General features: G+C 44.0%; 1 pseudogene; it reads left to right on the top strand.

Moving 5' to 3' along the window:
* The first annotated feature begins 74,743 nt into the window (after positions 1-74,743).
* Positions 74,744-74,861, top strand: LOC148514900 (5S ribosomal RNA; annotated as a pseudogene).
* The last annotated feature ends 213,497 nt before the right edge of the window (positions 74,862-288,358 follow it).

Here is a 288,358-nt window from a genome sequence, read left to right as displayed (position 1 = left end):
AGAAAATGTATTGGCAGGTAGAACATTTCTAGTTGGCTGACATATTGGTGTGGTTGTTAGTGGAAATAATTTTGTGTAAAATCATTTGGTTTGTTTCAAGGTTACAATACATTACTCGCATAATCTATGCTTATCTGTGCATAAACATTACCCAGTAACATAATATACATACAAATATCTTTTTCCAGCAGTTTGAAGGCGTCTTGAGCACTGATGACCTGCAGTACAAAAAATGCAAAATTAAAATATGCAAAATAAAATATTTCAATAAATAAGAATGTATGAGGCCACATGGATTCAGAATAATCTTTACTACCCATGCTGTACTTGAGTATGGAAAATAATATACAGTCAGGTGCATAAATACTGGGACATTGACTGAATTTTCATATTTTGGCTTCTATTCACCACCACAATGGCTTTGAAATGAAACAAACAAGATGTGCTTTAACTGCAGACTTTCAGATTTAATTTGAGGGTAATTACATCCAAATCATGTGAACGGTGTAGGAATTACAACGGTTTCTATATGTGCCTCACACTTTTTAAGGGGCCAGAAGTAAAGGGACAAACTAAACAATCCTAAATCTAACTTTCACTTTTTAATACTTTGTTGCAAATCCTTTGCAGGCAATTACAGCCTGAAGTCTGGAACGCATAGACATCACCAGACGCTGGGTTTCATCCCTGGTGATGCTCTGCCAGGCCTCTACTGCAAATGTCTTCAGTTCCTGCTTGTTCTTGGGGCATTTTCCCTTCAGTTTTGTCTTCATCAAGTGAAATGCATGCTCAATCGGATTCAGGTCAGGAGATTGACTTGGCCATTGCATAACATTCCACTTTTTAGCCTTAAAAAACTCTTTGGTTCTGAATATTTCCCTGCTTTAAAACATAACTTGTGCAGTTACCGCAAATACATTTAACATCTACATACATCTGTCCCAAGGAATCAATGGCTGTGGCCATTTTCTCAGAGATTTGCGCATGTGCAGCACAGACGTTTCCGGGAGCATGATGTGGACGCCATGTAATAACCAGAGACCTGCGCAGTAGACTCTGGCACAAAGCCAGAATGTACAGCGCCACTGAAGAGGAAGGGGTCCGGTCGGAGGTTGCACACTGGCCCTCTCCACTCTTAAATTGCATCTGTAGGAGCTATTATACTTCTAAAGGCTATAATAAATGTTTTTGGTATTGGAAGTCAGGATAACTGCTCATAAACTGACAATAACTTGCAGTCAACAGCTGTTTGTAAGTATAAACACACACTATATAGCTGTTATCAACATCAAAGCACTGCTGTTGTGAGAGGGAAAATGCCAGAATACTATTGCCAGCACAATCCCTGACTGAAAGGACTACCCCAGATGCACTGATTAGGTACACTTCACTTAATTGATCTATAATTATAACTTCTGTTTCTGTTTTAATAATATTCCAATTGAAAGCTGGTTCTCCAGCTTAGCCAACCTGTCTAGAAATGTTGTAGTACTACAACAGGAATGCCTGGATAGCAAAATACAGTATGATTGGAGTTGTGATTCAAAAACAGCTTGACAGCCAGCATTTACTGAAACCTGCTATTTTCTTTCCCATCTATAATACCCCTTTTAGAGCTAAAACCCAGGTTATTGCAGGGTTAACCCGGGTAGCTCCTTGGTGTAAAAGGTCGAGTGACCCGGCAATCCAACCCTCGTCACTTATACCTCTTTTCCACCAAAAACCCAGGTCTGACCTGGGTTTTTGGACATGGTTCCAACCCTGGTCAGACCCAGGTCAGACCCATTTACACTGCACCTTTGATCTGGGTTACTCCCAGGTCAGCCCTGTTCACACTGAAATCAGGTCTGCCCTGCTAAACCTGTGAGGTCATAAAAAGTGGGAGGTGAATGCTCCACAACCACCAATCCGCTCATTTTAGGCATGATCCAGGTCAGATAACCCGGGTTGCACCGTTTACACTGCACCATTTCCTGGGTCCATCCTGGGTCCAACCCTGGTAGCTACCTGGGTTGGATTGCAGGGTCACTTGACCCAGGTTATTTTTCAGGGACCCTTTTACACTGAGCTGCGACCCAGGTAGACCCAGCAAAAACCCAGGTTTTTGCTCTGGTGTAAAAGGGGTATTACAGAGTTAAACACGGGAGTAACCCGTGAAACCCTGCAGTGTGAACAGCGCACTCCGGGTATTGATGACCTGGAGTGCGCCGCATGCCGGCCGTTTGGTCCAGCTTCAGTGGTGCTTGGAGATGACATCATCTCCAAGCGTCCACTTTAACGCCGGAAAAGCCGGGTGTATGTAGACCCGACTCCGGTGTGAACGGCGCCAATGCGGCAATGTCCTGGGTCGGCGCCAGCTATATTCCAGGTCTGATCCAGATTGGAACCCTGTTCCAACTCCGGGTCAGACCCGGAATTTAGGTGTAAAAGGGGTATAAGAAATTCCAGTGAGTATGATTTGCCTGAGTAATAAAAATCTGAGGCAACCAGGACTAAAACCACTTGGGGGATGATTTAATGTCCCGGGTCTGACCAGGTATTTGAAACATCATTCCAATGCTGGCCAGAATCCTGGCAGCAACCCTGGTTAACCTTGCAATAACCCGGGATTTTGATGCTGGTCTGGTAGGGGTATAACTGGAATGGTTCACTGAGCGACTAGTATGCCAAGTTTTATTACACCATTCTTTTGGGGATAAGTCAAACCAATCCAACAGTCCCATCAGATGTTGATCAGCACCTGAAACTGTTTTGTGCCTCACAGGCTATGTTTAAAATGGCCTAATTGGCTGTTAAAATTGCATGACTGAGTACCACACAATAATACCCCTTTCACATCTGTGTGCTGTGTCACACCTGGGATTTTGTTCACGCGCCCATCCTGGGTGCGACCTGACTGAGATCCCTTTTAGACTGGCAGCCCAACATGGCACTAATGCCGGATCAATTACGTCATCACCATCACGTGGTAAGCCGGCACTTGGAGATGGTTTCATCTCCAAGCGTCGGCTCTTCCTATGCATCGACCCGGGTTATCCGTTCACAATGCCCTGTGACCCCAGTTGAACACGCGTTCAACCCTTCTCATGGTCAGGGTTGATATGCCGGGTCACTCGTCCTGGCTTATTTCAACCTGGCCCTTTCACACTGCACAGTTACCTGGGTTGCAGCGCGTTCACGTGCAATAACCCGTGTTATTGTTTGTAGTGTGAAAGCGGTATTATTATCTTTTCTTTATGTAGCAGTAACCTAAATCCTATTCCACAGTGATGTACAATTATCAATTTATGTCTGCAGGCCTGTACTAAATAGACCTAAAATGTTTTATAATGACAGCATGTTAATTTGCCTTTAAAATTTTATTTCTTAAAGATCCATAGTTTATTTGTTTTTGCATGTCTATCAGTAACACTAAAATTTGATGATGTGAAAAGACTTGAGAGTAAACCAAAAGACTTATTTTATGTTAAAAATAACAATCCAGACATTATGTTAGCTACTGCAAAAAATGAAACCCTTGAACTGACACGTATTCAATCTTTACACTCATATACTGGTGCTCTGGTTCATATACCCCCTGCTACATTGCTACCCTGTGAGAATTCCAAGATTATTATAGTAAATTGTATGAAGCCTCCAGGTTGAACTTATTAAAACCTATGGCTAATGTAACATTGTTTCTGTAATCATGTCTTCTACCTACTCTGAGTAGCAAATACTGTATCTTTGCTGTCTCAAGGAGTGATGGACATGTTTGGGATTATTAAAGGTTGAAATGTGCTCATAGCTAGTTATTAATATAAAACTTGCCTCTGTTCTAGTGTCGCAATTAAGTAGTTTTGCTGATGCATGTCCATTAGAAAGAATTTGATGCTCTCTTATATGTTCAGATCAATTTTGCAGTCATACAGAAACCTGGTAAATGTACCTACATCTGTTCAATCTATTTACCAATCTCATTGATTAACATGAACATTTAATTATAGTTAACATTTGGTTCAGTTAGATAAATCTAGTCCTCCATCCTAAAAAGTCCACTTTACAGTAGAACTGATATTGGGCCTGATTATCAATTATCAGGAATCTGAGCATGCGCAGGGCCCATTCTGCGAGTGTGCTCACTGAGCCCAAAGAGAGCTCTGTATATGTGTCAGGAATCAGTTGTTTTACGACAGGTCGGAGAGAATGAAAACACACAGGCAAGAGGTGGATTAAGCTATTCTATGTAGTGTATTTGTTCAGTTGCATTTTATAACACTTTGGTAGCAGTTGGTAAAAGTCTCTAAACCCCCACCTACTAGATATTCTGCCTAGCAATAAGATAAGCAGAAGGCTACAGTACATCTAGAATTGTTATTGGTTGTGAACAGCCTGGCATTGGATGTGCACACAGTCCTATCCTTGAGATTGCTTCTCAGAAACAGCCAGCTAAGTGGGTGAGTCTATAATCTAAGCATTTCTAAACATGTATTGTCTCTTGCAAGTCATATAGCTGACAGTGAAATAGGTTCATGAATAACATTTAGCACAAAATGGTATAAGATGGCTGCTAATATTACAAGATGGCAGCCAAACATACAGAACATAATGTTAACTTTATCAATCCCTTCTCTTTATTCATTAACCTAAACATTCCCCAACTGCCTAACTAGGGTCGAGTCCTTAAGCTATCCTAAGTACAGATACATATACAAATAACCTCTGCTGCAGAACTCATATGTATGATCCTCCCCAGTGAAGGAGGTGTGACCTATCCACCGTACATGTAAGTCCTAAAACTAGTTTGTCTAATGTCTAGAAGATGTTACATAACTCAGGGAATCAACCATTGTTCTGCATTGTCCACATGTCCTTCCATTTTCTTGTGCAATGTTCCTTCCGCAAATGCTACATGTATCCTGTTGATTGTCTACTATCTGGAAATAGATGTGTTGTACACCCAAATCACCGTGTATGGCAGCGAACATGAGGCTGCTAGATCCAGGTTTCCTATAAATGCAACAATCAAGTATGAGTAATTTCTTAATCAGAAAAATAGCAATCTTTATAACAATATAAATGATTACAAGCAAGCTAAGCCTCTAACAGTAAGTGAAAGAATTCCTGATATCCAACCACCAAATCCTTTGAACTAATTGGCTGGATTTAACCAGAAGAACCAACCCTCATTTGACCCCTCCCAGGGATCTATAGTATGCTCTTTCTTAAATTCTTCTTTTAATTCTTCAGTTTTCCTCATATGGCCATGTATGGGGTCAGAGAAATTATCTGCGATGAAATGACAACCTGCTGACCGCACAATCTGACACATACCGCCTTCCGATGCTGTCAGATAGTCTATTACTATCCTAAACTGCTGCAAAACCTTATTGTGAAACTGCATTTCTCTCGTAACTATATCTACCACCTGGTATAGTTCGTCAGTGACATTATCAAAAAGTTTAGCAAAATCTTCTATCACATATGCCAATTCTGTGGGGCTCATGATCAGCTTATAATACCATCCACCCAACTGTATAAGGTTTCCTGCTGATTTCTCCCCTCTAGAAAATTCTGTGAGGCTCATGGTCCGTGTATGATGCCATCCATCCACCTGTTTCTCTTTTTTATCTCTTTTCCTCCTGACCATTCATGGTATGTTGAGGAATAGCTTTATGTGGAACACTATTGGTTACCCAGGTGGCAGGGGTGATTCTGGCTAAGGAACAAGAACCATAGCCTCACTATATCCACAAACAAAATATACATTTGGTGGCAATAGCAGCTGGACTAGGGTCACTACCTAAGTAGCAATGTACATGAGAAATCTTGAGTCCTCAGGTATACAGGTGTTGTAGTGGTAATAATAGATGAGACTATTGTTAATACAATTACAATTTCCACTGCTATCACATCCTGTTATACTGCCTGAACCATCCAAATAACCTCTCCAGTGTTCATCAGTATTCCATCTCATTCCTGTGTAGTGTAAGGTGATATTTATCCTGGGACCGTTAGTCTGGTAAAGGTAATATTTGTCGGTACAAGTATATACCCCAGGGGACCCTTGTATATTGCGACATTTTGCTCAGTACTATTTACTGATACTGAGGTCTGATAAGGGACCTTTGTCCATGTCCCAGCAGGGAGGGTCCTAATGGCTTTCCACCATGGTTGCTTAGACCATCCAACTACAGTGAGATGTAAGTTGCTCAGATTTAGACCAGCATTTGTCATGTTAAGGGTTGCTTCCTTGCTAGTTCTGGTTTTAAAATATTGTATAAGTAAACAGATAGGCTACATAGGGCATAGTTTGGGAGGAAATGGGGAAGTGGGTACAAATCCAGCAGTCAGTGTGATTTCCCATAATGGCCATAAGTTGATGCATTTTTACCAGCTTGTTTTTCCATGTAATTGTCAGTGTTTCCTGCAATTTCCATGTCATCCTTATTGTTCCCAGCTTTACACTACTGCTGTTCATGCTTCCCTTATGTATCTGTGGATGACCTAAGCAGTGGGACTGATTATGACAGGGAACATGTGTATATGATTGCCACAGACACAAATGAAGATCCCAGTATGACTCTCCATAATGGTTTGTCAGGTTTCAGAATCTAACTTCCCTTATGTAAATATTTTGCAGTGGGAAGCGTGAATACAGGTGTTTTTTCCTTGTAGTTTCACTGAGATGGGTGTTGTCAGCAGGACTTGATATGGACCCTCAAAGCGTGGTTCTGGAAATCTCCTGACATGCTTTCTGACAACCACCCATTCACCTGGTTGCAATCTGTGAGTACCTGTATCAAAATTAGGGTCTGGAATAGAAGAGAACACTTGACCATGTATTTCAGTAAGTTGTCTTTGTAACTGTTTTACATATAATAATAAATCACCATGCAAATGCTGCAACTGCTGGGGAAAATAACATCCTAGCCTGTGTGCAGATCCAAACAGTATTTCATAGGGGGTTAACCCTGTATCCTTCCTGGGTGTGTTTCTGACTGAATGTAGGCCTATTGGCAGACATGAAATCCATGGCAAATTAGTATCTGCCATTATCTTTTGTATTTTTAACTTTAAAGTATAGTTCAGACGTTCCATGCACCCGGAACTCTGCGGCCTGTGGGGAGTGTGAAGAGCAGAAACTATGTTTAGGTCTTGTAACAAAGCCTGGAATATTTCCCCTGTAAAGTGTGTCCCTCTGTCACTTTCTATTGCTTCTGGTACACCATACCTGCAGATCACTTCTGGCATTATTTTCTTTGCCACTGTCGTGGCGTTTGCAAGCCCACAAGGCTGCGCTTCTAGCCAGTGACTAAATATGTCAGTAAAAATGAGCACGTGGCCCGTTCCGGAGCATTTGGGCAGTTGTATAAAGTCAGTTTGAATCCTCTGAAAGGGATATTGGGTCTGGGGTGTACTTTTCTGAGGAGTTACCCGGGTTATTCAAGAAACAAAGATTATGCAGCCTAATATTTATGCCTGAGCTGCTTGTGCAAACCCTGGTGCTATCAATATTTATCTGTTGCTATAACCATGGCATCCATTGACATATGCACTTTCCCATGTTGAATTTGGGCCATAATAGAGTAAAGTGCTTTTGGCAGACACAGACATTGACCATTGCACCATTCTCCCTGTATTTCATGTGCTCCCTGTTTCAACCAGGCCTTTATTTCCTTCTCTGAGGACTACTTCTGGAGCTGGTGGATTGTGGCTTGTCAAACTTGGGGGATTGGGTTACCACATAGGTGGGCTCGCCCTGGGGCAGTTGAATTAGGGTGGCCTGCTAGGCAGCCTGGTCTACCAGTCTATTGCCCTCTGCTTCACGGGTAGTGTCTTGAGTATTTGCCTTAATTTTGATCAATGCAAGCCTAGAGGATAGGCTGTGAACAAAGCCCTGATGTGATCTGCATGCCCAAAATCGATAGCAATCCTGCAGGCATACCTGGAATCTGTGTAAATATTTACTTTCTGACTTTCAGTGTGTATGCAGGCCAGTGTGAGAGCTTTCAGCTCAGATTCTTGTGCAGACATGTGACTAGGTAATGGTTGTTGAATTAATACCTCACTGTCAGTGGCTACATATCCTGTGTACGGGATGCCATCCACATAATACCTAGAGCCATCAACATAAAGATTTAAATCAGCATCAGACAGTGGAATGTCAGTGATGTGTGAAAAAGATGGTTCTTGCCTCATAAGTTCAATGCAATCATGCTCAAAATAAAAAAAAGTATTTTCAGTATCTGCTGCTTTCTCACTATCATGCTCAGTATTTCTGTGATAGTGGTTTCTCCCTTCTTTTGACTCTTGTGGAAGTAATGTAGCAGGATTCAATATTGTGCACCTTTTAAGTGTCAGGTTTGTTGGTGCTAACAGTGCTACTTCATATTTAGTTTGTGCTTGATTGAGTATTTCAATGACTTCATGTGGGACCATTAGTGTTAATGGGTGTCCCAGAACAATATCAGTACTTTTCTCAAGTATCAGGGCTGCTGCAGCGACTGACCGTATGCAGCTGGGGGGGTGCCCTTATTACAGGATCAAGCTGTACTGAATAGTAAGCTAGCGGCTTCTTTTTCCCTCCGTGCATCTGGGTTAAGACACCTTGTGCATGCAAGGAAGATTCATGACAAAACAGCATGAAAGGTTTTTGGTAATTTGGGAGGGCTAATGCTGGAGCATTAAATATTTCTTGTTTTAAAAACATTGAATGTTTCTTCCTGTTCTATAGTCAGACAGAGAGGTCCTTGTTGCACTGGCCTTTTAAGGATGTCATACAAGATTTGTAGCTTGTTTGAGGCACAAGGTATCCACTCTCTGCAATAAGTTACCATTCCTATGAATGCTCTAAGGGCCATATTCAGACGAGGACACTAAGTTGTGGATGCACTCTATGGGTGATTGTCGCCCGGCTGCACATGCATATGCATCAAAATACACATGAGTGAACCTGTCACTGCGTCCAGGAATTGTGTGCTCGTAGTACACAGACTGGACACTACTTTGAGTGACAGAATGTGCCATTTCTGGGTGGTAACAGGGAAAGGTGCTTGTGAATGGGGGAGTGGTGCTGTGAATGCAGGCGTGTCTGGGCATCAAAACAGAGTTTCAAAGGTGTGCATAATTAGCATGGAAGCGTCATTGTAGACGTCACTTGGTTGTATTTCAGCCTGCAGCGATCCCAGTGCTTGCGGCGGTGTAGGGTCTACCTCAAGTGCTGCATGCTGCTGTGATGGCTCTCGATGGTTCTGATTAATCATACACTTCCTGGAGATGATGTGTGTTAAGAAAGAAAAGTGGGTGTCTTTATTCCGGCGTGTGCTAACTCTGCCGTCGCTCTGTAAGACATAGAGGGTGTCCTTACACCAGACAATGTGATCACGGTACTTGCATACCCATCCACTTTTAGCAGTGAGAGAGTTCAGCTTAGTGTCTGGGTCTGAATCAACCACTAAGTTCTTTGTATGTGCGGGGGGTTTAACTTCTAAGATAGCTTGTTTTGTTTCCTCAGTCAAAGGTTTTGCTTGGTGACTAATGCAGTGTCCTAGAAAGTGTACCTTCTTTAGCAATTTGTATATTTTCTTTGGACACCTTACAGTTCTTGGTATGCAAAAATGTCAACAGTGATATAGTTTCTTCAATACAATATGTGTGCTCATCTGTGCACAGCAAAAGATCATCTACATACTGAATGAGAGTTGTATATTCATGAATAGGTGCCCATCCCTTCAAAACTAATGCCATTGCTTCTGAGTAAGTGCTGGGACTTGTAGCCCCCCCCTGGGGCAGTCATGTCCATGTGTATTGTGTGCCCTGGTGTGTGAATTCCAATAATAGCTGACTTTCTTTTGTTATGAGCACTGAAAAGAATGTGTAGGCCAAATCAATGACAGTGAACCAGCTGGAGCTGGGAGGCATTTGATTCAGCAAGGTGTGTGGATTTGGCACCATGGGGGCATCTAAAGCCATGCATTTGTTAACTTATCGCAAATCATGTATCATATGGAATGAGGGTGACCTGTCAGAATTGTGGATTATTTTTTCACAGGAAAAAGCGGGGCATTCCAACTGAATCTACATTCCTTAAGCACGCCTGCTTTAAGGTAATCTTGTATTTGTTTGTCTATTGCTTCAATCTGCTCTGGCTTTAATGGATATTGTTTAACTTTTACTAGCTGTGAACCTGGCTTGAGTTTAATGGTCACAGGTTCTACAGGCATAAGACTAACATCCATTTTCCCTTTTGCCCAGGCTGCTGATGGGACTAGGGACTCTGGGCCTGATTCAGACACGGACGCTATTTGCGGACGGTCGTTCCAAAAAAGGGACCATCTATTTAAATTGAGCGCTCGCTCTTTGCGGTTTGTTGATGCCTCTATGTCTGAGCGAGCGAACGAAAAATGCGCTCGCTATTTTGTAAAGACGCCCCTTTGCCGTTCACATCACACGTCATCTCTGGTATTTATTAGATTAATCAGGTCCATCGAAAGGCATCTGAACTGCTCGCACTGCTTGTAGTAGCTTTTTCTTACCGCTATCACTGCGAGCAGTTCAGACTAAAAGACAACCAAGTGACGTGGTTGATGACGCTCCTTTACTAATTATGCACTCCCATTAAATGCCCTTTTGACCGTTAGGCACGCCTGCGTTCGGATCTCCACTCCCCCGTTTTCAAGCACCTTCCCCTGTTACCACCCACAAACGGTACATTCTGTCAATCAAATTAGCAGCCCCTCGCTGTTTTGCGAGCGCACGATTTCCAACCACAATGACTGGTTGGCGCATGCGCATTACGACCCATATGCATGCGCAGTTGTGCGAACATCGCTCAGAGAGAACAAGCAGCCGTTTACGAGCGGCTCTGAATCAGGCCCTCTATGTGTTCCAGTTCACTGGCTAGCAGTGGTGTGCCTTCTGTAAGGGTTAATATCAATTGGCATATGTCAAAAGCAACAAGGCTTGTAGCTCCTGGTCTGGCTGCTAGTGTCACCTCCCCATTTTTATACTGTATGGTGGCACTAAGTGCGGACAGTAAGTCAGCACTGAACAAATTTACAGGACATTCATCTGACACGAAAAATTGTGTATTTATAAAAACCTGGTTGTCAATTTGCACTGTTACTGGCTTTGTCTTTTTAAGCAGCTGTTTAGCCCCATCTAATCCAGTAGCGACACTGGTTTGATTGGAAATTAAATACAGTGGGACGTGTTTAGACTGAATCACTGAGGTGGCAGCCCCAGAATCGATTAAGGCTTTTATTGGGGTTTTATAAGGCTTTTTATCGATGTTGATTGACAGCACGCCCCCTTTGGTGGGCGTGCCTGCCAGACGGAGGCGTTCCCACGGGAACGCCTACCGTCTGAAGCCGGCCCCACTGACATCACTAGTGATGTCAGTGGGAGTGATTTTGGCTCTGATAGAGCCAAAATCACTCCAGGGCTTGTGGCAGGGAGACCCTACCGCAGGGTCTCCGTCGCAAGTCCGATCGTCGCGATGGTCAAGACCATCGCGACCATTATCATGGCCGCTCACATTTGCTGTGGGGGGTCACCCACAGCTATGCGAGCGGCCAGGAGGCCGCTCCATTTTCATGGAGGAGGGCCCTGATTCAGAGCGAGCGCTCTGGTCAGAGCGTCCGGCTCTGAATCAGGCCCTTAGTCTGCATTACATAAATTGGTTGTGCACTCCTTTTCTTTTCATGTTTTCCCCTTTACCTCATCCTCAATAGCTCTTAGTACTGTGAGGAGAGCTTCTGGGGTTAAAGTGGCATATTCTGGGCAACTAACTTTAATATTTTAGTCAAATTCTGGTCTAATCCTCCCAGAAACACATTTTTAAATATCCTATGTCTCTGGGCACTATGTGACCAAACCCATAATCCTCATGCCTTTGTCTATACTGCTGGTAATATTCTGTAACAGTCTGGTTTCTGCCCTGAGGAGTATCCTGTGAGGGCATATTTCTAACCTGCTCATCACAATATGCAGTGCATTTTTGGGTCCACAGGGTACCACTTGGCAGCTCATTCATTACTGCAGCAGTTGAGGTTGCAATTTCAATGCCAGCAGCATCATTTACTACTGTGGCTATTATTTGATTTGCTACATAGTTGCCTGCCGCGGCTTTAGCCATTTGATCAAGGTCCATCCATGTGGCACTATAGAAATCCATTATGTGTGTGAACCATCTGGCAAAGCCCATTGGGTTAGTTTTTATGTCTGGGATGTCTTTTAACAAAGACATTTGATCGACAGGCGACTAAGGCTTATACCATCTAACCTGTTGGCCAGGTTGATCTCCAACTGCTTCTACTGCAGCCGTTGTCTGGGTAAACACGGGATATAATCCTGTGTTGGGGACTGGGACTGACATGTCTAAGGATGTCCCTTGATACGAAGGTGGCAATGGAGCTGTCGGGGTTGGTGTTATACTTTCAGACTTGGAAGTGTTACACTTCTCACAAATTTTGTACTCCGATAGTGTGTCTTGGGACAGTCACAGCACCAAGTATGATTTTTGTGACTTACAAATGTATTAGCAAGACCTTAGGAATTAAGTCTGGGTGTCACCGAGGTGAGTGGTAGGCTAGGGGGATAACCAGCATATCTATAAGCACGGCAGGTTTCATTCCAGTGTGTGCCACATTTTATGCACATCTGGTCTTCTGCTGAATTACAAAAACTGCACTCATGCTTGGGACATTTCCATCTAAGGTCTATAGAATTTACCAGGCATATGGACTCATAACTGGGGTAATCAAGTAAAGATATCTCTCTAAATGCTTCTTCTATTTCTGCCTCTTCTTTCTCACAGAGTATATGGTGGGAACCGCAGGGTAAACTTTAATAACCTTGCGGCTCCCACCATTGACTACAATGGAGGGAGCCGTTCATTGGCTGAGAGACGGGAGATGACCTCTCTCAGCCAATGAACGCTTAGCAGCGGGGTTTCCATGGTGATACCCCGCCGCTAAGCTCTCATTCGGGAAGTACCGTTCTATAGAACGGTACTAAGTTCGTGGATCGCGTTTTCGTTTTGTTTTTTTGCCAAGTCCGGGGATGCCTACTTTGGAACGAAGAGGACAGAACCTCGCATAGGAGATGGTGAGTATGTTTTTTTTCACAGGTCCCCTATGGATACTTTACCGGACAAGTGGACGATGTTACATAGGTGAGTATGTGTACATGTGTGTGTGTGTGTGTATGTATGTTTAATAAACTTATACTGTCACGGTGTGTGTGTCCTGTGTTTTTTTAAACATTTTTTTTACAGGTGAACTACAGGTACTAGTGGGCCCTTAATGCCCTGCATGCTGGTACTTGTGGTTCTCCAAGTACCAGCATGCGGGGCAGGCTAGCTGGGACTTGCAGTTCTACTTGTAAAGACAATGTTTGATATTCTTTATTTACACCACACCACACAATCAACCCGCCACCCACCGCCACCAGGGGTGGCGGGGATAGCCCCGGGCTATCAGCCTGGGCCTGGGGTGCCCTGGAGAGGGTGACCCCTTTATTGGGGGGGTCCCCAGCTCTCCAGGGATCCCCGGCCTGGGCTGACTAGCGGTCAGGGCTGATGCTGCGGCTGGGGGGCCCGGTGAAAGGGCTCCCCTGGCTGTGGCATCAGCCCCCCGCTAGAAAAAGTCCAGTGCTGGTTCTGGAACATACAGGGCAACCCTACTAATTTTTTTCCCCTGTATTTCCAGAACCAGGACCGGATCAGAGCCCAGAGCTGGTTGCGCAGAATACGGGGGACCCCTACGTCGTTTGTCCCCCGTATTTTGGCAACCAGCGCTGGTTCTGACTAGCCCGGTGCTGGTTGTGCTTAAGTACAGGGGACCCCTACGTCGTTTGTCCCCTGTATTTAAGCACACCCAGCACTGGGTCACTATTGCCCGGGGCTGGTTGCTCTTTTTTTGGGGGGGGGGGCACGCCATTTTTTTCTTTTTTTATACAGGTTTTATTTTTTTACCACAGCAGCACAGACGGGTCTCACGGACCCGTCAGTGCTCTGTGTCAATGACACAGATGCAAGTAGCATGGATCTCCTGGTCGGTGCGTGCATCTGTGTCATTGAAATACACAGCAGCACAGACGGGTCTCACTGACCCATCTGTGCTCTGTGTCACTGTCAGTCACACAGATGCATGTAGCACGGATCTCACGAGTCCGTGCTACATGCAAATGAGCACCATAATGCTGATTGGCTGAGAGCCGTGACAGACGGCTCTGTCAGCCAATCAGCACTTTGCCCATTAAAGGCAAAGGCATTTTTTTTTAAATGGCCGCTCGAGGCAAAACCTCGAGATCCGACAGCAGATCTCGAGGTTTTGCCTCGGGAGAGAGATCCGGGGCAGACAGGGAGATCCGAGCTTGGGCTCGGATCGCCCCGGATCCCCGAAGTTCGGGTGGGTTCGGTTCTCAGGGAACCGAACCCGCTCATCCCTAATATATATATATGTATATATATATATATATATATATATTAAATAGAGCACTCAGAGGGGATGGTCCCTCATATTATATAATGCTCCGTAACTGTATAAAAATTTATATATATATATGAAATATATAAAATTCAATATGTGATAATTCATACCCATAAATTTCATATATACAAAATCAAATTCATATGTAAGAGATCACATGCATAGAAACTTTATACAAACCATGTTAGCTCGAATTCAATATTTAATCAATTTGGAATCAATGAACCCATTTCAGATATCCACTTCATCTCTGTTTGTGCCAAAATCTGATTAATGTTTTTCTTCCGCCAATTATTTTGTACCTGTTTTATACCCATACTTGCCTACTCTCCCGGGACTGTCGGGAGCCTCCCGAAAATTGGGTGCCGCTCCTGACACCCCACAAGACTAGGCAAGTCCCCCGGAATGGACGCCGGCACCCCTCTAACCCCCGCGCCAGCCGCAAAAGTGGGCGGTGCGGGGGTGTGATGACGTGTTATAAAGCGGGTGGCGGGGCCACGATGATGCGATTGCGTCGGCACGCCCCCACTCCGCCTATTTGACGAGCCTCCATCGTCCCTGCTGGACGGACCTGCCATCCCCGTTCAGGATTCCCCTGCCGAAATGTCGGCAAGTATGTTTATACCTATGACCTTACTTAGTGATCTGTTACTGTGGCGCTCATTAAAATGTTTTGATAGAGAGTTATTTTCGACATAATTTTTAATGTATGGAAGGTGCTCTGCCCAACGTTCCTTTAATGACCTTGATGTGCGGCCAGGGGAGTAGCGAGGGTGATGCCAGTGGAGCTCCTGCTCCAGGCTCCTGCTCCATCCAGGGCGACAGAGATCAGCAATCAGACGGGGAGTGGATCACCTGCTGCTGAGCGGAGCCTGAAGCACATAAAAGATCAGTGCCTCCAGACAGGGAGCATGGTGTGAGCAGAGCGGTGCTTGTGGCTCAGCCCATACCATGTCCCTAGTATGGAGGCACTGATCTCTTTATGTGCTTCAGGCTCTGCTTAGCAGCAGGTGATCATCCCCCCGTCTAATGGCTGATCCCCGGCGCCCTGCAACAGTGAGAGGGGAGAGGAGATCTGAGTAAGGTGGGCTACTGTGTGTGTGAAGGGAGGGGATGGAAGCAATGTTAAGGGGAAGAGCTGTATGTGTATGAGTGTGTGAGGAGGGGAGATCTTTGTGAGGGGGCAATCTGTGTGTGTGAAAGAGGAGGATCTGAATGAGGAGTGAGAGAGCTGTGTGGAGTGATCTCAGTGAGTGGGGAAAGATGTGTGTGTGTGAGGGGGTGGTTGAGTAAGTGGGGAAAGCTGTGTGTGTGAGGGGGTGGCTGAGTGAGTTGGGAAAGCTGCATGAGGGGAGGAGAGCTGAGGGAGGGGGAGAACTGTAGGGGTGTTTCGAGTAAGGGGGAGATGATCTTAGTGAAAGGGATCACTTTGTGTGTGAGGGGAGCCTGAGTGAGGGGGAAGGGCTGTGCAAGGGGAGATGAGCTGAGTGAGGGGGAGAGCTGTGGGGTGTCTGAGTGAGGGGGGAGCATTGTGTGTGTTTGAGGGGAGGAGAGCTGAGCATAGGGGAAGAGCTGTGTGTGTGGAGTGGATATGTGTGAGGAGGGGAGAACTTTGTGAGGGGGTACATGATGGATATGCCCCCTACCTGGCACACTTGTGGGGGGTGTGGTAGAGCACACATGATCCAGACGATATGGCCACCCACTGTGCCCCTGAGTGCGGCCTATATACTGGTGGCCACATTCGCACTCCACTAAGTAAATACAGTTGTTTGTGTTGCAGGTTATAAATTCTGTTATTCTATATGATTGATTAGTAACCATTGAACTAAACTCTTCCACTTTGCTGGGTTGTGTGTTATGGCTTCTGCACATTAAACATACCCCGCATCTATAAAATCCCACTGTTTTTATTCTTCTTGATTTCTTTGGTGGTATGGCACTCTTCAGAAGTTTGTTTCGCAAATTAGGTGCCTTTCTGTATATAAATTTAGGCTTTTGGGATATAATTGGTTTTAATACAGGGCCCCTTAATAGGAGGTGCCAATGTTTCTTACCACCCTTTCCATGTCTTTATGTTGGCTATTATATGACATTATAAAGGATAATGGTGCAACTTCCTCCTTGTCTTTGGAACCAATAAGTTTTTCCTATTTAAATTTTTTACTTCCATAGTATGCTATGGTTCCTTCCTTATATCCTTTAAATACAAATTTCCATTTTAGGTTATTAGCTTATTCCTCAAAGACTCTTACATTTGTACAAGTCCGTTGAATCCTTTATATTTATCCTTTGGGTAAATTTTTTATTCAAGATGGGTGATGGTTACTTCTGGTTGATATATATGAGTTGCTATCCGTAGTTTGCAAAAAGATTTGTGTTCATTTCTCCTTCCTCAACAGAAATCGTCAAGTCTAAAAATTTACTTCCACTAATATTATAAATAAGTTTTATGTTAAAATCATTATTATTAAGTAATTCACAGAAGATATTTAGATCTGTTTTATCTCCATCCCAAACAAATAAAACATCATCTATAAAACAGAGCCACATTTTTTATTCTTTTCAACAGATTTGCCTGCATGTTCAGGCGATGGACAATGTCAGGAACGACCAGCGGGAGCCCGCATCGCTGCTCCTTTCCCGTCATTATAGTGCATGATTTGTGCGCGATTTCTGAGATTGCACGATTACGATGTTGTAATCGTACAATCGCTCAGTAAAATCGCCCAGTGTGTACGCACCTTTAATATCATCTAAAATAAATAAAATCTTATTATTCTCTAAACCACTGGTCTCAAGAAAATCTTGCAGCCTCTATCCCTCATGAATGATCAATCGCTGTGTAGAGGCTGCTCACATCCGCCATGGCCAATATAAAATTGTCTTGCCAACATAAAGACATGCAAAGGGTGGTAATAAAACATTGGCACTCCTATTAGCCAACCCAGCAAAGTGGAAGAGTTTAGTTCAACGGTTACTACTAAATCATATAAACTAACAGAGTTTATAACCTGCAACACAAACAACTGTATTTACTTAGTGGAGTGTTAATGTGGCCTCCAGTATATAGGCCAAGGGCATTAAAGGAAATATGGGCGGAGCACCTTCGAAACATTATAAATGGTGTAAAAAAATCACTCCCTATCAAAACATTTTAATGAGCGCCACAGTAAGAAATGTAGATCACTAAGTAAGGTTGTAGGTATAAAACAGGTACAAAGTAATTGGCGGAAGAAAAACATTAATTAGTTTTTGTCACAAAGGGCTCTATTTACTACAATCCGCATATTGAATGCAGATATTAGTGTGATATTATCGACTGAATTTGCGTTGCGAATTCAGGCAATATCACAGGGATTTACTACAAATCTCTTGCAGGGACAGAGGGCCTAATTCAGACCCGCTCGCGAGCGCATGACGCTCACAAGCGGATCGATGGTGCCCTAATGCGCATGTGCATGAAGGAGGGAGCTCCATCGTGCGCATGCGCGAGACCCGGCGAGCGACGGGGTAGCCGTCGCTCGGGGTCTCGCACCAAAGGGGGCGTGCTGTCGATGGTGACTGACAGCGCGCCCCCTTTGGTGGGCATGCCGGGAGCGTGGCTTCCAGATGGAGGCGTTCCCATGGGAACGCCTACCGTCTGGGTCCGGCCCCACTGACATCAGTAGTGATGTCAGTGGGAGTGATTTTGGCTCTGATAGAGCCAAAATCACTCCAGGGCTTGCGGCAGCGAGACCCTACCGCAGGGTCTCATCGCAAGCCCGATGGTCATGATGGTCTTGACCATCGCGACCATCATCATGGACGCTCGCATAAGCTGTGGGTACCGGCCCGCCCGCCCTAGTTAGCCAGTGTAGCGCCGACCGCAATGAGTGCGGTCAGCGCTACACATTTACACAGGACCGGCGCTAGGCTTCCAGCACCGGTCCTGTGCTGCACGCCTGAGCCCGTTTCCTCCCCCTGAGCGCTTGCCCAATTGCGCCAGGAGGCGGGAACAGGCTGTGCATAACACACGCATCGCCGCCAGCGCTGGCGGCGATGCGTGTGTAAAACAGCAGCCAATGAGAGTCAGATAGACTCTCATTGACTGCTGCAGCACCCACTGCAAGAGCCAGGCTTCCGTCCGGCTCCTGCAGTGGGTAATGGGACTGACGTCATGACGTCTGTCCCATAATGCTGTGCGCACCTGCCCCGGCGGGAGCGGCATCGCGAGCAGGACCAGGACTAGGAGCAGAGATTCCGGTAAGTATATTTATATATATATATATATATTTTTTTTTTTACCTATCTGCACAACGGGGGAGGGGGGTGGCTACTACTGGGGGGACCTCTACTGGGGGAGGGGTGGCTACTACTGGGGGGACCTCTACTGGGGGAGGGGTGGCTACTACTGGGGGGACCTCTACTGGGGGAGGGGTGGCTACTACTGGGGGCGCCATTGGGAGGACCTACTCTACTGGGGACTACTACTTGAGGGGGAACTACCACTGGGTGCATTATAAAAGGGGCCTACTACTAGAGGCACTGCACTCGGGGGACCACTACTGGGGGCAATAATAGGAAGGGCCACTACAGGGGGCACTGGATAGGGGGGATCACTACAGGGTGCCTGCATAAGGGGACCACTACTGGGAAAACTGCATGGGGGGACTACTGCTGGGGGCACTATATAAAGGGCACTGCATAGAGGGGGGGACTACTACTGCGGGCACCATATAAAGGGCACTGTATAAGGGGATACCGCTACTGGGTGCACTGCATTGTGGGGACTGCTACTGGGGTCACTGCATAAGGGGGAACACTACGTGGGGCACTGCATTTGGGGGGCCACTACTGGGGGTACTGTGTAAGGGGAACTAATTGGGGGCTGTATAAGGGGGACCACTACTGGGGAAACTGTATATGGGGCACTACTATGGGCCTGCATAAGAGGGACCACAACTGCATACTGGGGGTACTGTATAAGGGGTACTACTGGGGTTAAGGTGCATATGGATAGGAATGTTCAGCGTAAAAATAAAGGGGTGTGTCATGTTGACACGCCCCATTTTTAAGTGACCACGCTCATTCGGCGCGCGCACATCTTGGGATGTTGGGGGGGGCTCCCTTTTCAAATTTGCCCTGGCTCCAAATACCCTAGTTACGCCACTGGTAGTGAATAAAAGAAACAAATTAATGGACATTTCTATTAGGGAGTTGTGCTTTCATTTTATGAGGACTTATTGATGGGAGTACTACAGTTTGGTATTCCAATTGAAGAGCACCCCAGTGATGAAGAGGAAGTGTGTGCATAAGCTTAAGACTATATATATATATATATATATTAGGGGTGAGCGGGTTCGGATTTCTGAAATCCGAGCCCCCCCGATCCGAGTCCGATCCGAGTCAGGCTCGACTTTTCCCGCCTGACTCGGATCTGAAATCGAGGCAAAACGTCATCATCCCGCCTTCCGAGTCTCGCGGGTTTTGGATCCTATATAAGGTACCCGCGTCGGCGCCATTTTCTCACTCGGCTGTGGACAGTGAAGAGGGAGGGTGGGAGTTAGGGCTGTGTAGTGTAGTGTAGTGTAGTGCTGCTGTTGTCCACTACTTCAAAGTCCATAGGGGCTGGCTGTGTTGTGCTGTGCTGCTGTTGTTAATAGGGGCTGTGTCCACTACTTCAAAGTCCATAGGGGCTGGCTGGACTGTGTTGTGCAGTCAGTTCTCCATAGGGGCTGTGTCCACTCCAAAGTCCTGTGCAGTGTCCCAGTCCTAAAGGAGTGCTGTAGTGTTGTCCAGGGGGTGCTCTGTCCATCAGGGGTGCTCCCCCCAAGTGCTAAAAAAATAATATATTTTCTGTGTTTGTGAATTGTGTGCGCAGTAGCCGCACGTGCATCAACAAAGTAGTGCCAAGCGTGCGCCTGTGTCATAAGTAAAGGGCCGGCTGGCTTGACCGTTAAAGGGTGCTGTAACCCCTGAAAGTACACTCCAGTCCAAACCAAAAAAAAATTATTTTCTGTGTTTGTGAATTGTGTGCGCAGTAGCCGCACGTGCATCAACAAAGTAGTGCCAAGCGTGCGCCTGTGTCATAAGTAAAGGGCCGGCTGGCTTGACCGTTAAGGGTGCTGTAACCCCCGAAAGTACACTCCAGTCCAAACCAAAAAAAAAATTATTTTCTGTGTTTGTGAATTGTGTGCGCAGTAGCCGCACGTGCATCAACAAAGTAGTGCCAAGCGTGCGCCTGTGTCATAAGTAAAGGGCCGGCTGGCTTGACCGTTAAGGGTGCTGTAACCCCCGAAAGTACACTCCAGTCCAAACCAAAAAAAAAAATATTTTCTGTGTTTGTGAATTGTGTGCGCAGTAGCCGCACGTGCATCAACAAAGTAGTGCCAAGCGTGCGCCTGTGTCATAAGTAAAGGGCCGGCTGGCTTGACCGTTAAGGGTGCTGTAACCCCCGAAAGTACACTCCAGTCCAAACCTAAAAAAAAATTATTTTCTGTGTTTGTGAATTGTGTGCACAGTAGCCGCACGTGCATCAACAAAGTAGTGCCAAGCGTGCACCTGTGTCATAAGTAAAGGGCCGGCTGGCTTGACCGTTAAAGGGTGCTGTAACCCCCGAAAGTACACTCCAGTCCAAACCCCAAAAAAATTATTTTCTATGTTTGTGAATTGTGTGCGCAGTAGCCGCACGTGCATCAACAAAGTAGTGCCAAGCGTGCGCCTGTGTCATAAGTAAAGGACCGGCTGGCTTGACCGTTAAGGGTGCTGTAACCCCCGAAAGTACACTCCAGTCCAAACCTAAAAAAAAAATATTTTCTGTGTTTGTGAATTGTGTGCGCAGTAGCCGCACGTGCATCAACAAAGTAGTGCCAAGCGTGCGCCTGTGTCATAAGTAAAGGGCCGGCTGGCTTGACCGTTAAGGGTGCTGTAACCCCCGAAAGTACACTCCAGTCCAAACCTAAAAAAAAAATATTTTCTGTGTTTGTGAATTGTGTGCGCAGTAGCCGCACGTGCATCAACAAAGTAGTGCCAAGCGTGCGCCTGTGTCATAAGTAAAGGGCCGGCTGGCTTGACCGTTAAGGGTGCTGTAACCCCCGAAAGTACACTCCAGTCCAAACCAAAAAAAAAATTATTTTCTGTGTTTGTGAATTGTGTGCGCAGTAGCCGCACGTGCATCAACAAAGTAGTGCCAAGCATGCGCCTGTGTCATAAGTAAAGGGCCGGCTGGCTTGACCGTTAAGGGTGCTGTAACCCCCGAAAGTACACTCCAGTCCAAACCAAAAAAAAAATTATTTTCTGTGTTTGTGAATTGTGTGCACTGTGGCTGCACGTGCATCAACAAAGGAGCAGCGCCAAGCGTGCGCCTGTGTCCCATAAGTAAAGAGCCGGCTGGCTCATTTCTTAAAGGGTGGTGTAACCCACAAAGTGCACTACTCTCCAGCAAAAATAAAATAATATTTTCTGTGTTTGTGTGCGCTTTAGCTGCACGTATATATATCAATATAACATAAATGGAGGACCAAACTTTCTCCGATAAAAATAAAATAGGGAAAGATCAAGAACCTCTTCCTCCTAGTGCTGTTGCTGCTGCTGGGAGTTGTTCATCATCCCAGAGAGGAAGTAGGAACATCACTACTTTAACTAAACAATTGACCCTCCAACAGTCCCTAGCGATGAGGATGAAGTACGACAGCAGTCATCCTGAAGCAAAACGTATAACTGAGGCCTTGACTGCTATGTTGGTGTTAGACGTGCGTCCGGTATCCGACATTAGTGCAGTGGGATTTAGACAATTGATGGAGGTAGTGTGTCCTCGGTTCCAAATCCCGTCTAGATTCCACCTGCATCCTCAAAGCAGCAGCGACAAGCGTGCGTCTGTCTGTTAAAGGGTGGTGACACCCTCAAAGTGTGCTACACAAACAATTAAAATATTGTTCTTTTTTTTTCTGTCTTTGTGAATTGTGTGGGCTGTAGCCGCACCTGCATCCTTAAAGCAGCAGCGACAAGCGTGCGTCTGTCTGTTAAAGGGTGGTGACACCCTCAAAGTGTGCTACACAAACAATTAAAATATTGTTCTTTTTTCTGTCTTTGTGAATTGTGTGGGCTGTAGCCGCACCTGCATCCTTAAAGCAGCAGCGACAAGCGTGCGTCTGTCTGTTAAAGGGTGGTGACACCCTCAAAGTGTGCTACACAAACAATTAAAATATTGTTCTTTTTTCTGTCTTTGTGAATTGTGTGGGCTGTAGCCGCACCTGCATCCTTAAAGCAGCAGCGACAAGCGTGCGTCTGTCTGTTAAAGGGTGGTGACACCCTCAAAGTGTGCTACACAAACAATTAAAATATTGTTCTTTTTTTTTTGGTCTTTGTGAAATGTGTGGGCTGTAGCCGCACCTGCATCCTTAAAGCAGCAGCGACAAGCGTGCGTCTGTCTGTTAAAGGGTGGTGACACCCTCAAAGTGTGCTACACAAACAATTAAAATATTGTTCTTTTTTTTTCTGTCTTTGTGAAATGTGTGGGCTGTAGCCGCACCTGCATCCTTAAAGCAGCAGCGACAAGCGTGCGTCTGTCTGTTAAAGGGTGGTGTAACTCTCAAAGTGTTCCAAAAAATAAAAAACTATTTTTTTAATGTGTTTGTGACTTGTGTGCGATGTAGCCACACTTGCATCCTCAAAGCAGCAGCGACAAGCGAGCGTCTGTCTGTTAAAGGGTGGTGACACCCTCAAAGTGTGCTACACAAACAATTAAAATATTGTTCTTTTTTTTTTGGTCTTTGTGAAATGTGTGGGCTGTAGCCGCACCTGCATCCTTAAAGCAGCAGCGACAAGCGTGCGTCTGTCTGTTAAAGGGTGGTGACACCCTCAAAGTGTTCTACACAAACAATTAAAATATTGTTCTTTTTTTTTCGGTCTTTGTGAAATGTGTGGGCTGTAGCCGCACCTGCATCCTTAAAGCAGCAGCGACAAGCGTGCGTCTGTCTGTTAAAGGGTGGTGTAACTCTCAAAGTGTTCCAAAAAATAAAAAACTATTTTTTTAATGTGTTTGTGACTTGTGTGCGATGTAGCCACACTTGCATCCTCAAAGCAGCAGCGACAAGCGTGCGTCTGTCTGTTAAAGGGTGGTGACACCCTCAAAGTGTGCTACACAAACAATTAAAATATTGTTCTTTTTTTTTCTGTCTATGTGAATTGTGTGGGCTGTAGCCGCACCTGCATCCTTAAAGCAGCAGCGACAAGCGTGCGTCTGTCTGTTAAAGGGTGATGACACCTCAAAGTGTTCTACACAAACAATTAAAATATTGTTCTTTTTTTTTTCGGTCTTTGTGAAATGTGTGGGCTGTAGCCGCACCTGCATCCTTAAAGCAGCAGCGACAAGCGTGCGTCTGTCTGTTAAAGGGTGGTGACACCTCAAAGTGTTCTACACAAACAATTAAAATATTCTTCTTCTTTTTTCTGTCTTTGTGAATTGTGTGGGCTGTAGCCGCACTTGCATCCTCAAAGCAGCAGCGACAAGCGTGCGTCTGTCTGTTAAAGGGTGGTGTAACCCTCAAAGTGTGCTCCACACACAATAAAAATATTCTTTTTTTTTTTCTGTCTTTGTAAATTGTGTGGGCTGTAGCCGCACTTGAATCCTCAAAGCAGCAGCGACAAGCGTGCGTCTGTCTGTTAAAGGATTACATTGGTGACAGCATCCAAGTAGGCATGTCAGACAGTCCGTACCTGTACTGGCAGGAAAAAGAAGCAATTTGGAGGTCCCTGTACAAACTGGCTCTATTTTACCTGAGTTGCCCCCCCTCCAGTGTGTACTCCGAAAGAGTGTTTAGTGCAGCCGGGAACCTTGTCAGCGAAAGGCGTAGGAGGTTGCTTCCACAAAATGTGGAGAAGATGATGTTCATAAAATGAATTATCAACTCTTCCAGGGAGACCAGCCTCCAGAACGTACAGAGGGACCTGTGGTTCCAGCAGGGACGAATTAATACTCTGTGAGGATGAGGATGTACACACTGAAGAGGGTGAGGAATCGGTGGATGAGGAGGATGAGGATGACATCTTGCCTCCGTAGAGCCAGTTTGTGCAGGGACACATTAATTGCCAGCTTGTTTTGTGGGGGCCCAAACGAACCAATCATTTCAGCCACAGTTGTGTGGCAGACCCTGGCGCTGAAATGATTGATTTGTTAAAGTGTGCATGTCCTGTTTATACAACATAAGGGTGGGTGGGAGGGCCCAAGGACAATTCCATCTTGCACTTCTTTTTTTTCTTTGCATTATGTACAGTTTGGGGCCTAGTTTTTCTAACTGCCATCCTGTCTGCCACTGCAGTGTCACTCCTAGATGGGTCACGTGTTTGTGCCGCCCACTCGTGTCGCTTAGCATAGTCATCCAGCTACCTCGGTGCAACCTTTTGGACATGAAAACACTATTGTGAGGTGTGAGGTGTTCAGAATAGACTGGAAATGAGTGGAAATTAAGGTTATTGAGGTTAATAATAGCATAGGAGCAGAGAAACCAACAAATTCTGTGATTTTAGCTGTTTTTATGCTTTTTTTAAAAAAAATACAGATCCAAAACACAAAACCCAGAACCCAAAACACGGAAGGGTGGTTTTGGCAAAACCAATCCAGATCCAAAACACGAAGAAAGATCCAGATCCAAAACCAAAACACAAAACACGAAAAGTGGCCGGTGCACACCCCTAATATATATATATATATATATATATATATATATATATATATATATATATATATATATACAGTCAGGTCCATAAATATTGGGACATTGACAGAATTTTCAGATTTTGGCCTCTATTCACCACCACAATGGTTTTGAAATGAAACAAACAAGATCTGCTTTAACTGCAGACTTTCAGATTTAATTTGAGGGTAATCACATCCAAATCGGGTGAACGGTGTAGGAATTACAACAGTTTCAATATGTGCCTCCCACTTTTTAAGGGGCCAAAAGTAATGGGACTATCAACTCAAAAGCTATTTCATGGACAGGTGTGGGCTATTCCCTCATTATTTCATTATCAATTAAGCAGGTAAAAGGTCTGGAGTTGATTCTTGGTGTGACATTTGCATTTGGAATCAGTTGCTGTCAACTCTCAATATGAGATCCAAAGAGTTGTCACTATCAGTGAAGCAAGCCATCATTAGGCTGAAAAATCAAAACAAACCCATCAGAGAGATAGCAAAAACATTAGGTGTGGCCAAATCAAGTGTTTGGAACATTCTTAAAAAGAAAGAACGAACCGGAGAGCTCAGCAACACCAAAAGACCCGGAAGACCACGGAAAACAACTGTGGTAGATGACAAAAGAATTATTTCCCTGGTGAAGAAAAACCCCTTCACAACAGTTGGCCAAATCAAGAACAGTCTCCAGGAGGTAGATGTATATGTGTCAAAGTCAACAATCAAGAGAAGACTTCACAAGAGTGAATATAGAGGGTTCATCAAAGAGGCAAACCATTGGTGAGCCACAAAAAACAGGAAGACCAGATTAGAGTTTGCCAAACAACATCTAAAAAAGCCATTACAGTTCTGGAACAACATCCTATTGACAGATGAGACAAAGATCAACTTGTACCAGAGTGATGGGAAGAGAAGAGAAGGAAAGGAACTGCTCATGATCCAAAACTTACCACCTCATCAGTGAAGCACGGTGGTTGTAGTGTCATGGCTGCCAATGGAACTGGTTCCCTTGTATTTATTGATGATGTGACTGCTGACAAAAGCAGCAGAATGAATTCTGAAGTGTTTCGGGCAATATTATATGCTCATATTCAGTCAAATGCTTCAGAACTCATTGGACGGCGCTTCACAGTGCAGATGGACAATGACCCGAAGCATACTGCAAAAGCAACCAAAGAGTTTTTAAGGCTAAAAAGTGGAATGTTATGCAATGGCCAAGTCAATCCCCTGACCTGAATCTGATTGAGCATGCATTTCACTTGATGAAAACAAAACTGAAGGGAAAATGCCCCAAGAACAAGCAGGAACTGAAGACATTTGCAGTAGAGGCCTGGCAGAGCATCACCAGGGATGAAACCCAGCATCTGGTGATGTCTATGCGTTCCAGACTTCAGGCTGTAATTGCCTGCAAAGGATTTGCAACAAAGTATTAAAAAGTGAAAGTTAGATTTAGGATTGTTTAGTTTGTCCCATTACTTTTGGTCCCTTAAAAAGTGGGAGGCACATATAGAAACCGTTGTAATTCCTACACCGTTCACCTGATTTGGATGTAATTACCCTCAAATTAAATCTGAAAGTCTGCAGTTAAATCACATCTTGTTTGTTTCATTTCAAAGCCATTGTGGTGGTGAATAGAGGCCGAAATATGAAAATTCTGTCAATGTCCCAATATTTATGGACCTGACTGTATATATATATATATATATATATATATATATATATATATATATATGAGGAATTGTTATTTATTTCTATTGAGTATTCTGATTTGATTTTTTTGTATTGTGATATACCAATGTATGATTGTACAATTTGCATATGTACATGTCCTCTGTTTAATATACTATTTAATAACCGCTGCTAATAATAGGAAGGGGACAATAATATTCTGTTAAAATGGGGGTGTAATGCACACACACTCCCCCACCCCTGCCTTGTGGTTCACAGGAAAGGTAGGGAAGGAAGCTGACATCACTTCCGACTAACTCCGGCGGTGTCCGCTATAGCCCTGGTGATGCCGGCATCTATTATCACCTAGGTAGCACCAGAACTGGAAGGAGCATGCGTTCCACGGGTGGAACGCATTCCGGACTGTATTGCAGACTTTTAACATATTTGGGGAGTTAGAAGACACAGCAGGGATGGACGCTTAATATACGGAGTATACAGAATATAAGAGAATTATAGGTGAGTGCCTGAAAGGGATTTTTTTTATATTTATACACGCTAATTGGAGTGCGATCAGCAGGAACCAATGAGAATAGACATAAGGGTATATAGAGGAGAATAAGCCACCAGGGGTATGCACCTTGATAAAGGCTATATGAAAGCCAAAATGTGTTTGTGGACACAGAGGAATGGTAATCTAGGTGGAGATAGTGGGGGACGGTTGTTCTTACACAGAACCAGAAGTGGTCCAGACACCTATACCCGGGAGGTGGTTGGAAAAACTTCATACATGCGAGTTTGGGTCTGAGATATCTGCACCCCCCTCAATCTTGTACACTGCTTTGTTTGTTACTTGGTGGCAAAGATTTTAATGGATTTTGTAAACAAATAAATGGTCTTTATATACCCTTATGGAGGAAAAGTGTGCTACAGAAATTATGGATTATCTCCCATAAGTGAATAATTCCAACAGAGGCGTAGATTATCCGGACCAACTTATTCAACAAGAAGCATCATTTTTAAAAGAAAAAAACCATTGAAAATGGTTTATTCTTACCTAGAGGTCATTGATTACACCCCTGAGGGTGCGCACAATCGCAAGTACCTTGAATGTCTCTGCCTGATTGACAAGCAGAGGCATTTAAGGAGCGATGTGGCGGCAGGGCTGCTGGCGTTCCTAGAAACAGGGTGTGCCCATCCCGTTTTCCGGTAGTGGCCAGTCCCGGAACTGCGTGGATGTACGCAGTCTGCTGGGCTCACAAGCTGGCCAGCCTGAGTAAGCTGAGGCTTACTCAGCTGGTCGATGGTCGTGATGGTGATCCCAGCCTGTGTCCTCGTGCTGGGATCGCACCTCCTGCTGCATTTGCATTATACACCTCCTGCTGCATTTGCATTATTGCAAGAATAGCAATTGCAAAGCTGCCTGCGTGCAGCATTACAATTGCGATCCTTGCTGAATCAGGCCCATAATTAGGAGAAACTTGCACTCTGGGCTGATTCAGCAAGGATCGCAATTGTAATGCTGCACGCAGGCAGCTTTGCAATTGCTATCCTTGCAATAATGCAAATGCAGAAGGAGGTGTATGATACCCAGTGATGTGACGGAGGTTGCAGGCTGGGATCACCATCATGAACATCATTGGACAATGGTCGCGATGGTGGACTGCGCCGGGCCGGCGGCCAGCTGTGCTGAGTAAGCCTCAGCTTACTCAGGCTGGCCGGCTTGCGAGCCCAGCAAACTGCATACGTCCATGCCATCCCTGGGCTGGCCACTCCCGGAAAACGGGGCAGACACGCCCCGTTTCCCGGAATACTGGCTGACCCAGCCCCTGCACCGCCCTTTAAATGCCTCTGCCTGTCAATCAGGCAGAGGCATTCAAGGGCTTGCCTGCGTTTTAGCAGGACCCATTCTGCACACTCGCGTGCACTGCTAAATCAGGCCCTCTATTCACACTGCTCAAATTAAGTGAATGACATCTATGCTCAGCACCTGTATATTTGTTTTATATCAATGTGATTGTATGTGTTATAAATAGTACAGATTTGTGTGGCAAATACAAGCACATAACACCAGCATACGTTTCTTTTGTCTACATTCTATTTTAGTTGAAAACACTTATAAAAAATATGTGACAGTTGGCTACATAAGGACAGTGCTATAGGACACCTTTATTCCCTTATTTTACATGTATTTCTTTATTGCCTGATCTTCAGCACTTACAAATTGTCTCTAGATTAGAAGCACACATATTACTATATAAAACATGACATAGTTTAGATATAGGACCAACTCATACTTGCCTACCCTCCCGAAATGGTCGCTCTTACCAGGTCAAAGTGGCTGGGTTGGGGGAACTGATGACGTGATTTGTGCTGAATAGTGTCATCATGGCCCCGCACGGCTACACAATGCCGATAATCTTCGCGGGGGCGGGGCCGTGATGATGTAATTATGTGGCCATGCCCCCTGCCCCACCCTTGGAATAGAGCCACGCCCCCTTCTCCCCACACCGCTGTGCCGAGCTGGCTAACTCCTCCTGGAAGAGGCAGCTGATTGTCGGCAAGCCAGGACCAACTCCAGTCCTCTGGGACCCTTACAGTGCATGTATTACAGATCTCCTCAGTATCACAATGAAAATAATCAACACCACCAGTGTGATCTTTTACAATGTGATAATCAGTAATGAATACACCTGTGCAGCTGCTAGGACAGGGCTAGGCACCTGTGACATGCCAGCTGCTGTGGAACTACACATCCCAGTATGCTCTGCCACAGTTTTAGCATCCCCTAACAGTAATATTATGTTTATTTTTAGGGTACATGGTGTTTAAAAAAAAAGTAAAGCCCTTAGTAACCTGTTTATAATGCTATTAAGTATTAGCACTTAATAGCATTATAAACAAGTTACTAAGGGCTTTACTTTTTGGAATACATTGTTTTTAATTTGTTTTATACATTTATCCCACAGCCGCTGGGTTCCGGCATTGAGCTCCTTGTTGCTTGGCAACACACTTTCCGAGGATGGGTGACGTCATCACCAGTCGCCGCCTGCCGGAAGCACACTGGAGTCCGGAACCTGGTCGGTGAGTTGGAGCAAATCACACATGGCGGTAGGGGTTATAAGGTAGGAATTATCTGTTTTTTACTGTTTGTATATTCACCTGACGACGAGGTTACGGACCTCGAAACGTTGTGGCAATAAATACTTTTTCTAAAGACCTGTAGTGCCGTGCAGTGCTCTTCATCCCTGGAGGGAGAACACATCTAACAATTTTGAGCAAAGGCACACAGGCAACGCAACACGTACATTGGAGTGCCGGTCCGACAGCATCCTATATATATATATATTTATATATATACAGTGATTCTTTTTTTTTAGTGTATTTACAAAGCCCGATCACTGGGCCTGATTCAGACCCGGTTGCAAGCGCTGGCAACCGGGTCGATGGTGGCCCACAGCGCATGTGCACGATGGAGCCGGCTCCGTCGTGCGCATGCACGAGACCCGGCTAGCAACAGGCAATCCGTCGCTCCGGGTCTCGACGGATTGCCTGTTGCGGGCCGGGGGGGTGGCTGCCCAAATAGAGGCGTTCCTATGTGAACCCCTGCCATTTGGGGGCGGCCCCACTGATTTCAAGAGTGATGTCAGTGGAGAGATTCCGGCTCTGTTAGAGCCGAAATTTCTCTGGGGTTTGCAGCCACGAGACCCTACCACAAGGGTCTCGTCGCAAGCCCGATGGTCACGATGGTCTTGACCATCGCGACCATCAACCTGGCCGCTCACTATAGCTGTGGGAGGTCACCCACAGCTATGCGAGCTGCCAGGAGGCGGAGTTGCAGCCAGCAGGAGGGGCCAGGGACAGGATACTAGGTAACTGGACGGGGGAGGAGTGAGTGGGCTGCTGCCGGATATGCGGTGCGGGGACAGAGTAGTAGCCGCCGACGATGTGGCTGCTGCTTCTGTCATTTTCTTACAGGCGGCGAGGTGAGTGAGCTGCCGGCTCCCCGGGGACAGAGCAGCAGCCGCGGCTGATAGAAGCCGCAGCTGCTGCTTCTGTAGCTCCGATGTCGCCGGTGATGGAACGGGTAGGAGAGCTGCCGGCTCCCCAAGAACAGAGCGGCAGCTGCGGCTTTCAGTAGCCGCAGCTGCTGCTTCTGTAGTTATGTCACTGGCAGCCAGCGCCGGTAAAGGAAGGGGTGGGATGGCCGCCGGCTCCCCAGAAACAGAGCAGCAGCAACGGCTAACAAGCCGCCGCTGATACTTCTATAAGTCAAAGCCATGCCGGCGGGGACAAGGGGGAGGGGGTCCCTCCGGCTGCCCAGGCCGGGGACACAGCAGGGCAGCTGCGCAGGGAGGGGGGTCACGCCCGCTGCCCGATCACTGCTGGCCACAGTGATTGGAGCACACAGGGGGAGCATCGAGTGATACAGAGGGACCAGCAGGTCCCTCTTATATAGACATCTGCAGGAAGATCTGCTTCCCGCAGCCGAACAGTGGGCATTTTGACTGGTCGTATCAGATACGACCATTGCAGGTAAAGCCCAGTCTGGTATGGTCGTATCTGATACGACTGTGCCAGGCAAGTGGTTAATTAGTACCTCACTCAATTAGATTTAACCATCTGGACTCAAGCACGGATATCCTTACAACCTGGACTGTAATGACAGAGTTTGGGAACCTCCGTTGTAATGTGATAAGAAGGGCAGGTTTCCACTGTTAATGTAGTTAGTGGTACCCCCAAGAGTCAAAAGCAAGAACACTTGTTAGGGAGAGAAAAAATGTAGAACAATGTGATAAAGCAGTGTTTCTTAAACTCGGTCCTCAGGACCCCACACAGTTCATGTATTCCAGGTCACCCAGCAGGTACACAGCTGTGTTCATTACTCACTGACACATTTTAGAAGATCTACAGGTGGAGATAAGTACAGTATATCACTATTGATTCTGTGAGGAGACCTGGAAAACATCACAGTTTGTACTCCTGAGGACCGAGTTTGAGAACCTGTGTACTTGGGTGCTAAGGCGGCCCCCATACATCAGCAATCGATTGTGGCAATTCTGCGTTTTGCAGATGATTGTGCAAAAAAATCTGCAATGTTTGGGCTTCACAGATTGCAGATTTCATTCAAAAAGTGATTGGAATTGGTAAATCAGGTTGTCCAACATGTTGGATTTCACAGATCAATTGGGGCTGTAGATTGCTAGTGTATGATAACAATCAGTCGATTTGCAGACCGTTACTAGTAAAATTATGAGTCTTTCATGATTGGCAGATCTGTATTTGCTGAAAGCGATCTGCAAATGACTGAAATAGATCTATAAAGCTGAGCATACATGGCCAGATAAAATTTCCGTCAGACTGACAGACATTTTATCTGCCTGCCTGCCAACCGCAGATGTCCGCGGCATACACTGTGAGATTTCTCTTACAGTGTATTAGCCGACATCTGCGCTCCGCCCCCGGGGGAGGAGACATTTCCCTGTTCCATCCATGGGAAGGAACACAGGAAATGTCTGTCTGTCGGCCGCGCATACACTGCCCGATGCAGCCAACAGTTCACCGGTAAATATCGCATCGGACGGGCATGTTGGACAATCCGGCATGCCTGACCGAGCAATATTTAACCCTCGGTCGCCCACCCACACGCTACAATTATCGGGGTGATCCGCGGATATCGGGCGGATCGCCCTGATAATTGCAACGTGTATGGCCAGCTTTATGTATGAGTGCACATTGCTAGACTGGGGAATCCTAAAATCTGGCAACAAATCTTCAAATTGAGTTTTTCTGATTGCTGATGTATGGGGGCCTTTAGTGGTGAATGCAGCGGGGTTTGGTGTGTGTCTTGGTGCTGTTCGGGTGTTAGCAGTGAATGTGGAGGGGGAGGGGGGAATGTGTGTCTGGGTGCTTCTGAGGTGTTTGTAGTGAATACAGTGGGAAGGGTGTGTGTCTGGGTGCTGCTGGGATGTTGGCAGTGAATGCAGGGGCAGTAGAGTATGTGTCTGGGTACTTCTGGGGTGTAGAAAGTTAATGTGGAGGGGGGAGGTGGTTGAGAGAGTGTGTCTGGGTACTGCTGGGGTGTTGTATGTGAATAGAGAAGGAGGAGAGTGTGTTACTGTATGCTGCTAGGGTGTTGGAAGTGAATGCAGGGAAGGAAAGTGTGTGACTGTGTGCTGAGAATGTCCTAACCCCCCCTGCTCTGTTGACTCCCATCCTCCACCCCCGCGACTTCTCACTCACTGTCTCATTTCACCCCCCGCTCCGTCTCATCCCTGGTGCTCTTCTGTGGTTCTAGGTCTGTCCAGTCTCCCTTGCAGTGGGAGCTGTTGGAGGGCATTGATGAGACTGGACAGACCATAGGAAATTATTATATAGGTACCGTAAAGTACTCAAACTGTAAATACATATATTTTTAATTTATACAAAAGAACTTTTGTGAACAATAGATATAAGCCAATATATTCATATCAAAGTGCAATACCAATTGAGTAATTTTTCACAATTGCCATCATAAGGTAATGAGAGGAAATGGAAATGATGATATGATGGTGAGAGAATTAATAATTAATTACTTGCAAAAATATGTATATAGACCAAAAAGAAAGTAAGCAGCTGTTCATAGTTGGCACTTGTGGGCAGAGAACTCAAAGTCATGTGCCTTATATCCAGATATCAATCAAACAGGATAACAATACAAACATTACATCAACATATCACTGTTTCAAATGTCTCAGCTATACACTGAGGTGCAAAATGTCATGGGACAGATGCCTAGTATAATTTTTCTACCCCCTCTAGTCTGGTGAGGTGCAGCAGTTCAACGTGGCATCGAATCCACAAGTGGATGGAAGACCTCTGGAGAGATGTTGACCATGGCGGAAATTAAATGTCGAGATAGTTGTCACAGCTCCCAGATATTTGTGAGTGCAGGATCTTTGGGTACGAATGGACCTTTCCACCAAATCCCATAAATGATCGATTGGGTTCATGTCGGGTAAACTTGGTGGCCACACCATTCATCTGAACTCTCCAGAATTCTCTTCAAATTAATTCTGGACAACTTGGGACACTGTTCATTATCCTGCTTGAATAGTCCATCGGTGGGGGTACATGATGTAGTAGAAGGGCTGTAAATGGTCATCAAGCAATGTAATGTAGTGGTTATTGGTCAATAACGTGTTCAGGCAGACCAGTGGACTTAACCCATGCCATGTTAACACACCCCATACCTTTATGGAACCACCACCAGCCTGCACAATGTCTTGTTGACATGGCCTCATGGGGTTTGCACCACCTTTCGAACCCTACCATCAGCAAAAAACAACTGGAAACAAGACTCATTGGACCACACCACATGTTGCCAGTCCTTCTGGGACCATTTAGCAGTGACGTGTGGATACCATGGGAGCTTAAAAATACTGCAGTGACCTGCTGGATATGCATCTCGTACCTGTTGCATTGAATATGGTTGTGATTTCAGCCAATGTCGCTTGTTTGTTACCAGAGACAATTTTGGCCAGATGCCACTGGTCAAGATCGTTAAGCACCCATTTTTAGCCATTGTGCTGTCCACAGTGGGTGGTAATGCCTTCCATGAGGTATTGCCGTTTCACACGTGACACCGTAGATTGAGGATTGTTGAATGTCCACACAACTTCGGAAATTAAATGTCCCATCCACCAGGCACTATCATGCCCAGTTTGTACTCAGGTAATTCATGTTGCCATGCCATGAGCAGCTTAGCTGGTGTTCAAACTGACTCACAAGATGTCATATTACAACTGATGCAGGTCTGGGCATTTCCAAGAAGTCATAGTATGGTGACGTCACTTACCATTACCATTATTTTTACATACTGCTATCCAATGACTTTTGGCACTTCAGCGTACATTGAGACCCATAAGTGCAGTATATATAGTATTTTGTTTACACAAATGTAAATTGTACAAAAGAGCAGGACATCCTGATTGATATAATGACAAGTAAAGAGAGAAAGAAGGATCCAACATGCCAGAATACCCCCATCTCTGCTGTCTAACCATTTGCTAATAGCATTGAATGGTAGCTGAGAGGCCATGGAGAGAGTTGCTGGTATGAATATAGAGTAAATAGCACTTCTGCTGTCAGAGTATAAACATACAGGGAGTCCTGGTATCAATTCAAGGGAAACCGATGTACAATAATACTCTGTTTAGAAAATATTTATAGGATAGAAGAAATACCTGTAGGTATAGTAATAGAAATTAGAGTTTCATAAACTCTTGTGCTGGTCCATGAGTGCCAGCGCTATCAGTCCCTGGAAATGAAGTATGATTTGCCTTAGGAGTTGTGGTCTGACCAAGCCCCCAAGGTGAAATGCGTGCCATTTCCGGGTAGCGCCAGCTATGACGACACTCATCACAGGAGCTTGTGAACCTCTCATAAGTGTTACTATAATGGTAACAATATCAAATGACTGACACATTGGCATAGTTCACCATGCCACTGCGGATGGTTTCAGCTAGAATATTAAGTTGTAAATCCATCATCAACAAAAGATCTCCCCTGTTATGGCCCTTTGAATATTTAAGATGCCATTGTCCACCAACATCATAGTTCAAACACATGATCAATTAGGAGTTGTGGCTTGCAATAGAATAATCTACAGAAAATCAGTTATCTTTAATCATTGTGGGAAATAGAACTGCTACAATTTTCTTAATTGGTACCTACAGTCTACCATACTTATAAGATTTCTCTATTGTGTGTTAAGGAGGTTGGAGCTGTTGGAGCTGCTATCCATATATATCAGATAACTTTTCCTAATTTATTTACTGGCAATGGGACCTGGCATATGTCCCCTTCTTTATCCGCTGCTCCACACCATGCTCTGTCCTGTCCCACCCCTAATCCCCCCCTGTGCCTGCTGCTTTGTTCTTTTCCAACCACCCACCCCTGATCCATCCCACTCCCATTCTTACTGTATTCCCAGGACCACGGTGAGTCCTTCTCTCCTGCTAGGCTAGAGTCTACATGCATGTTGGAGACGAGGCAGACCTCAACAGATTATTATATAGATGTACACACATTTTATTTAGTTTTCTGATGAACCAAGAGCTCTTTAGCAACCTCTGCTGTGCTGCGACTGGCTGACTCACAGTCACCCATCACACAGTCACTCAGCCAATCGTAGAATAATAGACACACTTCCTGCAGGCAGCACAGCATGAAGAGGTTAATAAGAGTCAGTATGACACACACAAGGCTGGATCACAAGAGGGGCAATACAAAGCTGATATTTTCATGCATTCATTAATTTATTTTTCTCAATTAAAATAGATACATTTTATGTTTTAATTTTAGGCGTATAAGTATTTCACAGTGCATTTAAACAATTAATAAATAATATATCAATAAATATGTATTTAGTAACAGTTTCTATAGCGCAGCATATTCCATTGCATTTTACAATTTGAACATTCTACATCAAGGGATAAACAGTATTTACTAAAGGTTGATTTTGGCTTGATGGTGTATTTATAGGTGATTTTCTGTGTGATTTGCAAATCAGGGATTTACTAAAGGCAAAATCAACTATAAAACCGAATCCCTACCAAAATAGACCATCGACCAAACATCAATGCTTTCACATAGACCACTACAGGATTCTCTCATTTACTAACAGTATGATTGAAAATCGACTCAAAGTCGACTACAAAATCGACAGAAAATGCCCAAATAAATAGGCTATTAATAAACAGGTGATTTTAACTTCTAAACACCATTCTATTGGTAGGAACTTAATTATAATGCTTGTAAAAGGAGACACAAGCATATGGTGCACTGTGGCGTGCATGTTAACTCCTGACACCAGTTCCTGTGGCATATCTCCCTTGACCCATTCCTCATACTCATTATAATCCACCTCCACAGTTGACCCTCCTCCAGTACTGCATGTAGAGCGCCTTTGCAGGATCTTGGATTTGACACAGCATCGGATGTCTGAAAAATGCTTCTCACACTGGAGCTTGTCACTTTTTAAATGCCCAATAGCAATCAGCACATCAACTGCTGTCTGCCACATGGCCCGCTTTCTTCTTGCAGATGTGCGGGCCCGGCAACCAAATAACTCCTCAAAGTTAGACAAGGAGTTTACCAACGCACAATCCTCCCCAAAGTTAAACCTGATATTGCAGCCAGATTTAGTTTTGCCAGGTTGCCAGGTTGAGGCTCCTCCCTCGAAACTGAGTCCTAGCCCTCTGCCACCTCCATCACACTATCCTCACCAATTGGATCTCTCCTCCACCTCCCTATCCTCTCTTGCCCTACTCCTGGTACTGTAGCCTCCATAACAAATAGAAAAATAAATACACAAACTACACTTAAAAACTAACACAAAACTTGAACACACACACTCCTCTGGCACATATACAGAAACACTGATAAAGACTAAATAAAAATAATTAGACTAGACAAAATATAAGACAAACTTCAAAATAACAATAACAATACAAATACTGACAGGACAAAACTCACTTTTTGAACAACTACATGAATTCACTAGTCTCTTGCTAAACACTAATCCCTCCTCTCTCTCCATGAAATAGGGATGGCCATTGGTGGGTTAACTTTCGATGGTCACCATCAATGTTACCATAGGTGGTTGGCAGCAATGGCATTAAACCATCGACTGGCAAACATTGATGGCTTTATCCACCCTATGGTCATCCCTGCTTTCATAACTGACATACAGTGGGCAAATCAGGGGGTGGCATCACTGCTCATGCTCCATGTCCCAGCTCATGAGAAAAAAAAATTGCGTTGCTCTGTACCATCGATGGCGGAGAACCATTAGATCTCCAACATCAATGTCAAAACCATCAACCATCGGTGGATAACCATCAATGTTTGTTAAACATCGATGGTCGATGACCATCCCTACCGCAAAACACCCTTTTAATATGCTTGTGTGCGTGCCAAGAGTACAAGGATGTGTTTGGTGATTTTGAAGTGCACATACCATGACTATTTTTACACTCTTGAAAATCAACCCACATCACATTAGATTTGAAATTGATTTAAAAATCGAATGTTAGTAAATAAGAGATTTGGCCAGTGATTTACACAGTCGATTTTGAGTTGATTTCATTCAATGGAAATTGACATAAAATTTGACAAAAAAAATCAAACTTTAGTAACTATACCCCTAGACACCAGTGGCGGCTCCAAGGGTGGGGCTGTAGCGCAGTCCAAAATTAAAATAGGGGAGCCACACCAACTGTCAGCGAGTCCCAGCCATCTATGTTTGGCAGTGTTTGAAATGGCAGTTGGTGTGGTTCCCCTATTTGAAATTTGGACTGCACTGCAGCCCAACCTCTGGAGACTCCACTGGATACCAGTGATTCTGGACTGCAGCCTCACTAGCCAGCCAGGAGGAAGTAAGAGGTATTGTTTTTCAGGGGCGTATTACAGGTGGGCCCGTGTTCACTCCCAGTCCGGGGCCCCCTCCTCTCTCATTGGCTGCCGTCAGCGAACTGACAGCAGCAGTAGACTCCGGGCACTAGATTGTGCCCAGAGTCTCCTGCGCATGCGCAGTTCCCCGGGAAGATGGCGTGGCAGACATTTTCCTGGTGATTTCGTACTGCGCATTGCAGGTGTTTTGTGTAGCGCTACTCCGTGGAACTTCGGAGAACTAAGTATGCAGGGTGTGTGGTGCAGAAATACAGAAAAGGTGAGGTTTACCATGCGCACGAAAACCTGCTGCTTATGAAAACACACCCAGTAGGTGATCACCACCACCTATACATAAACAATTCAGCAATAAATATAAATTGGGTGCTATATTCCACCAGCGCTGGAACCCATAATACTCCTACTGTAAAAAATAGTCAGGTTCCTTAAAAGTAGTCAGATACAATCCATTCTTTCCTCCAGAAGCTGTATGTAGTAAAGTTCTCCTTATTTATTCTCCTTTCCATTATGTGCCTCTTCACATCCCAAAGTTCTCACAACAGATGATATGTAGGATATATATGAGGGATAAAACACATAGAGAAAGGAATGTAGTGTAATACCATTTAATAAAAACACATATGTTGAAATTACACAAAAAAGGATCTATACAATTCACAAATAATTAATTGTCACTTCTCTCCAAACTAGATGAATTCAAAGCTATTACCAGCAGGGCTTTTAGAACTGGATGGAATCAGTTCTATAAAGCATAAGATGGAATCCTCAGAAATCCCGAGTACCCCCCGCACACCCTGCACACCCTGCATTACAAATACGCCCATGTTATTTTTATTTATTTGAAATTTTGGGCGGTTTTAGGTGTACAAATTTTACATGGGGGCTGAGGAACGTTACATCTGCTCTGATAACCTCCACTGAACTGCAGAACAAATGCATGTACAATTATATATGTTTCACATTTTGTCAGGCATATGAACATTTATGAATGCTATATTTGTGACTATTACAATATGCTATTACATAAACTTTTACTTAAAATTTAGTGGCTTGTGGCCATGATGGGCCTGAGGCCACACAAAACTGATTGAGAATTAGATTGTATGTATTACGAATGTAATTTCAAGTATTAAGTTTGTATTCAGACTTTTTGCCTGGTAAGGAGAATGTGATATCATCTTGTTATGCACTGGTAATTATTGCCTTTTCTTGTGATTATTACTTGACCTCTATGTTCCTCTTGAATTCTTGACCGCATACTTGAATCTGACAGGTTTTCATGTTTCATTAAAAAAATTAGAAAGCTGGGTCTTCACAATAATTGCATTGTGCTAGATGATCTGTGAGTATAACAGAACGACCATTACACAGTACAGTGATGCTATCAGTGCTAATGTTATTTCTGACATTCATTTCATATCCTAGTCGGATGGGATCCATATTTTGTTACCTAATAAAAATGTAATATTGTTATGGTGATATATAAATGTGATGTTTGTTGTGCCTGACAAGGCCAGATATTTGTGTCCCTGGACAGACATATCAGTATAGTAATGCTGGAGAGCATCAGCGCACAGAAAATTACTTAATGAAATTTCCCTGATTCAAAATTATATAGCAGCAAAATCATCATTATCAGTCTTGCATATTTCTATTATAGGTTATAGTTCAAAGCGAGTCTTTTATGTCAAATTAATAATGAATTAAGTACTTTAAGGAAGAAGTATAACCAAAATGTTTATTTTAGAAATACCCTGCCCAAAAACTGGTAGAAATACAGGGAAGTTACAAACGGCTGTGTGGACCTGCACACTGAGGGCCTGATTCAGAGGCACTCGCTATTTGCGAGAGCTCGCCCTGAATCAGGGCGGATTTAAAAAAAAAAAAAATCCTCCTCCAGGCCGCTCGCATAGCTGTGGGTGGTTTGCGTGCGGCCTGGTAATGACATCGAATGATGTCAGTAGTGCCGCCCACAAACGGCAGGCGTTCCTTCAGGAACGCCTCCGTTTGTCCAGCCACCCCCCCTCCCCGCCTACAAAACGGGGCGAGATGTCGGTCGACATCGACAGCCGCCCCGTTTTGTAGCGAGCCCCGGAGCGAGTGAAGTTCTCACTCACACCGGGACTCACGCACGCGCATTGCGCATGCCTCACGTGCGCACTGGCCAACCATCAACCCACTTGCGAGCGATATGCGCTCGTGAACGGGTCTGAATCAGGCCCTGAGTACTACTACTATGTGTTTGATGGCAAGCTGCAGCACTAGATAACTGACTATCTGATTAGTTATATTAAAGAGAATTATTTGTGCTGCGCTCAAACCGATTCAGTCTGTATATGCTGTGGTCTAGTATTAATCCTTATACTGTGTACCCCTAGTATTCAGTAACTAAATTATCATGGAGAAAGCAGATGGGTCAATTTTAAAAAGTTTTACTTCAAACATGTAGATTCATGAGAAACATAATAACAATGGGTATCGATAGGTAAATATCAAAATAGAGTATAGCAGTTAATCATACATTCAAGTTATGGATATGATACTGAACAATGTCTATCAATTAGAGCATGCAGTGCTCTGTAGAAAACTAAGTTGAATGCTGGTAGATACTTTTTAATAATAAGTCCAAGTATGATATTCCCAAAGAAAAATGGTAAACGTTAATAAAATTAATTTGATAGTTGAAGGTGGATTGCGGCGTCCCGCTAATTGCCTAGGAAAAGTTCACTTGGAATGGATTGGCATACGTAGTATTGAAAGATAATAACAGACTCCGGTTAAGTGTAGAGGTTAGGATGTACATAGTCCAGATGTTAACATAGGTAGCGTTGTGAGACATTTAGACCGTCGTGAGACAGGTTAGTTTTACCCTACTGATGAGGTGTTGTCGCCATAGTAATAGGTAACGTTGTCCGGGATGTGATTTCTCGGGGGAGGCTATATGGAGGCTGGAGAACGTACAGGAGTACTCTATTGGGAATGGACAACAGCAGTGCGCCTGTCTCCAGGTTCCTTACTGCGCCCGTGCTTCCGGAGAGGCAAATCGCTGTCTTGTGGATGGAGTGTCACGGGAGTAGTTCTTCGGAACCAACTACCGGGGACTCCCTCCACTACAGAGGACAGCCGACCGCTCCTTTCCCTCACCGGCTACGTGGTCACGGTCCGTCTTCTCCTTCTGTGGCAGGTTCCTGGTCGCTGGCTTATGTTCGCGTGATCGCGACTTGCTGTATGCTGTGTGTGATAGTCTTTCAATTGAGAGTAGATATATGGTTTCTTTGTGGCAATCTCCAATGCGTTTCAGCCGTATTGGCCTTCCTCTGGGAGCATCAGTGTCACTTACATATCAGACTTACAGTGGATGTGGGGGGGAGGACAGTAGATGGCAGTTACTGTATCATACCCTCATAGTATATGCGGTGGGTCCGCTCATGCACCATTCACTTCATATGTACATGGGACAGAGCAGCCACCTATCCCCTTACCTTAAGTGAGTGGTACCTTCTTATTCCTATTTTTATTGCATTGCTATACCTGATACATCATATACATACCCAATGTCCTCTCTTATCTCAGTCTGCATATATATATATATATATATATATATATATATATATATTGCACATGTTCTTATAAAATCAGCACCCTGATATATGTTTATATGTGTTTATTGATGTTAACTGTATCAAATGTAATTGCATAGTTTGCAGATTGCAACATCATGGTTCTGTTGCTGTAATACCACATACAGTGTTTCTATTTAGAGCAACAGATATTCCATGGTGAGATGGACTCTCTTGATATGAATTGATGTTTTTCAGTATCATTTGTATGTTTTGCAGCAGGGTTATGTTCTAGTGATCATTAAGGGATGATATCCGTATATTATTAATTTATCCTTAAATATTTCACCCAGATATGGTTCTTTGTATATTAATTATATGTGATTGTGTTTATATGCTAATGTGATTAAATAGCATATTATTACCAGATGGTGATACTGACCATTTAATTTTTACATCAGTAGGGCATAATTATTGCCCTCTGATGATGATATATGTTGTCCAGTGTATATAGTCTTCTTTCATGTATTCATATATTTTTAAATATATCCAATAAAAGTTATATTTTATAACAATAATTTAAGTAGAAATCACTTAAGGAATTTTCAATTGGATACATGATCTAGAGCAGGGGTGGGCATTATTTCAGCTGGGGGGCCACTGGGCAGGTTTTGTCGAACTGTTGAGGGCCATAAGTGATGGACCGGACCTGTAACCCTGGAGGTTTGCATCATTCACCTGCCTTTATGTGTGTGTATATGTGTAGTATGTTTGCTGCCTGTAGTTTTTTGGGGCATTTTCTAACATGTCTAATAATGGTTGGATTGTCATTTACAATACATTTTAACATCCAGTGCAGTATAATGGAATTGACTGAGGCACTCATTGTGAGGATACCGGGTTTATGTCTGTGTCATTTTCGCCTATTGGCCCTCAACGTCTTGAGAAAGGCAACAGGTATAGCTCTCGCTTCTTTTATGGGTTCAAGGATCGCACAGTAAGCATGCAATACCAAGGTACAAGAGCACCTTTATTACATACACACTAATTATAGATGTAAACCGCAACCACACTATGTACTATATACAGATGTGTCCACATAGACCTTTCCTAAAATCTAGTCATATGGCCAAATTTGCCATGCCTGAATCTACAAATTAGCCACGCCTTGTGATTTTTCTTAAAATCTGCTACTTTATATGACTATGTTTACAGGAGAAAAAAATTTGGATCCATCCTATTGCTACTCGTCGTGGTGCATCTTAGCCATGCTGGTATCTCGTGCCAAATGAAGCAAAAAAGGAAAGGTGTATGAGCAGGGCTGGCTCCAGGGGTGATGTCCTGCTGAAATTGGGATGTTGGGAGGGGTGCGCCCTCTATGGGGTGGCGCCCCTGTTCAACCGCACTGGTCGAACACCCCAAGAGCTGGCCCTACTCCTGTAGTTGTCTCTGTTGCTATTCTGTGCGATTCCATTGTGGACAGTGGGATCATCACACTCATTAAGCACATTATACCACTATGCTATGGGGGGCCACCATGGATGTTGTTTTTTTGTAGGTGCCTGGCCCCCAAATCCACCTCTGCCTCCCAGCATGCCTGAGGTGCAGAGAAAGAGGAAGTTATGTCAGAGCCTGACACTAGTGAGGAGCTCAAAATGTTAAAATGTTAGAAGTGCATGAGTGCAGTGTGAGAGGAGGGTGGTTCGGTCGTTGCCGACACTGATGCCTGTTTGAGTGGAGGCGGCACACTGTCAAACGTGTAACCTGATTAGAGGAGCTTTGATCTCAAGACTCTAAAGCTTCACATTCAGTGAAGCTCTTCTTGACTTCATATTATCTCTCCTTACATAGGGGGAGGGGCCCTAGATTGCACACACTAAGCACAATGTAAGGTGCTACCTACTGAGACTTGTAGTGCTGCAAGTAGAAACAGACAAATGCAAGTGCACACTCTACCATGCTGAACCTAATAATAGTACTGCTAAATTGCGAAAGAGGTTCTTGGCATAATAATGGCCATAATTATGGGCCTGCCCACCGCGTCCAGGTGACCTCTATCAGGCAGGTCCCTAACACTCCTATGGAACAAATACAGGGCACGGGACACCCCCAGGCCAACCCAGCAGAACCGCCCCATGGCATCACACTAGTGTGCGATTTAAAGTGAGGGTTAAAGAATAAAGAAAGCCTATGTGTTAAGTCCCACATAAGTAGGAGGTTATAATAAAAAGGGTATAAAGTGCTATATATTTAAAAAACGAACTAAAGAAGTGAAAAAGTGTACATTATGATTCCATGAAGCAGCTCAGCCACACCAGCCCAGAGAGCCCCGCACCCCAATACCAGTCCCAAAACTGACACACAGCATATATATTACCCTCAGTGTGCCTCATAAGATGTGCAGTCTGGAGTGCAAGTACTCCTTGCTAATTAAAAACACCCAGGAAAAGGTGAGAGGGGTGCTAATCAAGGTGGAAGGAGTCTCATCCTTCCAGTATGCATACATACATATAGTACAAAATACATAGGGGGAGGGGCCCTAGATTGCACACCCTAAGCACAATGTAAGGTGCTACTTGCTGAGACTTGTAGCGCTGCAAGCAGAAACAGACAAATGCAATATTATCTCTCCTCCAACTTTGTTAAGTGCGTGACAGATGCCAAGCATTTTCTTCTTGTCTCAGCCCAGTAGCAGCACCATTAACATAATTAACATAGACCTGTTTTGAGGACCTGAGGTCCATCAATTGCATCTCCCGATTCCACAGGGAGTAATGCCGTTTGGTTAAGGAGTGGATGAGCAGCAGTGTGCCTTGCAGCCATGCCCACCTATTTATTATAATGCACCTGCATGTGGTGCCCTCCTTTGCCAGCAGAATAAGTCTTAAAGTATTCAAGAATTTTACCAAACACTGTTGATAATGTATTACGGTATATATTACAGTCTGTGCTATTCCCAAATGTAATCTCACCTCCAGTAAAATTACTAAATTGATATAATTTATTTATTTTGTATTGATAATTCCATCAAATATTGATAAATGCCCTCTGAGAATACAAAACCTCCCCTTTGGTGGCATAAAGCAGTGAGCACCTACAAGCCATTCACATTTAAGGGATGTTTTTACAGTTTCCACTAAAAATGAAAAAAGGGGGTACAAGGATAAAAAGTAGTGAAATAGGTTTCTTGGGGGGCTGTGTGGATGTGCCAGGTTTTTTTAGGATTGTAGGTAAATGAGGCAGGTGGATTTTTAAAAATTTTTAAGAGTGCACTTTAGAGACATAAATATGCTAACACCCATTTTCAAGTACCCCAAATTTGACTGGGCTATTTATTTTCACCAAAAAATACTGTTTTCTATCATTCTTCACCACTTTTACAAATATGCATCTAGAAAGCATTTAACACAACTTAAGGACACAAAGTACTTTTATTAGGGCTAATAGTACACATCTGTAATGATTTCCAGTGTCAGTGCGTCTTATATTGGGGTACAGACTGATTCCCCCAATCTATTCAGTACTTTCCGCCTGTTATGCATTCGCGCTTTCGCCTGTTCTGTAATTGACTAGGGCGAATTGCGGGGACACGCATGCCGCAAATTCACATCTCAAACAGGCCAATGCAGCGGAATGTACAATAGGCGAAAAGTTGGATACTTTTCACCTATTGCACTTTCCGCCTAAATAAATATGCCCCTAAAACACAAGGGAAACGCTTATGAACAGAAATATCAAAAGTATGGATGTCTCTGTGGATTAGGATTGCTAGGGCATCCATCTGTGACTGCTGATCTTCGATCTGCGAATATATGCAAATGTCACAGATGCCGAGGAATGCAAGCATCTGCATACAAAGATGCAGCATTGGTCACAGATCCTTTGGTTATCGTTCTTCACAGAATGGACGAGTGTACTGAGACTCCAGAGACAATTTTTTTTGCATACAGGATCGCATCGCAGGATCTGACACGCCTGCATTCTTTGCTGCCACTCCCCATTACCTTCCACAAACACTCCCTACTGCCAATCACCCTGCAGGGAAATAGTTGCTGCGAGCAACTGCGGGTAATGTACCTTGATACATGTGCAGTGTGACTTAGACACATACATATCTCAGATTGCTGATTATCGCTTAGCTGCAAAACCATCGGCATAGCATACATCTTTGAGTGAGGCTCTGAGCTGTAATTTTCTGTTTTTTTTTTTTGCAGTAAACAAATAGGGCCTGATTCAGAGCCGGACGCTCTGACCAGAGCGCTCGCTCTGAATCAGGGCCCTCCTCCAATAAAATGGAGCGTCCTCCTGGACGCTCGTATAGCTGTGGGTGACCACCCACAGCATATACGAGCGTCCAAAAAGATGGTCGCGATGGTCTTGCGGTAGGGTTTCCCAGCCACAAGTCCTGGAGTGATTTTGGCTCTATCAGAGCCCAAATCACTCCCACTGACATCACTAGTGATGTCAGTGGGGCCGGCTTCAGACGGTAGGCGTTCCCATGGGGACGCCTCCGTCTGGCAGGCACGCCCACAGCACGCCCACCAAAGGGGGCGTGCTGTCAGTCACCATCGACAGCACGCCCCCTTTGGTGCGAGACCCGGAGCGACAGCGTGGCTGTCGCAGTCCGGGTCTCGCGCATGCGCACAACAGAGCTCCCTCCGTCGTGCGCATGCGCAGTGGGGAACATCGACCCACTTGTGAGCGTACTGCCGCTTGCGAGTGGGTCTGAATGACCCCCATAGTCCATTATATTCCTGCTTCTGGTTTCTTTTACAATGTGCTCTGGCCCTGATTCAGAGCCGGACGCTCTGACAGAGCGCTCGCTCTGAATCAGAGCCGTCCTTCTTAATTTTTAGAGCGGCCTCCTGGCCGCTCGTATAGCTGTGGGTGACCACCCACAGCTATAGCGAGTGCCCAGGAAGATGGTCGGGATGGTCAAGACCATCGCGACCATCGGGCTTGCAACGAGACCCTTGTGGTAGGGTCTCGTTGCCGCAAGCCCTGGAGTGAGATCACTTGTGATGTCAGTGGGGCCAGTCCCAGATGGTAGACGTTCCCATGGGAACGCCTCCGTCTGGGCAGCCATGCCCCTTGCACACCCACCAAAGGGGGCGTACTGTCACTCACCATCGACAGCACGCCCCCTTTGGTACGAGACCCGGAGCGACGGCTTGCCCGTCGTTATTCGGGTCTTGCGCGTGCGCACGAAGGAGCCGGCTCCGTCGTGCGCATGCGCACTGGGCCAACATCGACCCGCTTGCAAGTGCTCATCGCTCGCGAGCGTGTCTGAATCAGGCCCTCTGTGCAATTATATGAATTATTTATCATTCTGTATATACCCTTTCTTTTAACAACCTGATACCAAGTATTACATCTGTCCTGACTCCTGAGCAGCTTTTTTTTCTAGTCAGTTCACAAAAACTTCCAAACCACAAATGTAGTTTAGAAGTGATTTTCCAATAGCCGGCTATGGCCCTCATTCAAAGCCACTCGCTATTTGCGGTCGTTCGTTCTAAAACAAGGGGTGGCTATTCAAATGAACCGTTCGCTGTTTGCGGTCTGTTCACGCCTCTATGTCTGAACGAGCGAACAAAACTTGCGTTCGTTTTTTTTTAAAATACGCCCCCTGGCCACTCGCATCCTACGTCATGTCCGCTATTTATTAGATTAATCCAGTACATCGACAAGGGTATGAACTGCTCGCTATTCTTGGGGTTGGTGTTTGCTACCACAATTTTGCGAGCAGTTCTGACTATAAAATAACCCAGTGACGTGGTCAATGACGCTGCTGTTTTAAATATGCACACCCATAAAACGCTCGTTTTGACCTTTAAGCACGCCTGCGTTCTGATTTCCACTCCCCATTTTCAAGCACCTTCCCTTGTTACCACCCACATACGCCTCTTTCTGTCACTCAAAATAGCAGGCATTCGCTATTTTGCGAGCACATGAATTTCGTCCGCACTGACTGGTTAGCGCATGCGTATAACGATCCGTACGCATGCGCAGTTGGACAAACATCGCTCGGAACGAACGAGCGGCCGCTTACGAGCGGCTCTGAATCAGGCCCTATGTTTCCTTTGCTTACTTCAGATGGCAACACTTGAATAAAGGTGTCCAGTTCCCTACAACTATGAACAGTTTTCCATTACATGTGTCCTCCCACCAGTGTAACAATTTGGGATGTTTACTGGTGGAGGAAAAGAAAACCTGTTTACAACTTGTTGCACTGCAGAGTTAAGGTGACAACTCTTAGCTATACAGAGTAAGTGCAGACCTTCCAGAGCCATATTATGGGGTCCATGGGCCTGATTCAGCACGGATCGCAAGTCTGCAATTGCACGTAGCGAAATTCTGCAAATGAATGTGATTGCACTGCGATCGAAGCACTATACCAAAGACTATAAAGCCGCCCACTTCCCATTACATACATACTCAAGTCAGCACAAACATCGGTAACATCGAGTAACATTGGACCCATACGCAGAGTTGTGGCTGAACTTGACATGTTGTAATACCTGTGAAGCTTCCTATCGTCATGCAGAGCTCAGGCTGCATATCCCATAGCTGGGGCTTAATTATGCACGACTCTGTAACGGCGCTCAAACGCACAGGCATGTCTGCATTCCTTTGACCACCCCCCCTCTCCACCCACAAACGGCACTTACTGTGAATCATTTCTGTGTTACACTGCGTATCCACTACGTTCGCATAGCCGATTACTGTGGCCGGCTTGCGCATGCGCACTGTAGTGCATGCGCAGAACACAAACATCGACTGGTTGCATGCATCCACAGCTTTGCGATCCAACCTGAATCAGGCCCAATGTACAGTACTAAGCCTCGGAGTGACATAAAGTGGATGGAGATAAGGTACCAACCGATCAGCTCCTAATGCTGCAGTGCATACACACGGTACAACCTGCACAACCAAAGATATCGCTGATAGATTTCCCTCCAACTTTCTGTAGTGCAGGGCAAACGATTTTAGGTGTACACACTGATAGATATCTATGATAGATATATCAGTGAAGTCATGTCTTTACAGGCAAATCTTGACAAATTCATCCAAACTGGCCTGCATGTATGGTCGACCATAGATATCGTTACCGTTCATGCGGGAAAGCGCGTCATTGGTCAATCGTTCACTGCATAAAAATTAACAAAATGAACGATTTATCTTCGAACAAAATCGTTGTCGTCCATATCATTCAGGAAAATCGTAACTCTAATTTTTCAAACATCAGCCTGTAAAGTGACTGTTAAGAGCTGATTGGTTTGTACTTTATCTCCATCTGTAACACTCTGGTGGGTTAGATGCTGTCTGTAATGTACCTGTTATCTTCCGGGCTTCCTAGTTTAACGTTAGAGAGGCAGAGGACTTCCCAAGGCCCAACACAATGAATGACACACAGAATACAACGTATTACTTTTTATTTCACTGGAACTCTTCTTCTATTCAGGATATCCTTCAGCATAACAAATAAGTAACAATACATCATACAATAGTCTTCAAATATTTATATACACAATAACATTACTTTTGCAATTAATGAAAAGGCTCCATGCCCAGTAATGGCCTGTTAAATCCCTGGAACAAATTGTGTATCTCTTTTCGCTAAGCTATCTTAGTTGAATTGATTTAACTATTTACAAAGCTAATAATAAGGCAAGGGCTGTAACATCATAGACAAGTATAAGTACAATCTTAGGGCCTGATTCAGAGCCGCTCGCTATTTGCGGTCGTTCGTTCTAAAACAAGGGGTGGCTATTCAAATGAACCGTTCGCTAATTGCGGTCTGTTCACGCCGCTAAGTCTGAACGAGCGAGCACATCGAACAGCGTATAAACTGCTCGCTATTCTTGTGGCTGGTTTTTTCAACCGCTATTTTGCGAGCAGTTCGGAGTAAAAAAAAACCAAGTGACGTGGTCAATGACGCTGCTGTATTAATTATGCGCTCCCTTAAAATGCCCGTTTTGACCTTTAAGCGCGCATGCGATCTAATTCCACACCCCCGTTTTCAAGCACCTTCCCCTGTTACCACCTACATATGCCTCCTTCTGTCACTCAAAATAGCAGGCATTCGCTATATAGCGAACAAACGATTTTCGGCCGCACTGGTTCGCGCATGCGTATTAAAATCCGTACGCATGCGCAGATGTGCGAACATCGGTCAGAACGAACGAGCGGCCGCTTACGAGCGGCTCTGAATCAGGCCCTTAGATGTTAGTCTCTTTCTCTGTGAATATGTGAGGCTATAAAATGAACGTCAATGTCTGTTTGTCCTTTCTAGTGTTACAGTGTGCAGTGAATCTATCATTTTAAATCCTGCACCAGTCTAACTGAGCATATATTTGTTCTCTTGCTCAATTACGAATAATCAGAAATGTAATAATCCTGTTCCTGAGACAGTGGGGTAATAATGCCTGTTGTAGCAATGGGGATGCCGGATAGTGTTATGATCCCTAGCAAGTTAGAGTCAGTTGGATATGATAACAGACCTAGGCCCTCATTCAGACCCACTCGCAAGCGGGCGCACGTACGTTAGGCGTACGTACAAAATTATTTAAATTCAATGGTTCGCTCGTATTTTCGTTCGCAACTAAAATTCCTCCCTAAACTCAGGCGACCCCTCCTCTAACTAACGAGCGTGCGAAATAGCGAGCGTACATCCCCGAAATGGCTTGAAGGGAACGCACGCACAAGTATAAACCGGAAGTGGCCTTGTCAGATGTCGATTACCTGCTCCTTTATTCTGCCTACCTCCATCAATCGTATCATGCCAATCAATGTATCAATTAGCTTAATTGTTTTTTTTTTTCAACACAATGCAAGAAACTTTACTCTTGTCCGTGTTTGTGTTTACCCGCAGAATACGTACGGATGGAACATTCGCTTTTATTGTTCCAAAAACATGTGAACCACAATTAAACAATTGTTCTATTGCTGTGGATCCCCGCATATTTCCCGGGGTTCATTTCTTTATTTAAATTTGCTTACGCATGTCACTGCATCAAGCCTATCATAACTCTCAAGAGATTTCTGGCCCTGTTGAACACATGACATACACTAACCAATAAAATTGCTCCTGTTAATTTCCAAAATACATTAGCCAATCAGAAATTTTTTGCACACTTTATCAAAAATGATTTGTATGAAAAACACCATTGCATCATGAGAGCCTCCACATTCACCAGGCGCGAGCTGCTGGTGCTTACGGAGGTGATGGATCGCCGTATCACCAGCCAGCCTCCACCCATCACCAGCCGGCAGAAGCGCTCCGCGTATGCGGAGGCACGGGCCCGCCTGCGGTCCTTCGGTTCACGCCGCAACATCGGGCAGCTGGAGCGCAGGTGGTCAGACCTGCAACGGCGAATGCCCCGCTTGCTGGCATGCTTTCGCATGCAGATACAGGAAAGTAAGTGTTATGTATTGTGGTTTTCATGTTTGTGTTTGTGGGGCAAACTGCGTGTGCATGTTTTCCTGTCTGTCCTATTTATTATTTGTCCTCATATCTGCGTGTGCATGTTTTCCTGTCTGTCCTATTTATTATTTGTCCTCATATCTGCGTGTGCATGTTTTCCTGTCTGTCCTATTTATTATTTGTCCTCATATCTGCATGGCCATGTTTTCCCTCTATTTCTGTTTTTTTCATTCTACTCCTATTTGCATGTTTTTTGTTGGTGGCTTTTTTTTTTTTTCTTGGGCCCCGGATTTGGCCAGAAACTAACCTCAATTTGTTTGACATATTTTAGGTGGACAGCCAAGACTACGCCGTCACCGTCCGGCCAGACAGCGTTCCCGACCACTATCCCCAACCCCCAGCCAACACTCCACCCCAAATATTTCCCCTATACCCCACTCCTCCCCAGCCTTCCAAGACCCTCTCCCGGAACTGTCGGGCCTCCTTCCCCTCCGTCCCACTTCCCCCTCTCCTCCACCCACCCCTCTTCCAATTACCCCCTCCCCGGAGTCTGTCATTACCCCTCCCCGTTCTTTGGGGATTGAAGGCTCCTCCGAGGAAGAACATGGAGGGACTTCCGGAGCTCCCGTTTTGGCTCCCGGTATGTTTTTCTTTCTCATTTTTTTTAACCACAAACTGTTTTTATGTAATCATGTGTCGTGCCTTTATTCGTGCTTTTTTGGTTTACTTTTGGTGATTTAGCAGTTTGCCTTTACCTCTTCCTGCTGATTTCAACATACACATATCACACCTGTGGGAATTTGTACATAGGCCTTGTATTTTTGGCAGCACCCCCTTTTTGTTTTGGTTTCTTTTTTTTAGGTTTAGGAGTGATTTCGTTGTGTTTTTGTTTTTTTAATGTGGATTCCCTATTGTTTTATTAATCCACACACTTTTCTCACCCACAGAGGAACAGAGGCGTCGGCAAGAGGTGGACGAATGTGTTGCCCAGATGCACCAACATGTCATTGGCGTTCTTGTGGGCCTTGACCGGCTGTCTGGCATCCTTCGCCAGTAGTTTTTTTTGTTTATTTTCGTTTTCTAAATAAATTTTTTAGTTCTAATATACGTTCTGGCTCATTCTTTTTTTCCAAAACAAAAATAGTTTTCCATGACATAAGTAGACTGTTCCTGCAAGGATTTCCCTTTTTTAAAAGTTAGATTGTGTTTTGTATTTGTATGTTAAACAGCCACAAGAAACACATAACAGTAACAATGTCATTTCCCTTTTTGGGTGTAGTGTCAATTAGATATTTCGACATTTTACAGGTTCCTAGTTGGTGTGCAAGCTGCTTAGGCCAATCTTCCAAATCCAAAGGTTTGGACAGGCTTCCTTTTGGTGTGGGTTGGGAACCTGAAAACATATTTCAGTTTACATCAACTGGTGCCAGTACTGGATTACCCCTTAGTCAAATGTAAGGTGTGTTAACCTGGTTACACTTGCTGTTAACGTCCAAAAAAAGGAAGACCATTTCACTCTCCAAACATTTATTCACAACATCAATGAGAAATCAAAGTGGTCACTCCCAAAAAAAAAAAACAGTGATAATCTCAAATACAACACATACAAATAAAATATTTAAATAAAAAAAACAATCAAGAACTGGTTGACGAAGGACCATGCCAACATGATTCCACAAACATGGCATTGCGATATGGGTTTCCAGAAGATATGCCCAAAATCACCAGATCCAGGTTTGGTAAGGGTAGCAGGAAGTAGTGAGCGTTGGAGTAGCAAAGATTATGTGAACAAACAGAAGATGGTGAAAAAAATAAAAATAAATTAGATGTTCGCAAACAAACACAAACACATTAGGTATAAACACTGTAGTTTTGGTAAAACTTACCTAAAAAATCTGGCCACCACATCATCGCGCATGGCCCCCCCACATACTGACCTCCGACCAACCTCGGGGGGGCCATCCTCAGGTAAGGCATCCTCTGGCTGCATTGGGACACCACTCCTTATGGCAATGTTGTGAAATATCCCACACAGGACCACAATTTTCGACACCATATCCGGCAAATACATGAGCTCGCCACCAGAGCGGTGGAGGCATCTGAATCGGCCTTTTAAAAGGCCGATACAGTGCTCCACCACTTGCCTGGTGGCTGTAAGTGTGGAATTATACTCACTTTGTGGGCCTGGTGTGGGAGCCAAATAAGGAGTGAGCAGCCAGGACATGCAAGGGTATCCACTGTCTCCTGTGAAAAATAAGAGACAACATCAGGAACACTGTGTATCAAGCTTAACATTGTTATGTACTAAAGGTCTCCACTTACCCAGAAGCCACGCATCACCAGCTTGTAGGTTGGTTAATTTGTGCCATATCCCTGATTGCCGGATGACGAAGGAGTCATGTGCACTTCCTGGTAATTTAGCATTCAGGGACAGGATGTGGAGGGAGGCATCACATACCACCATTACATTCAGGGAGTGATAGTGTTTCCTGTTTCTAAATATTGCCTCCAGCCGTGCTGGAGGCTGAAGTGGTATGTGAGTACCATCCACAACCCCTATGATGTGTGGGAAGCCAGCTATTTGGTAAAAATTGGCCTTGGCCACACTAAGGGCACCCATATCCAAAGGCATTTTAATAAAATGATGGAGGTGCTTGAAAAGTGCCTCCATCACTGCCCTCAGGATCCGGGAAAAGGAGGATTGGGAGATGCCCGCCACAATTCCCACCGTTGTTTGAAATGATCCTGAGGCACAGAAATGTAACACCGCCATAAATTGCGTCAGTGGTGGTATTGCTGTTGGACTGTCAATTTGCCGCTCAAGATCACTTTCTATTACTGAGAGAGTGTCTATGATGATTTTGGGAGGTAGACGGTAGCATCTTAAAACCTCATCATCGGGCATTCCAAAAAGGGTGACACGTGTTCGAAATATCTGGGGCCTTGCATGCCTACGATGCCTACGCCTGGGATGAGATTGAGGTTGGTCGGCTTCCGGGAGCAGGGCCAGAACAATTCGACCCAGATCTACCTGAAATTCAAAGTTTACAATGTAAGGCTTTTGAGCCACCCCAAAAGTAACATAAAACAACTTAGCTTTATGATACCATCCATAGCTGCTTACATGCCGGGGTATTGTCATGATACGTCAAAACTGTAAACAAGCCAAAAATTATACATCAAAAATTTACAGGGTGAATTTATGTTAGTCAAATTGGTGCAAGCCAAAACATAAAATAGGCGAAAAACACACATTTGGGCATCGATCAAAATGACATTGCACACCGTACGTCAAATAGGGGTCAAATGTAAGCCAAAAATGGAAAAGGGAAAACAAAAACTGGTTTACATGATGAATAAGCATCCCAAAATGCGCAAAATAGTTCGCAAATGCAAGTCACTAGACCAACAGTGAAAAATGCGCTAATTAGTTCGCAAATGCAAGAAAAATAATGGACTTACCAAGAGCTAATATAAAAGATTTCCCTCAAAAAGGTCTTTGGGTCCGCAAGCCAAAAAAATCTAAAAGAGATGAAATTAGTGTTAAGCTGAAAATATTAAATTAAAAACAAGAAGTAGACACCAATTGGCCACAAGTTAGACTTCACCAAACTTACCAAATCAGGAAACGAGGCCCAAAAAAAACAACAAAAATGCGAACGGATAAAAAAATAAACTGTACCAAACCCAAAAAATGCCAAAATCCGCCAAATCCTCCAACCGTAAACCACAAACTCCAACCAACTTAACCGCCAATAATCCAACAACGCAACCTCGAATCCACACACACCAAGCCATAAATAGTGTTTATTTTCCCGCACAAATTAAGGATGAATCATAGGGACGCACAATCAATGATGCGGCCGCAAACTAAGGACGCATGTATAAATACGTCACGAAATCCCATAGAATTTCAGGATGATTTCATGCTGGAAGCAGAGACATGGCTTCAAACCAGGGAAACAATGGGCAAAATTCCGGCGGTAAGGCCTTCATGCATTTTGTCTCAATGATTATTTTCAAACATAATATTGTGCAAGTTGTGAAGTGGCTAAATCAGCATATTTACCCAAATAGGTGAGGACGATGACATGGAAGAGACTGCTGGCCCCAGTCAACCCGCCAAAGCTGCCAAAAAAAAAAGGCAGCCACATTTCACAAGAAAGGAGATGGAGGTTTTGATACAGAAGTGTGTGGACATCCTGCCACAGGCAGACAGGAATATGAGTCTAAGCCAGAAGGGGAGAATGTGGGAAGAGATAGCCGTTGCTGTCAATAGGGTGGGTGATTATGTCCGTCTAGCCCGGGATGTAAAAAGGCGGTAAGTAAACACTTTCCCACACTATAAACAAGCCCCATTTTAAACAAAAGGATAATGGTTCCAATTTCATTCCACAGATGGGGCGACTTCAAATATCGTCTCAAGCAAAAACTTGCCGACAGGGCTAGGCATGCAAGGGGGACAGGTGGGGGTCCCACCCCTGTGTCATTGGAGTTGACAGACTTAGAAGAGCTGGCACAGGGGTGTGTGCAGCCTGTGGAGGTGTTTGGCGTGTCCAACATGGATACGGACATGCCAGACTTTGCGGCTCCTCATGTTGACCCAGGTAAGTCTTGTGATGTCACCAACTCTGAAATGCTATTGTGCCAATATGTAGATTCTAATGTGACTCTTTTCTCATTTTGCCAACAGAGACACAGGCGGATGAGTCTGCTCCAGAGGGGAGCCTTGGCCGCAGAATTTCTGCTGGCTCTGCAGGGGAGGAACCAGTACATCCAGCTGAGGACCCTGCAGAAGCCAGTCCAGGGCGTGCCCCCTCACAGGCAGTGGGCCTCCTCACAGAACTCAATTTAAAATCGGATTTCCATACGGAGATTCTGCAGAGGATGGACGCCAGTCTGATACCCTGTGGCTGAGGCCCTGGAGCAAAATGCTGCGGCCAACGTGACCATTGGTCAGGCCCTGGCGGAAAATACCAGGGCCAACATCCGCATCGCCGATGCCCTGGAGCAGCTCGTTCGCCAGCACATGGTGGAGCCGACCTCCCTTCCTGCCGGAACATCAGGATCCTCCACCTCTGGCACAACATCAGCCAATCCTCCAAATGTGCCTAGCCCTGTGCCTAGTCCAGAGGCCACAACATCTGCCTCTGGACAGGCCAGCCCGATGGCATCCCGGACCCGGTCTGGCGCCCACCCTCCCCCATCCAAACGGGCGAAAAAACGGTGACAGCAATAGCGACTTTTCCCACACTCCTTCTGTGCTTGGCTCATATTCCTTTCTGGTCAAAACTTCCCTCTCCTTTCTTGTGAAATGTTTTTAATTTATTTTTGTACGTTTATGTTAGCAGTTATTGATTATTTTTTTTTGTGAAAAAGTATCTTTGCCAGAAAAAAAGGCAACAAAATATTATGCCAATTGGTTTGTGTTTAAACAATAAATTTATGATAAAAATCTGACATTGTATTGTGACATTATTGTACAAATGGGTTACATTTAATCCTGGCCCTAAAGGCAAAAACTGACCAAAAAAACAATTTCATTTTTTTTATAAAAAGGCCTCTTGAAGGAACGTTTAAAAATTCACCTAACGATGCAAATTCCACAGTTAAAAAAAAAAGGGGAGCTAATTAAAACATGATGACATTATTGTCACAATAGGCCATAAACAACAAAATGAGGCCAAAATAAAACCCAAAAAATGTACGCAAATTGATTGTGTAATCCTGACATTAGCATGTATGATTTCCACCTGCGTACGCTTTTGTGCTATCCCAATAAACTGCTTTCCAAACACATACCAAGCCGGTTTTCAATACAACACTAATTGCTTTTGTGACCACCCGCGATTAATCGCTGCAACATCGTGGAGTCCCGGGACGGAGGAGAAGGCCATCGCCAATGTGGTCGAGTAATCCAGACCCTAAACTGTGCGAGCATTTTGAAGGGAAAGAGGATGTTCCAGTGACGTATGAGACGGTCCGAACACATTTGACGTTCGCATCTGCTAATGTATGTACGCCCCAAAAACGCCTTGCCACGCCTGCGTTTTTCCATCTCCACCCCCGTGAACACCCAAAAACGCCCTGTTCTGTCAATCACATTTGACATGTCACTTCCGGTACGCTATTGTAGGAACGAGAGAAAAAAAGCTCGCAATCTGCCGTACGCACATGCGCAGTGTAACACCGACGCATGCGCGGTTAGTCAACATCGGAACGCAACGAGCGTACTGTTGTTAACGTGCGCCTCTGAATGAGGGCCCTTATCCACATTGATGTGATGTACCTGTAGGCACTCAGATACTCAACCAGTCTCTTTCAGCAATGGCAGCACAGCCATCTTCTCCTCTAGTCCTCTCAGCAACTGCCGCTAACGGCCGGTGAGTCCCACAGTTAAGCCATCCTTTGTTCTCCCTCTAACTGTAACTGTGGAGCATGGTAATTAGGGATTTCACCCGTGCGGAAGCACACACTACAGCTGCTCCAGTCCCAGCCACTGTTACCAATGGAGCGGATACTTTTAGGGGTCATTACAAATGTAGCAGGCACATTTAGGGGCATTACATTCTTCCCTGCTAGAATAATGCATGTCTTCACGCATCTAGTCATGCTCAAAGTCCATTATTTAAATCTCTTCATATTAAAAACTATTTACAATTTTACCCCTAACCAATAAGTACATACATGAGATTTTATTGTACTCTGTAACGTAGAGGTAAAACACCTTTATTGCTTCGCTCTGACCTCAGCGCCAACTCTGGTGTTTTCTCATCCGAGAGATCAGGAGTATGAACATCGGTGCTTTCACCTTCACAAATTATAGGCAAAGGATATTCTTGATCGACACTATGCACTGCCCCAGTGGCAACAGGCACACACACATGAAGGTTAATAGACCTACAGGGTCATTCAAAGGGTTAACCATGGGGAATCTCTGCCTCTCCACTATAGGCAAGCCCTTTTTTCCTAGTGTAACCCTGGTTAAGGGTTAAAAGAAATATTGTATTAATGACAATATTCTGAGGTAAAATTTAAACTATATATATCTAATGTATGTATATGTTGTGAGGTAAAACTATGTATACAGATATATGTTAATTTATTGAACTATATTGTTTATTGAGGTAACTTGTGTATAAATGAATGTACATTTATATAACTTGTGTATAGGTACCCTTTTGAGGTACAAAATATTCCCCAGTGTATGGGATACACATGCACTGTAAAAGAAGGGGCGGAGTGATATGGCTGGGAGTGACTTGGTTCCTATCAGGAAAAGAGGGTCCGGTTATAGTGAGGTATATAACAGCTGTCAGCAGCAGCTGACAGGTAGTCAGGAGCTCCTTTCCTTGGTTGCTCAACCGCCCTGTGCCTTGCTAGGCACAGGGGGGTGACACAGGAGAGTTAGCCTGTCACAGCAGGAGCTGCGACGCTAGTGGGAGCAGCGCAACACTCTGCAGGAGAGGCGACTGACTGGGCTGCTGTATGCTAGAGCTGGTGACTGGGAGTCAGAAAATGGAGGCCAGTGCGATGCTGTCAGCAGGTCTCCTTCAGCTGCTTGCAAGTGCCAATGAGCAGAGGTAGTAGTGAGCAGCTAGTCGCAGACTACAGAGAGCTGATCAGCTACTACAAGAAAGTGTATATCAGCTGTCAGAGGGGGAGGCCAGAGTTCCTAACCAGGAGAGGAGGCAACTTAATGGGAGCCACAGAAGTAGTGAAAGTATCCACAACAGTGAACCCTACCTGCACTGGGTAATATTATACACTGCTCTAACACAGCTACTAGCAGCAGCAGCAGTGGAGAGGAGAGCTGGGAAGGAACAAGGCACATAGAGGGCTGATGTAGTCAGAAGCCAACAGCCAGATAAGGTTCAGTCATATATTGTACTGTACATACCTCCTGCCCTCCTATAAACTCTGGAGCTGGGGGAGATTTATACAGAAACATTTAAACTGGTGTTTACGCATAGGCTATAACATTGGTTAAGCTGTTATTCCTACTGTGGAGTTCATATCACAGTGAACAGACACTACAAGATAGATACTGTCCTAAATGAAACAAAAGGATATGTTATGCAACTGGATAGGGTACAGTATAGTAAGACTAATTAACTTATTGTAGCTGCAGCCAACGAACAGGAGGCTCTATAGTCTATAGACTCTGGATTTTTATTCTTGCTAATTCCTCATACTGGGAAGTGATAACACAATCGTATGCAGTCTCTCCCTAGGATATGACAGAGACTAAATACAAATGGTAACATGGTACACTACTGCATATGTTCTCTACTGCTTATAACATAAGAGGCAGTAGCATCCAGGAAACCAGTTATTTTATGCTGCTGGAGTGTTAAGCAAATTAACATTACAGAAGACTTTGGGACTCATCCTGTACTGTAAGAGTAATGAACAAACTATAGCAAAGTTGGTCATTAAGTGTTTCTAGAATTATATCTGTCATTAATGACCTGTGGTACATCTTTGTTCAGTTAAATGTTCATATCTTCATGTATAAATTGGTGTACTTTACAATTCCATGTAATATTTTAATGTATGAACTAACTAATTTGTTCACTTCCCTATAAAAGTGATAAAATACCTTAAAAGTGAGTATGTACTTAGGGCCTGATTCAGAGCAGGACGCAATTAGTGCTCGCTCGTCCAGAAAATAGGGGTGGCTATTCAAATCAACCGTTCGCTCTTTGCGGTCTGTTCACGCCTCTTGGTCTGAACGAGCGATCCAAACTTGCGGTCGTTTTTTTTAAAAATACGCCCCCTGGCCGCTCGCATCCTACGTCATGTCAGCTATTTATTAGATTAATCGAGTACATTGCCCAGCGTATGAACTGCTCGCTATTCTTGTGGTTGGTTTTTGCTACCACAAATTTGCGAGCAGTTCTGACTATAAAATAACCCAGTGATGTGGTCAGTGATGCTGCTGTATTAATTATGCACACCCATAAAACGCCCGTTTTGACCTTTAAGCATGTCTGCGTTCTGAATTCCACTCCCCGTTTTCAAGCACCTTCCCCTGTTACCACCCACATATGCCTCCTCATGTCATTCAAAATAGCAGGCATTCGCTATATAGCGAACAAATGATTTTCGGCCGCACTGACTGGTTCGCGCATGCGTATTAAAAACCGTACGCATGCTCAGATGGGCGAACATCGCTCGGAACGAGCGTACTGCCGCTTACGAGCGTACTGCCGCTTACGAGCGGCTCTGAATCAGGCCCTTAATCCAGAAAACGGTATGAAGCAGCGAAGATCCTAAGTAAGACGGTTGAAATGACCAAACTATATTGTGCATGTAATTCTCAGCAATACACACTATACTGATATAATAAGGGTTTCCCAAGTAGGCCCATCCTACTTACTTATAATTGGGTGGAGGCACTGATCTAAAGGAGGTATACCACTTAGTGGGAGGTAAAAGGTTCGTCCAAATCGGGAGTCAACTCTAAGTCTTTAGGCAGTTTTCCCTGCCATCCAAACATGAGGTAGAATGGTGTGAATCCCGTGGAGCAGTGTTCAGTGTTGTTGTACAGGTATATGAGCTCTGGCAAGATGGTAGGCCAGTGGGAGCGTTTTTCCACTGAAAGACTCCTCAGCATCCCAATTATAGTCTGGTTTGTGCTCTAACATAAGCTGTTACATTGAGGATGAGAGGCAGTAGTCCTTGTCTTCTTACACCCATACAGAGAACAAAGTTCACTGAACAGCTGTGATTCAAATGCAGGGCCTTGGTGTGTCAAGATCCAATCGGGGTATCCATAGGGGTGGACAAAGTTATTTATGAACAATTCTGCTGTGGTCTTTGCTGTCAGATCATGCACTGGAACAACTACGAGGAACTTGCTAAAGTGGTCGGTGATAGTCAGGGCATACTGTACTCTGCTGGTGCTGGGCTCAAGTTTGACATGAACCAAAGCGACAATCTCCAGTGGGCGACAACTCTTTATTGGATGTAGCGGATCTTTTTGACTAGCCTCAGGAGTCCTTTTTAGGCTGCAGGCCGTGCAGTTTTGGCACCTCTTTTCGATGTCAGTCCTCATCACTATCCAAAAGTATCTTTTCCGTAACACAGCTTCCGTCTTCTGTGTCCCGAAGTGTCCGGATTGGTTGTGTTAAGATGTGAGTAGGAAGTCGGCTTGTTGTCTTGGTACAACAATTTGAGTTATATTTTGGTGTGTTCCAGGATCAAGACTGGTTCGGACTATGAGTTCCTGTTTGAGCGCAATGTGGCCTTGATGTCTCAGCAGTTTTATTAACTTTGGGTCGGCATCAACTCTCTGCAGCTTAGTCAATCTGCATTTGTTTCTAAGGAGGTTCATAAGCTCCTGCAACACAGGGCTCTCCTTCTGTACTCCTTCCCAATCAAACTTGAATGTATCAGGCTCAGATCTGTCGGCTGTGGGATTGGCAGTGGCAGAAACAGGGTCCGAAGTGACCACTCTTTTTCTGTCCCTGGCTTGAACAAGGGAGTCTCGACATCTTCAGACCAATCTCTGTCTTCTTCAGAGATATCAGTGGTGGGTAGGCGGGACAAGGCGTCAGCATTGCCAATTGACTTTCTGCTTCTGTAGGTAACAGTGTAATGGAAATTGGCCAGGCGGGACATCCATCTCTGTTCAAGTGCTCCTAGGTGTGCGGTGGATAGATGTGACAGAGGACTATTGTCAGTAATGATAACGAAATGTGTGGCAGCCAGGTAATTCTTAAACTTCTCTGTGATGGCTCAAATAAGGGCAAGGAGCTCAAGTTTAAAGGTGCTGTAATTTTCACTATTCCGTTCTGTTTTCCACAGGCCTTGGCTGGCATAAGCTATCACTATCTCATGCCCGTCTTGCATCTGTGACAACACGGCTCCCAGCCCATGATGGTTAGCATCGGTGTAGACCCAGAAAGGTTTTTCATAATCCGGGTAAGCCAGGAGTGGAGCCTCGATTAGTGACAACTTCAGTTGCTTGAATGAGTTTTGTTGCTCCTCTGCCCATGCGATCAGGGAAGTGCTTCGTATTTCCTTACCGGCCCTGCCTCGCAGGAGCTCATGTAATGGGGCTGCCACTCTTGCAAAGTTTTCAATAAACCGTCTGAAGTAGCCGACGAATCCCAGAAAGCTGCGGACCTCCTTCACTGTCTTGGGTATACAGGCCAATCTCGTACTGTCCGGATCTTCTCTGGATCGGGTTTCACCCCTTCAGCACTGACTATGTGGCCTAAGTACTGCACTCTAGGCTTAAGCAGGTGGCACTTTGATGGCTTCAGTTTTAATCCGCACTTGACCAGTTGTGCAAACACCTCATCCAGGTGTTCCAGGTGCTCTTCATAGTTTTTGGAAAAGATGATGACATCGTCCAGGTACAGAAGGACCATCTGAAAGTTGCGATGACCGAGGCAATGTTCCATGAGCCGTTGAAAGGTGGCGGGGGCATTGCAAAGCCCAAATGGCATTTAGTCTAACTTGAAGAGACCCATTGGGGTAATGAAGGCAGTCTTCTCCTGATCTTCCGGTGTCATCGGGATCTGCCTGTACGCGCTTGTTAAATCCAGGGTGAAGAAGTAGGTGGCCGTCTTCAATGCCGTTAAGGATTCTCAATCCGTGGTAAGGGATAGGCATCTTTGTGCATTGTTGCATTTAGCTTTCTATAATCAACACAGAACCGGAGACTGCCATCTTTCTTCCTAGCAATCACCACCGGTGCTGCCCACGGACTGTGGCTTTCACCGATCACGCTGATTTCTTTCATCTCACTTAGCATATTCCTCACAGGTTGTAACATGGACAGTGGTAGAGGCCAATGTCTTTCCTTAATTGGGGGATTAGTCCCAGTGGGGATGTGGTGATGGACACCTTCTGCTTTCCCAAAATTGGAAGGATGTTGACTGAAGTCTCTTCCACACTATTTGGAGCACTCCCTCATGCTTTACTTCAGGAGTGTCAGAATCTCCAATCTGCATCTCGCTCCACCATGGAGTCTCACTGTCCTTTACAACTGACTGCCTGGTCAATGTATCTTCTTGAACCACCGACACCTTCTCTCCAAATACATCTTAAAAGTCGACTTGGATAATCTTTGCCACCGGGCAATTTTTGGGTAATTGTGTGGGTTTAGTATGCGGATTGGCACTATTCCATGCTTCACTTTGCCAGGGTCCTAGCTACTGCAAATGGATATTGTCCATCAGAATCACAGGATTCAATAATAGCATCATAGTCTTGCCCACCTGGTCCAATCCTGGCCTTGCACCAAATCATGTTCCGCATTTGGTCGTAACAGTATAGGCCGACAATCAGCAAACCTGGCTTTGGCTACCTCTCCCTGAGCATTGGTGATTTTTTTCCGCCCTTCAAGCAATTGCAGCGTTTGGTGCAGGGTCCTTTGCTCCTTTGGGGCGGCAGTCCTCATTTGCATTCTGAGAACCTCCATCAATTAATCGGGACAATTTTTTAGGATATTCATTCAGAGGATCATCGGGGGTAGATATTCATTCTGCACCATGGTAACAAGGCACCCTTGCCCTGTGAGCTTCACCTTGCCAATTTTCAAGTCTGCCTCCCAGTATCCACTGAACTGAATCTGTTGTCTATTGCTGGCCAGAAGGTGCAACCAGGTAGCCGGTGGGGGTCAAAATTTCTCGCTCATCCCAATGTCGTAAGAACCTGGGGAGTTGTATTGTGGTCACTTGAGAATCAGTATCTAAGAGAGCTGGAACCTCTACACCATTGACCCAAATTTTCAGGTGGGGACACTCACTGACATACAGAGGCCATCACTCCTGTGATGATGGACCTATTGGCATGTCTCCTCCCGATGGTCGGTCCCTCACCTCTAGGTTTCATCATTTAAAGATCCATGTGGACAATTTCGTTCTATATGTCCGCTTTCTTGACACCACCTACATATAGGCCTTCCTTGAGCATCAAACTGATCTGTTGGGTGTAGGCATGATTCTCGTGGGATGTCCCAGCATGGCCAGTTCTTCCACGCTGGTCTTCATACCAGGCTCTACGTTGTCTCCAGCCTGTTCCTGTCAGAGTTCTTTCAACTCCCTTCCCATTTCAGATAGATTTTGTGCCAATTCAGTGATTTTGTTGTCAAGGGCCCCGATCGGATCATGACCAGACCTTACCTGCGTCTGCTGGGTGACTGTTCCCTTTGGTGTCAGGGGGTCAGGCCCAGTGTGTTGACTGGTCTCGCCACCTTCTCCATCTTCCATCTGTTCTGAAAATTCATTGTTGTCACTCTGATTGAGTCCAAGGATTTGCAATATCATCTCCTTGAACTCTGAAAACAGCCCGGATGGTCGTGTTTCCACATCCTCAGTTGTGCTCGTATCACTTCTTCTTGAGCGGCTTCAATGAATAGACTGATTAATGTCTCATTTTCTTGTTGAACCTCTCGCGGGTCTAGAGCTTGGACTGCCCGCATGGCCTCCTGTAGAGCCAGAGCAAACTCCCTCAGGGACTATTGTGGTTGCTGTTTCCTGGCATAGAGACGACCCTTAAGTTCGGAGATGGTTTGTAAATTGAAGATGCCCACTCATTTTTTGAAGATGTCTTCAACTGTCTTCCGTTCCCCCTCAGACCACGCTTTGAATTCACGTTGTGCAGGACCTTTCAACTGCCCCATTAATATTTCGACTTTCTGCATGTCACTCAGTGAGTATAGCCGGAATATGGATTGCATTTTGTCTTTGAAGGTGCTCATACCAAATGTGCGCGTATTCCCAGAGTACGTCGGCAGTCATGGTATAGTATGGCATTGTTATTGGTGAGGCATTCGTGGTGGGTGGAATCTCTTGGCTGTGTCCATCTCTGGGTTCTGACATCTTGCTGCGTGAAAATGCTTTGTTTTGATCCTGTTTGCAGACGGCAAATTGAATATGTAACACTCTGGTGAGTTAGATGCTGTCTTTAATGTACCTGTTATCTTTGGGGCTTCCTAGTTTCATGTTAGATCATGCCCTAACATGCGCAACCTGACATTATTGCAGTATGTCCAGGCGATGATTGATGTCGGAAACGACCAGCGGGAGAGCACATCGCTGGTCATTTCTGACATTTACATCCCCGATGTGTGCCTGATTACTGAACGATTGCACGATTACGATGTCGTAATCGTGCAATCGCTCTATGTAATTGGGTAGTGGATACCCGGCATTAGTCTCTTTCTCTGTGAATATGTGAGGCTATAAAATGACCGTCAATGTTCGTTTATCCTTTCTAGTGTTACAGTGTGCAGTGAATCTATCATTTTCAATCCTGCACCAGTCTAACTGAGCATATATTTGTAATCTTGCTCCATTGCGAATAATCAGACAGTGGGGTAATAATGCCTGTTGTAGCAATGGGGATGCCGGATAGTGTTATGATTCGTAGCAAGTTAGAGTCAGCTGGATATGATAACAGTACCTGTAGGCACTCGGGGCCCGATTCAGACCCAGACGCTAAGAAGCACTTGCTCGTAGCTGGCCGATTATCCCATTGTGCGCATGCGTATGTAAGGGTTCACTCATCGAGAATAGTTAGTCCAGCAGAGTGATTGACAGAAGATGCAGTTTGTGGGTGGTAACAGGGGCAGGCCACTAGAAACGGAGGTGTGGAGGTGCGAACGCAGGTATGTCTGAGCGTCAAAATGCCATTTCAAAGGCATGCATAATTAACAGGCAACGTCATAGTACACGTCACCTGGCTGGTTTTTACACTAAAGTGCTCGCAGTGCTTGTGGTAGGGTATAGTCAACCTCAAGCGCTGCGAATGCACCCAATGGTAGCCGATGTACCGATGGTTACATGCGCTTCCTGAAGATGATGTGCGCAAGTGGGCATCTTAAGGCTGGTGGGTGTCTGCATACATAAAGTGTTCGCATGCCAGGACATAGTGGGCGTGCTTATGCCTTGCCGTGCATTCGCCTGCCATGCCGTCATTTAGTCAAATTTGCATACTCTGAGAACAAGCTAACGCTTCTAGCGACCGGTCTGAATCAAGCGATTAGATCCTCAGCCAGTCTCTTTGGTACCTCTCTGCATTCAGCTTCCCCAGCAGCTCAGCTCCGACAGACAGCACAGGGCAGGACAGACACCACTGCTCCGCTCCTGGCTCAACCCTCTCCTATCTTCAATCACTGGGGTGGGACGACTTAAGGTAGTCTGATGCTTCCTCCAGGGGCCTGGCTCCCAGATGCTGCTAATCTAAGAGGCTGCTGCTCTCTGCACCACCTGGTCTCTTCGCGGCAATTGCTCCCTCCAAACACATGATCAGCTATGGCAGCACAGCCATCTTCTCCTCCAGTCCTCTCAGCAACTGCCGCTAACGGCCGGTGAGTCCCACAGTTAAGCCCTCCTTTGATTGTTCTCCCTCTAACTGTAACTGTGGCGCATGGTAATCAGGGATTTCACCCGTGCGGCAGCACACACTACAGCTGCTCCAGTCCCGGCCACTGTTACCAATGGAGCGGATACATATACGGGTCATTACAAATGTAGTAGGCTCATTTAGGGGCATTACACATCCACTTTATCTCTCTCCAAGGCTTAGTACATAGGGCCTAATTCAGACCCGGTTGCAAGTGCTGAGCGCTCGCAACCGGGTCGATGGTGGCCCAGTGCGCACGCGTGGCATGCGCGTGCCCCGGAGCGAGTGCAAAAAGCGCTCGCTCTGGGATTCACTACAAAAGAGGCGGCTGTTGATGTTGATCGACAGCTCGCCCCGTTTTGTAGGCGCGGCTGGTGGGTGGCTTCATAAATGGAGGCGTTCCCAAGCGAACGCCTGCCGTTTGTGGGCGGCCCCACTAACATCACCAGTGATGTCAGTGAGAGAGCTTCCGGCTCTATTAGAGCCGAAAGCTCTCTGGGACTTGCGGCCACGAGACCCTACCACAAGGGTCTCCTCGCAAGCCCGATGGTCGCGATGGTCTTGACCATCGCGACCATCATCATGGCCGCTCGCTATAGCTGTGGGTGGTAACCCACAGCTATGCGAGCGGCCAGGAGGCCGCTCCTAAAAAACCAGCGCCCGCCCTGATTCAGAGCGAGCGCTCGCTTTTTGCGAGCGCCTCTGAATCAGGCCCATAGATCCCTACAGTATATGATCTATCTCTCAATGGTTACAGTTTTGTTTGGGTTGTCCCATTTCTCCAACTATTTGGAGACATTGCGTATGTGGAAGTGGATGTGACTTAAGAAGGATATGGGCATTGCTGGAGAGATTTGGTCTATTCAGGATCATGATTTAAGTGGTACATTTAAAATGTTCAAAATGGAAAATTTAGGACCATTTAGATAATTCAGGCCAAGTCCTTGTTTGTTCAACTGTACCCCTCTTTAATTGTATAAAATGGGTCCATTAGTGTTGCATCTATAATGTGCATATATAGGGGTATATATAATTAGCCGCGGGGTTTACCCCACGACTAATTGTTGCGCTGGTGGTGAGTCAATTAATGGGGACTCCACGCGCGGGTGTCCACGTGGACACCCGCGCGCGAGTCCCTCGCTGTCGTGCTTTACCTCGCACCTCATGTAGGTGCGAGGTAACAGCTGCACGAAGCCGCCCTTGTCGGCTTCGCGCGCATCAGAAAAACACACTGTTTATGCACTTCTCGCGGAAACAGTGTGTTCCCGCGAGCGAGGGCACATTTACCGGCGCGGTGAAAAAGCTATTTTATTGAATAGCTTAACCCCGCGCCGCGGGATTTTCGAGCCCCAATTACTCGAGGGAGAAGTCCCGCGGGTAATTGTATATACCCCATAGAGTGAGAATATGAAAATGTTGATGAAAGGCCGTTCCCATTAAAATCACTATGAAAGTATGATTCACACAGGCAACCACAGCCATTTTGCGAGTAACAGCAATATTTGTGATCATACAGTACCTAAAATTTACTAAGTACTAAAAACTGCACAAGGCATGAGCTTATATCCACTGTAATAGAGATAATTTAGTTATAGTATAGTCAGTTAGGCTTCACACCTATTCTATTGCTTGTTACTGATTAGCACAATCACTGGTGGAATAATGAAACCATAAATAAAATAATGACATTGTATAAATAAGTTCTAAAAGAATTATAACACATTAGCCAACTACTGTAAAAGAATGTGGAACTGCACCTTGGTATACCAGCAAACAGTGCTAATAAATAGGCATAGGGACTGCTGTAATAAAAGTGTTTAGATACATCAGGTGCATTTGTAGCAGAAAGTACACAGGCTGGAAATGTCAATTGTTCAATTATTATAGTCTTCATCTGCAGTATACAACTGGCAGCTTACAGGCCAAACTTGATCCTCCAAACCAAAGTCTACAGTATGTTGGATGACATAATTTTGCCAATGATACTTGGCTCACAATCACATACTTTTAATAGAAATGTATTCTTATTCATGGAATGTCTTGGACAAACTGTGTTGCTACTAGAGATGAGCAGGTCTGGTTGTCCGAGAACTGGACCCACCCAAACATAGGGCATCAGCGTAGGATCCAAGTCAGGCTCAGGTTTTCCCTCCTGACCCAGAATCCAAAACAAGGCAAAAACGTCATCCTCCCGCTGTCGGATTCTCACAGGTTTTGGATTGTATATAAGTCCCTCCCCGCGGTGATCGGCTCCATTTGGGTGAGGCTGTGTTGTCTAATCCAGGGGTGTGCTGTTCAGGGGGCTGTGTTGTCCAATGCAGTGGTGTTCTGTGCTTTATCCAGGGGCCAGTGTTGCCCATCCAGGAGTGTACTGTGTTCCACCAAGGGGCTGTGTTGTCCAATCCAGGGGTGTGCTGTGCTCTGTCCAGGGGGCTGTGTTGCTCATCCAGGGGTGTGTTGTGCTCTGTCAAGGGGGCTGTGTTGTCCAATCAGAGGTGTACTACACTGTCCATCAAGGGATGTGCTATACAGGGTTCTGTTGCCCATCCAGTGTGCTGCCCATCCAGGGGTGTGCTGTCCAGGGGTGTGCTGTCCATCCAGTGTGCTGTCCATTCAGAGGTGTGCTCTTCCATCCACGGGCTGTAAAAAAATAAGTAAAACGTTATTTTTTTGTGCTGTACCCAAGTGTATCCGTATGTCGCACCCCCCCAGTGTATCCATATATAAGCACTGTGACGCTGCTGGCCATACCACAGTGTAATATTCATAAAAGTATGGTGCCGCTGTCGGTCATTCATAGTGCAGAGTAATATTCATACAAGTATTGTGACGCTGTCAGTCATTCAGTGTAATATTCATACAAGTGTTGTGATGCTATCGGTCAGTAATACCGCAGTGTAATATTCAGAAAGTGTAATATTCATACAAGTATTGTGACGCTGTTGGTCAGAAATACCGCAGTGTAATATTCATAAAAGTATTGTGACGCTGTTGGTCAGAAATACCGCAGTGTAATATTCATAAAAGTATTGTGACGCTGTTGGTCAGTGATACCGCATACAAGTATTGTGAGGCTGTCGGTCATTCATTGTAATATTCATACAAGTATTTTCACGCTGTTGGTCAGTAATACCACAGTGTAATATTCATAAAAGTATTGTGACACTGTCGGTCATTCATACCGCAGTGTAATATTCATACAAGTATTGTGACACTGGCGATCATTCATACCGCATGGAAATATTCATACAAGTATTGTGATTCTGTAGGTTCTACCCCAGTGCATTCACATAAGCGGTGAGACTGCGCAGTGTCGTTTGTGAACAAAGTTTAAAATAAAGTTAAAAAGAAAAAATTTGGGTACGAATTGACATGTGTGCTTTACCCCACTTTGTTTGTGTTTGTTGATATGGAAAACGATCAGTTAATAGGGGAGCAGGAACCAAAAACTGGTGCTGGAGCTGTTGCCACCAGTGATGATACTAGTTCATCAATGTCATCTACAAAAGCTGATGCCCAAGGGCAAGGAGGGCTTAAGTCAGCGCATCTAAAATCAACTAGCTCCAGTTTGTTATGCATACTATTCAGCAACATTCTTACCCCTCACATCATTTGTGTAGTTTTACTTTGTCAGTAGTAGAGTCTCATCTGTATTAATAGAATTGGTATAATAGTAGTACTAATACAATTGTGATTATCATTATAAATCAGCTGTTTATTTACTTTGCACAGCGACTTTATGGATTTTGTGGTTATTTTATCAGATCAGTTGTACCCCTTTCTTACATCTTTTCCATTTGAATGCCAGGTTGCACCCGGGATGTTCACGTGCTCATTCCGGGTGCGACCGGCTGAGACCCCTCAGGTGGCCCGACCTGGCACTAATGCCGGGTTGATGACATGAACGGAATCACTTGGTGAGCCAGCGCTTGGAGTCGATCTCATCTCCAAGCGCCGTCTTTTCCTATGCAGAAAACGGATGCATCGACCCCGGGTACCCGTTCACACTGCATCAGGAGCAGAGTGAACACGCGTTCAACCTTTCTCGTGACCAGTGTTGAAATACCAGGGGATCACACTTCCAAAATAACCCAGGTTAATGCCAGGTCGACCTGGGTCGAGACTCAGTGTGAAAGGGTCCATGAAAAATAACCTTGGTCAAATGACCCGGGAATCCAATCCTGGTAGCGATAACATGGTGCTGTGTGAACGATCCGATCTGGGTTATCCGAAGTGAGTCATGCCTTGAGCTGATTGGGGGCCGTGGAATAGTCACCACCCACTTTTTATGACCTCACAAGTTTGGCAGGGCAGACCTGGGTTTGTTGTGAACGGGGTCTCATCCGGGACTGACCCATGTTCAAAATCCTGGGTTGGACCTGGGATTTTGGTGTGAATGGGATATAACTTTAACTTTGCAGTGACATCTGTGGGGATTCACCGGCTTGGCAGAGAGCCCCTAACTCTATTTAAACCCATGCATATTTACACACAGCTGACACGCTTTTGCAGGCAATGGGGTAAAGTAATCATTGCTATTAGTGAGTGACAGATTTCTGGATCATATATATATATATACATATATATATATATATATATATATATATATATATATAATCCCTGGAGATGATGCATTAAAAGCACCGAAGCCTTGGAACATACTACCTGCATCTGCATCTTCATTTACACCTGAGTGCTGCCATCATTGGTATGAATATTGTGGGCTCTGTCTAAGGGCTTCTACAGAGGGCACTGAGGCCATTGTTTATATACATGGGAGTGCCGCCTGGTGGGGACTCTGTGTGTGTGTATACATTTACATGTGTTATATATTTTATTTATTATAACACACAAATACATAGGACATATTTGGTAAATAAGTTACAATTCAAGAGCTTTAATGGTAAATCAGTGGCTATACTTAATGCTAAATATTAAGAAAATGTTAGAATTATGTTTAAGTGCATTTTTTATTTCTGTAAATACATAACTTGAGTGAAATAAATATTTATTAATGTTGCTACTAAAATAAAGCCCAATCATTCACTTCAGAAACTATGCAGAATTCCAATGAGTGTACAAAGTAATTGAAAAATGGTTCTCTATTAAACTGATTTACAGAAAAACTGTAGAATTTGTTCTGGTTACCAAGGAATAATATACTACATTCATTAAGAGTTTAAGTATTGTTAATAAAATAGGTACTTTTAGTGCGTTTATACTTTATAGGTTTGTTTATGCACCTTGGATAAGATGCAATATATTCTATAGGGGTTAGGACAAAAATAATGGCTCCTAGATTGGCTAGATAACCACAGTTTACACATGTCTATAGTGGAACAATTGCTGACACATGACGGGACAGAAAATATGGGTAAAGAATGTTTGTCAACAGTTACTCAAGCAAAGATACAAATAAAGTGTCAAAAAGTGATTGGCACCAACAAAAAGGTCATAGAATGTGTGGAGGAAAGACAAAAGGAAATGGGTGACAGACAGTGGCGTAACTAAGGGGGGTCGAGCAAGGTGCGTGCCCTGGGCGACGTAGGACCGGCGGCGCAGGGGGGTGGCCCACCGGCCACGGTACCGGCCCGCCCTAGTAAGGCAGTGTAGCGCCGACCACAGTGTGTGCGATCAGCACTACACATTGACAAAGGACCGGCGCTAGGCTTCCCTGCGCCCAGCGCCGGTCCTTTGCTGCATAGCCGAGACCTTTCTTCCCCCTGAGCGCTTACCCAATAGCGCCAGGAGGAGGGTGGGAGGCGGGCGGTCTCAGGCTGTGCAGTAACACACACATCGCTGCCAGCGTGGCAGCAATGTGTGTGTTAACCAGCAGCCAATGAGAGTCAGACAGACTCTCATTGACTGCTGAGCTCCCACTGCAAGAGCCGGCTCCCTTCCGGCTCCTGCAGTGGGTAATGGTAGAGACGTCATGATGTCATGACATCTCTCCCTTAATGCAGAGCGCGCCAGCCCGGGAGGTCTGACGTGCGGCACCTTTTTTCACTTGTGTTGTGTGTCTGCACATTGGGGGGGCACCAGTACAGGGGGGGAGCACTACTGGGGGCACCATTACAGGGGGGGAGCACTACTGGGGGCACCATTACTGGGGGGGAGCACTACTGGGGGCACCATTACTGGGGGGGACCACTACTGGGGGCACCATTACGGGGGGCACCATTACTGGCGGGGACCATTACTGGGGGCACCATTACTGGGGGTGGGGTACTACTGGGGACTACAACTGGGGGGGACTACTATTGGGGGCACTGCATCAGGATGGGAACCTCTACTGGGGGGAACTACTACTGGGGGCACTATATAAGGGGCTTACTACTAGGTGACCACTACTAGGGGCACTAAATAGGGAGGAAAACTACAGGGGGCACTGTATAAGGGCACCGGATAGGGGGGATCACTACTGAGGGACTGCATAAAGGGGACCACTACTGGGGGAACTGCATGGGGGGAGGACTACTGCTTGGGGCACTATATAAGGGGCTTACTACTAGGGGCACTGCATTGGGGGGACCACTAGGGGCACTAAATAGGGAGGAAAACTACGGGGGGCACTGTACAAGGGGCATTGGATAGGGGGGATCACTGCTGGGAGCCTGCATAAGGGGGACCACTGCATAAGAGGGGGACTACTGCTGGGGGCACTATATAAAGGAGCACTGCATAAGGGGGACCACTACTGGGGCACTGAATAAGGGGAACTAATGAGGGGCTGCATAAGGGGGACCACTACTTGGGGCATTGCATACTGGGAGTACTGTATAAGGGGAACTACTACTGGGGGGGTACTGTATAAGGGGCACTACTATGGGCCTGCAAGAGGGACCACAACTGGGGACATTGCATACTGGGGGTACTGTACAAGAGGCACTACTGGGGTTAAGGTGCATAGGGAAAGGAATGTTCAGAGTGACGATAAAAGGGTGTGTCATGTTGACACGCCCCATTTTTAAGTGACCACGCCCAATTTTTTGGTGTGATCATTATAATAGATCACACCATATTCCACGAGGTGAACAAGCCCTCAGTCAGGCGAAATGCGTGTCCTCACCACAACGGGAGAACTAGTCAGTCAGTGCATGGACTGAACTTTGAGCCCCATGTTCAATGGGAATGATATCATATGCATTGGGGCATTGTATGTGATTAATGGACATTTATGTCCAAGCAGCAGATCAGCTAATATATATAGCAGCTTTCTATGCACATAGCTACAGAGACCATGGGTCTAAACTAATATAATTGGTGTATAACATGCACTTTGTCACACTGATTTGCAATTTATCCTAAGGAGACACACTGAAAATAATACGCACAGTGTGTTTATGTAATCCATTGTGTTATAACTTTGTGCGTGATAAACTTTTAGGATCATTGTATCCTGCAAGTAGCCCTATATCTGGGATCGCATATGGTTAGCATGTTATTTTTATTAATCTTTATCTGTGTGTGATAATGACACTTAATTGCTCAAACAGAAAGAATGAGTCATGCAATATACTCTGTGGTATTTATAACTTATATGAACTTTTAATGAGCAGCATGCTATCATTTTTCTTTGTTTGTGTGTGATAATAGCAATTAACTATTGTAAATCCCAGGACGTGGTGGCTTTATTACTAGCCAAATTATGTTTGCCTTTTGATATCAGTGACAAAGAATGAGCTATATAATATACTCTGTGTTATTTAACAGCTGAGATGAATATACCATGATTTAACCTCTATCTGGAGAGGATCTATTAAACCTATGTGACATAAAACATGTTTTGAGCATACTGAGATATATCTCTTGTTAAGGATTTACGATTTGAGATATTCACTATTATTTTCCAATTCCGGAATATGGCGTGATCTATTATAATTATCCCACTTGTGTTACACAACAAAAGATTGTAATTTATGCACTTATGTGTACACTTTTACTTGGAATTATCATAATGATCTATGTGTAACAATTAAAGTATGCTCATGCATCAACTTTCTTGGAACACAATATATTAATAATAAAATGGACTTTTTACTATGATAGTCCTACATTTATGGTTTATAGTTGTGTTCTTGCTCTGGCCTGTGCCGCAATAATCTGCATCTCCCTATCTGACTATTCCTACAACCATACATCACTAGATTGCCCAATCTCGTCTGATCTTGGAAGCCAAACGGTGACAGGCCTGGCTAGTACCTGGATGGGAGACCTCTAGGGAATACCAGGTGTTGTAGGTTAAAAGAGGAATATATGGGATTTTAGTAACGATTGGCAGAGCACCATAACTACACTCCTGTCTGTCACATTTATTTATGGTTAAAACACTGCTATTTTTGTTTACCATCATCATTGCATACCCATTGGAATGGAACTTAGCTAATATTTCGCCAGAGGATTACCTCTAGACTTTGTTTTCAAACAAGGTTAATTTATATTAGCATAACCTTGCGGGGATATATGGTGTCATACATCGTATTTATATATAATAAAAGTTAAATTTTAACTGTATCTATAATCAAAGAGTGCCCCAGCAACTAGCCCTACTTTTTCCTTTTCTTTTTTGCGTAAACTTTATATACACAAATGACTGGCTAATATAAAGACATATATACAGTATATCTCTGGCTGAGGAATGGACAGGTTGCAGTAGTCCTGGAGATGTGACAAGGGGAGCATAAAACTGATACCATTCCTTGGGTACAATTTGGACTTTATCTGATGCTGCAATGACAGTTCATGGAGACCACAAAGCACAGTGGTTTTGCACTATTGTACCGCAATGGTCTGCCCAATGAACAACAAGGTGCTTGCTCATGGGCGTAACTACCATAGGTGCAAGGGGTGCAGCTGCTATGGGGCCCATCTTTCATGTCAAAGTTACATGTTGTCAGAACCCGAACTGTATCCCTGTTTAAAGATAAACTACACTTGCCAAGGTTCCGTTGTGGTCGCTGGAGTATCCTTCCAGGCTGCTGGCGTGTATCGCATGGAGTATACAGAGAGTTAAAGTGATCCTCTATTCCTTGGGCGTTGTCTGCTTGCTGGGGTCTGTGATTACTTGGTTTACTAAAACCTGGCTCTGTCTGGGTCACATGCTTTAACACTTCCAATGGATTTCATGCATCTGGTATAAATGTCTGTTACTAACTGAGCATTGTAGTCTGTGCAACCTTCAGGTAACCTTCAGGTTCTTCCTTGGACTCCTGCCAGATCGTCGCTGTGCTTGATATATGCTGTGGACTCTCTTTGCCCGGTTCTGCTACAGATGCTTGACGGCACTACAGATCCCAGTGCTGCTACTGAACTCTCTGCTGCAATACTAAACCTAACTCTGCTGGTAGTCTCCGCTGTACTACTAGCCTAGCTTTGCTGCCGTTTCATGGTCTCTTCATGTTTACCTTCAACTAACAGTTGTCAACTGCATCATAAAAGTTTCTTCACTCCAGACCTCTGCCTCATCTCAGGGCTCAACCCTCCACCTCTTCACTCCGGACATCTGCCTCATCTCAGGGCTCAACCCTGCACCTCTTCACTCCGGACATCTGCCTCATCTCAGGGCTCAACCCTGCACCTCTTCACTCCGGACATCTGCCTCATCTCAGGGCTCAACCCTCCACCTCTTCACTCCGGACATCTGCCTCATCTCAGGGCTCAACCCTGCACCTCTTCACACTGGACCTCTGTCACGTCTTGGGGCTCAACCCCATACCGGATCTTCACTGCACTTCAGGGCTCAACCCTGCATCTTTCCACACCGGACCTCCATCACGTTTTGGGGCTCAACCCCAGCACCTCCTCATACCGGATTTCCTTTGCACCTTGGGGCTCAACTCTATACCGGATTTCAGTCACGTCCCAGGGCTCAACCCTGCACCGCCCCATACCGGATCTTCGTCACCTCACGGAATTCAACTCCGCACCTGTTAGTTGGTATAATATGAACTTTGTGCTATATGAACTTTAGTTCTTGCGTGGCTATCCTGACACCTGCTTGTTGTGATAATCTGAACTTTGCTTTATGGAGACTTTATGCTTAAGTATCTAGAACTTTCAGCACAGTCTTGTCTTTGAATAAATCTTGTTTACTTTTAACATTGCGTGCCGGTGCTATTTCATGAGAAGGTCATTCCTTAAACCCCCTCAGCTTGTACCACCTGTTAAGCCTGTTTCTCCTCAGGAGTCTCAAGAGTCTGTAGCCATAACACATGTTATATACATTTTTCACCATACATAGGGGCCCTTACAAACTTTTGCTATGGGGCCTTCAAATACCTAGTTACGCCCCTGTGCTTGCTTATTCTCTGATGGATCCTAAATTTACAGCACTGTGGAATGTACTAAATAAATGTTAATATGTAAACATCTGTAGACGATGCACTCTATAAAAGTGGAACCATCAACTGTCTAGCTCTTTGCTTTCATCTCCATTCATTAAATTATCTTCCAATTTTTTTCTCCTAAAATAAGAGTAGCCTTTTATATATCTTAAATAGATTATTAGATTGAGGCAAAACTGGGGCTGTTTTTACTAAATATGTCACGTTTATGTGAAGCTTATTATTACATTGCATGAAGTACATGTTCAAATGTGTTTCTCTGCAGTAAACTGGAGCAGATCGGGTCTTTCAGTTCATTAACTGGCGCATTTCAACAGTGATGTAACTATTGCCACAGCAACATGTGGCCGCTACAGAGCCCGGAAGGACCAGCAATTCTGTGTTCTAACCCTGATTATGAGTAATATCATAACATTTCACACAAAAAAGTGACACGTTCAAATAAAAAAAGCACGGTGTGCTGTACCAAAAGTGCAAAAACTCTACCAAAATGTTCAACCAGACAATGTGAATGGGGTCCTTATCTCACAGTAAAAATTAGACCTGGTCTGATCAGTTCACAAGCAGCAATCCTTGGGGTAATATTCAAGAATGGGACCCCCACTGGTCACAGTAGAATAGAATTTGCCAAAAGAGTTAAAAAATACATGCATTGCACACAAGGTTAAACAAATCCCCAAACCTTTGTCCATCATTTCTTTGAAAATAAAAAAGTTAAATAAAAAAAAAAAGAAAAATTCCCATGAAAAAGGACCCCAGCAAACCCCTCGGGATGTAGGTTGGAAGCTGACGGTCTAAATCCCGACCGCCGGCTTCCAGACATTCTAATCCTGGTGTGGTACTAATGACAGGCATCTAAATCTAGATGCCTGTCATTAACAAGACCCCGGATGACCGCCCGGCATCCCGATCGAAGGGATGTCAGGCACCGGATGCGGACAGCCACGGGGGCGGGAGGGTTAGGTTTAGGGCTCTCGGGGGGGACTTAGGGTTAGGCACCCCCTGGAAGGTTAGGGTTAGGCTAGGGGAAGGGGGGGTTAGGGTTAGGCACCCCGGAGGGAAGGTTTGGGTTAGGCACCCCCCCGGGAGACTTAGGTTTAGGCGGCGGGGAAGGGGGATTTAGGTTTAGGCACTTAGAGGGTTGATTAGGGTTAGGCACTTGGGGGGGAAGTTAGGGTTAGGCACCCCTAAGGGAGGGTTAGGGTTAGAGGGGGAATTAGGTTAGCGATACTTACCTTAGGGACGATCAGGATTTTCACCCTTGCTGGGCTGCCGCTGTCGGGCTTTGAACTGCCGGACATGAGTCTGGTAGTAATACCTACTACACCCGACCCCTCTGCTCTGCTGTTCTGTGCTGTTCTGCACTAGTGCTGGTGTTCTCGGCTCCAGGTTTTAGCTGTAATGCTGTTGAATCAATAACTGATTGGTCTGTACTTCCATTTAATCCAGTGGGATTTTGGAGACATGTAAACCCAAAAGTTTTTAGGCACTGCATTAATTTCCATTCCATATTCTTCTATCATCATAGCCAACTCATACATATAATAGTCTAAATATTCCATCAACAGTTGAGTGGATCAGTCTCTTGTTCGATTTAATTGTGCAGCTTTAAAATTTAATTGTAAAACTATTTTTGTCAACAATGTTTATACTAGAGATGTGCAGGTTCGGTTTTACTCGGTTCTTTTCGCCAAAATTATCGCAAGTTCGGATTAGTTTGGATTTATTTAATTGGCAATCCAAAACACGTGATTGCCGATAACCAATAAGATGCCGTTTTTGGGATCTGAACATATCCGAGTAAAACCGAACCCGCGCATCTCTAGTTTATACTCTTGCTAGAAACTTTATGCATTTTTTTTCAGACTCGGTTGACACCACTACAAGATCATTACTTCTCTGCAGGATTTAGGAAAAACCCCAGACCACTTCCTCACCTGGGAGTGCAGCCTAGCTGTCTTCACCCTACTTCTACCTGGGTCAGAAACCATGAAGAACCCTGAGCGGAGTCTCAGATGCACAAATCCTTCCTCTTCTGCAGTGTTTGTTCCCATGGAGATTATCAGAACCGTATCTGACATAGTAGGGCTTCTATCTAATGTCCAGTAATCCCCAGGCTGCATATTATCAGGACAGGATCAGACAATGTTTGGTTTCATAATAATAATAATAATAATAATAATAATAATAATATCTATATTAATGTTCAGTGATCTCCAAGTCCTAACTGTAAATTATAAAATTAGGAAAAGGTCTTCTGTAGATTATCAGGGCAGACGCAGACATATACTGACTGACTGATATAACAGTGGCTGGCATTAAGATTAAATGGTTGAATATGTAATTGGGTTCACATGACTCTCATGAAAATATTTAGAATAATAAATGGATTATCTTTATACTGTGTCTCAAACTCCCTTAATTTGTACTTCACACACTTGAGGAGTTTTTGAAAGTGGTTCACATTATCACAGCAAAGTAAATAATTGGCTTGGTGAATAGGGAGTACAGGGTTATATCTCTAAAATGTATTAACTGAAATGTGTGTGACTCTAATAGAAATTATTTAAAGGCTGAAGTAACTTTCTTGCCACTAGGTGGCAGTGTGGCTTCATTAACCGATTATTGCTTGCCACTATTTTGCACTTACAGTATTATTATCTGCAGCCAAAGAGGAGATCACTGTAGTGCTAGATAGCAAATACAAATCCAGCACTTGGTGATTCATAAATAGGAAATAAAATTATAAGCACTTGGGTCACAGAAAGTTTATGAATGCGTCCAATGTGGAATAGGATGATGTAGGAGGTGAGATAGCACCACTGCAAGTGCTTTTGAAATGTCTAAGAATATATCAGACACTGCAAGTGAAAGGAGTGAAAGGAGACGCATACAGAGTGGCAAATATAAAATTGTTCAAATTGTGTTTGTGTGGTGTGAAAGTGCATCTTGGTGCAAATTTAATACGCTGCACATGGACACAACTTGAATCCATATTTAGAGTTGTAAGTAGTTTGCACTGGCGGCCACTTGCGTATGGAGAGGCGGGTCATGGTTCTTATTATACAAATTCAGACCATGTTTTGGTGTTGATAATGATGACTGCGGCATTCTTGCTCCATATGCGTATATATATATATATATATATAATATATATATATATATATATATATATATATATATATATATATATGAATTGGAAATCTAAAGGGGCCCTTGAAAATATTGAGAAAATGGCCACATGTTGAGGGAAGGACCAATATGTCAGCAAGTACAACCAAATTATTATGCACCAGGGAATTCAGCACTTCGCCACGGCGGGGGCCGCCATGCTACTTTAGAGGTCGTAGTCAGCAGGCAATAAGCATGACTATTGTTTTAGATAGTATTAGGTACCCTTTGACACGTCACCTGTCAAACACACAGGTTAGAAGACGCACAGTGGCACAGTGATTAGCATTAATGCCTTGCAGCACTGACACTATGAGCCGTATTCAATTTGATTCGCACCCGCGATACTTTTTCGACTCCCGGACTTTCTACCTACTTTGCCTGTTTTGCATGTGGAAAAGTATCGCGCACGTGCCCGCATATCCCCGTATTCAATTTGAACATACGTGAAAATGGGACCCGGCGAAACTGAAACAAGCGGAAAGTCCTGTCAGATTTGGGGAAATCAGCCTGACACCCCCTAAAAGATGCTCTGACATGGGGGTTAGCTATGGTTACCCCCGATTTGGCTTGCTGAAGGTATTTGGCGTTTTTAAATGGGCTCAATAGCTGCCAAATAGCGTTTTTGTACAAGTGGTGAAGAATACTACTCAGGAGTTTATTTTGCAGAAAATAACTTATCCCAGCAAATTCGGGGTACTTGAAAATGGGGGCCAGCATATTTTAAAGTTGCTAAAGTGAAGTTTAAAAAATCGTGAAAAATCCACCTGCCGCAAGCACCTGCAATGAAAAAAACACATGGGGCATACTTGGGGACGCCCCTAGAGTCTATGAAATGAAAGTGATTTTTTGGGGTGTTCTTAAGTGTTTTTTTTTTTTTCTTAACGCAGTTTACCTTTGGGGGACTGTCTGAAGGCTGCACGGGGGTTCCCGCAACGTTGTACTCCAAAACCCCAATTCTGAACTTTTTTCCGCCTGCTATTCATAGGCGAAACTTTTTCGCCTATTACATTGCATTGACTTTCTGCCTAGGCGGAAAGTCTTTCAAATTGAATATGTTGATACTTTTCCACCTGGCGAAATAACGTGATCGGCAAAACTTTTTCGCCGATTCCGGCTTTTCGCTCCAAATTGAATACGGGCCTATGAGTTTGAATTCAACTAGGGCCCTGTCTGTATGCTCTTCCCATGTTTCTGTGTTTATTCTCCAGGTGTTGTGATTTTTTCCCACAGTCTAAAAATATAGTGCAAAGTTAATTGGCTAATAAAAATACTATGCCCTATTTAACCCAATAATAAATTAGTAGAAATCCCTTTTAATGCATTTTCCACTACCAGCCACAATATAAAGTTAATAGCATTTACATGTCTCCTGATGAGCACTGACTTAAAATTATTAGTCCACACATTTAATACAGAGCATCTGCATGTAAGTAGGTGGAAGATTTCTCAAGTCTAGGATATCTGCCGTAACAGCTCTATAAATGGTATACAGTGATTAAATAGTGATTAGTGACTCAAGGTAGAGTACTGTCATGGACCCGCTTCAGAGATCGCAATCTCTAACCACTGTCAATAACATGTAACAATCAGCACTCAATTGAGCCAGTGTAACATGAGTGTTGTTGATATGTCCTATTGGCATAGAGCACCAGTGTAATTGTGAAATAGAGTTTAGGCCATACAGTGATACTTAACCAGGCATGCAGGATTATTAAGGAACAGCGGTAAATACAAAGTGGTGTAGGAGACATACAGTACAGCCAGGGCGATCAAGAGCCAAGGTGGGCCCCGGTAATAGGGGCGTGGCCTAATCTCGGGAGGCGTGGCCACGCCCCCTTGCTGAAAAAAATAAAATAAAAATGATTTGCAGGGGGGGCGGCGTCGTACCCGGGCTGTGTGCTGGGCTGCTGTGAGGGGGGGGCGACGTCGTACCCGGGCCCCCGCCGGGCCCCTCAGGATGCCTGGGCACGGGTAATCTGTACCCGCTCCCCCCCTCTCAGAGCCCCTGAGTACAGCAATGGTGATATTAGAGGTATATATGATGGTACAGTGTATGTATATACTATAATCTAGATGGGAGCTAAGTACAGCAATGCAACACTCAACACAGTAATGAAGTGAGGTCACACATGCGCTCTAGTTTTCTGGCGGCCATCTTGGCAAAGGTTTCCAGCCGGAGTCACTGTAGGGAGGAAGGACACAGCATAGGCAGGGGCGCCTGAGAGGGGGGGAGGAGTGGGTACTATTTACATGGGTCCCGGCATCCTGTGGGGCCCAGCGTGGGCCCAGGTCCAGCACCGCTCCCCCCTTCCTTCTCTCTCCATTACAGCAGCCCAGCACACTGCGTGTACTGAGCTGCAGTGGGAGACTGCTCGTGGCTGCTGAGCAGCAGCCACAGCAGTCTCCTATGCCGGTGGGGGGGAGCGATCACACTGATCGTGCCCCCCTGGCTTTGCGCCGGGCTGAGGGGAACCCTACTCAAACTTACCCCTGTACTAAGACAACCAGGATTGCCAAGAAAATCCGGGGCTGGTTCTGTTTTAGGGGGGACCCCACGTCATTTTGTTTAAACTAATTTAACTCTTTCTAAGCTTGTTACAGTAAGCTACATTCATGCATCTCACTGATGTATGCATGTATCTGTGTGAAAACGAACTGCTCATGCTGACAATGAATGCATGAAGCAGTTCTATTCAGTCGGGGATTTGCAGTTCCTTTTGAAGTGGGATTTGCTGTTCTATTTGTACATGAACAGGCCAAATCAAACAGCAAATCATTGTTCAAAATCGACCAAAATCGAATTTGATTTGAAATCCGAACTAGAAAATCGAATAGTAAATGAGGGATTTGATGAGGGATTTGTACATTCAATTTGAGGTGAGCGAAATCACACTTCAAATCGAAATTATAATCAAATTTTGATAAATATACTCCAAAGTCTCTTTAAACATAGTGCTTCCTTGGCAGTTTCTGTGGTGGATAGGGCTACAGTGGGTTGCTTTCTACTTGCCAAGCTGATGGCTGCACCTGCTAATACATACAGGTATCCTATGTATGAATGGCGGTCATCCTCATCTGATCCCCAGTTGGCATCACAAAAAGATTTCAATCCAGAATTTCCATATTTTGAAAAGTTTAATCTCAAGGAAATTGAACCCTTTAGATACTTCAGGATTATTTTAACTGCAGTTCAATGTTGTCCCCATGGGTAATGACAAATTGGCTCATCTGGCTCACAGCATAATGTCTGAACAAGTTCCTATACTTGCATAAATTAAATTTCCAATAGTGTTCTGAAAATGTATCTCTGCCTTTGTTAGTTTAGTGCTCTTGTCAATGGGAGTATTCATTGGCTTTGCACCTGACATTGCACAATTTGTACTTATTACTTCAATGTTTATCTATTGATCAATTGTGACAGTTCTTGTCTCCAAGTTTTGTAAGATCCTTAATCCCAACAATTGATTTGCATGCCCTAGGTCTTTTAAGTTGAATTTCTTATCTTACAGATGCTTGACAATGTGATTTTCTTGACCTACTAGCAACCGCTCATCCACATATACAACAATGATTAACAACTTTTGCCCTATTTGCTACTGATATAGAAAGTGATTAGTTTTGAATGTACAAAGTCCATCTCTAGTAGTACAGCATCTAGCTTAATGTACCAACAATAAACCATGTAAAGCTTTCTTCAGTAAACAATCTTTTCCCTCTTGGAACATATTGTTATTGTAATGCTCAGGGGATTCCATTTAGAGTAAATCTCTTCTATCAATTCTCCATTTAAGAAAAATGAATTAAAGTCATACCCTAACACTAACCCTCCCCCTAGCCCAGCAACTTACCCTCCAAATTCTGGTGGCCGGGATGGTGGAGCCGAGATTCTGACAAGTGTCAGTATTCTGGTGCCGGCATTCTGACCACTGGAATTATGAAGGTAAGTTGCGGGTCTAGGAGGAGGTTTAATGTTAGTGTTAGGTTAAGGGGTAAGGTTTAGGCACTAGGGGGAGGGTTAGGCATTAAGAAGATATAATAGTTTTGCAGTGGACCTGCGCACTCAGTGTAAATGGTAAGGGCTACTAATTGGTGTGCTGCTGCACTTATGGCTGTCTGACTTCATCCGTTGTAGGTATAGAATTAGAGGGTTTAAGTGCTGCGCACAACCTATATCTATTTGACAACTGGGAGGGCTAAAGATATAATAAATGTATACGTAGCCAAAAGTTCTACACAACCTTTATGATACTCATACACAATGTGTAGATTAATTAGGAAGTGATGCTAGACACAATAAATATAAATATGATGTTTTACTTAAACTCTGAAAATACATGCAATATTGTGCAACAATATATATAAAAATATCAATAGCAACTGTGGAACAGCACAATATGGTAGGTGCACAATCCACCGAGTACCTGACTGTACACCCTGTGGTGGTCTGTGCAGTCCCAATATGAGAGATCACCAGTTGATCTTACGATACAGTAGGAATTGAAGGGGTTCATTCCATGTGCCAACCTGATACCTGTAACACACCTCTGAGTATATAGATGTATAAGCGTCTATGGAATATGAGGATGAGAAACAGCGGCGTCCCGCTATTCTCAATTGGAGATACCTAAATGCAGTGTCCAAATGTCCTGTGTGTTGATGGTGTGCGCTGCCCGGGGTGATGCTGTGATGGTGCGGTGGTGGCTGGCTTCGGCTGGCAGCGGGGATCACTCTGTGCTGCGGTGCTCTGGACAATGCAAACATGGGCACTATCCCTGTTTCCAGAGTTAGGTCCGTGCGTGTGTCTGAGTGTGCCAGCAGGCAGTGAGAGGAGGTGAACAGCGGTCCTAGCTCTGGAGAGCCGGGGGCCGCGGTCACTCCTCTCAACAGAGGATACTTACCCGGATGTGCTCTCAGCTCTCTGCCTTGTTGATCTTCCTGTCGGCTGCGTGGGTGCGTTGGTGCGCTTGCTGCAGTCTCCTTTCAGCTGCGTTCTCGCACTGAAATATTCAATTTAACAGATTGATATATTTTTATCTTTGTAACTACATAGATCTTATTGATTTAGACTGTTTTTTATTTGATATGTTTTAAATAAATTTTTAAAATTCATCTCGGATCATCTGTGCGTCTGAACAAATATACTTCTATGGGAAAGAACATCTAGGATTTCACGTGAGTATGGTACGCTCACCAACGTTAAATTGCTAAGTTTTACAGATATGTTAAGACGGTTTTTGGAGTTGGAAGATTAAAGATACCCTTTATACGTTTAACCACTCATATATTTATGTGAGTTGGGTGCGTGATAGGAACAATTCTTCCCCGTCTGTTTATATGTGATAACTATACCACTGGGTAGAAGAAAAAGACGACTTTTGGGATATACCTTGACTAAAAGAACTAATCCCAGGATTGACTTGGTTAAGTTTAATTAGAGCGCCTATATCTGAGGACTCTTAATTTGTTTTGTATATGTATTTTGGTGTTGGGTGGACACTAGGAGTCTGTTTGTTGATATTGGCTGCTGTCATTTGCGCTTTTGGTATCCTATCCCTGTTGGGATGCCAGCATTGGGTTCTGATCACAAGGATCCCAAGTGCCAGCATCCTGTATCCATCCTGCGTGGCAGATATGGCAATGACTAAATGTACTGTAGTGTAATGTGCCAGAGGAGAGGAAATTTCACCATAGTCAATCCCGGATTTCTGTGTGTTTCATTTTGTGACAAGACAGGTTTTATAATGGACAATGATTCTGTCTGCATTTAACTTCTTACAGAAGAACCACTTGTTCTTAACTGTCTTGCGGTGATTCAGTCTGTTAACAATGCTCTGTGTATTGTTGTCATTTAATGATGCCATTTCTTTATTTATTGCTGATTTCCATTCTTCCCAGTCATTGCTTGACTTTGCTTCTTGGATATTTTGGGGTTCACAGAAAGTGAATTTGCAAACTCCTCATAATATCACTTAGCGGTTTTTCCTTTATTGTTTCTCACAGAACTCCTGCTCTGTGATTGGGTATGTATACTGGCTTTTTATTTTTTAATTCAGACACACTTCCAACTGTTGGCATAACCAATACAATGAACTCGGTTTGCGATTCTTGTTCCAGATTCATGTTAGGTGATGCTACTTCACAGAATATAACATTTCTTGACTTATAAGCTTTTGACCAGTTTGAGCTTCCACTAAATTCTTGTTGTCTGTAATCTTGCTTATTACTTCTTGTGACATACTGTTAAATGACAGAAAATATCTGTATCCACTTATCGATTTCACCTCCATAGGGCCACACATGCCTGTATGCACCAATGCTAGAGGTGCCTCAGCTTTGGTTACTGATCTTGGGAAGGGATAGCAGACTTGCTTACCTATTATACAGCTTTTACATGCTCTGTGTCACTCATGGCTATATCCATCAGGATTCCATCAAGGAGTTTATGGATGCCATTATACCCCTGGTGGCCTAGCCACAGCTCCATAGATTGGCTTGTTTTAGAGGCCTCATTGCACCACACTGTACATCGTACAGTTGCTGACATTGGGTTGCTGTTGCTATCACAGCCCCTCTTTTATTCTGCACAACATATTTGCAGTTTGTCCCCATATCTGGTATGAATAACACATCTTGGATGTCTGTGACCACTTATTCTTAGGCAAACTGTGATTGTCCCAACTTTTGTGGCTGTAAGAACCTTGTCTTCAATTCCCCTGACTGTTATAGGGTAACACATACTTAATAATGTAAACCATCTTGATTGCAACTGAAATGCCTTGTGGCTCCTGTGTTTATATACCAGCAATCCTTTCTGTGGCTCTCTATAACACTAAAGTTGTCTTGTTTCTCTTGTCACACTGGTTTTGCTGTATGCCACTCACATTCCTCAGTTTGCATTCAGAGGCCTTATGTCTTACTAAACATTTGTACTTACTTTGGGGCTTGGTATTCTTTGTTAGTAATGAAGAACTTTCAGCATTTGTTTCAACTAGTATGCATTCCTGGGACTGCAACAGTTTAGCCCTCACAATCTCTGTTGTTAGCTTAGCCATACAGGATTCCCAAGCTACTACCAGATAATCAAATTCAGGCGTTAGATTCTGTACCATCACCATTGCGAGTTCCTTGTCTTTTACTTGGACTTCTACAGATGTCAGTTACTGAAATATGAACAGCATATTGTCAGTATACATGTTCATGTCTCTGCATGCACTCAGTTTTGTTCAATACAGTGAACACCTCATATTTATTCTCCTCTTGAGACCTTTATTTGCTTACACTTTCCAATAAATAACGGACTACGTGTATTGTTGCACAGCTAGGTATACAAATATGCTGGGCTACCACTGCACTACTTGGGGTATATGTATTGGAGCTGCCTGACCCTGTAGGGTATCCAATTCCTACTGTGATAGACCAAATACAAAGAAAGGGGAGGTTGATGCTGCGTGAATAACACCTAAGTGAATGAGACAAACGGAAGCCATGTAATAAGTATGTAGGTTTTTATTAGAAGTCACACTGCTCCAACCTCTCATACCAAGTGCAATAGTGTATCCAGTAAAAGCACAGAAGTGTGTAGACACAATGATATGGGTAGTCTTAATGTCTAAATTCCATATTAGGATATTGTCCCAGGGAGGGTGTTGCGCTCTGTAGTGGTGGCGCCCTGTGCCCTTCGGTCCGTCAACTTACTCTTGTGGATCCTTGTCATTCTCACCACCTGGTGAGTGGTTCCTTGGTGGAGGTCTGTGTTCTTGCCCCAGTAATCTGGGTCCTCTGATGTCCCACTGTACCAGAGTGTGTGCCAGGTTACACACTACGGCATGGACAATGTGGGGATCACTGGTTGCTGCAAGACTTCCAGGTCCCTCACTCTTGTGAGATCACACAGTCCCTCAATGTCTACTGCTGCAACCAGCTACTCTACTCATCCAGCCGGCAAGGAGACTTGCGGATGGTAGTGATGCGTGTTCAGTGTTCTTAATAGGTGGTGGCATATCTTTAACGCGTATCGTGTTCTTTTAGCCTTCCTCAGGGAATGTGTATGCTACACAGATAGTCTTATTATTCCCATGGCTCTATCTATTTTATCAGGATTTGGATTGTCATTTAGATCACTTGTGATTTTCTACAGGCTTTCATGCTGTTGCTGCATCTCCTTAGTGAATTTTCACATGGCATCATTCTCTGAACCTCTCAGCACTGCAACAATATGGTGGCCATATTGGTGAAGGTGCTCATCCGGAATCACAGTAGGGAGGAAGGAGACAGTGCAGAAGTGCACTCCATTCCAAGTGTAACACAGAGTTAATAAAAAGCAACCACCTAGTCTGTCTAGAAATGATTTCACTCCCTTTTATTTCACACATATATTATTAATTCTCAGGTTCTGCCACCACTGAGGTTAATTCAGGAGCAACTCACTCCAAGTGGGAAGCCTTAAGTTCTTCCTTCCCAACTACAAAACAACCACCTAGTCTGTCTAAAAATGATTTCACTCCCTTTTATTTCACACATATATTATTAATTATCAGGTTCTGCCACCACTGAGGTTAATTCAGGAGCAACTCACTCCAAGTGGGAAGCCTTAAGTTCTTCCTTCCCAACTACAATAAAAGTCAGTCCAAGTTATCATTATTCAAATAGTAACATGTATAACAGATATGTAGCTTGCATTAGCCAAACCCGTAGGCAAAATAGATCCGATAAGAATCACAGAGATCAATCTTATTAAATGAAGTTTAATATGAGAAAGATAAAATACTTGAAGTATGTACAAAAACAATTAATAAAGAGAACATGCAAAGATAATCTTAGGCAAATACTTTTCTTATAAACAAAAATTAAAAAATATATAAATAACAAAACAGTCTCCCTTAGTGAGCATGCTGTCACTAAGGTGGGGAGGTGTGACACTCTCAAGACCAGCATAATTTTGCTAAAAAAGAGCAAGCCTGGAATATATAAGACCCCATATGTTTACCATTATCTGTCTGTTGGATCATTTGCTGGCAGTCCAAATGGCTATACATAATTTCCCAGTCTCCCCCTTACATGGCATCTTCTCAGACAAATGATTGCTAGACATACATATGGTAATTAAAAAAATTCAAAGTATTGTAGAGTTAATATACACACAGTGGCCCTCATTCAGAGGTGCTCACAAAATGCGAGCGGTCGCTCTGAATGAGGGCGGCCGCTTGGGTTTTGATGTGCGGCCTCCTGGTCGCTAGCTAAGCTGTGGGTTACCACTGACAGCTTTAGCGACCGACCAGGTTGATGGTCACGATGGTCAAGACCATCGCGACCATTGGGGCTTGCGACGAGACCCTAAGGTTGGGTCTCGGCAACCAGAAGCTCCCCACTGACATCACTGTTGATGTCAGTGCGGCCGCCCGCAAAACGGCAGGCGGTCCTTAAGGAACGCCTCCGTTTGTGAAACCACCCCCCGCCACGCCTACAAAATGGGTTGAGCTGTCGATCAACATTGACAGCCGCCCCTTATGTAGTGAGCTCCAGAGCAAGAGAATTTCTCTCTCGTTCCGGGGCTTACGCATGCGCAGTGCGGCCGCTGTGCGGGCGCAGGGCTTAAACATCGACCCACTTGCGAGCGCTCAGCGCTTGCGTGCGGGTCTGAATGAGGTCCAGTTTCAATGTTACAGGTATTCATGCTGCTCAATGTCTTGCGATCCATAACATACTCACGGCACGTTCAAATGTAACTTGATTTTAACATTATGCTTTATTTGTTAGGAATCATAGCATACAATTTTACATTGTAATTTGGAGATCCCTAGCACTAATCTAATATAGTCCAACTGACTAACAGATCGGCCAGCTAGTCCAGCGGTGATCACCCAGAAAGACAAACCTTTAAACTCTAAGCACCTGCTTAATTTTTCCACAATATGTTTAATATGAAGAGTTAATTCAAAGTAAAAGATAAATAGTATTTCTGGGTATGAAATGGTAAAACTGGCATTGTGAGGTTTAGTTGTGTTTTATATGATCTAAGATGTTGAACTATACTGTATTACCTATACTGTATGCAAGCATTTAAATGTACTCTTTAAAGATCTCAGCGTTATCAGATGGGGTTAGTTGTTTGTGTATACATGATAACTGAAAGGATCATTCAGTAGTTTTCCTAACGCAAATAACATTTCGGTTAAGATAGTGGATTTGCTAGACGTGTATTATCTACGTTGATAGCCTGGTTCAAAAAGAAAATTGCGCTTATGGTAGGGATACATCATACCTATAATTGGGGACTCTCTTTGGGCTCTATTTACTACAATCCGCATATTGAATGCAGATTGTAGTGTGATATTATCGACTGAATTCGCATTGCGAATTCAGGCAATATCACAGGGATTTACTACAAATCCCTTGCAGGGACAGAGCTTGCGAGGAAGCTCTGTCCCTGCGAATCCCCTCCGCACACTAGTCACGGTATTTTTGCAAAAAATATCTTGACAAAGCACCCGCGTATGCGCCGACCGGCCGCCGCTGCTTTCCCCCCGGCGCTAAGCCCCGCCCCGCCCCTGGTGCTATGCCCCACCCCCCATGATCGTGGACCCCCTGTGACCCCCCCTCCCTTAATAGCACTTACCTGCATGATCCGGGCCACCGGTGATGTCCTCTATGCGTGCGGTCAGGTGATATCCCATACTGCGCTGGGACCCGATCACCTGATGACCGGGCCGCAGTGCACTATGGGAGACCAGCTGACTGGAGGGCAGACATCACTGGAGGCCCAATCACCGGTCCCTGGAGTCAGCTAAGTCAAAACATTTTTTGACAATTTTTTTTTCTTTTTTTTACAGTAATCAGCTTGCGGTCTGTTTAGACCACACAGCTGATTACTTGGACCTACTCCCGGCTCTGCTCTCCCTGTTAGAGTGGAGGAGAAGTCCGGTAACCGGGGGAGACCCTGGATAACGCCACCTCCAGGTGGCATTAACATCACAGGGCCTCCCTAGGTATTTTTTTCACAATTTATTTTTAGTAACTTTGGCCAGATCACATTTCCCATTACAAATATGGGAAATGCGATCTGATTACTAAAAAAAAGTGATACTTAGGGGTTGGAGTAGAATTTTACGAAACACCCTTTTTCACTTTATTTTAGTAAAAATAATGTTAATAAATAGAGCCCTTTATGAGTTGACATGGCACATGGTGATGGTGGGGAGATTGCAAAGAAAGATTACTCTAAGAACATCTGTATTGTGCTATCATGGGTATGGTAATGCATTGTGATTTAAAATAATGGAAAACTTGCAATTTGTATTATTCTGCAATATATAAAGAGTATAGAGTTATTAATTAATAGTTTATTTTGATTTTCAATATTAATATTAGTATACTTATTTAGTCCCCCATAATACAGAGTAATAATGGGAGACACCTGTCACATTCATTAATTAAAATGGTGGCATTAAATGCACCTCTATTTGTGCCATAGTTCTTACATCCAACTTGTTTTCTAGACAAAGGAAAAAAAGGCTCGCAACCTCTATGTTGTAATTAGATGAATCCTTAACTCCAGCTGTACATCGTATTCGTTATATCTAACTATATCATTCCTATCCACCCAGTTCATTTTCAAATCACCCTAACAATTAAAAGCCCTTACTATGCTGGCAACAAAGCTGCGTTTGACTCGCGGTGGATGTCCCCTCTGTTTTGGTGTGGTATGTTAAGTCACCATACAGCAGGTGGACATGAGAATGTTGACATGGTCGCAATGTTCGCATGCAGCATGTCGCCAGCAATGATGCTGACATTCATCTTGTCTACACGGATGACAGGTTAACATGATAGCATGTCAACATAACGTCCCTGGTGGCCAGGGATCACTTTCCTGGTTCCGACGACTCCAGCGGTTCCAGTGCGGTTTCTGTCGTAGACCTCTGAGGGAGTAACGGTTTTGGTAAGTAGTTTATCTCTATCCCTACTGCTAACCTTCTGCATAGTGACTAACCCTAACCTCCGCCCCCCTCCCCCAATCTAATCTAGCAATCCCGCTAGGTTGTTTTAGGGCAAAAAGCACCCTGCCCTCCGGCGCGGCTCCCCGCTGAAATAGTCTGCGGGTGCCGTCCCCACCCATGGGTGTGTAAAACTGCGGTGTAGCGGTCACTGCCGGTGAATGGATGCCGGTTGCATGCGCCCAGCATCCATGCACACTGATAGCAGCGCTTGGGGGCAGCCCAGCATGTCCGTAAGTGCCGGGCACGCCCCAAAGAGTGACGACAAGGGGACGCCTCTTAGAGTACGTCCCCTTTTTCTTGTCCATGCCCCCTTTGCGGATGCGCGGATGTGCCCTTTCTCTAGGTCCGGCGGCCTGCCCGGAGTCGAACCTATAGTGAACACTACTAACTCTAACCTCCGCACCCCTCCTCCAGCCTAACCCTCATGGCAGCGCCTAACCCTTCTGTGAATGTCAACATTTCAGATTTCAACATCATGAACATGTCGACATTCTGAAGATATCAATGTCGTCATTCTAATGTCAACATTGTGGTGTCGACATTATGAATGTCAGCATGGTTACTTTCGACAATATGATTTGATCCCCCTCTATAACTTTATGTAAGTGCAGGGTATAAAGTTACATTTTTAGATCTTAGCATTGACCCTAAAATTATACATAATTGTTAGATCACCTCTATGCCCAGTAGGGAACCTTTTTTTACAAAATGAATAAACCATTTCTACCTCATGCCCATTGATGCTGAGTAATAGACTGTATGTTACGTAGTGACTTTAGACTGGTGTCAGTCTTTTCCTTGTCCAAGATCAGCAGGGGGGCTGTGAAGGTCACTTCAGAGGCTGTAGTTGATAAACAGGATGCGTGTCACATCTCTCTGTCCCAGACAGGCATTTATCAGCACATTTAGTCCTGACAACAGGACACTGTATCCAATCCACACATCATCTTTTTCTCTCTCCTCACTCCTCTTCATTTTCAGGTATCTATTTGTCACTGTCACTCTTCGAGATCCATTCTCATCGTCCTCTCTTTTACCGTGGTGCTGTTTATCCATTTCATGTTCTGCCTCTCTTCTACCTTTGCCCTTCTCTCTATTTTCTTGTCACAGTGCATCTCTCAGCTCTCAGTTTCACTGTTCTGCAGTGACCTTGTTTCAAAGGAAATCTATCATAGTATTGTTCTCTAAATATTTTAGTGTTGTATGGTCTTATATTATAGCAAACAAATGTGACAGCTCTAGGCTTTTCGTTAAAGTTTTACTGACCTGGAAAGCTTGTTTATAGAGACACATTTTTTTTGTTTAATCAGATATACTGTATCATTACCATAGTGAAGGACCAAGTCCTGCTTTGTGGCATAAGTGCTATAACACTACATAGAAAAAAGTTATGTTGATAAACATTTGGCCTACATTTTAATATACTATATTGAATATACTATATTGAAACTGTACCTGTAAAGGGCTGGTTTATACTTTATTGGGAACTACTATATTGGTTGCATATTTAAAGTAAAATAAAATGTAGTCAAGGGATCTCACTTATATTAATTTATAAAAAAAAGGATAGCAACTGTATTCTGAAAATACCTTTGGTTAAGTATAAGTGCTCTAAAAACGCATGTTAACAATGTGTGATCAACTTTACAAACTATGGGCCTGATTCAGCAAGGATCGCAAGTAAGAATTAGCTTGCAGTTGGCCAATGTTGCATCTCTGCGCATGCATGTGCGTCTCAATGCGCGTGCACGAACCAGTCATTGCGATCAAGTAAGGGATCGCACAGTATACACAGTTAGCATGGAGAGACCTCCGATGTTGATTGACAGGAAGTGCCGTTTGTGGGTGGTGGCGGGGGGGGTCGTGCGAACGCAGGCGTGCCTGCGCATTTGAACGGCGTTACAGGGGAGTGCATAATTAAGCTTGTGCGGTGGCATACGCATCCGTACATCTTGATGTACACAGGAAGCTGCTACAATCCTGCGGCAGGTCAGGGCTACCACAGTTGTGTGTATGGGTTCGATAGTTCTCGATGTTACCGATGTTTTCGAAAGTCTGCATACTGATCAAGCATAGAGTAAAGGGAGGTGGACTGGCTTTATGTAGTTCTGGGCATCTGCATCTTGTGTTGCGATTGCCGTGCGTTTGTATTCATTAGCATTTTATCGCAGTGGCCAGCTACGTGCAATCTCTTACTTGTGATCCTTGCTGAATCAGGCTCAGTATTCTCTTCAAATGGACAATCAACGGGATAACTTGGCCACACATTAGGCTGAATATCAAACGGCCTGATCAATTCTGATTTGCACATATTGTCAGTAGTATTCACTAGCTTTGCATGTAATGTAAATTGTATGGATCAAAGGTATAAAATTAAAAATGGCATATGTAAAAGTCTTCTGATTAAAAACTTAAAATGTGTAGTTTATGGGAAGGGACTCCGAAATCAGAGGTAGGGTAGAAAGCTTATGGGCCATCCTCCGGGCCACTAGTCACGGTATTTTTTTGCGAAAATATTGTGACTAGAGTGTAGAGGGGATTCGCAGGGACAGAGCTTTCTCGCAAATCCCTGTGATATTGCCTGAATTCGTTAAAGTATTAAGAACTCTATTTTTTTTCTTGGAAGCTGCTGTGGCTATGGTACTCAGGGCCTGATGCAGAGCCGCTCGTAAGCGACCGCTCGTTCGCTCTGAGTGATGTCCGCACAACTGCACATGCGTATGGGTCATAATGCGCATGCGCAAACTAGTCATTGCGGTCGGGAATAGTGCGCTCGCAAAACAGCGAGGGGCTGCTAATTTGATTGACAGAATGTACCGTTTGTGGGTGGTAACAGGGGAAGGTGCTTGAAAACAGGGGAGTGGAGATCCGAACGCAAGCGTGCCTAACGGTCAAAAGGGCATTTAATGGGAGTGCATAATTATTAAAGGAGCATCATCGACCACGTCACCTGGTTGTCTTTTAGCCTGAACTGCTCGCAGTGATAGCGGTAACAAAAACCTACCACAAGCACTGCGAGCAGTTCAGATGCCTTTCGAAGTTCCCAATTAATCTAATAAATACCGGAGATGACGTGTGATGCGAACGGCAAAAAGGGGTCTTTACAAAATAGCGAGCGCATTTTTCGTTCCCGATCATCTGACCGCTCACCACATACAGCATACCGGCAGCCTTTATTTCCTCCAGTGGCGGCTCCACATAGCCAGTTACAAGCAGAGCCAGAACGGACAATAGCGTGGACACGCTATACAAGGTTTATTAAATTCCATACTAACTAAGGGCATGATTCAGAGTCGCTCACTCGCGCTGTGCGTTCACAAGTGGCCCGATGTTCTGCATACGCGTGCAGAGGTGTGCATAATTAACAGGCAGGGTCATAGTACACATCACTTGCCTTTTTTTTACACTGATTTCCTCGCTATGCTTGCAGTAAGGTAAAGCTACCTCAAGCACTGCGTTCACATCCCATGGTGCTCGATGTACTAATGTTTTAATATACTTCCTGGAGATGACGTGTTGCTGTTGGGCGGCTCTGCCTGTGCGATTGGGCGTACTCATACACAAAGTGGCCACTTGCTAAGACATGGTGGGCGTGCTTATGCCTTGGTGAGCGATCGCTTCCTGTGGCATCACTTTGACAAATTTGCATATGCATCCAGTGAGCATACGCAGATAGCGAACGGGTCCGAATCAGGGCCTAAGTTAATTTACAAGTGCGGACATTATTCTCACACTGGGACGCCAGTAGTGATGAAACGCTCCCAATAGTGGAACTTTGCTGCTAACAATTGTCTGTGGTATTTGTTTACAGTGGAAGTGTTGCTAAAATTATACATGAATAGAATCATAGTGTCTTGGGACCTCTGGCCCTGATTCAGAGCCGGATGCTCTGACAGAGCGCTCGCTCTGAATCAGGGCGTCTTTTTTTGCCACCCACAGCTAATGCGAGCGGCCATGATGATGGTCGCGATGGTCAAGGCCATCGCAACCATCGGACTTGCGACGAGACCCTTGTGGTAGGGTCTCGTGGCCGCAAGCCCCAGAGAGCTTTCGGCTCAAACAGAGCCGAAAGCTCTCCCACTGACATCACTTGTGGCTCATGGGAACGCCTCCTTCTGGGCTGCAACCACCCGGCCCGCCCACCAAAGGCCCGTCGCTATCTGGGTCTCGCGCATGCGCACGACGGAGCCGGCTCCATCGTGCGCATGCGCTCTGGGCCACCATCGACCCGGTTGCGAGCGCTCAGCGCTTGCGACCGGGTCTGAATCAGGCCCTCTGTTCATTTCAGATACAATAATATCATGTTATCCAAAGTCTTTTCAGTGAGTGATGTTCAACTGCTATTTACCATTCTGTGATTGCAATCCATTTAATTTCTATTTATATTCTCACTTTGATTTCTCATTTATTATTTTTTAACTGTTGTATGTCCATTAATGATTGATATGTGATATATGTAATACATTTTACAATTTATTCAAGCCTCCTGTTTATCAACAGACAGCAAACCATACTCTTATTACATTCACACTGTCATTCACAGTGCTTAGCACAGTATACTGATTTGCAATTTAAGTACAAGCAAGCGCCAGGTTTTAGTGTTTTTTTCCCATGGGAGGAGCTGCTGCGGCTGGGCCCTCCCACGCCCAATTTATTAAATTTATTAAATAAGCTTCTGTGTGCTGCCCAATCGGAGCTTAGCTTCAGCCACAATAGCCGCAGTCCAGTGTGAGCTAGCCCGGCAGAGGAGAGAATAGGACCTGCCCAGTGAGAACTTTCCCGTTTTCTTGGTGGGCCAATCCACCCCTGCTTGTGTACCTTGTGCCCCTGCATCCCCATCACAGCACTTTGATTCTGCTTTGGCTACATATGTATTTGTAGTCCCTCATCTTATCACATAAGCCAACACAGGTGGTTAAAAATCTAGAGACAGTAAATAGGAGTGTCATTATATACAGGTGATATTATAACCAATGATATTCATAGGTTTTCCAAGATAAGTATATATAGAGGAAACAGGTCTTAGGACTTTGGGATACTCCTATGAATAGAGGAATTACAGAGGCAGAACAGGAAAGAGAAAGGATGTGGCATCTTAAACTGGGTACACACCTATACAATCCTTGGCCCAATCACTTGATATCAGGTGATCAGGCTGATGATTTTATAGGTGTGAATGCAGGCCCGTTGCAGGAGCGTTAGCTGATAAAAGGCTTATAACACTCCTGCAACAGTCAGGATCGGAAGGTTGGATCTTATATGATTTTTAATATTTATTGGCGTTGACCTCCCGATCACATAGAAGCCCGTACACACAGAGCTGTTTCTAGCTACTCATAGTCTGGGCTGGATGCTGCTGGTGCAAGGGGAGAAACCATAGTGGGTGTTAAGTCTGTGACTTATATTTCAATAAAGGTTTTCAGCATATACTGTAATTACAGGTATTTATGCAGTGCATATTAAACTGCAGGGGCATAGAGAGCCCTGCCGGGCCCAGGTATCGTGCAAAGCCAGGGGGGGCGTGATCAGTGTGATCGCTCCCCCCACAGGCATAGGAGACTGCTGTGGCTGCTGCTCAGCAGCCACTAGCAGTCTCCCACTGCAGCTCAGCACACGCTGTGTCATGGGCTGCTGTGAGGGAGCGGGGGCAACACCGGACCCGGGCCCCCGTCGGGCCTCTCAGGAAGCCCGGGCCCGGGTAAATAGTATCCACTCCCCCCCTCTCGGTGCCCCTGTTAATCTGGAATGGAAAATGCAACACATACAGACTGTAAGGTACTTTTTGTGCACCACCACAATTAGTAGAAAACTGTCTTTGCAGAATTAAATGGCTCCAACCAGGGTAATGCACATGCAGACTGGGTGAGTATTTGTAGTGCACCGGCTATAACAGCAGAAAAGAGTCTATGCAGAATTAAATGGCTCCAAGCAGGGTAATGCACATGCAAACTGGGTGAGTATTTGTAGTGCACCGCCTATAATAGTGGAAAACAGTCAACACAGAATTAAATGGCTGCAAGCAGGGTAATGCACATGCAGGCTGTGTGAGTATTGATAGTATACCGGCCATATTAGCAGACACAGTCTATGCAGAATTAAATGTTCCAAGCAGGGAAACAAAGAAAGAATAAACACATGCACAATTCACTATCAAGAGACTTTTGCCAGCTGAGGTCACACAGGGTTAATAGATAACCAGCTAACAAGTGAATACAGTAATTATACAGATACAGTCTTAAGCTGGGTACACACTGACAGATACATTGGCGGATCAATTGAACGGCGAATGTATCTCCTGCCCATCGGGCAGTGTGTACACGCGATATGTCGGTGAACATCGGCGTTCAGGACATATCGCATTGCCTGTGCTGCACAGCCGATGGACAGATATGTCTGCAGACATATCTGTCCATTGACAGGTGTGTACGGGCAATCTGCAGACCGCCCGTATGCACACAGTGGAAGCCGCGAGGAGGGGGGCATGACACACCCCTGACCCACCCACCGACCGCCGGGTCCCGCCCCCCAAGCCACCGGGACCCGAGGGCAAAAGCAGATGATGGCCATTCAGTGTGTATGAACGACCATCATCTACAGATATATCTGCAGATCACTCGATCTGCAGATATATCTGTCAGGTGTGTACCCACCTTTAGAGCAACACCAGCGAATCAAATTGTACTCAGCAGAGGTACATAGGAAATCTCCCAGCAAATTGACAATTTCAATATACACCAATAAATGAATTTACATTAGATTAAAATAAACCAGCAAGTACACATGAAGCATTTTGTACACATGAAGCATTTTGAAATGAGCATTCGAATAAATACCAACAATTTACTCATTTACCAGCAGGTGTGAATATACGGTAAGTCTTTTAGAGAAATTAGCAATTAAATAATCACCAGCAGATGCATTATGGAAAACCAGCACTTTTTAAAATATTTAACAGCAATTCAAACAGTGGTACCAGACGTGAGCTGGTACCATACATTAACTCACAGCATGAGCTGTGGGTCACTGTAGCACAAAGCAATAAGGCAAGCAAGCAAACCTTGGACTCTAGCTTCACCCCTATTTCCACACCTTATACCACACAAATGAACAGTTTAAACAGAATCTCTCCTATTACTTGCCCCTGAAAATAGCTCAGAGTTAACTCTTCAATAATAATGGAACTGGACCCGTGAATGTCGAAGCCGGATGGTTGGCTGAGACCTAAATTGTAAAAATAATATCTGCACAATGACATTTTGCGTTGTCTGCACAATGTCATTTTGCGGCGCCTACACGATACCTCCGTGTACGGCGCTATATTATGATTATTAGCGTCGTGTGTCTGCCACTGCCCTACATTAAAAATCCTCACAATACAATACGTACATTTATTAATACACATAATATGAACAACCCCGCAAAGCACGTACCATGGTGTACTCCACAAACACGTAGACACACAACGCATACTAGCGTCTTTACTTAATATCCCCACACTTACACATTGCACACTTACACTGAAAGGTTCCCTAGCAGTAAGGTTAATGTTAGAGGTTTTATTCGTTATCAATTATGTTGTGAAATGAATGTATTTGATATCTAAGGTTTAGTACATGATAAGCAGACCATGTTTGGTGCCATTCTAAACCACTGTTTATTTGCAGATCTCCGGTTCCATCGGCAAGGAGATCTCAACATGCGTCTGCAAGTTATGGATCATAGAGAGTTAGGCATTAAAATGTACTCTGTAATATAATGTTTATTAGCCAGTTTAGACTTATTCTTCGGTGGGAAAAGATACACAAAGAGCCGTTGGAGGGCTGAACTACCACTGTACAAACTGACCTATGAACTGCATCGTAACAGAAGAACCAAGAGGAAGAACCAATGGGATTATGCCAACCCGTTCCTATTGTATTGCCCACTCTCTGTACGGTATATATTCAAGCGCTCTATATCCAGTAGTTAGTGATCATATTCTTTCTTTTGACGGAGGCTTCACCTTTGATGCCGGGAAATCTGGATCCAGAGTGCTTGCGTATGTATCGGCTGTACCTTGTGAATGTATAATCTTTTACGCTAATTGTAGTTAGATCAAAGCGTGTAACTGAATGCTTTTATGTGAAAAATAAATTTTTGTGCTTTGGAACCACACTGACAGAGCGTTCGCTCTGAATCAGGGCCGTCCCTCTGAATTTAAGAGCGGCCTCCAGGTCGCTCGCATAGCTGTGGGTGACCACCCACAGCTATAGCGAGTGGCCAAAATGATGGTCGCGATGGTCAAGACCAACGCGACCATTGGGCTTGCGACGAGACCCTTGTGGTAGGGTCTCGTCTGCCGCAAGCCCTGGAGTGCTTTTGGCTCTATCAGAGCCAAAAGCACTCCCACACTGACATCACTAGTGACATCACTAGTGATGTCAGTGGGGCCGGCCCCAGACGGTAGGCATTCCCATGAGAACGCCTCCGTCCGGACAGCCACGCCCCCGGCACGCCCACCAAAGGGGGCGTGCTGTCAATCACCATAGACAGCATGCTCCCTTTGGTGCGAGACCCATAGCGACGGCTTGGCCGTCATTATTCGGGTCTCACGCATGCACATGACGGAGCCGGCTCCGTCGTGCGCATGCGCACTTGGCCAACATCGACCCACTTGCGAGCGCTCGGCGCTCACGAGCAGGTCTGAATCATGAGCGCTCGCGAGCGGGTCTGAATCAGGCCCTCAAAGTGTGGAAAGCAATTATTTCTTGTGCGACTTGCAAAGCTAAATCGCAACATTTAGGTATAAAGATTATTAGGTATTCGTAGTTGGGGGCTTGCAGTGAGTCCACGCTACTGGAATTTACACAGTAACACACGGTTATTGATCTCTCAGCAAAGGGTGGAAGGTGCCATATGCAGGAAAGAACGCACTGTGTTTGAAAACCTGCTACCAGTTAATGTTGAGATAATGATATCCGTTATTGTGTGAGTTCAAGGAGCGCTGATTAGAATCCAGGGACAAGGAAGGAAAAGTTTGTTTTCCTTCATTGATAAAGTTGTGTGTTAGAGGGTAAGTCGCACAATAGCGTACGCATATTTCCTGTATTGCTGCCATGTGTTCAAACAGTCATTGTATTCATAGCGTGATTGCTTGTTAAACCTCTGAATTACTATATTTTTTCTGCGCAGAAAAGGTGTATATAATTGAAACGTGTGATTGTAAAGTGGAGGCTACTGTCTGTTAAGCCTAGGTTGAAACTCAGTAAGTGCCTGACGGGGCCGAACAAACTATTGGGCCAGTGTACAAAGCGGGTACATTGTGGTTATTGAAAAACTAAGGGGTTTCTCGGTCCGACACCCATTAATCGCGAAGTCCGTTCATCAGTTAGGTTCTTGGGGCAATGCGATCGGACCGCATGGTTATGTAAACTGTGATTGTGAAGTGGGTTGTTGTGGGAGTGAAACTGCTGGCAAGGTTAGGAGTTATTGGAACTCCTAGATGCTACCAGATGGGAGTAAACTCAAAGTAGGAAGCGAGTGGTGAAGCTTGAGATAAAATCACCACAAGTAAAATAATCAGCTAGGCGGTTATTTTACTCTGCTCCTCATTATGCAAGTTGACTGAAATGCTTAATGGGCCGGCTGTGCATAACGGGAGGGAGTGCGTGAACGTAGCTCACTGAAAATCGTTCACCAATCGAAATTCTCTAGAAATTGCTAAGTGTTTTCTCAGATGGGTGCGAAGCAATCTCTGGAAATGGTTGATGATGTGCTGCTGGTCGATGGGCCAACTGGGTCAGCTAGGTATATCATGTTTAAAAATGTTGGTGCATACGCTACGGCGTACTGTGACCTATGGGTCAAGATGACCAAGAAATGTAGAAAACCTTTTCCTAAGATTGGTAGCTTTGATTCGGAGGTACTGAATAATGTTAGAGTGAGTATATATGTTGTGAAAGCTCTAAAGCAAAGGATAAAGTTTAATGTTTGTTTAAAGTTGTGGCAGCACGAGGGGGACATGTGGCTTAGCGGCGTGCATGCGACGCAAACTAGCGTCGCGCTCATGACACAAGGGAGTGCATATGCAATGCTAAATAGCATTTTGTGCGCGCCGCCAGGGAGCGCACATGCACAGCAAGGTAGCGTTGCCGAATGGAATGTTAGTAGCGCATGCGCACCACCTCCGCCCTATGCGGATGGGGGTGAAGGTACAGTCGATCTCAAAAATCATAAAAATGTAACAAGTAACTTGTACCCTCTCTTGAGTAACTATAAGGAACATGTTTATAATGCAGATGATGAACCTGTTGTAATGTCAGCTCTTTCCCATGTTGCCCAAATGTTAAATGTACCATCACAGCAAGCACAGGTAGCTGCCCCACCTGCTCCAGTAGTGGAGGTAGCCCCACCATTGATAGTGCAGGAAATATTAACACCCGCTGTAACAGTAGCGGAGGTTTTTAATACCATACATAGTAGTAAGGCTGAACCCTCCACCAGGTAGCAAGGCCAAAGGTAGTGGTGTGTAGGCTTCCATCCAGTCCGGACAATAACTGTTCCCAATGGGAATCCAGACGCAAATGGAATAGTGACCACAAGGGATGTAGCAATGCATTGTCCATGGACAAGAGCGGAGCTACATTCCATAATGACAGATTTCCCTGACCCTAGGAAAGAACTAGCACAGTGCCAGAGATTTGTAAAGGATTTAGGTAATGCTCATGAGCCAACCAACAAAGACTGGCGAGTGGTATTATAAGCATGTCTTCCACACAATACCGATGTGAAAAAGTTTATCATGGCCTGTGTATTGGATGGAGATAGTCCCATAACTGATGAAGGCAATCAGTACAACATAACCCGCATTGTCACCCAGTTTGCCGTATATTTCCCAGTAGTAGTTAACTGGAGTAAAATTTTTACAATTAAGCAGAAAGAGAGTGAGTCTGCAGCAGATTATTTCACCAGAGCGCTGCAGACTATTACCCAATACACAGGTTTAAAAGATATAAAAGACAACACACACCACAGGGAAATGACCCTAACGGTACTTATGGATGGTCTTAAAGACACTCTAAATACCAGGCTTCAGAACTCACTTCCTGGATGGAAGGGTGTTACGGTAGACACACTCAGGGAATCTGCAATTGAACATGATAAAAACATCCTTAGAAGAGAGAAATGCAGAGTGAGAAACTAATGGCTGTTAGTATTCAAGCTCTGGAAGGAATGCAAATATCATCGCAGCACTCTAATCACACACGGCCACAATACACTCATCCCACACAACCCCCAAACCCATATCCCCATACACAACCACAATCTTTCCACACTTCCCAACCCACACAACAACAACCTTTCAATCAACCACAATCTTTCCACACTTCCCAACCCACATAACAACAACTTTTCAATACACGTCAACCACGAAGGTGTTATATTTGTAACAAGGAGGGACACATAAGTAGGTTTTGTAAAGCTAGAAAGTGGGAACCGGCAAACCAGGGAACACTGAGATAACAACAGAAGGGGCACCCACAACAGTCAGGACAGTTCCAGCAATCACCTGCTCACATCGTGGCAGTAATTGCTTTGCTGGAGGAAGACAGTCAGCTCTAGGAGTCAGGTCACACCTGTAGTCTACAACCAGTCAGGTTAACTGGGCATACTAGGGGAGAACCTGTAATGATAGTTGATGTAGCAGGTACCAAACATTCTTTTCTTGTAGACACAGATCAGTGTTAAATTCTCCATCCAATTTACAGGTGACCAGCAAGACAGTACCAGCAATGGGTGTAACGAGTAAAATGCAACATTATCCTTTAACCAAATCTGCAGAGGTTACTATCGGACCATTGCATACCAGGCATTCCTTTCTCCTGGCAGCAGCGGCTCCTACTAACCTACTGGGAAGGGATTTGTTATGTAAAATGGGATGTGTAATTTATTGTAACCCTGTTGGTATATTTTTAGATATCCCAGAGAGAGTTGCGCACGAGGTAAGGGATATATTGGACACTTCCCAAAGGTTAATGTTTCACTCCACTGTTTCAGATAAAAATCCATCTCAGGTAGAGCAGATGTTATCTCAAATATCAGGGTTTCTCTGGACCAAAGATGGACAGGACACTGGATTGATGTCAAATGTAGCTCCCGTAATGGTAAATCTAAAAATTGGTAGGCAAGCTCCAAAAATTCCCCAGTACCCATTAAAACCAGAAGTAGAGATAGGGGTTTATCCCATAATTGAGCAGTTATTGCAACAGGGAATTTTAGTCTGTAAAGCAAGTGTAACCATTAGTCCAATTTTTCCAGTGAAGTTGGCTGCCCAAACCAGACATGTTTCCTCAGCTAGGTTCACGAAATGGCAACTAGCTCTAATAGTACCTGCAAATATCACCATTAAACAGTGCAGTACATTAAACCCAGCAACGTATTTACCATATGTGCCTCAGGATGCTCAAAGGGTGGAGAGAGGTGAGTCGCTGGTGGAAGGTGAGTTCTGCAGGTATATTGATGCACATGATTGTATGGAATATTTGAATGAGACCTTTACTGCAAGACCTGACATACGTGATACACCTTTAGAAAATGTAGATGTGACATTTTACACGGATGGGTGTTATCATAGACAAACTGACACTGGAGAGTTATGTACAGGTTATGCTGTTGTAAATGATGATGATGTTATAGAAGCCGAACCCCTTGGTCCACCTCACTCGGCCCAAGTGGCTAAACTGGTGGCATTAAGGAGAGCGTGTGAACTGGCAGAAGATAAGTCACCTAATATCTACACTGACTACAAGTATGCCTTCGGGGTAGTGCATGATTTTGGAGCTCTTTGGTGTCTGAGAAATTTTATGACAGCAGCAGGCACACCAGTAGCAGACTCATACCACATAAAATAACTGTTGACAGCAATTCAAAAACCAAAGGCAGTGGCCGTCATTAAGTGTAAAGCCCATACATGTGAGGACGACCCGGTGTCACTAGGCAATATCAGGGCAGGGCAATAACAGGGCAGACGAAGCTGCCAAATGGGCAGCAGGTTTAAGAGTGAACATGCCAATTAATCAAATGATGATGTTTCAAATGATTGATATGCAGAAATTAATTGAGACGCAAAATTTGTGTTCCACTCAGGAAAAGGCATCTGGGGATCCAAGTAATGTGGGCAAGAGTCCACTGGACTCTGGAGAGATGGACAATGTAAGCCGGTGGCACCCAAGGCATACTACCCAAGTTTGGCTGAGGCAGCGCACGGTCTGACTCACCTGGGAAAGCAAGGTATGTGCAAGTTGGTCAGGGTGTACTGGTGTGCACCAGGTTTCTGTTCCCAAGCTGAAAAGAGGGCAATGTCCTCTTTGACATGCTTGAGGAAGAACGTTGGAAAAACAATACCAACTGAGCCATCTCACATCCCTCTGACAGATGGACCTTTTCAGGTAATACAAATTGATTTCATCCAATTACCACCCTGCAGGAACCTCAAGTATGTATTAGTTTGTACAGATGTGTTTTCTAACTGGGTAGAGGCATACCCAGCTGCCACTAATACTGCTGTGTTCACTGCTAAAAAGATTGTACAGGAGTTTGTATGCAGATACGGTATCCCTAGAATTATTGAAAGTTATAGGGGTACTCATTTCACAGGTGTTATCTTCCAGAGCATGTGTAAGTTGATGGGTATTAATAGTAAACTTCACACCCCCTATCGACCACAGGCCAGTGCGAAGGTGGAAAGAGTGAACGGCACTATTAAGAACAAACTAAGTAAGATCATGGCAGAAACTGGACAGGGGTTGGCCAGAAGCCTTACCGATAGTCCTTCATATCATCAGGACAACTCCTAGACCCCCTCTTAATCTGTCCCCCTTTGAGATACTGTTTGGGAGACAACCTCATTTGATTATAAGTCCACAGGAAGATTTGAAGAGTAACAACGAGGTTACTGTAACGTATCTTATAACAATGAGTAGACAGTTGAAGCAGCAGCAGAAACTGAAATTGTTGTCACCTGATATGCCAGAAACAAATTGTCATGATGTTGAACATGGAGAATTTGTTAGGATCAGAAATTTCTTATGTTCAGGTTGTCTGACAGATCGGTAGGAAGGTCCGTATCAAGTGTTGCTGAAAAGTATGACATCCTTGAAAGTGGCAGAGAGAGATACCTGGGTCCATTCCACTAACTGTAGAAAGGTCAACTATCCGGTGGAGATACAAGGCGGAGTCAAGGCAGATAATGTGGACCTGACGATTGCAAGCTTGTTCTGGGAGAGTTAAAGACTGCAGTGAGATACCTGAGCTAGGGAAATTTATAGCCCATTATTCCAGCAATGGAATGGCGGGCTGTGGTTGCGTTCCTATTTTCTTCCAGAATTCTCATCATCCTTGTTTGGTTCAGGATATCCTGTTTCTGTAATGGTATGCAGATGATGGAGGGAGAGGTCGATGATGATATCGATGGAGAAGAGTCGGAAGAAGGAGCAATACAGTCACAAGGGCAGTATCTGACCAAACTCAGCACAGTAATTGCTAATAGATCTGTTAGCCTGGAAACTCGGAGACAGTGTGAAGGTTTATCATCTGAGGAATATTGTATTTGTGAGTTTTGTGGTTCCCTAGTTGATGAGAGATGCACCCAACGGTGCCAACCTAAGTATAACCAGTATTGCGGTGAGTATCCTTTAGAGGATTATCATACCATGGTGGGCAAAGTTTTTAAACCAGACTGACTGTTGGGTGTGCTCTCACGTGCCTCAGGGACAACATAATGTAGGGTTAATGCCATTTCCATTAAATGTCTCTGAGGTTTCAGAATTACAACAAGGGAAGACGCTGGATGGAAAATGTCTTATGTCTAAGCCACCTCATTTTAAACTCCACCAGTACCAAGTAGATAGATCACTTTTGTGTTTGAAAATCACCAACTTCAACAAACCAGGAAGTTGGGAAGTGACTGGGAATAACCAGACGATGACCTTCTCACTAAGAGCTGATAATGAACCTATAAATTTTGAACTTTTACACACAATTAGAAAAGGTGGGAGACACTTCCGGTATTGGTATACACATAGTGACACCAAAGAAATGGTTGGTAGGGTACCAGAAGGGTACTGTGCCAGGGTTATACAACCAGAAACGTGTGTTAGTCAGATGGGAGAACCTGAGAGATAAACATTTGCTAGGGAAATGTGTTTAATGATTATGATGCATTCTATCCCTTACGTTCTCCCCGATGATGTGTATTTTATATGTTGAAGGAAAGCGTATAAGTGGCTCTCTCCGAGTTCAGAAGGTTTATGTTACCTGGGAAGGGTACCTGAAGTGCTTTATTTTAAAAAAATGAAGTGGGGTACCCCATTTTGGGCACAAATTTGAGGTACCACATATGCATACGCACGGAGTCCACAGCACAAGATGCAGATGCCCAGCCCCATACTAAGCCGCCCATCTCCCTTTACTCATAGCCTGATCTGCACGCAAGATAGTGTGCAGATCAGGAATAATGACCAACATTGAAGACGAGCAACAGTCATGGCTGGGACTCCCTTTTGGTTGTTAAAAATCGATACCAATGGTTGATGATCAGTTATTAATGTAAACCTTTGTCCATACAAATATTGATAAAATTTCTTTACTCTCCATACTAGACTTAAGGCCTCTCTATCAATTTGAGCATAATTCTTCTCTGCTACTGTCAAGTACCATGAAGCAAATGCTATTGGTTTCTTGTTTCCATCTCTCAGTTGATGTGACAACACTGCTCCAATGCCATATGGCATCACACGCCAGTCTGATGGGCAGTTTTGGATCGAAATAAGGCCTTTATCAGATGTAATCAGTTTTTGTTTCTGAGAATGCTTTCTCACAGTCTTTTTTCCACTTCCAACGTGCATTTTTCTGTAGTAGGGCATTTAGTGGGTGTAGTACTGTGGAGATATCTGGTAAGAATTTGTGATAATAATTCACTAGGCCCAAGTAAGATCTTAGTTGTGACACAGACTGGGGCTTGCAGTATTGCCTCAATTTTATCATTCGACTTGTGCAGGTCCTCTCTATCAATTACAATAGGAAATGCTTTCTTGGAAAAATGCACATTTGCCTTTATTTAGACCATATTCCTGTATTTAAAAATGCCTATTCACATTACTCACAGCAAATAGCCAAAAAACCTCTAATATTTCCATTTAAACAGATATTGTAATTGAATTTGGGGTGCCTAAACTAACGAAAGTGTTGATTTTGGGGTAATTTGAGAAGATTTTTTTTACCCCAAAAATTGGCATGTAACTATTGACTAATTAAACTAATTAGAAACTTCCAATTGCCTATTTCGTCATTAGGGGGGTGTCTTAGGAGTTCAGCACAGTGTCCCGACATTTTAACCTTAAAATAAAAAATTTCCTTTCCATCTCTCACCCTCAGGAAGGTGCGAATGGTAAAATGCGAATTCAGTCTGAGTGGTTCAGTGCAAGTTGCTAATTGGATTGCACAATTAATTCACCATGCAAATCCAAAGAGTAAAAATAGCAACTCGCACCTCGCAATTCGTACCTAATTGGATTGACCCCCACCTTATGCACCTGGGGTGTTGTAAATTTTTCCCAGGGGCTTTGGATACTTGCGGGCAGTTGGGTGTTTTCCCTGACTGGCACACCCTTTCAGTATGGCCTCTTTTCCTAGATTTTCTTTGTCTTTAAACCAGCACTTACTGGCATCATGTGAGGACTTTCCACAACGGACACAGGACTGTCTCTGATTCCAATGAATTGGATTAGTAGTACATTCTGGTCCCTTTTGTTGTAATTCTGAAGCATTCCTGGTTGCAGTCTCCATTGAAATAGCTATGGATAGTGCTCGCTGTAAGGTGAGTTCAGGCTCAGCCAGCAATTTCTTTTGTATACTTGCACTTGTCATCCCACATACTAAACCAAATCTTAGGGCATCTGATAACCCTGCTCCAAACTTGCAGTGTTCAGGTAACTTTCTCAGTTCAGCAATGTATTCTGATTTCACTTTGATTCCTTCTGTGAAACCTGAATCTTTCAGCAATCACTAATGGTTTAGGATTTAAATGTTTTTGTAAAATGCCCACAATGCCAGTGAATGACTTGGTGTCTGGCTTTTCAGGTGTGGTTAAACTGATCAACAAGTTGTATGTTTTGGCACCCATTACACTAAGACTGCTACTTTCTTGTCTCCCTGCACCACAGTACAGTTCCACTCTCTCAATATATCTAGCCCAGTTCTCTATAGTACTCAAAAGCAGCTTTTGTGCTAATATATCCTGACATTTTACCTATGTAATTTTTTCTCCCTTCCTTAGAGAAAGAATGATATAACTCACATCAGGCTAGGTGATGCTGGCAGTCTGAATGTGCTGCTCCTTTTGCACCCCACAATTGTGCTGTGTCAGTCCTGCTGGTGCTCCACTGATCACTGGAGTAATGCTGAAGAAGAGTTTAAATCTCGTCTCCAGTGTTAAGTCTATGGGCTCTATTTACTACAATCCGCATTGGTAATGCAGGTTGCAGTGTGATATTACCGACTGAATTCGCATTGCGAATTCAGCCAATATCACAAGGATTTACTACAAATCCCTTGCAGGGACAGAGCTTGCGATAAAGCTCTGTCCCTGCGAATCCCCCTCGGAGCCTTATCACTGTGTTTTCGCAAAAAATACCGTGATTAAGTGCCCGCGCATGCGCCGACCGGTCGCCGCTGCTACCCCCCCACCAGCGCTAAGCCTCGCCCCGGCACTAAGCCCCCCCCGTGAACGCGGACCCCCCGCGACCCCCCCTTCCCCCCCACAACCCCCCCTCCCTTAATAGCACTTACCTGCATGCTCCAGGCCTCCGGTGATGGTCTCCATTCCTCCGGTCAGGTGATCTCCCATACTGCACTGGGGCCTGATCACCTGATGACCGGGCCGCAGTGCACTGTGGGAGACCAGCTGACCGGAGGGGAGACATCACCGGAGGCCCGATCACCGGTCCCTGGAGTCAGGTAAGTAATTTTCTTTTTACTATTTTTTTTTTCCTTTTTTTACTGTAATCAGCTTGCGGTCTGTTTAGTCCACACAGCTGATTACTGGGACCGACTCCCGGCTCTGCTCTCCCCGTTAGAGCAGGGCAGGAGTCCGGTAATTGGGGGAGACCCTGGATAACGCCACCTCCAGGTGGCGTTATTATCACAGGGCTTTCCCCGATATTTTTTCACATTTTATTTTTAGTAACTCTGGTCGGATCACATTTCCCATTACAATTATGGGAAATGCGATCTGCTTTACTAAAAATAAGTGATAATTAGGGGTTGGAGTAGAATTTTATGAATTCTACTCCAATTGCCCTGTAATAACTATAGCTGATACTAAAATAATGTGAAAAGGGTGTGAAAACACCCTTTTTCACTTTATTTTAGTAAAAATAATGTTAATAAATAGAGCCCCATGACTTATATTTCAGTAAAGGTTTTCTTAGTAACCTAGACACAGTGAGTGTTGCATGCATCTTTACTGTAAAACTGCAGGAAACCAAAGACACAGATTGAAATTCATACGCCAACTAATACACACAAAAAAAGATCTATTGTAACCCTCTACTGGACTACATATACAGCAATGGGAACTAGATACACCACAGTGGGTCCACATGATAAAGCCACAGCCAGCATTAGCCTATGACAGGCTGCGCTAGTCACACTATAACATGTAAATCTGCAGCATGTGGTATGCATGTGGGACATAAACCCAACCTATTCAGCATGGATCTTAATTCCTTTGTGGAATTAGGCTAGCATATAAAATGTGCCCCCCTTCTCCCTTTCTAGGAAACAATAATTTAATTGACACTGTGGTGGTGGGTGTTATGGTAATAATGTTTTAAAATTAAAAAAAAAAACATTTTCATTGGTCATCACTATATAAAGCATCTAACGCTAAATAGATCTCCTCCTTTCTTCTTGAACTGGTAAATCCAAAAGATTTTTTTTAAAAACAAGTTCAAAGATACTCAACAGCTCCTTGCAGAGGCCCTGACATAAACAGGAGACTTGTCCATAGCTAAAAAACCCAGAACAGCTTTGTGAGAAAGTCACTGGAATTGGATAGTTGTATCTAGATCGCACAAGGGTCTCAAGGAACTTATATGATGCTGCAGATTATCCTGTTACAGTGTCACCTGTCCATCCTGTCATATCCTGGTACTAGTTGCGACTTTTGTGGAGGGACTCAAGGCCATACATCCTCCTGGATTAGTGGATACCAGCCCTGGCTATGAGTGCTGATGTTTAGATCAGTTTTTAAAATTATTATTTTAAATATGCTGTGGCAATATCAAGCTAGGTGGTGACAGAGAGCCATGGATTCTGTGTGAGGCTGGAGGGATCCACCCACAAAGGGAATAAAAAGGAGATGTGACACATCTAAGGGCTGCCTTGTATAAAAAGCCCATGTGATGCTAATGAGGCAGACCAGTCAGGCTGCATGTAGAGTCATTCTAAGAAAGACTGAGGCAGCCAAAGAGTCCAGTGTGCCAAGCTAGGCCAGTGGGAGGCCAGGAGGCCGTGTCCAGACCTGTGAGGCAGGAAGGACCCTGAATCTCTTACTGTATTTATGTGAAGTTGTGGCTAAAAAGCCAGGCCAGGAGGCCAGTTTCCATACTTGCATGCAGCACAGAGAGGACCACAAGAGAGACTTTGTTGCCACCAAGCCAGGCTAGGAGGCCGTTTCTCAACCTGTGAAAGACAGGACTATAAACACTGAGACTGTGTTACCTTTGCAGACTAGCTGCCTATTATAGAGAGGTAGTGCCCTGAATGAGGGTTAGGTTGTTTATTTTTCTGTTACAGCATGCTGACAGTAAAGCACCATTTATTTCATGTAACCTGGAAGCTGTGTGTGGACCCTTATTATGCACCTAGATACTGCAACACTGGCTCATCTACCGAGCTAAATTACCTCAGTTTATCACATAGCATTAAAACTCCAGTCATTATTATTAAGGTCATGATGAAGACTGCCATCGCAAGTACTCCGTCGTATCACTATACGTCTAAAGTGTATTTTTATACACTATATATCTTCATGCAAAAGCATGTAAAATACTGTTTTGAATTGCACATATCTTAAGATATTTTGAGCTCAAAATAAACATGCAAATGCTCCTTTCACATAAATGCATACTGTATACATACAGTATCCGCTTTGGGCACAAATGTCTACAACTCCATATAATTTCTTTTAATCTTTATTTATTGGAAAAGAAGGTGCCAGAGAGTGGAAAATGAATTGAGCATGTTGCCGAGATGACTGTGGGTATGAGAACTTGGTGTGGTTTAATTAGAGTGCAAGGAGGTTAAACTAATTGATGAGAAATTGCAGGTTTTTAAGTGGTGGTTTGGTAAAGAAATCTGAAATTGAAAACGAAATCAAGGCAGTGACCATCATGATGAGTAGGGAAATCGGTTCATTGGGAGAGACATAAGATGGGAGGTTAGAGATCGTAGACTGAAGGCAGAAGAATTTGGATCATCAGTTGGGATGTTGAAATCAGCCAACATAAGAAATATTTTAGAATTGGCTAGGGTGATCCAGAGCAACGATCACTTCCGCATCTTGTTAAGGAGTTGAAAATCCTGATAGTATGTACTTCGTAAGATGGGGACATAAGTGAAAGACCAGGTTGGAGACTTTGGAATGTACAGCATGAGGGCAGGAGGAATCCACATTTGTTTTTTGGCTACAATATACTACAGTACCTGTGCTTATCATTTAAAAAAAAATATGTTAAGTTTCAAAAAAATGAACTGCAGTTTCCACATAACTAAGTTGCCTGTTGTGTTGATTATTGTGTTCATGTACATGCATTTGTTTATTGTGCAGAATCTACGTACTATCACGATATGTGGCACTGAAGTCTCCTTCTTGCCTCTCCGTTGCCTATCCAGGTTGGCACAGAGGGCGCTCTGGGTCGCGTGCTGTGCACGGACGGTATCAGGATATGCTCTTGGTGCTCCATGGCCTTCTACTACAGGCAGGCTTCTCCAGGTTGTTGACATATAGGCCGCATGCCGGGTCTCCCTCCCGAATGGAGACATGGGCATGGCCATCTTGGACTCATGACGCTAAGCTTCCATTCATGCTGAAATGCTGACTGCACTGACAAATTATCCAGGATCCAGTCCTATAAATTCTTTTTACTGACTGGCTTCTGTTGCTGGTACAATGTCGCTTCTTACTGAAGTAACAGCTCTGCAGTAGTGCTGAGCTACCTCAATTGCTGTTTCTGAATGGCACGGTCCGTCCTATGCGATTGTCTCCATCTTCTAGCAAGACTCCTTCATCATTTGCTGCAGTCCGGACTTGCCATTGGGAATTCCTCTCATATCATCTGCCACAGTATGGATTTTCTATTGGTAATTATCTCTTAGCTATCATCTGCTTGAGGGCCATACTCAATTAGGGGCAAAAAGGCAGTTTTTTCGCGATAGGCAAAAACGGCTGTTTTTCGCCAAAAAACAGGCGAAAATGCAATTGGCGAAAAAAAACTAGAGAAAAGTTTTCTCCATCCCAGATCAGGCGAAAAAAAATGCAAAGTCCCTTTCTTCGGTTAAAAATGTGAGGATTTCTTTCAGAACCCTTTGAACAGCCCCCCCTAATGATACTTTAGCGGAAAAAGAACGTCAGTTGCGTACTTTGGTGAAAAACGACCGCTGAAATTTCGGTCAGAAATTATTTTTTTTCCACAAAAAATGCATTTAACGTATTAGGGCTGGTATTTCGGAGGGTCATAAGGTTGCGTCAAGGTGTTCTAAACATCGCACGCTGCTGGCGCAGGTGTTTTTTTAGCATTTATAAAAAAATCGCCTGCGCCAGCCATGTGCGATGTTTAAAACAAATGGCGCATCCTTATGGCCCTCCGAAATACCAAGACCAATACATTAAAAGCATTTTTTGTGGAAAAAACACAATTTTGACCGAAATTTCAGCTGCAGTTTTTTGCCAAAGCACGCAACTTACGATTTTTTTTTCTGCTAAAGTATCATTAGGGGGGCTGTCCAAAGGGTTCTGTAAGAAATCCCCACATTTTTACACAAAAATAGGGATTTTACATTTTTTTCTCGCCTGCCCTAGGCTGGAGAAAAGTTATCTCCAGTTTTTAAAAGAAAAACGTCCGTTTTCCGCTGTCGTTGATCAGTCGCAAAATTGGCCGTTGCGGGCGATATCGACTGATCGGACAGGCGATTTCGCCAATGATGGCGAAAACGGACGATTTCGCCTGTAATTGAATACCCCCCTGAGTCTGGAAATTATCATTGGGAATTATGTCTCCAATCATCATCGGTTCCTACCGATCACCTCTAATAAAGTATCACCATCGGTTCCTACAAAGTATCATCATCGGTTCCTACCGATCATCTTTAATAAAGTATCACCATTGGTTCCTACCAAGTGTCATCATCGGTTCCTACCGATCATCTCTATTAAAGTATCACCAACGGTTCCCACCAAGTGTCATCATCGGTTCCTAGCGATCATCTCTAATAAAGTATCATCACCGGTTCCTACCAATCATCTTTAATAAAGTGTCACCATCAGTTCCCACCGATCATCTCTAATAAACTCGTCATCTGTTCCTACCAATCAACTAATCCATTATCATTCCACAAACATCGAATCCTCTTCAAATCAATTATCATTCTTTAGACATCGGATCCTCATCAAGTCAATTACAATTCTTCAAACATCGGATCAACAACAAATCAAATATCATTCTTCATTTACGGACATTAATCAACTCTTAACAAGTTTGTTCTCTTACATTGGACTATTATCTATATCAAGTTATTTCAACCATCATTGATCTTCTGCCTATGCAATTACCAAGTTTTCATAAATTAGACTTTATCCTTCCAGTCATCGCCTTCGGGCATCACAGTCATCACAGCATCCTCATATTCCTATATGAGGAAGTCCTGGTTAAAACCACTCACATTTGTGCACACTTCTTCAGTCTCCCATACCTGCTCCAGTCCAAACCAAACCTCAGGCGTGACACGTACATCATTCTCTTTCCTTCTATAATAGTTTTTTTTACTTTCCCTACATGTGATTTTCACTCTTTTGTCTTTCTCCAGTAACTTCTCCAGTAACTTGTCCATTGTCATTAACTTCTCAATCACCGGAATGAATTTATGTTCCCCACATTGTTTTCTGTATCAAGTTATTAGCATTACAATCATGAAATACTGACCCAAACTAGAGTTACATGTTATATAAATATGTCATGCGGGAAAAAGGAAATGCAGGTGCACACTGCAAGCACCAAGATTACTGATAGTCAAAACAGTTATGACAAACTCTACAGTTAACATGGTGTATAAAATAAATGAGGTTCTTAGCACGCTTGGCCAATAATGCATGCCTATCTACAACAACAAGGTGAACCTAGGTCACAACCCTATGTGTCACTAACACTTGCATTATAAATATATAGTGCTTACTCATTTTATAAAAAAAAAATACAACAGCATTCAGTCTATTTCCAAGTGGTTATATCTAATTATCACTATAATGTGTTAATTATGTGATTTCTTATATAAAGATAAATTGTTTGAATTCAAATATGCAATGTTTAATAAAGAAACATGTATATATGAATCTTGTGTTACATATATAAGATTAATATTACTTATGTTACATATATAATGTTTTATTGTAAATTACTGTACATTTGTATTAAATCATATCACATTCTTTGAATTTGCAATAGTTTAAAACTATTGTAACTAACCCCGACTATAAGTACAAACACACTTATACAGCTTATGCACATATTGTTCATTGTCAGTGCATGAAACCTGATTAAAAATATTTCTCAAATGAAATGTATTAAGGAATCATATAAACAGAGTTGAGTATGAATCCTTAAGGAAGCAAATGAATTAAGATGCGCCTAGCCCCATGGACAGATTTGCCAACATTAATGACTGGAATGACAATGTGGTATGGTTGGGTATCCTGTATCCACATTGGTTAAAAATAAATTAATAAACCTTAAATATGTACAGTGTATACTGGATATCTCATTTAAATGTATTAAGCAGAATCCCACTCTCAAAAATGTATATACCAATATATGACTTATAAAAAATGAATTAACAGCTACATAGTATTCCATAAAAAAAGATTCAGGAACTAATAATTCCAATATATTATAATTTAGGCAGAGAGTCACTGTGCAACTTTAGTCACATAATCCATAAGAACGGTATTCATCTGGAACTGCTATAAAGTCTCTTCACTTTGAATCCATTCTTTACTGCTATGAAAAAAGTGCAAACAAGTCTCCATTCTTGGTAATTGTAACTGATAATTTCCAGGCAAAAATCTTGATCTACTCATGCTTCTAAAGATACTGAATGACAGCAGAGAAACACATCAAGCAATTGTCATTTGTGGAGAGGCCGAAGTCATATGAATTATATGAATTACAGCTAATATCTTCTTTAAGCTCTTTTGCTACAAATGTGACTGTGGAGGAATAGGGGCTGATCACCACAAGATACTGAATCAGACAGGTGAGGAGTCAAAACAAGCTGAAGTCGTTAACACAAGGAGACACGTTATTTAGCTCAATGTGGTACAATGTATTACAAACTGTATGAAACATCTACAATAACATGCATAAATTGCAGTTAGGTCATACCTTAAAGATGTCCAGCAACAATGACCATATGGACTGTGATAATGTAGAGGCCTCAATCTCGATAGTGAATATACTGTATTTAATAATTTAATCTTAAAATATTACTATATAAACATGAGCCATAATGGGGATATCTGCTTGTCTCCAGAAAAGATAGGGGCAAATCTATCCATTCATGGAAGAAGTTATCAAATTCAAAGAGATGTGTGACAAGAGTGTTTAATTTTGTCTAAAAAAAGATATTGTGAAATGTATCTAATCAATGGATAATGGGAATTGAGATGCTCTTATTGGAATAATGCATTTGGCAATTTTTCTTTGCCATGGGAGGCTTCCAGCCAATCCAGTTTAAAATGGAAGTAACCTTCGGGCACTTCCACCATATAGGGAAAAGAAGGGCCAATCTGATCACACTGTCTCCAACTTAGGTTGGAGATGGATGGGGAAATTTTGTAGAGACAATCAAGTACCAAGTCTAGTGTGAACTATGAAAGAGTTTTCCTTGATGGCGATACTAACAGAATATTTCGAGACACTGGAAAAAATAATGCCCCAGGTTTCTGTACTCAAGGGGAAAATGAGGTCAGTTTCTTAAGCCAGTTCATGGCATGGGTGGTAAATGCATCCATAGAGTAGTCAGAGGGGAACGGTGTGCTGACCAATGGAAAGTCTTATTGACCTTATCCCAGATAGAGAGTGTAAAGGCAATTGTAGGGACTAAGTTAGCATTGCCAGGTCTATGTCTACTGAGAATCCGGGATATATGCAATATATATATATACAGGTTGAGTCTCCCATATCCAAATATTCCGAAATACGGAATATTCCGAAATACGGAATTATTTTGGCATGACTGAGATAATGAATCCTTTGATTTTTGATGGTTAAATGTACACAAACTTTGTCTAAGGCACAAATTACTAAAAAATATTGTATAAAATTACCTTCAGGCTGTGTGTATAAGGTGTATATGAAACATAAATGAATTTCATTTCTGTACACAAACTTTTCTTGAGCCACAAAATTATTGAAAATATTGTATAAAATGACCTGCAGGCTGTGTATATAAAGTGTATATAACACATAAATGCATTCTGTGTGTATATTTGGGTCCCATTCCCAAGATATTTCATTATGATATGCAAATATTCCAAAATACGGACTATTCTGTTATCCAAAATACCCTTTGTCCCAAGCATTTTGGATATGGGAGACTCAAACTGTATATATATATATATATATATATATATATATATATATATACTGTATATATATACAAGCTCTCTTGTAGGTTGCTTGCCAGAGCTACCCATCTTTTGGGGGTTGGCTTGCAATGCAGCACAATCTATTGGCTAATTTTTGTGGAATTATTGTATTGGAGGTATAAGGGTAAACTGAGACCACCACTGAGAGGGGACTTAGAGAAAACCCCTCTGCAGATACATGCCCTATTATAGCTCCATATGGACTTACAGCTAAGGTTGGGAGAGATTGGAGGGTGCGTATGGGGACTGGGATGGGCAGCGTTAGGAAGAAGTATAAATATCAAGGGAGTTCATTTGTTTGTATTGCATTTGTGCGTCCTAAACAGGAAATATATTGTTTTTTTCAAATACCCAATATCCTATACAATCTGCCTAAGAAGGAGGGGATAATTGGCATCATAAAGGTAAACATATATTTTGGTGAGGTTGACACCTTGGTATTTAATGGAAAAAGTTTTCCAATGAAAATCAAAATTTAGTTTCAGTAGTTTCCTGAGATGTTCCGGGAGGTGAAAAAGGAGGGCTTCAGATTTGATGTGGTTGATTTTGTAACCAGAAGCAGCTCAGAAGTTGGAGTGCTTGGACAAAACCCACCTGGTCTAGGTGAATCAGCTCAGAAAGAATGGAATTCAGACAATTGACCAGGATATTCGCAGAGCTTCAAACCAGTGTTTAAATGGCCCATTTATCAATAATGCGCGATATTGCAGTATACGATCATACCGCTCGGATGTATTAAATTGCATCTGCAGGGACAGGGGCTCCGAAAGGAGCCTTTTCTCTGTGATGTGCTGGAAGTGAAGTGCCCACTGCCAGGGGAAGTTCCTCAGGAGCCCTCTCCCGGTAATTTTTGTATTGTCTAGCCAATAGGCTACAGCAGCACAACACCATCTTTAGATAGCATGGGCTGTGGGGCAATCTCTTATGCCAGAGGTTAACATGTCATGATAAGTTGTATCTATAAGCCATTGGCCTCTTATTTTCCAGGAGAGCTATTTTACTCAACCAAGGCTATTCCCTATGCTTCAGATGACATATTCATAGCACAATTTGGGAAGCCCATAAGTCACCCATCTATGTTAAATTCATATGTGTGACTGAAAAATGCAGAAAAAGAGTCTCAGAAAGGAAATGGCTCATCTAAAGAAATATCCTAACTTTCGCCAATAAACATAAAGCAGACTCAGTAACGCAGTATATCTATATAAATTTTATGCCTCACAGTATTCCTGTCAAACTCCCCATTAATAATATCCGGATCAAGATTAACAACTACCTACAGTCATGTGGCCTCCCACACATTACCCCAGAGCAGATTGCTATACTTAATGCAGAAATAACACCAGATAAGATTGCTCAAGCAATGGAAACAATAATCACAGCCCCTGCTGCTGGCCCTGATGACCTCACAGTTCAATATTGTTAAAAGTACATTGCACTCCTAGTCCCCTGGCTATCTGTCTTCTTTAACTCAATTTCAACTTCAAGGAGCAACATTTGGCCTGCTTCCACCCTTGCCAAAATCATTGTCATAAAAAAAACCAACAAAAAGTGTGTGTTTTATCACCCTATATTCTTCATCAATTTGTATTTACTTATTTCGTTTAAGTCCAGTGACCATAATAACTAATTTCTCTCCTGCTAATTTACTCCAAACATATAGGCTTTATCCCTACCATCTCTGGATAACAAAAGGAGAACAATTGACTAATACAGACTGCCAAGAAGCACAAGATTTTCTCCCCAGTTATGTCCATAAATGCTATGGACATAACCATGCTATGTCCACAATGACGGTTGGTGATTTATGCCATACATGCTTGCCAGTGATGTGGGGTCAGGTGAGGCAGAGCATATCCTATCATACTTAGGTATACTCCACAGTTTTGCTATAAAAATTATAAGTAAAATGTAAAGAAAATATTATAAATATCTTCTTTGTATTATTCTAATAATTGTTATAGACAACACTCTGGAGTAAAAAGTGTATGGCAGGGGAGGCACTGCCTCCCCTGTCTACCTTTTCCGCACATCCCTGATCAAAACAACCCAAATTTCCAGCACTATATACTGCACCTTTGTATAATGCAGTAGCGGATCCAGGTAGCATTTTGGGCCTCTCCTGCTCTTGTGTCGGGGCAATGCATACAGATATGCACAGCACGCCAGTCCTCCTAGAGGAGCAGCGGCTCCTTCCTCCACCCTGCCACTTGTATCAGGTGCTGGCAGTACTCAAACCCCCACCCTGAAAAAAACATTTTTTTTTTACCCACATTCATAGCCCTGCCCCCTTGCAGCATTATCCCGTGATTCACAGGTCTATGGGGAGGGGGCGGAGCCAAAATGATTAGCATTTATAAGAGCTGCATCATTTTAGTATCACCCACTCCCCCAGATCCGCGAATCGTGGGATTATGGCGTGAGGGGCGGAGCCTAATGATGGAACTGGCCAGCATCGCCCGCATCAACAACCTGCTGCAGCATCTCAGAATAGGATCACAAAGTAAGTGAAATTGTGTCTGTGAGTATGTATGTATATATTAGAGATGTGTGCCGACCCGTGTTTTGGTTTTGGTTTTGGATCCGGATCTCCCCTGGTTTTGGACCTGGATTGGTTTTGCCAAAAACTCACCTCCGTGTTTTGTTTTCATGTTTTGGGTTTGGTTTTGGATCTGTATTTTTTCCTTAAAAAATAAAAAAACAGCTAAAATCACATAAAATGGGCATTTTTTGTTCCTACAGTATTAATAACCTCAATAACATTTATTTCTACTCATTTCCAGTCAATTTTGACCACCTCACAGCTCACAATATAGATTTTTCATCTAGTTAAAGGGCCAAAGGGGTGCATGCAGCTTGCTGGCTCAAAACTGATTGATATAATTATTAATAGAGTTGAGGACTGTGCAAAGATGATAGTTGGGATACCCTTGAGGATTGAATAATTAATAGTTGATAGTTGGTGCAGACCCTGGCTGTAAAATTGATAATAAATTAATTATAAAACAATTCATTGGTGCAGCCCCTGGATGTAAAATTGATAATAAATTAATTAAAAAACAATTCATTGGGTGCAGCCCCTGGCTGAATAATTAATAAAAAAAATCCATTGGTGTAGCCCCTGGCTGTAAAATTGATAATAAATTAAATACAAAACAATTAATTGGGTGCAGCCCCTGGCTGAATAATTAATAAAAGGAAATTCATAGGTGCAGACCCTGGCTGTAAAATTGATAATAAATTAATTTAAAAACAAATCATTGGTTCCTAAAACAACCATAACATTAATAATGGAAAGGAAAAAGGTGCAAGATGGAAAAGTCCTTGGGCCCTCCCACCCACCCTTATGTTGTATACGAAACAGGACATTCACAGTTTAACAAACCAATCATTTCAGCGACAAGGACTGCCAATTGTGGCTGAAATAATTGGTTTGTTTGGACCCCCTTAAAACAAGCTGCCAATGTGCATTGGACATGGAAATGATCCCATACACAAACTGGGTTTACATTACAACATCAGATGTCATTGTCATCCTCGTCCTCGTCATCCCCATCAGTGTGTACATCCTCTTCTTCACACAATATAAATTCGTCCCCGCTGGAATCCACCTTAGGCGTCTCTCTAATTTTTGAATGTAATTGTTGGTAGAGGTCTTCCTCGTGGAATTTGTAATTCATTTTAATGAACATAATTTTTCCCGCATTTTGAGGAAGTAACCTCCTACGCCGATCACTGACAAGGTTGTCAGCTGCACTGAAAACTCTTTCGGAGTACACACTGGAGGGTGGGCAACTTAAGTAATGCAAAGTCAGTTTGTGTATGGGACTCCAAATTGCCTATTTTTCCTGCTAGTACTGAAAGGGACTGTCTGACATGCCTATTAGGATGTTATCTCTGAAATAGTCCTCCACTATTCTGTGAATGGAGACCGTATCACACATAGTCACGGTAGAAGACATGTCACTAGTAGGCAGTTCTCTCAGGCCCGACCAGATGTCAATTTTTGGTGAACAATCTGCATGACCAGCAGGCATGCTGTGAAGAAAATTTCGTTTTTTCCTGGCAGCTGCAGAAACTGAAGGAGGAGATGATGGCGTTTCACATGTGGCTGCAGCAGATACCAATTTTTTTACCAACAGCTCTTTGCACAGTTTTAGATTTCGGTCTGTATGAAAAAAACTCACAAGGTAGGACTTAAACCTAGGATCCAGAATGGTCGCCAAAATATATGTTTCAGATTTCAATAGATTGGAGACTTGTGGATCCTGGTTAAGTGAATCAAGGGCTTGATCCACCGGTCCGACATACTTTGCGCAATCGCTCCGTTTCACCTCCTCCTTCAGTTTCTCCTGCTATTTTTGCAAAAGTCTGATGAGGAGAATGACCTGACTCAAGCTGGCAGTGTCTGAACTAACTTCACGTGTGGCAAGTTCAAAGGGTTTGAGAACCTTGCACAACACGGAAATTATTCTCCAATGCGCTTGAGTAAGGTGCATTCCCCCTCCACGGCCTATGTCATAGTCCATTGTATAGCCCTGGATGGCCTTTTGCTGTTCCTCAATCTGCTGAAGCATATAGAGGGTAGAATTCCATCGAGTTACTACCTCTTGCTTCAGCTGTAGGAAGGGCAAATTTAACAGTACCTGCTGGTTATGCAATCTTCGACAAGTGGTTGCCGAATGTCTAAAATGTCCGGATATTTTGCGGGCCACCGAGAGCATCTCCTGCACGAGCGTGTCAGATTTTAAAAAATGTTACACCACCGAATTAATTACTTGAGCAAAACATGGGAAGTGTTCGAATTGGCCCACATGTAATGCTCTTACAATATTGCTGGCATTGTCCGAAATCACAAATCCCGAGGAGAGTCCAAGGATAAGCCATTTAGCAATGATTTCCCTGAGTTTTTCTAAGAGGTTCTCAGTGGTATGCTACTTAGTGAAATCGGTGATGCACAGAGTAGCCTGCCTCTGTATCAGCTGTCTTTTTGTAGATGTTGTTGCTGCTGTTGCTGTTGTAGGCAATACACCTACCCAGTGGGCTGTCACAGTCATGTAATGCTTAGTTTGCCCTGTCCCACTTGTCCACATATCAGTGGTCAAGTGGACAGTGGGTACAACGGCATTTCTGAGGACATTAGTAAGGTTTTTTTTAATGTCCTTGTACAGACTTGGAATTGCTGTTCTAGCAAAGTGGAATCTAGAAGGGATCTGGTAGCAAGGACACAGGACCTTAATTAACTGTTGAAAACCCACTGCAGTAATGGCGGATACTGGACGCACATCTAATACCAGCATAGTTGTTCTGGCATCAGTAATCCACTGTGCAACTGGGTGGCTGCTGTCAAACTTGTTTGACCTTGCAAACGATTGTTTGACAGTTATGGAGGATATGGTACAAGTTGTCTTCCTCCTGGTCCCCTTCTGGGATGAAGATCCAGTCACAGCAGCAGCAACAGGCGTAGTCAACAAGGATCCTTCTGAGGAATCACGGATAGGAGAGGAGTCAATCATGCTTTGAATACCAACATAGGAAGCTGCAGGAATACTCCTTATGATGAATGAGGATGTTGATAATGCAGGTGTTGGAGATCGAAGGTGCTTGGATCTCACAGAGAGCGAGCAGGTAGGTGATACAGTACTTGTTACTTTTTGAGTTTTGGAACTTGGCGCCAAACACTTTGATATTTGATGAATGCGCTCCAAGTGATGTAACAAGGAGGAGGTTCCTAGGTGGTTTAGGTCCCTCCCTCTACTCACTCTTGCTTAGCAACGGGTACATATGGCTTGACAACTGTTATCCGGATTGGGTTGAAATAATTCCACACGTGAGAAGTGGATTTTTTTGTCTTTCGCCCCGGCATGACAACAATGAGCTTTGTCTTTTTTAATCTATGGGCAACAGCTGTTGTCTTACTCGGCATCAACATCCTCATCACCACCATCTTCATCATCAACAGTCTCATCATCCTTAGCACCTTCAACTACCAAAATATCCTCCTCCTCCATGTGCAATTCCACAGAAGCATCCTCGATGACTACGTCTGCAAGTTGTTGACTGCCCTTCCCCACATTTACAGAGGGTACACAAATGTTGAAACTTGGAGCATCCTCCAGTACACTAGTATTTAGGTCTGGCTCACACATGGCAACCGTGGACACACTTGCACTCTCCTCAGGGATTTGTGATTTCGTTTTCTCAGGGCACACAGTTGGTTTTTTCCGAAGGGCTATCATAATCAGCAGTCTTCCTAAAGAAAGGCCAATGCCTTATCCTTTCCTTGCCACTTTGTGTACTGGATCTTGTGCAGTACTGCAGTTAAGCCTAACACGCACGCAAATACATAAAAAAAACTATACACTTTGATTGATATTTTTTTTTTAGCACAACTGGAGTCGGGCAATACTAGCTTGCAACTTGCGTTGCTGGCTGGATCTTGTGCAGTACTGCGGTTAAGCCTAACACGCACGCACACACACACACACACAGAAAAATATAAAAGACAGTTTGATTTTTTTTTTTTTACTATATTTTTTTTTTTAGTTTTGAGTCCAGAACTTGGGCCCAGATGGACTCAGCACCAACCCAGATGTATCTACAGTTCTGCACCAGCCCAGATGGACACAGCAGACATGAAAAACACAAGCCCAGGAGACAGCAGACAGCACAGAGAGAACAGATGGATCAGCAACAGCCCAGATGGACACAGCAGACAGCACAGTGACAGCTGTCACAGGCACCAGCCCAGAATGGATCAGCAGTCAACTGCTCAGGACACAGCAGACAGCACCAGCATCGCTCCCAGCCCTACACTACCCACCCTCCCTGTTCAGTCTCCACTGGTGTCCGTCGCATGGTCCCTTATATACTACATTGATCATAGAGACGAAAGCTCGCAAACCGTGAGATTTCAGACTCTATCGTTTTGCCTTGGTTTCGAGATCCGAGTCAGGCGGGAAACTCCGAGCCTGTTTGGATCCTACCCGGTTCTGCTAAATTCGGGTGGGTTCGGATCGCTGGAGACCGAACCCGCTCAGCTCTAGAATATGTGTATGTTCTTATGTAATATGTGTGTGTGTTTATGTGTCCTATGTAGTATGTGTGTCCTATGTAATATGTGTGTGTCCTATATAATATAAGTGTGTGTATGTGTCCTATGTAGTATGTGTGCCCTATGTAATATGTGTATGTCCTATATAATATATGCGTGTGTATGTGCATTATTGTATGTGTCCTCTGTAATATATGTGTGTGTGTGTGTGTGTGCATGTGTGTATGTGTTCTATGTAATATATGTGTGTATGTGTCCTATGTAATGTGTGTGTGTATTTGTCCTATGTAAAATATGAATGTGCAATACTATATATATATATATATATATATATATATATACACACACTCACACACACACAACCCCCTCCTACGAATCCTGCGTTTGTCCCTGACCGCACACTGAGTTGACGTCTGGCTGTGTGAGGCGGCACTGTATGAGTCACCAAGGAGAGAGGTTGGGACCACAAAGGGGAGTTGCCAGGATAGAAAAAAGGAGGAGTCAGTTATTATCATTAAACTGACCCCCCTAAATCAAAAGTCTAGATCCGCCACTAGTATAATACCCACATGAATCCTCAGATTCATACATTATATGTATCTGTAAATGGCTCTGATAGTAGCCAGTGCCTCCCCAACCATTTACATCTCTGCACGTCACTGATGCTTGCTGGTATGGAACTAGAAAGGAAGTTCATAAACACTGTCTCTGCATTATACCATAACCTGCCAGCTGCTGTATCTGCTATTGGCTTTGTTATATCCCCATTTGATGTCGCAAATGGCGCCTGCCTCTGCACCCCACTCACTACCCATATCTTTTTCCTGTACTCTTTTACCCATCTTAATAATGAAGCACACACAGTCCGGTTGTTATGCTGACAAAATATTCTTTATTATCCTGTTGCAGGCCCATAGCAGGGCTATAATTCATCCTTCCTAGCTCCAGCACCAAACATATGACATCATAATGTCACAAAGAGCGGTGGTGTCACCAGGGCCAGTAAGATGCTGTGCGCCTCAAGCATCCTAAGAACACTCGGGACGGCTGTCTAGGCTGCAAGGTGCCATTTCAGACAGTCTGCTATCCAAATACAGGTGCAGTTTCTTCTTCTGGCAAACAATGGCCAGTCAGCAATAGCAATACCATCATTTGACTTCACAGAAACTGTCAATTCAGCCAGGGGCACCGAGAGGGGGGGGGGTACAAATTACCTGGCGCCCGGGCTTGCTGGAGGGGCCCGGCAGGGGCCTGGGTCTGATACCGCTCACCCCCTCTTTCATCACAGCAGCCCAGCTCACGCTGTTGTGTGCTGGGCTGCACTGGGAGACTGCTCGCGGCTGCTATGAAGCATACAGCCGCCTGTCTGGCATTGCGCATATCTATCTTTTTTTAATCTTTTGTATAATAATTGTGTCAGAAGACAAAGCTATTGACATAAAAGCTAACTTAAAATGGGATACAGTAGTCCAAACATGAGAATAGAATATTAGTATATTACGATAAAAAAATGTATATATTTTATCTATGGTAAAGGGTTAATTCAAAGAGAACCTTTTATTCTACTCAATGTCGAGACTTTGTGGACACATCCATGAAGTGACTTAGTGATTTATCTGATTCACATATACTGTATTCTCATAAATACTAGAGATGTGCATGGACCCCTGTGTTTTGGTTGTTAATAAAACCTCCTTCAAGTGTTTTGATTCGCCCATTTTCAGCACACAGCTTGTGCTGGGCTGCAGTGTGAGACTGCTCGCGGCTGCTGCAGCAGCCGGAGCAGTCTTCTATGGCTGCCGGAGGAGCGATCACACTGATTGCGCCCTCCCCCTCTGCTTAGCGTCGGATTGGGGGTTTACAGCGCCACCCTCCCTGGCACGCAGCGCCGCTACGCGGCGCAGCAAAAGTGATATTTTTTTTCAAGGAAGCGTGGCCTAGCCTTTTGCAATTAGGCCATGCCCCCTCCTTTACCCGGGCCCGGCCAGGCTCTCTACGGCCCTGCCCTGAGTTATGCCACTGCCCATCAGGTGAAGATAGAAGACCCTGTAAATCCACACAAAAAAGCTTAAAGGCCGCCGCCCACAAGTGAAGATAGACGATAGAAGACCCTGGAAGTCCTTTCAAATAGTGCCATACAAAAGAACTTAAAGGCTGCCGCCCACCAGGTGAAGATGCTGAATACTAAATTATTAAAACATTTGGTGTCTGTATTCTGTCTTTATTGTAATATTACTTTTATAGCATGCCAGCAGGCCCTCAATGCCCGGGCATGCTGGCACTTCTTGTTCCTGTAGGCCTCCTGTAAAGAACAATATTAATTATTTCCATTAACCCCGCATCCACTACCACCAGGGGTGTGGGGAATAGCCCTGGGCTTTCAGACCAGGGGTGGTTGTTGCTCGGGAGGGGGGACCCTATTATATTAATTTGGGGTCCCAACATTCCAAGAAATTCCAGCCCTGGGCTGACCAGTTTGGGGCATGAAAATGTGATGGCGGGTGACCCCGTGCTGTGTGTCCTCCTGCTATGGCATTATCACTCAGGCTGGTTAAGCCTGTTGCTGGTATTTGGAAAATAGGGGACACATTTTTTTTAATGAATATACATGCAGTCAAGATAAATTGTGTACTTTAAATGTGCTTTAAAATTCCTAACATGACCAAAGTACGAGAGGTCAGCAAGCGGGTAACCCATCGTGATGACACTTTAGACATGTGCAGTTGCTCATGCATAATCTTTCACACACTTCCATAACTAAGACCAGCTTCTTTCATGATCACTTCAGTGATTAGTGTCTTCGAGGACAAGAGCCTCCACTTTCTTCACCATGTCAAGATAATCCGTGTTTGAGGGTTTCCTGGATCGAGGCTCATCTGAGAGGGACATGTGTTCAGTCTGAAAGTTCCTTTTCCACCTCACAACACTGTCATATGATGGACTTTCATCAACATATGCAGCCACCATTTCATCATGGATTTGGCAGGCGCTGTTACCCTTCAAATGAAGGAACTTAATAACACTGCGGGCTTCAGTTTTGTCCTTCATGCAGGTTACTGACATCTACCAGCTCCTGAAAGTAAACAAGTTTACATAAGTATTTTACAACATCATACACATAAGGATCAATGATTATGTTGATCAAATTATATCCGGATATCTCAATAACTTCATGGTGATAATTAAAACTTTATGATACCCCCTCGTATATGTTCAGCCTGTATTTTGCCTATTTTGGGGTTTATGTAATAGGGTGCGGTGTGGGTTGACTGCGCCGGTGGAATCCCAGTGAATATTTTTGGGAAATATAGCAACCCTATGTGTGTTGCATGTATGAGATGCACTGAGGGAGTTAAACACATACTGTACCTACTATGACAAGCAGATGAGAAAATGCCTCATTAATCCTAGATGGGTATAACGAGGTCCAGCTCTTAGATCAACGCTTACAGGGAGCAGCCTCAATCCTCTTACACATAAAACATCAAAGACAAGTAGATGCGATTTATTTTTAATTGCTGTTTTGTGGCACCTGGGAGATAAAAGCATTGAAGTTACCAAGCAAAGACATGATATTCAAAAACTTTGTTTCAAAGATCTATCAATGTATACAATACATAGTCTGCCATTAACGCCTTCAAGTGTTTTATTTAAAGGCAAATTGAATTAGTCTCTTTGATCCTTTCCCAAAATATTGGACAGACCATTTTCATCACAAACAGAGCTTTGAACAAAATGAAATAAAAAAACAAACAAAAAAAACAACAGTATTTCTAATATTGTAAGTAAATACATGGCAATCTGTATGTCCAGTAGGATATGTCATATTGCTTCTTGTTTCAAATTTATATATGTCGAACAGAATTGTGGGAATTGACATGTAAAAGTACAATTGAACTTGATATACAGAAAAACGATAAAACATTTACATCATTTAGGAACAGGGTGAGGGCTTGCTCTTATTTCTAGCCTGGCCTGCTGTTTATTCCTGTGGGTGGCCTAAATGACATTATTCCCTTTTATCAGATCTTCTGATGAAAGGGAAGAATGCCATCTAGGCCACCCGCAGGAATAATTCAGAACCAGTGCCTCCCTTGGGTTGCACCCACACCGACAGTACTTACCCTAACAGTCATGAGATGAAGGCAACATCTTCTCCTCCTGGGACTGGAAGTGTAGTGCTTAGATGTGACAGTACAGCAAAGCATTACACTCCCAGTGTGAAATTGTCTTGGTGGAGCAGAAGCTAGAAGTTTCATTTGCAAGAAGCTGCTTGTCAGAGGCTGGAGCACCGTATGGGGGCACCACATGATCATTAAAAACACTGAATGCAGTGTATTGGTCACTCCCTAACTACTAATACATTGGGCAAACGTAAAGATTCTTCTATTGGCAGCACCAGTCCTACATGTTCTTTATGTGTGTTAAAATCTAGTGCCAAATCTATGGAGCTACAATATGGTTTTTCAGTCAGGGCCTTCTCCTCAGTCTCTGACTAGACCCCTTGCCTCTCCTACTAGGTGAGAGCTCCAGTGTGGCTTATTAGTGTGCAAAGGGAATTTCACAATGTGAATCACTTGGTATAGGCAAATATCTAGTTACTTAATACTAATAGCAGTGTTTCTGCATTATGCACTTAACTGAAATTGTCAATGGCTACCCTAGTCACTGACAATCTCTGGGCACTAGAACCAATGATTATCAGTACCACGAGCCATGATATTCCACGAGAAGAAGTAATTATGTAAGTTGTTTTAATTCTCCTTTCCATTTGAAAGAAACTCATTTTGCCTAACAATACTGTGTGTCCTATTGGTAACATATTTGTATATTCATTAAGCATTGCGAGTGTTTTCTCATATTAAACTACGTTTAATAAAGTTCTGCTCTGTGTTCTTATCGAATTCTGGCTAGTACAGTACAAGTGCTACATAAATTTAATATGCGTAATTCTTTGTCAAATGATAATTTGGATTAGTGTTGTAAAATAATGGGGTAAGTAGCCATAGCACCCTCTAAGAATTCAGCCCTTGAAATTAAACTGGTGAGGAAGAAATTCGTGGTTTGAATCACTGTTAGACCAGGTGGTTGTTTTGGAAAATTTGTCACATATAACACAGGCAAGTAAATGTTTATTTGTGGCAAAGTCCATTGCACTAATAAGGCTACATGCAGGTGAAACCCCTTATACCCCTGCATTTGTGACCCGCAGTATCAATTAATAGTTATGAACAAATATTCTTCTTTACATGTATATTATATGATTATTATATGTATTGTCCTATGTTCTCATTTTGGAAAGCAAGCACAGGGCTCAATCCAATTAGCTGCAAAGGGGGTGAGTTGCCTTTGCAATGGCATAGAAATGCCGTAAACAACATCCTAATTTGCCCCCCTTGCGGCCTGATCTCACGACAGACTCGCACATTCTTGTACACTGCACTATGGGGTTCTGAACGAAAATCTGCGATTTTGGTGGTACCATAAGTGCTGCATGCAGCCGCACTAAATCACACCACGAGGGCATTCGCGGCTAATTGGAATGAGCCCATAGTGTTCATTGATTGCTTAAGGAAAGAAGAAGAAGCTCAGATAGCTGTCCACAGAAGCTTTTACAGACAATTTATGCCAAATGTAAACAATTAAAAAGACTGTGCATACTATTTTGAGATATATATATATATATATATATATATACATATTTATTTATTTATATTTATAAAGTAACCACCCCTCCACCTATAGAGGAAAATCAAAGGACCCCTCAAATGGGATTAGTCAGGAAAACTGCAATGAAAGAAGTAAGAGTGTTAAGTAGGTTCCAATTTCCAATTTTCAATAGATATTTGTGGTGGACTATATATTGAGGCCATAAGAATGAGACTTCCTAATAAGTTTCAGAAAACATATATAAGGAAAAGTATTTTCTTTTCTGTTGGAATTTAATACACCTTTGATAATTCCACTAGCTCAAGAGGTGAATTTTGTGATAAAAATTTAGTAGAAGATAAATCTAAAACCTGGAAACTTCAAACCCATTAAAATGGGGGTTCTAATTAAAATTTTCCGTTGTGTGTGGATAAGAGGTTGAAATTAAAGGAGGACTGGTTTTTTTACTTGTCTGTGAGCTGTATTTGTGTAATGAAAGATCAAAAGTCGTGTCTTCTAGACTCAGGGCCTGATTCAGATTTGGGAATAGAGTATGAAACAGCAAGTAACTGTGTCCCTTAGTAAAACCATGTTGCAATGCAGGTGGGACAGATGTAAGATGTGCAGAGAGTTACATTTAGGAGAGGGGTGTCCAAGTTGAAATCTAAATTACAGTGTAAAAATAAAGCTGTCCGGCATTTGTGGGCTACATGTAAAAGCAGACAGTATTCATAGGCAAACGCAGGGGGTGTTTCTGTCTGCCTGGAAACCCCCCTCCCCAGCACACCATGACCACAGTAGAAATAGTAATATAATAGAATTTTGCTTGTGTTGCATGTTCTTCTCAGTATCACAAATGAAATAATTAGCACCACCTGTGGATGTTTTAACATGTATCAGACAGTAATAAATAACCTGGAGATATAGAAAACATTCACTATTAGGGATGCACTGCTATAGAGCCCAATATGTACATATACAGTATGTCCAGGGCAATGCTAGGTTCTTCTGCTGCTCCTCCAGGCTCCCGGACTTACTCTAATAGTCTGGAATGGTGCCCACATCTAAAATAAATACATTCAGCTCAGGCAAGATGGCCCTACTGCTGCATCTAATGGCTTATTGTGATCACTGGTCCTGTATATGCTGGAATTATGACACACAATACACTATGTATGACACATATTAAAACTGGTTGATTACTAATTCTGCACTCTTCATGGACTGGGTCACACTCGCTCTAAAATCAGGCATTTGGAAACCCCCCTCTAGAAATCCTGCATTTGCCACTGGTATTTACCCTGCATACAAAAAAATGTATGTATTAGTATCCATTGCATTGCACCATGGTTTGTCCAGGTACACCATTACTTGCTCTGTCTTACACTCTTCCCAAATCTGAATCAGGCCCTTAAAACGGAAATAATATTTAATAGAAAACACTACAGGTGTTATATTTATTAATATTTCCCCATTAAATCCTGCCACCAAAAATGCAGATGACATGGAGGCTTTGAAAAGCTTGGTTTATTAAATATGCTTCCAGATGTTTCTAAAGCAGACAATTATATTAAATTGAGGTCATAAAAACAGCAAATGACAATAAACCATTTGAAGCATGGAAGGAATTACAACATGTTACCTCCGCCCAAAGCAGATATTCTGACCAGTCATGCAAATCCAAAACATAACATTTGAATTATTGCTCCCAAATTTGATTGGTTTCACTCTTTCCCATTGGTGGTGATATGCAAAAGAAAAAAATAGATCAATCCCTAAATTTGAGGAAACATTTTCCGATATCTTGCAATAAACTGGTATCTTCTTTTAGAAACAATATTTACCAGAATACCATGTAGTCCAGCAATGTGCTGGATAGTAAACGAGGTTAGCTCATTAGCAGTTAATTCAGTAATTAGCACAAAGTAACTTATTTTACTGAATTGATCAACAACGAGCAAGATGATATAAAAACCTTTATAATGAGCCAATTCAACAATAGAATCTAAAGATGAGCGGTTCGGTTTTTACTTGGTTCTTTTCGACAAATTAGAGCGAATTCAGATTAGTTCGGATTTATCTTATTGGTTTTCAAAATATGTGAGAGTCGGATAGCCTATATGAACCATTCGCATCTAATAAAATCTATCCATAAATGTTGCAATGACATGTTAGGTACAGATAAAGATATCAATTGACCCAAAGCAAGAGGTTAAGGTTTTTTTTTACACATATCGCAGAGGCAGAAACAAAAGCCCAAACATTCTTTTTAAAAGAAGGACACCACAGAACTCGAGACACTAACTAATAAAATGTCAAGCTGCCCAAACAGTTTAGTCTTATGAATCTCATACAAAACTACCGAAGCTCTTTAGGTACAAAAGGAAGATGAAAGTGGGTCTCCTCACGAATCTGCCTTTAAAGCATCTGAACAAAAAGATCTTGTGTCAAGGCCATCCAAATCCTCAAACGTGCAATAAAAGGTATTATTTTCTAGTGCATCAGCATATTCCTGTAAGAAATTTCAGGATAAGGCATCAGCCTTGGTATTCCTAGGTCTATGGATTCCTGGTCTAAGCATAATGACAAAATCAAGTCTTGCCAGTGTAGGGTTCAATCTTCTAGCAGATCTTGTGATTGTTATAGATCACATTGTTCAAAAAAACATTTTATGTCCAATAATTCACAATTCCCAACATCATAATTGATTTATGCGGAAGAAACTGTACCAAAGGCTAATTTTGAAGGATTCAAAGGCTGAAAGAAAAACATTCTGCGGTTTTAGCCCAATTGTTAGTCAACACAGTAATTGGACTAGCTAAAGTCAGTATGCAGAGCCCAGTTAATTACGGCTTGTACCTTGACATGGTTCATGCTAAAGTCTGTTTGAGAAATATTACAATAGTTTAGGAAATAGACCTTTATTACTTTAAGTTTACATATCTTTTTATTTTTTTATTCTTGTATATGTGTTAAGCTTTCCAGTACAATCGTAATATGATAACGTTTGGTAAGGGAATGTTAGAAAATTAGAAATCGAACATCATGACATGCAACTATTCCCCAGAAACTCATTAACAAAATTTGAATCTAAATTGACTGCACAAAGCCAATTTATTCCATTTCTTGGTTGTGACCCAACCACAAAATTCAGCTGAATATTCTGTAACTGGTTGGCTGCTCTTCTAAAGATTGAGATGTATCTTCTAGCAATTAAATAATTATGAAAACCTGCTGCCGTTCCAACCCAGAAGTGCATGGTCTGAACTTGAAATACATCAGAAAACTTTCCTGAAAATTCCTAAAATATTTTAAATCACCACAAAAAAAACAGGTAAATACATTTCTCTTATACTAGCAACCTAATAGGCAATAGCAAAGGAGATATTGGGGACACAGATTTGTGAGTGCAAATGTAAAAATATATACAAGGGCTCAAAACGCAAGTACTCACAATGGCCAGGAATAGGTAGCACGTGATCCAAATTCCAGACAGAGGTCAAAGCAAGGAGCAATCTAGAAAGAAGTCAGTTTCAAGGCAAAGGTCAAAACAAGAGGAATATAGGCCCTGATTCAGAGCCGGACGCTCTGACAGAGCTCTCGCTCTGAATCAGGGCCGTCCCTCTGAATTTAAGAGCGGCCTCCTGGCCGCTTGCATAGCTGTGGGTGACCACGCACAGCTATAGCGAACGACCAAAATGATGGTCGCGATGGTCAAGACCATCGCGACCATCGGGCTTGCGATGAGAACTTTGCGGTAGGGTCTCGTTGCCGCAAGCCCTGGAGTGCTTTTGGCTCTATCAGAGCCAAAAGCACTCTCACTGACATCACTAGTGATGTCAGTGGGGCCGGCCCCAGAAGGTAGGCGTTCCCATGGGCAGGGGTGGGAGCGGGTACAGATTACCCGGGCCCGGGCTTCCTGAGGGGCCTGGCGGGGGCCCGGGTCCAGCGCCGCTCCCCCCTCACAGCAGCCCAGCACACAGCGCGTGCTGAGCTGCAGTTGGAGACTGCTCGTGGCTGCTGAGCAGCAGCCACAGCAGTCTCCTATGCCTGTGCGGGGGAGCGATCACACTGATCGCGCCCGCCCTGGCTTTGCGCCAGGCTGAGGGGGCTCAGAGCACCCCCCCTCCCCAGCACGCAGCGCCGCTTCATGGCGCTGCAAATCTTTATTTTTTTTGTTCTCGGCAAGGGGGCGTGGCCATGCCTCCCGCTATTAGGCCACGCCCCCTATTACCGGGGCCCGCCACCCGCCTCCGTCTGGGCAGAACACCTCCGTCTGGGCAGCTACGCCCCCGGCACGCCCACCAAAGGGGGCATGCTGTCAATCACCATCAACAGCACGCCCCCTTTGATGCGAGACCCATAACGATGGCTTGGCCATCGTTATTCGGTTCTAGCGCGTGCGCACGATGGAGCCACCTCCATCGTGTGCATGCGCACTTGGCCAACATCGACCCGCTTGCGAGCACTCGGCGCTCGCAAGCGGGTCTGAATTAGGCCCATAGTTCATAACGCGGCTGTCGGGGTGCCGGTGTTCACAATTTTGCGCGCTGGAATCCCAACACCAGTCAGAATCCTTGCACCGGCATCCCAACCGCCTGCATCATTATGGTAAGTATTGGGGTTATGGGGAGGGCTAGGCTTAAGGGTGAGGCACCGAGGACAGGGCCGGATCAAGGTCTGTGGGGGCCCCTGGGCAACAAACATGTGCGGGCCCCTATATATATATATATATATATATATGACACACACATGTATATATATAGACACACACATATGTACATATATATATATATATATATATATATATATAAACACACACATTTATACATATATATATATATATATATATATAGACACACACATATATATATATATATACATATATATATATATATATATAAACACACACATTTATACATATATATATATATATATAGACACACACACACATATATATATATATATATACATATAGACACACACACATATTTATATATATATATATATATATATATACACACAGTACACATACATAACTTACTGTTTCAGAGGCAGGGAAAGGCATATTGGCAAGCAGCAGCAGCCTAAGGGGGCGGAGCCAAATACAGGGGACGGGGCTTAATCGTGGGCCGCAGCAGGCGGGCGGCGCCTCCGATGATGAAAAAAAGAACAAACTACAGTTCATCTTGGGGATAGGGCCCAGGGACAGTGTGTTTTTGGGGCCCCCTATGTGTGGGGGCCTGGGGACGACCGCCCCTGTCGCCCTCCCTATTATCTGGCCCTGACTGAGGGTGAGGGTTAGGCTGCAGGGTGAAGGGTTAGATTTAGGCTGTGGGGGGAGGGTTAGGCAGCGGGGAGGGAGGGTTAGGCAGCGGGGAGGGAGGGTTAGGTTTAGATGTAGGATTATGATACTTACCTGCGGTGTCGGTATCCTATCCCTGTCGGGATGCCAGCGTCATGATCCTGGTCTTTAATGTTGGTCTGCAGTGTGATATCAGGCGGTGATTTAGCTGCTGACACAATGACAGGGATTGGGAATCTGTGCATGCACCTGAGCCATACTGTGCATGTGTAGTACGGGTCTGTGATCCTGCATGCAGTCTGGCAGCAGACTGTCAGTGATTGACATGACAGTCTGCTGCCATTTCTGGGCAGGGAGGAAACAACCACAGTCTCTGTTTCCCAAAATGGAGGTGTGTCGCTGCCTATGGGGGCGAGTGGAGAGGCCAAGAACTTCGTCGGTTGACGGAGATTTCCTGGCCTCTATTAGTCATCTGCGGCCACCAGCTTGCGTGACCCCATGGTGACTCAGCCGGCCAAAGGCATCGCAGATGATCCGATGCTGCGTCCTATGATGCAGATCAGAACAGTTATGATTGCAGGAGGCGTGACGCCTTATGCTGCATTACCATATTACAGCTATCACAGCTGCTAATATATTAGCTGCTGCAATAGCATACCTGTCCGCAGCTGAATCACCCCCTTCTGTTCTGCAGTGATTTCTGCAACTCAAGTGATTTTGGAGGCTTTCTGTTCTGTAAGTCAGTCTGCTCCTGATATACCCCATTCCAAATGATATGAGCATACGCCTGCTGCACTGTCATTTACTCCTTATTTGCATAGTTATCCAGGTTATAAGCAATGTAAAAAAATTAAGACTAGAGGTGTACATCAGGGTGTAGCCTTCAACCTGGGCAAGTATTATATATGTGCATATAATAATACTATATACACACATATACATATATACCTCTAGCCCTTTTCATAGTATTCTACTCTGCACTCTCTGGGCCTGATTCAGAGCCGGACGCTATTTGCAGATGCTCGTTCATAAAAAGGGGCCGGATATTTAAATTAAGCGCTCACTCGTTGCGGTCTGTTGACGCCTCTATGTCTGAACGAGCAAACAAAACATGCGCTCACTATTTAGGAAAAAACGCCCCCTGGCCGCTTGCATCCTACATCATCTCCGCTATTTATTTGATTAATCGAGTACATCGAAAGGCGAATGAACTGCTCGCAGTGCTTGTGGTCGGATTTTCCTACCGCAATCATGCGAGCAGATCAGGATAAAAGACAACCAAGTGACGTAGTCAATGACGCTGCTTTGTTAATTATGCACACCCTTAAAATGCCCGTTTTGACCGTTTGGCACGCCTGCGTTCGGATCTCCACTCCCTGTTTTCAAGCACCTTCCCCTGTTACCACCCACAAACGCCTCATTCTGTCACTCAAAGTAGTAGGCATTCGCTATTTTGCGAGCACACGATTTTTGACCGCACTGACTTGTTCGCGCATGCATACTAAAACCCATACGCATGCGCAGATGTGCGAACAGCGCTTGGAGCGAACGAGAGGCCACTTACGAGCGGCTCTGAATCAGGCCCTCTGTTTTAATGGCCCAAATGCAGGATTCTATAAAACTGCATATAATACATTACAAAGGAAGGAGGTATACTTTACACACTTCATGATACCAGCCTAAGCATAGGAAGTAATGTACAGATATTTTAATGAGCAGTGGACATGTGAGTTATTTTTTTCCTAATAATTATTTTTATTAACCTTACATTCTCCCATTATACCTTGGAAGAGTACATATTTCTTTTTTTTATTTCTTATACATTTGATTTTTCAGTTTTATACTTTCTGAATATTACTGTTTATTACTGTAATCAATAAGGTATGGAGAATAAATGCTAAATGCTAATATTTATGCTCACAACGTTCTTGGTGCTTGGTATATTGCATTAGTAAGCTAACTTAATGTTCAGCCAATTATGAATTGAGCAAAATAGGAGATAAGAAATTGAGTTATTGGTTCTGTATCTTTGGAAATGATGCTCATCAAAATCTTCAATCAGCACAATTAAATGTTAACATCTGATTGCTTGGTAATGGTTATATCAAGTCTGTAAAGTTTGGAAAACCTTTTCTAGTTTTCTATATGCTGGTTAAACAAGTATAACTTTGTATTTGTTAGAGTCTCCAAGTGAAATTTCTATTGTGTTTTGGTGGCAGACAGTCTAGGTAAAACAACTGTCCTTAATATCAGTGTTTTCAGACTGCTGGTATTTGTTGCTTTAGTACTAGCAACAAAACTGCAACAAGTCCACGTAAGGATACATTAGCAGGTATGTTTCAATCACAGACCCCTTCACAGATGGTATATAATATGATCAGCTGCTGATCTTGAACTTGTGCAGTCGCTTTCATATAATTTAGATTCTTATTCTTTAGTGCTGCAGTGTTTAGTGCAAAGCATGTATAATCTATGCTGGCTTTTCAGACTCGTGTCTTACAAACCACCAGCTTTCCTCATACATGCGGTGGTAGGTTATATTATCTTAATTGGTCTGTTAGAGCCACTCGCAGCATCACATATACCTCCCTACACAAACAGTACCCCACAAGCACTGTATACATATATATATTGTTTGTTATTAACAACGTGTATAGCATGCAATTGTGCTACAGTCCGGCGGCAGCGTGGACAGCGTGGCAGCGTGGTTGACACGGTGTCTGCACAGTGTGTACGCGACTGACAGGGGGTCACACTGGGGACAGACTGCACAGCTGATCAGGACAGTTTTACCAGATCAGCCTGCAATCGAAAAATGTATGTACCCAGCTTAAGCTTCAGTTGCATCTAAAACCAAGCAGGTAAACACCCACATATGCAGGCAAATAGAAAATCACTCCCAGTGAAAATGTAGCTTGCAAATGTGAAACCCTACTGGTGCTGTGGTACACTTACTGGGAGTCCCAGATGTATTGTGGCTCACCGCCTCACGTTGGATCTCCTCTGCTCTGGCTATGGCATGGGTATGGCATCCGCAACCAGCATGGCCCCCAAGTACATGGGTACTTAGCATAAAGTGCCTGATGTAGTGAACACATATGGACGAAAGGTACTGTACAGCGTAATGAACAAACAGACAATCTAGGGGCCCTGCTCAACATTTGTTCTTATATATTGGGGCAACTTCAAGCTTCTCACATTTGCCCCTTACATGAGGGTAATTTAAGGGGGCCCCTATTTTACAGGGAGCTTGCCCCTTTTCTCACGGATGGTGGGTGCTTCATAGGGAGACCTTTTGCTTATTGGGCTTTGCCACGCACCTCCCAAGCATTAAAACACCAGGGTAAAGCGGGACTTCCCTCCTCTTGGCCAATGGCCCCAGCATAAAATGTCTGACTCCCCATGAACATAGGGAACCACATGCTGGGTACACACTGGCCATCATACGGGTCATTCAATGGAATGGCCGATATCATGTCTGCATCGGCAAGTGTGTACAGACAATAAGTCTTTGAACGAGGTCCTTCACAGACATATTGCATCAGCTGTGCATTACAGCCGATGGCCTATATAGCTGCAGATATATCGGTTCATCATGCTGTGTGTAAGGGTGGTCAGCCACCCACCCGTACGCTTGCTGCAGACGGTGGGCGGGCACATTAGTGGTGGAACTAGCGGCGGTGCAGCTGGTGGCTTACACCGGGGCCCGCTGTGGTGCAGGGGCCCATAGTCACCACTGCACCCACCACTAGTGTCCCCACAAGTGTAGTGCAGACAGTGAGAGCGGTCAGCACTACACAGTAACAAACACACAGTCACCAGCGGCGGCTGTGTGTTTGTTTTAGCAGCCAATGAGAGTTAGACAGACTCTCATTGGCTGCTGCGTCCATGGAGGGAGCCAGCTGGAGCTCACTCATGAGCTCCGCCTTCCCCCCGCAGCGGGTGATGGGGGATGTCATGACATCTCTCCCATAGTGCAGAAGAGCGGGCCGGGAGGAGCAGACAGTGGTGATCACGGCAGGAGCGGGGATTTAGGTAAATTGTGTTTTTTTGTTTTTGTGTGTGTGTGTGTAAGGGGGCATGGTAACTGGCACAGCATGGGGGGGCACTACTGGGGGCACTGTATAGGGGGGAAGGGCTTCTAGGGGCATGGTATAAGGGAGGCCGCTAGTGGGGGCACTGTATGGGGGGGTGGTGGCCACTTCCAGGGGCACTGTATATGGGGGACTACTACTGGTGGCAATGCATAGGGGGGCTACTACTGGGGGCACTGCACAGGGAGAATTACTACTGGGGGCAATGCATAGGGGGGATTACTATTGGGGGCAATGCATAGGGGGGATTACTATTGGGGGCAATGTATAGGGGGGATTACTACTGTGGGCAATGCATAGGGGGGATTACTACTGGGGGAAATGCATAGGGGGGACTACTACTAGGAGCACTGCATAGGGGGATTACTACTGGGGGCAATGCATAGGGGGGACTACTACTAGGAGCACTGCATAGGGGGGACTGCTACTGGGGACAATCCATCATCTTACTGTGTACCCATCTTAAATCTTTATAGACTCAGGTCCCAACAGCAGCCGCGAACGGGACGAATTCGCACCCGCTGCAAGGCCATGCCTGCTTGCCCGCTACACCCTGCTCTCCCCATGACTGATGGCTTATGTCACTGGGAGGCGGAGCTTAAGCCCATGGCAACAGGTGGCGGCAGCTAAGTCTGCTGGCAGTGCTTAAGCCCGGCACCGCCTGTTCCTACACAAATGTGAAAAATAGTGGGGTTTTATAATAAATATGAAGAACTTGTCCAGAGTACAGATGTGTCCTCACTTGTCTCTGCTGCACCCACTTCAAACAGCCTCTCTTGATGCGCCTGGTCCCATGAGACTTTGCTAGCGCCGGGCATCTTTTTTGCATCTTTTTCTGCCAAAAATGTGTCTCAATGCATGACGCTTTGGCATCGCATTTGGGATGTGATGCATCCTGCCATGCATGCTGGCGTTAGTTATGTCGGTGTGCATGAACAAAATCACAAAGGACAGCTCTCTCGGTAAGAGCTGTCCTCTGCAAATGAGTGATATACAGGTCTATGTCCCAGAAGCCTCTCTGGCCTCCTTCTGCGCATTCATAAATCCATGTGTATGAGAGAAGCATGATTATATGATATTATATATTTTTTTTAATAAATGCTGGGGGAAGCACCCCACCGGTAGGCTGGTAACACTATAACAGGGAAGTATGTAAAATTATGTTTTATTTATTAGAATGTCCAACAACCCTAGCCTGTTTAGCATGGAGCTGAATTCCCCAGATAAACTACATTAATTAACTACAATGTAGCAATATAGTTCATTGCAATCAGTGTTGAGGCCCCATGTGGATTCTCAGCACTGCTAACCAATACTGCATTGATTAGTGTGACAGGCTCAGATCCTGGCATTTACAACTGGGCTTCACAAGGAACAGTTCCTCTACATCAAAGTATTTGATGTTTTTTCATTCCGAATACCTAATAGAATTAGGTGAGTAGTGAATGGGTCTGTGCAGGGCAGTTTTTTTTTTTATTTTATTTTTTTAATAAAGGACTTTGGGCCTGATTCACTACGGATCGCTATTGTGATCTCAGCTGTGATTACGCACGGAGGTCTGCTGCAAAAATATTCTAATTAATGCAATCTCAAAGCCGCTGCACAGCCAGCATAGAGACGCCCACTACCGCTATCTCACATCCGTAATACCTTGCAGTCCTTGCATATACATCGGGAACTTCGAGTAACATCGGCCCCTCACGTACATTTACAGCAGGTCTGTCCTGCCGCAGGAACTGCACGTCTTGTTGCAAGCAGTGAATACACAAGCTGAGTATGCCATCTCAGTGACTAATTTATGCACGCCCATGCAACAGCGTTCATACGGACAGACATGCCTGCGTTTCACTGACCACTTCCCAGTCACCACCCCCAAACGCTCACAGCCTGTCGCTCACTCTGCGATGGCTTTCATTCTGCTTGAGTGATCGCAAAGCGATCGCAATGCTAAATCACGCACGTGCACTGCGATGCATATGCATGCACAATACGCACCATCGACCGATCTGCGTACACTGTTGCAATTGCGATTCATTCTGAATCAGGCCCTTTGTCGTGGTGTGTTTGGTTGTTTTATTGTATTTTTTTCTCAATTAACTTTTATTACACCACACACTGCAGTAAGGTTGTGGATAGAATCTCAATGCTTTCAAGACAAGGGCAGGGACGGACTGGGGCTGTAGTTCAGCCATGGCAGTTCGCCCTGTGCACGTGCCTTATGCACACAGGCTCACAAAGGGGGCATGATTATGTTTCAAGGCGGCATGCCGCGAGTCACAGGGGCCTGGCCTTGCGGCACGCCCCCGTCTCTTCCCGAGCAGACCGCATCAGCCCATCATGCCGCCACCCTTTCCCTCCCCCTGAGTTCATACTATGAACTCTGGCGGGGGGATGGAAGGCGAGGACATCTCCAAAGTCCGGAAGGTGACTTCTGGCCTGTGCAGCTACAGCTGCAGTCCTCCAGACGGCCCTGAAGCCATCGGCTCTTCTTTCATTTGCCATGAGTGCCAGAAGGCCAGTCCGGCTCTGGACAGGGTGTTATTTTCCGGGCAGCCACAAACGTTGTAACTACAAACAATGTATAAAATTTCCGTTATACGCCTGCTTCATTTACTCTGAATGGTATAATCCTCTATATCTGCTCTTACTGTATACAGTTAATAAGTGAATGGTTACTGAAGATGAGTATGTAAGACACATTAGTATATGAGCTACAATATGAGTGCTAAGGTCATGGCTAATGGTGGGAATGTGAAGCAATATACTTATAATCCATAGACACACCTGTCAAAAATTACAAATAACTACTTTCCCAAGCTTGTACAATATGCATATTATTTTGTAACCTCCTCCTATCTGGCCTCCCCAAATCCCATCTCTCTCCTCTCCAGTCTGTCCTCAATGCTGCTGCACGGCTTATCTTCCTCTCCAAACATTCTGTATCTGCCTCCCCTCTCCTACAAGCCCTACACTGGCTCCCCTTCCCTTTCAGAGTCCAATTTAAGGTTCTCACGCTCGCTCACAAAGCCCTCACCCAATCTTCTCCCATATACATCTCTGATCTCATCTCCCTTCACGCTCCTCTCCGCCCTCTTCGCTCAACTAATGCACGCCGCCTTTCATGCCAGCTGATTACTTCCTCCCACTCCCGCCTCCAAGATTTTGCCCGCACTGCTCCCCACCTCTGGAACTCTCTCCCACTCCGCATCAGACTCTCCACCTGTTTGCAATCCTTCAAACGGGCTCTCAAGACCCACTACTTCATCAAAGCCTTCCAGCTATCATTCTAACTCCTTGCTACATGCTCATTCGTCCCCATCTACCCCATCTGTGTCAACCCAGTTTGTCTTCCCCCACCTTTTTAGAATGTAAGCTCTCACGAGCAGGGCCATCTACCCTCTTGTGCTTCTCCTTACTATAGTGTCATTTACTTCTTACTCACCACTAGGGCACCTAACACTTGGTTGCTTATGCTCTGTTGCTTATCTGGGTGATATGGTCACTAATGTAGCAATATATATTATCCATGTCCTGTATTGTATTGTTCTGTTTTTGTACTTTGTAAGGCGCTGCGGAACACTTGTGGCGCCATATAAATAAATGCTAATAATAATAATAATAATGTAGTGTTCCTCCATTACCAGTGTTGTAGGATTAATTCAGTAGTGAATCTTTTGGTTGAGCACCCCTATTATAAAGGCATATAATTACAGTCCACTATAATTGCACCTAGTATATATGCAGGAAACTTGTAGATCTTGCTCTCACATGAATATTTATGCTGTTGTACTGATCAGGGTTCCTCCTTGTTGAATTACTTCTACTTTTGTCAATCATGGGGTTAAGGTGTTTAAATCCCCAATAATCCCCTGGCTCCTTTCTCCCCCACCACTATTCCTCCGCTTTCCTGCCTCTAATTCTCTTACAGAGCTGTTAATTAATGGAATGACAGTGATATTGACGATGCTTTGATCAATTATGCATTTAGCCTGCGTGGTTGCTGATAGCTATCAAAAGTATTAACGTGTTCTGTACCACAGCCTCATGTAAAACTCTGCATAGCTGTAATGCATACTGTATCACAATTCCATTCCTTTCCTTACCATTACATAGTACACTTATTTATGAACTACACAATCTCAGGTAATTACACTGTTTTTTAATGGTTGCTTTTGCAACTACCTGTCCACTAAGCACAGCTCAAGGTGCAAGTCCACTTCATGCTCTTAGCAAATACTCCATAAAACCAGTCTGGGAGTTTACAGATGCTCTGGAAAATGTGCATGGTGGAATCAGTCAAATAAAACTCCTTTGCGACAACCACCTTTATTCATTTAGATTTTTCATTCATATCTTATGTAAATCATGAGATTGAGGGGACACTGGGCCTGATTCAGCAAGGATCGCTATTGCGATTACGCACGCAATTGGCCAATTGTTGCGTTCTGAGCATTGCATCGCAGTGCGCGTGTGCGAAGACTCCACTGCGATCAGGACTGCAATCACAATGACTATGCAGACCCTTTGCAGAATGATTGACAGGAAGCACCATTTGGAGGTGGTGACAGGGGGGTGGACAGCGAAATGTAGGTGTGCCAGTACGTTTCAATGCCGTTGCAGGGGCATGCATAAATTATCCATTGCGATGCCATATGCATCTTAGGCTTTCACTGCGTGCGATGAGGTTAGCAATTCCTGAGTAAGGTCAGACCTTGTGCAAGTGTGCGTGAGGCTGCGATTTTACTCGATGTTACTAATGGTTTCGCAGTCTTGCTATGTATTACGGATATGTATAAGGTAAGGGGGCATCCTTATGTTAGACTGTGTATGGCATTGCAATCATTAGCATATCTTCACAGTGAGACTGTGTACGTAATTGCTATTGCGATCGCAATAGCGATCTTTGCTGAATCAGGTCCACTGTCTTTATTACACGTGCCACTTTTGAATCTTTAAAGCATATTATTTAATTGATGATATTGCATGAAGACATTAACTTTTTCATAGAAGTGCAACTGGAAAGTACAAAATTAATCTGATCTTGGGGCTGGAAGGGTTTAGACTAGCGTGCAAGCACACAGCACTCTGCAGCAGCACATTAAGTTTTAGGAATAGGGCACAGGGCCTGATTTATCAAATGAGAAAAAAGGCTTGTTGCTAGCAAAAGCCATGTTGGGTGAGCTAATTTATTAAGCATTAAGATGTTAACAGAAAAGATTGATGATGAAGTAAAGAAATGCATAGAATTTGTACATGACGCATTTCCATCCCCTGGACCATTTGTGCTACCTAGCCCCATTTAGCTCTTAAGGATGAATTTCTCTAGGACAATCATGCAACTTCTATCCTGACTGGAACAACATCTGCCTATAAATATTGGGGAACAAATGTGAACTTTTTGGTCCTACTTTATAAGATACCATTATCATATGTGAGAGCAATCCAGTTGATGTATATATGTTTTCAGATTTTAAATGTATTTTGTTTATTAAATATGAATATAATTTATAGCGATCCACACATTAATTCTCTTATAAGTATGTTTATAGATGCTTAGTTAATTGTTATCTTTATCAGAGTCACAGGAAAAGAGGAATACATTTCCAGATATTCTTGGAATAAAATTGGCCCCTGTATTATTACCTACACCAAGTAGCCTTATTTAATAGATGAAGCTGAATAATGCAGCTTTGTAGGCCACTCCTAGAAAACCAGTATTAATTCTGTGCGCCCTTCACAATGCTGGCCCATTGCCTTCAAAGATTAGATATGCTGGGAAAAATATCCCCCATTATTCCCTTGCCCAGCTAGCGAGTGGTCCTATTATAATTATGAGGATGAGACCCGATACCTGGGACCTCAGAAGATTACATGGAATTCAAAATGCTTTGGCAGGAAGCCATTTTGGCTGTGTACCCTTCCCCAGCAGAGTGCTAATTAGCACTGCAGATCGTAGACCCCAATATTATCAATGGGGACTACAATCTGACCCCTATGTACCAAACACTGACAAGCAAAGATTTTTCGGAGTTTGGCCCCATTAGTTTACACCATGTTCAGATGGTGTAACCTGCATTAAGCTCATGAGCAGAAGAGAGGTCTTCCGTTATATACCATTACCACCTTCTTTTGAGTTCATATCTCCTGAAGGATCCTCAGAGCCAGTACTCATAGTGGTCCTATTGCTATTATGCAGTACTCTAATATCATCTGTTGTATTCATACATTCTCTTCTTGCCTGTCTCACCAATTATAGAGTGGACAGACATGGGGCATTTTAACCTCTACTTTAGAATATAAAGCTCTGTGTTCCAGTGACTGGATATGCAGTGTACTAATCTGCAATCATTGCTGAGTATCTGCATACTAACTAACTAACCTCAGGGATTTGTGTTTAAGTCCCTAATTAATGAATCTTAATATATTCATCTGTTTAGATATTTCTCTGGCTGTGGGAACTTCACAAGCATTTAAAATCTTTTCTGCCACTTCACACAAATATTCCCTCCGCAGCTGTGTGCAGGGCAAATGATCACATCTTGTTACAATCTGCCCCCAGACATAAACACACATCACAGGGGCAGCACGGTGGCACCACTCATCTCTATGATCCCAGTTATAGTCACGCTAGGAAGACAGAGCATTAGGATGGAATGTACTTTAAACAACACAATACAGTATCTAGAGTATAATTTACCAGACCAATGAAACACACAGCCATGTAGAATACTTGGTATGGAAAACTAATTTGGATGGAATACATATTATACAATTAAATACATATACATTCCTGTGTCAGATACCTTTATAAATTCTGACATCAGAGCTATTTCATTATAAACTTAATTTGCATATTAATCTTCAATACGTGGCTACAGAAATAATTGTCATACAGTATGTTTTGTCTTCATTGACAGCTATGCATTTCATTATGGTGGAATTTGCAGAACTTTGTCAAAAATGAGTTTTCAGATAAAAGATCCCTATATAAAAATGTAGGATGTGTGGTAGAGAATTAATGGAGCTATAAAAAGGGGATAAAGCAGAATGTCTATAGATGACAATTGATGAATTGTATGTATGGAAGATACTGTTACAAGCAGAAGTTGTGTATATGATTAACATGAATCTTCACTCAATGTATAACATCAGAAATTACAGCCAGTAAGGATTCCTCCCCCTTGTCCTTACTTTGCAGTCCGTTGGCCTTTATCTCTCTGGCACAGGGTCCTGAGTCAGAGCTTTGCATGATGTATTGTAGCAGACTAAGATGAAGAAGACAAGACAGTGACCATTTCTTAATTGAAATATTCTTACTCTACCCCCAGGAGTCCCATTTACCTGCCATGAATATTAGCAAGAAGTAATACTGTATTAATTATTGCTAACAGTAGGGGGCATTTTAGCCCTGCAGAAAAATATAAGTAACAATTATATGAAGACTGGAAATAAGGTTTAAGAATATAAGAAATATTAGAATGAATAAGCCATATTAATTCTACTTTAAAGTATGAAATATATACTGCTTTGCAAAGAATACAGATACGCATACTGTTCTGCATATGATAAATATACATGCTCTGCTATAAAGAGCTGGGAATTCAGTTTTTTACTGTAAAAAAACACCTTGGAATGATTAATCAGTATCATTTGTGATTTCAAATGCACAGTCTATGGCTCATTCTGAGTTGGACGCAAAGCTAATTTTCTTGTGTAAAATACTAATTTTTGTACTGTGCACGTGCACCAAAAAAGTGAATGCCTGTGTCTGTATTAAGATTTTTGCATATCCCTGAAAAACATCGGCCAACATCTCATAAACAGGCCTCTCAAATTAGGGGGCATGGCTTACCTGTGCACAACGTCCTCGTTTTCGTCATGCTGGGGGCTAGCCCAGCGCTCCAGTAACTGCTGGTCAACCTCTCCCAGAGCCAGCACAGTGTGTGTGTGGATGACACGCGCAGAGCAGTTGTGTCAGAGTGTACCCCCAACCTCCACCCCTCCAACGGCACACTGCGGCCCATGGGTTGGATTGTAGGACAGTGCCCGAAAAGCGCGACTGTCCCCCTGAAATTGAGACAGTTGGGAGGTATGCATAAATGATTCAAGCACCAGCACTCAAAGGGCCCGATTCAGAGATGGAGGCAATGCAGATATTTTCATAGAACGAGCGATTGTTTGCCATTGTGCATGTGCAAATGCCGCATTAGCATTGCGATTGCTCTTGTACACAGGAATCACTTGCTAAGGGAGTGACAGGTAGTCAGCATTTGGGGGAGGTAATGGGGTGGTGGTTACAAAAATGCAGGCCTGTCTGACCGCTTGAATGCCGTTTCAGCGGAGTGCATAAATTAGCCACTGCGATCACAATCGCAGTATGAGAGCTCTCAGCATGTCAGGAGAGCTGCAGTTTTTGCGTCTGGTCAGACTTGACTTACATGCTACGTGACTGCCCGATGTGAGTTGATGTTACCGATGTTTACACTGCTACACATCGTCAGATGGATATGAGAAGGCAGCAGTGGGCGTCCCTATGCTCGGCTATGCTATGGAAGACATTATCATATTTTCATAGTTGCGATCTGTGAGAGTATGCAGTTGCGATTGCATTCATTAACGTAAATCTCTGAATAAGGCCCAAAGCATGAACTGATTGCAAAAATTGTAGTGGAAGAACAGTTTGGGGTCGCCCTGCAAAAGCCACAACTTTCACTAGCTTATGACAAGCTGGTAATTGGGATCCCAGGTGGGGGGCCCTGTCTATTTTGCAGTGATGTGCGGTCAGGTGAGGCAGAGCCTTTCCTATCATATTTAAGTATACTCCAGAGTTTTGACTATAAAAATTATAAGAAAAATGTAAAGAACATATTATAAATATCTTCTATTATTCTATTCATTTTTATAGTCAAAAGTCTGGAGTAAAAAGTGTATGACAGGTGAGGCACTGCCTCCCCTGTCTACCTTTTCCGCACACCCCTGATCAAAACTCCCCAAATTTCCAGCACTATATACTGCTGCACCTTTGTATAATGTCCACATGAAACCTCAGGTCCATATATGTAACTGTAACTCTGGCTCTGATAGTAGGCATTCCCTCCCCAGCCTCGCCACACGTCATTTCTATTTTATCAGTCCTGGGCCCCACCGTTTCTGATGGCAGCTCTGGTGAAAAAAGGAGGAGGAACAATAGGGGATGTAGTTTCAATTCCAGCTGTAGGGATGCTGGTGCTTAGAATGCCAGCACTGACATCCCGATGGTAAGTAGTGGGGTTAGGGGGAGGGTTAGGATCAGGGATGTGCAGTCAGGGTAGGCAAGAGAGGCTGAGGCTCCCCTGCCATACTCCTGAGATTTAATATAAAAATGATTAGAATTATACAAGAAAATATTTATAACTTATAAACATCTTCTTTGTTTATTAACACTCACCAGCATTGTGGAGCCCCCATTGAGTGCAGGGAGACAAGAGATGAGGCAGCAACAACTCAGCCTCCCTTCTGAATAGCCAGACACTGCTTGCAAAGCTGGGGGCGTGGCCACACCATGGAAACAGAGCTAATAGAGGCATGCCTCTGAGTAAGGGGGGGGTGCCTTGAGCACTGATGGACACCTAGGATGTGTCATGTGAGCAGGAAGTGCAATGCAGTGTTTAGAGATTGGAGCTCAGTCAGCAGCAGCAAGAGAAGGCACAGTGATGCTGGTAGGAGAATCACACTGAAGCTTAATGTAGTGAGGGGAGAGTTACAGTGAGTAGTGGGTGAGACAGGCTCCCAGCACTCAGACCCATCTCAATGTGTGCCTCCCCAGCCATTTACCTCAATGCATGTTACTGGTTAGGATTAGAGGTTAGGCTTAGGCACTAGGGGATGAGTTAGGGTTAAGCACTAGGGAGGGAGGGTAAGAGTTAGGCTGTAGGGGGGAGGTTAGGTTTAGGCACCAATGGGTGAGGGTTAGGTTTAGGCTGCAGAGAGGGAGGTTTAGGGGTAGGATACTTACCAACAGGTGTCGGTATCCAAACCCTGTCAGGATACCAGAGTCGGGACTCTGACTGCCAGGATCCCGAGCTCCAGCATCCCATACCCAACCCTGATAGTAGATATTGTAGTGGTTATATCATAATATGGTTCTTTAGTCACATATCTTTGCTACTGACTGTGCTTTTGGACCATTTTGTGTTGATTTATACAATGATGTATATCGATAAAATGTATAGATGAATATTGTATTAATCAATTTTATAGCAACTAGACCCCACGTAGAAGCTAAATGAAAGCGTTTAAAATGGTGTCTGTGTTTAGTGTTCTTTAATTAGGAGAAGACAAAGACATGCATATAAATGAAAGCAGTACATTTCCTAGATATTAATTTGCAAGCAGCAAGCATACAATTTAGACTACAGTATAATCAAACAATTGTAAACAAACTTTAAATCTGGAACATTGTGGATAGCTGATCAATGAATGTTTTAAAGGAAGAAAAAATGGATGGAGGGGAGATGTAGCATGGCGTACCCCAGCAACATTTGAAAAATAGGTGTACTCACATTACATCCACCATATGATTAAAAAATACTATGTATAGACATAATTGTGGGCAGCACAAATATTGGGGTGCACAAGCACCTACTGCACTCGCAAGTTGCGTCCTTAAGATCGGATCATTAGCTGGCCGACCAAGGGGAGGATGCGGCCGTAAGACAAAAAATACGCCCCCTTCTCGTACGCATTACACGTCATCTCTGGCCATATAAGGATTAATCAAAACTATCGGTAACCATCGGTACTGGTCATAGAGCTTAAGGTTGACCATACCCTTTCTTAAGCACTACGATCAGGTCAGTGTACAAACCACCCATGTCACGTGTGCCAAGACACTACTTTGTTAATTATGCACTCCCATAAAACGCCGTTCGCATAATTAGGCACGCCTGCGTTCGGATCTCCACTCCCCCATTTTCAAGCACCTTCCCCTGTTACCACCCACAAACGCCTCATTCTGTCACTCAAACTACCGACCTGGCTGTGTTCAAGGAGAGAGAAATTTCTGATCGTAGCAGCTAGTTTGCGCACGCGCATTGCGAACTTTACGCATTCGAGTTTAGCGAACATCGGTGGCGTACGACCCTACGGCCGCAACGACCGACTCTGAATGAGGTCCTGAATACTTTTATATTTAGTCGCCAGATAGCGGATATGCAACAGAAAACAATGGGCCAAATGTAATAGGGTGAGAGTTTAGAAATTGTGAGAGTTTAGCAGTAATCTCTCACATTTTTTAAACTCGACCAATGTAATAGAGTCTGAGAACATGCAAACTCACATGTTTTTAGACTAAAAAACTCTCACAATTTAAACTCTCATACAGATGTTTTCCCATTTTGAAGATAAAACTCGACCAATGTGATAGATTACTGCTAAACTCTCACATTTTCTAAACTCTCACCCTATTGGCCCAACATTTGGTCCAATATATTGATAGAACTTATTCTGTTGATGAGTGTCAAATGGAATTTCAAGAGGAATGAGGAAGAACCTAGAAGAGAGAGGGATGTTTACCTTCAAAATGTTGTATATTAAGTTAGAGATATATTGTCCGAATTAAGAACATTTTGGACAAAGCCACCATATATGACAAAAAGAACCCTTAATTACAACATCTGTCTGATTTATCAGGGTTGATCTTATGCAATCCTCAATGTGCATAGTTAATTGAAAAAGAAGTTCATTTAAATTAAGTTTCTCTAACAAGTGGAACTGTAGGCGGCATTTTCTATTTTCAGCCCAGTAATCATCATCCACTCTCTCCCAAAGGCCTACCTCCTAAACTAGTTCAATAGTGTTCCTAGGAAATGACTCAGCTTTAAGTAGATACATAGGGCTTTATTTATTAACATTATTTTTACTAAAATAAAGTGTAAAAGGGTGTTTTCACACTCTTTTCACAATATTTTAGTACCACCTAAAGTTACTAAAGGGCAATTGGAGTAGAATTCGTAAAATTGTACTCCAAGCCCTAATTATCACTTATTTTTAGTAAGCAGATCATATTTCCCATAATTGTAATGGGAAATGTGATCTGGCCAAAGTTACTAAAAATAAATTGTAAAAAAAATACCGGGGAAAGCCCTGTGATAATAACACCACCTGGAGGTAGCGTTATCCAGGGTCTCCCCGGTTACCGGACTCCTGCTCTGCTCTAACATGCAGAGAGCTTAGTGGCGGCCGGTCAGGCGCATGCTCAGCCACTTGTCACGGTATTTTCGCTGTGGAGGGGATTCGCAAGGACAGAGCTTTATCGCAAGCTCTGTCCTTGCAAGGGATTTTTAGTTGGTAATATCACACTACAATCTGCATTCAAAATGATTGTAGTAAATAGAGCCTTTTAGTGACACTTGTTATTGGAATGTGCTAATTGGTCTGCTGGATAGGCAAGTCTTGATGTTGTTGTGGTAGTGTCTGACTTGTAAGAATGTATTATGTAAATTTAGCCTGGATGTCATCAAAGGATGCCAAGGAAATGGTTCCATGGTATAGTATTGCAAAAATGTTTAACCGCTTTAGTGGTCAATGAAAGATGAACCTCACCAAAACAAATTAAACTAAAAAATATCAAAAATAAAAATACAGCCACAGATGTGGTGTTAAAGCCTTTTTTATTTAAAATATCAATAATAAACAGTAGCCAACAGAGGTCAATGCCTACAGGCATAAGAAACAGTAGCCGACAGAGGTCAATGTCTACAGGCATATTTGTCTTTTCTCTTATTTTTTGTTTCTTGCAAAAAATCTCCCTACCCATGTCAATGTCTACTTATCAGCTGACCTCAAACTTGCTGGGCCAATTGCGATTCAAAGGCAATTAAATAGATCAAACAAATCCCAAATACCATCAAAGCCTGGTTAGGAAACCAGTATGGTATACTGTCAAAGGTGTATTACAAGGGAGTGACCTAATAAAGCAGCTCACTGGCCCCTCAGCTGCAGTTCTTTCCCGCCTTCACGCCTAAGAAAAAGAAAAATGGATGATAGTCAAAAAGGAAATAGGGGAGCAGGGGCAAACACAGAATTTTTTACAGGGGGGTTACATCTTCAATATGGGGAATATGTGAGAGTCTGGAAAGTTATTGCAGTCTTGCAAGCAGATTTTATTAGAATTAAAATATCCAATCCAGGATATGTCAGCGGTTGCTTTGAATAGACCTTGCTTTTTGGCAGTTTTGGTCACGTTTTAAAAAGGCAATAATATTACATGCAAAACACTTCTACTTTTGCATGTAATATTATTGCCCTTTTAAATCCTTTAAATCCTTAAAAAAAAGTTGGAGCACATGGTCAACATACTTTAACTCCCTCTGATATCATGTGATAGTATTCTCTCCCATCTGAAACATACTGTATGCTGTATATAGTCTATATTCTGTACTACCTCACTATTTAAAAAAAAGTTTGTGTCTTATGCACTTCATAGTACATTACATTTATTTATATGCACTGTTATCATTATTGTGTGCACTCACCAACATAGACACCTACAGTATTTACTGCACCACTGTGGACACCTAACTATACCCAGAACAGATGAACAGGAAAGAAGCCTACTATAGGTCTTTATAAGGCCAAGATGTCATCCATCTGTACAGAAATCAGGACATAGGCCTTCACACACAGCTACAAATAGCTAAGTATGGCACGGTATTAACTGAAATGTGGTGTTGTGCACACAGATTGGCATAAAGTGGTATCTGGAAAGCAGGCTGCAAAATGCATAATGTAGATATTGCACATTTACCATAGACTGTGAGTTTAATATAGGCTAGTGTAATTTTATGGTGTGGAAGTCAACCTTAATATCCAGTCTTCCATGAGTTTCTGTAAGCGTGATGATAACATCAGTACTTGTTTCTGTAAGAAATGTATTTGCCTAAAGGATTATGCTTCAGTAGCTGCATGATCTTATGTGTGGGGAATAGAGAATAGGCCTATTATATTTAAGACGATTACGTTACATTCAACTCTTGATATATGAAACTTGTGTAGTTACCAAGAATTAAAGTAATGTATCCTGATAGAGGGAACTGTTTCTAGGCACAAACTTATTGCATATTGTGTATGTACTATATGTTAAAAGTTTTCTTTTTTTTCATTGTTTCAATTTCAAGCTATAAATACTAAGGGGCATATGTATCAAAGCTTGATGTGAGATAAAATTGTGAAATATATATCACCAACCAATCAGCTAGAAACTATAATTTCTTAAACATAGCCTGCAAAATGTAAGTTAGAAGCTGATTGGTTGGTGATATATATCTCACAATTTTATCTCACACAAAGCTTTGATACATATGCCCGTAAGTGTAGTACAATTCCCCATGAAAAAAATAGTGTTCTGTAACTGGCATGGTGAATACTCTCCAAGGGGCTAATGTAGTGTTAGATTCATTTGTGACCCAGACATAAGCAGAAAATTCCACATACATGAAAAGTGCGTTTATATGTGTAATCCCCCCTAACTGTGCCCACCATTCATTGGTGACAGCGGGGAGAAGCAGGGCTACCATAGCTGTGGGAGCAGGCACGCAGGTGAGAGTGCTGGCCATCCCCGTGTGCCACAGCTAGTTTAGACATGGGACCCCAGCCGGGAACATCTGGGCACTTGGCAGGAGGGAATAAAAGAGAGCTCACCGGCCATTGGAAGTCAGTTTGAAGTCGTTTGGGAGAGTCCTGAGTTAGCCTGAGGTGATTTCTGTGGTGACTGGAGCTGCGCACCAAAAGAGCTGAATGACATGGCGACTTTGAGCAGGCAGTGTGAACCTGATAGGCTCCGGCAGCCTAGTGACGCGGACTTGCAGGCAGAGCTGAGAGACAGGCGCCAGCCTAACTCCATGCTCCTCAGTCTAAGGGCCATATTCAATTAGAGGTGAAAAGTCTGATGTCGGACTTTTCGGCGTCATCGCAGATTTTCCTGGGGATAAAGTATTGGGCACGTGCCAGCGTATCCCTGTATTCAATTAGGACTCGGAGAGAACGGGACCCAGCGGAAAAGTAAGTATCGAAAAGTCCTATCACTTTTGGGGAAATTAGCCTGTCAGCCACCAAAAAATGGTCAGACATGCAAATGGTATTTGGGGTTTTTAAATGGCTGCGATAGGTGCTTTAATGCGTCTTTAAAGAAGTGGTGAAGAATAGCATTTAGCTTCATTTTCGTTCGCTCTGAATCAGGGCCGGCCTTCTGTTTTTTCAGAGTGGCCTCCTGAGATTTCGGTTCCTCCATGGGAACGCCTCCGTCTGGGCAGCCACGCCCCCAGCCCGCCACCAAAGGGGGCGTGCTGTCACTCAACATCAACAGCACGCCCCCTTTGGTACGAGACATGGAGCGACGGTTTGCCCGTCGCTATCCGGGTCTCACGCATGCGCACTGGGCCACCATCGACCCGCTTGTGAGCGCATAGCGCTCGTGAGCGGGTCTGAATCAGGCCCTTAGTCTGTAGTAGAAGGTATTAAAGGAGGTGTGGGAATGGTCAGGTACATCATGGACTTTATTACTGTTAAACTATAAAGGCAGAACAAGTAGTGAGAAGCATCTCAGTACTTGAAGGGCCTGATTCAGCAAGGATCGCTATTCCCTCACAGCACTACATAAGGACGCCCACTTTAACTTACACGCATCCGTAATGTTTAGCAGGACTGCAAAAACATTGGAGCAATCGAGTACCATCGCACCCTCACGCACACTTGCACAAGCCCTGACCTTACTCAGAAATTGCTACCAACCACGCATGCTATCAGGACTCAGGCTGCGTAGGGTATCGCAGTGGATAATTTATGCACGCCCATGCAACGGCGTTCAAACGCCCTGGCACGTCTGCATCTTGGTGGCCATGCCCCCATCACCACCCACAAATGGCACTTCCTGTCAATCACTCTGCGATGGATCTGCTTAGTCACTGCGATCGCAGTCCCAATCGCAGTGGCTGGCTCGCGCACGCGCACTGCGATGCATGCGCAGAATACAACAATAAGCAGATGGCACGTGTATTAGCACCTGCGATCTTTGCTGAATCAGGCCCGAAGTTAGAAATCACAGAGACACCCTGCTGTACTGAGAGAGATCATGTAAGATACCACTTCAGTGATAAGTAGTCTAGCCCAGTCGTCTTAGCATCAGCAAGGATTTTTAATGAACCCTCCCCTAAAGGAAGTAAACCTCAGTGCAGTACAAAAGGAAATTACAGTAACTTTTTCTAGTTCATGAATCTACAGCTAGAGAGAAGGATTTGCTACAATTAAAATAGTCAGCCACATATTTATTTACTCAGGAACTGCAAGAGTATTTAAAGGAGTGATTTGTGCATCGCTTAAGACTGGCCAGTGAAGATTCACAGGATTAGACTGTGGGGCATAGTATATATAGATTTCATGAACTCTTGTTATATATGTATATCTGTTCTTAGCTAAAGAATTTATATTATTGAAGTGTAGCATAATTATATGATATGTTAATTAAATGGAATTGTGCTATAGTGTTTAAATAGTTGATACTAACTATATGTTGAAGGTTCCTGATTTTGCGAATAAATCCAGTTAAATAAAATAGCATGCTCTTTTGTCCTCTGTGTCATTTATTGTATTGCGACTTGGAGAACCCTGTGCCTCTCTGACATGAGTGTAGAAAGCCCAGAAGATAACAGGTACGTCTCAGACAGTACCCATTACACTAGAGTGCCACACATGCATATTTTCAATTGGATTCAAATTAAGACACATCACGCTCTACAGCACTGTGATATGTGGCAGGTTTACTTCAGGAGTAACTAGTATGTATATTTATGTCCCACAGTAGCTTAAACAAACCATAGAGATAGAATACAGATGACAGTGTTAGTAGTAAATACAAATGCCACATTACCCTATTTGTACACAATCTAGTAATGTAATGATGTTAGAGAGTAACACTAATACACATACAAATACAATTCAGTTCAGTTAAATATAAACCTGTCTGCACATATGGCTGCAACTTCCTATAATAAATCAGCTACACAAATGAATTAAGTACTATCAACTAGAGGGATCAATCCAGAATGAGCCTATCGGACGCAGCTAGTTAGCGCTGTTGACTGCTACCATCATCATTGTGTCTCATTGCTCCAGCCCTACAGTACCACAAGATATGCCTCCTTATAGTTGTATATCCATCTGCATCCTAATTTACTTGGGTTGCAGTAACATTACGCATCATTACAGCACTTATCCTCCACTTCCCTCCTCTGTTCTGCCTCTCTAAGCATAATAAATTACAGGTGCAAGATGCAACAAAATCTGCATATGGACGTTAAGTAGCCAAATTATTATGAAAACCAGGCGATTTTATGAACAGTAGTTATTCCGCAGATGCTGACGTAGAATGTCTTAAACTGTATAAGAATGGAAAGGCGAAGGTACAGTATGCAGAGACTAATGAAGTGAATCGCTCATGAAATAATGGGTAAACAACTTGATGTAATGGACTTTGAGTGTGGAATGATTGTTGGCACTTGCAGCACCGATGCGACCATTAGCAAAACAGCAGCACTGATGCGACCATTAGCAAAACAGCAGCAACAATGAATTGTTTGAGGGTGGCAGTTGTTACAGTGTACACAGACACAGAGTGGACCAGCAGACACAAAAATTGTGTCTGGGCGCAAGGCCTGTGGTCGTAAGCAGCTACTGGATGCTCCAGCGGAATGGAGAGTAGGCAGACTTGTTCAATCCCACAGACGAGAAACAGTGCATCAAATTATAGATAATCAGAATCAATGACCAATTCAGATGGCCTGCCAGTGAACAGCACACCGCACTTTACGTCAGTTGCCTCCACCAGCCTGAACAATTGTGAAGATAGAAGATGTATTCATGCTTTTGTGCTGTTGTCTCAATATCCTCACCCTATCATCTGCATTGTGTAATTGAAAATGTGATTAGACGGAACACATGACCTATTTCCAATCATTTACTTTCCAGTTCCTGTTCCTGAGCAAACTGAAGGCATTTCACCCTGTCTGCAGCATATAGCAATGGCCTATGGGCAGGCCTTCTCTACTTCTCTACTATGCTTTTCATTTAGAGGCCATCTGAAATGGTCCCTGATTCAGATTATCTGTAATTTGATGCACTGTTGACAATCTGTGGGACTGCCCACTCTCCATTTTTCTCATGCACCTAGTAGCTTTTTACAACCAAAGCTGTTGCATCCAGATAGAGTTTGTGTCTGCTGGTCCACTCTGTGTACGCCAGACCAGAGATGAATGTAAATAAGAGATGAATGTAAATAAGGCAGGAATCAGCAGCACTAGTCAGAAGTTTTTTTAATTTTCTTGAAGGATTTGTTCATCAAAGAATATTTGCAGAGCCCTGACAGACCTCCTTCCTCTCTCTTAGGGTTAAACAGTTTGGGAATTGAGCCAAAGAAGACAGACTTTAACTTTACCGCTGGCTTGGTTTGAAATAAGGATTACATTTGGGGTGTCTCACACTTCCATGTTTGGTGGGCTCTCAGACACCAGCTTATTACCGTACTTATTGAATTTAGAATTTTTTTATCAATCCCTGACACTTGAGATTGTATCATATGTTGGAAAAGTGGCGGAAGGAGTTTAGAAGTGGAGCGTTGAAGTATGATGGACACTACAGTTGTGACATAGGGCCCCATTTAACAACGAAACATAACCCTGTTAGCACTCACTAAAGGGGCTACGGGCCTGATTCAGCAAGGATTGCAACTGCGATTACCATGCAATCAGCCAATTGTTGCATTCTGCGCATGCATATGCATCGCAGTGCACGAAGATTCCACTGCGATCAGGACTGCGATCGCAGTGACTACACAGACCCATCGCAGAGTGATTGACAGGAAGTACCGTTTGGGGGAGGTGACGGGAGGGTTGTTGGCAACCCTCCCGTCGCGTGCCAGTGCATTTGATCGCTGTTGCATGGGCATGCATAAATTATCCACTGCGATGCCATACACAGCCTGAGTACACACAGCGCACGACGAGGTTAGCAATTTCTGAATAAGGTCAGAGCTTGTGCAGGTGTACGTGAGGCTGCGATGGTACTCGATGTTACCGATGGTTTCGCACTCTTGTAAGGTAAGGTGGGCATAGTTATGTAGTGCTGCGACGGCATAGCAATTGTAATAGATTACGATATCATCGCAGTGAGACTTGGGGCCAAATGTAATAGGGTGAGAGATTAGAACATGTGAGAGGATAGCAGTAAACTTTCACACTTTTTAAACTCGGCCAATGTGACTGAGGTCCTGATTCAGAGCCGGACGCTCTGACCAGAGCGCTCGCTCTGAATCAGGGCCCTCCTACCTAAAAATGGAGCGGCCTCTTGGACGCTTGCATAGCTATGGGTGACCACCCACAGCTTATGCGAGCGTCCATGATGATGGTCGCGATGGTCAAGACCAACGCGACCATCGGGCTTGCGACGAGACCCTGCGATAGGGTCTCGTGGCCGCAAGCTCTGGAGTGATTTTGGCTCTAGCAGAGCCAAAATCACTCCCACTGACATCACTAGTGATGTCAGTGGGGCCGGACCCAGATGGTAGGCGTTCCCATGGGAACGCCTCCATCTGGCAGCCACGCCCCCGGCACGCCCACCAAAGGGGGCGTGCTGTCAGTCACCATCGACAGTACGCCCCCTTTGGTGCGAGACCCGGAGCGACAGCTTGGCTGTCGCTATGCGGGTCTCGCGCATGCGCACGACGGAGTTCCCTCTGTCGTGCGCATGCGCATTAGGGCACCATCGACCCGCTTGCGAGCATCCTACGCTCGCGAGCGGGTCTGAATTAGGCCCTGAATCCGAGAACATGCAAACTCGCATATTTTTAGACTCAAAAAATTCTCATGATTCAAACTCTTATCCAGATGTTTTCCCATTTTGAAGATAAAACTCGACCAATGTGAGAGTTTACTGCTAAACTCTCACCCTATTACATTTGGCCCTGCGTGCAGAATCGCATTTGCAATCCGAAATGAATCAGATCCCATGTCCTCCTTTCAATATTTACCAAACAGTGATAAACTAAAGAGAGAGAAAAATGTTTCAACTATTCAGGGAAAACACCGAAAGTTGAGTATCCTGGCGCTAAGCAGGTAAATGGCAAATATTAAAATGAAAACTGTATAATATGTTAGAAATTGAATAAAATATAAAATATAAGCAGTGCACTCGTGCTAGTCCAAGTGCCAGTTGCTAGTCTGGCCGAAAACACCCCAGGAAAAATATATTTATAATGAATGGACTGCCCTGTGCCTATACTAAATTGACATATTAATAACAAAGGCAGATGCTTGATAGATAAATATTTCAGACTATTCTTAACAAATAAAACATTTATTTAACCTCACATACAATCCAAAATTTGTTATAAATATAAAAGACAATTATAAACTATCACATATTGCTTTATAGATTAGTAAGAAAAAGTCCAGTATTTAACTGCTGCTCATATACATTTGTGTATAATATATGACCTTATATTCCCAATGTTTGCTATCTGCGCATTCGTAGGCATCGCAGTGCGCGAACCAGTCCGAGTGATCAGGAAGCATAGACTGCCCAACTGAGTGAGTGACAGGAGAAGCTGTTTGTTGCTGGTCACCGGAAGTTGGTCTTTGAAAGTGGGGGTGTGGAGGTGCGAAAGCAGGTGTGCCTGAGCGTCTCAACGCCATTTCACAGGAGTGCATAATTAAGACGCAGCGTCATAGTACATGTCACCTCGGTGGATTATACACTGAAGTGCTCGCAGTGCTTGTGGTAGAGTATGGTCAACCACAAGCGATGTGTTCGCTTCCGATGGTACCCGATGGTTACATACACTTCCTGGAGATGACATTTATAAGTGGGTGTCTTAAGACAGGCTGGTCGGCGTCTGCATACACAGAGCGATCGCATGCCAAGACATAGTAGGCCTGCTTATGCCTTGCCATGTGGTCGCCTGCCTTGCTGTTAGTTAGCCGAACTTACATATGCATCTAGCGAGCGGGTCTGAATCGGGCCCACAATCCCTTGTGTGCTTTAATCGAAAAGTATATAGTCTCCGTTGAATAATACTTATCTGTAGGGATATGTAATATGTTGAAATTTGCTCATCAGCGTTCAGATCTCCCAGTACTTGCGTCCGTGTTTTAAGAGGCTGAATCAGACACCCATCAGGTAAAGACCAGGAGCGTCGCGGCTCTCCCAGTAGCAGAGTGCTGCTTCGAGTGCTGGTGAATCCGTGCTGTGTGAGGGGGGGTTATTAAAATTATCCTTTATTTCTATGGCGCCACAAATGTTTTGCAGCTCCTTACTGTCACGACCAGGGTTTCTCGGCATGGTTGTCGACGGGTATCACCTGTGAGGTCACTGTGGCGGGGGCGTCTGGCGGTGGTGCTGGTGCTTCGCGAGGGGCATTGACTGTGCGTGGCTCTGCGCAGGCATGCTGTCACGTTGGGCTTGTGAGGCCTGGCAGTGCTTCCATACCGTTTGGCATGGGCGCCACCATCTTGCCTCTGGCCATGTGATTTGCTCGCCCAATTCTAGTTTGTCACATGCTCTCTCTGGCCAGTCACGGCACAGCACTTGGTATTTAGGGAGGTTCAGAGCCTCACTTCATTGCCAGTGCAACGTGTTTCTCAGCATAGCTGAGAGAGAGTTCCCTGTGCTCACCACCTGTTACCTGTGAAACGCTACCTGCCTGCCTGCTTGTCTGCTCCAACCCCGCTGGACTACCCTGCATCCTCCATTACCTTCCCCTTGCCTGAGTACCTGAGTCCTGCTGTTCACGCTGCACCTTGCCTCCTCTGACACTCTGCTGGATAATTTCTTCCTCAGCCTGCATTCTCTATTAATCAGTCACCACCTGGACAGTTCCCCTTGTATGCCACTACCTGGACATTTTCTATTTAACCAGTCACTACCTGGACATTTTCCATTGCCTGTCACTAACTGGACTTTCTCCTATTTGCCTCACTACAGCTCCCAAGTGCACTTTAGTGCTATTCCCGGACTTTCTGTTTTACCACTCATTAAAAACTCCACATTTACTTTTAAACCTGCTTCAGTGTCTGCTCCTATTACCATCCCGGGTCCACAACAAAACCAAAACCTCACACTTACAAAGTACATAAATAAGTGAACAAGAAACCAGTGACTTACAGTACAGTACAATGCAGGACAGGGACAAGGTTTATATACATTGCTGCATTAGCGATCTTAACACTCAAATAAGCAACAGGACGTAAGCAACCAAGTATTAGGTGCCCAAGTGGGGAGTGCCCTGCTTGTGATAGCTTACAATATAATTGGGAGGGGCAGAGAAACAGGTGTGACACATATGGGGTAGACAGGGAGGAAGGAGCAGGAGGTTAGCATGAAAGCTGTAAGACTTTGATGAAGTAGTGGATCTTGACAGCCCGTTTGAAAAGTCTGATGAGGAGAAGGAGAGAGTTCCAGAGGTAGGGAGCAGCACGGGCAAAATCTTGGAGGCAGAAGTGGGAGGAAGTTACTCTTCAGTTGGCAGAAGAGGAGGCGTACATTTGTGGGTGGATAGGAGTATGAAGAGAGATGAGTTCAGAGATGTAAATGGGAGAGGAGTGGGTGAGAGCTTTGTAAGTGAGTGTAAGAACCTTGAATTGGGTTCTGAAGGTGGAAGTGGAGCCAGTGGAGGGTTTTTAGGAGAGGGGAGGCAGATGTAGAACGTTTGGAGAGGAAGATAAGCTGAAAAGCAGAATTGAGGACAGAATGGAGTGGAGAGAGGTGGGAGTCAGGGAGACCAGATAAAAGCTTGCATGTTCTGCGCACCCTTCTCCAGTGAAAATACCCCGCTAATCTCTTAGCATGCTGGGCAGGTGTTAAAGTCAATCCGAATAGCACAGTCCTGTGCACAGTGGGCAGTTTCGGCAATACAATGCACAGCGGGAAGCGTCGTCAATAGAAGGCACACAGTATCGAAGGGGTTAACTCCTGATACTGCTGCTGTTATGAACCACTGTGTGCAAGCAATTGATAGTTTGCTGCCATTTTGGGGCAAGGAGGGGGTGGCAACGGCCACCATTTCTCAAAATGGAGGCGTGTCAACGTCAGGGCTGGCTCCAGGTGGAGCAGCGCCCTCTGCCAGCACTGGTCTGCGCCTCTCAACCCAAGGCCGAAAAGGGGGCATGGTCTAATTTCCATAGACCATGCCCCCTAGATGACATTATTTGGGAGGTGTCCACATGGTATGCCTCCCAATTTACGTCATGCTGGACGAGAGCCTAGCACTCCGTTGGTAGCTGGACTGCCCCCAGCCATCTCTCTGCACTGAGTGGATGACACGCGATTGTGCGCGGCATCCATTCAGCTTCACTGATCTCTGCTTGGCAAAGCAGAGCTGCGGTGATGCATGTCCCACACCTCCCAACACTTCATCCCGTGGGTGGAACAGCGAGACAGTGCCTGAAAAACAGGACTGTCCCACTGAAATCGGGATGGTTGTGAGAACTGCGCCCTCTATGGGTGGTGCCCTGGTTCAATTGCACTGGGCGAATACCGCAAGAGCTGGCCCACGTCGCCGCCATTGTGGGGGAATGACAAGACCAGGATCAAATAAACAGCTCTGTGTTTTGAACAAACACCTGTTACTGTACAGCCAGATGACAGGATTTCTGTGGCATGTATACTATGCAGACCAGGTCCACTGGTAGGTAAGGGGTTAAGTGTCTATATGATTGCAAGAGGCCGAGGACACACTCTCGGGTTTATTAAAGTGAAGAATCCATTTGGAAACCTGAGGCCGGCTCTAAATAATAGATGCTTTTACCTCAGTATCCAGGTCTCTCAGGGCCGCGGTGAACAGAGCGAGAGATTCACAGGCCGGCCGCTGCTCTGACCTCTCTCGGAAATCACAGCACAATGAACAAGGCAATATATTTCTCTGCACACCCCCTCCTCTCCATCTACCCTCTCTCTCCTTTCGGTATTTATTTTTCCTCTCAATGCTCATTTTTATTTCACTTCTGCTTTTTTCACCCTCCATCATCCACAGCAGTCGTTGCCTGTGTAATTACTGTATTTGTCTCTCTTTCCCTCTCCCAGCTCTCTCATTCCGTCTAATATCTCACTTTATCTTGTGTCTGCCACATTGTTGTATTTTTGCAACATCATTCGCACTCTAAAACAATTCTCTCATTCTCTCACTGACACTGCTTTGCACATGATATGATGTCTCTCTCTTTCTCGCTCTTGCTAATACATATTTTTTCTCCAGTCTAAACCCTTTTCTCTATTTATCTTTAATACATATCATCTACAGAAAATAGTTCAGCTAACATCGTCAATATTTAATAGAGATGTGCGCTGATCCCCGTGTTTTGGTTTTGTATCTGTATCTCCTTCGTGTTTTGGATCTGTATTTGGTTTTGCCAAAACCGCCCTTGTGGGTTTTGGTTTTGGATCCGTATTGATAAAAAATTATAAAAACAGTTAAAATCACAGAATTTGGGCATGATTTTGTTCCCACAGTATTATTAACCTCAATAACATTCATTTCCAGTAAGTTCTTCTTTATTTTAACCATTTCACAACACACAATATTCATTTTCCATCCAGTTTAAGCCAAAAGGTTGCACCGAGCTAGCTGGCTGACTCAGCTAAGCGACAGCAGTGGGCAGCAAATACATGGCAGTTAGCAATACAGTATATTTTTGATTAAAAAATGTAAATTAATCACTGGGGGCATAGAAGACAGTCTTAGAGCTACAAAATATTCTGAAATCCACCAACAAACAGCCCATAATTAAAAGGAGAGCGGATGATAAACTGCAGTCTGACCGGCAGTGTCACCGAACAATAATAGCGTAGCTACTAGCTAGCACACACATAAATTAAAATAATTTGAGGAATGATAATTATTATTAATTTTAACTTTTATTTTTTTTACACTGGGGAACAGCACACCTGAATTGACAGACCACCCCCCTTGGACAACACAGCACCCCTTTATGAACTGTAGCCCTAGCCCCTTTATGGACAGGACCACACAGCAGCACCACTTTATGGACAACACAGGAGCTAGGCTGGCTGAGGGGTCGTCAGGCCGCACCTCTCTACATCTCTGGGGTCGGCTCGAGAGTGATATTGCTCGATTTGGCCACTGCTCTCCCCGGAGCCCTGCACAGATTCCTCCCCTCGGCAACCAGGGGCTCCTTCCTGGCCTTGCAGCAGTGACGGTTTTCCCAGGTCAGGCAACTGTTCAAAAGCACAGCTCCTACTCTCCTCCTGTCTTCCCCAGCAACTGATGCAATGGCCGGTCAGTTGCTCTTCTTAAACCTTCTGCTCGGGTACCCGGATGCTTCCCGCGGGGGGCCCGTGTCAGTAATCCCTGTGGCGCACGGTGATTCAACTCTTCACCCGCTCACCGGCTCCTGCAGCTCTGGCATTCCCCACTGTCACTAATGTATTGAAGTTATGAAAACATAAGCAGGGGGGCTGTTTGAGCAGTTGAGCAGGGGCACCTTAATGGGGCATCACATACATACCAGTGTTATTAACGTTACTGGCTTTATTAAAGCCAGTAAGTGCCCAATAAGTGGTGGGATGTATCACATCCAAAATACGAAGCGTAAGTACACCCGGTGACAACTAACTCCCATTGGCCAAAACTAACCAATAGGAGCTAGCTGACACAGGTGCCTGGGGGCGGGCTAATCCAGCATGCTTATCAATCACACAGAGACCAAGTTGATCCTTCCCTGGTAAGTTTAATGATCATTCCCCAAAAGCAGCATATGGAGCAGACTTAATTGTATTGTTTAAACGGCACCAATGGCAGTTTTGGTTAGGGCTGCAGCCCCCACCTTGCAACTGCCACTGATTCTAACTGATGCTGCACCAATAAGAATAAGTGAAATAAACCAAAATAGGGACATCAAAAAACAAGAGAAGGAAACGCTATCCATGTTGCAAATTTGTTTTTTGTTTCGTGTTCCTACGAGTATTTTTGTGACTACAAACAAAACAAATATCACTTATAGCTCAGTCCTAACCAGAAGGGGAACATGCAGGAGACTATAAACAAACACTAGCATGTATATGGGTGGATGACACTAAAACTATTGGTATCATGGTATCAAGAACTGTAATTTACTCCCTTGTATGTGGATGTATATGGGTTGAACCTCTCCCTCTCTCTCTCTCTCTCTCTCTCTCTCTCTCTCTATATATATATATACAGCGGGTAAAATAAGTATTGAACACATCAACATTTTTCTCAGTAAATATATTTGTAATGGGGCTAAATATCAGCAACAACCCATGCAATCCACACATGCAAAGAAATTAAAATATGGATGTCCATGAATTAAGCTATGTGTAATAATGTGAAATGACACAAGAAAAAAGTATTGAACACGCTTACTGAAATATATTTCATACTTCGTACAAAAGCCTTTGTTGGTAATGACAGCTTCAAGACACCTCCTGTATGGAGAAACTAGTCTCATGCATTGTTCAGGTATGATTCTGGCCCATTCTTCCACAAAAATAGTCTTCAAATCTTGAAGGTTCCATGAGCCTCTTCTACAAACTCTGGGCCTGGTTCAGACCCGGACGCTATTTGCGTCCGCTCGCTGGCAAAAAGAGGCCGGCTATTTAAATCATGTGCTCGCACTGCGTCGTGTAAAGCCGCCCACAAAGTAATAGCGAGCGGCTGCACTATGCGCTCGCACCTGTATAAAGACGCTCCTTTGCCACTCGCAACACACGTCATCTCTGGCAGTTGTAGGATTAATCGGGAACATCGAGAGCATTGGAGCTGCTCGCATCGCTTGTGGTAGCCTTTTCCAACCACAACATTGCGAGCAGTTCTGGCTAAAATACAACCTAGTCATGTGTGTAATGACGCTACTTTGCTAATTATGCACACCCATTAAACGCCGTTCTGACGGTCGGGCACGCCTGCGTTTGCACATCTACACCCCCGTTTTCAAGCACCTTCCCCTGTTACCACCCACAAACGGCATTATCTGTCACTCAAAATAGCGGCCTGACTGCGTGCTACGGGCGAGTACTTTCCCATCGCAATGGCTGGTTCGCGCACGTGCATTGCGACTCATACGCATCCACAGATTGCGAAAATCGCTCATTGCGAGCGAGCGCAGCATAGCGTCTGGGTCTGAATCAGGCCCTCTGATCGTTAGTTCTTTCCATAGATTTTCAATTGGATTCAAGTCAGGTGATTGGCTGGGCCAATCTAGCAGCTTTATTTTCTTTCTCTAAAACCAACTGAGAGTGTCCTAGGCTGTGTGTTTGGGATCATTGTTTTGCTGAAATGTCCATCATCATTTCATCTTCAGTATCCTGGTAGATGGCAGCAGATTTTTATCAAGAATGTCTCAGTACATTTTTTCAGTCATCCTTCCTTCAATAATATGAAGTATGCCAGTACTGTATGCTGAAAAACAGCCCCACACCATGATGTACCCACCTCCAAACTTCACTGTTGGTATGGTGTTTTTGGGGTGATGTACAGTGCCATTTCTCCTCCAAACATGGTGTGTAATATGAGAGTTCTGGACTCATCTGACCAGACTATGGACCTCATTCAGAGTCGGTCGTTGCGGCCGCACGGTCGTATGCAACCGATGTTCGCTATACTGCGCATGTGTAAACTAGCTGCTACGATCAGAAATTTCTCTCTCCTTGAACACAGCCAGGTCGGTAGTTTGAGGGACAGAATGAGGCGTTTGTGGGTGGTAACAGGGGAAGGTGCTTGAAAATGGGAGAGTGGAGATCCGAACGCAGGCGTGCCTAATTATGCGAACGGCGTTTTATGGGAGTGCATAATTAACAGAGTAGTGTCATGGCACACGTGACATGGGTGGTTTGTACACTGATCTGATCGTAGTGCTTAAGAGAGGGTATGGTCAACCTTAAGCTCTATGACCAGTTCCGATGGTTAGCGATGGTCTCGATTAATCCTTATATGGCCGGAGATGACGTGTAATGTGCACGAGAAGGGGGCGTATTTTTTGTCTTACGGCTGCATCCTCCCCTTGGTCGGCCAGCTAACGATCCAATCTTAAGGACGCAACTTGCGAGTGCATCATTTGCATATCCGTCCCCTTTTCCCTTACGACCGTGCGGCCGCAACGACCGACTCTGAATGAGGTCCTATATTCTTCCAGTATTTCACAGGCTTGTCCAAATGTTGTGCTGCAAACTTTAAATGAGCTTCAACATGCTTTTTCTTCAGCAATGGAGTCTTGCATGGTGAGCATGCATACAGGCCATGCCGGTTGAATGCATTCCTTATTGTTTTCTTTGAAACAATTGTACCTGCTAATTCCAGGTCTTTCTGAAGCTCTCCGCAAGTGGTCCTTGGCTCTTGGACAACTCTTCTGTTAATTCTTTTCACTCCTCTGTCAGAAATCTTGTGAGGAGCACCTGGTCGTGGCCAGTTAATGTTGAAATTATGTTCTTTCCACTTCCCGATTATGGCCCCAACAGTGCTCACTGGAACATTCAGAAGTTTGGAAATCCTTCTGGAACCAATGCCATCAGTATGTTTGCAACAATAAGGTTTGCAAAGGTCTTGAGAAAACTCTTTGCTTTTACCCATCATGAGATGTATCTTTGTGACACCTTGGTAATAATGAGACATCTTTTTATAGTCCATCAGTTGGGACTGAACCAGTTTATATTAATTTGCACTGACAAGGGGCAGGATTGCTTTCTAATTACTGATAGATTTCAGCTGGTGGCTTTCCATGCCTTTTTGCACCCCCCTCCCTGTATCATTTCACATTATTACACATAAGTTAATTTATGGATATCTATGGTTTAATTTCTTTGCATGTGTGGATTGCATGGGTTGTTGCTGATATTTGGTGAAAATTTAATTACAATAGTCCCAGTACAAATATATTTACTGAGAAAAATGTTGATGTGTCAATACTTATTTTACCCGCTGAATATATATATATATATATATATATATATACATATATACAGGTTGAGTCTCCCGTATCCAAAATACTTGGGACCAGGGGTATTTTGGATAACGGAATATTCTGTATTTTGCAGGTAATTTTATACAATATTTTCAATAATTTTGTGGCTCAGAGTTTGTGTACAGAAATGAAATTAATTTGTGTTTCATATACACCTTATACACACAGCCTGTAGGTCATTTTATACATTATTTTTTAATAATTTGTGCCTTAGACAAAGTTTGTGTACATTGAACCATCAACAATCAAAGGTTTCATTATCTCAGTCATGCTAAAAAAAATCTGTATTTCAGAATATTCCGTATTTCGGAATATTTGGATATGGGAGACTCAACCTGTATATATATGGAAACAGTAGAATTGGGTCAGAGATCCTAAAGTGCCACAAAAAAGATTGCATATAAATACAAAGTGCAAGTGCTAACTGTGCATATGAGATAAATGACATACTGTAAAAAGAACTGTAGCGTACAGAAAAATTTAAGTATAAAAAGTACAATTTATTTATAATACAATAAAAATGGGACACTATTGACAAAGAGACAGTATTAAAGCAAACAACAAAATCAGACAAAAAAATTATAAAAACATGGATAAGAACATAAAAGCAATATTGATATTAATATTAATATTAAATGGATGCTAAAAACCAATAGATATCTTATCTTGTGTTTAGTTGAAGGAGCACAGGTATATCAGTGAGGTATAGGCTACCAACGTGTTTCGTCTCTTAGTGGACTTCTTCAAGTGTGCCTTAGAGATAATCAGTTATTTATACCCTAATGAGGGGATGAATGTCTCGCACTTTACATTTTAGCACGATGTCACTTCCTGTGACGTCACTTCCGGTTTCCCCGGAGAGACGGTGGAACATTTCATTTAATAACTTAGCGTTCAAACTGGAGTAGCTGGATGTGATTGGATGTTAATAAATGGTCTATATATCATCATAGATAAGTGTAATCTTTAGTGGGAGCAGCGTGTTCATAGTTCAATGTTCTCTGCCCTACTTTTGGTAGATGCAGGCCTTGCTTCCTCTCGTCATTTCCGGTGAGGTCGGTCAGCTGTTTTTACCAGGAGCAGCGTCATCACGTGCACGCCCGCTGTGCCCCACTTCCGGTTCAGCCATCGTGTTTACATCCGTCTGGTCGCTTGTTACTGGATGTAGATCTCAAAGTCCCTCAACTTATGGCATGCCCGTTTATGTCCATAGCGCATGCATGATACTTTTGGCAGCCATATTGTTGGTGGAGATCAGATAGTCATGTCCCTTCTTTGGAACGCATGACTCGTTGCAAGGTGGCACTTTGAAGCGCAAGCTGTTCTGTTGTCATTATGGGGTGTGCGTTTTCATCAATTTTGGAAACTGTTGGAGAAATGTCATTACAAAATTATCATAATTTAGCAGAGTATGAGAAGATATGATGGTCTGATATTTATTTAAATACTCAAGTGGTGTCCAATGCAGTATATAAAGACATTGTATTACAGTAATATGCATGGGACACCTATATAATGAGTGGTAAATAAATATTTAATTACAAATCAAATGGAGGGGTGTGCATGTGTATAGAACTGTGAGGAGGGGGATATGGATGGAATGATGCGTAGCTATAGCATCATTCCATCCATATCCCCCTCCTCACAGTACTATTAATAAAAGACACAGGTATATGCGTAAGTATGTGTGTGTATACATGTGGAGTACATATGTGCTCTGTATTCATGTATAGATAGAGTTTAAGGGGGGCAATCAATAATACGATATTGATCATATGTGAGTTTCGTGAATACAATTAGCGCAACCAGATTGTATCACAGTGTGGAACTTTAAGGTGAGAGGAGAGATTGACTTCCCAGCAGGGGTGATTCTGTGCTGGATAGCAAATTTCTTATTATTAGTATGAGTAGGAGATCATCCATTTGGTGATATCAGTTCCAAGTTGTTGAATTAAATGATTTCTGTTAATGACATCTTGATTGCAGTGTTGTATTTTCACAAATATACACAGTATGGTCCTGGTATTGGGAGTGATGTATGTGGTCTACAATAGAAAAGGGAGAGATATACAGAACCTGATATTCTCTGTTGGTCTCCCAGACAGGTACTGGTCAGGCTCACACTTTATAACTTCCAAGATCAGACGAGATTGGGCATATTCAGTGTGGTATGGCTGTAGATACATGTACCTTATAGCAAAGTGATACATTTCCAATACGTCCCATGTAGACCGGACTCCAGAACTGTTTATATAAAAGGTGCGATTTCATAACTGTCGTTGAACCCTTGAGGATAGAGTGTTTGTAGCTCGAAGATCCAGAACGTTTCCCTTCTGGATAGTTTGTTGGAAAGATCTCCTCCCCTTTCTCCTAGCGTGATGTGTTCTATAGCTTTAAAAGTCATTTCTTCAGGGTTTGATGCGTGATGTTGAGTGAAGTGTTTATATACCAAGTGTCCTTCCACTTTGTTTTTTATATTCCGGACATGTTCTTGGATTCTCAATTTTAAGGTTCTTTCAGTCTTTCCCACATACTTGGTCCCGCATGTACATTCTAGTATGTAAATGATGGATGTGGAGTTACAGTTAATATGTTGTTTTATTTTGTACTCCTTTGAATCGCTGAAGTTTTTGAAGGTCTTTCTCTGTGGGTGTAGGTATTTACATATGCTACACTTACCACATTTATAGCAGCCAGGATATTTAGATAAAATGCTGACTTGTTGTGTCTTGTTGTTGTGCAACATGCTACTTGTAAATAGCGATCCCACCGACAAATATATTGAGGAACTAAGGTCGCTACTTGTGTTTGGACTTCACAGAAACCTAATTAATAGAGAAGAATTTCAATACCTCATGCAGACCAACCCTATCACGCCTATATTCTACTTCCTCCCGAAGATTCACAAGTCTCTAGAAGAACCACCAGGAAGACCCATCATAGCAGGCATTGACTCGCTCACATCGCATATATCAGAATACGTTGATGTCTTCTGTCGAAGCTGGATTATTGGTTGAGACAAGATCAGATTAAAAATGAATCGCAGCGACACCATCTTGCGACTGGCCGCAAGACGCCTTCTTGGAAATGAGATCGCAAGACGCCATTTTGCAAATGGCTGCCTAAGCGCCATTTTAGATAAACTCACACTTTAGTACATGTGGTGATATTACTATTAGCATCATGCGATTGCATCTGTGACCATCGCCATAAGTTACGGCGATTCACCAAAAGCCCATTTCATGACTTTACGTAGTTTGGGTGCTCTGGATAAAGTGTATATTATTATAATTCCCCTAAAGGATATATTTCAGAAATGGCTGTACAGTATGTCAAAATTGGATTGCATTAGCTAAACAGAGCAAATGGCCACGTGATAACTAGCCTGTGTAGACAAGCTTCATGGACATAACGTCTGCTCTCACTCCAGGTGGCCCTGCTCGAATGCAGCAAGAGGGTCGTTTGTAGCACCTTACATTAGCAGGCTTCCTACAATAAAATACCTTCAAAGCCAAGAGTGTTATCTGAGGTTTGGGTCTTGTAGCTGTGCTAATTTGCATTTACACAAGAACCTGGGAGAACAAAGGACTGTACTTTTGAGCCTGGGAAGGGTGGGGGCTGCTGAGAGAGGGGGGTGTGTGGAACTATAAGGCTCAGCATTCCACACTGCTAGGTGTTCACTTAGTTTAAGTGACATTTAAGTGCACCATTCCTCATACACACATTAATACGCACAATTGTGCTGTTAACTAGTCACATATTAGCGAATGTATAAGAGCCTGTATGAAAACGCTGTTTATTAGCTTCATGCATCTGCCCCAAGTTAACTAGCATCTTTACATCACACCCCGCATACTTACTAACGAAACCGGATCAGAACCTTTATATACCCCTGCCTATACCTTCTAAATATCCTTCCTATAAACCTCTAAGAATAACGCTAATTTGCGTACGCAGTCTGACCGCAAATAAAGACAGGAGTGGAATCTGTGGTTCCAACGCACAAGTATTATTCAGGTAAAAGTACAGTCAGTTACACGCAATTGATACATACACAATTTAGGCATAAAAGGAAATATTACAGATCCAAGTACAGTATACATATACTGCGCCTCCGGACCCAGAGATAGACCTCAGACTAGAGACCCTCAGTTCATACAACCTTCAGCATGGACTAAAAAACCAGTATACAAGCACACATATTTATCCCCCTCAGACTAATACAGGACAAAGGGAAAGTTTCTTGCTGATATCATTGGTTCCCAGAGGAGAAGCATATGTTACAGTACATTTAACAGGCTGGTTCAAATTGACTCTCCCTGCCTCTAACAGCAGGGAAATCTTTCTAGTAACGCTGTCTGTACATTCCAACAGTTTAAACATTTTGTTGCTTGTAGGTTCTGCGATCCATAACTTGAGTTTGCATGATGCGATCTCTCCACCGATAATACCAGAATGCTGTAAAAAGCGTATGCATCAGAACAAGACCAAACACAACTTGCTTATCATGTGTAATACCTTAGTTATCAAAAACCTTTATTTCTCAGCGTTGAAACTAACTTAAGCAACTTAGATCATACATTTTGATGCTTATGGAACCTTATGTGTGAAAATGAAATGTGTGGATATTCAGGGTTTGATATAAGGACGCTAGTTAATGTGTGTATGAAGATGAGTGCATTTGTCTCTAACATTTTAGCATGCTGGGCCAGATAGTTCTACATGTCCTGTCAGCAGGCCCTCCCACCTTTCCTGTGTCATTGCAGGAAGCTTGCTTATTTATTCTAGCCAGACCACCCGTTGTGGGCAAACACTATGCAGGAAGCTTATCTACACTAGCCAGTTGTCACCTGGCCACTTGCTTAATGTAATACTGCAAAGCCATTTCTGGAATATATCCCTTATAATGCGTAAAGTAATGAAATAGGCTTTTAGTGAATCGCCGTAACCTATGGTAATGGTCACAGATGCATTCGCATGATGCTAATGGTATTATCGCCACATGTACTAAAATGTGAGTTTATCTAAAATGGCGCTTAGGCAGCCATTTCACAAAATGGCATCTTGCGGCCAGTCGCAAGATGGTGTCGCTGCGATTCAATTTTAAACTGATCTTGTCTCAGCCAGTAATCCAGCTTCGACATTACACATTACATATTCACATAAAAGGTTTAATAAGCTTTAAGGTATAAGATTCAAGTATGCACAATTACTATAATTGCTATGAAATAAAGATTATTTGGTAACTAAGGTTTTATACATGATAAGTAAGCCGTGACTGGTATTGTACTGATTCGTACTCTTTCAACAGTATTCCGGTACCATCGGTGTGGAGATCGCATCATGCATTCTCAACTTATGGACCGCAGAGACTTCAAACAACAAAATGTACATAATATGAACAACTGTTAGGATGTTGCATGAGGCAGGAAACCAGAGACCCCCAGTTGTTAAAGGCTGGGTTGTGTCTATTTGAATCAACCTGTTAAATGCCTTGTAACATATGCCCTCTCCTTTAGGACCAATGATATTAGCAACAAACTTCTCTATTGTGTTGTTTATTTCTGGGGGGTATAAATATGTGTGCTGACCTTGGTCAGCACACATAAATATGTGTGCAGACCCTGGTTCCTAGTCTTTGTGCTGAATGCTGATTGATGAGGGGTTTCTTGCTGATGCCTAACATCTGGACCAGAGAGCGCTGCGTATGTATAATTGTACTTGGGTCTGTATAATCTCTTTGTGCTAAGATTATATGAGGATCATAGCGTGTAACTGCTGTACTTTTACTTGAATAATACTTTGTGCTTTGGAACCACATGTTCTAGCTCTGGAGTCTTTATTTTCCGGAATGACTGCGTACGCAAATTAGCGTCATCCTTAGAGGTTTATAGGAAGGTTATTAGAAGGTATAGGCAGGGGTATATATAGGTTCAAAGGCAGAATCCTTACTTCCTAAGAAAATATGTGCAATCCTTGGACTCATATCTAAGAGACACAACAAGTGTCCTACAAATAATGCAAGATATGAAATGGAATGAAAACTAGATATGGATTACAATAGATGTCCAATCGCTCTACACCTGTATTGAACACTCAAAGGGTATCCAAGCATGTAGAGACTTTCTAGACAAAGATGAGTCAATAAGGATTTTATCTGCGATCTCATGAAGTTTATTTTAAACCACAACTATTTTAAGTTTTTAGATGATTTTTACCAACAAACATGTGGTACGGCGATGGGGACTAAATATGTGTGCAAACCCTGGGTTCCTAGTCTTTGTGCTGAATGCTGATTGACGAGGGGTTTCTTGCTGATGCCTAACATCTGGACCAGAGAGCGCTGCGTATGTATAATTGTACTTGGGTCTGTATAATCTCTTTGTGCTAAGATTATGAGGATCATAGCATGTAACTGCTGTACTTTTACTTGAATAATACTTTGTGCTTTGGAACCACATGTTCTAGCTCTGGAGTCTTTATTTTCCGGAATGACTGCATACGCAAATTAGCGTCATCCTTAGAGGTTTATAGGAAGGATATTAGAAGGTATAGGCAGGGGTATATAGAGGTTCAAAGGCAGAATCCTTACTTCCTAAGAAAATATGTGCAATCCTTGGACTCATATCTAAGAGACACAACAAGTGTCCTACAAATAATGCAAGATATGAAATGGAATGAAAACTAGATATGGATTACAATAGATGTCCAATCGCTCTACACCTGTATTGAACACTCAATGGGTATCCAAGCATGTAGAGACTTTCTAGACAAAGATGAGTCAATAACCCAACTACATAAGGATTTTATCTGCGATCTCATGAAGTTTATTTTAAACCACAACTATTTTAAGTTTTTAGATGATTTTTACCAACAAACATGTGGTACGGCGATGGGGACTCTTTTTGCCCCTAGTTTTGCAAACCTTTTCATGGGAAGTTGGGAGAAAAAATTTATTTATGCGGACAATCTCTATAAAAACAAGATTAAACTGTACAAAAGGTACATAGATGACATTTTAATCATCTGGGATGGATCTGAAGACTCTTTTAATGATTTTTATACCCATATATCTTCTAACGACATGAATCTGAAATTCACAACTAAAATTAACCAATCACCCATATAATTTTTAGATCTGGTACTAATAGGAGAAGGAGAAGAAATAATGACAAATAACTACATCAAAGAAGTTGATTCCAACAGTTATCTCCATTACGAAAGTGGACATCTAAAGAATTGGAAAAACAACATATCTTTCTCTCAGTTCCACAGGCTCAGACGCAACTGCACCAAATCTGAAACATGCAATGAACAAATACAACTTTATAAGCAACGTTTAACCAATAAAGAATACCCTGACAAAATCATAGAGGAAGCAGCAAACAGAACTCTGGCCATGGAAAGAAGTGAACTACTAAAATACAAGAAAACAGATGAAAAGAAGAGAGATTTCATGCCCTTCATTACAACATACAGCGCACAAGAACGAAGTATTAAAGAATGTTTGAACAAGCACTGGCACATACTGAAAATGGATCCAATCCTAAAAAAACTCTTTACCTCCCAAACCACCCATTGTTTTTAAAAAAGCCAGGAATTGAAAAGATATTTTAGCTCCAAGCATGTTGCATAACAACAAGACACAACAAGTCAGTGTTTTATCTAAATATCCTGGCTGCTATAAATGTGGTAAGTGTAGCATATGTAAATACCTACACCCACAGAGAAAGACCTTCAAAAACTTCAATGATTCAAAGGAGTACAAAATAAAACAACATATTAACTGTAACTCCACATCCATCATTTACGTACTAGAATGTACATGCGGCACCAAGTATGTGGGAAAGACTAAAAGAACCTTAAAATTGAGAATCCAAGAACATGTCCGGAATATAAAAAACAAAGTGGAAGGACACTTGGTATATAAACACTTCACTCAACATCACGCATCAAACCCTGAAGAAATGACTTTTAAAGTTATAGAACACGTCACGCTAGGAGAAAGGGGAGGAGATCTTTCCAACAAACTATCCAAAAGGGAAATGTCCTGGATCTTCGAGCTACAAATCCTCTGTCCTCAAGGGTTCAATGACAGTTATGAAATCGCAGCTTTTATATAAACAGTTCTGGAATCTGGTCTACATGGGACATATTGGAAATGTGTCACTTTGCTATAAGGTACATGTATCTACAGCCATACCACACTGAATATGCCCAATCTCGTCTCATCTTGGAAGTTATAAAGTGTGAGCCTGACCAGTACCTGTCTGGGAGACCAACAGAGAATATCAGGTTCTGTATATCTCTCCCTTTTCTATTGTAGACCACATACATCACTCCCAATACCAGGACCATACTGTGTATATTTGTGAAGATACAACACTGCAATCAAGATGTCATGAACAGAAATCATTTAATTCAACAACTTGGAACTCCTTTCACCAAATGGATGATCTCCTACTCATAATAATAACAGGAAATTTGTTATCCAGCACAGAATCACCCCTGCTGGGAAGTCAATCTCTCCTCCCACCTTAAAGTTCCACACTATGATATAATCTGGTTGAGCTAATTGTATTCACAAAACTCACATATGATCAATATCGTATTATTGATTGCCCCCCTTAAACTTTATCTATACATGAATACAGAGCACATGTGTACTCCACATGTATACACACACATACTTACGCATACACCTGTGTCTTTTATTACGAATCTGGATTCTCTTTGATAATCTCTCTGTATTTCTATATCAATTATATCAATCGCAATAGAAATATACTCAATGGTTTTTGCACTGTATTTAGGACATATATATATATATATATATATATATATATATATATACATATGCTCTACTTATTAGTAACCCTACTATTTATATAATCTACAATACTCATTGACTACTGCTATAGCTATGCATTATTCCATCCATATCCCCTCCTCACAGTTCTATACACATGCACACCCTCTCCATTTGATTTGTAATTATTTATTTACCACTCATGATATAGGTGTCCCATGCATATTACTGTAATACAATGTCTTTATATACTGCATTGGACACCACTTGAATACTTAAATAAATATCAGACCATCATATCTTCTCATACTCTGCTAAATTATGATAATTTTTTAATGACATTTCTCCAACAGTTTTCAAAAGCAATGAAAACGCACACCCCATAATGACAACAGAACAGCTTGCGCTTCAAAGTGCCACCTGGCAATGAGTCATGCGTTCCAAAGAAGGGACATGACTATCTGATCTCCACCAACATTATGGCTGCCAACAATATCACGCATGCGCTATGGACATAAACGGGGATGCCAGAAGTTGAGGGACTATGAGATCTACATCTGGCAACAAGCGACCAGACAAATGTAAACAAGATGGCTGAACTGGAAGTGGGGTACAGAGGGCACACGGGTGACGACGCTGCACCTGGTAAAAACAGCTGACCGACCTCACCAGAAATGACGAGAGGAAACAAGGCCCGCACCTACCGGAAGTGGGGCAGCAAAAATTGAACTATGACCACGCTGCTCCCACTTAAGATAACACTAATCTATGATTATATATAGACCATTTACTAACATCCAATCATGTCCAGCTACTCCAGTTGAACACTAAATTATTAAATGAAATGTTCCACTGTCTCCCCAGGGAAACCGGAAGTGACGTCACAGGAAGTGACATCATGCTAAAATGTAAAGTGCGGGACATTAATCCCCCTCATTAGGGTATAAATAACTGATTATCTCTAAGGCACGCCATCCCCTTGAAGAAGTCCACTAAGAGATGAAACGCGTTGGGTGTCTGTACCTCACTGATATACTCCTTCAACTAAAAACAAGATAAGATATCTATTGTTTTTTAGCATCCATTTAATATTAATATTAATATCAATATTGCTTTCATGTTCTTATCCATGTTTTTATTATTTTTTTTGGCTGATTTTGTTGTATGTTTTAATACTGTCTCTTTGTCAATAGTGTCCCATTTTTATTGTATTATAAAAAAATTGTACTTATTGTTCTTAAGTTTTCTGTACACTACAGTTCTTTTTACAGTAGGTTATTTATCCAATATGCACAGTTAGCACTTGCACTTTGTATTTATATACAATCTTTTTTGTGGCACTTTAGGCGCTCTGACCCAATTCCACTATTTCCATATTGTTTTCTCTAAGGAGCTAACCACCCCTCACAACTTATTGGATTGAGCCGACACCCCGTTATTGCTGGGGGGTGCCCTTTTTTGTTTCATTAAATATTTTGTTTTTCTGGCTTTCCTGGTACTGACTAGGACTTAACACCGATCACCTTAATTTTTACCTACATATTTACACATACCTTTATGGTAAACCACACTGACTGGAGCTCTAAAAATCTACTAGCTATATATATATATATATATATATATATATATAAAGTCCCCAGTTTAGGGGTCTGTCTGTTTGTTCGGGCTAATCCTTGAACCACTGGATGGATTTTGATGGGATTTTCATTATTCTATACATTATTGGTCGAGAAAGGTTTAACTGTATGTACCATTCATCATTGACAAAAGGGAGATGTGCACTGACGATTTTAGTAAAGCAAGTCACAGAAAAAAAAACCTTGGACTAAGCTGCTGTATAGGAACTGGCCACGGTGCTGAAACAGCAAAAGAGCATCTCAAACTGAGGATTGGAATGAAGCAAGTCACACAAAAAAACTTTTGTGCTGTGTAAGTGACTGACTGCTGATGCAGGGCCAAGAGTTGTGCTCTGATTGGCTCTCTGAGACAGTGAGAGTCAATCAGACCTAGGGCATGATTCATCAAGGGACGCATGTGAGAGATCGCACAGACCGGCCACTGCGAGTATATGCTAATCAATGCATACGCATGACATCTGCAGCACAAGGATGCAGATGCCCAGCAATACATAGTGCCGCCCATCTCCCTTTACTCAATCAGTATGCAGGATAGCACAAACATCGGTAACATCAAGAACCATCAGACCCAGACGCACAATAGAGAATAACCTGACCTTGCACAGGATTTTGGCCACTTCCTGCAAGCATCGAGTCATCTGGCTGTGTATGCTGCAGCACTGCCTTAATTATGCACGCCCCTATAATGGCATCCCAATGCACAGTCATGCCTGCATTCGTCCAACCACCCCACGTCACCACCCACAAACAGCATTTCTTGTCAATCTATATTGGAAGGGTCTGCGTACACACTGTGTCTATCTGCATACCCTTACCCGCTCACTACCTAGTTTGTGAATGCACAGTGCAATGCATACGCATCGGCTAGGTGTATACGAATTCTCATCGGCGTTCCTTGCTGAATCAGCCCCATAGAAATTGTTATGATCTGCTACCATGATTTCTGACAGTCTTAGCAGTTTCTAGTCCAGGCTGTTGCTAGGCATCGGGGTAGCTGTCAGTATTGTGGAAGCATTCAGCTGCAGCCAGTTTGCAATCCAGCTAGCAATGTGTATGCAGTTCAGCTGTATTGCAATTAGGAGGATGGTTGCATTGGTTCCTCTTTCTGTTATGTTGCATTCACTCCCAGAATTCCCTGCTGGTGATAGCTTATACCTTGTGTTGCTGCCTGGTCTGTTCCATGTGTATCGTTGTTCTGGTTTACTGCTATGCATATGCCCAGCCATGTCTGTTTCCAGTTTACTACATTCTTGTGGCACTTTAATTATTGTTTTTACCAAAACCAACACAGTAAAGTATTGCCAAACCTACACAGTGAATATCTGCCTTGCACACCTATGCTGACACAGTGAATATCATCTCAGCTGTAGTGTTTCTGCTAATACAATTATCTGCCTTTCACAAGTGTATATTGTTGCTGACTGCTAAATAACCTGTTTGCTATCCAGACTAACAGTCCTGCAAATAACCCTGTGGATGCTTATATATATATGCTGTGTTGGATTCTGTGATGCTGCTACAAGTATTGCTGTATGGATTATTGTGGCTGTTTGCTAATTCCCCTGTTTGCTATCCCTGTGGATGCTGGTTCTGATGAAGTAACTGCCCTGACCTTGTAAAGTATCTGTATCTACTCCAGCCAATATCCTGTGATCACCCTTGTATTGTATAAGCCCCTACTGCCTGAGCATAAATCCTGGCAGCCACCTAAGTACCGGTGATTGTAGTCAACTCTATGGGAACAACGGGTGGTTGTTATAGGCAGAAGATACCAGTAGGAGGCTCTGGGGGTCTTATACATATACAGGGGTGTTTCATAACAGCAATGTGCCCTGGTGCCTACCAGCAGCTTATAGAGGGGAGGAAGTCAGGGACTGAGCAGGGTCAAGTCTGAGGTATACAAAGAGTGAGATACAGCCTAAAAAGAACCCATGAAGATGCCCTGATGCAGACACAGTAGCTAGGAAGGAGCTAGGGGAGGCATAGCTATCAGGAATTTTATAAAAACAAACAATCATTGGAACACCATCCATTAGTAACCATCGGATTTCTGGCCACCACTCCTACATTGTGAAGTGCTCCCTCTCCAGTGTAATGTTCCCACTCAGCCACACACCCTCGGTGAACAGGAGGCACCGCCCATGAAAATTAGCCTTGATCTCGGACAAGGGCACCACAGTGTGGAAGCTCAATAGGAAGCCCAGGAAATACAGGGTACATTGTGCAAAGAGGACATTGCTCATCGTCATGTTTAGCAGCTGGGGAGGAGTGCACATGGAGGCAGCGGAAATATGCACAGGTGCCCAGCCCCGGGGACATGCTGCTGATAATGCTTACAGTAACTGCAATACAAATCTCTCATCCATCATCCTCCTGCCCTTCCCAGCACATCCCATTGGTGGGGCCCCAGCTAGCTTCAAGGCAGATGTTGTGGGGTTTGTGGTGACCTGTACTGAGGTCCTGATTCAGAATTGAGAATAGAGTAAAGGGGCACATTGTAATCGTGCAGTTGTTTCACAGTCTGGTGCTGTGCCTACACAGGACGATCAGTCATTCAGTGTAGGCAACATCAATCATCCCCTAACATGCTCAACTTGACTTTATCATCAAGTTGACCAGCATGTTTGGACGATGATTGATGTCAGAAACGACCAGCGAGAGCGCGCATCGCTGGTCGTTTCCAACATTTACATGCCCGATGTGTGCCCGATTACTGAACGATTGTCACAATCGTGCAATCGCTCTATGTAATCAGGTAGTGGATACGTGGCATAAGAAAGAGCAAGTAACTTTGCCCCTTGGTAAAATCATGATGCACTGCAGCAGGGGCAGATTTAAAATGTGCAGAGAGATATAGATTTGGGAGGAGCTTCTTCAAACTGACATCTAAATTGCAGTCAGTTAATAATAATAAAGCTGTCCAACATTTGTAGGCTACATGTAAAAGCAACCAGTATTTACCTCACATGCAAATGTTTATGTATTTGCACCCCTTGCATTGCAACATGGTTTGTCCAGGTGCCAAGTTACTTACTATATCTTATGCCGCATACACACTAGACAATAAGTTGGATGATATGAACGATAACGATATCGTTATCGTTCATCGCGTAAGGATGCGCAATCCCGCAGATCATTAACAATGTCTTTCATCGCCCGTACTTGCAGGGCAACTTGCCAATATCATCAGGTTCTGCAAGTACGGGGATGAGGGAGGGTGCCATCACTGAACAATATCGTTAACGATATCGTTCAGTGTATATGCTCAATGTCGTTAATGAAATTGAGCCTGGCAGTGCAGGGGAAACACTTAACGATATCGCTCATGGAGCATATTGTTAAATGTGTACGCGGCTTTACTCTATTCCCAAATCTGAATATGACCCTGAATGCCTATTTATGAAGTTAACCTGATGTTACCGCAATCCTGTGTTTCAATGTAAAATGCAATTTGTTACAATTCGGTTTAGATGAAAGGAAACTAGGGATTGGCAACCATCAGCAATACAGACGCCTTATTCTCATTGTATAGCATACATCAGGGTAAATAATATAATAATCATATTAACATCAAATTCACAAACATTTCTCACATAGGTTTCAAAATTGTATACAGGATACAGTTTTGAGATTAATTTATAAACAATATTCTTTCTTACTCTGACAATAGATATAACAGATAAATTGCACAGGAGCAAAATGTACTGATTGTAATAAAATGTATACAACTGTAATAATGTATCAATTATGGATTTACTACAGAAACACTGCTTTCCGTTAGCATTGCTCTGATCTGACATGTAGGGCTTCCAAATGGGATATAGTCAGTAATCCGATGATCAGAATCCCAGCGGCTGAATCCCAACAGCAGACTGAATGCCTGTTCCAGAATCCTGGCCGCTGATATTCCGATAGTGAGTATTAGGGATATGGTTAGGTTTAGGGGTTAGGGTAAGGCACTAGGGGGAGGGTTAAGGTTAGGCTGCAGGAGGGGATTGTTAGGGTTAGGCTACGGGAGGGGAGGGTTAGTATTAGGCTGCGGGAAAGGTGGATATTCTGACTACCGTCATCCTGACTGCCGGGATTCCGTACCCAACACTTCCAAATCGTACACAGTTTGTAATTAAGACAACATTATATACATGTCAATGCGTAACATCTCCTTTAACGCAGCCCCGCTTCGACACTGGTGTAGGCCATTTATATTGTGTGAGAAACATTAAAGTGCTATCAGTACCAGCCTCCAGGTGTTGTGAAAGGTCTACCAAAAACCGTTTTATGAGAGCTTTTAATTGTATAGCACCAACTAATAAATTATACAATGAAGGAGAACAGATGGCATCTAAATTAATTAAATGTGAACCAACAAGAAAATAAAAATACAGAAGCTTGTTTGTCCATTATAACCAGACCATTCTCTACATGTGCATTCTGTAAATATAAAAAATAGATGAAATATTCTAGATAGTAACATGAAGGGTACATGTGTGTGTTCCTCTCCATCACAAGATGCACCTAGGTAGCCACGACAATAAGTAAAGCAATCATCCTCACATCCGATCTCTCTCCCAGGCCTGTCGCCTCCAAATCATGACAAGATATTATTTTGTTCTTATCCAGGATTCTACCAAAATTCTTATCCAATCTTTCATCATCTACCAAACTGACAACTGTAACCTCCTGCTTTCTGGCAATCTCCTCACCTATCTGTTCCTGCTTTAAACCATTTCAAATGCTGTAGCAATGCTAATCTCCCACTCTCACTGCTCCACACCAGTGTTTTACCACCTCTCACTGATGCCTGAAAGAGATTGCTCATGCTGCTACCCACTTATGGAATTCCCTACACCCCTGATCAAACTCTCCCAAACCTCTTAAATCTTTAACCGCTCTGAAAACCATTCTATTCATTTGCACTTACTATTTTATAACCTATGCTACCCACAATCATGCACCCTCACCTCCACTCTGAACCTTATGTGTTCCTCTTGTTTCAGCTGTGCCCTATTCCAATTACATTTTACTGTAGGCTATTAACAATTAGACTGTCAGCATGGCCCTCCCAACACATTTTGATTTTTATGTCTGTACTCAATTTGTCTACCTTGTATGTCCAAGTTTTATGTATGTCCTGTTTTTCCCTATGGTCTGGTGATGTGCCTCGCAGATCTATGATAATAATAAAGTGAGCAGCAACATGGGAGAAGGTCTTTCAGGCAGCAGTGAGAGGTGGGTACCAGAGACGAGGTAAGGCACTGATGTCTAGTAGTGAGAGAGGGAGATTAGCATTGCTGCAGCATTTATGATGGTTTGAAGCAGGAATAGATAGGTGAGGAGATTGTCAGATAGCCGGAGGTTACAGTTGTCAGTTTGGTAGATAATGAAAGACTGCATTAGAGCTTTGGTAGCATCTTGGGTAAGATACAAATCATATCTTTGTGTTATTTCTAAAATCGAGCAACATAAATAGGAGAGTGACTGGATGTGAGGAATAGAGCAGAGGGCGGAGTCGAGTGACACCAAGGCAGTGTGCTTGATACTGAGGAAATTGTGGTATTATTGATGAGGGAGATTGAAAATGGTGACATTGGGAGGAGGGAAATGATATGTTCTGGTTAGGAGATGTTGAGCTTTAGGTAGATAGCTTTGGGATATGTGTAGATAACAAATAAACAATTAGTTACAATGGGGCAGAGGTCAGGGAGAAGTCGGTTTGGTTGTCATCAGTGTAGAGGTAATATTGAAGGACAAATAGGCAAAGTAGTTCCCAAAGAGAAGAGGTGCACAATGAGTAAAGCAGAGGGCCAAGAACAAAGCTTTATTAGACCCCAAATATAGTGAGGGTGAGGATGTACCAGAGGCACTAGGAGCAGTTCCAGGAAAGAACTGTGGGGTCTATTTACTAAGCCTTGGATAGAGATAAAGTAGACATAGATAAAGTACCAACCAACCAGCTCCTAACTGTGATTTTTCAAACAAAGCCTGTGACATGGCAGTTAGGAGCTGATTGGCAGTACTTTACCTCTGTTCACTTTATCTCCATCCAAGGCTTATTAAATAGAACCCTGTGTCACTAAGGTCAATTTATGGAAGGGCGTGCAAGAAAAGAGGGTGATCAACAGTGCAGCAGAGAGGTTCATGAGGATGAGCATAGAGAAAAGACCTTTATATTTTGCTGTAAGCGTATATTCATCACTTTTATGAGTGCAATCTTAGTATTATTATGGGGATGATTGCAGAGAGTCAAGAATAGAATGAGTGGAGAGAAAATGAGATAGATGGTTGTAAACAAGACACTCAAATATTTGGAGGTGAAGTGGAGGAGAGAAATAGCGGGGTCGTTGGAGAGAAAAGCTGGGTCGAATTATGGTTTCCTTAGAATTGGTTTGTTTAAAAGAGGATAGAAATGTACCAGTATAGAGACAGGTTGAATAAATAATAGCGAGTGAGGGAAAGGGATAAGATAAGGAAAAAATGCTGTTCCCAATATTGCTGCAGAGAACCAGCATCATTCTGATTCCCCACATGTACAGTACACCACAGTTGTACAGATTTTATTACCAACATGCTTCTGATTGTCCATAAAACTTTAAAAAACAAATCGTAGTGGCAGGTCCACTGGTCATAAAACAGTGAAAGAAATTAGTTGTGCACCAATGTAACAAATGGCAGACATTGATTATGAAGGCTGCTGTGCATTACCTCTGAGTATATTCAAGCAGCTTTGTGTACCCATCGCTTCTATATTATAGGTAAGCAATTAATTTAGCTTGAGCATTTGTTTTAATGTACTATTACCCCAAACTCAGTTCCAGCATGGGCAGCAGTGATTTGTTTCATGTTTTATGCTCCAGAAAAAGAACAATGTAGAAAGAGACGATGTATACGGCTACTGTATATTGATACAGTATAAAGGAAACAACAATCTGGGCACACTTGTAGAATGTATGGTTTAATTTCCCTTTTGTGTTAAAGCTATTGCATAGGCCAATGTCTCTTAAATGTAAAATGCCAGTGAGCAGACAAATGACTCCAATTCTGCAAGACTAGAAAGATTAGTCTTCTAGCCATTTCCTGATGGGTGAGTGTGAAACCTCCCTGCAGAACACATCTATCTCTGAACAATTGGTTCCTTTTTTTCAGTGTCTCTAAGAAAAAGATTTAAACAATATGTTGTGTCTTTTCCCAAAGCAACAAGTAACATTTACAAGCTGTGACTAAACTTGTAAATAGTAATGCTGTCACTATTCAACAGACAATAATTATACTGCTCCTCCATCTACATCCAAAAAATAAATAAGTATTGTCTACTAAATAATACACATAGTTTTTTATTTATTTTGTAGAACAGTCATTTAATTTTCTATATAAACTTTTCTTGCAAATTTTTATTTTTGTCATCTTGTTTAACAGTTTTCTATTTTAGAAATGTGTCCCTTTTAAAATGTCAATATAACCATAACCGGGGAAGTACAGTATCAACTTTATGTAATAAAAAAAATCTCATTGACATCTATAAAATTAAGTCGATGAAATGTTTGTAATTACAATTTCTCTCTCCTAAAATTCATAGTGAAAAGGGACATACACATTAAACTTCACAGAATCATGTTATACAGTACCTGCCATTTCCGGATCAGAAAATTAGCTTGTTAACATAACACCAGTCTTATAGGACTGTATTGCCCTGCCTACAAAGAAGGATATCCAAAACCAATTTCAGAAGCTGATGGAAGCCTGCTGATAGCCTGATGGAAGCTAGTTGAAAACCAGTGACATATTTGTCAAAGAGACATGTTGAGATACTTTTCAACAGGGTGGAGAATATTAAAAATCATCAATGTCATCAAGATCACACTATCCATTTAGACAGAGCCATTTTTCACTAAGGGGCATATTTACCAATATTCAGGAAATTGTTGCGATAATTACAATTTCTCATTGCCACATATTGTGGCAATAGTGAATTATATGAATTATATATAGCAAATAAATACATGCAGGGGCACGTGATTTGTATTGACTCGGCAGAACTAATACATGTGCACAGGTGTCCATTCGCACATGTGCAAGCAGACATTACCAGAGATGGTTCCTAAGAACTTCACTCGCTCGGGGCTCGCAACAAAACGGGCGGCTATCTATGTTGATCCAGAGCTCGCCACATTTTGTAGGCGGGTCGGGGAGGTGGCTGCACAAATGGAGGCATTCCCGAAGGAACGCCTGCTGTTTGTGGGTGGCCCTACTGACATCACAGGTGATGTCAGTAGTGAACTTCCTGCTCTATTAGAGCAGGAATTTCACTGGGGCATGCAGTGGACAAGACCCTACCACAAGGGTCTCGTTGGAAGCCAGATGGTCGCGATAATCGCGACCATCGCCAGGCCGCCCGCACAAGTTGTGGGTGGTCACCCACAGCTATGCGAGCAGCCTGAATCAGGCCCTAAGCTCCAGAAAGCTACACTTTCTGGAACTTGGTGCATTTCACAATTAAGCAGCCCCCATAAAAACCTATAGGGGATGCTTTTGTAAACCAAAATGAAGAGATCTCAGCAAATATCTGAGATATCTGCTGTGGTCCTCCCTTCTTAAATCTGTTTTTGAGGGATACCTGTAGCGAGAGATTCAACAGCAAATAGAGGTAATAGAAATTAGAACTGTAACTACTGTACATTCAGAGCCAGGGCCATAACTAGTGTAATGCGACCTATGCCATGGCACCGCAGGGCAGGGGTCGCTGTTTGGGCCTGTCAGTTTTCTGTTTATTATCATTCTCATTTGTAGCTTCCTCTTCTTTTATCCCCAGCATCTCCTGGCCTCCACTATCTCTTCCCTGGCCCTTCCCCATGAGCCCATAGCCCTTTTTCAGATGTGCGTCTTCTGTCCCTATTTGAAAAATAGTGGAGGGGGGCGCCAATGCTCTTTCTGGCACAGGGCACAAAAAGTCTAGTTACGGCTCGTTTCAGAGCCATTTGTTGTTTGAAGCAAGTGGGGGTAAAGCTCTAAATTCTACTCAAAAGGATAAACACATGCCTAAAGGTCTCCCAATTAATCCTAAAGATGTGAACTGCAAAATATAGTACTACACTATCAACTTGGGGCTTTCACTTCAACTTAACTAACCAAGGTCCAGATTTATCGATGAGCGATATTCCTGTTATCACGCGTTACTAATCTTAAATGGTGATCTAACCATTAAGCTTCTAACTGTCATGTGTTTGAAAAATGACAGTTAGGAGCTGAATTTGTGGAGCACCATTTAAGTTTAGTAATGAATGGTAACAAGAGTATCACATGTTGATAAATCTGGGCCCAAGTTTGTAACCCTTAACTATCAAGAAGACCTTCCACACCAATCTGTGTATTACACTAATATGACTGGGATACTCTGCCTTAAAATACACCCCACAGCTACCAGTGGAATAGTGGAATCCTAAAAGGGTATGTGAAGGTGAAGCATCCTTGGGGGTCTATTTACTAAGCAGTGTTAGGAGACAGAGTGAAAAGCGATAAGGTGCCAGCCCCTAACTGGCATGTCACAGGCTGTGTTTGAAAAATGACAGTTGGGAGCTGATTGGCTGGCACCTTATCACTTTTCACTCTGGGCCTTATTCAGACCCGGTCGCAACCGGGTCGATGGTGGCCCACAGAGCATGCGCACGACGGAGCCGGCTCCGTCATGCGCATGCGCAAGACCCGGCTAGCGATGGGCACTCCGTCCAAAGGGGGCGAGCTGTCGATGTTGAGTGACAGCTCGCCCCCTATGGTGGGCGGGCTGGGGGGGTGGCTTGCCAAACGGAGGCGTTCCCGAGGGAACGCTTGCCGTTTGGGGGCGGCCCCACTGACATCACGAGTGATGTCAGTGGAGAGCTTCCAGCTCTGTTAGAGCCGAAAGCTCTCTGGGGCTTGCGAAGAACGAGACCCTACCACAAGGGTCTTGTCGCAAGCCCGATAGTCCGATGGTCATCCACAGCTATGCGAGCGGCCAAGAGGCCGCTCCAAAAAAAAAGAAACCCGGCCCTGATTCAGAGCGAGCGCTCTGTCAGAGTGAGCAGCTCTGAATCAGGCCCTCTGTCTCCTAACACTGCTTAGTAAATAGACCCCACAGTCTCATATCTTGCTTGAAAGTCACACTTCTCCACCTAATTCCCTGGCTTAACAAGGGCCTTAGCATTTCTCAATAAATGGTTCCACATTAGAAAATCAGGTCTATAAGAACCATTTGGGTCATAAATTATTTACTGGATTTTTAAGATTTTTCTTTTTATAGAATCTATAGACAGATTTTGCAATAATTCACAAGCATATGTAACTAATATGTAACTCCAAGCTAGCCGTTGTTGGTGCATGCGCGGAGGCACTGTCACTGTATTTTTTATGAACAATACAGTGAACCCATTTGCTAGGCTGCGTTCGCACGTAGCCTGCCGATGTTTGCAATTTGCGCATGCGTATAAGATGCAGTGCGCGTGCGTGAATTTGTCCATATGATCGGGAACCCTGTACATAGACGTCTCGCTAGAATGAGTGACAGGACGAGCCGTTTGTGGATGGTGACAGGGGAAACGGGGGTGTGGTGGTGCGAACGTAGGAGTGTCTTTGCGTCTTAACGCTGTTTCAGGGGCGTGCATAATTAATCATCAGCATACACGTCACATGGCTGAATTACACACTGCACCACTCGCAGTGCTTGCCGTAGGGTATGGTCAGCCACAAGTGCTGCGTATGGATCCGATGTTACTCGATGTTATTGTTTCATATACTGCCTGGAGATGACATGTGTTACTAAGGGAAAGTGGGCGTCTTGTGACAGGCTGGTGGGTGTCTAAATACATAACGCGATCGCACAGCAAGACATAATGGGCGTGGTAATGTCTTGCCGTGCGGTCGCAGGATTTGCATACTTTGGCAGCTGACGGCTGCGTGCGAATGCATCTTAGCGAGTGGGACCGAATCTGGCCCAGTGTGCGATGAGGATTCGTAGGGACAGAGCTTTTTTATAAGCTCTGTCCCTGATTGAGAATGCTGATACAGTCTCGTGATAATTCTTAAATTCGCAATGCGAATTTAGGGAAATTATCACAATACAATCCGCATTTGAAATGTGTATTGTAGTAAATAGGGGCCTTATTCTCCAAAGATATTCTAAAATAACCTGGATAAATTTTATGGTACCCCTTAAGGTGATTTTTTTGAACGATTTAACTATAACGTCATCGTTATCGTTCAATTGTTGAAAAAATTGTTCGGTTTCTGAGTTATAACGATGAACGATTATCGTTCATGCGCATTCCCGTTTGTAGTTTGTAGTTCATTCTGACTGACCAACTGAACGATTTTCATTATGGGAAGTTACAAAGATCGCTCGCTCTGAATCAGGGCCGTCCGTCCTGATTTTAGAGCGGCCTCCTGGCCGCTCACATAGCTGTGGGTTACCACCCACAGCTATAGCGAGCGGCCAAAAAGATGGTCGCGATGGTCAAGACCATCGCTACCATCGGGCTTGCGATGAGACCCTTGTGGTAGGGTCTCGTCTGCCGTAAGCCCTGGAGTGCTTTTGGCTCTATCACAAGTGATGTCAGTGGGGCCGGCCCCAGATGGCTGGCGTTCTGTCTGGCCAGCCACTCCCCCGGCACGCCCACCAAAGGGGCGCGCTGTCACTCACCATCAACAGCACGCCCCCTATGTAGCGAGACCCATAGTGACGGCTTGCCCGTCACTATCCGGGTCTCGCGCATGCGCACGATGGAGCCGGGTCCGTCGTGCGCATGCGCACTCGCGAGCGGGTCTGAATCAGGTCCTCGTGCCCTCATTCAGAGTTGATCGCTAGATATAAGCGGTTGCTCTGAATAAGAGCGGCCGCTTGTGGTGTGAAGTGCGGCTTCCTGGTCATTAGCTAAGCTGTGGGTTACCACCCACAGCTCTAGTGAGCGACCAGGTTGATGGTCGTGATGGTCAGGACCATCGCGACCATCGGGGCATGCAACGAGACCCTAAGGTTGGGTCTTGGCAAGCACAAGCCCCAGGGAACTTCCTGCTCTGATCGAGCAGGAAGCTCGACACTGACATCATTGCTGATGTCAGTGGGGCCGCCCCCGAATGGCAAGCGTTCTATTGGGAACGCCTCGGTTTGGCCGGCCACCCCCCCTGCCCGCCTCCCAAATGGGGCAAGCTGTCAATCACCATCGACAGCTCGATGAAAAAGGCCCTCAGTCCTAAGGACCCCAAACAGTGCATATTTTCCAGGTCTCCTCACAGAAGTAATTGTTTCCACCTGTGGATCTTTTAAAATGTGTCAGTGAGTAATGTGCACCTGTTGGGTGACCTACAAAGTTGAACTGTGTGGGGTCCTGACGACCGAGTTTGAGACACTGAGCCTGATTCAGAGCCGCTCGTAAGCAGCCGCTCGTAAGCGTCCGCTCGTTCGCTCTGAGCGATGTCCGCACTACTACGCATGTGTATGGGTCGTAATGCGCATGCGCAAACCAGTCATTGCGGTCGGAAATTGTGCGCTCGCAAAACAGCGAGGGGCTGCTAATTTGATTGACAGAATGTACCGTTTGTGGGTGGTAACGGGAAGGTGCTTGAAAACGGGGGAGTGGAGATCCGAACGCAGGCGTGCCTAGCAGTCAAAAGGGCGTTTAATGGGAGTACATAAAAAGTAAAGGAGCGTCATCGACCACGTTACTTGGTTGTCTTTTAGCCTGAACTGCTCGCAGTGATAGCGGTAAGAAAAACCTACCACAAGCACTGTGAGCAGTTCAGATGCCTTTCGATGTACCCGATTCATCAAATAAATACCGGAGATGACGTGTGATGTGAACGGAAAAGGGGCGTCTTTACAAAATAGCAAGCGCATTTTTCGTTCGCTCGCTCAGACATAGAGGAGTCAACAAACCGCAAAGAGCGAGCGCTCAATTTAAATAGCCGGACCCTTTTTTGGAACGACCGTCCGCAAATAGCGTCCAGCTCTGAATCAGGCCCCCTGTTCTAATCAGTCATTCATAGGGAAAAGTAGTCACTCTGCTGTTTGGTATCATCATGGCACCACACTGAGCATGGACCCGAGAAACCAAAGAATAGAGTTTTTTTAAGAGGTTAGAAAGAAAATTATAAACAAACATGTTAAAGTAAAAGCTATAAAACTATCTCCAAGCAGCTTTATGTGTAAAGTCCATGGGACTGTAACCAATCTTCCTGGACTTTGCTGGAACAGGAAAATCAACTAAACAGAAGGATAGTGAGAATGGTATAAAAAGAGAAAATGAAAACTTCCAAAGACATACATGTTGAACTCCAAGGTCAAGGTACAGTACTGTGCAAAAGTTTTAGGCAGGTGTGGAAAAATGTTTCAAAGTAAGAATGCTTTCAAAAATAGAAGTGTTAATAGCTTATTTTTATCAATTAACAAAATGCAAAGTTAATGAACAGAAGAGAAATCTAAATCAAATCTATATTTGGTGTGACCACCCTTTGCCTCCGAATCAGCATCATCAGTACACTTGCACACAGTTTTTGAAAGAACTCAGCAGGGAGGTTGTTCCTGACATCTTGGAGAACTAACCACAGGTCTTCTGTTGATGTAAACTTGCTCAAATTCTTCTATCTCTTCAAGTAATCCCAGACAAACTCAATGATGTTGAGATCAGGGCTCTGCGGGGGCCATATCATCACTCTGAAGATAGTTCTTAATGAAATTAGCTGTATGTTTGGGGTCATATTCCTGCTGCAGAATAAATTTGGAGCCAATCAGACGCATCCCTGATGTTATTGCATGATGGATAAGTCCCTGCCTGTATTTCTCAGCATTGAGGACACCAACTCCCCAACTCCTTTTGCTGAAATGCAGCCCCAAACTTGCAAGGAACCTCCACCCTGCTTCACTGTTGCCAGCAGACACTCATTATTTTACTGCTTTCCAGCCCTTCGGCAAACAAACTGCCTTCTGTTACAGCCAAATATTTAAAAATTTGACTCATCAGTCCAGAGCACCTGCTGCCATTTTTCTGCACCCCAGTTGCTATGTTTTTGTGCATAGTTGAGTCGTTTGGCCTAGTTTCCACATTGAAGGTATGGCTTTTTGGTCACATTTCTTCCATGAAGATCACTTGTGGGCAGACCTCTCTGAACAGTAGATGGGTATACCTGGGTCCCACTGTTAAGAGTTCTGAGCTGATGGCACTACTGGACATCTTCCGATTTCAAAGGAAACTAAGCATGATGTGTCTTTCATCTGATGCACTAAGTTTCCTTGGCCAACCACTGCGTCTACGGTCCTCAACGTTGTCTGTTTCTTTGTGCTTCTTCAAAAGAGCTTGAGCAACACATCTTAAAACCCCAGTCTGCTTTGACATCTTTGCCTGGGAGAGACCTTGCTGGTGCAGTATAACTACTTGTGTCTTGTTGTAGTGCTCAGTCTTGCCATGGTGTATGACCTGTGACATGAAACTGTCTTCCACAACCTCACCTTTGTAGCAGAGTTTAGCTGTTCCTCACCCAGTTTAAGCCTCCTACACAACTGTTTCTGTTTCAGTTATTGACTGTGTTTCAACCTACATATGAAAATGCTGATCTATATTCCCTGTTTGGTATGATTGGTTAATCATACACCTGACTATAATCTTACAAAATCCCTGACTATGTGCAAGTGTACCTAGAAGAATTGATGCAGTTTTGAAGGCAAAGGGTGGTCACACCAAATATTGATTTGATTTAGATTTCTCTTCTGTTCATTCACTTTGCATTTTGTTAATTGATAAAAATAAACTATTAACACTTTTATTTTTGAAAGCTTTCTTACTTTGCAGAATATTTTCCACACCTGCCTAAAACTTTTGCACAGTTTTGTACGTCATTGTTTGATTGCACCGTTCAACTTTAAGCGACAGTGGGCTCTGTGGAAGATGGAACTCCACTTTTGAAAAAACAACATAACTAAGCCAGACTGTAATTTGCTAAAGTGCATATTGACAAGCCACAACGCTTCTGGGAGAGTGTCCTTTGGACAGATGAGTCAAAATTGGAGATTTTTGTCAGGTCACATCATCTCTATTTTCATAGATGAAAAAAAATAGCTTTCAAAGAAAATAACACCATACCTACTGTGAAACATGGAGGAGTTATGGCTTGGAGCTGCTTTGCTGTGTCTGGCATAGGGTGCCTTGTATCTGTGCTGGTGAAGAGAGTCGTATGAGAAGAGGGACGAGGCTGATAAGTCTGACAAGGGCCTGCAGCCATACTTGCCAACTGTCCCTCATTGTCAGGGAGACTCCGTGAAATAGCAGCAATCTCCCTGACTCCCAGAAGAGTCTACCAATCTTCCTCATATCACCTTACCCCCATCATGACACTGTTATATAAAAGAAAAAACAGAGATATATCTATATACATTCAAATGGGATCATTAGTATAATTTCCCTGCATTGGTTATAAGGCACAATGATCCCTATGGTTACATGTATTTTCTGAGAAGTATCAGTATGTTTTCATCAACAAGTAGATCTTACTAACTGCTTTGTGGCTCATTTACATGTGGCTGTAAGTCAATTTTATGACACGCCTCTCAGATGTAGCAGTACCCACCCACCGCTGCGCTCATAGGTGCTGCTTTCACAATCTCCTTGAAATGCTTTTTCAAAAGTAGGCAAGTGTGCCTACAGCGCTGAGGATCCCCTGCAGCAAACTGCTTCCTAGTCACAGGCTGCAACTGTACCCCCTGCACTCACGGTAGCTACACCCCTGCAATGAGCCCTGATCTGAATTCTATCGAACCTCTGCAGTAAAGACCTGAAACATGCAGTCTGGGGAAGGCACCAATCAAGCCTGAGACAGCTGGAGCAGTTTGCTCAGGAAGAGTGGGCCAAACTACCTGTTGACAGGTGCAGAAGACTCTTTGAGAGCTACAGAAATCATTTGATTGCAGTGATTGCTTCTAAATGTTTTGCAACAAAATATTAGATTTAAGGCCCAATCATTTTTGTCTACGCCATTATCATTTGTTTTATTATTTTGAAATATTCTGTTGAATCAGCAATCAAATGCAAAGTTTGATTTCTATTAAATATGGAATAAACAATGAAGGATGCCAATTATGTTTGTCAGTTTCCTTTCAAGTTATTTCAGTAGAAAATAAGAGTTCCAACAAATCTGCAGCTCTGACTTCTTTATAACAAAAGACATGGTAGGCGGCCAACCTTTACTGCTCAGAGCTGTCCCTACTACATTGTACTGCTTGGAACATGAATCCCTAGATCAGTTGGAATATCCCTGAAGGAATACAAAGGTCTATGAAAACAATTTTCATATACAATATGCTGTAATGACATACAGATTGACAGACACAGCAGCATGAGATATAATACAATAGAAATAATGCTACCACTCCTCGAAGAGATCAGATTTACAAAGAGCGGACCTGACAGTAATAGAAATTAACTTTTATATTGGCTGTGACCTCTGCAGCACCAGATGCATAAGATGTTACACAAAATCCCACCTACAGTAATGATTCTGTGGTTCACTGTCCCATACTGACTGGATTATGAGTATATGGCTCCCAGCAATTTGCTATAAAAGCATAACATGCAATAAACATTGTCGAGTAGAGGGCAATTTTCTCCAGTACAAAGAAAGGTTGTTATAATTACTTGTATGATTCATGTTACATGGTGTAATATTTCTTTATTAGTGACAGATCCTACACAATTTCTGATTTATACTGATGTCCGGCTGTTGCGGGTTTGACCCTGGTTCAGATACTAACTCAGATCTAAATTGAAGTGTAAAAATAGAGCTGTCCAGCATTTGTGCTACAACAGCCAGTATTTACCCTGCGTGCAAATAAATACTGTAAATGTAATTACCCCCCTTACAGTTCAATATGGTTTGTCCAGGCACAAAGTTACTTGCTTTTGTTTTGCTTCCAACTCAGGATAAGCCCCAAGTTAATTAATAATATGAACTTAAGCAGGGAAGAATGCAGTGTATTGGTGTTTCACTATCACTGCATTATTTCCTAATTGGAAGTAGTGGCCAAAGCTCACCCACTATCTGTAAGCAGTGGAGGATGTGATAACTAGGAATCAGAGCCCAGTAATATCTCCCAATGGTGTTAGGTGTATAGCAGAAATCACGAGGTGTGTTTGCAGTCAAACATACAATATTTATTGCTGTTATAAATATAGCACTAACAGATGACTCTGGAATGTCAGTATTCAGAATGGATAAACAGAACTTCAGATGAAGGTAGGCATGAACAGAGTATATAGGCTGAATATATACACAGGTAAATCCAATGACTCAGACGGGCCCAGAGCTCCTCATTGTTTCTGGCAAGAGACCCCAAGGTAATTCTAGCACAGTTTTTACCACAGTAGGTGGATGCTGGTAGCAAAGGTGAGTGCAGATGGTGATAACAATGTAAACCAGCCTTAGATTAACTGAATACTAGAATGATGTACCCAAGGATATACAAAAGATGTCAACCAGTGGAGTAAGTAAACATGAAAGGAAACAGTTATGCAGATGGCGCCTCTAATTCAGCCAGGAACGGACGCTCGGCACCTGGAAATAGTAGCTGTATCAGGAAACTGATCCAAAGCATATAGAACATGACCCAATATTTGTTGTAGCTGTAGTTATGTAGGCACACACCAGTGGATGACTCAAACTATGAATAGCCCAGTTACTTAATCAGTGGTGTTGGTTTATTGAGAGATAGAAAGTACAGCTGTACTCACTGTTACATGTACACTGATAATTGTGCGGAGCTTGAGCAGAGAATGTTCTATATGGCTCACAAGCCGAAGAGTGTATGCTGCAAACAAGTAGCAGTGCATTGATCAGGAACAGCACTATATGCTGTTATTTACCGGGTTTCTCATAGGAGCTAATTAGGATACAGATAAAGACAAGATGACCCCTGCACATGCTTAGTAGTGAGCTTGGGACAGTTCATGAAGCCTCCCTGTAGAACTGGAAGACTGAAGTCTGAGCAGTAGCGCACTCCTATTTCAACAGCTGTATCAGAAGACTGAAATAGAGCAGACAGCACAGGAACCAGTAATTGTAGAAGCTGTATCAAAAAGACAATAACAAGAACTATACAACAAAGAAACCATGGCGCACCGCTGGGTCCAACTGCTATCACTGGCAGAGGTGGAGGGTCAGGACAAAGCTTAAATACCAGACACTGATAATCAACACCACTAGGTAATCACACCTGCATAGGGGTTCGGTATGATTTACCACCGGCTGCCGGTTCAAATCTCGGCAGCGGCAGCCCGACACAGGTGGAAATCCCGAACGTCAGAAGGTAAGTATAAACTAACCTACTCTACCCCCTAACCCTAACTCTCCCTTAGGGGTGTCTAACCCTAACCTCCCCCCAAGTGCCTAACCCTAATCCCCCTCTAAGTGCCTAAACCTAACCCCCTCCTTCCCCGCCGCCTAACCTAAGTCCCCCGGGGGGTGCCTAACCCTAACCTCCCCCCAGGGGTGCCTTACCCTATCCCCCCTTTCCCTAGCCTGACCCTAACCTCCGGGGGGGGTGCCTAACCCTGAGTCCCCCCGGGAGCCCTAAACCTAACCCTACCCCCCGCGCCTGTCCATGCCCGGCGCCCTGCATCCCTTCGATCGGGATGCCAGGCGCCGGTCTCGCAGGGTAGGTAAAATGACTGGCGTCGAGATTTCGATGCCTGTCATTTAACCCTTGCCGGGATTTAGCAGCAGTGAATCAGAGAAGCTGTAAGTGTGAGCATCTTCTTACTTTAGATGCCTCCAGTGGCTTTTGCATAATTTCGCACAGCCACCACAAAGTTAGCTTACATCTCTGAATCAGGCCCTTAGTTCAGCCGATTGTCACATTAGCATATGAATGTGAGTGCAATGCTGCTGCAGTTGGGAAAAGCAGGCTAAGAAGTGTGCAACTCAGAATCAGGCTCTATATGCCTTATGAAGCTAAAATGAATAAATAATTCAATTGTTTGCCATTGCTTAGCTATTATCGTTACATCTTAAACCTACTACATCCCTGGAATGAAGTAAATGCCTGTTGCCAAGAAGATATACAGACATATTTTTATCCCCTTTTTATGATATTGAGATCCAGAAGCAATTATCAGGCCTCCGGACATACCAGAAGCCAAGCCAAATGCCTATGGTTAGAGTAAAGAAAACAAATTATAGTTTTATTGATATGGCTATGTAATGTGGATGGATGGATGGATGGATAGATGCAATGACGTGAGTTCTTGATCATGGAATACTATAGGGGGCAACCAATTAGATTCTAGCTATTATGTTCTAGAAGGTGCTAGTTAAATGTTAAGTAGAATCTAATTGGTTGCTATGGGCAACATCTCCATTTCTAAAAATTCTCTTTAGTAAATGTAACCCTAGCTATCCAATTCCTTACATGTTACCAACGCTGCATAAATCCCCAGAAGCTCTTCCAGGATGGCTATTTATTTCACCCCTTTTCTGCTCCCTCATTTCTGATGTCATTGTGCCTCATTGTCATCTGTTCATTCTGCCAGTAATATCATTGTTCCTCAATGTCACTTGTTCATTCTACAAGTGATTTCTATATGTCTTGTCTACAATCCTGGCCTGTTTTCACAGGATTATCAATGAGCCAGTACATGCCTCTTTTGTAGCCTCTGTGATTCTCCTGCTCCATCATGGAACTCAGATGGTAGGCTGGAATGTAGCGCAGTTCTGTGTGCTCGCATTGGAGCTACAACTGAACAACAAGGCTCTTATTGTAACATTCTGACAGGGTCATTCAGTGTAAATTAAAGATAAATTATATTCTCCTGTGAGTTGCTTTCCTCCATTGACAGTTTGGCACCTTAGGTTCAGCCTCCATAACAGTTGTCAGAGGGGCCTTTGCAACTGGGGTGCTCGACCCTCTTAAAGAGGACCATGAAAGGATGTTTCAATGCTAGCTGTGTCTTTGTTGTGCAGGATCCAGCCATTACTTGCTAAGTGCTCTAATGAGACTCTTTCCCTTAATTGTTTCCTGTGAAGCGTTTCTTAGGTTAGTGCACTATTATTTTAATTTCCTCCACAATATAGCTATTGCATTAATCCACGGCATTCTATCATTACTTATTCCTGACCACACCTCCAGTGTCATCAGTTTTCACTTAAATGAAAGGTTTGGCTATAGAGTTAGAACACTGCAAAATATGTGTGCGCTATATAAATATACAAATAACTGGTAATATAGTTTCAAAATCAATAATAAATCTGACATAGGGGCTAATTCTGAGTCACAAGCAAGGTGGCTGTATTTGCAGGCAGCATCAGAAGCCTGATTTACTACCTTATGTTAATGCAAGAATCCGGGCTGATGCGTGGATCCATGCACCTGAAAGCAGGAAGCCATGCCCCCAATTGGTTTCACAGTAACTGCCACAAACGTCAGCATGTTTTAGCACTTTCACCAGCTGCATGCTAGGTGCAAGAAATCCACTAGACATAGTATTCCCTTCAACGTATGCATAACTCCCACAAGACAGGACGATTCTGTGCGCTTGCACTGTCAGCGCCTAGTTGCCACCCGGAAGAACGAAGCACCCAAGATCACGGAAAGACAGATCCGGCCTAGTTCCATCTGACAGAATAAAGTGGACATTCGGAATAATGCATAAATTTGCATCTGCGCATGTGCTATTTGCACGCTCTCACCATTGTGCTTGTGCAAAGAGATCTGTCCGACTCTAAATTAGACACGTAGTCTCTAAATAGTAATGTCATCTTTATCTAGACTTTGTTCTTGTCATAGGGTCTGATTATTCATTGGTATGTTTTATTATTGTCTGTAGGTGATGGTTCTTTGTTTACAGTTACTTTGACAGCTGAGATTCCCTAATTACGTCAGTAGTATGGCGCTACATGACAATTTTCGCCCCAGCTTCATTGATGCAGTATAGTGAACCTGGTTGATTTGTGTTATCATTTTGACAAAAGTTATAAATCACTGTAACGTTGGGTCCTTTGATAATTAGTCTACTGTCATTTGTCAGAACTTGAGTGCTGCCCGTCTCTGGAAACATTCTACACATTTATTTTTGAAAGGTGCATTGGTTTGTATCAGATTATATAACTGCTGAAAGTTTAGTGTCTCTCTATCTAGATATATAGAGAGAGAGAGAGAGAGAGAGAGAGAGAGAGAGAGAGAGAGAGAGGGAGAGAGGGGGAGAAGAGGGAGAGAGAGATTCATTTATAGATAGATAGCTATAGATATTCACATATATTACAGTATATTACTCTGCGTGAGGCTTTCAACTTCACTTTTCTGCAATCCTAACTTAAGAGCAATATACATTTTATTTATTCTGTAGCATTATATTTTCATTGGGTTAACCTTCGTTTCTGAAATCTTATTTCATATTTACATTTTCACTTTTTCATATTCTCTTTCTGAGTGTCATACACTTTTATTCATAATATTAGTAGTTACCCTATTTCAGAAAATTCACTAAGCAGAAACTCAATAAGGGTATAATCAGGTCCCTGAATTGCTCTTATGAATATATATTGGGCGTTTGCCTGGGACAATGCAATAGAAAACCTTTTCCATATTCTTAAGAAAAAACTTTCTCCTTTTGTCAGTCATTATTTATCAAATACATGCAAGATTCCAGCACATGGATTCTTCTAAATTATATTTTATTCCTACTATGTGATTCTATTAACACTATGATTATTATACAGACCTAATAGGAAATCTAATAAAGGGTAATTTTAATATTTATTTTCAGTTAGAATCTGTGTGTGCATTGGACACAATTATTCTTTTTATGCCTTGGTACACTTTTGTGCAATAAAAATGAGAATATATTTTATAAGCAAATGAATGCGCATTATTCTAGACATTATTCCATTTGGCATTTTAATGCAATCTAATAAATGGAACAAAGTATAATAGTATGGCATAAGTTCACAAACTCAAAAATGACAGTTGGACAAAAATGAAAGTCACAAGAAATACACGTCCAATGGAAATGGAGCAAGCTGCCAAGTAAATATGATACACCTGTCATGTACTGTATATATAATTCTATATACTGAGGGAAATTTACTGAGTATTGGATGCAGTTTCTAGATGCAAGCTGCATCTAATATGCCTTTGCAAACCCCAAAACAATGGGTGTATCAAAAATGAGTGGAGGGCCCCACAGCACACTCTGCACCCATAGATGATACTTCTCTGTCTGTTGTTGTCGAAGAAATCATGGTCTGCGCATGCACAGTAGAGTGAACACCGTGAAACTCATGCGGGCACCATATTACCGGAGATCAGTGCATGCTCAGTAGATTCTGGCACTGTGCCAGAGTGTACTCGGTGCTTGTGTTGGTGACAGAGGCCCGCACAGAGGCAGAGCCTCCCCTGTCATACTCCTGAGATTTGATATAAAAATTCTTAGAATAATACAAAGAAGCTATTTCTAACTTTGAAACATTTTCTTTGTTTATTGTAATCATTTTTATAGTTAACACTCACCAGCTTTGTGGAGCTCCCTGGGAGTGTAGGAGAGACAAGAGATGAGGCAGCAACAGCCTTGTTTCTATATAGTCAGACACTGCTTCAGAGCTGGGGGCGGGGCCACACCATGGGCAGTAAGCTGCACAGAAAGAGAGCTAATAGAGGCATACCTCTGAGTATGGGGGGCGTGCCTTGAGCACTGATGGACACCTTTGGATCATGTGGCCAAGAAGTGCACTGCAGTGTTTAAAGATTGGATAGGTCAGCAGCAGCAAGAGAAGACACAGTGATGCAGGTAGGAGAATCAATGAATACTGAAGCTTAGTGTAGTGAGAGGAGAGTTATAGTGAGTAGGGGGTGAGACAGGCTCCCAGCACTCAGACCCATCTCCATGTGTGCCTCCCCAGCCATTGACCTCACTGCACATCACTAGTTTGAAGTACACACAGGCAAATGGGTCAATGGCCCCACATCATCCACTTGATTTTTTAACCCATTCTGCACCATGAGTGGGCTTGAGGACCCCATTTGCCTTCCTTCATTAATGCCCACTCTCCTGTCTTCTCCACGTCACAGTGGATGGAGTCCTCCCACCAAATCGGCCCCTATATCTGTGGGTGCTCTTTGTTACAGCCCAGCAGAGCCGTAACTGGACTTTTTGGTGCCCTGTGCCAGAGAGAGTATTGGCACCCCCCCCCATTTTTTAAATGGATATATAGTATAGTGCACCTGAAAAAGGGCCATGGCCTCATGGGGAAGGGCCAGGGTAGAGATAGGGGAGGCCAGGAGATGCTGGGGATAAAAGAAGAGGAAGCTACAAGTGAGAATGATACTAAACATGGAAAATGATAGGCCCACTAGTTACGGCCCTGCATCCCAGTGCTGTGATTGCATCCTGCAATGCAATCATGGGTGCTAATATCACACCCAGATCACATTGCAAATGAGATTATTAATAAATAGGCCCCTGTGTCATGAAGATGGGGAGAGATTGATTAGACAAATGTGTTTTGTTTTATTATTGTTTGCATTGCTACTTGAAAGCAGTATTGGTGATTTACTGTATAGTGGCAGAGTCATCTGTGTAATATTTTACATTCTATTGTATAAGACTTTGAATGCAACAACAATACATGGGCAGAAGGTTAACAATTAACTATTTATTGTAGGATTGTGAGCTGTGGCTATATAGACAGAGCACACTGTTCCTTTATGGGATATAATATAATCTGCTGTGATATAACCTGAAAATGATCCTCTGCCAGCATAGCCTCTTATCCCCCTTCCAGTTTTGTATTTGTCTACAGATTACATTTATTTTCTGGATGGGTCATGAATCTGCTGTGACAAGACAGGAGAATATCCTTTAGATTGATAAATGTCTCTTCCTATATTGTACTCGCTCAATGTGCATTTTATGAAAATAAGAAGACAACAGTAACTAATAACAGCTCCATATAACTTGTGGAAACCTATAACTCATGTCCACTGGCAGTATCATAACTTTTACTGACTTTTTATTCCTTCAGCAAATGTCACGGTCACTAATGTACAATGGGACACGGCAATAAAAGTGGACGCCGGGAGAGAAAGTGGTCATTTTAAGTAATGTGTCTTCAGATAGCTGAGAAGTTCCTAATGCAGAAACATTTACATGTCAAAGTGCATTCTAACAGCAAAAATCCCTGGAAAAAGATTGCTCATATTACTCAGCTGTGCAAAAAATATATAGACACATTAGGGTGATGCAGAGTGATTCATACCAGAACGATAATGCACATATATGCACATGCAGACCTACACGCATGTGACATATGAAACTCTTTATGACTGCAAACAGGGGAGGGAAGGGGTGTTCAGACCAATTACAGAAAGGTTGTATTTGCACAATGCAGCTGATGCATACTAGCAGTTATGCGCATACACTGTAAATACATGACGATGATGATAACAGGCACCAGGGTCGGATTATCCACAAGGCAACCCAGTTAGTCTCTTAGGGCAATAGACATCCAAATGACATGCCATTTTTTTTTGCTTACTAAGAAAAAGGCCTGGATTGAAAGGGTGGCGCACAGGTGCTCGCTTAGAGAGTTATGCTGGGCCACCATTTCCTCAAGGGTTATTGGCATACCACAAGCCTAAAAGGTCTACTCAAAATCACAGTGCTGTAAGGATGGCTATCAACCATTGATGGTTAACAACCATTGATGGTTTGCCATCGATGGCAGAGATCCTGATAACAGTCAGCTTAGCTTAGCTCAGTCCCCTGGTGCAGCTAAATCCCACCCCAATCTATCCTGCCCATTCTGCTATTGACCCTTTGGTTACCCCTGACCCCATTCAGTTTCAAACCCTTCACTGGTTGGCCCTTCACCCACAGCAGGAATGCCCATTTATGGGTGAAACCAATGGTTTCCCATTGATGGTTTTATGCCATTGATGCAGAGCAATAATGGCACCATCAGTGGTAACACCTTCAATGAATATTCCTACAGTGTAGAAGGGGTGGAGCTTCCTACACAGCACTCTCTGTATTCTCAGTCAATCACAAGGGTCACAGGAGCATGTTTTAAATTCCTTGCAATCAGGGCTTAGGGCCTGATTCAGAGCCGCTCGTAAGCGGCCGCTTGTTCGCACCGAGCAATGTTTGCCCAACTGCGCATGCGTACAGATCATTATACGCATGCGCGAACCAGTCAGTGCGGCTCAAATTCGTGTGTTCGCTAAACAGCGAATGCCTGCTATTTTGAGTGACAGGACGAGGCGTATGTGGGTGGTAACAGGGGAAGGTGCTTGAAAACGGGGAGTGGAGATCCGAATGCAGGCGTGCTTAAAGGTCAAAACGGGCGTTTTAAGGGTGTGCATAATTAATACAGGAGCGTCATTGACCACATCACTGGTTTATTTTATAGCCAGAACTGCTCGCAAGATTGTGGTAGCAAAAACCAACCACAAGAATAGCGAGCAGTTCATACGCTGGTCGCTGTACTCGATTAATCTAATAAATAGCGGACATGACGTAGGATGCGAGTGGCCATGGGGCGTATTTTTCAAAAAAACGACCGCAAGTTTTGTTCTCTCGTTGAGACCTAGAGGCGTGAACAGACCGCAAAGAGCGAACGGTTCATTTGAATAGCCACCCCTATTTTCTGGACGAGCGAGCGCTAATTGCGTCTGGCTCTGAATCAGGCCCTTAGCACATTCTGCTCTGACCACTCCTGCTCAGCAGAAAGGGTTTGAGAGAAAACAAACATACAGTACACTGCACTGTGCATGAAGCCTGACACTTATACCCCATACCTCCCAACATTTTTCCTTATGGAATCGGATCCCCGCGAACGCTGTCTGTGTGCCTGTACAAAAAGGGTGTGTGGCTGCATTTTCATCACTCTGGGGGCAAGCTCAGCACTCCCAGGGATGCATGGCATCTATTTACCCGTTGCTCTGCTCTGCAGAGCAGCAGTGATAGGGATCTCCCCCAACTTCCCCCCACCATGGGACACTGTGACCCACAGGTGGGACAGCATGACAGTCCTTAAATAGCGGAACTGTCCCATCATAATTGCTGACTTTCTGGCTGTCTCACTGAGAGGGGACAGCCAAATGGGAAGTACAGGGGATGTGGCGCAGTCAGAAGAGAGATGCTGCGAGATGTGGTGCCACGATTGCATCATTGTGGGCAAACACACATATCATCTTTGTCTTATTAAATGGAATCAGTGTTCTAGTTTCTATTGTGAATGGTATTTTACTCATTTAGTTTATGATTATTTATTTGTATAAAACCAATTTTTTTGAATAAATATTTATACCTTTCAATTTATCAGCGTTTTCTCCACTTTTCTGAATTCTTTCTATTTGGTTACAGAGTTGACTATTCCCTTAGTTTGAGAGAGCGGCGATTTGATTGATCAAGATTTAGTGAACGTAGATGCCTTTCTTTTATTTCAATTTCCTGAGTCTCCTGGCAGCCTCTCAATGCCACCCTAATCACGCTGAATCTCATCATCATGGCTCTGTCCACTGCTCTGCAATGCCAGGAATAATACTAAATATGTATTTAAAAATTATAAAAATAACCAATTAAAAATAGAGAAGAATATTTACAAAGGTTCGATTTTACTTTTGATTTGATGTGCAATTTAGCTCACCTCAAACCGAATCAATTCGAAAGTTCAAATCCCTCTTCAAAACCCTCATTTACTAACATTCGATTTTAGAAGCATTTTCTAAATCGAATTCGATTTGGTTCGGTTTTGAACAGTGATTTTCTGTTTGATTTGGCATGTTCATGTACAAATCAAATGGCAAATCCCACCTCAAAATGAACTGCAAATCCCCGACTGAATAGAACTGCTTCATGCTTTCACTTTCAGCAGGAACAGTTAATTTTCACACAGATACATGCATACATCAGTGAGATGCATGTATGTATCTCACTGTACCAAGTTTAGAAACAGTTAAATTTAGAAAAAAAAATGACGTGGGGTCCCCCCCTAAAACTGAATCAGCCCCGGACTTTTCATAGCCAGTCCTGGTTGTCCAAGTACAGGGGAAAAATTGCGTATGGTTCCACTGTACTTAGCACAACCAGCACTGGGCTCTGATCCAGTCCTGGTTCTGGAATTACAGGGGGAAAAATTGCGTAGGGTCCCCCTGAAATCTCCAGAACCAGCACCGGACCCTTTCTAGTAGGGGGTTGATGCCACAGCCAGGGGAGCCCTATTACCGAGCCCCCCAGCTGCAGAATCAGCCCTGACTGCTAGTCATCCCAGGCCAGGGATCCCTTGGGAGTTGGGGATCCCTCCAATAAAGGGGTTCCCCTCTCCTGGGCACCCATAGCCTAGGCTGATAGCCCCGGGCTATCCCCGCCACCCCTGGGCGGTAGATAGTGAAAGTGTAGGGCATTTGAAAAAGTACTAAATATTGTCTTTTGCTGTGGAACTGCAGGTCCCAGCAAGCCTCCCCCACATGCTGGTACTTGGAGAACCACAAGTACCAGCATTCGGGGCATTACGGGCCCGCTGGTACCTGTAGTTCCACTGCAAAAGCAATACTAAAAAAACACAGGACACACATACCTTACACAGTATAAGTTTATTAAACATACAATACCTCACACATGTACAGTTGTACACACACATGTACTCATACTCACCTATGTATCCCTGTAGCATCAATCCTCTTGTCCAGTAGATTATCCATAGGGTACCTGAGGAATAAAAAACATACTCACCTTCTCCTATGTGTGGCTCGGTCCTCTTTGGTCCAAAGTAGGCATCCATGGTCTTCTTAAAATAAAAAAATGAATAAAACGATGGTTGTTATCTCCCGAATGAAGCGCTCAGACGTGGCTTCTGCCTTTGTAGAGCCATATCTGGGTGTTCATTGGCTGAGAGAGGTCAGCCCCCGCCTCTCTCGGCCAATGAACAGCTCCCTCCACTGAAGTCAATAGAGAGCCGCAGGGTAACTAAAGTTTATTTTGCTTTTCTCACCATTTACTTCAATGGAGGGAGCTGTTCATTGGCTAAGAGAGGCGGGGGCTGACCTATCTCAGCCAATGAATGCTCAGATATGGCTCTACAAAGGCAGACCATCGTGAGCCATCGGAGCAGCTCGCAGCCCTTGGGGTTGCCTTTCTCCGCCGCAAGCACTGCGATCAGTGCGGGCTGAAATACATGCAAGTGACATGTACAATGATGCTACTTTGCTAATTTGGCACGCCCTTTAAATGGCGTTTTGGGGGACTGACACACCTGCGTTCGCACATCCACTCCCCTGTTCACTAGTACCTTCCCCTGTTACCAACCACAAATGGCACTATCTGTTACTCAAAGCAGCGACCTGATAGTGGCTTATGAGCTACCAAAATCAGATCGCAATGAATGGCTTGCGCATGCGCACTGCGAATTATACGCATGCGCGGATGGGCGAAAATCGCTCACAGCAAGCGATCACTCCTTAGCGAGCGGGTCTGAATCAGGTCCCAGGCCTCCAGTTAAATAAGACACTAGCATAGAGGACAAGTTCTGAGGCTTATGCAAGCTTGTTGGGGCTGTCCCAGCGTGCAAGTAAGCAGAGGCTACAGTCAAACATCACAGAGAGTCTAGAACTATACAATCATTGTCACCATCATTTCATTTCTTTAATGTAATCCCTAACTTTTGTTATACATATAGTGTAATTGCCACTCCACCCCCCACAAAAAAAAATCTCTTGCTCTCATATTCATGTTTAAAATTCTGCGTTTTCTCCTCTTGCTGGCTTATTCAGCCCTTACCCAACATATACAGTACATAGACAGAGCACCTTAGTAACTCAACATTCATTTTTAAGGAACAGTAATGCTTCATTATTGTGGGGGCATTACTGTGTCATATTATGAATTGTGGGACATTACTGTGTGTAATATGAAGTTTGGGCCCGCACACCCCTCATCAAGACCCTGCGCACGCCTATGAATAGACTTACGTACTCAGCATATAACTTTGCTCTTTACAGGAGGTGAACACGGATGGTGACATTGTGTACTGCAATGGTGATACAAGTATTGGGGGCCAGACCATCTCTTGCAAAGGTATGAACAACTTTATTAACATGACTCTTCCTCCAGCACATGAATCTTGATGGTTGCATAACGTAACATAGTGACATTCCTAACACCAATTTCCTCCATACAGCCATGCCTCCTCACAGTGACACGGCTAGACCACACCACAGACCTCCCTCTGCCTACATCACTGGGGGGACTTAGGCCCTTATTCAGAGCCGCTCGCTGCTGGCGGGCGCTCGCTCTGACTGTGGGAATGTGGGCTTTTTTTTTTTTTTTGGGTCGCCGGCCACGCGCAAAGCTGTGGGTGACCACCCACAGCTTGTGCGAGCAGGCTGGAGACCGTTGGGATTATCACGACAGTCTGGCTTGCGACGAGACCCTGGGGTAGGGTCTAACTGCCGCAAGCCCAAAAGGGATGCCTGCATTTGTCCGGCCCCCCCCTACCCGCCCACAAAACGAGGCAAGCTGTCAATCAACATCGACAGCCACCCCGTCTTGTTGCGAGCCCCATAGCGAATGAACTTCAGTCACTCAGCGGCAGGGCCGAAACTAGCATATCTGTCACCCGGTGCAAGGCAGTAAATTTGCGCCCCCTCCCTTCCCGTACCTGGATTTTGTCCTTGCTCCTCCATAAGGCAGTACACTACTCAGACGTCCCTGGTATAGTGACTTACATTATTCCACACCATAATGCCCATTACACATTATGCCACACACTGTAATGCCTATTACCAATGTGCCACTTACATATTTGCCCGACACCATTTTATGCCCCACAGTAATGCTTCTAATTACCTTAAAATGACCTACTCATCTGGGGTTTTATGCTCATTGCCAGGGGGTTTCATGATCGTTGCCAGGGGGTTTCATGCTCATTGCCAGGGGGTTTCATGCTCATTGCCAGGGGGTTTCATGCTCATTGCCAGGGGGTTTCATGCTCGTTGCCAGGGGGTTTCATGCTCATTGCCAGGGGGTTTCATGCTCATTGCCAGGGGGTTTCATGCTCGTTGCTATGGGGTTTATGCTTGTTGCCAGGGGGTTTCATGCTCGTTGCCAGAGGTTACATGTTCATTGCCATGGGGTTTATGCTCGTTGCCATGGGATTTATGCTCGTTGCCATGGGGTTTATGCTCATTGCCATGGGGTTACATGCTTGTTGCCATGGGGTTTATACTCGTTGCCATGGGGTTGCATGCTCGTTGCCAGGGGGTTTCATGCTCAGTGCTATGGGGTTTATGCATGTTGCCAGGGGGTTTCACGGGAGAAGATGCAACTTTCAGCATCTTCTCCCGGCACTTGCGCTGGCCTAACAGACACTAGAGGTCCAGTAGGACCTCTAGCATCTGTCTCCTCCTTGGCGGCGGACATTTTTGGATGGCCGTTTTCTGAATCTGCAGCCCCCAAGCCACCGTGAGACAGCCCTTTTTCACCCCCTGCATTCCTTCACCCGGTGCACGTGCACCTCTAGCCCCCCCCTAGTTGCGGCCCTGCTCAGCGGGGCTACCACACGCGCACGCCATATGCAGCGCATGCGCAGTGGGCAACCATCGGGCCGCTTGCGAGCGCACAGCACTTGTGAGGGGCTCTGAATTGGGCCCTTAGACCCAGGCATTACATATGCTCCAGAACTGTGTGTATACAAGCAATGGCCATACTGAGTCATATTCATAGAGACACAGGGCCTGATTCAGGGGCGGACACTATTGCAGTAGCAATTACGTCTTTTGCCACAGCTGCTACTGTGTCTTTATGCTAATGCCACAGACGATGGGCATCCTACTGAGAGGCCCACTGGCTGCGGTGCTAATCCATCACTGTGCGCACAAAGATACACCATCAGTCGCACCATTGGAGATTGCAAGAGGCCTATGGAGGTGCAGAATATATCCATCTGTCATTGCATCTGCATCTTTAGACACAGTTGCTGACCGCATGACAGCCACGTCTGACTAACCACCCTCTTAGTTACCACCTAAAACCCCCCCATTGACATTGCATTTTGCTTTACAAATCCAAGTGTCTGCGTACAAAGGCTCAACATTGGTTGCATATCTTTCGATAATCGGCTATCTGAGTAACATTATGGTCGCACAGAATGGTCATGGGAACTGAGACACCAGAGCCATGTATTCTGCGTAGGGGATCGCAGTTGCAGATTGCGACATGCCCCAAAAACGGTTGCGACACACCTGTTTTTTATGCCACTCACACATTACCTCCCCCAAATGCTCCCTGACTGTCAATCACACTATGGGAAAACAGTCGCGTGCGCAGTTTACCGATAATTGCTCAACTGCATAAACATCGTCTCTGAATCAGGGCCAAAGTCTGATGATACAAAAAATATATAAAACACTAAAAACAACCACAAAGTGTATAGTAGCTACAAAGAAGCAGAAAAGGATTTTAAAATTCTTTCAGTGTATAGCTAATCACATTGAGACCAATCTGACGGTAAATCACTAATCAGATCTATAAAAAAAATATACTGAAAAGTATTTTTATCCTATAAAATTATACTGTAATTTTGCTTTCTACATTAAATGCAAATATATTTAACAGGAAAAGTAACTTATGAATCATTACTCTTCGTGTTTAGAACATAAATGCGAATATTTAATATATTTTTGAACTGCTATGTGTTTAATATCAGATTTTCTTTTACTTAAAGAACCACAAAATACCTTTAGAATTTCATGTTAACAATTTATTTGTGAAAAATTCCTGAAGACACCGGTTTTTAGGTGGCTACCCGCAAATATTAAGCATTACCGGGATGTATGTACTGGGGACTGCAGCATGAAATGCTTGAGTAAGCTGGCAGGTCTGGCGGGAAGTCCAGGAGCAGAGCATTTTTGAACCTGGTGGAATGGGTCATGTTGGAGGGGATATGACAGGAGCATTTGACAGTGTAGAAACTTCTGTCATAGGTGCAGGCACCCTTATGTGGACTTCACAGGGTTGTAGCTACTGTGAGTGCAGGAGGTGCGTTTGCTGTGGGGTCCGCAGCTTCTCAGTGGCACACCACGCCCCTGCTCCCACTTTTGGTGTGTGGAGCACATGGAGTGGGCAGTGGGCCTGATTCAGACCCACTCGCGAGCGCTGAGCGCTCGCAAGCAGGTCGATGTAGGGCCAGTGCGCATGCGCACGATGGACCCGGCTCCGTCGTGCGCATGCGCGAGACCCGGACAGCGACGGGCAAGCCGTCGCTATGGGATGTATGTATAGAGCCGATGTATGTATAGAGCCAAAAGCACCCCAGGGCTTGCGGCAGACGAGACCCTACCACAAGGATCTCGTCGCAAGCCCGATGGTCGTGATGGTCTTGACCATCACGACCATCTTTTTGGCCACTCGCTATAGCTGTGGGTGGTCACCCACAGCTATGCGAGCGGCCAGGAGGCTGAGCGCTCGCAAGCAGGTCGATGTTGGGCCAGTGCGCATGCGCGAGACCCAGATAGCGACGGGCAAGCCGCTGCTATGGGATGTATGTATAGAGCCGATGTATGTATAGAGCCAAAAGCACCCCAGGGCTTGCGGCAGACGAGACCCTACCACAAGGGTCTCGTCACAAGCCCGATGGTCGCGATGGTCGTGACCATCGCGACCATCTTTTTGGCCACTCGCTATAGCTGTGGGTGGCCACCCACAGCTATGCGAGCGGCCAGGAGGCCACTCTAAAATCAGGAAGGAAGGCCCTGATTCAGAGCGAGCGCTCTGTGAGAGTGTCCATAGTGACGGCTTGCCCGTCGCTATCCGGGTCTCGCACATGCGCACGACGGAGCCGGGTCCGTTGTGCGCATACGCACTGGACCAACATCGACCCGCTTGCGCGCTGAGCGCTCACGGGTCTGAATCAGGCCCTGTGTTTGTTGTTCACTGATCTCTCTTGTGAACTGCTTCTTAGTCACAGGCACAGCCTATGGTGGCAGAGAGGGCATACACATTTTGCTCTGGGACTCCCATATGTTATCTAAACCCCTGGGAGTTCACCTCATTTTAATAATCAAATAGTACTCAAATCCAGTGAAATTACCATGTTAGAAGTAGGGGTGTGCACCGGCCACTTTTCGTGTTTTGTGTTTTGGTTTTGGATTTGGATCTTTCTTCGTGTTTTGGATCTGGATTGGTTTTGCCAAAACCACCCTTCCGTGTTTTGGGTTCTGGGTTTTGTGTTTTGGATCTGTATTTTTTTGAAAAAAAGCATAAAAACAGCTAAAATCACAGAATTTGTAGGTTTTTCTGCTCCTATGCTATTATTAACCTCAATAACCTTAATTTCCACTCATTTCCAGTCTATTCTGAACACCTCACACCTCACAATAGTGTTTTTATGTCCAAAAGGTTGCACCGAGGTAGCTGGATGACTATGCTAAGCGACACGAGTGGGCGGCACAAACACGTGACCCATCTAGGAGTGACACTGCAGTGGCAGACAGGATGGCAGTTAGAAAAACTAGGCCCCAAACTGTACATAATGCAAAGAAAAAAAAGAAGTGCAAGATGGAATTGTCCTTGGGCCCTCCCACCCACCCTTATGTTGTATAAACAGGACATGCACACTTTAACAAACCAATCATTTCAGCGCCAGGGTCTGCCACACAACTGTGGCTGAAATGATTGGTTCGTTTGGGCCCCCACAAAACAAGCTGGCAATTAATCTGTCCCTGCACAAACTGGCTCTACGGAGGCAAGATGTCATCCTCATCCTCCTCATCCACCGATTCCTCACCCTCTTCAGTGTTGTGTACATCCTCATCCTCACAGAGTATTAATTCGTCCCCGCTGGAACCACAGGTCCCTCTGTACGTTCTGGAGGCTGGTCTCCCTGGAAGAGTTGATAATTCATTTTATGAACATCATCTTCTCCACATTTTGTGGAAGCAACCTCCTACGCCTTTCGCTGACAAGGTTCCCGGCTGCACTAAACACTCTTTCGGAGTACACACTGGAGGGGGGGCAACTCAGGTAAAATAGAGCCAGTTTGTACAGGGACCTCCAAATTGCTTCTTTTTCCTGCCAGTTGAGGTACGGACTGTCTGACATGCCTACTTGGATGCTGTCACCGATGTAATCCTTTAACAGACAGACGCACGCTTGTCGCTGCTGCTTTGAGGATGCAAGTGCGGCTACAGCCCACACAATTCACAAAGACAGAAAAAAAAAAAGAATATTTTTATTGTTTGTGGAGCGCACTTTAAGGGTTACACCACCCTTTAACAGACAGACGCACGCTTGTCGCTGCTGCTTTGAGGATGCAAGTGCGGCTACAGCCCACACAATTCACAAAGACAGAAAAAAGAAGAATATTTTTATTGCTTGTGTAGCACACTTTGAGGGTGTCACCACCCTTTAACAGACAGACGCACGCTTGTCGCTGCTGCTTTAAGGATGCAGGTGCGGCTACAGCCCACACATTTCCCAAAGACAGAAAAAAAAAGAACAATATTTTAATTGTTTGTGTAGCACACTTTGAGGGTGTCACCACCCTTTAACAGACAGACGCACGCTTGTCGCTGCTGCTTTAAGGATGCAGGTGCGGCTACAGCCCACACAATTCACAAAGACAGAAAAAAGAAGAAGAATATTTTTATTGTTTGTGTAGCACACTTTGAGGGTGTCACCACCCTTTAACAGACAGATGCACGCTTGTCGCTGCTGCTTTAAGGATGCAGGTGCGGCTACAGCCCACTCATTTCACAAAGACAGAAAAAAAAGAACAATATTTTAATTGTTTGTGTAGCACACTTTGGGGGTGTCACCACCCTTTAACAGACAGACGCACGCTTGTCGCTGCTGCTTTAAGGATGCAGGTGCGGCTACAGCCCACACATTTCACAAAGACAGAAAAAAAAAGAACAATATTTTTATTGTTTGTGTAGCACACTTTGAGGGTGTCACCACCCTTTAACAGACAGACGCACGCTTGTCGCTGCTGCTTTAAGGATGCAGGTGCGGCTACAGCCCACACATTTCACAAAGACCGAAAAAAAAGAACAATATTTTAATTGTTTGTGTAGCACACTTTGAGGGTGTCACCACCCTTTAACAGACAGATGCACGCTTGTCGCTGCTGCTTTGAGGATGCAGGTGGAATCTAGACGGGATTTGGAACCGAGGACACACTACCTCCATCAATTGTCTAAATCCCACTGCACTAATGGCGGATACCGGACGCACGTCTAACACCAACATAGCAGTCAAGGCCTCAGTTATATGTTTTGCTTCAGGATGACTGCTGTCGTACTTCATCCTCATCGCTAGGGACTGTTGGAGGGTCAATTGTTTAGTAAAAGTAGTGATGTTCCTACTTCCTCTCTGGGATGATGAACAACTCCCAGCAGCAGCAATAGCGCTAGGAGGAAGTGGTTCTTGATCTTTCCCTATTTTATTTTTATCGGAGAAAGTTTGGTCCTCCATTTATGTTATATTGATATATACGTGCGGCTAAAGCGCACACAAACACAGAAAATATTATTTTATTTTTGCTGGAGAGTAGTGCACTTTGTGGGTTACACCACCCTTTAAGAAATGAGCCAGCCGGCTCTTTACTTATGGGACACAGGCGCACGCTTGGCACTGCTCCTTTGTTGATGCACGTGCAGCCACAGTGCACACAAGTCACAAACACAGAAAATATATATTTTTTTGGTTTGGAGTGTACTTTGGGGGTTACAGCACCCTTTAACGGTCAAGCCAGCCGACCCTTTACTTATGACACAGGCGCACGCTTGGCACTACTTTGTTGATGCACGTGCGGCTACTGCGCACACAATTCACAAACACAGAAAATATTTTTTTTTTGGTTTGGACTGGAGTGTACTTTGGGGGTTACAGCACCCTTTAACGGTCAAGCCAGCCGGCCCTTTACTTATGACACAGGCGCACGCTTGGCACTACTTTGTTGATGCACGTGCGGCTACTGCTCACACAATTCACAAACACAGAAAATATTTTTTTTTTGGTTTGGACTGGAGTGTACTTTGGGGGTTACAGCTCCCTTTAACGGTCAAGCCAGCCGGCCCTTTACTTATGACACAGGCGCACGCTTGGCACTACTTTGTTGATGCACGTGCGGCTACTGCACACACAATTCACAAACACAGAAAATATATATTTTTTTGGTTTGGACTGGAGTGCACAACACAGTTCAGCCAGCCCCTATGGACTTTGAAGTAGTGGACAACAGCAGCACTACACTACACTACACTACACTACACAGCCCAGCCAGCCCTAACTCCCACCCTCCCTCTTCACTGTCCACAGCCGAGTGAGAAAATGGCGCCAACGCGGGTACCATATATAGGATCCAAAACCCGCGAGACTCGGAAGGCGGGATGATGACGTTTTGCCTCGATTTCAGATCCGAGTCAGGCGGGAAAAGTCGAGCCTGACTCGGATCGGACTCGGATCGGGGGGGCTCGGGGGGGTTCGGATTTCAGAAATCCGAACCCGCTCACCCTTAGTTAGAAGTGAAATAAAATCTAGTTGGCTGAAAAACTGCAATCAGTCAAAAATAAAAATCCACCCTTGGTGTCCCCGCAGATGCAGGATAAATAACAACAACATTCATGTAGTGCAGTTAGAGTAGGTACAGTATAGCCTTGTAGTAGTGGTGAAAACAGGGCCGGTGCAAGGTTTCGGGATGCCCTAGGCAAAGGTTCACATTGCAGATCCTGTTTTCCCCCAAACCCTCCGCCCAGCTCACAGACAAATAAACAGTGCCCTAATAATATTTACATGACCCGAATTAAAACACAGAAAATATATATTTTTTTGGTTTGGAGTGTACTTTGGGGGTTACAGCACCCTTTAACGGTCAAGCCAGCCGACCCTTTACTTATGACACAGGCGCACGCTTGGCACTACTTTGTTGATGCACGTGCGGCTACTGCGCACACAATTCACAAACACAGAAAATATTTTTTTTTTTTGGTTCGGACTGGAGTGTACTTTGGGGGTTACAGCACCCTTTAACGGTCAAGCCAGCCGGCCCTTTACTTATGACACAGGCGCACGCTTGGCACTACTTTGTTGATGCACGTGCGGCTACTGCGCACACAATTCACAAACACAGAAAATATTTTTTTTTTGGTTTGGACTGGAGTGTACTTTGGGGGTTACAGCACCCTTTAACGGTCAAGCCAGCCGGCCCTTTACTTATGACACAGGCGCACGCTTGGCACTACTTTGTTGATGCACGTGCGGCTACTGCTCACACAATTCACAAACACAGAAAATATTTTTTTTTTTGGTTTGGACTGGAGTGTACTTTGGGGGTTACAGCTCCCTTTAACGGTCAAGCCAGCCGGCCCTTTACTTATGACACAGGCGCACGCTTGGCACTACTTTGTTGATGCACGTGCGGCTACTGCACACACAATTCACAAACACAGAAAATATATATTTTTTTGGTTTGGACTGGAGTGTACTTTGGGGGTTACAGCACCCTTTAACAGTCTAGCCAGCCGGCCCTTTACTTATGACACAGGCGCATGCTTGGCACTACTTTGTTGATGCACGTGCGGCTACTGCTCACACAAATCACAAACACAGAAAATATTTTTTTTTTTGGTTTGGACTGGAGTGTACTTTGGGGGTTACAGCACCCTTTAACGGTCAAGCCAGCCGGCCCTTTACTTATGACACAGGTGCACGCTTGGCACTACTTTGTTGATGCACGTGCGGCTACTGCGCACACAATTCACAAACACAGAAAATATATATTTTGGTTTGGAGTGTACTTTGGGGGTTACAGCACCCTTTAACGGTCAAGCCAGCCGGCCCTTTACTTATGACACAGGCGCATGCTTGGCACTACTTTGTTGATGCACGTGCGGCTACTGCGCACACAATTCACAAACAGAAAATAATTTTTTTTTTGGTTTGGACTGGAGTGTACTTTGGGGGTTACAGCACCCTTTAACGGTCAAGCCAGCCGGCCCTTTACTTATGACACAGGCGCACGCTTGGCACTACTTTGTTGATGCACGTGCGGCTACTGCGCACACAATTCACAAACACAGAAAATATATTATTTTTTTAGCACTTGGGGGGAGCACCCTTGATGGACAGAGCACCCCCTGGACAACACTACAGCACCCCTTTAGGACTGGGACACTGCACAGGACTTTGGAGTGGACACAGCCCCTATGGAGAACTGACTGCACAACACAGTTCAGCCAGCCCCTATGGACTTTGAAGTAGTGGACACAGCCCCTATTAACAACAGCAGCACAGCACAACACAGCCAGCCCCTATGGACTTTGAAGTAGTGGACAACAGCAGCACTACACTACACTACACTACACAGCCCAGCCAGCCCTAACTCCCACCCTCCCTCTTCACTGTCCACAGCCGAGTGAGAAAATGGCGCCAACGCGGGTACCATATATAGGATCCAAAACCCGCGAGACTCGGAAGGCGGGATGATGACGTTTTGCCTCGATTTCAGATCCGAGTCAGGCGGGAAAAGTCGAGCCTGACTCGGATCGGACTCGGATCGGGGGGGCTCGGGGGGGTTCGGATTTCAGAAATCCGAACCCGCTCACCCTTAGTTAGAAGTGAAATAAAATCTAGTTGGCTGAAAAACTGCAATCAGTCAAAAATAAAAATCCACCCTTGGTGTCCCCGCAGATGCAGGATAAATAACAACAACATTCATGTAGTGCAGTTAGAGTAGGTACAGTATAGCCTTGTAGTAGTGGTGAAAACAGGGCCGGTGCAAGGTTTCGGGATGCCCTAGGCAAAGGTTCACATTGCAGATCCTGTTTTCCCCCAAACCCTCCGCCCAGCTCACAGACACATAAACAGTGCCCTAATAATATTTACATGACCCGAATTAAAGTGATGATTCCCCCTGCAGTGCCCCCAGTAGTAAGGACCCCTGTAGTGCCCCCAGTTGTAATGCCCTTGTAGTGTGCCTAGTAGTAATGCTCCCTGCAGTGCCCCCAGTACTAATGCTCTTGTAGTGCCCCCAGTAGTAATGCTCCCTGCAGTGCCCCCAGTGGTAATGCTCCCTGCAGTGCCCCCACTAGTAATACCCTTGTAGTACCCCCAGTAGTAATGCTCCCTGCAGTACCCCAGTAGTAATGCCCTTTGAAGTGTCCCCAGTAGTAAGCCCGCTGTAGTGCCTCCATATGATGCCCCAGTAGTGCCCCCTGTAGTAAGCCCCCCCCAGTGCGCACGCGCACACACTAAAAAAAATACCTTAAACTCCGCTCCAGTGCCTGCTGCCGTCCCCGGCGCTCGCTCTTCAGAACTATGGGAGTGATCCGAGAGTGCACTGCGGGACCCGGAAGCCGGAGCTCAGGAGGGAGCTCTGGTCCTGATTCAGAGCCGGACGCTCTGACCAGAACGCTCGCTCTGAATCAGGGCCGTCTTAGTAAAATTTGGAGCGTCCTCCTGGATGCTCGCATAGCTGTGGGTTACCACCCACAGCTTATGCGAGCGTCCATGATGATGGTCGCGATGGTCAAGACCATCACGACCATCGGGCTTGCGATGGAGATCCTGCGGTAGGGTCTCGCTGCCGCAAGCCCTGGAGTGATTTTGGCTCTATCAGAGCCAAAATCACTCCCACTGACATCACTAGTGATGTCAGTGGGGCCGGCTTCAGACGGTAGGCGTTCCCATGGGAACGCCTCCGTCTGGCAGCCACGCCCCCGGCACGCCCACCAAAGGGGGCGTGCTGTCAGTCACCATCGACAGCACGCCCACTTTGGTGCGAGACCCGGAGCGACAGCTTGGCTGGGGGGGGTGGGGGGGAGAGAGGAGCCGGGCGCTCGCTGGTAACACAATCTCAGCGGGCACCCGGCAAATGGAGGGTGCAGGGGGTGCAATCGCTCCATAGCAATCGCACCCCCTGCATCCTCCGTAGTTAATACAGACTCAGAAGCACCCTCCAGTGGCCGGCGCCCCTAGGTAGCTGCCTAAGCTTGCCTAGTGGAAGCGCCGGCCCTGGGTGTAATGTTTCTAGTGTTGATACAAGTAGGTGAGAGACCATCTCTCGAAAACATATGAGTTAAAGGGGGTATCCACTTAGCAATTTAACCAAGCAATTGCATGATAATGACGTCGTTATCGTGCAATCGCTTGCAAATTGCGCATGCATCGTGCATGCATCGAGCATGTTTTGGTCGGAAGCGACCATCGATGCGCCTGCCCGCTGGTCGCTTCCGACATCCGACATCGCCCGTACATACTGGTCAACCTGACGATCTCATCAGGTTCAGCATGTGCGGGGATGAGGGATGTGCCTGCCTGAACGAGTGAACGTTCAGTCTAGGCACATCACTAGATATACAAACGAGAGCACGATAGCAATGTCGTAATCGTGCTCTCGTTTGTATATCTATCTCAACATCATCCAACTTCACACTCCGGCAAAGGTCACTGAGCAACTTCAGGCAGTGGTGTTACTTGACACAAGAGCTTACATTCTTGCATAGTGGCAACGTCACTTCTCTGTCCTTGCACAGTTGCAGTCATCTTAGAATACTTACACTGGATTACTTGGTCACATCCTTCCATCCGCAGTTAGTTACACTATGTACACTGGCAGGTGTTATCACATACATCATGAGTGTCTCTCACAGTGACCACTACTCCACTCTCAGACAATACAGTTCAGCAGCCTTCTGCCCTTTCAGTACTCTTGTACTTGGCATTAACTATGCTCACTTGTCACAAGGGTTGACAATCACCTGTGCTGCTGGCAGTGGCGGGCTGGGTGCCATGTGCCCCCCGAGACGCAGCACCATGTCTGTGTCTCTGTAACACAGCTGCCTGCACCGTGCTTGTGTAGCGCTGCCCGGATGGAGTTCGGTCAGCGCTACACAGTGACTGACAAACACACAGCCGCCAGCGCCGGCAGCTGTGTGTTTGTTTTGAGTGGCAGCCAATGAGAGTCTGTCAGACTCTCACTGACTGCTGCTGAGCCCACTGCAGGAGCCGCTCCATCTTCCGGCTCCTGCAGTGGGTAATGGGAGAGACATCATGGCGTCATGACGTCTCTCCCATAATGCAGAGCGGCCCAGGAGACGAACGAACGGAGGAGCAGATGACGGCGGCGGGAGCGGGGATTCAGGTAAGTGTTTTTATTTTATTATTACGTGTGTCTACCGCACTACAAGGGGGAGACCACTACTGGGGTCACTACAAGGGGGGGGATTACTACTACTGGGGGCACTAAAAGGGGGAGAGCACTACTGGGGGCACTACAAGGGGGGGACTACTACTGGGGGCACTACAAGGGGGGGACTACTATTGGGGACACTACAAGGGGGAGAGCACTACAAGGGGGGGACTGCTACTGGGGGCACTACAAGGGGGAGAGCACTACTGGAGACACTACAAGGGGAGAGCACTACTGGGGGCACTACAAGGGGGAGAGCACTACTGGGGGCACTACAAGGGGGAGGCCACTACTGGGGGCACTACAAGGGAGGGGGACTACTACTGGGGGCACTGCATACGGGGTACCACTACTGGGGGCACTATATAAGGGGTTTACTACTGGGGGCACAAGGAGCACTGCACAGGGGGGACCACTACTGGAGGCACTATATAATGGGCTTACTACTGGGGGCACAAAGGGCACTGCACCGGGGGGACCACTACTGGTGGCACTGTATAAGGGGCACTGCATAGGGGGATCACTACTGGGGGCACTACTGGAGGCCTGCATAAGGGGGTCCTCTATTGGGGCACAGGGGGCACTGCATATGGACACCACTACAGGGGGCTGTCCCATATCTTTATTTTTACTTTACATTAATTCCATATGGACCCACCTCCTCCCTGGAACACTGGAGGAGGGGGGGGCGCCGTAGCATGCATGTGCTTCGGGCAGCCTGGCTGCACGCTACTCCTCTGCCAGGGCCATCTGCATGCATTTGCCCTCCAGGCTTAAAGTTGCCAACCAGCCCCTGGCTGATGGGGTGTTAGACTTTCCTCATTAGCATAATGCACATTAACTAGATAGACATTTAGGGGCATATCCAATTAGCCGCGGGGTAAACCCTGAGACTAATAGTCGCGCTGGTTGGTATTCAATTACCTGGGATTCCACGCGCGTGAGTCCTCGAGACCCCGCGCGCGAGTCCCTGCTGTCAGTCTTTACCTCGCACCTCATGTAGGTGCGAGGTAAAATCCTTGTAAAGCCGTCCTATTCGGCCTCGCGCAAGAGGGAATAACACACTGAGGCCCTGATTCAGAGCCGGACGCTCTGAAAGAGCGCTCGCTCTTAATCTGGGCGTTTTCTTTTTTGGAGCAGCCTACTGGCCGCTTGCATAGCTGTGGGTTACCACCCACAGCTATAGCAAGCGGCCAGGTTGATGATCGCGATGGTCAAGACCATCGCGACCATTGGGCTTGCGACGAGACCCTTGTGGTAGGGTCTCGTGGCCGCAAGCCCCAGATAGCTTTCGGCTCTAACAGAGCCGGAAGCATTCCCACTGACATCACTGGTGATGTCAGTGGGGCCACCCCCAAACGGCAAGCGTTCCATTGGGAACGCCTCCGTTTGGCCGGCCACCCCCTGGCCCGCCCACCAAACGGGGCGAGCTGTCACTCACCATCGACAGCTAGCCCCCGTTGGTGCGAGACCCGGAGCGACAGAGCACCCGTCGCTAGCCGGGTCTCGCGCATGCGCATGATGGAGCCGGCTCTGTCGTGCCCATGCCCAGTGGCCAAACATCGACCCGGTTGCGAGCGCTCAGCGCCCTCAGGCCCTGATTCCGCAGTTCTCGCAGAATGAGTGTGTTCACGTGCGTGAGTCCTGTTCGAATGACGCAGGGAAAAAGCTATTTGATTGAATATCTAATCCCCACGTCGCGGGACTTTTGCCCAGCAATTAGTCGCGGGTGAACTCCCGCGGGGTTAGGGGGGTTAGGTTAGGTTAGTTTTTACTTACCTCAGGACGTTCGGGATTTCCAGCGCTGTCGGGCTGCCACTGCTTGGATCTGTTCAGCTGTCGGGCCGCCGCTGCCGGGAATCGAACCATGCGGCCGGCGGTATTTCATTCCGATTCTGTCAGTTTCCATTAAAATACAATGTAACATCATTTATATAATGTCACAATGGGAACAGCTGCAAAAGTCCCTCTAGATCACAAGTAAGCAACTGCTGTCTCCTTAGCAGCTGTGGAATATACCATATGGGTAAGATTATGATGGATTTTTGGAAGAAGAAGGTGACACACGCAGCTGCGTAACATTTTACATCAGCTGATAGGCTGATTGTGGGCTATCCTTTTGTTACACCCAAGTGTTGAAGGACTTAGATTAATAAGTATGAGTTTCATCCCAGATATGTTATTCTAAGGTATACAATCGGGAAACTGTCTGCCTTAATACCGGCAGCTGGCTTCCCGACTGTCATATCCCGGCGAGCGTGAAATGCTGGGCGTCTATATCTAGACGCCTGTCATTTCCCCGACGCCGGGCACTGTGAGCGGACAGCCGTGGGGGGGAGGGTTAGGTTTAGGGCACCCGGGGGGGACTTAGGGTTAGGCACCCCCCCGGGAGGGTTAGGGTTAGGCTAGGGGGAGGGAGGGTTAGGGATAGGCACCCCCCCGGGGGACTTAGGTTTAGGCAGCGGGGAAGGGGGGGTTAGGGTCAGGCACTTAGAGGGGGGATTAGGGTTAGGCACTTGGGGGGAGGTTAGGGTTAGGCACCCCTAAGGAGGGTTAGGTTAGGTTAGTCATTACTTACCTTAGGGACGATCAGGATTTCCACCGCTGTTGGGCTCTGCTGATCTGTCGGGCTGCCGCTGCCGGGAATCGAACTGCCGGCCATGCGGCACCCGGGTTGAAGAGGAGATTTGAGAGGCGTGAAGAAACAGGTGGCTTGAGCCAGAACTTCCTCATTTATTGATATGAGGAGGCAGAGATACAGCAGTGGATGATGGGCCTGAAGGCGAGGACAGGAATAGAAAGTCTTTATTAAACAGCAGGTTGGAATGGGACTGGATATATAATACTGTAAGAATGGGCGGAATCGGACTGGGACTAATGATGCTGGATTGAGAGCTGGATCGGTTTGAGACCAATGTTGATGAATTGAAGAACTTGCTGGATTTGAATTTGATGTTGATGAATTGATGAACTTGATTAATTTGGAACCGATGTTGAAGAATTTAATAACTTAATTGATATGAGTCCGATGTTGATGAATTGATTAACTTAATCGGTTGGGACCGATGTTGATGAATTGAAGAACTTAATTGATAAGAGCCCGATGTTGATGAATTGATGAACTTGATCAGTTGGGACCAATGTTGATGAATTTAAGAACTTAATTGATGAGTCCAATGTTGGAGGCATCAGATGGGACTGATGGTTGGAGTTATCGGCTGGATCCGATGGAGGCTGTAAGAACAAGTCTCAGTGGTAAAACCAGACTGGTGTGCAAGATGGTGTAGGAGACTTGTGTACCATATTTAGGAACTGGATATAACGGACTGGGACTGTTCAGATACAGAGGGCCTGATTCAGACCCGGTCGCAAGTGCAGTCCGTCGCTCCGGGTCTCGTACCAAAGGGGGCATGCTGTCAATGTTGAGTTACAGCACACCCCCTTTGGTGGGCGGGCCGGGGGAGTGGCTGCCCAAACGGAGGCGTTCCCACGTGAATGCCTCCGTTTGGAGCCGGCCCCACCCACATCACGAGTGATGTCAGTGGGAGAGATTTTGGCTCTGTTAGAGCCGAAATCTCTCTGGGGCTTGCGGAAACGAGACCCTACCACAAGGGTTGCCACCCACAGCTAATGCGAGCGGCCAGGATGATGGTCGTGATGGTAAAGACCATCGTGACCACCCTTGTGGTAGGGTCTCGTGGTTGCAAACCCCAGAGAGCTTTCGGCTCAAACAGAGCTGAAAGCTCTCCCACTGACATCACTTGTGAGACATCACATGAGAATACCTACCGTCCCCAAACGGTAGGCATTCTCATGGGAACGCCTCCGTCTGGACAGCCACCACCCCACCCGCCCACCAAAGGGGGCGTGCTGTCTCTCAACATCGACAGCACGCCCCCTTTGGTGCGAGACCCGGAGCCACGGATTGCCCGTCGCTATCCGGGTCTCGTGCATGCGCATGATGGAGCCGGCTCTGTCGTGTGCATGCGCTCTGGTCCACCATCGACCCGGTTACGAGCGCTCAGCGCTTGTGACCGGGTCTGAATCAGGCCCACCATTCCTTACCATTGATGTTTGCCTACCTTTTCCGGTTTCATAGATAAAGTATATTTGCTCCCCTCTCAGCTAAGTACAATACATTTTTTTGCGAGTGGGTAGGTGATGTTTCTATCTAGTTTTCTAAATCTAACATAGGACCTGTTTCAGACCCGATCGCAAGATGCGATCGCTCGCTGGCAAAAAGGGGCCGGATATGTAAATTAAGCGCTCACACTGCGTCGCATTAGGATGCCCACTGTGTGTTAGTGAGCTACAGCAAAGTACGCTCACAAGTGTCTGAAGACGCCCCATTGCCACTCGCAACACACGTCATCTCCGGGAAATGAATGATTAATCGGGGCATCGTGAGCCATCGGAGCTGCTCGTAGCCCTTGAGGTTGCCTTTCCCCGCCGCAAGCACTGCGATCAGTGCGGGCTTAAATACATGCAGGTGACGTGTACAATGATGCTACTTTGCTAATTATGCACGCCCTTTAAACGCCGTTTTGGCGGGCAGACACGCCTGCGTTCGCAACACCACTCCCCGTTCACATGCACCTTCCCCTGTTACCACCCACAAACGGTACATTCTGCCACTCAAAGTAGCGACCTGATAGTGGCTTACAAGCTACCAAAATCAGATCGCACTGAATTATACGCATGCGCAGATGGGCGAAAATCGCTCACAGCGAGCGCGCCTTAACGAGCGGGTCTGAATCAGGTCCATAGACTTTTGATAAAATTGGTGTTAATTGTAGTGTGTGAAACAAATGCTATAACCTGCAGGATTTTTATTTGTTTAAAAGTAATGGTTCTGAGGTATGCGAGTGCTAATTCTGTAACATGGGATAAAAACACTTTACTGTTATAAGACCTGGTGTACAGCCTATCATTTGTTTGACACCTGGTCCTGTCTGGGCAAGAGCCCCACTGCTACACACTGCTGGAGAAGAGACTGAGTGTAGAGCAGGAGCCAAGCCAACTGCTGCCTTCTGCTCAAGGAATAAGACAAGAAGTCCGGCAAGTTAAAGTAAGTTACCTACTGGGATGGGGAAAGCACATTACAGATGTCATGCGGAGAGGCACATTACAGACTATGCCATGCAGGAGGCACATTACAGACATTGTTATTGGGGGAGGGGAGGCACATTGCAGATATTGGCAAGGGGGTCGGAGCAGTGCATTCACTAGGGGGTGCGGACCACTCGGAATGTCAACCTCCAAAATGCAGGGTCCTCCTCAGTGACCGGGAGCCTGGCGCTGCACTGCAATATTAGTGTGCATGGCCAGATTCCCGATCACTGAGGAGGAGCCGGCAGTGCATGGAGAGTCTCTGGGGGCAGCCCGGCATGTCCGTGAGTGCTGTACATGCCCCAGAGCAGGGGTCAGGGAACTTTTTTACCTTTTACCCCAAAATATATTTAAATACACCGACGTTAACCCCTTGGAAAGAAATCATATAGTAGTCCCCCCATATAGTGCCCCTGTAGTAGTGCCCCCATAGTTATGCCCCTGTAGTAGTGCCCCCATATAATGCCCCTGTAGTGCCGCTTGTACAAAAAAAAAAACCACTTACCTTAATCCCCGCTCCTACATCTGCCGCCGTCCTGTCCTCCCGACTGTTCCTCGGAACTATGGGAGAGACGTCATGATGCGCATGGAGAGAGGCGGAAGCTGGAGTTCAGAAGAGAACTCCAGCCTCCAGCTAACGCGGTGCTGCAGGGAAGGAGCCGGGCGCCCGCTGGTAGTAACATCTCAACGGGTGTCCGGCTTAGAGCCTCCCTGCGGCACAGCCGGGCATGCATATGAATCTTCATATGCATGCCCGGCTGTCCGTCCATTACCCCCAGGAATTACATTTTTACCCCATGTGGAGTAATTTACCCCTGCTCCCCGACCACTGCCTCAGAGTGATGATAGAAGGGGTGTGCACTGTGACCACGTCACATTTTTGGTAATGCACGCACTGGGGTTATACTTGCAGCACTGGGTGCCAACTTGCCCAGTTACCCACTGGGTGGGGGGGGGGACACATTACAAATTATGCCATGGAGAGAGGGAGATATGGTGCAGGCTATAATGATGGGGGTGGGGGCTAGTAATCTTTTCTCTATCGCCCAGGATGTTAAAATGTTTAGTTATTGCTTTTTGTATACCAAAAGGGAAGAGCAATCTTAGCATTTGCTACTAACACTATCCAGTCAGATATCTACTATATTGTGGCATTAAGTATACACATTTGTATGATGGATGTATGTCTGGTGCAAATGTTATTGTTTTGTGCATCTAATTCAAGTAACGTAAGTAGACTTTATTTGCCTGTGTCTTTTCCTTTGTAAGTTCAGTGCGCAAATCCATTCAACTCAGCTCCACAATGTGTTAATGTGCTATGGTATACACCCACATATCAAACCCGTAGTCTATTTCTGAGAATGCAATACTTTTTTTGACACGTTCAAATGAAAAATTAATTTCTATAAGTTAAACTAAAATGAGGAGGCAAAGTGCTAATTAAACTTAACCTCAAGATTTGCCTAATCTGCATACACAAAAAATGTTTTCACTAATCTAACAATCTGATTCTTATCTGTTCTATTGTTTAACTATTTGTACACACACAGAATACGCTAAGGGGCAATGCAATTTGGAATGTTGTTGGCAGTGTGCCTTCAGAACGAGGTGCGACCACTTCGTAACAGCGAAACATTGCACCTGCGACATTGCTCATATTACCTCACACCCCCTGTGCAGTGAAATGAGCGATGGTGGGCTACTGTAAATGGACCCAAAACTGAATTGCCCTGCTAAGTATGATGCCCGGCTGAGTATGTAAAGTAAATTAATTTTTTAATCAGCGATTATTCATCATGTCCACAAACACAGCAACGCAATTGTTTCCAAATGCTGGACACTCAAAATGGTCACTTGGACGAAATATATAGCTTGTAGATCTTTTTCTGTCCTACGCAACCAATGGCAGGATTATGCTTGTATCACAAATAACAATTGTTAGGCATCTGGCCGCTTATAGGTAGCACAGTTTTATACTCACACTCTCTGAGACTAAGGGCCTGATTCAGAGCCGTTCGCTATTTGCGTTCGTTCGTTCAAAAACAAGGGGTGGCTATTCAAATGATCCGTTCGCACATTGCAGTCTGTTCACACCTCTAAGTCTGAACGAGCGAGCAAAACATATGCTCGTTTATTTGTTAAAAACGCCCCCTGGCCGCTCGCACCATACGTCATGTCCGCTATTTATTAGATTAATCGAGTACATCGAACAGGCTATGAACTGCTCGCTATTCTTGTGGTTGGTTTTTTCAACCGCTATTTTGCGAGCAGTTCTGAGTTAAAAAAAACCAAGTGACGTGGTCAATGACGCTGCTGTATTAATTATGCACTCCCTTGAAACGCCCGTTTTGACCTTTAAGCACGCCTGCGTTCGGATCTCCACTCCCCGTTTTCAAGCACCTTCCCCTGTTACCACCCACATACGCCTCATTCTGTCACTCAAAATAACAGGCCCTCGCTATATTGCGTACCAACGATTTTCAGCCGCACTGACTGGTTCGCGCATGCGTACTAAAAACCGTACGCATGCGCAGATGTGCGAACATCGCTCGGAACGAGCGTACTGCCGCTAGCGAGTGGCTCTGAATGAGGGCCTAAGATCCATATTTTAAAATGTGCTGTATTTATTAGAGGTGTAATGTACATCCCTAGGAAAGGACTATTGTACATTTTCCATGTATTACAAACAGCAAAGAATTCCTGGTACATAGAACTATCACAGCTGTGGAAATTGTCTTGTAAAGCACATGCATTACTTTATCTGGTCTAAGGGCCTAATTCAGAGATGGACTTATGTTATTATGATTAATTAACAGTTATATAGCCAAGAGTGGGGAGTGCGGGTACTAATTGCCTGGGCCAGGGCTTGTTGCAGGGGACTGGCACAGTGCCAGAGTCTACTCGTTTGTGCCACCGGCACAACGAGTAGCTCAGGTGGCTGCACAAGGGGCCCCTCCGCACTTCATATATTTCTCCTTCAGGAATAAATAAAAAACACAGCGCTTAGTGGATATGTATATATACTAAAAATTCCTCAAATGCGGCTTAGTTGACTATAAATAGTTTTAGATATTATTAAATTATATTTCTATTCAACTAAGCCACATATGAGGACTTTTTAGTATATTATATACCTATCCACTAAGCGCTGTTTTATTTATTTATTTATTTATTTATGTTATTACTTTCAATTAGGAGTTTCACAGTCTCCATTTAACAGCTGGTATCAGACAGGCACCACTCATTCTCTCTTTCCTGCATTCAGGGTCTGATTTAAGGTGTTCAGTTGGTTGTAGTGAAGCGATTTTTTTTACTGTGTCCATTCAGCATCACAGTTCAAATTTCAGATGCACACAGAGATAAGTGTATTGAAAATGTAGAGACTGTTCCTGTCTAGTGACAGGGAAATGGCTTAGCACACGCACAGAGATGGTGCATCTTATGGGCATGTTATGGGAGTGCCACGGGGGTTTTTGGGAAAGTGGTTGCATACACAGGCGCTCAACCGCTCACAAAGGAAGCCACACTCGGATGGAGAAACTGCACCTGCCGTAGGCTGGTGCAAGTTTCGATGGTGCTACCGATGGTGGCATCTAAGGATGCACCAATCTGTATTACTGCATGTATGAATGCTAGAGGTGGGCACATTTGGACACGCAGATGAGTGACCAACAATAGATACAACTGTGGGCGCTTCTGCATCCACCTCCAAATCAGGCACCCAGAGTGGTAATGCGTCCAAATTTATGAGGCCCTGATTGAGCAACAAACTTGATATAGGGCCCAATTCAGAGATGCAAGCTATTGCAACCGATCTTTTGCAGTGTGACTGTATCTTTATGCCAATGATGCTGCCAATGGTACTCATACAGATACACCCACTGGCTGCTCCTACTGTAGTGTTTTAAGATGCACCATATGTGATTGCACCAGCCCTATGACCGTTTGTAATTTGCTACCATACATTACCAGACTTTTGTACCAAATGGTAAACTGATTGGCTGGTTGAAAATATCATCTTTAGATGTGTGGCCATCTGTAGTGAAATGCAGCTGTATACAAGTAATGGCTCATTAGTGAACGCTGCTGTAACTACTCAGTTATTAGAGTATTGGGAAGGTGTAAAGGGAAGTATTTGGCAGAGGAGACAATAATTCCTTGTTACTAATGACAGTGACACAGACTATGGTGGTACAGACCATGGGGTATATTTACTAAAGTGAGAGTTTTTAGAAGTGGAGATGTTGCCCATAGCAACCAATCAGATTCTAGCTATTATCTTCTAGAAGGTGCTAGTTAATTGTTAAGTAGAATCTGATTGGTTGCTATGGGCAACATCTCTATTTCTAAAAACTCTCACTTTAGTAAATATACTATATTATTCCATAATACTGACATCATTGAGTAAGTTTTCAGTTATCCAGTATAACTTGTCTTTGTTACAATTCACTGCATACTGTATAACTAATAAGTAAGCACTAGAAGAAAGGATTGGCATATTTATAATTCATATTTGCCACTAGTAATCAGCATCGATTGTGATTTTAATACATTTTCACCTTCCTAGGTGGATTCCAGATGCCTGTAAATCTTTTTCCCTTAAACTCATCTATGGACATAGTTACATTTGCCAGAGTCAGTGAATCTTGCTGTACGAGGAGCTTACAGGGGACAGCTACAGCAGACTTTGGGCCTGAGTCGCACGCAAAATGGCTGTAGTTTTCTAGGCAGTCGCGGAACCCAGATTTACCCACTTGTGATAATGGGAGAATAAGTAGGGATAATGAGGGGGTTTGTGCATCTGCAAGCAGAAAGCCATGACGCCCATTGTTTTTATGCCATTCACCGCAACCATCATCATTAGTATCGGCACTTGCGGCAGCCCCATGCTAGGAGCAAGAGATCCATCAGAAACAAGCTTCCCTTTCCCATGTGCTCACAAATGCACAGAGTTTTACATACACACCCACTACACGACCACAATACAGGGCGGTTTTGTGTGATCGCATTGTCACCGCCCAGTAGATGTACAATTTCACGGAAAGACAGATCAGGCCAAGTTCCTTCCGAATATGATGGACATACACCAAAATGCGTACAGTACATTGTCATCAGCACATACTACCGTGTACCAGCGGCGTCCCTACCTCACATTGGGCAGAGACGGGAAGCCTGTATTCTGCGCAGCGCAGCCGCATGCGCCGGAAAATGGGGGGCGTGGCTTTGTGGGTGGGCGTGGCCTCGATTGAAAAAAAAACTTTTTTTTTTTAAATCGAGGGTGCCAGAGGTGCAGGCTGCCCCCAGGGACCAGCCTGTGTGAAGTGCCGAGTGGCTCCTGTCACTGAGGGGGAGCTAGCACTTTGGTGTCACCCCTCGGCTGGTGACACCCAGGTGCCGTCCGCACCCCCTTTGTGACGCCAGTGCCGTGCACAGAGATCCATCCAACTCAGCATCAGGCCCATTGGCTTACATCTGGAATGCATAGTGCAAGTTTGCATATTGTGTTTGGGGCTTTGTATAAAAAGTTTATTTGTGTCCATAGTCTAACAAGGTATGTAGTTCTGTAATAAGTGAAAACAATTTGCTTATGGTTATACTAATGCTTTTGGAACATTTGATTGTTTGGCTGGCAAACAATAGTTTGTAGAAAACAAATAACACTGTAATGCAGAATGAAATTTGGTATCTGAAGGGTTATACGCTACACACACTTCACTTCACACAGTGGGATCTTTAGCAGGTTGATGGATGGTGCCGCTAGAAACTATGGGAACACAAGTCAGGAGGTGGAGGAGTTAATTAGAACGATCGGGGGTCACCTTCAAAGGTGAGCATTAGAGTAATGTTTTAATAAGGCCTTCGTTTATCTGGAAATGCTGTCACTGTGCATAATTACTAGATGTTTAATACGCTAGTCGGGAAGAATGTCCTCTCAGAAATGCCAACACTATGTAAGATTATGCAGCTGATCAAAGGATGTCCTTATTGGGTTACTCTTTGGTAATTGCTTTCCTGCCGAAAATTGGCAATGTGTGAGTTCAGTGTGAAATGGTAAATTCAAAATGTGATCTACAATATGCACTCTTCACAGTGTATAATATATTATAGTACACATCATAATAAAATTAAATGTTGCAGGCTTAAAGAGAATAAAATCATCTAAAATGTGACTAGATGCTTATGGACATATACAATTACCTGCAGGATTTATTAATAAACCCGTGTAGTTATTGTCCTGTGTACCTCGTGCCGAATTTTGAATGTGCGCGCTCCCGATTTGATCACTATCCAAAAAAAAGCCTCGCTCATTATTAGCATAGCGTTGTGAGAGGGCTTGGGCATGTCATATAAAATATAACTATAGGGTCTCATTAGCATTATGGTGTTATATGTAAAAAAAAAGTGTATTCAATATTAACGTTTTCAAATATTGTTTAATTAATTAAGTAAGATGTCTACTCAATATTTTTTAATTCATAGCACCATAATGACAATAAGATCATTTGCAAATTATGTTGTTAATTTTTTCTGTTATCTATGATCTTGGATACACTAGTGATTTTCAGTTGTGAGGTTAAATCTCATGAGATTCATTGTTTAAGAAAAACTGTGCAATTCGATTTTTATTTATACTATTAATCTGATGAGATTAATATCATGACAGGAAACAAACAAACAAAACAACCTTCCTGTGTTGAGTATATAAAATGAGCATTTCCTGCCCAGAATCATCTAAAATCTTTTTGCAAAAGTAATTTCCTATCCCTTGTAAATTCTCTGAATAAGATTAATTGATTGAAATCATGCCACATGATTAAATTGCAGCAGTAAGGAGACTATTACTGAATAATTACAAGTCTCTTGTATAGGATAGGGCATTGGAGACGAGATGTGGTATCCTGACCACAGGGATTCTGGCGCTCAGAATGCGGCGCCGTTATCCCGACACTTGTCAGAATCCTGATGCTGGCATCCCGACCGCCAGAATCCTGAAGGTAATTAGCTAGGTTGGGGGGAGGTTTAACATTAGGGTTAGGCACTAGGGGGAAGGTTAGGGTTAGGCACTAGAGGAATGATTAGGCACTAAGGGGGAAGGGTTAGGTTTAGGGTGTGGGGAGAGAGAGGTTAGGTTTATGCACTAGGGGGATGTTTGGGTCAGGTACTGGGGAGGGAGTGTAGGAAGAGGGTTAGAATACTGATTGACAAGTGTCTGTATTTTAACCCTGTTGGGATGCCAGCGTCGGTATTCTGACCGCCGGGATCACGAGCGCCCGCATTCCATACCCATCCCTTTGGAGACAATTAGATACAAAATGAGTAATATCATTTATGATAGTCACACAACTAAAATTTACCTATGTAGCCCAATGCTTATTGTTGAAAAACAATTTACTCTTTAAACGGATTTACGATTCTGCAGAGAGCAGCTACATTGTTTCAGCAAAGTAACAACAACAAAAACAACATACAGTAACAGCACTGGAGGCATACTACAATTTCTATTGTAATGGGTATGGAAGGCAGGAAGTACAGACTGCTCTTTTGAAATTTACTTGGCAAACGTTGGCTGATATGTCCAGCTCTAATGTAGATAGTTTGGAAATTACTATAATGAATGACTATTTTTCATTAGTAATCAGTAATAAAAATTATCAGTAATATACTGTATTATCCGTAATAATACTTAATAAATAATGTTACTATCAATACGGGGATACAAATTTCAGTCCTTCTGTAAAGTTCTTTAAGTACTATATTTTCTTGAGAGTGGAGGTTTAGCAGCTCCTTATGGCCCATATTACACTATCGGTAATGGCACTCTATGAATTTTCTATACAATGATAGACCATTATTCAATACCTTGCAAATATAGCACAGGTTCTCAAACTCGGTCCTCAGGACCCCAAACAATGCATGTTTTCCAGGTCTCCTCACAGAATCATAACTGAAATAATTAGCTCCACCTGTGGATCTTTTAAAATGTGTCAGTGAGTAATGACTATACCTATGCACCTGCAGGGTGACCTGGAAAACGTGACCTGTGTTGGGTCCTGAGGACCAGGTTTGAGAACCAGGAACTGAGGAACAATGGATGGTAAGGCAAGTTACTCAGACATACTTGATGATATGTCTAGCAATGTGTGTGTGTGTGTGAGAGAGAGATAGAGAGAGAGAGAGAGAGAGAGAGAGAGAGAGAGAGAGAGAGAGAGAGAGAGAGAGAAAGAGCTTAGTTGCACACAGAAACAAAGTCAGGCAATTTGTGAGGGTTTTTTGGTGCGCTGGGTTAGAAGGCTGGAGGTGTGTGAAGGTTGACTTGCATTAGTGCATTAGGACCTCTCAGTAACAGCACTGGCAATATGTGAGATTTAAGGTGCACTGGGTGACAAGGCTGGCAATATGAAGGTTGAGTGGCACAGGGTGATAAAGCTGGCATTGTTTATTTGTCCAAAAGCTTCAGGTAACAGGGTTGGCAATGTATGAAGTTTGATGTAGCCTTAGTAGTACTGCTGCCAATGTGTAAAGGTTAAGGTGTGTTAGGTTGGCATTGTTCGAAGATGTTGCTACTAGTACTAGAGGACAATGCTGTAATTCTTATTCTATATATGCTGAGATGCACTGGGCAGTAATGTTTGAGAATAAAGTATAAAGTAAATTAATATTATATATTAGGTTATACAGTTAGCAATATTGTGAAAAAATATGATGTGTGAGAGTTCTGGCGCATTGCATGATTTGACTGGCAGCAAATGAAACGTCAGCATCACTTTCTGTCCCCTAGCTTCACTGTTATGTAACTGATATATCTAAGCATATTTGGTGGTTATCACTGAAACACAAACATGTGTAAATGGGAAGTGTTATTTGTTCAAGCAGAGAGATGTTACTGCAGAAGCCAATACTGTAGCCTGAGCTCTCAAGTACATGGGATGGAAGAGAGACTGCATTACCAGCAAAAAGCAATATAGGTAATGAGAAGCATGAGAATGAATGGCAGGCAAAGACATGCTAAATTAATTTGTTTGCAAACTGTTGCAAAAATAGGTGTTAGAGGATATCAGAGTACAAAGAGATCAAGAACAGCGTTAGTAAGGCTTAAATAAGATATCGGTCTCTCAGGGTCAATCTTTCATAAGTTCTGATTGTTTTGATCCAATAGATACTTGGGGGTTTATTTACTAAGCAGTGTTAGGAGACAGAGTGAAAAGTGATAAGAACGTGATAAGGTGCCAGCCTATCAGCTCCCAACTGTCATCTCACAGGCTGTTTGAAAAATGACAGTTGGGAGCTGATTGGATGGCACCTTATCACTTTCTTATCACTTTTCACTCTGTCTCCTAACACTGCTTAGTAAATAGACCCCTTGATCTATTTATTTTCAGTCATTCACATACATTGAATACAACTTTTCTTACACTGTGGCAGTGATCATTAAGATTTCCCACCTGCACCCAACAAATGGAGCAGCTGTTGTCATTAATTCAGACTTATGAATTATATATGTTGGTTTTCAGTTCTTTCCATTAATTGAATACAACTTGGTCTAGAGGAAGACAAAACAAAACCTCCAGTTACAATTGCTAATTTTGCCTCATGGGACTAAAATTCCTCCATGGCCATAAAATTGGCAATAAAATAAATGTATGGTATTAATCACCTCCATAATGTCCACTAATATAGCTACATTTATTTTTGTAAGAGAAGTATCCAAGGCATTTTTGCCATCATCCCTTCATGTGGTAATGAATCAGTGACAGATCTAGAAGTGGTACGTGATTTAGCATATCCAATCCCTCCATAGTCTGATTGGTCGATGACCAGTTTCATCCACCAATCAATATGCTACTGCAGCCGCATGACGTCTGTGCCTGAGTAGTGGGCAGAAGAAGCCCTTATGCTGATGGTACATCGCTCTTTTTTTGCATTCACAATTTGTCCATAGAATGTGTCTTAGGAACTTAAAGTTCATTATAGAAGTCTTTGAATTGATCGTAGATATATTTATACATACTGTACTGTAATAACTAGGTCACCACTAAAGTACTTTTCTTAAATAAACAAACCAAATTATTGTAACCTCTCTTTATAATTGAACCCTTCAATTCCATAAATTCCATTAATAAGTTTGCCTGACTCTGAACCTTCTCTAGTATTCCTATGTACTGTACTGTACTCTATTTTCAAGATATGATCTACCATTATATGCCCGCCCTTGCTCATCTTTCTTTCTAAGTCCTTTCTTTATCTCAGTTTTCCTGAATTGTTTTATATTGAATGTTTACATTATTACCATGGCCTAAGTGCATAACTCTACATTATCTACATTAAATTTCATGTGCCATTACATGGCCAAGTTTGACATTTTGTTTAAATGTTTCTGTGGCAAGTTACTATTTTCTGTTTTAATAGCCCTACATAGCAAATAATTACATCTCACTTTCTAGACCAACTACAGGGTCATTAATAAAAACATTGAATAGGACAATAATGTATGCCATTAATAACTGTAACCCACTCCGAATACTGTATGTTCCATTTACAACCACCCTTTGTTTCCTATGCATCAATCAGTTCACCCATGTACATAATTTTACTCCTAGATCTTGTACCAGTTGCTGATTAAAGGGTAGACACATTACATAGTTGTGCCTGGTGGTTAAAAGACAGACAGATTCTGTCAGTTGTATGATTGGAATGGCCAGGCAGCATCTTTTGCATGGACGTGCGGCTGCAGTAGCAATGGTCATTCACCAATCAGACTGAAGGAGGGGTGGTGGGCTAGTTTACATTACGTACCACCTTTGGATCTGCCCTTGTCCAGTACTCTTGTCCTAGGTGTCAGACTGTTAAATGGTACCATATTAAGGCCCCTATTTATTAATGATCGCAATTGTAATGCGACCTGGGCATGACATTACCACCCATAATCACATTGCAATATGCGATCATAGCGCCTGAATGTATCATCTGGCACATGCAGGGACATGGGCTCCGATGTGCTGGAGAGCAGTCCCTGCGATGAGCTGGAGAGCAGTCCCTGCGATGTGCTGGGGAGCAGTCCCTGCGATGTGCTGGAGAGCAGTCCCTGCGATGTGCTGGAGAGCAGACTGCTGATGTGCAGTCTCATTATGCGCAGTGTAGCCCATAGGCTACAGTGGCTAACGCCATCTCCAGATGGCACTAGCTGCGGGAGCCAATATCCGGAAAGCATTGCATTCCAGATGTTGGTAATCTGGCAGCATTGCATCCCCCATAGAAACCTATGGGTGATGTGGCTGCCAGTGGGAATGGAGGGATCACAGCAGGTATCGGAGATACCTGCTGTGGTCCCTCCTTCATACATCCGGGTGAAACTTAATATTTGTGGTTAACCCCTGAAAAGGGGTGTTTTCAAGGTTATAATCTCAAATATAGAATGATAAATGGGCCCCTAAATGTTTTTGTAAGCTCAAAATATATTACAAGATTTGCACTACCAAATTTACTAAAGGTCAATTTTAACAGATGTTTATAGATTTTAATCTATTTCAAATCAATTTAAATCAATGTTGTGTTTCTTGGGCTAAATCACACATTTACTAACAGACAATTTTTGATTATTTTTTTGTAAGTGTTAGTAAATGTGTGTTTTAGCCCCAGAAACACAACATTGATTAAGATCGATTTGAAATTGATTCAAATCGATACATATATCCCCTAGTCTAGAGGTTCCCAATCACGGTCCTCAAGGCTTTAGGTTTTAGAGAGATCCATGTTTGAGCACAGGTGATTTAATTAGTACCAAACTCAATTTGATATAACCACCTGTGCTTAACCATGGATATCTCTAAAACCTGAACTGTTGGGGAGCCTTGATGACCGCATTTGTGAACCTCTGCTCAAGTCTGAAACTTACCCCCTCAGAAAAACAAATCATATTTGTCAGGGCCGTAACTAGGGTAGTGCGACCAGTGCCATGGCACAGGGCACCGCAGGGCAGGGGGCGCTGTTTGGCCTGTCAATTTTCCTGTTTATTATCATTCTCACTTGTAGCTTCCTCTTCTTTTATCCCCAGCATCTCCTGGCCTCCCCTATCTCTTCCCTGGCCCTTCCCCATGAGACCATGGCCCTTTCTAAGGTACACTATCTTATGTCCCTATTTAAAAAATGGCAGTGGGGGGGGCGCCAATGCTCTGTCTGGCACAAGGCACCAAAACGTCTACTTACAGCTCTGATATTTGTCATGCATGACCGGTCCATTGAGAAACCATGCTGACAGTGTGTTATATAGAATAGTGCACCCCGGAATTCCTACAAATAACATATCCAGAAGTGAGGCTGAGAGCTCTATAAATTCATGGCTTCAATTTTGTTACTCTTTAAAGATTGCAATTGAATGAATAGCTTAATGAAAAGAAGAATACAACATACCAATTAACTGTATTGCAGGGGATGTATTCCATTTCAGTGATGGCTGAGATACATTTTCAAGGATAAACAATGCAGGGAACAAACAATTGACAAAGGTGGAAAGGAGTGTGCACAACTTCTCCCCACCACCAGAATTTCCTTTCCCGAAACATAAGTCTGAAACACAATTAATTAAAGAATGTAATCACCCTCCTGAATCCCTGAGGCTGTCCAAGCAAATTCGTAAGCTCCCTGCAGATCCACAGTGACTAACACACCCTTAAAAGGACGCAAGCCTTTAGTAATTAAGATGGGATTGGGAAAATAATTAATGACTATAAAGTTGTAATTGGTAGGATGATTGATTAGTTGTGCGTGTGATGAGATAGCTGTCTATATTCAGATATTGATTCTCCAGCTCTACGCTGACTGTGTAATTACACAATTCCTTTTCATTAGATTAGCATTAAAGAACATTTTCACGTTGAGTAATTTGCAATTAACGAGTTTGCGTTAAGACCTGGAACTGAATTTAAAGCAATACTAAAATGCTATATTGGGGATTGAACTGCATTTCAAGTGATTTTTTTAATTGCCATAAATACTTGCTATACAGTATTTGTTCCTGTAGATACACTACAGCCTGTCTATTTGTTTATACTGATTATCCCTTAATCTGTGTAATGTATTTAAAGTAGAGATGAGCGGTTTGGTTTCCCCGGAAACCGAACACAACTGAACTTAAGGGTTACGAGTGGATCCGAGTCCCAGCTCGGTTCTTCCAACCAAGTTCGGTTTCCTTCCTGGTGTTGGATCTCTCGCGTTTGAGTGCATATAAAAGTTCTTCCCTCGTGATTGGGTGTAATTTCACACAGGAAAGCCAAGGGACAGTGTGTTGGACTGTGGGCTGGAGCCAGAGGAGTAGCGTGGAACCATGGCGCCCGGAGAAAGTGCATGTCATAGCGCCCCCTCACCCTCCCTGTACTGAACTGTGCCAGTGGGGTATGGCCAGCCTGCGGGGGAATATTGTTGTGAAGAGAAAAACAGCAAACCGTTGCAGTATCATGCTGGGCATTGAGGTACCATTGGGGGAATAGAGGCCCTGATTCAGAGCCGGATGCTCTGACAGAGCGCTTGCTCTGAATCAGGGCCGTCCCTGCTCCTTTTTGGAGCGGCCTCCTGGCCGCTCTCATAGCTGTGGGTGACCACCCACAGCTATAGCGAGCGGCCAAAATGATGGTCGCGATGGTCAAGACCATCGCGACCATCGGGCTTGCGACGAGACCCTGCGGTAGGGTCTTGCTGCCGCAAGCCCAGGAGTGCTTTTGGCTCTATCAGAGCCAAAAGCACTCCCACTGACATCACTAGTGATGTCAGTGGGGCCGCACCCAGACGGTAGGCGTTCCCATGGGAACGCCTCCATCTGGGCAGCCACGCCCCCGGCACGCCCACCAAAGGGGGCGTGCTGTCAATCACCATTGACAGCATGCCCCCTTTGGTGCGAGACCCTTAACGACAGCTTGGCCATCGTTATTCGGGTCTCGCGCATGCGCACGATGGAGCTGCCTCCGTCGTGCGCATGCGCACTTGGGCACCATCGACCCGCTTGTGAGCACTCAGCGCTCGCGAGCGGGTCAGAATCAGGCCCAGAATGCTTCGGTGATGCACTATCTGACATTATGGAGTAGCTCCTTAGACACTGCTTTATTTATGTATAGCACCTAGGATCTGACTTTTATCTCATTTGAATCATTGTTATTACTCAATAGAGGAGATTGTATTATATATTCTGATCATTTAACTTAAATTGACAGTATACATGTGCAAGAGTGAAATTCCATAGGTTGCACAGCTTATGACTGCAATTATGGCCCCAAACAGCTTTCACTGGAGTGGGAACACCTATGTGAACTCCCTTCCCAGCTATGCTCCTACTTTGCAAATATACATTGCACCTATATTAATGTGAGTACTACTAATCATATTCTGTCTACCACCAATATTATTATTCCAGGTCTCCTAATATTTTTTAAAATACCTTTCAAATAACACTTTGCGGTCATGCCTGGGAACACTTCCATTACTTTAAATACAGTAGCAAAGCAGAGATTTTTTTTAAACTCATTATAATTGATGTTTAGGATTTTACCTCAGATGCATCATGATTAAGGCCCTCATTCAGAGCCGTACGCTCTGAGCAGAGCGCACGCTCTGAATGAGGGCCGGGCTCCATGAAAATGGAGCGTCCTCCTGGACGCTCGTATAGCTGTGGGTCACCACCCACAGGCTATACGAGCGTGCATTGTGATGGCCGCAATGGTCATGACCATCGCGACCATCGAAATTGCGAGCCGGAGCCTGCGGTTGAGGTTTTCAACCGCAAGCTCCGGAGTGATTTTGGCTCTATCAGAGCCAAAATCACTCCCACTGACATCACTAGTGATGTCAGTGGGCCGGCTTCTGACGGGAGGCGTTCCCATGGGAACGCCCCCGTCAGGGAGACACGCCCCCGGCACGCCCACCAAAGGGGGCGTGCTGTCAATCAACATTGACAACACGCCCCCTTTGATCGGACACAACGAGCGAAGGACTTTCCTTCGCTCGTCGCGTCTGGCGCATGAGCACGACGGAGCTCCCTCCATCGTGCGCATGCTCAGTCCATAACATCGACCCACTTGCGAGCGGACAACCGCTCGCGAGTGGGTCTGAATCAGGCCCTAAGTCCATTGAAGCACAATGAATGAATGAGGAGAGAAGGAGGGAGGGGATCAAAGAGGAAAGGGGAGAGGAAAGTGCCAATCAGAGAGGGTCAGTGACAGAAGACATTAAGAAAAGGAGAGGAGAGGGGTGGTGACAGAAGCCAATAAGAAAGGAGTGGACAGGGGCAAAGAGTCTATCACAGGGTAGAGAGGGGAGGGAATTAAAGAGGTGAGAAGTGAATGTAATCAATCTGACAGGAAAGTGGAGGTGACAGAAGATGATCACAGAGGAGGGAGGGCCGGAGGGGAGGCAATTTGGGCAGCTTGAGGGTGCATGAAATGTAGAAATGCATCTCAGATCCATAACTTTTTTAGGATATAGAGCAAACAAACTGAGATAAAACCAACAGGTGGCCGTCACACTGTGAAGCACCCCATGAATTCTGGTTTTAAGGATGGCGACCTCTGTCCATTTTGGCACCCAGAGCTCATGCTCCACTGGAACCACCATCGCTGTGCCCCTGGCTGGAGCACTATGTTATGAAAAAAATTGTCATTAGCATGACATCAGGCAATAAGGGTGCCATTAGGAGGACTGGAGTAGGGAGTCAGGACTAGGACAAACTGTACTAGGGTGCCTGGTAAAGCTGGGTATACACTGACAAATATATTGGCCTATCAATTGATCCGCCAATATATGTGGTGCTGGTCGGCTAATGTGTGTACCAGTGATATGTCTGTGAACAACGTTGTTCACAGACATATCTTGTTGGCTGTGCTGCACAGCCAATGGACAGATATATATGCAGATATATCTGTCCATCGGCAAGTGTGTACGGGCAATTAGCCAATCGCCAGTACACATAAAGCGGCAGTCGCGGGGAGGGGGGGGCAATGTGAAGTTCAACAACAGCTGGAGGGCAGCTTATTGCCCACCCCTGTAATCTATAAGGTGCTATATAAATGATAAGTAGAATCTGATTGGTTGCTATAGGCAACAACTCCACTTTTAAAAACCAACACTTTAGTAAATATACCTCTAAGACTGAAGAACAAACTGTGTGTTCACAAACTGCACAGATCCCTGATGAGAGTCTAAGGGTATAGAGATGGGCAAAGCAAGACATTGAACTGATTCGAGCCACGTGATTCAGCTAAGTGGAGTGGCTCCAGACAGTGTCTCGGCGCACGGCTCTTCTGGGAATGCAGACTACAGGGACTTGGAGACTGACTGGGCGGGTCACGATTTTTGCAGGATTTGAATTTCAATCCTGGCATGTGACTTGGGGGGGCAGATGCTGTATCGACACTGTGCTTGCTGTGTGACTGCAGCACCACTCACACTCACTACTTATACCCCACTGCCTGAGTTACAGTTCCTGTGTTTGTTTTAAAACAGAGGCCATCACCTCCTTCTCCCCATCCCCAAATGCAGGAGACTGTCAATCACTTGCAGTCTGCTATCACTCTGCGTCCGATCACGCAGTACCCATTCTGCACATGTGCATAACAGGTCTTGCAGATGTGCAGATTCCAGACTATCGGGAATCTGCTTTTCAGCAGCGCACAGCTGAACGAAGCCCACAGATCTTAAGAGATGCAAAGTGGTCCTTGCAAGCAAGTTCTCAGCTCAAGTGGTACATGAACCGACAACAAGTTTCTCCTGCAAATGCTGCTGCCAGACAAAAACTGACCTTTCCAAGAGACCCACTGGTGATGAGGATAAGTTAACTCAGCACAATAGAGTGAAACACCATTATGAAATCTGGCCAGGCTTAGAATAATTGGCCATAATTATTGACACCTCTATAGTGACTGAATCTGATACAGTAAACATCAATAGAATGGTGGATTATTTTAATGACAGTGTACAAATTAGCATGTCACACAGTCCCTTTGAATGCTGGGAGGACAAAAAGGCAAGTTGGAGCCTGCTATACAGACTAGCTTTGCTTTACTAAAGCTTCTCACCCTCCAGTGTGTACTCGGAAACAGTGTTTAGCACAGCTGGGAACCTTATGAGCAATGTACGTAGAATGCTACTTCCTAGAAATGTGGAAAAACTTTGTTAACCTGTATGTGTTCTTTTTAATATACAACATAAATCCAAGGACAATTCTGTCGTGCACCACTTTTCATTATGGGCTTTGCCAATATTGTGTATACTTGACAGGCAGTGTATATTACTTTACTTTACTGGGGTGTTCATATTATTTTGTATCTTGCAGTGCCATCCATCACCAGCTTCTCATCCAGACATATAGGGTAGTCTCATCAAATAATACAATTATATAATAATTGACTTTGACTAGGCTGTTACTCTGCCTTAAATCATGAGGCCTGTGATTTGCAGTTTGGATTCAGTTTCCACTTTTAAAATCTCATTGGGATTTTGGACACTTGTTTTGTATAGTTTGTTCCATTTCTCGCATTTGTTTTACTTTATAGTTATAATAGTATGTTCCCGGTGGAACGAGATAAGGTTCTTGGATACAGAAGGTTAATTAAGCCACACAAACCTGTATCTTGAAAAAAGATATAATTTATTACAACAGATAACAAGATATGGAAGAATAATAGTTACTTAGCTTCGGAATATAAGATGGTTACACAATCCAGGAGCCTCCTCTCAGAATAGAGATGGAACAAACAATATCCTAGCCACCAGCTGCAGTCTCTGGTCCAGGCATAGGGCAGGCCACTGGAATCTCCTTTGTTCTTCGTTTATATAGTATCCTACTTGTCATACCCATCTAACTCTACTAATATGGGCATAAACCTACTTCAAACTACTCTATTGGTTAACTACTGATAAGGACTTTCTTAAACTCAACGCAAGTGTACATCGCAGTAGACAACGCCTTGTGGATTTATGGCTTGTCTGCTTTCCACATTCCTGTACCATTTCATGCCTGATACACTTCATGTCTGATACACACATAAGAACCATGAATAGAAATGGCTGTCAGTAGCCATTTTGCTATCCCAATACAATCCACCCTTGGGCTTATGGTGTGGAAGACATGTATATCATGTTCACATAGGAATCTTTCCTCCTAATCGGCATTAATTTAACAGAATCCAGCGTGTTACAACATTTCCCTGCACAAAGAAATAATACCTTGATCCCATGATACATACATATTATGATCATAATTCCATAAATAGGCATGTGCAGTAAACCAGTGAACCAACCCCCTATTTCTGAACAGGGTTGAACCACCGTAACCAACTTTCCTCATATTACTGTTTTAAAGGCTGCACTGCTCTCTTGGTTAACAAATGATGTGGAATCTGCTTGGTATAACTTGATTCCCATCTGTAAAGAATGTGGTGGGTTTCAAACGTCCCAATGTACAATTACCAAATCCCCCATAGGGCAACCATTTGTAGGCCTTTCTTCCACAAAGGTAATACACATCATCTGGATGAATATATGGAATATTAGCCAACACAGTGTATACATTGGCCAAAAGATCTCTGCTCTTATCAGGATCAGGTGTTAATTGCATCACGTTTGGGGTATCACTACAATTACGTGTAATGTTTAACAGAGCCCACCATTCCCTGGCAGTATTAACTAATTGAGCTCCTACATCCCATATTTGTAATATCTTCCTACCCACCATGCACTCAAACATAAACAATCCCCTTTTATATGTGAATACTCTAATAAAACAGTGAATAATACATATGATTATATCAAATATATCAGTTACTTATAAGATAATTATTATCAGTAAAGTTCAGTTCAGTTCAATGAAATCTTGAAACATTGGTGAGTGTGTGGATCCAACCAATATAAGGCACAAGTTCAGTCTTGCACAATACACATAAATGTATGTAATGGTTGTGCTGTCAGATCTTATATCTCTGTTGTCCTCCTGGACCCTGTCTCCTGTATAAGAAATCACTCTCTGGCCATCGTCATCTCAGGCACGCCTGTGCCGTTCTCTCACCTCCAGCGACGATCCAACCAGCAACCTGTTGGCTTAAATAAACAGTGTGAGATAAACCATAACAACAAAATAAAATAAGCATTTACTTATCCTGCTGCAATTATCTCTTACACCTGTCTCTATTCTCTTCCTACTAAACATTTCTTAACAACCTTATCATAAATGTTTGTGTCTGTGCACCAGGTATTGTTCTTTTAAAAGATCCACCTTTACCACCTTCCGGTTAACGAAACATATATATATACATATACATCCTGCTCTAAAAACCCCAACATTGTATATATATATGTGAACATTCCTGTTTCCTAAGGAACACATTCACTCATTCAATCATGCTGATGTCAGTTTTGTGAATGGTATGAAGCATAGAAAACCCAATACACTCCATGTTTCTGTAAAATGGGCGTCTTTGTCTGCTTGAATCTTCTTGGACATCCCATAATATCAACAAATCAGTCTGTGTCACACCTTCAGGAAAGTCTCTTATCTTCTATTACTCTGTTTGAGACAACTTCACTCCTGAATGACAGTGTTTTGTAGCTGTTCAGTACAACACTCGTCCTCCATCTTCTTGGTGGCAAACAATGAATTCAAATTGCCAGACTTGTACAGTCATTATTTCACAGTATATGAGGCCTTTATCAGTAGCAAGCAAGGTAGGCTACAGTTCCAGCTGTTGGCAAATGTAACAGGTTTTTGCAATGTCTCAGACCATGGTTTGGATATAAGGAATCCCTTTGACTTGAGCTTGCTTGAATGCAGCGTCAGCTCGGTCATGGCATAACAGTTCTAGCACCATCAGTGCTGTCTTTGCAGTGAATTGCACACCATGTTCTGTTCTCAGTTCACTTGTGCACACACCATTGAAGCTGTAGGTGTGTGTATCAGCATGTCCCACGTCGATCTTCCAGCTTTGGACAGCACCAGTCCATGTAGACTTTGTATCAAATGTCCATTTCTCAGTGTGAAGACTTACAGGGCATCCAGTCTTGTCAGTGACTTGAAAAACAGTCATAGATGTAACAAGCTCGCTAGCCCCTTCTTCTGGCTTTCTGCTGTCAGCTTGTAAAGTTAGCTGCTTTGCTTCAGCAAAGATCCACAACAATCCTGTATGGGTGCAGGCGACACCATAGTCCATGAACCAGTAATGCTCTCTGTCTTGGAAATCTTCCCACCACCGTGGAGCTGTGATCATAAAGAAATCCAGTATGGACAGTTCAAACATTGGTTTAAATTTCACTCGGCCAGCAAGTAGTGCTTTATACTCCTTAATTAGCATGAGAGTTTCTGCCAGTGTCGTTAGCAACTGTGTGTCTTTCAGCTGCTTCAAAACCTTTGGCTGGTAAGGCTTTGTAAGGAAATACACTGGGATGCGAATTTCATTACCAAACACAAAATCTGCAACTTTGTCACTACACAAACCCAGAGTCAGTGTGTCTGTAATGCATGTATGCCCCTTGTGGTTAGTCAGTGTGTCTATACTGCATGTATACCCCTTGTGGTTAGTCAGTGTGTCTGTACTGCATGTATACCCCTTGTGGTTAGTCAGTGTGTCTGTACTGCATGTATGCCCCTTGTGGTTAGTCAGTGTGTCTGTACTGCATGTATACCCCTTGTGGTTAGTCAGTGTGTCTGTACTGCATGTATGCCCCTTGTGGTTAGTCAGTGTGTCTGTACTGCATGTATGCCCCTTGTGGTTAGTCAGTGTGTCTGTACTGCATGTATGCCCCTTGTGGTTGGTCAGTGTGTACCCACCAACCCCTCCTTCACAATGAGCAAGTAAACCATAAACATCATTGGCAATGGATGTTTCATCAGAAAACACATCTTGTTCACTTTTTGCATTATTAAACTCAACAATGACATGTTGATCATGCCATGTAAATTTAATGTTATCATGGGGGAAGTCTTCAGTCTCAGGGGCATGGACATTTACTGAAATCCCTTCTATCTTCCACCCCTTGCATTTTGTCTCATTGGGCAAGGCAAAAGGCATCATCACCACCCCTTCACTTAGCGACACCCCTTTGAATGGCCATGCAAACACATTCTTTTTTTCAATCAGTTTACATTGAATGGCAAGCTGGACAGTGTTAGCCAATACATGCATACCATCATTCACCTCAACAGTACCAGAAACCAATGGCATGCTATCAGAAACCTCATTTGCATTAAAATTTGACTCTGATTTCTGGACATATTCCTTGAATTCATGGATTTCAACATTTTGTTCACATGTTGTCAAATCAGCAGACATTTCCATCACACAACTCCTTCTCTGATCAATCAAATTTCCTGTAGTCTGATGACATTGCATAATTTCTGTTTCAAATTCTATCTGACACACTACTCTGTGTATCTCAAACTCACTAATTTTTACACTTTCTGTGTGTAATAAATCAGCACTTATTTCTGTGCTAGCTGACATCTCAGCTCTTACTTGTGGGGATTCACTCCCCCTCCCTATGGAATTTTGGGACAATGTGAATTCAGGCTTACTCTCTCTGTCTGTGAGACAGGTTTTCTTATCACTGCATTCTTCTCAACAGATTTTACACTTCTTTCAACATATATTGGTCTACGCAAAATGTCACTATTTTTACACTTATCAATACCAGGCAGTGAAAAACCAACATTATGCTTTTTCTGGAAATCAGCCAGCTGAAATCCTAGTTCATCTTTCAACATATTTGCAAATTTCTTAAAAATCTTAAAATGCATTATTCTTGTTTGTTTCAACAACACAAACACAAAGACAGTAAACAGACAACATACAGATATACTGTGTCGTACAGTATACACTCTGTGACTGATCAGGTCACACCTCCCTCATTCACTTATGAGACAGAGGATTTTTTACATGGGTTTGCACAACCCTGCATTTGCACACTACGTTTGCACAGCAATGCTAAAACAATCGACTACACATTCCAAGCAGATTTATGACTATTAACTCTCTGTATCCCACTTCTGACACCACTTTAATGTTCCCGGTGGAACGAGATAAGGTTCTTGGATACAGAAGGTTAATTAAGCCACACAAACCAGTATCTTGAAAAAAGATATAATTTATTACAACAGATAACAAGATATGGAAGAATAATAGTTACTTAGCTTCGGAATATAAGATGTTACATGATCCAGGAGCCTCCTCTCAGAATAGAGCTGGAACAAACAATATCCTAGCCACCAGCTGCAGTCTCTGGTCCAGGCATAGGGCAGGCCACTGGAATCTCCTTTGTTCTTCGTTTATATAGTATCCTACTTGTCATACCCATCTAACTCTACTAATATGGGCATAAACCTACTTCAAACTACTCTATTGGTTAACTACTGATAAGGACTTTCTTAAACTCAACGCAAGTGTACATCACAGTAGACAACGCCTTGTGGATTTATGGCTTGTCTGCTTTCCACATACCTGTACCATTTCATGCCTGATACACTTCATGTCTGATACACACATAAGAACCATGAATAGAAATGGCTGTCAGTAGCCATTTTGCTATCCCAATACATAGTACTATAATCAATCCAATCAGTCAATCAATCAATCAATCAATCAGTCAGTTAATCAGTCAATCAACCTCATTATGGTTTTGGATGTTTGTTTTGTTATAGTGTTTTCCATTCCTCTGATTTGTTTTTTTAAATAATTATATTAACACTGTAATCAATCAATCAATCAATGCTTTACCTGGCTTCTACTAAATACTCAACCTCCATTTACCTGTGCTGGCCTCAGGCTTCTGATCTAGTACTTAATTATACCCCTTTTCCACCAAAATTCTGGGTCTGACCCGGAGTTGGAACAGAGTTCCTAACTGGATCAGACCCAGAATTTAGCCGGCACCGACTCTGAATATTCCCGAGTCGGCGCCGCTCATACCGGAGTCGGGTCTGCATAGACCCGGCTTTCCTGGCATGAAAGTGGATGCTTGGAGATGACGTCATCTCCAAGCACCACTGAAGCCGGATCAATCGGCCGGCTTGCAGCACACTCCAGGTCATCGTGACCCGGAGTGCGCTGTTCTCACAGCAGGGTTTCATGGGCTACACCCATGTTAAACCCTGCTAGTTACCTGGGTTGGATTGCTTGGTCACTCGACCCGGCGATCCAACTCTCTTCCCTTTTACACCAGGGAGCTGCCCAGGTTAACGCTGCAATAATCTGGGTTTTAGCTCCGGTGTAAAAGGGGCATTAGTGAAAACATTCTATAACATCGCATAGTTTTTATTAAACTGCCATCCTGTCTGCTACTGCACTCCATTATGTTTCCAAGATGTGCTAGATTCTTTTTTAAACTGCCATGTGTTTGTGCTGTGTCACTTAGTTTAGCCAGTCGCAGCCTTTGGCCAATATGAGTGAAAACAATATTGTGAGCTGTAAAGTGGTCAAAATTGACTGGAAACATGGTTAATAATACTGTAGGAACAAAAACAGGCCCATTTTCCATTATGTTAGCAGTTGTTGTCAACTTTTAAAGAAATCCAGATCCAAAACCGTATCCAAGTACCCCCTAATCTGAGTATATGTATACTGAACCACTACTTCTGATTAGTTGTGTTTGTTTTATTTATTACTTTATCAAATATATGGAAGTAAATAATTTGGCATAATGGTTAAATTTAATTTTTGGACCATTTTTTCCTCTGCGCTTCGTATTACAGAATGTACTACAGAGCAATAAATGTAAATGTGTCTGTCTAGAGTTTTACTCAATTTTCCTAAGTGCCTAAGTCCTTCTCCACTTACAGTATGACACTTATGACATCCCACCAACATTTATTAACATTTCATTGATCTGTTCTCCTCACACTGCTGTATAGCTGTGTACATAATACTGCAGCATTCCATTTTATTCATACAGCTTTTGCACCATCACAATTGCTTTCTGTACTTGTCAGTAAAACCATTAACTGCCAAGGTGTACAAATACACAGTCAGTTAATTGTGATTTCCAACTGTGTATTTGTTAAATTGCAAGGACTGGCCCAAAACACTTTTATTGTTACTTGTCATTAGCCCGATTACCTATGTAGATGTTGATATACACAGGCAATTAATTGTGACATCAATTATTTTGTATTTATTAGATGCTGTAATTGAAAAATAGACATATTTTTGCCACATCTGAAAAGCTTGCGTATTGCCAAGAAATACTTCCTCACTGGTTCATACTGTAAGAAGAGGAGAAAAGTATATTGGTGTGTTCACAACTGATTATCAGTGGTAATTAATGTAATAATAATGAAGTTCAGAAATTATCACCAAATCTACCTCCCAGAGAATATCTTTTACCAATAAAACAAAAAGAAATATTTATATGGTATAATGTCTGAATTTATGCTATAGCACAGGTTCTCAAACTCGGTCCTCAGGAACCCAAACAGTGCATGTTTTCCAGGTCTCCTCACAGAATCACTAGTGAAATAATTAGCTCCACCATTGGATCTTTTAAAATGTTTCATTGAGTAATTAATACACCTGTGCACCTGCTGGATGACCTGGAAAATGTGAACTGGGTGAGTTTGAGAACCACTGTGCTATAGCATTTATACATTATTACAACTGGCTGACATATTAGCAGAAAAAGATTTAATTGCTTTCCTGCCCTTGTTCTCATCATCTGAGGGAAGGTAGAAGAAGAGTATTTACTCTTCGATGATGAGAGCAGCTAGGATCAACAGACACAACTTGATGAAGTCGTCCAAAAGTTCATCTTGCAGAGGGTCAAGAGGACATGTTATCAAAAAGGAGAAAGTGCTGCGTAATCTGTATGTCTCGTGAACAAATACTCTTTTCAAGCAATAAATAGAAAGAGAAAGTAACTGCACCATGTCCAGCCTCGGTTGGGTATAGAATCCGGGCACTCGGGATGCCAGCTGTCAAAACATCGACAGCGGCATCCCTATGCTGAGGATCCCGACAGGGGATAAGTAAGTATGCTATCCCTCCGCCCTTCACCCCTTAACCCTCCTTTTCTCTACCCTAACCCTCCCTACCCCGCACCCTAACCCTCCCGGTTAGTGCCTAAACCTAACCCTCCCCCAGAGGCGTATCTATAATGGGTGCAGGGTGTTCGGGGAACACGGGCCCCTGGGTCCAGGGGGGCCCCGCACCACACACCCTGCACCCATAATATTACTTACCTCTCCGGAGTCCCACGTCGGCGCGGGGGTCCGGCGCTGTAAAACAACTGGAAAATGGCCGCGGCGGCCATTTTCTCGTCATTTGCGCATGCGCAGTACAGGGAAAATGTTGCCGTGGCCATTTTTCCGGTGACCTGTGCATACAGTATAGACTCTGGACACACTCTAGTGCCGGCCGCCGGGTGAAGAGGAGGGGGACCATGTCGGAGACTCATCAGCCGGCATCCCGATTGTAGGTTTTTAACTACATCCCATCCAGCACTATTACTCAGAAAGCCACTAGAGCGGCCAATGGTTAGCAGTGATAAAAAATTGGGATGGTTTACAAATAAGACTCAAATGGCCTGATTTTGCCAAGGCAAAACATCCGTGACTACTTGGTCAAGACAGACATTATGGTATTTGATCACAGTAAGACGAGATTAGCCCAGAAACTTGTTGGGTGCTTCAGGAGTATTAACTGCATGACATGCAGATGTCTTAAGACTGGCACTTCATTCTGACACCTCCATAGTGGTAAATGTATTCCCATATGACACTCTGTCACATGATCAACCACATTTGTCTTCTACATTATCAAGTGCCCCTGTAGATTATACTATGTAGGTAATACCAATAGTGTCACAACTCATGGATGGGTAGTGGATTCCAGCACGTATTTAGGTATTGGCAAGACCTAGTACCAAGGCACATTGTCTAATGTGCTGTTGGTATTCACCAGGGACCACCACAAGGACATTTGGACTTAGCTGCATCTGACACGCAGGTCCAGCCCACAGACTAGGTTCCCTAATACAGGTGCTGGTGCACTCTGGATTAGAGCCAAGTACGATGAAGATGCACAGTGTAGTTGGCAAGCCAGGTCAGAGCCGAACAGACAAGACGGTACAAGGGAGCAGACATATACAGGTCACGGAGGATAGCCAAGGTCACTATCAAGCGAAGTACCAGGGAGGAGATGGAAGCAGGTCACAAACAAAGTCAAGGTCAGGAATGAGCAGAAGATATCACTGGGAATGCTAGAGTATGGTTTGGAGGACTATACTCTGGCACAGGAGTACACAGGACCGTTGTAATTCCTACAATGTTCACCTTATTTGGATGTAATTACCCTCAAATTAAATCTGAAAGTCTGCAGTTAAAGCACATCTTGTTTGTTTCATTTCAAAGCCATTGTAGGGGGGAATAGAGGCCAAAATATGAAAATTCTGTCAATGTCCCAATATTTATGCACCAGACTGTATGTGACATCACAAATTGGAGGTTTTGGCCATTTAAATTTTACTCAGGTTGGCGCGCACACCCCCAGGGGAGCCACAGCCGCCTGCACCATGCTGCCGGTCGCTGGGAGGAGGAACAGGACTATACAACAGCGGGTGCTGGGGACTCCCCGCATGCTGCTCTGCTGCTGACCAGCATTTCCTGGCCCGGAAAGTGCGTGTCGATCCTGTGACAAATAGACAATTTAAGGAACACATGGCTTTGCGCTGTTCAGTCGTTCAGGCAGCTTTGGGAGGTAAGCCAGTGATCAGCTGGTTGCTAAACACTTTCAGGACAAAGGGCCTGATTCAGAGCTGAACGCTCTGACCAGAGCGCTCGCTCTGAATCAGGGCCCTCCTCCATGAAAATGGAGCGGCCTCCTGGCCGCTCGTATAGCTGTGGGTGACCACCCACAGCATATGCGAGCGGCCAAAAAGATGGTCGCGATGGTCTTGACCATCGCGACCATCGGACTTGCGACGGAGACCCTGCGGTACGGTCTCCCTGCCACAAGCCCAGGAGTGATTTTGGCTCTATCAGAGCCAAAATCACTCCCACTGACATCACTAGTGATGTCAGTGGGGCCGGCTTCAGACAGTAGGCGTTCCCATGGGAACGCCTCCGTCTGGCAGGCACGCCCCCGGCACGCCCACCAAAGGGGGCGTGCTGTCAATCAACATCGACAGCACTCCCCCTTTGGTGCGAGACCCGGAGCGATGGAAAGCCCGTCGCTCCCCGAGTCTCGTGCATGCGCACGACGGAGCTCCCTCCGGTGTGCGCATGCGCAGTGGGTAACATCGACCCACTTGCGAGCGTACTGCCACTCGCGAGCGGGTCTGAATGACCCCCAAAGGACATAACCTTTTGACTTTTAAGCATATGATCATTGACCACATTCCAGAACGCAGATGAGGTGCTGGCAGAAATAAAGAACTTTTGAGTAAAGCCATACATTTTTACTGTGCTAAGGAAACGTACAGCCATTTCACTCTACAAAAGCAGATGAGTTTTAAAGCTGCTCAAGAAAAATCATAGCAAATCAGCAATAGAATTCGTGATTTGCAAAACTCTGAGCTAATAGAATTTAAAGCTGCTCAAGAAAAATCAGAGCAAATCAGCAATAGAATTCGTGATTTGCAAAACTCTGAGCTAATAGAATTTCTGGGATGTCCTGCATACTGTATCTAACTATAAACTATCCCAATTAGGGACTTTCTGAAACACCAGTTTTCGGGGGATTCCCACAAAAATTAAGGATTCCCCAAATGTATGAAGGAGGGACCACAGCAAATATATACGGCCCCTCCATTTGCGCAGCAATCCGGAGCTTGGCCCCGATAGGATAACGACATATCCAGATAGCATTATTCTATAGTAGCCTATGGGCTACTATTTTGCAAAAATTACCGGTAGAACCCTTCCTGACAATGGCCGCTACACATGCATGTTCTGCTGACATGCACAGAACGGCCCCAGCTCTCGATATAGAAGGGAAAGTATTGCTTTGGCAACCATTTCCCTTCTTTACACATCGCAGGGATGGGCTCCTTCGGAGACACCCTATCCGTGCATGTGATACTTAGTTCATTTGGGGGAAAGCTAATTTTTTGCGGTCGCGATTCCGTGAATGATTCTAATTATCGGATATAAAACCTTATAATTAGCAAATAGGCCCCATAGTGGTATAGTAAAAAAAGAAATGTATTTATAAAAAATGATAATTTACCCCCAGCTCATATTATACACCTACTGTATCCTAAGTTTCACCTGTTGCAGGAGGTGCTTCAGCAGAGCAAGTTTTTTATTAGCATACTTGCCTAGACTAGTAAGTTTGTGTAGCTCTATAATTCCTGCCAGGACAAGCTACAGGTGCTGTAGGGAGACTAAACCGACTTGCACCTGGCCATTGTAAGTACAGTATGCCACACTTAAGATCAGCATTTTTATTGTTGGTTTAATTTTCTTTTCCATTTCAGAGTTCTCCTCCTCCTGCTAAACCTAACTCCACTGTATCTTCTCCAGTTGCCCCAATTTCCACAAAGATTTATCATCTTAATGTCATTTATGTTGGAATTTCAGCATCTAAGTACTCTGCTGAGGTGCTAATAACTATTTATTCTAGAAAAATGATCATCGAAGACAGAACGAAGAGGGTTTTAGTACTTAGTTAACTCACGCTGCTAAAGCAGTTGCCTAGGTTACTGAAGACATATTCTAAAATTGTGGATAATGTAGTCAGGGTGAGGAAAATATGTTAAAAAGGCCCCTTAATTTTAAAAATAAAGTGAGAATATGCAGCACTGTGCTTGGGCTGTGTTGTTACAAACTCAGAGCATAAGCCACTCTGCTTAGTACACATTAAAACCTTTTATATTTAACCCCTTTGTGGCAAAAAGCCAGGCAATGCACTACTGATGACATGCCATTCACTTTATGTTCAAGCCTCTATAATTCTGCCAAATGTCACATATGTCACTACAATTGCAGTTTATTTATCACAATTTTCCATGCTAAGGTGGCAATAATACAATAACAGCTACAAATGAATATGTGTTTTCACTTTTCAGCAAGACTAAAAGCTTTCCTTTGTGCAATATTGTTACAGTGATGCACATTCTTTTTCAGAAAGTTTTAAGATATGACAGCATCTGTGACTGACTGCGGGATGTTGCATGCTTAGCCATTACAATGCACAAGAAATAACAATGAGATTGTGCTATAAATGTACTATTCCTAGCCATACAGACTTAGGGGGGGAATTCAATTAGCAGCAGGGTTTACCCCGCGGCTAATTACCGTGCCAGGTGGGGAAGAGCTATTCAATTAAATAGCCTTTTCCCAACACTGTAAACTAGGGGTTAAAGCACGGAAACCCACTGATTCCGCATAAATTATGGAATTAATGCATTTCCACATGTGTTTAACCCCTGATGATGCCTTTTTCATGTGGATTTTAGTCCACCTCTGGGAAATAATGTGCAGGGTTAACCCCGCGGATGAATTGGTGGCCGCGGGTACTTAAAGATACATTTTAAAAAATAACTCTCTTTGTTTAATCAAATATTGATGAATAATTCATCACTAATGACATGCATGTGAAGATTAGGGGGTATATTTACTAAGATGCGGTTTTGGCTTCAAATAGAAACCATTGGATATCGTAGCCGTTTTGGCGGGGGTTTAACCAGCATTTACTAAGCAGCGGTTTTGCATGTTATTTTCCAACTGCCGGTGATCTCCAGCATTTCTTTGCTGTCAAGACACTGGTGGTTTGGTGCTTTCTGGTAGACTCCTCCAGATGCAGCTGGACATACAGTAGGCAGCTACAGCCCCATCTGATCCAGATCCAACGCTTCTTTGATGTCCCAGGCCATTCAGGGAAAATTCACATCCTCCTTATAACCCAGTACAGTGCTTAGCCTGAGTGGCACAGAGTAAAAGTGCCCACACACATACTAACTTTTCATCCAATTTGGCCGATTTCGACGAATCGTTACGACAAATCGGGAAATAAAAGTACAAATCGTGAGTTAATACTCACGATACCGATGCGCGTCCCCGCTTGTCGCTACTCGCATCCTCTGATCTGCCGTGCTGTAGGGCAGATTTGCCAACCTGGAACACGACAGAAGCCGATCGTGAGGGTTTTTTTCCCTCACGACGAATCGTATGATTCATCGCACAATGCGTAATTAGATTGACAGCTTCCTTTGCACGTCCCATCGCCATCTTGTGCAGCATCGTGTATGGAGGATGATAGACGCACTTTGGGAGCCTGCACACTGGAAGTCTTGTTTTGTTGGAGTTTGGTGACTATTTTTACAGTTTTAATGCAACCACACTGACCACCAATATGTGCTCCCCCACTGCACACCAATGTGTGCCCCCAGGTAATAAATGCATGACCCAGCCACTGCCCGCCGTAATGAGGCGGGCGGTGGCTGGGTCATGCATTTAAGCTCCCACTGCCCACCAATGTGTGCCCCCTTACCTAACCACGTCATGGGGCCACCTTTCGGTCTCCAGCTGTTGTGGAACTACAGATCCCAGGATGACCTGCCACCCACCCTTGGGAAATAACAGCATGTTAAAACTGTTTTTAGGGCATCCTGGGATCTGTAGTTCTACAACAGTGACAGGCCCAAAGGTGGAAGACCCATGCTGTCAAACAAAGAAAAACATTATATTAGCAAGCAATGAACACATGACATTCCTGTAAAAGAAAACATGATTACAATACCATAACAAACCTTTAAAAACCTGTAAAAAAGAAAATAATAAAACATTAAAAATGTTAACTATAACAACATTACATTTTTAAAAATCTGTAAAAAAGATATTAAAACATTAAAAATGTTAACTATTACAACATTAAATTTAACAAAACTAGATACACAAATATTTAAATGTCCTTTTTTTTCCTCTTCATAGATAATGTCCATGGATAGTGAACGTGAATTCGTTACAGGATTCATTGAAATCCTGCACTCGAAAGAGTGTCTGTGGAAGATCAGTTCTCGGAAGTACCACAACAAGTCGCACAAATTGGCCACACTAGAGATACTTTTGGAGTATACGAAAAAGTACATCACTGATGCAGAACTGAAAACTGTACGGCAAAAGATTCAAAATCTCAGGACAGTGTACATCAAAGAAAAAAGAAGGTGGATGACTCCAAAAAATCAGGATCGGGCACAGATGAAATATATAGTCCTGCGCTGTGGTACTACCATATGATGTCATTCACCAGTGATCAAGAGCCACAAAGGGAATCTATCGTCTTGATGATTGAGCGTGAGGGAAAAGAGGAGGTTGCAGAAGTCTTGGTAAGTAGTGACACAGTTTAAACCAAAATCTTTAATGTTTTTGTTGTTAAATCAAAAATGTCCAATTTAGTCAGTAGTTCACAGACAGTCCTCCTGCCATGGTACAGCACCTGGTCCATTAAAATAGGTCATGTACTCCTCCCTCACTTCTTTGGCACGTGTGGTGGATGTTGTTGTAATTGTGGTGCAGACACAGATGTCAAATGCTCAATGTCCACCTAGGGGTCCTACATCATCTGGTCTAGCTGGGACTGGTCCTCATTGAGTAGATTTTCTTCGCAGAAAGTTGTGCAGCACACAGCACGCCATCACGACCCAATCTATCTTCACCACATGTAGATTGATGGTGGTGTGGAAAATGCGGAAGCAGTTGCTCATTATTCCAAACGCATTTTCCACAATTCGCCATGCCCGGGATAGACGGTAGTTGTAGATCTTCTTCTCTCTGGTCAGGCCCCTCTGTGCAAATGGCTTCATCACATGTTCATGTAATGCAAAAGCCTCGTCTGCGACGAAAACGTAATTTAGGCCGTGCTTTGTCTGGTCCAGTGAGGGCAAGTTGAGTGTTGGCGAGTCTCTGGTAGAAAGCCGTCTTTTTGAAGGACCCACCATCAGAAGCATGGCCATTCTTGCCGACATCCACAAACAGAAATTCATAGTTGGCATTCACCACTGCCATGAGAACGATGCTGAAGAATCCTTTGTAGTTGTAGTAATATGATCCAGTGTTGCAGGTGGGTTGATGCGGATGTGTTTTCCATTGATGGTTCCTCCGCAGTTAGAGAAATTTCAACATTGTTCAAAATCTTCCGCGATGCTGGTCCACTCCTCCACGGTGTTAGGAAACTGTAAATATAGTAAAAAAGGGGTTAAAACATGACTATAATATATTTTTTTTCTCTTTTTCCTATATAGACTCCCACCCGAGACCCTGATTTAGCATCCACACCGGACCTCAGTCTGCTCGGTGGTGACAGTGAGCCAGAGAATACCACACAAGTGGAAACTCCACTTCCACCTGAACCCTAATCTTCCTCACAACAACCGCAAAAAAAGAAAAAAAACAGGGGAGAAAGGAGAACCTTACTGAACGTGAGGACCATTTTTTACAAAACGCAGAACGGCTGCTGCAGAAACCCCCAGATGCAATATATGATTTCACAGCTCATGTGAACAGCACATTGAGAAATATGGATACAGATATCCAAAGAAATTTTCTAAGGTTAAACTACGACCTGTTGAGTCGCTGTATGAGCAAAAATATCTCCAATTCTACATATATAGCAGACCCAATGCTATTTTCCCCTGCCCCAAATAGGTATGTCCACCCCCCCTGCCCAGTTAGATATTACTCCCCTACCAAGCACCCCAAGCACCAGCACGACCTTGTATAATGCTCTGCTGGATGCAGCGTATGAGTCGCCCCAATATACAGTGATGTAAATTGTAATATCACCAAATTTTGGTGATATTACAATTTAAGGTCACTACGCACATGGCACAAGTACACATTGCTGGAAGCCGGGGCCACAATGTGTATTTGTGCCATGTGTGTATTGGCCTGTTCAAACTGGCGTCTGACCCACCTTATCACATACAGCCAGCTACCTGTTGGGATTCATAAAATTTGATGATATTTAGTTTTGTTGTTTTTTTGTCTTGTTTTTAATATCACCAAATTTTATGAATTCTAATAGGTGCTTGCTGCATGGGATAGGGTGGTGATGACGCCATTTGGACAAGGTCACTACGCACATGACACAAGTACACATTGTTGGAAGCTGGGACCACAATGTGTACTTGTGCCATGTGTGTATTGGCCTGTTCAAACTGGCGTCTGACCCACCCTATCACATACAGCCAGCTACCTATTGGGATTCATAAAATTTGTGGATAATGTTCTTTTGTAAAATTGTTATTAAAAAAAAGGATATTGCACACAGTTTAGTGCACACTTTCAGTTGCCTGCAGGTCAGTGCACATTGTACTACAAGAAGGCTATTTTTGCTTTATGTTGAGTAAAAAAAAAAAAATTTCATTACACAAGAAACCAATGTGTGATGTGTTTTTTTTACTTACCTTGCAATAGTGGTACTGTAGCACTTTAACGATGGCTTTGTAGGTCTCCGGAATGATGACGCCCAAGGACTGAGGTGAGATGAGTGTCCCAAACTTCAGGACCTTCCTGTAGCCAGGTACCTCAGGGTAGCCACCAGTCTCTCTTCAGCAGGGATTGCCCTCCGCCACCTTGTGTCCTGTCTCTGGATGTGGGGGGTCACCAGATGCAGCAATTCCTGGAAGGTGGTGTCATCCATGCGCAGGTAGTTCCGATAGTCATCCGGGTTGTTCTCCTTGATCTCCATCAGCAGGGACATGTAAGAGCGGGTATCCCTTTGTAAAAGCCACTCCTTGGTCCAGCATGCTCTCGTCCTTCTTCGCTGGGCCGTCTTCCTAATCTCCCGGACCCCAGCTTCAGTGACCAACACTCTATACCGATAGGGATGCATCAGTACAGAATTCAGGAACAGGATAGAATGCAGGTAGGTAGCACACACTTGCAGGTAGAATAAACTTTGTAAAAGGCAAGCCAAATACAAAGAGCACAGTAGCAATGTACAGGATTCAGCAGGAATACACCTAGCCTCATCTAGTAGCAGAGCAGAATGTACACAGATTTTAAAGGGTGCCTGCTTTTTATACTCCCTAGATAGCCCCCCCCCATTGTTATGGCTATTTAAATTTCCCACCAATAGTCAAGAGCCTGTTTTTTTTTTTTAACTCATGATTTGTTATGGCAAATCTCACGATGCGTACGATCCGATAGATCGTGAGATCGTAAAACAGATTGGGTGTCTTTTTTCCAAAATAGTGATCACGACGGCAAGGGAGCTCCCGTGAAAGTTCATGAGGAAATTGGACAAGAAATCGGATCGTGAGCACATCGGTATGTGTGTGGGCACCTTAAGAAAGGATCAGGTGGGGAGAAGAACAGCAGAGAATGGGGGAGGAGCAAAAGTGGGGTCAGGGGGCGCAGCATGTGAACAGGAAAAGCTGAGCCCTTTGTGTTAATGGAGATAAGAGGTGAAAGTACACTGTTTAGCAACTGGTGCAAAAGTGGCATCATAATCTTTACCATATTTTTGAGAATAGCCCTTTGCCACTAATATTGCTTTAAATCTGTAAACTTTACTTTCAGAGTCAGATTTGGCCTTAAAACCCCATTTACAATTGCATGTTTTCCTGGAGGTAACGCTGTAAAATTTCATGTCTGGAGCTGTTTGAGAGATGCCATCTCTTCATCAGCAGCTTTAATCCATTTTTCCTTTTAATCTGTAGGTAGTTACTGAATCTCTATCCCAGATTCTGGCTCAGGTTGCTGTTTCTGGTGGTATAATCTTGTTTAACCTAGTAGATCTCCCGTTATTAGACAAAGGTGATTCTACCTTTTCAACAATAACTGGATCCATAGCAACTTCGATTTCATCTTCCTCTGTTGGTGGTTTTATAACTAATTCCTCCAGTTGTCCTGCTGTAGTTTCATAAAATTATTGATACACTGAGTTTTACTCGATAACAACACTTCTGCTTAATGTCACAGTATGCAGTCGGGACCCGGTAGACCTAATCCCGTCAGCCGTCTTCCCAACTGCTTAATCCCGGCGAGGTTTAAATGACAGGTGTCTAAATCTAGACGCCTATCAGTTTACTGATGCCGGGAGACTGGTGCCCGGCATCCCGATTGAAGGGACGCCTGGCGCCGAGCGCGGATAGCCGCGGGGGCGGAGGGTTAGGTTTAGGGTTCCCGGGGGGGACTTAGGGTTAGGCACCCCCCCGGGAGGTTAGGTTTAGGCTAGGGAAAGGGAGGGTTAGGGTTAGGCACCCCGGGGGGGATTTAGGGTTAGGCACCCCCCCGGGTGACTTAGGTTTAGTTGGCGGGGAAGGGGGTGTTAGGTTTAGGCACTTAGAGTGGGGATTAGGGTTAAGCACTGGGTGGGAAGGTTAGGGTTAGGCACCCCTAAGGGAGGGTTAGGGTTAGGGGATAGAATTAGGTTAGTCAATACTTAACTTAGGATGATCAGGATTTCCTCCTCTGCCGGGATGCCGCTGTCCTACCGATTCCATTGTCACCTGGTTGGTTTCTTCATGCAGAATTATGTAACCCTTTTGCAATTCACTATAGCCAACAAACACTCCTTCCTTTGCACGAATATCACACTTTGAGCTTTTCTCCTTTGGAACCTGTACAAATACTTTGCTTCCAAATATTTCTGCATGTTGTAGGTTAGCTTTCTTTCCATTACACAATTGGAGTCTTTTCAGTTGGTTTTCCCAATAAACAATCTTGAAGATAGCAAGCTGTCATGACTGCTTCTCCCCAGTAAATTTCTGGGATATCTGCATCACTTTTGCTCTGGATTGTATGATACTCTTGTTTGGAACATAGGGCCTGATTCAGCTTTGGAAATAGAGTGAGAATTAGCACTTAACTGATCATCTTGGTGAAACCATGCTGCACTGCAGGTGGGGCAGATTTAAAATGTGCAGAGAGATTTAGATTTGGGAGGGAGGTGTCCAAAATGACATCTAAATTGTAGAGTAATAATAAAGCTGTGCAGTATTTGTGAGCTACAGGTAAGAGCAGCCAGTGTTTACCCTAAATGAAAAAAATATATATGTATTTACACCCCTTGCATTGCAATATGGTTTGTCCAGGTACACAGTTTAGTGCTAATTCTCACTCTATTCTCAAAGCTAAATCAGGTCCATAATTATATTTGTAATAATGCATTTATTAGCTTTAAATGTTGCAGTATGACCAAACTTGGTAAGCTTTTTTTTATAGACAACAGATTGGTGTCAAGATTAGGCACATATATGACATTCTGCATAAGTATCAGATAATAACCATTAGCTGTGGGTATTATTTCTGAATTATATTAGTCTAAAAGAGTAAAGAAAGGTTTATCAATTGACTTGTAGCTCCTGAGTCAATACACCAAGCATTTATCACTGTGCCTGTATTTGTACTGAAAGCACATTCAGCATTAGAAGTATTTTTGAGCTCTTTTATAACACTGTTTGCTTTGCTTTGCATCTTGTTTCCTTACATGATTCACTCTTGATTTCAGGCTTTGCAATTTACCTTTGAGAGACTGGGGGCCATATTCAATTAGCCGCGATATTTTCACTGCTGATGGCGGAATCCAGTTTCCACCTACATCGCGTGTTTTTGATTCGGAAACTTATCTGGTGCACCCTCGCTATTCGCCCTATTCAATTCCAAATGATGCGAAAATGCATCCCGGCGATACTCAAATAGGCAAAAAGTGCTGTCAAAAATGGGGAAATCAGCCTGACCCCCCCAAAAAGATGCACTAACATTGGGGATCACTATAGATGCCCCTGATTAGCCCTAATTAAGGTATTTGGGGTATTTAAGTTGTGTCAATTGGTGACTATTAGCGCATTAACACAAGTGGTGAAGAATAGCATTAAGCATTTTTTTTAGAGAAAATAACTAATCCCAGCAAGTTTGGGGTACATGAAAATGGGTGCAAGCATGGTTTAAAATCGCAAAAGTGAAGTATTAAAAAATTTAAAAAACGCATTCAGCAAGCACCTGCAATAAAAAAAACCACCTCCCCTATACTTACAGATCCCCCAAAAGTCTATTTTGCTAGTTTTTAAGTTTTTCATAATAATAATAATTTTTTGGGGTGTTCTTCATTTTTGAAAATAAAAATTTGACGCAGTTAACCTTTGGGGGGCTGTCAGAAACTTGCAGAGTGGTTTCCCCACCTTTGCACTCCAAAACTGCAATTCTGCACTTTTTCCGCCTGCTATTCATGGGCAAATCTTTTCCGCCTATTACATTGCATTCACATTCCGCGTACGTGAAAAGTCTTTGGAATTGAATATGGAGATTTTCACCTGGCAAAATTATGTCTTTACTTTATCATGGATTTGGACTTAACGCGGATAATTGAATACAGCCCTGGGTTTGCTGCACACGAAACATTCATGTATTCCTGACTAGTGCTTTTAATAATACGAACTCTCAATGCTTTATCATGCTTATTTGCACTTTCTATTTGTAATTGCAGTTATCAACAAGTTTCCCATTAACATACTCTAATGTCAGTTCATCATCTGGTATGGCATCAAGTGCTGTTATAAGTGTCTCATAGCTGTCTGGGAGACCACTGAGAAGTAGGGCTGCTATATGAAAGTCTTTTATTCCTTCTCCTATGTATTGCAAACATTCTTCCATCTCTAAAGAACATCTTATGTAATCCTGCATGTGCTGATCTTTAAGCAGTTTATTTTGGTACAACTTTCTTATTAAATACAGTGATATCTCTCTCATGCACTTTCTACAACACATCCCACATTTTTCTTTCAGTGTCACAGTTGCATATATCAACTACATTGAGATATATTGTATGTTGGGTTTTCTGGTCTTGCTCAGTCCATTCATCTGTGACTGGATCAGGCTTAGCCTCTTGTATACATTTCCACATACCTTTGAATTTTCATGCTTGATAATTCTGGTTAGTCAGACTCATCACTGTGAAATTGGTTGAAGCACTAGTAGCAGCAGTCATTTCCTCTGGTCTCTGAAATGTTCACTGAGGTTCTGACCTTTTTTCTTTCTGCAGTCTTGGGCCCATACCTTGATAGCAGATATGCTGTATAGAAGCAGCATAAAGTATAATCAAACAGGAACTCTTTATTTATGTATATATGTATAAACATTATCAAGCACATGCTGCAAACTTTAACATGCTGCTTTTAACAATGGAGAAAATTAAAGAAATAACACATTCTTCTATAACATAGTCTGGATAAACACACCCCCTGACAACCTTATTTTTAAAATTTATCAGCAGCTGAACATTGATAACATCTGCATGTACAATAGGCCTGATTCAGCATGGATCGCAAGATTGCACAAGCACGCACCTGGCCATTGCGAAATTATGTGAATGAATGTGCAGTGCGATCGTAGCACTATACCAAGATGCCCACCACTGTATAAAGCCACCCACTTCCCATTACTTACATCCATAATACCTTTGCAAGTCTGCAAAGACATCAGGACCTTATTCAGAGTCGGTCGCGAGCACTGAGCGCTCACAACCGACTCGATGTTGGTCCACAGGGCATGCGCACAACGGAGCAGGCTCCATCGTGCGCATGCGCGAGCCTCCGCTAACGATGGGTGATCCGTCGTTAGCGGGCTCGAAGCAGACGGAGCGAGCTGCCCAAACGGAGGCGTTCCTGCCATAACACTAGCCGTTTGGGGGCGTCCCCACTGACATCATCAGTGATGTCAGTGGGGAGCTTCCTGCTGAAACACAGCAGGAAGCTCCCTGGGGCTTAAGGTTGACGAGACCTTACCCTAGGGCTACTAGACCCTACCCGACTGCAGTGGAGCATTCGCGCGAGCTCACTGTGGCTTTGATCCATGTGTAGTGCGTAACAATCAACCGACTTCGTACGCAATCGCATCTGTGATCCTTGCTGAATCAGGCCCAATGAACACAGTTGAGAACAGTGGTTGCAATATTAAAATCACCCATGTCTAACAATTGCCCACTTTTGAAAACCTCATATAAATGGGGCGACCCACTATTATTAACAGGGCTGCCATCAGAAATTCTGGGGCTCGGTACTAACAAAATAGGCAGGTCCCCCCCCTGGGTATAGGGCAGGGTTGGTCGGAGTTGTGGATAACGTGGGTGGAGCTATATCAGGGGTGTTGCCTAAATTGTTGGATAAACCATGGATGGCTAGGCATGGTGGTGTGGGGGTGGCACAGGGCAGTGAAGACTGGACTGGGGTGGCAAAGGACAAGGAAGGTTGGTTGGACTAGGGGGGCAAAGGGCAGAAGGGGAGGGGCAGGGAAGACAGGCAGGCAGGCTGGCCGGTCATGGGGAGGGGGGGCACAGGGAAGGCTGGCTTGACTGGGGCAGGGAAGTCAGGCTGCCTGGCTGGACTAAGAGGGGGGCACAGGAAAGACTGGCTGGACAGAGGGAGGGGCAAGGCAGACTGGCTGGACTGGGGGGGCATAGGAAAGGCTGGCTGGACTGGGGGCAGGGAAGGCAGGCTGGCTGCACTGGAGGAGGGCCAGGGCAAGGCAGGCTGGTTGAACTGGGGGGGGGGCAGGAAAGGCTGGCTGGCTGAACTGGAGGGAACAGTGCAGGGAAGGCTGGCTGGACAAGAGAGGGGGGGGCACAGGGCAGGGTCATCTTACCTGTTCTCCTGTCCTGAGAGAAGGGAGCCCAGCTGGCAGCGGCGAGGAACACACCGGGCGGAAGGAAGGGAGAAAGAAAGATGATCAGCGCTGTGGCATTCAACTATGGACTCGAGCTTGCCACAAGCATCAGCGGCGCTGCAGCATTTACTATGGAGCCGACCGCGAGCCAATCACACCTCGCAGAATGGCAGCCAATCAAGACTGGCCGCTCCTGATCTGCTGATCAGGAGCTGCTGTTCCTGATTGGCTGCCATTCCGTCAGCCAATCACAGTTCACGGAACGGCAGCCAATTAGGATCGGATGCACCTGATTGGCTGCCATTCTGTGAGCCAATCACAGCACACGCCCGGCTCCAGTGACAGTCCACAGTTGAAATTTCACAGCGCTGATGATCTTTCTCCCTGCCTGCTGCCGCCCGGTGCATTCCTCATCGCTGTCAGCCGGGCCCCCTCTCTCTCCCCCCCTGATGGCGACCCTGATTATTAATACTGCCTTTGGTCCCTTGCCATCTCTACTTATGCACTCTCAATTGTGGAGAGCTCCAGACATAGGCATTGCTATAGTGGGTGCAGGAGTTGCCATTGCTATGGGGCCCAGAGGCTTAGGGGGCCCAGGCCCCAGGTTATATGGTTGCATACCAATTCCTTGGATTTGCCTGCTAAGCATTTGGGTCTGACCCATTGCTTGTCCAAGCCTGAATAGGGTGACATTCCATTTTCGGTGAGAGATGTGTGTAGTGGATGTTATAATGGCAAAGGGCAGTGGCGGATTTTACCTATGGACTGCAGTAAAATCCACCACAGTTCCCAGTTTCCTAATCCATGTACTGGCAGCTGGCAGGCGTCCCATTGGAAGCACTCCCTACTAGCTACACGCTGGACTGTCAGTCCCATGGGGAGGATTTTTCTTTCCCTGGGACTGCCAGTCTGGACTGTTGTTAGCAGAAAACACTTCCAATGGGAAGCTACTTCTGCACTGAGTACTGTACACCAGCACTACCTGGCTTCTAGGGGGATGTATAAACACAACAAAATAGTGAAAGGCTCATAAACTGCATAAATCGACACGTTTCTGCTCTGCAGAAGCCTTTGTAATAATACTGGAGAGCCATAATGCGTCCATTTATTGGGAGTGTGAAGTCATCTTCTATTACTTCTATTACTATTACACCAAAGGTATGTTTTTGTAGACCTGTTTTATTGTCCGGGTTCTGTCATTCTGGTCTCTTTCAACATATCCTCTGCCCTGTGTTTGAAGATTTTCTATTAAAGTTTGTTATATATACCGATTATGTGATTGTTGTTTCAAATAAAAAAATGTTACCAATTACCATTTGAAATATTTTTTTTTCATTGACACCGTAACTCGGTAATGGAGTGAAAAATGAAGACAGATACACCTGCAACACAAGAGTTTTTCAAAGAAACCTTTGTATGAGAGACTACTGTTTGCTGACTGTGAGTGTGGTACGGCCATTATTTGTGTATGTAGATCCACAAATGAAAAGATACCTTTATATGCACTTTGAAACCATTAATCATGGTAAGTGTCATGGGCGTAGCCATAATAGGTGCAGGAGGTGCCTTTGCTATAAGTCCCAGAGGCTTTGTGGCCCCAGAAACAGGTCATACAGTCTACCAAGTTCACAGAATTGCCTGCTAAGCAATTGGGTCTGACCTGTAGCCTGGCCTAAATTGGTCACATTCTATTTTAAGTGAATGTTGTGCCATTGCTATAGGGCCCAGAGGCTTACGGGTTCCCAGACACAGGTAATACAGTCTACCAAGTTCACAGAATTGCCTGCTAAGCAATTGGGTCTGACCTGTAGCCAGGCCTAAATGGATGACATTCTATTTTAAGTGAATGTTGTGTGTAGTGAATGTCATAATCGGAAAGTGGGCTTGTAAAGTGGCAAAATCTCAACTGGGTACTGTCATGTTACATAATATGGACTGGGGCACAGTAGTTTGGCACAATATGAACTGGATGCATAATACAGATGTGTCCTTACATATCTCTGCTGCAGTCACGACAAAAAGCCCTTCTTTGCACGCCAGGTCCCGTAATACTCTGCTAGCACCAGGCATTTTTTTTGCATATATTTTTGACAAAAATGTGTCTGATACTATGCAACAAGGATGCACTAGCAGACTGTGCTGATTAATTTGATATGCAACATTTGTTTATCTGTGTGAGACTGAGTCCCTGAATCTGTATATAAAGTGCTACAATGTAGCCGCCATACCTTTTTTTATTCTAAGTTCCATTGTGCTATATATACAGACTCAGATGCACACAGATATAGAAGTGTCACATATCAAATTAATCAGCACAACCAACTGGTGCATCCTAGTCGTATTGCATTGTGACTTAGACGCATTTCTGGTTTAAAAAAAAAAAGCCCAACGTTAGTAGAGTTGCACGCTCATGAATGCCAGGCAAGTTGTGCCACGTGGCGTATTGAGGATAGATGTATGAGGACACATCTATATGAACTGAGGCACTGTAATGTGGCATAATATAAACTGGGGGCACTATGTGACATAATGTTTCACTGTAGTGGATGAACTGTGGGCACCACAGTGTGGAATAATATGAACTAAGGGAACTGTGTGGCATAATGTTGCACTGTATGATCTATGGGCATAATATGAAATAGGGTCACTACAATGTTGCAGTATGAACTGAGGACACTTTAATGTGATATATTTACTGGGGACAATGTGTGGCATAATGTGAATTGTGCACAGGAAAATAAATTGCAGATACACTAATGTATTTTGTAATTAAATATAATATCAGAGGTAATTAACATATCAATGTGGGCTCTGTGTGGCATAATGTGTACAGGCAGCACTACAATATGACATATTGTGAATTAGAACACTACTGTGGGGCATTAAATAAACTAGGGCACTACTATGGGGCATAAAATTAACAACTGCTGCAGAGAAAGGTGTCCCTCTAGAAACATTATGGAAGGTCCCCTTTTTAAAATTTTGCTATGGAGCCTACAAAGTTTTGGCTACGCCCCTGGTGAGAGTGGTATGCATTTCTAACTTGAAAACCCACTATTGGTGTGGAAGCACATAAGGAGGACTTAAAGACACCTTTATAAGTACATTACAACCCCTCTGAACTGTGAGGGGATACACTTCCTCATACCTACTATACCATATATATACTGTCCATCAGGACGAGATTTCCCATTCATTGTTTATAATATTGATGTTACGGGGGAAGTGTTTCTCAAAGAGAGATTAGAGAAAATATTACACATATATTGTGTATCTTTTTCATTGCCTTCATGTTTAACTATGAGGATTTAAAAAAGCATTTGTGGATGCACAAGGACAGTCTGACAGACATTTCCATGTATTTAATTTGTGTATATGATTTTTATTATTGTATGTTCACACAATAGCGCCTGATCTGAGCCTTTTCCTGTTTTGGTCAGTTTATTTGTTATTGGCAATTTGGTGATATTTCCACAAGGCTAATTGGTACAAAAAAGGTGCAATTTATTATGATCTATCCCACCTGTTTTTTTTTTGTTCAATGGGGCTGCAGCCTATGTAGTCCCTAGAAGCTGGATCTTGTGCACACCCACGTTTTTTACCTTCCTTCCTATTCGCTGTTAGATTGTGTCGAAGCCGGATAATTGGCTAAGACAGGATCGGTTTAAAATTAAATCTGCGTGACGCCATTTTGCGAATGGCAATGAGACGCCATTTTGCGCCTTTCCACCCAGCGCCATTTTAGTGAAACTCACCATTATTAGTACATATGGCGATGCTATTATTTAGCGTCGTGCAATTCCCATGCTATAGAAAGAAGTTACAAGTCCTCACCATGTATATACAGACAGTCACTAAAACATATAAAATTATTAATCCTGCAAAACACGTTCCATGGTGTACTCCACAAAACACATAGTCGCACAGCGATAACTAGCGTCTTTTCCCAATGCCCCAATACTTACACACTGCACACATACATGAAAAGTTCCTTAACATTAAAGTGTAATATTCAAGGTTTATTCAGTAATTATTAATGTTGTGAAATAAAGATTATTTGATATCTAAGGTTTAGTACATGGTAAGCAGACCGTGTTTGGTGTTGTATTGATCCACTGTGTCTCAACAGATTTCCGGTATTATTGGTGAGAAGATCGGAACATGCATCTGCAAACTATGGACTATAGAGAGTTAAAACATTAAAATGTACTCTGTAATGTTAGCAGCTTAGATTAGCATGCAGCGGGAAAAAGGACACAAAGGGCGATTGGAGGCTGTTTGTGTCTATTTGAATTGACCTATGAACTATCCTGTAACAAAAGCACCTTTAAGAAGAACCAATGGAATCATGACAATCTGTTCTATTGTATTGCCTATCCCTGTAAGTGTATCTATGTGCGCTCTCTGACCCCAGTTGAGAGTCTTCTTGCTGTGCTGTTGACGGAAGTTTCTAATGCTGATGCCGGTATCTGGGCCCAGAGCGCGTGCGTATGTAACAACTGTGCCTTGGGTCTGTATGATTTATTTGCGCTAATTGTATTTAGATCACAGCATGTAACCATCTGTTTTTATATTGAATAATATCTTTTTGTGCTTTGGAACCACATTCAAAGTCTGAAAGAATTTATTTTTTGTGTGACTCATTACGCTGAATAGCGACAAATTTTAGAAGGTATAGGAAGGAATATTGTTTAGAAGGTATAGGCAGGAATCAATTGTTAGAAGGTATAGATAGGTAGGAATTGATAATTGTTTGGTCATGCGCAATGAGCACTGCCACCCAAAATAAATAACAGCCAGGCTGCCCCCTTCTCTCTATAAGGTAGGAACTGACACTAGCAAGGGGGCACTGTAATGTGGCATAATCTGACCTGCTCATTGTAATGTGGCATAATAAGAGCTGGATCGCACTATAATGGTACATAATATGAACTGGATTGTGGCACAATATAAAGTAACGGCACTACAGTGTGCATAATATAAACTGGGGGCACTGTTATGTAGCACAATATGAACTGGAGACACAATAGTGTGGCATAATATGAACTGGGACATTTTATGTCATAATGTGAATTGGGGGTACTGTGTGACATACTGTGTACTGACAGCCCTACAGTGTGACATAATGTGAACTAGGGCACTACTATGGTTCATTAAGTAAACTAGGGCACTACTATGGTTCATAAAATAAACTATGGCACTACTATGGTTCATAAAATAAACTATGGCACTACTATGGTTCATAAAATAAACTAGGGCACTACTATGGTTCATAAAATAAACTAGGGCACTACTATGGTTCATAAAATAAACTATGGCACTACTATTATTCAGAAAATTAACTATGGCACTACTATGGTTCATAAAATAAACTAGGGCACTACTATGGTTCATAAAATAAACTATGGCACTACTATGGTTCATAAAATAAACTAGGGCACTACTATGGTTCATAAAATAAACTATGGCACTACTATGGTTCATAAAATAAACTATGGCACTACTTTGGTTCATAAAATAAACTATGGCACTACTTTGGTTCATAAAATAAACTAGGGCAATATACTATGGTTCATAAAATAAACTATTTTACTACTATGGTTCATAAAATAAACTATTTTACTACTATGGTTCATAAAAACTAGGGCACTACTATGGTTCATAAACTAGGGCACTACTATGGTTCATAAAAACTAGGGCACTACTATGGTTCATAAAATAAACTAGGGCACTACTATGGTTCATAAAATAAACTATGGCACTACTATGGTTCATAAAATAAACTATGGCACTACTGTGATTCATAAAATAAATTACGGCACTATTATGGTTCATAAAATAAACTATGGCACTACTTTGGTTCATAAAATAAACTATGGCACTACTTTGGTTCATAAAATAAACTATGGCACTACTTTGGTTCATAAAATAAACTAGGGCAATATACTATGGTTCATAAAATAAACTATTTCACTACTATGGTTCATAAAATAAACTAGGGCACTACTATGGTTCATAAAAACTAGGGCACTACTATGGTTCATAAACTAGGGCACTACTATGGTTCATAAAAACTAGGGCACTACTATGGTTCATAAAATAAACTAGGGCACTACTATGGTTCATAAAATAAACTATGGCACTACTATGATTCATAAAATAAATTATGGCACTATTATGGTTCATAAAATAAACTATGGCACTACTTTGGTTCATAAAATAAACTAGGGCACTACTATGGTTCATAAAATAAACTAGGGCACTACTATGATTCATAAAATAAATTATGGCACTACTATGGTTCATAAAATAAACTATGGCACTACTATGGTTCATAAAATAAACTATGGCACTACTTTGGTTCATAAAATAAACTAGGGCAATATACTATGGTTCATAAAATAAACTATGGCACTACTATGATTCATAAAACAAACTAGGGCTCTACTATGATTCATAAAATAAACTAGGGCACTACTATGGGGCATAACATTAACTAGGATGCTTCTATAGTTAAAAAAATGAACTAAGGGGGTCATTCAGACCCGCTCGTGAGCGCAGGACGCTTGCAAGCGGGTCGATGTTACCCCAATGCGCATGCGCACGACAGAGGGAGCTCCGTCGTGCGCATGCGCGAGACCCGGACAGCGACAGACAAGCTGTCGCTCCGGGTCTCGCACCAAAGGGGGCGTGCTGTCGATGGTGACTGACAGCACGCCCCCTGTGGTGGGCGTGCCGGGGGCGTGGCTGCCAGGCGGAGGCGTTCCCATGGGAACGCCTACCGTCTGGGTCCGGCCCCACTGACATCACTAGTGATGTCAGTGGGAGTGATTTTGGCTCTGATAGAGCCAAAATCACTCCAGGGCTTGCGGTCACCGAGACCCTACCGCAGGGTCTCGTCGCAAGCCCGATGGTCGCGATGGTCTTGACTATCACAACCATCTTTTTGGCCGCTCGCATATGCTGTGGGTGTTCACCCACAGCTATGCGAGCGGCCAGAAGGCCGCTCCATTTTTAGGTAGGAGGGCACTAATTCAGAGCGAGCACTCTGGTCAGAGCGTCCGGCTCTGAATCAGGCCCTAAGGCACTGTTATAGGGCATACAATTAACAACTGTCACAGAGAGTTTTGGTCATGGAAGAAATATTGGTGTCTCTCTAGAAGCATTGGGACAAGGGCCCTTTCAAATTATTGCAAAAGGGCCCATAACAGTTCTGGCTACACCTCTGGTTCCAGCCATCTACTGAACAGTGTGTGGAGAGATCCCACTACTGTGAATGGGGAATGGCAAGAGCATGTACATGACAAGTGGCCGGGAGACAGGCAGAAAGTGCTGGCCAGCTGCTTTGATTGCATTCCTAAACACAATCAGAATGGGCAGGGAACATCCCCTGCTGCTTCTAAGTGTCAAAATTCCAGCATCCCCAGGGGCAAATACCCCCCAGCCACCAGGTCCAGCACATCTATCACATCACAGAAAATAATTAATTTAACATACTCAGCTCTATTTACAGACTATCAATTCAGTAAACTGCAAATTTACTTCAACATGCAAAATAAAATGGCATAGCAGAAGTGGAGCTGGAAGATTGTAGCATACAATAGGCCTTCTCTACTGCAAAATTAGATTCACATAAAGTTTATGAATAAAATAGGACTATAAACAGTACAATTCAAAAGTCTTTGCTAAATATATAATAATATACTGCTTTTGCATTATTTAATGGCCTATCATGTCAAGTTGCTTTTCTTTATGTGGGAATTACACTATGTTCAGAGCCACTGTGTCTCTCTACAAGAGCCTTACACAGCAACAACTCCCTTGGTGCTCTCTCAAGCTCCATTAGCTGGCTTAGGCTGATGAAGTAAAAATTCATCCTGAGTGTGGGAGAAAACTAAACAGACAGGCACCAGGAAGTTTTGTCATCTCATTTCTGCCTGCTGGCACTGTGAAAGTTTTCTTTTATGGTACAACAGATTCACGAACTCACCACCAGATGCCAGCAGCTTTTTCAGGCAACTCTCCCTAATCAATGTGCCTTACTGACTATACCAGTGGTTCCCAAACTGCGTGCCGTGGCACCCTGGGGTGCCTCGGGACACTTGCAGGAGTGCCACAGGTTGGTGGTTTAGCACCAAATCAAATTATTTATAGTCAATGTAGTGTAAATGTGTGGACAAACAGAAGCACAAACCTGTTCCCCACCACATAACTGAGCCTAAGGATGACAGGGAAGCACAATTTACTTAATCATTTTTTTTTCTGAATTTCTTAATAACAAGCTTTTGGCTTAGGGGTGCCATTACAACAATTCTGATACTGATTCAAGAAAGTTTGGGAACCACTGGACTACACCTTTCTTTTCCTTTTAACTTTCATAAATCTGTGCAGTGCCATTGATGCCTTGACTAGGGTGGTGCAACATGTGCCTTGCAGGGCATTGCAGGGTAGAGGGCGCTGTTTCGGCCTGTCAATTTTTTGTTTAGAATCATTCTCACTTGTAGCTTCCTCTTCTTTTACACCCGTAATCTCCTGGCTGCCCCTTCAATCACATTCTCTTTTATTTCACACACACAACTAGGTGTCCCACAATTTCTGATGGCAGCCCTAAACACAGCCACTGATTCCCGACCCAGGTGTTACCACCACACCTCTAGTACCCTTGCCAGTAAGTTCAGCTGCTGGCAATGGGTACATACAATACACAGATCTCCCCGTCGCTGAAATTTGTATATCACCAACCTTCAGTTGGTGATCTACACTGTAAGCACCAGGCACCAGGCTTGTACACGGCTGTTCTGATGGACAAATCTTGCTGCAGGTGCAGCTTCACTAGCGCTCTCCTACATCTAGAGCCAGTGAGTTGTTATATCCTGATTAAACCTTGGTACAATCCTGCCTATACCTTCTAAATCCTGCCTATACCTTCTAGAATTGTTGCAATTTAGCGTAATGAGTCGCACAGTAAATAAATGCCTTCAGACTTTGAATGTGTTTCCAAATCACAAAAAGTTATTATTCAACATAAAAACAGATGGTTACACGCTGTGATCTAAAGACAATTGGCACAAATAAATCATACAGACCCAAGGTACAGTTGTTATATACGCACGCGCTCTGGCCCAGATACTGGCATCAGCAAGAAACCTCCGTCAACGGCATCAGCAAGAAGACTCCCGACTGGGGTCAGAAAGCGCACATATATACCCTTGCAGGGATTTGGAAATACAATAGATAAGTTTGGCAAGATTCCATTGGTTCTTCTTAGAGGTGTCTTGGTTACAGGATCGTTTATTGGACAATTTCAAATGGACACAACGGCCTCCAACCACCCTTTGTATCCTTTTTCCCCCTGCATGCAAATCTAAGCTACTAACGTTACAGAGTACATTTTTAATGTTTTAACTCTCTATAGTCCATAGTTTGCAGACGCAGGTTCCGATCTTCTCACCGATGGTACTGAAAATCTGTGGAGACACAGTGGATCAGTACAACTCCAGACACGGTCTGCTTACCATGTACTAAACCTTAGCTATCAAATAACCTTTATTACACAACATTAATAATCACTGAATAAACCTTGAATATTACACTTTAATACTAGGGAACCTTTCATGTAATTTGTGTATGTGTAAGTGTAAGAGAATATTGCGTAAAGTTGCTAATATGCGTGGTGCGTTTATTTGTAGAGTGAAATAGCACAACTGTGCATAATGTGCGGTGTTTTTTTGCATGTGAGTCTATGTGTGTGTGTGTTTTATGCATGTAAGTCTATTTATGATGGATTTAATATATGTATATATATATATATATATATATATATATATATATATATATATATATATTCTATCCCTTACTAAAATATTTTTAAATCTATAATGCAAGGTGTTACAAACAGCTAGGTTCACTTTCAAGCAGGGTGGGGACCCCCAGCTGATTGTCGTTGCCACTGCGTCTGGTAAGCAAAACCTCTGACCATTGTTAGCAAAGACAAATTCAATTGTGCATATCAATGTCTGGGTTATAATTCAATTGCCACAGCCATACTTGTCTATATACAGGGCTTCCCAATTTATATGTAAAACACTCACAGTATCCTGGTGTATTGTTTTTTTAATTACTTTTCTCAGACATGAATACAGAAGCTGTTTCTTGTTACTAACTAAACCCTGCATGAATATTGTGTTTGTCAGTGTGAGAGTGTTGTATATTATTCACTATTTAGTGTTGTGCGAATGTGTGGATACGTGCACACACTGGGTGTGTGCGCACGTAATATTACATTGTGGATTGTACCAACATAAATCGGGCAGCAGACGACCAAGTCGTCTAATAACAGTTGAATTGCGGTCGCATGCAATCATTATACTACATAATTATTGTGTACCATCACTGCAGCCATTGGATTCACAATGTATTTGGCAGTGAAACCTGGATAACAGTGGCACAAAGGGATCAGTATCCCTTCACCATCGTACGTAACAAATCAGATTTGTCACTGCCCTTATCGAGGAATGCAGTCGGGAAGCCGGCGGACGTAATCCCGCCGGCCGGCTTCCTGACTGCTTTATCCTGGCGAGGGTTAAATGACAGGCATCTAAATCCAGACGCCTGACATTTTACCGATGCCGGGAGACCGGCGCCCGGCATCCCGATCGAAGTGACGCCGGGCGCCGATCGTGGACAGCCGCGGGCGGGGAAAAGTTAGGTTTAGGGCTCCCGGGAGGGACTTAGGGTTAGGCACCCCCCAGAGGACTTAGGTTCAGGCGGCGGGGTAGGGGGGGTTAGGTTTAGGCACTTAGAGGGGGGATTAGAGTTAGGCACTGGGGGGAAGGTTAGGGTTAGGCACCCCTAAGGAGGGTTAGGGTTAGGGGGGGAGGTTAGGTTAGTAAATACTTACCTGGGGACGATCGGGATTATCACCGTCCGGCGGTAATTGATACCAATTCCCTTATCCATGAGGCCATGCCCCTTTTTTTGATTGTGCAGCTTATGTCCCTATTTGGAAAATAGGTGGGGGCGACAATGCTTTTTCTAGCCCAAGGCACCAAAAAGTCTAATTACGGCTCTCTGCCTTAGCATTAAACTGCAATCTTATACCCTATGTAACAAATTTCTATCCCTATAGACAACCTTAAATTATCATCATAGACAGTTGCGGGCTGGGCCGGGGGGCAGGGTGCCATATGCCCCCCGGGCCGGTAGACTTTTGGCTCAGTGAGGGCCGGTATCATATGATTGACGGCCGGGTGACATGCAGAAAGTGCTCTCAGTCGCTCCGACTATAGCAGCATCAGAGCGGCTGGGCAGCACTCTCTGCCTGTTACCGAGCTGCCTGTCACTCTATGTCCTATGTAGCAGCGCTCCTTCCGAGGCCGCTCCACTGCAGGGGCTGTGCACCTACCTCTGCGTCCTCTGTCCCTTCCCTCGGGCTCCTTCCTCTCCCCGGCTAAGGCCCCGCCCCCTCACCGGAAGGCCCCGCCCCCTCTCCTACCCTGACTGACTATATTAATCCATCACCTCCTGTCCCTGCTGAAGACCCCGTCCCCTCACCACGAGTCTCCACCCCTTCACTGGTCTATCCTGTCTGTGTGATCTCTTCATGTACCCTGGAGGTCCGCAGGGACCAGAGACAGAGCAGCCTTCCAGGCAGGTAAGTGCCAGTGGAGGTGTACATGTTTAAATGACATTTGAGAGGGAAGGGGGGGGGTGTTGGAATACTTATGCAATGGGGGGCTGTAGTTATTTTTATCTTTGGGGGATGGGGTGTTTTAATACTGTCGGTGCTGGGGGTGATGTAATGTGTGTGAATGTGGGGGGGGGTATTATTATTTTGTGTGAGGGCTACTGTATATTCATAATACCTGTGTTATATGTGGGTCACTGATGATTTCTGCATAATCTGGTGATTACTGCGTTATCTGGCAGCCATTACAACGCTCCCTGATCAGGTGGTCACTGAGAACCTCTCTGCATTATATGGCAGTCAATGCGATGCTCCCTGATCTGATGGTCCTTGCAAACCTCTCTGCATTATATGGCAGTCACTGCGACACTCCCTGATCTGATGGTCCTTGCGAACCTCTCTGCATTATATGGCAGTCACTGCGACACTCCCTGATCTGATGGTCCCTGCGAACCTCTCTGCATTATATGGCAGTCACTGCGACACTCCCTGATCTGATGGTCCTTGCGAACCTCTCTGTATTATAGGGCAGTCACTGCGACACTCCCTGATCTGATGGTCACTGCGAACCTCTCTGCATTATATGGCAGTCACTGCGATATTCCCTGATCTGATGGTCCCTGCGAACCTCTCTGCATTATATGGCAGTCACTGCGATATTCCCTGATCTGATGGTCACTGCGAACCTCTCTGCATTATATGGCAGTCACTGCGACACTCCCTGATCTGATGGTCACTGCGAACCTCTCTGCATTATATGGCAGTCACTGCGACACTCCCTGATCTGATGGTCCCTGTGAACCTCTCTGCATTATATGGCAGTCACTGCGATATTCCCTGATCTGATGGTCACTGCGAACCTCTCTGCATTATATGGAAGTCACTGCGATATTCCCTGATCTGATGGTCCCTACGAACCTCTCTGTATTATATGGCAGTCACTGCGATGCTCCCTAATCTGGCTGTCACTGCAACCTTTCTACATTATTTAAAGCACACCCACATTAGGTACACCTTACTTACAGAGACTATTATCATGTGTCTTTTCTCCATTGCAATGCGCTGGTGGAGAAATCGGGCCACTTACTTGTGTCTGCCCCCCAGGCCAAAAGTTGCCAGCCAGCCCCTGATCATAGATCACCGATCCTTTCTTCTGATACCTGAATGAGTTCTGATGCTTGCTTATTAACCTGTCTGCTTTCTGACAGCTTTGACAGCTTTTACTCTATAGTACTCATCAGCATTGATTAGGATACGTTTTAATATGATACATTGTTGCATTGTGGTTGGGTGCAGATCAATAAACTATTTTGTCTTAGGTCTTAAGGTTGTTGCTAATGTTTGGGCATGCATCATAGTTAGCAGTGGCAAATGCAGGATTTTAAAAGGGGGGTTTCCAAATACAGAACCAATGAAAAAAATTCTAACCACAATAATATATGGTCGCTGAAATTCTGGATGACTTATAGTATCCCCCCGCCGGCACACATCAATAGGAAAAAAATAAACACAATGGCCCCCACAATAAAAAAAACACACACAATGGTCCCCACAGACTAAAAACAAACACATTGGACCTGATTCAGAGCCTTTCGCTAAGGCACGATCACTCGCTGCCGGGCGATTGTTGCTCAGTGCGCATGCGTATAATCTGCAGTGCGCAAGCCAGTCTTAGTGATGGGGACTCGTGCGCTCGTAGTACACAGACTGCCTGCTACTTTGAGTGACAGATAGTGCCGTTTGGGTGGTAACAGGGGAAGGTGCTTGTAAACGTGGGAGTGGTGTGTGTTGCGAGTGGAAAGGGGGCGTCTTTATACACTAGCGAGTGCTTAGTGCCGTAGCTCGCTAAGACATAGAGGGCGTCCTTACGCCACGCAGTGCGAGCGTTTAATTTAAATATCCGGCCCCTTTTTGCCAGCGAGCGGCCGCATTTTGCAAGCAGGTCTGTATGAGCTCCATTGGCCTCTACAGAAAACACCACATTGGCCCCCACAGAAACAAAAAAAACATATTGACAACAACAGGAAAAAATTAAACAGGAAAACACAGGAAAGGAATAACACAGGAATAAAATTAATTGGCCCTCACAGGAAAAAAAATAAAACCTGGTAGGGGGTAGTGTGGGCAGTGTATGTCCCTGGGGCTGGGTGTGGGGAATGTGTGATATGGTGGATAGTGTATGTCCCTAGGTTGGGGTGTACTGTGTCTAGGTAGCCAAAGGATAGGGTGGGGAGTGTATGTCCTCAAGGCCAGTGAGTAGTTTAGGTCTATGGGGCCTATTAGATATAGCGGAATGTGAAAGATATAGAAGAGGAGGATAGTGTGTACAAAGGGCGATGTAGCAGAGAAGATATTGTGTAACAGAGAGTGATATAGAAGAGAGGATGGTGTGTAACAGAGAGTTATGTAGTAGAGGAGGGTTGTGTGTAACAGAGAGTGATGTAGCAGAGAATGATAGTGTGTAACAGAGAGTGATGTAGCAGAGAGGATAGTGTGTAACAGAGAGTGATGTAGCAGAGAGGATAGTTTGTAACAGACAGTGATGTAGCAGTGAGGATAGTGTGTAACAGGGTGATGTAGCAGAGAGAATAGTGTGTAACAGAGGGTGATGTAACAGAGAGGATAGCGTGTAACAGAGAGTGATGTAGCAGTGAGGATAGTGTGTAACAGGGTGATATAGGAGAGAGAATAATGTGTAACAGAGAGGATAGAGTGTACCAGAGGGTATTGTAGCAGAGAGGATAGTGTGCCTACCCTCCAACATGACCCGTTCCATTATGTACACAATGCTCTGGTTCTGGACTTCCCACCTAATGTATGATTGCAGTCACCTGTGTTGAGCTAGGTAATTGATGAGACAGGTGTATCACCACAGGTGGCTGCAATCATCAATTAATAGGGAAGTCCAGGAGTAGAGCATTTTGTACCTAATGGAACGGGTCATGTTGGAGGGTCTGAGTGTGTAACAGGGTTATAGATGTGGCAGAGGATAGTGTGCAACAGAGAGTGATAGCTATAGTAAAATAGTAAAGGAGGATAGTGTGTAGTAGAGGGTGATAGATGTAGCATAGTGGATAGCGTGTAATAGAGTTTAATAGATGTAGCAGAGGAGGATAGTGTGTAACAGAGGCTGATAGATGTAGCAGAGCAGAACAGAGCTGAGTTGAGTGTGTTGTAATCACATTTACTAAAGTGCTCTTGACCAGAAGACTTACATATATATAAAGGGCTGTGCATATCCGGTCATCTCCTGTGTGTAGTGAGATCGGCAGCTCCCTGACACTTCTTTCTGTTACAGCATGTGCCAGCTCTTTCAAGCTGCCGGGTCCCGGAGCATGCTGGGAAATAGAGTTGAGGCACTGTGCATATGCTGAGCAAGAAAGGCTGCTCTGCTCCCGGAGCTAGCCGGAGCAGATAACTGTTTACGGCTTCTGGTTTGCGTTCCACAGCAGGACGCAAATCCAGGTAGCTTTGCAGCTGGCACGGCCGATTTATGGATCAGTCAGGGACAGGTGAGCCGGCCCTGAGAGGGGAGATTGGGACTGTCCCAGCGGGAACTCTCCCACTTTCCCGGCAGCCCAATCAGCCCCTGCCTGTCTGAGCTCCGATCTTTGATGAGCATCGATGGATTGGATGGCGGGGGGGGGGGGGATTTCTGGGTACTCAGAAACCCCTCCTGCATGCGCATATGGGTAGGCTTATGAAAATCCATAACAAAATTTTTAATGCACCTCAAGACGCATTATCCTAATTTATTAATCTAATTCCTCCTGGAAAGTGTCATTTCTACATGATATACATTACCTGCCTGTTTCGCAAAGCCTGAATGCCGTAGATACTGTACCAGAGTTGTGGACTGTTGTCTGGCCCAGTTGCGGTATTGTGGTTGGGGGCAGATCAAAAAACTATTTTGTCTTAAGGTTGTTGCTAAGGTTTGAGCATTTATTACAGTTAGAATTCCAGAATCCTACTGGGATGTGAGTTGGTTTACATGTTATTTTGATCTTCCAAGCCTGAATGCAGGAGATACTGTACCAGAGTTGTGGACTACTGTCTGGCCCAATTTACCAAGTTTAGTCCCATTAACACATGTTATCTTCAGATGGTGTTAGATGCTGTAGCCTATGGGTTACAGTCAGGTGAAGAGGGCATGGCCTAACCATTTTTTTGCAGTAGGGGCGCTGTGAGACCCTCAACCCGGCACATAGCATAGGAGACTGCTGCGGCTGCTGCTTAGCAGCCGCGAGCAGTCTCCCAGTGCAGCCCAGCACACAGCAGCGTGTGCTGGGCTGATGTGATGTAAGAGGAAGGGGGAGGCCATGCCAGACCCGGGCCTCCGCCGGGCCCTGCCAGCAAGCCCAGGTAATTAGTACCTGCTCACCCCCCACTCTCAGTGCCCCTGGTTACAGTATTGCTCCAACAGCTGAACTGTGGGCAAGTGCAGCCATGCATGCACAGCCCGATGGCTACACATGTGCACTAGCTTCCTCTGGCATCTAGGAAGTCATGTTTTTTTGCCATAAGATTGCACAATGGGGAATGTGCTACGCTAGTGACATGTGATAAATAGTTCCAATAAATAGGAGCTGTGAGCTGCATGTTCAGTAATTATTTATTGGGTGAAAAACCTGATAAATAATTAATAGTGCCTATGATAGCAGACCTGTACATAAAGACTAGGCACAAATGTAAAGCCATAGGGCCTGATTCAGATCCGTTCGCGAGCGCACAGTGCTCGCAAGCGGGTTGATGGTCCCTGACTGTGCATGCGCCACCTCCAGCTTGCGCAAGACCCGTACTGCGACAGCAGCTCCGTCGCAACGGGTCTCGCTACAAGATGGGGCGGCTGTTGATGTTGATTGACAGCTTGCCCCGTCTTGTAGGCGGGGAGGGGGGGTGGCTGCACAAACGCAGGCGTTCCCTTAGGAACACCTGGCATTTGTGGGCGGCCCTACTGACATCACTCATGATGTCAGTAGTGGACTTCCTGCTCTATTAGAGCAGGAAGTCCACTCGGGCTTGCGAGAGCTGAGACCCTACCACAGGGTCTCCTCGCAAGCCCGATGGTCGCGATAATCGCGACCATCACCAGGCCACTTGCAAAAGCTGTGGGTGGTCACCCACAGCTTAGCGAGCAGTCTGGAGGCCGAAAAATAAAAAATAAAAACCCCGCCCTGATTCAGTGCGAGCGCTCGCAAACAGCGAGCAGCTCTGAATCAGGCCCATAGTCCAACTCTTACCACTTTAACAATACAACTTTTATGAAACTTTACTTTTCTGTTTTTCTCCTAAAATACTACTTAGTATAGTCTCATTTATGGCTTTAATTCATAATGCAGTTGATGAGGTCTGGTTTTATAACATGTAGCAATTGAAGAGATCTGGTTTTATTACATGTGGCAATTGTGTGCATGCAAAACATTTTATTACATTACTTTTATTGTGCCTGGAAAAATTCTTCTATGTTGTATGATAACATGAAGGTGCAAAATTGGTACCATTAAAATAATAGGACGAGACCTGAAGACAGCTGGCTGTGAACTGGTGCAAAACTGGCACAGTATATGTGCGGGGTTGAAATATCTGTGCAACCCTGGACACAGCAAGGATTGCCCCTATAAATGTGCACTTCTCACCCTTTTACCTCATTAAAGTAGTCTTGCTTTAACAAAATGAAATCTGGTTTCTGCACTGCCAGGCAACACAAGCACTTTGGGTCTTGGCGCCCAAGTCAAACTTCAAACCAGGATACTACAAATGTAACTTGATACATAAATAATACAAAGGGGTCTATTAATTAAGTAAAAATGGCCCTCATTCAGAGGCGGTCGCAAGAAGCGATCGCTCTCTCTGAATGAGGGCGGCCGCTTCATTTTTGAAGTGCGGTCTCCTGGTCGTTGGTTAAGCTGTGGGTTACCACCCACAGCTTAAAGACCGACCAGGTTGATGGTCGCGATGGTGATCGCCATCGCGACCATCGGGGCTTACGATGAGACCCTAAGGTTGGGTCTCGGCAATCGTAAGCCCCAGGGAGCTTCCTGCTCTGTTTGAGCAGGAAGCTCCCCACTGACATCATTGATGATGTCAGTGCAGCCGCCCACAAAATGGTAAGCGTTCGCATGGGAACACCTCCGTTTGTGCAGCCGCTCCCCCCGGCCAGCCTACCAAACGAGGTGAGCTGTCGATCAACATCGACAGCCGCCCCTTTGGTAACGAGCTCCGGAGCTAAAGAGTTTCTCTCTCACTCCGGGGCTTGCGCACGCGCAGTGCGGCCGCTTCGACTAACCATCGAGTCGGTTACGAGCGCATCGGCGCTTGTGACCGACTCTGAATGAGGTCCAATATCCCATGTGATAATTAAGGATTGAACTAGCTTAGAGTTCAATCCTAGTATTGAATCCTCCTAATAATGCCTCCTATACTTAATTATCACTTCTGAAAAGCTGCACCTTTTGCTGAGACAGCTTTTTGGAATAAGGGGACATTTCTCCTGCTTCACAGTCTCTTTGCAGCCTGTCTTGAAGCTGTGCATGCCCCTCTCCCCCCCTCCGAGCTCACCTGCTCCTCTGGTTGATCGTCCCCACTTGTCCCTGGGCAAACCCGCCACCTGTGCCCTGAACCCCCGCCACCGCAGAGCTGTAGCCGCCACGGGTGTTTGTGACTCCTGCTGAAACAGTGTAGCCCCACAGCTTCAGTCCCCCGCCGCCGCTGCTGTGCTCTCTCCCTTGCTCCCGGCCCACTGGAGGAGAGCTTAGGGAGCCGGGAGGCAGCTGCTGTAAGGTAAGAGGACACAGCAGAGAGAGATCTTTTCAGATCCCTGTACGCCATCTTTTCAGATGCTGTACGCCATCACGGAGTAGCGTACACTATCACTGTCAAATTTTTAAAAAAAAGCTTTTTCAGAACTTGATTCATTTAATAATTTACACATTCCCATACGATAGTATGAGGACAACATAGTACTATAGTATGGGGACTGTGGAAATTATCGGACGATAATTGTAAACAGGAGATATCAGTGATATTTCCTGCGTTACAAGAATGATGAATAACACTGACACTTAATTTCTACAAAAATAGGTGAAATCTTAATTTTCACATACTTTTGTAGAAAGTAAGTGATGATGAATAGACCCCTTAAACTGGCCACACACTAGACCAACTTTCATCCAACCAGCCAACTAGTTGATTGGTTGGAATTAGGGGTGAGCGGGTTCGGATTTCTGAAATCCGAACCCCCCCGAGCCCCCCCGATCCGAGTCCGATCCGAGTCAGGCTCGACTTTTCCCGCCTGACTCGGATCTGACATCGAGGCAAAACGTCATCATCCCGCCTTCCGAGTCTCGCGGGTTTTGGATCCTATATAAGGTACCCGCGTCGGCGCCATTTTCTCACTCGGCTGTGGACAGTGAAGAGGGAGGGTGGGAGTTAGTGCTGTGTAGTGTAGTGTAGTGTAGTGCTGCTGTTGTCCACTACTTCAAAGTCCATAGGGGCTGGCTGTGTTGTGCTGTGCTGCTGTTGTTAATAGGGGCTGTGTCCACTACTTCAAAGTCCATAGGGGCTGGCTGGACTGTGTTGTGCAGTCAGTTCCAAAGTCCTGTGCAGTGTCCCAGTCCTAAAGGGGTGCTGTAGTGTTGTCCAGGGGGTGCTCTGTCCATCAGGGGTGCTCCCCCCAAGTGCTAAAAAAATAATATATTTTCTGTGTTTGTGAATTGTGTGCGCAGTAGCCGCACGTGCATCAACAAAGTAGTGCCAAGCGTGCGCCTGTGTCATAAGTAAAGGGCCGGCTGGCTTGACCGTTAAGGGTGCTGTAACCCCCGAAAGTACACTCCAGTCCAAACCAAAAAAAAAATTATTTTCTGTGTTTGTGAATTGTGTGCGCAGTAGCCGCACGTGCATCAACAAAGTAGTGCCAAGCGTGCGCCTGTGTCATAAGTAAAGGGCCGGCTGGCTTGACCGTTAAGGGTGCTGTAACCCCCGAAAGTACACTCCAGTCCAAACCTAAAAAAAAATTATTTTCTGTGTTTGTGAATTGTGTGCGCAGTAGCCGCACGTGCATCAACAAAGTAGTGCCAAGCGTGCGCCTGTGTCATAAGTAAAGGGCCGGCTGGCTTGACCGTTAAAGGGTGCTGTAACCCCCGAAAGTACACTCCAGTCCAAACCAAAAAAAAATTATTTTCTGTGTTTGTTAATTGTGTGCGCAGTAGCCGCACGTGCATCAACAAAGTAGTGCCAAGCGTGCGCCTGTGTCATAAGTAAAGGGCCGGCTGGCTTGACCGTTAAGGGTGCTGTAACCCCTGAAAGTACACTCCAGTCCAAACCTAAAAAAAAATTATTTTCTGTGTTTGTGAATTGTGTGCGCAGTAGCCGCACGTGCATCAACAAAGTAGTGCCAAGAGTGCCCCTGTGTCATAAGTAAAGGGCCGGCTGGCTTGACCGTTAAAGGGTGCTGTAACCCCCGAAAGTACACTCCAGTCCAAACCAAAAAAAAATTATTTTCTGTGTTTGTGAATTGTGTGCGCAGTAGCCGCACGTGCATCAACAAAGTAGTGCCAAGCGTGCGCCTGTGTCATAAGTAAAGGGCCGGCTGGCTTGACCGTTAAAGGGTGCTGTAACCCCTGAAAGTACACTCCAGTCCAAACCAAAAAAAAATTATTTTCTGTGTTTGTGAATTGTGTGCGCAGTAGCCGCACGTGCATCAACAAAGTAGTGTCAAGCGTTCGCCTGTGTCATAAGTAAAGGGCCGGCTGGCTTGACCGTTAAGGGTGCTGTAACCCCCGAAAGTACACTCCAGTCCAAACCAAAAAAAAAATTATTTTCTGTGTTTGTGAATTGTGTGCGCAGTAGCCGCACGTGCATCAACAAAGTAGTGCCAAGCGTGCGCCTGTGTCATAAGTAAAGGGCCGGCTGGCTTGACCGTTAAGGGTGCTGTAACCCCCGAAAGTACACTCCAGTCCAAACCAAAAAAAAAATTATTTTCTGTGTTTGTGAATTGTGTGCGCAGTAGCCGCACGTGCATCAACAAAGTAGTGCCAAGCGTGCGCCTGTGTCATAAGTAAAGGGCCGGCTGGCTTGACCGTTAAGGGTGCTGTAACCCCCGAAAGTACACTCCAGTCCAAACCTAAAAAAAAATTATTTTCTGTGTTTGTGAATTGTGTGCGCAGTAGCCGCACGTGCATCAACAAAGTAGTGCCAAGCGTGCGCCTGTGTCATAAGTAAAGGGCCGGCTGGCTTGACCGTTAAAGGGTGCTGTAACCCCCGAAAGTACACTCCAGTCCAAACCAAAAAAAAATTATTTTCTGTGGTTGTGAATTGTGTGCGCAGTAGCCGCACGTGCATCAACAAAGTAGTGCCAAGCGTGCGCCTGTGTCATAAGTAAAGGGCCGGCTGGCTTGACCGTTAAGGGTGCTGTAACCCCCGAAAGTACACTCCAGTCCAAACCTAAAAAAAAATTATTTTCTGTGTTTGTGAATTGTGTGCGCAGTAGCCGCACGTGCATCAACAAAGTAGTGCCAAGAGTGCGCCTGTGTCATAAGTAAAGGGCCGGCTGGCTTGACCGTTAAAGGGTGCTGTAACCCCCGAAAGTACACTCCAGTCCAAACCAAAAAAAAATTATTTTCTGTGTTTGTGAATTGTGTGCGCAGTAGCCGCACGTGCATCAACAAAGTAGTGCCAAGCGTGCGCCTGTGTCATAAGTAAAGGGCCGGCTGGCTTGACCGTTAAAGGGTGCTGTAACCCCTGAAAGTACACTCCAGTCCAAACCAAAAAAAAATTATTTTCTGTGTTTGTGAATTGTGTGCGCAGTAGCCGCACGTGCATCAACAAAGTAGTGCCAAGCGTGCGCCTGTGTCATAAGTAAAGGGCCGGCTGGCTTGACCGTTAAGGGTGCTGTAACTCCCGAAAGTACACTCCAGTCCAAACCAAAAAAAAAATTATTTTCTGTGTTTGTGAATTGTGTGCGCAGTAGCCGCACGTGCATCAACAAAGTAGTGCCAAGCGTGCGCCTGTGTCATAAGTAAAGGGCCGGCTGGCTTGACCGTTAAGGGTGCTGTAACCCCCGAAAGTACACTCCAGTCCAAACCAAAAAAAAAATTATTTTCTGTGTTTGTGAATTGTGTGCGCAGTAGCCGCACGTGCATCAACAAAGTAGTGCCAAGCGTGCGCCTGTGTCATAAGTAAAGGGCCGGCTGGCTTGACCGTTAAGGGTGCTGTAACCCCCGAAAGTACACTCCAGTCCAAACCTAAAAAAAAATTATTTTCTGTGTTTGTGAATTGTGTGCGCAGTAGCCGCACGTGCATCAACAAAGTAGTGCCAAGCGTGCGCCTGTGTCATAAGTAAAGGGCCGGCTGGCTTGACCGTTAAAGGGTGCTGTAACCCCCGAAAGTACACTCCAGTCCAAACCAAAAAAAAATTATTTTCTGTGTTTGTGAATTGTGTGCGCAGTAGCCGCACGTGCATCAACAAAGTAGTGCCAAGCGTGCGCCTGTGTCATAAGTAAAGGGCCGGCTGGCTTGACCGTTAAAGGGTGCTGTAACCCCCAAAGTACACTCCAGTCCAAACCAAAAAAAAATTATTTTCTGTGTTTGTGAATTGTGTGCGCAGTAGCCGCACGTGCATCAACAAAGTAGTGCCAAGAGTGCGCCTGTGTCATAAGTAAAGGGCCGGCTGGCTTGACCGTTAAAGGGTGCTGTAACCCACAAAGTACACTCCAGTCCGAACCAAAAAAAAATTTATTTTCTGTGTTTAGCCGCACGTATATATCAAATCGATATAACATAAATGGAGGACCAAACTTTCTCCGATAAAAATAAAGGCCGATGCCCAATGTCATAGTAGAGGGCACATACAATCCCAAATGGCAAAGTTCAGGAAAATGACCTTGAAAAAGACATTTAAATCAGCTGAAGAGAAACGTAAACTTGCCAATATGCCATTTACGACACGGAGTGGCAAGGAACGGCTAAGGTCGATCCCTAGTATGTTCATGACTAGTGGTTCAGCTTCACATGACGATGGAAGCACTCCTCCCACTAAAAAAATCAAAAGAGTTAAGCTGGCAAAAGCACAGCGAAGAACTGTGCTTTCTAAGAAGATATCACAAATCCCCAAAGAGAGTCCAAGTGTGGTGGTGGTTGCGATGCCTGACCTTCCCAGCACTG

The sequence above is a fragment of the Taudactylus pleione genome, unplaced genomic scaffold (genome assembly GCF_031769625.1).
Source record: "Taudactylus pleione unplaced genomic scaffold, aTauple2 ptg000256l, whole genome shotgun sequence".
Lineage (NCBI taxonomy): Eukaryota > Metazoa > Chordata > Amphibia > Anura > Myobatrachidae > Taudactylus > Taudactylus pleione.
The sequence above is the reverse complement of the archived record's forward strand: the minus strand, read 5'-3'. Positions and strand labels throughout refer to the sequence as shown.